This window comes from Schistocerca nitens, chromosome 2 (genome assembly GCF_023898315.1).
Source record: "Schistocerca nitens isolate TAMUIC-IGC-003100 chromosome 2, iqSchNite1.1, whole genome shotgun sequence".
Lineage (NCBI taxonomy): Eukaryota > Metazoa > Arthropoda > Insecta > Orthoptera > Acrididae > Schistocerca > Schistocerca nitens.
Genome location: NC_064615.1, coordinates 770,837,168 through 771,125,525, shown reverse-complemented (window position 1 = coordinate 771,125,525; position 288,358 = coordinate 770,837,168). Strand labels below are relative to the sequence as shown.

General features: G+C 40.1%; 1 protein-coding gene across 11 annotated transcripts; it reads left to right on the top strand.

The window, feature by feature from the left end:
* Positions 1–60,936: 60,936 nt before the first annotated feature.
* LOC126237017 (serologically defined colon cancer antigen 8 homolog) lies at positions 60,937–275,072 on the top strand. 11 transcript variants are annotated; one of them, XM_049946747.1, is made up of 13 exons: positions 60,937–61,077; positions 61,163–61,345; positions 70,746–70,893; positions 81,233–81,556; positions 87,919–88,077; positions 105,624–105,865; positions 108,147–108,285; positions 125,185–125,479; positions 140,472–140,710; positions 154,627–154,756; positions 222,998–223,115; positions 266,393–266,534; positions 274,282–275,072. In XM_049946747.1, exons 2-13 carry the CDS (start codon positions 61,332–61,334, stop codon positions 274,696–274,698), a joined length of 2,367 nt encoding a protein of 788 aa, XP_049802704.1. In that variant the 5' UTR covers positions 60,937–61,077; positions 61,163–61,331; the 3' UTR covers positions 274,699–275,072. The 11 variants fall into 11 exon arrangements, 9 of the variants coding, with proteins under 9 accessions (XP_049802704.1, XP_049802705.1, XP_049802706.1 ...); XM_049946748.1 differs by having other exon boundaries at positions 60,946–61,077; positions 61,219–61,345; XR_007545021.1 differs by lacking the exons at positions 222,998–223,115; positions 266,393–266,534 and adding exons at positions 236,714–236,817; positions 266,800–266,882 and having other exon boundaries at positions 60,951–61,345; positions 274,282–274,418.
* Positions 275,073–288,358: the final 13,286 nt, after the last annotated feature.

Here is a 288,358-nt window from a genome sequence, read left to right as displayed (position 1 = left end):
TCATTAACACAATTAATTAATTAAGTCCCCAGCAACTATAAAACCTACGAAACCAAAGCACAAGTGTAACTGTTCTGTGTGTGGAAGTATGACTCAACGTACGCATCTGGCACGGTTCTTCTTCAACAACACAAGAAATTTTAAATATCACTTATACTGAATTAATTAAAGGAAATAAAAATACCATAATTACTCAAGAAAACCAGAATTACACTCTAATCCAAGAACACAAGCCAGATGCTTTGTTGACTGAACCTGTAATGACGCATTATTTAAAACATGGAAATAATGAAAAATAAATCAAGATTCGTTACCTTCATATATTGACCAAAATCACTCTCATAATTACAATATATCTCCACACCGACTCGCTATTACCACATCTCAACAAGAACCTTTCAGTATCACATCTCAGCAAGCACTCCTTACTAGCACATCTGAACACGAACTGACTACTACGAGTCCTCGACAAGCACCGACTACCACGACATCTCAACACACACTCTGCCAGTGGAGGCGGCTAACAATGCTCTCTAGCGATCTCTGGCGCTGTGGCTCAGTGTAGCCACCTTTCAATTGTCCCAGGAAGGGGAAACTTTATTGACACATTCCTGGGGTCAGATACATCACATGATCACACTGACAGAACCACAGGCACATAGACACAGGCAACAGAGCATGCACAATGTCGGCACTAGTACAGTGTATATCCACCTTTCGCAGCAATGCAGGCTGCTATTCTCACATGGAGACGATCGTAGAGATGCTGGATGTAGTCCTGTGGAACGGCTTGCCATGCCATTTCCACCTGGCGCCTCAGTTGGACCAGCGTTCGTGCTGGACGTGCAGACCGCGTGAGACGACGCTTCATCCAGTCCCAAACATGCTCAATGGGGGACAGATCCGGAGATCTTGCTGGCCAGGGTAGTTGACTTACACCTTCTAGAGCACGTTGGGTGGCACGGGATACATGCGGACGTGCATTGTCCTGTTGGAACAGCAAGTTCCCTTGCCGGTCTAGGAGTGGTAGAACGATGGGTTCGATGACGGTTTGGATGTACCGTGCACTATTCAGTGTCCCCTCGACGATCACCAGTGGTGTACGGCCAGTGTAGGAGATCGCTCCCCACACCATGATGCCGGGTGTTGGCCTTGTGTGCCTCGGTCGTATGCAGTCCTGATTGTGGCGCTCACTTGCACGGTGCCAAACACGCATACGACCATCATTGGCACCAAGGCAGAAGCAACTCTCATCGCTGAAGACGACACGTCTCCATTCGTCCCTCCATTCACGCCTGTCGCGACACCACTGGAGGCGGGCTGCACGATGTTGGGGCGTGAGCGGAAGACGGCCTAACGGTGTGCGGGACCGTAGCCCAGCTTCATGGAGACGGTTGCTAATGGTCCTCGCCGATACCCCAGGAGCAACAGTGTCCCTAATTTGCTGGGAAGTGGCGGTGCGGTCCCCTACGGCACTGCGTAGGATCCTACGGTCTTGGCGTGCATCCGTGCGTCGCTGCGGTCCGGTCCCAGGTCGACGGGGACGTGCACCTTCCGCCGACCACTGGCGACAACATCGATGTACTGTGGAGACCTCACGCCCCACGTGTTGAGCAATTCGGCGGTACGTCCACCCGGCCTCCCGCATGCCCACTATACGCCCTCGCTCAAAGTCCGTCAACTGCACATACGGTTCACGTCCATGCTACCAGTGTTAAAGACTGCGATGGAGCTCCGTATGCCACGGCAAACTGGCTGACACTGACGGCGGCGGTGCACAAATGCTGCGCAGCTAGCGCCATTCGACGGCCAACACCGCGGTTCCTGGTGTGTCCGCTGTGCCGTGCGTGTGATCATTGCTTGTACAGCCCTCTCGCAGTGTCCGGAGCAAGTATGGTGGGTCTGACACACCGGTGTCAATGTGTTCTTTTTTCCATTTCCAGGAGTGTAGAATAAACTTGGGTTAAAGATTTTAAGAGATAAACACAAAGGCATTTCGCTTGTTTGCAACAAGTTTCTCAGCGCAAAGGTCGCTTTTTTGTTATAAGAAAAAATGGGAAAGCTTCATCTATTTTTTTTGCACTGCTCTTTACCTTATTGCCACGTCTCTGTTTTAATAAAATGTGTTGCGCCAGCATTGTGGAATGGCTTGCAGGTACGACAAAGTGGAGGTGTCCCAAAAAACTTCCTATTTACAACTATGACATCTAGCATATTAGCTGTTCATCACATACTGAAATATTTTGTAGGGACAAAGTTCTTCCGTTTTTACCTTCTGGCGCGATCTTAATCTTCATTCATTCTTAATGAAACTAAAATATTAATCACACATAATGATTCTTCACTTCATAGGTACCTGTTGTACAGTTTCCTGTTCTCCTTCTTCATCCTTGTCTTAACCCATTCGGAGGAAGGAAGGAAGATAGGGTTTAACGTCCAGTCGATATCGAGGTTGTCGAAGACGGAGCGCAAGCTCGAACTGTGTCAAAGATGGGAAAGGAAATCAGCCGTGTCCTTTCAAAGGAACCATCCCGACCCGTTCGACTACGGGGTGGCATTGCTATGCTGGAAGAAGCAATGTTAATGGCAATGGTTGGCCGGATGCCTGTCCCGGCATTCTTCTATAGCACCACATTTAGAAAGCTTCTATTGTCTTCTTGTCTAAACTATTTATGGTCCATGTTTCACTTCCATACATGGCTACGCTCCATATAAATACTTCCAGAAAAGACTGCCTGACACTAAAATCTATACTCGATGTTAACAAATTTCTCTTCTTCAGAAACGCTTCCCTCGCCATTTCCAGTCTACATTATATATCCTCTCTACTTCGACCATCAATTTGTTATTTTACTTCCCAGATAGCAACACTCATTTTCTACTTTAAGTGTCTCATTTCCTAATCTAATTCCCTCACCATCACCTGATTCAATTCGACTACATTCCATTATCATCGATTTGCTTTTGCTGGTGTTAATCTCACAGCCTCTTTTCAAGAAACTGTCCATTCCGTTCAACTGCTCTTCGAGGACCTTTGCTGTCTCCGACAGAAATACAGTGCCAATGGCAAACCTCAAAGTTTTTATTTCTTCTCCATGGATTTTAATTACTACTCCAAATTTTTCTTTTGTTTGCTTTACTGCTTGCTCAATATACAGATTGAATAACATCTGGGAGAGGCTATAACCCTGTCTCACTCCCTTCCCAGCCACTGATTCCCTTTCATGCCCCTCGATTCTTATAACTGCCATCTGGTTTCTGTACAAATTGTAAATAGCCTTTTGCTCCACTTATTTGACCCCTGCCACCTTCAGAATTTGAAAGAGAGTATTCCAGTAAACATTGTCAAAAGCTTTCTCTATGTCTACAAATGCTAGAAACATAGGTTTGCCATTCCTTAACCTATCTTCTAAGATAAATTGTAGGGTCAGTATTGCCTCCCGTGTACCAATATTTCGTCGGAATCCAAACTGATCTTCCCCGAGGTCGGCTTCTACCAGTTTTTCCATTCGTCTCTAAAGAATTCATGTTATTTTTTGCAACCGTGACTTATTAAGCTGATAGTTCGGTAATTTTCACACCTGTCAACACATTCTTTCTTTGGAATTGGAATTATTATTGTTGTGTACATAGTTCCGCTTAGTCAGCGCGTACACAACTTTCCCAATAGAGCGCGCCCCGCTAAGCACAACAGCGCAGGCGCAGTGCTCGTCCGTCTCCGCACTACGAGATGGCGCTGTCTTAGAGACGGACCAAATTCTGCTTCCGCTGATCCGCGTATTAATATGTAACGCAGCCAATGAGATTGCTGCTAACGTAGAATCTTTTCTCCTCGCGGATCACACTCTCGCAGTGACACCTGAACGCTCGAGGTATTATAACGAGTGTACAGACCTCCGATTAATCAGTCTGCATTAGTCTGCATTAGTCTGTAGTTAAGTTTCATTCTGCGCCTAATAAGATTATCATATTCCTGTACATTGCCATGAAGATAAATAAATAGAACTTTGTCAAGTATCAGAGATATGTGAGAATAAGATTAACGTACCAAGACCAAAGGAACTTCACATTGTCAATTGTAAACAGCATCCAGAATCAAGTTACGTAATGTCTATGATTTTTATTCTTTTAATAAATGTGTGTGAAAATTAATCAAGTTCTGTTTAAAGTTGGTCACCGTCAATCTGCTACTCTAAGCGTGCAAGTGGCATTTCTATCGGCTGACCTAACGGCAGAAGATAAACACGCCACGATAAGACCACAGGACATATTGCTGACACTCGCCTACTTCGTTAGAGCGACAAGTCAAATAATATGATGGTGTGTGTACCGAAGGTCTTACAGTACGCACACCACAATTATATTCTTCTTGAAGTCTGAGGGTATTTCATCTGTCTCATACAGCTTGCTCACCAGATGGTAGAGTTTTTCCAGGGCTGGCTCTCCCAAGCCTATCAGTAGTTCTAACGGAATGTTGTCTTCTCCTGGGGCCTTGTTCCGACTTAGGTCTTTCAGTACTCTGTCAAATTCATAAAACTGTATATTTTACCAAACAAATCAAGAAACAACGATTGTGGTTTCTGCACGATGGAGCACCATCCCATTTTCTACGGATCGTGGGACAATACCTCACCGCAACGTTTCATGGTCTTCCCGTTAATCGGAACTGGATTCGTTGGACTTCTGGCAATGGAGACATTTAAAGGAATTGGTGTGTACCCAACCCATCGACAATATGGTGACGTCACAGGAGCGTGTGACCAGTGCTTGTGACGCAATTCAAAGGGATCCAGATGTATTCGAGAGAGTCCGTGTTTAACTGTGAAGAAGGGCTGAAAGATGTATCCGGATTCGTCGTAACCACATGCAGTGCTGCCCTTAGTGTTTACTTCTACGTAATAGATACGAGAGAAAGGACAGATTGATCCACATTTCAACAGTTATTGGTTTCGAGTCCCATAATTATAGAAACTTTTCCTCTAATTTTGATCAATACCACCTCTTGTAAGACTACATGACACTTTTTTAAAACATCCTGTATATAAATATTCTGTGGGAGAAAACTACTCGAAATGTCTGTATATTCAAGGGACTGACTGTTAACGCATTTCATCCGGATGTGTCGTATGGCCAGTCATATAAATAAACCAAATGATGTTAACTCTTTATTACAGTGTCACTCGATATTTTTCAACACATGAAGCAACTCTTATTAGTCCGATATCCTTAATTAGACTTTTGTGACACTTAACTATGAAAAGTATCTTTTCCTCCTATGAAGTTTTCAGATTTGCGTCCCCAGCAGCAACAATTATTCTTCACTAGCTACTATCAAATAAGTGTGTAAAATCAGGGCAAACATGTGCGTTAGCGAAGTTTTAGACTTAGCACAAAATGTGAATAGTCCTAAACAGCATTATACAATCCCAGTTTGATGTTGGTGACACTGTAATTTTCACCTTGTATTAGAACACCTCAGGAAGAGTTCTGTGCCGCCCAATGATCGGTGTCTCCCGTGTTACAGGCCATAGATACATTTACATACTGTACACATCCTATCTCTGCTGTATTGAGGTTTGAAATCAACATCTAAGTCATGTGATGAGTGAATAATTCTGAGTTTCCACCAATGAGCACTGTGCAAAGTGGAGCTTCCAATTAGATATGATCCTCTGTAGCTGATAAATAAAGCTTTGATTTTAACAGTTGAGCGACCTTTTGTATTTACGTCAACATCAGAACTCCATAAGCCACCTGACGTTGTATGGTGGAGGGTATTTCTGGTACCCCTTCCCTGTTCCATCGTGAATGCCGTTTGGGAAGAATGACTATCGATAAGCCTCTGTATTAGCCCTAGTTTCTCGAACTCTTTGGTGTGGTCATTTTGTGAGACGTATGCGGGAAGAAGTAATATGGTGTCCGACTCGTCCAGAAAAATGGGGTCTCGGAATTTCAATAGAAAACAGGTCTGCGATGCACAACGCCTCTCTTGTAGCGTCTGCCAACGGAGTTTGTTGAGCATTTTTGTAACGCTCTCGCGCCGCTAAACGATCCCGTGACGAAACGCGCCGCTCTTCGTTGGATCTTCTCTACCTCTTCTATCTGTCTTACCTGGCCATGGTCCCAGACTGATGAACAAAACTCAAAAATCGGTCGAAGAATCGTCTTGTAAGCCATTTCTTTCGTGGATGAGTTACATTTCCTTAAGGTTCTTCTTATGAGTTCCTTAAGATTCTTTCTAGGAACCTCAGACACCCATTTGCTTTTTCTACTGTTTAAGTGCTCATTCCACTAAAGGTCGCTCCGGATAGATACCCCTAGATATCCTACGGTGGTCACTGTTTCCAGCAATGTGTCATCAACAGTGTAGTTGTATAGTAGTGGAATTCTCTTCCTATATTGCCGCAACACGTTTCATTTATTTAGGTTCAGGGTCAACTGCCAGTCCCTGCCCTATTCATCAATCCTCTGTAGGTTCTTCTGCAAGTCGTTAGTATCTTCTGGCTTTGTTACCTTCTTTCGGACAACCCCGTCATCTGTGAACAGCCTTAAAGAGCGTCTGACGCATTCTACTAGAGTACTGATACACCTAAAGGGTTGTCAAAATATTTCCGTTCGAAGGCCCTACGCTCCAAATCGGTATCTAGTCAGGCAAAATGGCCGTGAATATTGAGGCAATCATCCCACCGACGCACCAGGTTGAAGGTACCTGGTGGTAAAACACCGTGCCCTACTGAGTGAAAAAGTCCATAGCTCCCTGCTGCACATCCTCGTCCGACAGGAGTCACCGACCCTTCATGGCCTTGCTTAAGAGAACGAAGTCACGAAAAACAGGTGGGGCATAGGTTGGGTGTTAGAGTATTTCCCACTTGAGTTGGTGTAACTTCTCACTCAAAACGGTTCAAATGGCTCTAAGCACTATGGGACTTAATATCTGAGGTCATCAGTCCCCTAGACTTAGAACTACTTAAACCTAACTAACCTAAGGACATCACACACATCCATGCCCGAGGCAGGATTCGAACCTGCAACCGTGGTAGCAGCGCGGTTCCGGACTGAAGCGCCTAGAACCGCTCGACCACAGCGGGCAGCCTTCTCACTCATCACAGAAGTCTATGCTCTGTGTTACTTCCGAGTTACGACATTTGTGAGGTGGGGACGTGCATTATTATGAAGCAGCAGCTCCCCTTTTCGCAGTTTTCGCTAACGTTTCGCTTCAGTTGCTCGCCATAATTTCTCCAGCGTTGTGCAGTACCTTTCCCCAGTGATGGAGGTACCAGGTCCCTTGAAAGCAGCAATTAATGGGAACCGGTAATCACAGAACAGGGTGTGCATCGCATTTCCAGCAGATGGCTGGCTCTTTAACTTCTTGGGACGAGGGGATGACGAATGACACGACTGTAACATTGAGGCTTTCGGCTCCGGCTCCCATTGGTGGAACCAGCCTGAAACATTGCGTACAAGGTACAAGTTACCTTCAGCAACGAAACGCTTCAGGTACTGTAGGCAAATAGCCATACCATTTGCATTTGTTCGGTATTCAACGCCTGTGGTATCCAGTGGCTGCAGACCTTACGGTATCCTAACTCCTGCCGGATAATGTGTTGTACGCTACCATAGCTGATATGGAGATCCTTTGTTAGCACATGAAAGGTCGAGCACTGGTCCCCCCTAATCGCATTATCGACCATCTGCTTCTTGTTGTCCGTAGCGAATGAGGCTGCCCTCGCAGATCGGCCGACGTCTTGTGTCGAATCGTGACCAGCGCGGAACTTGGCGCACCATTCCACGACGGTGCGACATGTCCCGTACACATTATTCATTCTCCGACAGAAGTCTATAGGTGTTTGTCCTTTTGCAGCCAAGGAAAGAATAACAGCACGCTGGTCCTGGTTGGACACATTTGATAATAACGTCACCATTGTTCATGTTTCCGCATTTATCACATGCGCGTCGGAAAGAAATGAATTGTGCCCTACTCTCTTACCTACATGTCGGTGCTGATATACAAGCGTCGGAGTCGCACTGTATTGTATATATGCTGCGGCAACGCCCTTGAACGGAAACTTTTTGGTCACCCCGAGTACACTGTAAACAGTAACCTCCTTTTACACTTCCTTGGGGTCACCCCTTGTACAGTGCATTGTAAATTAAGGATCCCATTACACTTCCTTGCGTACCCACGAAATTACTTTCACATCTATCGATTTAGTTTCGTTAAGAGCAACGTGTCCAGTTCTATCTGCAAGGAAGTCTTTACTCAAGTCGCAAATCTCGTCCGACAGTCGGTAAGATCGCTTTTTTTTTCTCTAAACTGCTATGTGGAACAGTGTCAAATACTTTCCTGAAGCCGGCCGGGGTGGCCGAGCGGTTCTACGCGCTACAGTCTGAAATCGCGCGACCGCTATGGTCGCAGGTTCGAATCCTGCCTCGGGCATCGATGTGTGTGATGTGCTTAGGTTGTTTAGGTTTAAGTAGTTCTAAGTTCTAGGGGACTGATGACCGCCGGCCGAAGTGGCCGTGCGGTTAAAGGCGCTGCAGTCTGGAACCGCAAGACCGCTACGGTCGCAGGTTCGAATCCTGCCTCGGGCATGGATGTTTGTGATGTCCTTAGGTTAGTTAGGTTTAACTAGTTCTAAGTTCTAGGGGACTAATGACCTCAGCAGTTGAGTCCCATAGTGCTCAGAGCCATTTGAACCATTTGACTGATGACCTCAGATGTTAAGTCTCATAGTGGTCAGAGCCATTTGAACCATTTGGACTTTCCTGAAGTCGAGAGACACGGCATCAACCTGAGCGCTGATGTCCACAGCGCTGTGAATCTCAAAGAGGAAGACAGTGAGCTGAGTTTCGCAAGATCTCTGTTTGCGGAATCCGTGTTGATATTTATAGAGGAGAATACCGTTATCTAAAAACTCATAATACATGAACACAAAACATGTTCCATAGTCTACAACAATGGCGCCAGCGATATAGGCCTATAATTATGTGCATCTGTCCTACTACCATAGGCTTTTTGAAAACGGGAACAACCTTGCGCTTTTTTCCAGTTGCTAGGTACCCTTCATTACACCAGCGACCTACGATAAACTGCTGCTAGAAGGGCAGCAAATCCTTTTGCATAATCTTTGTAGAGTCTTACAATCATCTCATCGGTTCCTGATGCCTCTCCACTACAAATCGATTGTGGTTGTTTTTCTATTCTGCGATCAGTTAACTCAGTGTCTGCCATTTCATAGTTCGTACGATGATTGAAATGACGGACCGCACTGAAACAGTTTCGGAAGACCGAATTCCGTATTTCGGCCTTCTGTCATTTTCCATTTCGGTACCATTGTTATCACTGAGTGACTGAACAGATGATTTCGAACCGCTTACTGATTTTACGTAAGACCAAAACCTCTTAAGTTTTTTGTCAGATCGAATGACAGTATTTTATTTTCCAAGTCAGTGAGCTCTCCTTTCATTGCTCTTCTTACGCTCAGTTTCGCTTCGTTCAGCATTTGTTTGTCAGCTAGGTTTGACTTCTGTTGAATTCCTGACGAAGCTCTCTTTGTTTACGTAGCAGTTTCCTAACACGACTGATGAACCACAGAGGGTCTTTTCCATCCATTAGGACATTTCTCGGAACGTATTTGTCTACGGTATATTGAAAGATTAATCGGTGCGAGAAGTTTAGAGCAAGGAGCTCTACGACGTTAACTTCACAAGTTGTTTCTCTATCTGCTGGAAAGTAATTTTCGGACAAGACATTCTGAATAACGACGTACGAATCCCTGTCTGTAGTAACAGTTTTGGTAACATGACATTTCCAATCTATACCTGGCAAATAGAAGTCACCCTCTATTACAGCCGGCCGGGGTGGCCGAGCAGTTCTAGGCGCTACAGTCTGGAACAGCGCGACCGCTACGGTCGCAGGTTCGAATCCTACCTCGGGCATGGATGTGTGTGATGTCCTTAAGGCCGGCCGAAGTGGCCGTGCGGTTAAAGGCGCTGCAGTCTGGAACCGCAAGACCGCTACGGTCGCAGGTTCGAATCCTGCCTCGGGCATGGATGTTTGTGATGTCCTTAGGTTAGTTAGGTTTAACTAGTTCTAAGTTCTAGGGGACTAATGACCTCAGCAGTTGGGTCCCATAGTGCTCAGAGCCATTTGAACCATTTTGATGTCCTTAGGTTAATTCGGTTTAAGTAGTTCTAAGTTCTAGGGGACTGATGACCTCAGCAGTTAAGTCCCATAGTGCTCAGAGCCATTTGAACCAATTTTGAACCTCTATTACCAGGGAACTTATGAATATTGCACATGTAGTATCATGTAGTATTACAACTAAAGTAATTTCTGCGAATCCCAATACCGCCTGTTGTGCAATAGGCCAACTGTGAGTTATTTAGTATACCGTTCCTACCTGATTGGAAGACAAAATACTAATTTAGCAGAAAGCAGAAAGTGTCATGGAATTAGGATTTTGAAGAGCTCTTCAGAACATCTGAGTTCAACACACCCGAATATTCGTTTCACAGTTGAAATACAAAATAATGATCGCCTTCCCTTCCTTGATGTGTAGCTCAGAAGAAAGGCTGATGATACGCTGGGACATGCTGTTTACACACTGCAGCTCCAAAGAAACTGGTATAGCCGCGCGGAATGGCCGCATGGTTTGAGGCGCAATGTTACGGATTACGCGGCCCCTCCCGCCGGGGGTTCGAGTCCTCCTTCGGGTTTGGGTATGTGTGTGTGTTGTTCGTAGCGTAAGTTAGTTTAAGTAGTGTGTAAGTCTAGGGACCGATGACCTCAGCAGTTTGGTCCCTTAGGAATTCACACATATTTGAACACAAACTGGTATGGGCATGCGTATTCAAATACAGAGATATGTGAAAGGGCAGAATACGGCGCTGCGGTTGACAACGCCTATACAAAACAAGTCTCTGGCCCAGTTGTTAGATCTGTTACTGCTGTTACAATAGCAGGTTATCAAGATTTAAGTGAGTTTGAACGTGGTGTTACAGTCGGCGTACAAGCGATAGGACACAGCATCTTCGAGGTGGCGATGATATGGGAATTTTTCCATACGACCATTTCACGAGTGTACCGTGAATAACAGGGATCCGGTAAAACATCAAATCTCCGATATCACTGCGTCCCGGAAAAAGATACTGCAAGAACGGGATCAACGACAATTGAAGAGAATCGTTCGACGTGACAGAAGTGCAACTCTTCCGCAAAATGCTGCAGATTTCAGTGCTGGGCCATCAACAAGTGTCAGCTTGTGAACCATTCAACGAAACATCATCGATATGGGCTTTCGGAGCCGAACGCCTACTCTTCTACTCTTGATGACTACACGTCACAATGCTTTAAGCCTCGCCTTGGCCTGTCGACGCCGACATTGGACTGTTGATGACTGGAAATATGTTGCCTGGTCGAACGAGTCTCGTTTCAAATTCTATCGAATGAATGGGCGTGTACGGGCATGGAGACATCCTCATGAATCAATTGACGCTGCATGTCAGCAGGGGACTGTTCAAGCTGGTGGACGCTCTGTAATGGTGTGGAGCTTGTGCAGTTGGAGTGATATGAGACCCCTGATATGTCTAGATACGACAGTGACAGATGACAAGTACGTAAGCATCCTGTCTGATCACCTGCATCCATTCATGTCCATTGTGCATTCCGACGGACTTGGGCAACTCCAGCAGGACAATGCGACACCCCACACGTCCAGGATTGCTACAGAGTGTCTCGAGGAACACTCTTCTAAGTTTAAACACTTTCGCTGGCCACCAAACTCCCCAGACATGAACATTATTGATCGTATCTGGGATGCTGTTCGAAGAGATCTCCACCCCCTCGTGCTCTTAAGGATTTATGGACATCCCTGCAGGATTCATGGTGTCAGTTCTCTTAAGCACTACTTCAGACATTAATCGTGTCCATGCCTCGTCGTGTTGCGGCACTTCTGCGTGCTCACGGGTGCTCTACACGATATTAGGCAGGTGTATCACTTTCTCTGGCTCTTCAGTGTGTAATACTACATGTGGTCTGAACGTGGTAGTTAAGCTACAGAAACTGGTCATCACTTCGTAAAAAAAAAAAATAAAATAAAATAAAATGTTAAATGCGGTAGAGACAATTTAAAAAAATGTTGAAAGTTTTATAGAAAGTTTTCAAAATTTTATAATTTTCCATTTGATTATCTGTTTGCAGGATAAATTTTCATTCCGCAGCGTAGTGTGCGCTGATTTGAAACTTCCCAACAGACTGAAACTGTGCGATGGACCGGCACTCGATCCTGCAAACTTCGCTTATCGCGGAAAAGTGCCCTACCAATTGAGCTACCCAATAACACAGCCAAGCCCCCCGCCCCCCTCTTTCAACCGCATTTCCGTTTCTTTCTGTCAGTGCCTCATTACCTAGCTTCCAAATTCACAGAAGATATTGCGGAGACATAGCTTAGCTACAGCCTTGGGGATGAAAATTCATTCAGGAACAATCCCCCAGGCTGTGGCTAAACCACGTCGCTGCAGTATACTTTCTTCCAGTCCCGCAAGGTATGTATGACAACTTCTGTGAATTTTGGAAGGTGGGAGATGTAGAACTGGTGGAAGTAAATTTGTGACGGCGTGTTGTGAGCTACGCTTGGATAACTCGTTCGGTAGACCACCTGCTCGTAAAAGTGATGATGTTAGGTACGAGGTCTGGTTTAACTCACATGTGATTAAATTTTCACGCAGTTTGGGTGTATAGATCCTGAGAAATCAGTACCCAGAACAACCACCTCTAGCCGTAATAACGGCCTTGATATGCCTGGGCATTGAGTCAAACAGAGCTTGGATGGCGTGTACAGGTACAGCTGCCCATGCAGCTTCATCACGATACCACAGTTCATCAAGAGTAGTGACCGGCATATTGTGACGAGCCAGTTGCTCGGCCACCATTGACCAGACGTTTTCAGTTGGTGAGAGATCTGGAGAATGCGCTGGCCAGGTCAGCAGTCGAACGTTTTCTGTATCCAGAAAGGCCCGTACAGGACCTGCAACATGCGGTCGTGCATTATCCTGCTGAAATGTAGGGTTCCGCAGGGATCGAATGAAGGGTAGAGCCATGGGTCGTAACACATCTGAAATGTAACGTCCACCGTTCAAAGTTCCGTCAATGCGAACAAGAGGTGACCGAAACGTGTAGCCAATGGCACCCCATTCCATCACGCTGGGTGATACGCCAGTATGCCGATGACGTATACACGCTTCCAGTGTGCGTTCACCGCGATGTCGCCAAACACGCATGCGACCATAATCATGCTGTAAACAGAACCTGGATTCATCCGAAAAAATGACGTTTTGCCATTCGTGCATCAAGGGTCATCGTTGAGTACACCATCGCAGTCGCTCCTGTCTGTGAAGCAGCGTCAAGGGTAACCGCAGCCATGGTCTCCGAGTCGATAGTCCATGCTGCTGCAAACGCCGTCGAACTGTTCGTGCAGATGGTTGTTGTCTTGCAAACGACCCCATCTGTTGATTCAGGGATAGAGCCATGCGGAGAAGATGCCTGTCATCTCGACTGCTAGTGGTACGAGGCCGTTGGGATTCAGCACGGCGTTCCGTATTACCCTCCTGAACCCACCGATTCCATATTCTGTTAACAGTCATTGGATCTCGACCAACGCGAGCAGCAATGTCACGATACGACAAACCGCAATCGCGATAGCCGATTGGCTACAATCCGATCTTTATCAAAGTCGGAAACGTGATGGTACGCATTTCTCCTCCTTACAGGAGGCATCACAACAACGTTTCACCAGGCAACACCGGTCAACTGCTGTTTGTGTAAGAGAAATCGGATGGAAACTTGCGTCATGTCAGCACGTTGTAGGTGTCACCACCGGCGCCAACCTTGTGTGAATGCTCTGAAAAGCTAATCATTTGCATATCACAGCATCTTCTTCCTACCGGTTAATTTCGCGTCTGTAGCACGTCATCTTCGTAGTGTAGCAATTTTAATGGTCAGTAGTGTAATATTTTTTATAGAATTAATAAGCTGTTCGCTAGAAATTAGTTCTTCCTTAATTTCAGAAAAACTTTGTGTATTTGTCCTGTGGCATCCATACTGCAGAGAGATGGTAGACTAGTAGTGGGGCTCCCAGGACCCGCAGTAGACCCGAGCTACTGTTCGAATGTGGATCCGCCACGCGTTATATCCGGAGCAATGTTGAAATGCGGATCCACAATATGCGCGCACGGGATAGGATTTGAAGGTGGATCCGCCACGCGCCAAGAACGAAGCGGTGTTGGGATGCAGATCCACAATGTACCACATGCGAGTTAGCGTTCGAGTGTGCATCTGCCGCGGTCCATATATCCGGACCTATGTTCGGAGACGGATCCACCACACGTCACATCTGCAATAGGGTCCGCGGGTGGACCAACCACGAGTTACGTCCGGACATGTATTCTATGTTCGAAGTTTGGTCCACCAGATGAGGGGACTGGGTCCTGGGAGCCATCCACGAGGCATGTATATATACAGACATACAGAAAACAGAACAAACGCTCTTCAAATGTGGTGACTGGACACAGTCGAGTACAGTGCTATATTACGCCTCCCGATCAGTGCATCTGGGCTAGGTGTTGGCAGCTGTGCTACATTTACAAGCAATTTTAGAGCACAGAACGAGAGGTTATGTCATGATCGTAAGGATGAATCCGACATAAAATCGATAGAATTGCGAAAAATGACGAGGGAATAGGTATAACTTGACTGAATATACATCGAAATGTGGACAAATTGAGGAAATACTTGCGTATCTCCTGGTTCGCGCCGAATAATTTGTACATGGGAACGAGTTTGCGGCAACAAGAGGAATCCGAGAAAACGTCGACATCGAAACAAAGGGAATCAGAGAGGCGCTCAATTTTTTCCATCGAGGCAGCATTATACTGTATGAGGTACCAATGATACACGCGAGTTGACTACTGTATTTGACGCTTTTCAGGAAGACAGAGAACCATTCACCTCTAAATTTACTTGCATCTGCTTTAAAAGATAATAGAGAGTGGACAGGGTGATCGATTGAGATGGAGCTGCAACGAGGTACATTTTAATGGTTGACTGATGCATTCTAGAGAAGGAGAAGTTGCTGCAGGTCAATTTTTCCACTGTTCTGTCCGGATGCAACAGTCGCGTGACATAGCCTGCGTTCTACTCGTATACAACCGCGTGTTCTGTATGTGGTTTAAAGCACTATCTACTTGCGATCGTTAACGGTAAACCTGTCGGTCATCAGAGGACTTCCATCTCATGTGTGACAAAACTTGAGACATTCCTCTAAACGAACTTTGATTTATGCGCTGTGCTCCGTCCCCCCTGTCGCATCTTGGGGTGTAAAATCGAGACTTCAGCGTCATAAATAAGTTAGCGATAGGTGTTTGTGAGGCGCTGCAATTCATGTGTACACATCTGGCTGACAGATGTGCTGTTTACAGAGTTAGTGATGGAATGACTTGTAATTTTCACATTTTCGGCACTGCTGCTATGCGTTTATATGTTTCCTTGTAGGAGGTATTCCCCGCTACTAACAATCATTGTATGTAGGCAGGCATCGTATAATTTCTGAACCGTGATCGGACGTGAACAGTGGAAACTATACGTCTCCGGAAAGCTATATTGTGCTCGTATCATGCAGACCAAATATTTTACGGAAGTAGTTTCTTCGTTTATCGTAGAGAAATCGGGAAGAAGCATGTATGTCATGCGCTTGAAATACATTTCTCACATTGGAATATTAACAGCACTACATTCCATACGACTGATAGGTTGCGATCTAACATTATAGCCCGTTTTAAGTGCAGAATCAGTAGCCATAGGAGTGCGTATGTTTATGTTCTCTCTTACCAGTACCTTTCAGGTACCGACCTAGACTCTAGAACAATACTTTAGAGTTGATAACTTGGTTGATTTACGTAAAAATGCGATCAACTCCATCCATCTGGATCTCCATCGCACATAAAAATCATTCGTTTCTTGTTCTTCTTAACCATCTGCTATTACATCACGACACTTTGAAATCTGTTACTATACATCGATAAGGAGTGCTAAGCTCCTTGACATGGGCGCATCTCGAGAAATTTCGTGCACTTGGATGGGTAAGGACACAGAAAGCTCCATTCATTCACGAGACGTGGAGTGTAGCGGTCTTCTTCTGATCGGTTGCAGATTAATTCGGTAACGGTGCTGCAGGGCGGCTTGGTCAATGACAGTGTGAGGAGGGTCTTTCACTCTCTAATTTTACCCTAAGACAGCGAGAATGCTCTGTGACTCTCATACGTAGAGAGATAGATCGTAAATAAAGCACTGTGCTCGAGGTGTTAGAAATATGTAGAGTGCTGTCTGGTATACTCTGATGATTTATGTGTTTGAGAATTAACACTGAATGGATGAACTGATGATGATGTCGTGTGGCTAGGGCCTCCCGTCGGGTAGACCGTTCGCCTGGTGCAAGTCTTTCGATTTGACACCACTTCGGCGACTTGCGCGTCGATGGAGATGAAATGATGATGATCAGGACAACACAACACCCAGTCCCTGAGCGGAGAAAATCTCCGACCCAGTCGGGAATCGAACCCGGGCCCTTAGGATTGACAGTCCGTCGCGCTGACCACTCAGCTACCGGGAGCAGTCATCTATCTACATTCGCAATGATACTCGCAAAGTAGAGAAGGGGCGGTTTAACTATGATACTAAAACTGGAGAAACATGCTGTCACATCATTGGCCGGCGTTGTACTGTAAAATTTCTAGAATTGTTCGCGCTATCAACTGTGTTGCTTATTATTACAGTACATCGGCGGTGTCTTTTCCATCCCATCCATGCATTGGTGCGCTGTTGGTTACCACATAATGATTGACTGACAACGCTTGTTTGTGTCGGGGAATGAGTTTTGTAGATGGGTGACAACTTCTGGGGGTTGCTAGCAGTGAAACAGTGGTTGCGTACATGAGTGCAATATGAGTAATCAGTTGAAAGGGAATGCAGAGCCATCATCTATTCCGTCACTGAGACAGATGAGTTTAAATGTAGATGTCGCCAATCACTTTCGGACATCAGTTTGGAAACTCTCCACAATGCAGCCAAACTCTTCTAGTTTCCTTATGTTATAACTGCCTTTTATTTAAAATCATCCACCGTGTGTCGCATGTTATGGTAGTTGCAGTAACAAAAATGATTTACACCATGCGACGTCTAGTTTTCTGTGAGAGGCCGTGGATCAGAGCGTCTTAATGTCAGTTTAGGACCTGAGACATACCTCGAAGTCATGGCAGAAAAACAAAATATATGGCAGTGTACAAAGCGTGTTAGAAAACAATGTTTCAAACAACGACACAGCGTCACAGGGAGCGCCTCTTGCGAGTTACAGTACAGTCTGTGGGATACGGTCCTCATCCTACATTACGGGTGATGAAACCTTAAACTTACATCTCTAATGGATCAAAAGCTGTATATTTAAGAGGATCATCCCACATAGGCAGCAATAGCAGTTTGACAGGTAAATTCGATGACGGACTGGCTGTCCTGTTAGGAATGCTAGGTGGAATGCTATTCTGGGAAGCATTGCGACAACTCTCTCTCTGAGCCGGATCCACATCATAGCTATGCATCATCGTATGTCAATGGCGCCTAGGTGAGTTCTATATCGGGTGAAGTTAGTGGAGCTTTTATAGTTTGTAATTTTTCTCTGTTGGACGGTGTAGAATAACGATGATAGCATGTTGGGCTGATAGGTTTGAATTGACGCAGATCTGCTTCGGTCTGTAGTATCTGTATCTAGTTTGGAGACATATCACATTGCGCGCATTTCCACCGAATGGTTAAAACACGGTTCTGTTGCACTAACTCAGGTCGTTCTGTTTCTACATGGGTTGCAGAAGGTGGTGGATATGTCTTTCTCCAACTTCTGCTCAGTTCCGACTTAAACTGGAACGATCACATGCGCTAAGTTGTAAAAATGGGAGCAGTTGCAAGATGCGTAGGGGCTGACTAAAACCACGTTGGAATTTTACTGTAGCAGGCATATTCGAGAAAGGTGTCTCGTTTCGAAATATGAGAGTGCCAGAAATATGATTCACTTGTGGGTGTGATCTGACGCAGGTATGTGGTCGAAGGGAAAGACTTGATTCCCAATAATAGGCATCATTTCTAGCAGATTGTGTAACACTAGAGGTCTGAAAAGCTTGTATACATTTTCTTACGGCCTCAATCAGCACATCATCTACTACTACTGTTTGTGTTCCTTCTCAATCAGCCATCGCCCATAACTCAGTGGATATACCGCAGAACCTGTGATATGGTATCGAGCCAGAATATGTTACAAGCACTATAGAAATATCTAGCTGGGGCGGTGTGAGGGAGTCAGAAATACCGCTTACATACCATGTCCCTTAGCCGAATCACTTTCAAAATTCAGCGATTTTATAACGAGGCTGCATCATGGGCTACGTGTAACTGGAGTGCTGGTCTGATAATATGCACTCCAGCAATCAGCGTCTCGGTACTTGTCCAGATAGAAAAACCACCTCATTCAGAGGTAATGTCATTCCTCGACTTATAAAGACAGTATAGCGTTTAACATGGATCCTTTTGTGCACCTGTAGAACCATGACCGCTTGTGACTGTAACATACAGTAGTTGTTGGGTTCGAATTTTTTTAACATCTGGCTGATTACGTCTCTCTTTCTAGGACACGGTGGTAGCACTCACAAGAAATACTTATGAGACATGTTTATCCGTGGTTGATTTTCTCTCAGTATTATTTCATATGGCCAACGATCGGTTATTGACGAAGTATTATACTTAGTGGTAGGGGGTGCGCGATATGTTCGGATTTGAGCATCAAGCTTATAAAGTATGTGTTTCTGTTCTGACATGTGTAAAGGAAGTGACTATGTCCAGTCGTAATAAAGGTATGGATTTGATGTGGGGTACTGTGATAGCACAGGTAGAGTATGTCAGGTCATAAGAATAATAGTGATATATCTATTTCCACCCCCCCCCCCTCCCCATGAACCATGGACCTTGCCGTTGGTGGGGAGGCTTGCGTGCCTCAGCGATACAGATGGCCGTACCGTAGGTGCAACCACAACGGAGGGGTATCTGTTGAGAGGTCAGACAAACATGTGGTTCCTGAAGAGGGGCAGATGCCTTTTCAGTAGTTGCAGGGGCAACAGTCTGGATGATTGACTGATCTGGCCTTGTAACATTAACCAAAACGGCCTTGCCGTGCTGGTACTGCGAACGGCTGAAAGCAAGGGGAAACTACAGCCGTAATTTTTCCCGAGGACATGCAGCTTTACTGTATGATTAAATGATGATGGCGTCCTCTTGGGTAAAATATTCCGGAGGTAAAATAGTGCCCCATTCGGATCTCCGGGAGGGGACTACTCAAGAGGACGTCGTTATCAGGAGAAAGAAAACTGGCGTTCTACAGATCGGAGCGTGGACTGTCAGATCCCTTAATCGGGCAGGTAGGTTAGAAAATTTAAAAAGGGAAATGGATAGGTTAAAGTTAGTTATAGTGGGAATTAGTGAAGTTCGGTGGCAGGAGGAACAAGACTTTTGATCAGGTGATTACAGGGTTATAAATACAAAATCAAATAGAGGTAATGCAGGAATAGGTTTAATAATGAATAAAAAATAGGAGTGCGGGTTAGCTACTACAAACAGCATAGTGAACGCATTATTGTGGCCAAGATAGACACAAATCCCATGCCTACTACAGTAGTACAAGTTTATATGCCAACTAGCTCTGCAGATGATGAAGAAATTGATGAAATGTATGACGAGATAAAAGAAATTATTCAGGTAGTGAAGGGAGACGAAAATTTAATAGTCGTGGGTGACTGGAATTCGTCAGTAGGAAAAGGGAGAGAAGGAAACATAGTAGGTGAATATGAATTGGGGGGAAGAAATGAAAGAGGAAGCCGCCTTGTAGAATTTTGCACAGAGCATAACTTAACCATAGCTAACACTTGGTTCAAGAAACATAAAAGAAGGTTGTATACTTGGAACAATCCTGGAGATACTAAAAGGTATCAGATAGATTATACACTCCTGGAAATGGAAAAAAGAACACATTGACACCGGTGTGTCAGACCCACCATACTTGCTCCGGACACTGCGAGAGGGCTGTACAAGCAATGATCACACGCACGGCACAGCGGACACACCAGGAACCGCGGTGTTGGCCGTCAAATGGCGCTAGCTGCGCAGCATTTGTGCACCGCCGCCGTCAGTGTCAGCCAGTTTGCCGTGGCATACGGAGCTCCATCGCAGTCTTTAACACTGGTAGCATGCCGCGACAGCGTGGACGTGAACCGTATGTGCAGTTGACGGACTTTGAGCGAGGGCGTATAGTGGGCATGCGGGAGGTCGGGTGGACGTACCGCCGAATTGCTCAACACGTGGGGCGTGAGGTCTCCACAGTACATCGATGTTGTCGCCAGTGGTCGGCGGAAGGTGCACGTGCCCGTCGACCTGGGACCGGACCGCAGCGATGCACGGATGCACGCCAAGACCGTAGGATCCTACGCAGTGCCGTAGGGGACCGCACCGCCACTTCCCAGCAAAGTAGGGACACTGTTGCGCCTGGGGTATCGGCGAGGACCATTCGCAACCGTCTCCATGAAGCTGGGCTACGGTCCCGCACACAGTTAGGCCATCTTCCGCTCACGCCCCAACATCGTGCAGCCCGCCTCCAGTGGTGTCGCGACAGGCGTGAATGGAGGGACGAATGGAGACGTGTCGTCTTCAGCGATGAGAGTCGCTTCTGCCTTGGTGCCAATGATGGTCGTATGCGTGTTTGGCGCCGTGCAGGTGAGCGCCACAATCAGGACTGCATACGACCGAGGCACACAGGGCCAACACCCGGCATCATGGTGTGGGGAGCGATCTCCTACACTGGCCGTACACCACTGGTGATCGTCGAGGGGACACTGAATAGTGCACGGTACATCCAAACCGTCATCGAACCCATCGTTCTACCATTCCTAGACCGGCAAGGGAACTTGCTGTTCCAACAGGACAATGCACGTCCGCATGTATCCCGTGCCACCCAACGTGCTCTAGAAGGTGTAAGTCAACTACCCTGGCCAGCAAGATCTCCGGATCTGTCCCCCATTGAGCATGTTTGGGACTGGCTGAAGCGTCGTCTCACGCGGTCTGCACGTCCAGCACGAACGCTGGTCCAACTGAGGCGCCAGGTGGAAATGGCATGGCAAGCCGTTCCACAGGACTACATCCAGCATCTCTACGATCGTCTCCATGGGAGAATAGCAGCCTGCATTGCTGCGAAAGGTGGATATACACTGTACTAGTTCCGACATTGTGCATGCTCTGTTGCCTGTGTCTATGTGCCTGTGGTTCTGTCAGTGTGATCATGTGATGTATCTGACCCCAGGAATGTGTCAATAAAGTTTCCCCTTCCTGGGACAATGAATTCACGGTGTTCTTATTTCAATTTCCAGGAGTGTATAATTGTAAGACAGAGATTTAGGAACCAGGTTTTAAATTATAAGACATTTCCAGGGGCAGATATGGATTCTGACCACAATCTCTTGGTTATGAACTGCAGATTGAAACTGAAGAAACTGCAAAAAGGTGGGAATTTAAGGAGATGGGACCTGGATAAACTGAAAGAACGAGAGGTTGTAGAGAGTTTCAGGGAGAGCATAAGGGAACAATTGACAGGAATGGGGGAAAGAAATACAGTAGAAGAAGAATGGGTAGCTCTGAGGGATGAAGTAGTGAAAGCAGCAGACGATCAAGTAGGTAAAAAGACGAGGGCTACCAGAAATCCTTGGGTAACAGAAGAAATATTGAATTTAATTGATGAAAGGAGAAAATATAAAAATGCAGTAAATGAAGCAGGCAAAAAGGAATACAAACGTCTCAAAAATGAGATCGACAGGAAGTGCAAAATGGCTAAGCAGGGATGGCTAGAGGACAAATGTAAGGATGTAGAGGCTTGTCTCACTAGGGGTAAGATAGATACTGCCTACAGGAAAATTAAAGAGACCTTTGGAGAGAAGAGAACCACTTGTATGAATATCAAGAGCTCAGATGGAAACCCAGTTCTAAGCAAAGAAGGGAAGGCAGAAAGGTGGAAGGAGTATATAGAGGGTTTATACAAGGGCGATGTACTTGAGGACAATATTATGGAAATGGAAGAAGACGTAGATGAAGATGAAATGGGAGATAAGATACTGCGTGAAGAGTTTGACAGGGCACTGAAAGACCTGAGTCGAAACAAGGCCCCGGGAGTAGACAACATTCCATTAGAACTACTGACGGCCTTGGGAGAGCCAGTCCTGACAAAACTCTACCATCTGGTGAGCAAGATGTATGAGACAGGTGAAATACCCTCAGACTTCAAGAAGAATATAATAATTCCAATCCCAAAGAAAGCAGGTGTTGACAGATGTGAAAATTACCGAACTATCAGTTTAATAAGTCACAGCTGCAAAATACTAACGCGAATTCTTTACAGACGAATGGAAAAACTGGTAGAAGCGGACCTCGGGGAAGATCAGTTTGGATTCCGTAGAACGGTTGGAACACGTGAGGCAATACTAACCTTACGACTTATCTTAGAAGAAAGATTAAGAAAAGGCAAACCTACGTTTCTAGCATTTGTAGACTTAGAGAAAGCTTTTGACAATGTTGACTGGAATACTCTCTTTCACATTCTAAAGGTGGCAGGGGTAAAATACAGGGAGCGAAAGGCTATTTACAATTTGTACAGAAACCAGATGGCAGTTATAACAGTCGAGGGGCATGAAAGGGAAGCAGTGGTTGGGAAAGGAGTGAGACAGGGTTGTATCCTCTCCCCGATGTTATTCAATCTGTATATTGAGCAAGCAGTAAAGGAAACAAAAGAAAAATTCGGAGTAGGTATTAAAATTCATGGAGAAGAAGTAAAAACTTTGAGGTTCGCCGCTGACATTGTAATTCTGTCAGAGACAGCAAAGGACTTGGAAGAGCAGTTGAACGGAATGGACAGTGTCTTGAAAGGAGGATATAAGATGAACATCAACAAAAGCAAAACGAGGATAATGGAATGTAGTCAAATTAAATCGGGTGATGCTGAGGGAATTAGATTAGGAAATGAGACACTTAAAGTAGTAAAGGAGTTTTGCTATTTGGGGAGCAAAATAACTGATGATGGTCGAAGTAGAGAGGATATAAAATGTAGACTGGCAATGGCAAGGAAATCGTTTCTGAAGAAGAGAAATTTGTTAACATGGAGTATAGATTTAAGTGTCAGGAAGTCGTTTCTGAAAGTATTTGTATGGAGTGTAGCCATGTATGGAAGTGAAACATGGACGATAAATAGTTTGGACAAGAAGAGAATAGAAGCTTTCGAAATGTGGTGCTACAGAAGAATGCTGAAGATAAGGTGGGTAGATCACGTAACTAATGAGGAGGTATTGAATAGGATTGGGGAGAAGAGAAGTTTGTGGCACAACTTGACTAGATGAAGGGATCGGTTGGTAGGACATGTTTTGAGGCATCAAGGGATCACAAATTTAGCATTGGAGGGCAGCGTGGAGGGTAAAAATCGTAGAGGGAGACCAAGAGATGAATACACTAAGCAGATTCAGAAGGATGTAGGTTGCAGTAGGTACTGGGAGATGAAGAAGCTTGCACAGGATAGAGTAACATGGAGAGCTGCATCAAACCAGTCTCAGGACTGAAGACCACAACAACAACAACAACACCTATTTCCAGAGTCACAGCCATCAACAGAGTGTATTTCCGATACTTCGCTCATTGTCGAATGTCGTTCAACGAAGACCACGATCATAACATTTAGTTGTAAGTACAGGGATAAAATACACTACTGGCCATTAAAATTGCTACACTACGAAGATGACGTGCTACAGACGAGAAATTTAACCGACAGGAAGAAGATGCTGAGATATGCAAATGATTAGCTTTTGAGAGCATTCACACAAGGTTGGCGCCGGTAGCGACACCTACAACGTGCTGACATGAGGAAAGTTTCCAACCGATTTCGCATACACAAACAGCAGTTGACCGGCGTTGCCTGGTGTAACGTTGTTGTGATGCCTCGTGTAAGGAGGAGAAATGCGTACCATCACGTTTCCGACTTTAATAAAGGTCGGATTGTAGCATATCGCGATTGCAGTTTATCGTATGGCGACATTGCTGCTCGCATTGGTCGAGATCCAATGACTGTAGCAGAATATGGAATCGGTGGGTTCAGGAGGGTAATATGGAACACCGTGCTGGATCCCAATAGCCTCATATTACAAGCAGTCGAGATGACAGGCATCTTATCCGCATGGTTGTAATGGATCGTGCAGTCACGTCTCGATCCCTGAGTCAACAGATGGGGACGTTTGCAAGACAACTACCATCTGCACGAGCAGTTCGACGACGTTTGCGGCAGCATGGACTATCAGCTCGGAGACCATGGCTGCAGTTACCGTTGACGCTGCATCACAGACAGGAGCGCCTGCGATGGTATACTCAACGACGAACCTGGGTGCACGAATGGCATTTTTTCGGATGAATCCAGGTTGTGTTTACAGCACCATGATGGTCGCATCCGTGTTTGGTGACATCGCGGTGAACAAACATTGGAAGCGTGTATTTGTCATCGGCATACTGGCGTATCACCCGGCGTGATGGTATGGGTTCCCATTGGTTACACGTCTCGGTCACCTCTTGTTTCGCACTGATGGCACTTTGAACAGTGGACGTTACATTTCAGATGTGTTACGACCCATGACTCTACCCTTCATTTGATCCCTGTGAAACCCTACATGCAGCAGGATAATTCACGACTGCATGTTGCAGGTCCTGTACGGGCCTTTAGGATACAGAAAATGTTGGACTGCTGCCCTGGCCAGCACATTCTCCAGATCTCTCACCAACTGAAAAACGTCTTGTCAATGGTGGCCGAGCAATTGGCTCATCACAATACGCCAGTCACTACTCTTGATGAACTGTGGTATCGTGTTGAAGCTGCATGGGCAGCTGTACCTGTACATTCCATCCAAGCTCTGTTTGACTCAATGCCCAGGCGTATCAAGACCGTTATTACGGCCAGAGGTGGTTGTTCTGGGTAATGATTTTTCAGGATCTATGCACCCAAATTGCTTGAAAATGTAATCACATGTGAGTTCTAGTATAATATATTTGTCCAATGAATACCCGTTTATCATCTGCATTTCTTCTTGGTGTAGCAATTTTAATGGCCGGTAGTGTATATATGTGACCGATTTCTTAGGATAAACATTCTACCTGTACGTGCTCGGCCTGCAGCTCTGGTGACCTGTGCAGGGTGATTCACATTTCCCGTTAACGGTAGGAGCTGTCAGACTGGAGATGCCTGTTGGAGGGTAGGAACGCAGATGAATTAACCGTGTTGCCCTCTAGACGACCAAATAGCGAATTAATACTTAGTATGTGCTGGATAGCTTTCGTGATTGCTTGGAAATTTGAGAAGATTGAATATGGAGGTGCATTTGCATTGGATCGTTATTACCGCCCATGTAATTTGTTCAGTTGACTGCTTCTGCACATTTCGCGCCTTTATTTAGTTGAGAGAAGATCGATTGTGGTGTGTCCATCTAGAGTGTGGAAGACATGTTTGCCGGTTCTCTAGACATGAGAAACAGTTTAGTTAACCTTGTAAATTTTGGGGCTGATTTGGAATCTACTACATCTCTGACATCGGTATTTGAGAGTGGAAATATCAGTTTCCTCTATTTGTTCTGAGTTGCCGAGTAAATGTCTTTGTGGAGATGACAAGTTTCTAGTTAGTGGTTTACAGCATGCCCCACCTAGCTAAAGTTTAGGCTTTGTAGAGAACTAATTTCCAGTCTATATCTTGGGAATTATGCTGCACTAGCGATCGGTAGGATGGTGCCTAGTGCTTGATATTGAGAAGTACCACGAAAATGGTATAATATTATGGCAAACCATGCGTAAAAATACATGTGTTCTTGTAATCCCCGAGTCTGAAGATGTGTCTAGAAAAGTGAGCAAGCAAGGAAGCAGGCTTGGAGCAGAAACAGTAACGTGTCTGTGCCAAGGGGAAACGATCCCAAATTTGTAAAACAGTTCTGAGAACGACTTTGGTCCGCTGAGGGTGCTTTGGTCGCACGTTGGGGATGGATGACTTGTGATCGTCGGCTACAGAAAAATATCTAGTGCTGAGAGGAGTATATATACGGTACTGCCCACCTTCACGGTAATGTACGAATGATGTAAAAGGTACGATTTGGTTTGGTGCAGGATATGAATTGTAGGTTTACTACATCGACACGGTACGTGGAGATATATTGCTGGGTTGGAGATCGATTTTGTGCACTAATATTCAAGCTCCTGTCCTCGATGGGAGAGCAGTGTAAGCGAGTAAGAGTCTTTCTGTATTGGACTATATGTATGGTAGTTGTAAGATTTAATTGCCAGTGCAATATGGCGATCTGTGTAAAATAACTGCAGAAAGAAAGAAAAGGCGGATGGTTTTTTGATACTGGCGACATCAGTAATTCAGTGGGTAAATTCGATAAGAGCCAATCATAATGCTCGATTCATTCACATCCTTTGTACTGGGATATAGGAGCCTCTACATAGCGGAGGGAGCGTTTGTGTGTGTTGAATGCAGGAAGGGTAACATGTAATGGATGGGGTACCATGTTAGGTCCATGAGGAAGACTGAATTCAACGTTATTCTTCGCTATTTTCGTGAAGAGGTTCTGTTACGGCAAGAATTTCCGTGCATACAAGCTGAGACAACAAGAAAGCGAGAGTTAACTGTTTCTGGGACACTATACAATTTCTGCGAGGTCGACTCGATTCTTATTTTTTCATAGTCATGTGACATCAGTATAAGATTGAGAACTTTGTTGGATGTGCTTGCAACGGTTTGTAGCTATGCGCTCGCACTTTGCAGCGTTGCGTCAGTCATGGTGGGCAGTTAAACACAGTTAGACACGTCTCTCATGTTACGCGAGGAACAATACACCCTGTGCTGTTCTGGGAAGTATTGGAATATCTCTCTCAGTGCTGGGCCGTACCACAGCTATGCGTCATCGCGTGTGGGACGAGCGTGAGCTCGCCTTGGAGTTCTGTGTCGTCAGTATAACACTCGAAGAATTCTAACTGTATACACGAAAATAGACCCAATTTTCACCTGCAGCGGCGTGAGAGCAATGGCGGTGGCGGCTGCGGCGGGAGCAGTGGCGGCGTTGAGCGTCGAGTGGCAGGATGTGTTTTTATTAGCAAAGTTTTGTTTAAGCAATATTCCATCGATTTCACTGACCAATAGGATGCTGTGAATTAAGAAAAACTACCACATACATGTGAAGAATACCGATTTAATTAATTTCCATAAATTTTTTATACCAATGTGGTGTTAGCGGTACAGTAGTTAATGGGAGGGAGTGCTTGAGTGGGTGACTTGGAGCAGAACAGCAGGTTAAGTGCAGAACACTAGGTTAATTTGCATAATTTTCATGTAAAACGCAGACAAAAGTCTAAGGGGTATGTGGCAAAGAAGAATGCGCCAGAAATGGCGTTCAAAAGCATGTGAAATTCGAAAAGTGTACCAGAAAATGGTGGGAGGAGATAAATAATTACTTAATTTGGTATCGATGGTGGCAGAATATTTTAAGGAAATGGGGTTGACATGGAAAACCACTTAACAGAACAATAGGCTAAGTGGTGACAAAGGCCCAAACATTAGGTTAAGACACTCAGAGTACAGTGCCGAACATTAGGTTATGCATCGTGTTTGCTCCATGTTATTACTTCTTACAAGACCTACGTGTTTCCAGACAGCAGGGAATGGTGAGCAAGAGAAATCAAACCCCCACAAACTGATCTTTTTTATAAATAAACAATATACCCTTGAATTTCCTTCCTCTCCATCAATCTCCATATATTCCATACAAGGCCTTGAATCCCTTAAATTGGTTTAATAAACAATATTCCACACAATGTCTAAATTGTTTAAACAATATTCCATACACTACAATCGAATACCCTTCAAATGATCGAACAACTGAGTCTTTTTCCTGCCATTTCCTAGGAAGAGGTGGCAGTCAGACGACTTAGGTTAGTGGAGGTGCCATTTTTCCCATTGTCATAGGTTAGTAAAGGTTGCATTGTCCTGATGGAATTTGAACTTCTGTCCAGGGGGGCGTGGCACTTTCCCACCAGAGAGGTTAATTAATTGATCAATTTAATTAAACAGTCAATCTGACCCAAATTATCCTCCCACCATTTTCTTAGGTTAGTAGAGTTTTAATTGTTCTGATGGAATTTGAACTTCCCACCAGGGTGGTGTGGCAGGGGGGCATGGCATTTGCCCACCAGAGAGGTTAACTAATTGATTAGTTTAATTAAGTAGTCAATCAAATTGCTAAGGTTAAATACCTGTCAATAAAAGAAAATGGGGGTGACATGGAAAACCACTTAACAGAACAATAGGCTAAGGACCTGCCATTCAAAGGAGGACAATGGATTCGCCCCTGAGTGCATACCTGCCCCTGATGTAGGCAACCTGCACTAACAAAATGGTCTGGCACTCCCTTCCTGAGGGGTTTGGGGGGGGGAGTGGGAGGGCGTGGGGTGCGAACAATAGTTTAAGTGCACCGATATGGAAAACCTCTTAAGAGAACAATAGGCTAAGGACCTGTTAATCAAAGGAGAACAATAGGTTCACCCCTGAGTGAATACATGCCCCTGATTTAGGCAACCCGCACTAACAATATGGACTCGTACGAAGGTAGCCCCACTACTGATGTTAGGGACATCAACAGGTGAGACCTCCAAGGAGGAAAATAAATTATTTTTATTTTCTACTTTTTACTTCTATGTCGGTCCAGCTGTATTTTAATTTAAATGCTATCAGTTTCGAAGCCCCGAGGTTCCAGCTTCAGGCATAAGCATACAAGTATCGATGTCAGGTGGAAGAACACCTTAGCTAACTGACCCACATAGCTTGACTGAATAAAAATTTAAGTTGGGTATGCCAGTTTTGGTACCAGTTCATACGCGGATAGATGATCAGTTTCCTCACGTTCTGATGACATATTTGCACGCTTACACTGGCTACCACATGCTTGTGCTTGAAGCCTTGCAGATCTGGAATAGATAACACTTCAATTGGAAAACAATAACTATAACTGAGTTTATAAAGGAATAAAAATAAATAAATAAATAAATTTATTTTCCTCTGTGGAAAACAGCCTATTCATTTCTGGACGATACACAGAAGAATATGCGTCCTTAATGTAGCACTTGCAGTGAAGTGGCTATGTAGATTAGAAAGGTACTAATTTGATATTTACATATTGACAACAGTTTGAACTGGAAACTCACAAACTTCCCACAACTGTCAGTTTTGAAAAAAAAAATGTTCTCAACAAATTTTCAATATATTTCTGAAGTTTATCATAAATTTGGAAAGAGTAGTAAAGAATCTTAGATCTTGAACCACAAGCCTGGTGTTGCTGTATACCACAATGAGAGTGCTATAGTCCAGACACTGTTCCACAGCTGATTTGCCTCGCTATTGCAGTTGAGTCGGTCGCACATGCTCCTGTAGTCTTCCTCATTCACGACAGTGACAAGTCTCTTCCAAGAGGGACTGAGGTATCCTACGCTACATGGCGCCACACTGACAACCGTTGCAAGCTACCGTTTCTAGAGCTAACCTGTGCAGTGTCAAGGCAGTATATCGAATTCTTTGACAAAACTTTTCTTTCAGTTTTTTTTATTTTACCTTTTAATTTTTTGGCGCTTCTTAAGATCTTAAATCTTGTAAACGATTCTCTATATCTATTCGTTACTCTCACTTCATTGACGTTTATAACGTTCTACTTCACTTTACGTGACTTTTAACTGTTATCCACCCACTGCTGAATAAAGGTCTCTTTAATTTCATTGGATTACATACCATCTAACACCATCACGTTCCAGCAGTCTTCTTCATATTCACAAGCCATATTTAATGTTCTACGTCTCCAGCGAACCATATTATGGTTTCGCCTTTTGATGTTTTGTCTTGCTATGTGGCCAGCCGGCTGACATTTATGTTCGGAAACCTTTCCGATGATGGCTGCTACCCGTGGTACCACTGATTACTTATGTCCTGATCATAGCGACATTTCCCATCATCCTACTGTTCGTTCTTCTTTGTGCACACCGCCGTCTGTGAGTACTCACCTTTCTCAGATTTAGTGTTTACTAACAGTAAATGTTTAGTAGTAGGACACATGTATTACACAGTTTTGTTTTCAGTTTCTGGAGGACTCTAGTTGGTCAGGACAAACGAAGGTTTTCTTAGTGTTACCTAACGCAACCCCATTCTCAGCGGTTTTTCCGCCGTTTGCTTGCTTTATCCGAGCTAGATATTGTCGGTTATGAAGTCTTCGTTTGCTCTGACCGTCGTCGTTGTCTTTTCCGAAATATAATTCTTGAAACTTATTTTCTTCGTATTGACACTGGCATCAATAGAACCCATCATGATTTTCTACAGGTCAACAAATGCTTGTGGTCTGTTGGTGGAAGAAAGAAATTGTGAACAACAGAGAAAACCTTGCTCATCGACTTCTGGTTCCACAGTCAGTTAATCTTTCAGGTTTTAAATCGGAGACCTGGGAACATGTACCAGAAGACTTATTGGGCGAAAATTCTCCATTATTCAGATGCTTATTAGTGCCTTCTCAATCTCAGTAGCCCACAACAGATCTCTTCTCCCTTTTTGTGAGCGTACACTTGTTATTTATCTCATTCTGAACCTCCATTTTTATCGCACCACACAGAACATTATCATTATTTCAGGTCTTTTCCAGTGTTATTGTTCTAGAAAGGTCGTTCGCCTTCAGTGGATCGTTATAGTACAGGTAAAAATCACTTAGACCGTAAATAATATCTGGTCTGTAAGTTATTTCTGTTCTTCCTTATTCTTGATCTTCGTAACTTATGATTTTAGGTTATCATTTTGGACTTTTTAAATTTTGGTCTTTCGCTTTTCTTTGATAGTCTGCATGATAATATGAATGTTAAATTTCCTCATGTCTTCTTTTATTTCTTTCACGACTGTTTTGTTAGCACCTTTGTACTTGCTTGTGTCTCACTTAGTGGTCTTTATTTCCTCAGCTGAAGAATGTTGAAGGAAAGCCTGCTATTTTTATTTCGTTTCTGAGGTTCAGAATTCTTTACGGTCTCCTGGATACCCGAATTTATTTTCTCTGATGAGATTTCGTCCAATTGTTATAACGTCACATGTTTCCTTGTGACAAGTTTTGCGGAAATGGCTTCTTGTTGCGACTTCTGATAAATTATTAGTTTACGTTGGCTCATGATTTAAATATTCTATGCTAATTTCGATCACTTTAATTTGATGTGTGAGGTGATAGTTTTATGAACTAGTCTGTCTGTAATAACTGTCTGCAATCTTTTCAGTACATAAGCATTTTTACAATTTTTCATTAGTAAAAATAAAGCTTCTTTCATTTTCGTGTTGGCCATATTTATTCCAAGTCAATTCACATCAAATTTATTTGGGGTAAAAAGTATTCATGCGTATGAGATCTTTAGCTACCAGGTATCCATCTTTCGGTCACCTCGTTCATCTCTGCTATATAGTCCATCTGGGGCAATGTTATTGAGATTTTCGTTATTCTTTGGCCCTTTTGCACTGAAGACTCCCATAACAATCTATGGTGGAAGCACTCACACCAAAGTCTTGGATGGAAACTTTGATGAACAGTTTTACTATAACTTATGTGACACACGGATTGTCTTTTGCACTGGATTATGTATGTCCTTATATATCTAGATGGCACCATAATGTGTGATCTATCCTCAGTGTTTCATTGGGTGGCGTGAACTAGTGGAAACATTACAGCATGTACATATCTCACTCGTGTTCACAGATGCTCAGGAAATCCCACCGTGAGTTTTTTGTTTCTGTTTCAGCCGTTCAAATGCTTATGTTGTTCATCACTAATCTTGTTTCCCTACACTTTCTTCTCGAATTTTTACCATGATTCAGTGTGGCGTGTAATTAATACAATGTTCAGATAAAGTCTATCTCCCTACTTTGAGTCCATTCTATGTTCGTAGAAAGTAGATGGTAATTCTTGTCATTGAATTTACCAAATGTGTTAGTACTTGATAAATAACTAAGAACTGAGGAGAGTTGCGTTAAAAATTTGTGCAGCCTGATGAAAAAGTAAGAGCCATAAGTGACAAGAAAAACAAATGCACCTTAGAGTTCAAAGCCTTATTGGTTGGAATCAAAAAGTAAGGGAAATAACCAAATCACTTCTGTAGAATAGATGCAAAGAGCTTGGCAAAGAAGTATAATTGAGGCCAAAACTCACCTAGTATCTCACGTCTTCCAAACAAGTCCAACGAAATGTGAGTATTGGGGAGTCAAAACGTTTTTCCATGTCTATAAGTTCCAAGCAAACAGTTATCCTCCAAGCTTCGTGTATCAATAAATACCGGATGCTTACGCTTTCCATGTAACTCTTGAAGGTTTTCTTCTGTTGTATTGAAATATTCATACAGCTCGCCGATAGTTTTGTCTCTCCTTTAAAAACGTTGCTGTAATTCTCCTCACTTACAGATCACTGACCACACATCGCATAATCACTGATTTCTGAAATAAAATGTGATGTCATAAAGGTCTGCAGTCTTATTTCAGTTTTTTTGTCTAGTAGTCCTTAACTCATATAGCGGATAACAACTGCAAAATTACTGATATATCTGCCCTCGTTGTCAAGCTCTTAACTCGGCGATCTCAGAGAATAAGAAAGTTGTCAGGAAAAAGTATGGATAAAATTGAACCTGCCTTAATTTGTCAACGCTGTTTCCCCTTGCATTTGCTTCCAAAAATGTTTCATAAACTTTTCAGCGTTACGCAAATCGACTCGTTTGGAATCCTCTTCCTGCATAGATTTACAATTTCACTTCTAACGGATTTCCCTTGTAATAATAATTAGTTAAACTAAATGGAAATCTACAGATTTTTATAAATTGAAGAGTTATCGTGCTAAATAGGCTAAGTAACGTAATGTACTTTGTAGGTTATTCAGAATAAACCTTATTCAAATAATATGAAAATAAATGTACACTAATTTGACATTAGGAAAGCAAGTTATCACTTGGCATCATCCAAAAATAACAAATAAACGCTGACTTTTCTAAATCAGGCCGCACTAAAATGCCTAAATGAGTGAAGTTCACCATACAGTTTTGTAACATTTATACCTCTAGTAATAATTTTACTGTTCAGTCTTGGCACAGCTCGTAAAACTACTCAAGTAGGTATTCTATAATTCTTTTGTGATCTCTTTTCCTTCTCCGAATCCAATCCTTTTTCTCCAGTGACATCACTGGATGTGATCCTTTTGAAATCTTCACTTCGCCGCTCTTTTTTCAATTCTCTTATCATTTCTCGTCCCTCTATTTAAACTAATGTCTTTTTCATCTGAATTGGCGCAGGCGTGGTGATTCTAATCTATGTGGCGGAACTTAATTTAACTGGTTGCTGAAAATGTATAAAATAGCTGTCTTTCAACTGAAAAGCTTTAAATGGTTGCTTATTGTGAACTGTTGTTACATCATCAGAACAAAATGTTTCCTCACCTTTGCTCACGCTTCCTTCTAGACTTACCACTTTTTCTGTTACTTGCCTTCGCTGAATTATTCATAATGGCTCAAATGGCTCTGAGCACTATGGGACTTAACTTCTGAGGTCATCAATCCCCTAGAACTCAGAACTACTTAAACCTAACTAACCTAAGGACATCACACACATCTATGCCCGAGGCAGGATCGAACCTGCGACCGTAGCGGTCGCGCCGTTCCTGACTATAGCGCCTAGAACCGCTCGGCCACCCCGGCCGCCATTCATATTGGTTTTTCTCTCCATTGTAGTGCAGATGAAGACACGCAAGAGACAGGACACTAAACGGCAGGAACAAGTGGAAGTGTATTATCTCTATGTCCAGTATAGCCAGTTCGTGTGACACAATCTGCGCTTACCTCATTTAGCAAGAACAGATCATAGGAGTTACCTATCAGTGCCACTTACTCGCCACCGTAGCATCTACATTAGCCATCACTGGAGATAGCCGTTGTACTATGTAAAAGCCCTGTTCACATACTACCTAACGGAGTAGAAAACACAATTAATGCAATAATGACGCTTAGTCCCTTTAGCAGGATAATACTTCAGTTGTCCTTTTAGTTCTGCTTATAATTTTGTTAGATCATGATAATATCATTGAACTGCTTTTTCTGCTAATAATATGATACAAATTTCTTCAACTTAAATAATTTTTTCAGCTTTCAGGCTAGGCGAAATTTCGCAGTGCAAAGTTCTGTTTTACTAAATGTGGATTTCTTGCATGAAATTTTCACCCTGCAGCGGAGTGTGTGCTTATATGAAACTTCCTGGCAGATTAAAATTGTGTACTGGAACGAGACTCGAACTCAGAACATTTACCTAAGCAAGTGCTCTATCATAATTTTTTTTTCATCTTATTTTGCTCGATATCGTTCATTGCATTTGTTCGGGGTGGACATCCCTTGACACCCTTCAAGTTCATCGTTGATATATTCACTCAGTTTTTTATTACAGAGGGCAGCTAACCCTCTGACCGAACACCCCCTCCACACAGCTCCAATTCTGCCAGTACCTCGTCCCCTACCTCTCCTGCAGATCTTGCAGAACTAGGACTCCTGGAGACATGACTTAGCATCAGTGGCTTTCTTGTGACATATTGCAGTGCGCTATTATCTTTCTAATGGCCGTCAGTCGTAGGAGAACTTGTTGTTAATCAGATGCGAGTGATCGCAGTAACCATTTTGAAGACATCTGTCTCTAATGCCTGATGCCTCCGTCTACATACAAAGGGTGGAGGGATAGTTCTTCTTAGGACGCCCCAGTTGAAGAATTCGCAACCTGCTCCTGCGCCTGTGTGTAAATGCACTGTAGCCAGTTGCTTTAGTTCCATCCAAACGTTTTGCCCACAGTTGTTGATCCGTAAGTATAAAAATTTCCATTTTCCTGAGTGCTGACATTGCATTAGAGCCCGAGACAATGTCTCCAGTTGCTGAAGAAAATTGCGTACATTATTCTGCAGTATTTTCAACAGTCCAGAGAATTCCTCAAGAATAATTTGGTTTACAGTACATCATCATTTGTCACTGAAAATAATGTTACAGCAAGAAGGAAACTACGCTGCACAACACTATAAGAGAAACACTTTCTCGAAACCCTGTACTTATCTCCCATTGCGATGTAAAAGTTCGAAATTTGGTTCACAGGTGCCTGCAACCTAGCTCTTTAATCGTGCAAAATCGTAGTGCCCTGCGATTTGAGCCTCGGACTCGGTGACGCTTCAAACAACAAGGTGTCGACACGCGCAGAAAAAGGCCAGATCTGAGAAGTCCTTGTGAAGGGTAAAGTGGGTTAATGATGTTACATCGGCACGAAATGTCACCACAATTCTGCTCAATGATGTGGACGTGTAAGTGGATGGTCGTTTTTGTATCCCGCCTGGAAGGCGGCGCGTGGGTCTGCTCCTGCAAACTGAAGGGTAGGCTGAATAAAGAAAGCTAGTAGGAGCAGGAGGGGACAAGCACTTCGGTACTGCGATTAAAATATTAGATGTTTACTATAGGCAAAAACTAGTTAATAAATGGTTACATAACTTTGCGTACATCCCGTCGTGAGTAGTACAAAGTCTCAATAGCAAGCCAACAAACACTGTAGTTTAAGCGATGTTCCAGGCCGTCTGCTCTCGATGAAAATGGGCAGAATCTGGAGCGGAGCTCGTACAGCTGGACAGCGCCTGCTAGAGGGGGCTGTCGTCGGTGTCGGCGTCGTAGTGCCAACCTACGCCGTGGCATCGTAGCTATCGATACCACAGTCGTCACGCCCTCTCTTAGTCCCATTTCACTCGCCCAACCCCTTTTTTACCCCTTGGATGTCATAATCGCGACGCCCAGCATAGAAATCACGCGGTTAACTTATGGGTGGCGGAGGAATACAGTTCAGAAACATCGCCGTTCAGGACTGAGGCGAAAAGGTCTTATGGCATAAAGAGTGTCAATGAAACCACTCCTTGCCTCATGGCATTGAATCCCACACATTTCGTAGTCGACAACGTTGTGATGAGCAACAACAGGATGATACACTTGACAACCTTCGACACAAGGACATCGCTCCTCCCTCCCTCCCCCCCCCCCCCCCAACCAAATGATTCAGCTCTTTTTTAAGGATATTGTGGATCAACAACCCCACTGGGTGTGATGGCACCTTCGTGTAGTACAGAGCACCACAGTTTTTGTGTGGCGTACAGGTTGAAACCCTAGGGACCATTCAGAACCATTCAACGAAATTTGAACCTGATCTGAGGCAACAAAAGGTAATTATGTTTGTTCAGTCCTCCTGTTTCACACTCCCCTGTGGTATGGTCGTGGAGGGGTGCTTTAATAAAACGGCAAAGGGTCTCGCTAAGAGCATCCAGTTTGGCAACACCGGCGGTGCCACCTGCTCGGCATTGTTGATCACTTTAAAAGTGTACCTGTAAACAGAAAAACTCTTTCCTTGAGGCGTTGATTACCACACATTTCGCGCTCGGGAACGACAGTTCGCATTGTGATGGGCAGTAGGACGATCGATATTCTTGACAGTCTTTGACGTGAGTGACACCCCACGGACGACTCAACCCTTCTCTAAGCATATCGTGGGCCAGCATCCCGATTATACGTTATTGCACCCCTTTGGAGTGCAGAATGGCGGCATTTTTTGTATGGCGTACAGGGTGGACTCACTAGGGATAGTTGAAAACCATTCGACGAAATTTTAACGTGATCTGAAACAGCAACACCCCCTCCGATTCGGCATGCCTACTAGCAAACGCCAGGGCAGCAAACACCCTGTCTGCAGGCGTCTAGACTCTCTCATGTCATTTCTGCCCTCATTACCTAACTTCCTGTCGTGAGTACTTGGCTTATCCTCATTACCTGATTTTCTTGAGTCTTTTCTGCTTTCGTTGACTGTCTTTCTGGCCTCATTTACAGCAGTGACGTTACCCAGATAATAGTCTCTTGCATACCATTATTCACAGAACGCTGGAATTGTAAACCTGCACTTTGAAATTCAGCTGCCGTTGTGGTCTTCAGTCCAAAGGCTGGTTTGCTGCAGCTCTCCATGCTACTCTATCCTGTACAAACTTCTTCATCCTCAAATAACTACTGCAACTTACATCCTTCTAAATCTAATTATTGGCTTCATCTTGGAATGTTGCCTACCAACCGATCCCCCTTTTTTTTATTGCAAATGCACTTCAAATTTCTTGTCTTCCCAATTCTGTTCAGTATCTCCTCATTAGTTACATGATCTATCCATTTAATCTTCAGCATTCTTCTATAATACCACATTTCCAAAGCTTCTATTCTCTTATTATTTAAACCATTTATCGCCCATGTTTCACTTCAATACATAGTTACACTCCATAGAAATACTTTCTCAAAAGATTTCCTAAAACCTAAATCTATATTCGATATTGACAAATTTGTTTTCTCCAGAAACATTTTCCAAGCCATTTTCAGTCTACATTATATATCCTCTCTACTTCGGACATCATCAGTTATTTTTCTGTCCAAATAACGAAACTCATCTACTTCTTTACGTATCTCGTTTCCTAATGTAATTCCTTGAGCATCACCTGATTTGATTCGACTACATTCCATTATCCTTGTTTTGCTTTTGTTGGTGTTCTTCTACTTTAGGGGTCATGTTCAACCTAGGTCTTGCAGTGCTCCGTCAAATTCTTCTCGCAGTATCATGTCTCCCGTCTAATCTTCATCTACGTCCTCTTCCATTTCAATAACAGTGCCTTCAAGTTCGTCTCCCTTGTATAGGCCCTCCATACATTCCTTCCACCTTTCAGTTTTCCCATCTTTGCTTAAGACTGGTTTTCCATCTCCAGTAACAATTGAATTTATGAGCTCATTATCATTAGTGGCTGCCAGTTCATTAATGTTTACAACGTTCACATCTGATTCACTTCCTCCAAAAAACACTCATCGTAAATTTGCTTTGGCAATCAAACTGTGCGTTCAGAATGTTACAGACTGTGTCCTCGTTGCTGTTTCGCCAAGTACGACGATTCTTCTGGTCAGCACTGTATAGTTAGTATTAACAGTAGTAGCCCTTCCCCCACTGCTCCTCGTCAATGACAGATCTATAATAATCTGGATAGTGAAGGTTCTAAAATGTGAATATGATATTTAGGATCAAGAACTGTATTTTTATTTGTTCGTTGGTCATCCAGCGTCTCACCAAGATTCACAGTAAAGCACAATAGACTGTGTGCCACGTGGTAACTTAACTAAAAAGCACGGGCGCTGGACTAGGCACCTTGCAAACCTTAGGTGTGGTACAAATATGTCGATGATACCTTCGTTGTGTGAAGTCATGGTGAGGAATAGCTCGGTGACTTCCTAATGGCTGCCTAAGACACATGAACAGTCTCCCTGCCAATATAAAATTTACCATGGTGGTAGAAAAGAAAAAGTAATTATACTTTCTAGATGTGCTGGTCGCGAGGATTGGTGAAAGCCTGGGACACAGCGTGCATCGGAAACAGTCACATTCAGACTGAAACCTGCACAAACTGGCAAAACGCCAATAGAGCCAAGAAAGAGGCGTGATTAATACGCTCGTAATATGTAAGCCGCAGCATACTCAGACGCGAGATGAGGAGCAATGGCTACTCCATCAATTACATACTCGGCGAAGTGAGGCATCGGAAAAAAATGTCGGATACGGCCTTTCTGCCATATATTCCCAGAGTGACGGAAAAAAATCGGCCGTATATTGCACAAACACGGCATGAAGACTTTATAAACCGGCAAAGAAGATCAAAGGATGTAGGGAATATATCGCGTAACATGTTCATGTGGAAAAGTCTATGTTGGAATGACTGGACGATCAATCAACACCAGCATCAGCGAACGTAAGCGGCACTGCATGTTGAGGCAGGTGGAGAAAGCGGCCATGGTGGACCACGCACTGTGTGAGACGGACCACATAAAGAAATTCGCCGACACGGAAGTTCTTGCTGTACTGAAGAGCTATTACACCCGCTTGTTCAGAGAAGCTATAGAAATACACAACAATTCTAACAAGAAAGAAGAAAACCTCAAAGTAAACGGAGCCTAGATTCCCGCGCTGCAGCGAAGGATCATTGCAGGTAACAGGTACCGCCCACAGAAAATCCAAGTATACTAATCTGCGGCCGTGATCTCGATTCCAGTCCACCACCAGCAACGGAGTGTGGAGCTTCGACAATGCCAGCACGAATGGCTAACAAAACGTCAGAAAAATCATCAAACAAACGTCGGCTGAAGAAGCCAAGACAGATGCCAACAGGCAATTTGTCAACAAGTGGCCACGAAAGCCTTAACAATTTTGTGTTACAGATAAAACTTTTCGCACTTAAAATCTAGATAGTTTGTCTCCTCCCTATATGGAGACGAAATTTCATTATGCAGTCCAATTCTCTCAAGCACTGTTAAGTCAATCAAATCATGCTAGTACAATTTTCTCATTCGACTACGCAACACTGTTGCTCACAGTGAAGAACTGCGAACTCTGGCAGCTCTAACACTGCTTCTGTATAGCCGATTGTTGATGGTCAGCGATATAATTACTCTTCCAACAACTAGACATATTGTTGGACCAGCCATCGCATACCTGTCATTGATAAACAACCAAATTCCGTTTGAAATAATAAGGGAAGAGAAATAAGAAAATAAATAATGTCAAATAGAAATATTGTGTGTGAAGATACATGACCCTTACAATAGTAATCGATTGCCTCACAGCATTATTCCCTCCCTGATAACATTTTCTTCTTCTTTCCAATATTAGTCACTGTTCTTCACACAGAACTTTCGAGGGAATGTTGTCTTCAGTCTGAATGTGCCTCGTTTCGGTCAGAGGGCAGTTATGCATTCAGTCAGCGATTGTGTATACTCAATATCTCTGCTATTGTCCATAGAAGAACCTTATAGGCAGCTTATGGGCACAAGAAGATCAAGAATAGCACCAGTCTTCCCGTACAACGCATTTACATAACCAGTAACCGCCATTTATCTTGACCCCACCATGGTAGACATGCATAATACCATAGAAGAGAGGAATGGGAAAAAATCTAGGGCACATCTAACCCTAGGAATTACGCTCTTATGGCTGACCCAGTTTGTAAGCTAGAAGGCTTCGTGATCACTGGGAAGTTATGAGTGTTGTTGTATTGAGTGAGGGCAGGAGTGGGCATTACAGAAAGATGACGATGGTGTGACTATAATGACCTGCTATGTGTGTAGAAGTGCAACCTGTGGAACACGAACTTGTGTGTGATAATGAATGACATACTGTCATAAGATATATTTAAATCTGTATAATTTTAAGATATTTATTATAAAAAATCGCATTGTTATTTTATTTAATTTTCACAACTTGTGATCAACCACATCTGAAGATGATCATTAAGTGATCAAAACTATTTATTATTTGACACTTTGCGATGGAAACTGTTTATAACAAATATCTTTTTTAATTGGGCCTAACTGTATGTTATGCATAACATATGTGGGCTGGACATAGACATGTCAGACTTGCATAATTTCGCATATGCAACACTGGACTGTATAGAGAAAACTGTTGTATACATTTAGAATTTGAGGATCATCCTTTTCAGTCCATTTTTTAAATTGAGTCTTTTATGTTTTATCAGTCAAATATATGTTTTGTATGCCAGTTGTTATGTGGCTGACACTCTGCTTCCTGTCATACAGAAAAGATAAAACATTAATCTACAGTGTCATAATGTTTTTATTTTTGACTGGGGATATACTGTTTCACATAATCAGAAGCCTTAGTTGAGGCACAAGCGTTTAAAGCGGTTACTGTTCCTTATTTACTGAGTCTATTGTATCATATATAAAAATAAATATAACCTGCTCAGTTGCCATTCCATTCTGAAATCCAAATTATTTGCTACAGAGATTCTTTTCTTCACCAAGTGTTTATAAATCTTATTGTACATAATAGTCTTAATTTCTTAAAATATTGTGGAAATAATGAGATAGGTCAGTAATTATACAATCTGGTTTTATTTACTTTTGTGAAGTGACTTGGCTCTTTGAGAAAGTACCACTATAAAAATATTCATTACATGAGTAACTTAATGTATCACAGATTACAGCTGAGCAACATTTGATTATTTTACTACTGCTTTCAGCTTATCTCTTGGGCATTTTTGAGAGAGTTGATAACACTGAGAAACTCATTTGACGATGCAGGATGCAGCTTCTTTTTATCAACATTATTTTTGAAAACTTTTTGGAGAGTATATAGCTTATCTACTGAGGAAGTGTTCTGATCCAAATTATCTGCTCTTCACACAAAAAAGTGATTAAAAGTGCCTGTAATTTTGGAGCCATCTCTCATCAGTTATTGACTATATCTTGGTGCAAGAAGAATTTATTTTTTTCCTGAATATACGTTATGATGCCCTGCTGATTTTGCTTGAATTTTACAGTACAGTTAGTGATCTAATGTAACCCTGCCAACACCTGTGTCAGCTTTCGTTAAAAATATCTTTCTCTTAGATTTTCGCGACATTCTGGTTCTGATTTTAACCAAGATTTAGGAACACTTGATCTACCACATTTACATAGATTAATTTTGTATGATAAATTCTCATAACAGCCTATGACTGTACAACACAACACAATAAACTTTTTACCTGTGTATTGTGTGCATATTTTCAAGTGGTATTTCGCAAATATTTACAAAAATAACACATATTTGTGTTCAAGTAAACCAGATGCTGCTTTTAATCCCAGTAGGTTGTTGATATTTCATTTCTGCTTCTGTCAAACTTTTGAACAGAATAATTTGACAGCAACATATCAATTTCCTCTGAATGGACTCTCATAGTTATTAATAAGAAGAATCTCGTAGGCTAGAAAAAACCTATTTCTCTTACAAATGACGCTATCATTAACATTAGAAGCGATCCCACATTCTTAATTATTACTGAGAATCACAAGCCTTATCATGTAATTGGAATTACAATGGTATGGTACCTTGGTACTTCTAGTATGACCTATAGAAGCGTTATCATTACTGGCATTGTTGAGCAATTAGCCTACAGGTTAAAGGAATATATGAACTTCATAAGTTCATACATTTATCAGTTGCTACAGCTATAATATATTTGCAACATTAATGCCTTGACAGTTTCCAGCTCTTGTATGCGTTAGTAGGTTCTAGTTTCCTCTCAATAAGGAGCAACGTCACTTTTCACCGATGATTGCGTTTTGTGTGCTCTGTTATCACTGCTTTAGTTCATGCCTTTAGCATTTTAAAGTAGAAACCTCCTATACCAACATGAAATTATTTTGTCTTTCCTACTCCTCTCGTAATTTCATTGCCTGATTTGTCTTCATTGTATCGTTAGTATCATGATAATTTCATATTAGATTTATATTTACTTACTTGAAATTATATGCATTTTTGAAGTTTATGTATAATTTGCCCTTAACAATAATGTCTTGCAGCAACAAACTGAGGTTAACTCATATGATATATATAAAACACTACTTGCCACATTTATTTCTCACAATTTTGTGTCACCTAATTCCTGCTTTCAGCAAATTTTTTGATTTTTAAACATGCCATGTACACTGAATGAAAAAAAATCCTACATTTTACGTATATCAGATCCATTTTATCATTTATTTTAAATTTATTCAAGGAAGTAACATAGTTTTGATGCACACTCAACACCACCTACCTTACTGACTATCTGTATTAACACGTCAAATTAGGAGACACATGAATTGCCTGTAATGTGACATTCCATATTTGTATAGTCTGATGCAGTGAAAGCTACCATAATATCTTATTGCACAAAATCCTACTCATGCTCATCTAAGATGACATCTTGAAAGCCTTGAATCAATATAATCGCATGTAATATCAAACGAAATTTTTGACTGAGTTGAGAATTTCGTAGCGGGGAGGACGCACCATGTGATCTATCACATTTTCTCGATGTGATTTACTATTTGTGGTCTTCCAGGTATTCAGCCAAGTCCTTGCTTCCACTTTGCACACAAGATTTCGACGACTGACCTATTCATCTTCTTCACCTGCTGTGACTTTCGCTTTTTGTTTTTTCGCTGCCTGGACTCCAACCACAGTGTACTATTGCTTTTTTAATGTGTTCTCGAAGTTCCAGTGCCTTTGGGCGTCCTTCACTTCATGTTCACATGAGTGCAGGTTTGGCTGTACATTATTTATTACTCTTTGATGGAGGACCGGAGGGGCCACAGGGAGTTTGTGAACCTACCTCTCATCACATTGTTCTAGTAAATTCCTTTTACATCATCTGAGTTAACGTCTTTGGAACTCTGTGTCTATACCAAGGGTGTGGATTTGTTGTTCTGATTTGTTCCTGTTTTACTGACTATTCTGATCGATCCTGTTGTGGAGAGTTGTTAGACATTTCAGCGTTGATACACCCAGCATGTCCATGTGAGAGCCACGGTGTAAGTCTGCTATTCTCTAATACCATTTTCTTTCGAAAATCCATTTTAATATTCTGTTCTGGGCTATCTACGTTTTATGGACTCTATATTTACTGTTTAATCCCCAAAAGGAACTGCCATTTAGTATTTTCGATAACACTATGCTCTTATATAGTCGAATTTTGGTTGCAACTCTTAATTAGTCACTCAGGAAGAGGAGTGTGGGGTCTTTGCTATTTGTCCTGATTTCTTTCTAAGTGTTTTCGCATTTTTATAGAATGACAAGTGTTGATCCAAACTTATTCTCATGTCTCAGACTGTCGAACTTCACTGTATGTTTCTGTTTCGCAATTGTAACTTGTCTCATAATGTTGGTCGTATATTACTCAAATATGCAGAAGTCTTTCTCTCGGCATTTAACTTTACTTTGTGTTTCCACCAGCATTCTGTCGTCAAAATGTTTTGTTGATGGAACTGGCGAATATTGGGGGTGTGAGTTCTGCCAATGGAACAAACGTCATATTGTCCATGAATTGGATGCTCTGCACTTCATGGCGCTCTGAGTATGCTGTTGATGTAATTTATAAGCAGGAGAGGAGACAGTACTAATCCCTGTGGTAGGCAAGAGATGGGAATTAAAACATCTCAGTTTTATCCTTCTATAACAGCCTGAGAATAGTCCCTTCTGAAGGAAGCTGGTGATTAGGTGATCATAACTGTCTGGTTCAATCATGGACTCATAAATTTTCCTGAGCAGGTTCTCCTCACATACTTTGTTTAAGCACATTCAATGTCCTGGAAGATGGCAGCTGTTGACTTATTCAAGTTAACATTTTTGATGATCTCCTCAGCCATAACAGTTGCAGTTATGTGCAGACCTTTGACTGGAATCTGAATTGTTCTGATCCTATTACTTCACCAAGATGATGGGCTCTTTGATTTCTTCTTTACAATATGTTCGAACACAGGTCGCTTAGGAGACTTATTGGATGCTGGTTAGCTGCATTTGTAGTGCCTTTTGTCTTCTTTGGTACTGGTATCACATTAGCCTCCTTCCAAAAAAAATGGTTCAAATGGCTCTGAGCACTACGGGACTTAATATCTGAGGTCTTGAGTCCCCTAGACCTTAGAACTACTTGAACCTACCTAACGTAAGGACATCACACACAACCAAGCCCGAGGCAGGATTCGAAGCTGCGACCGTAACAGTCACACAGCTCCAGACTGAAACGCCTAGTACCACTCAGCCACTGCAGCCGGCAGCCTCCTTCCATCTGTCTGGGAGGTATTGAGTTAACAAACAGGCATTGTAAATCTAGTTTAGTAACACAAATGGTTTTCGAGGTAGGTTCTTCAGTTGGAACTAAGAAATGTTATCTGGACCTGGCATTTTGACATTATCCTCCTGACAATGTTTCTCAGTTCAGATGATGTTGTGAGTCTTGGTGGAAAAAGTGTTGTCTTGGTATGAATGCTCCCAGCCATTTAGTTCATATACACTTCATACATCGTTGAGTGGTTCTTGTAGATATGATATTTCTTTCTCAAAGGCTGTGGCAAAGGTCCCTGCTATGCTCAGATGGTTCTCAGGGAGACATTCTGGAGTGTACAAAGGAGTTCTGGTGTCTTCTTGCCTGTAGCTTCCCCACCAGTTTTTCGTTTGTAACAAGAAACTTGCCATCGTGTCCTTTCTTCATCCAGTTTTCCTTTCCCTGAGACAGTTCCTAAGTTCCAATTGTATGTGATATGTTTGTCTGTGGTACTGTGGGTTCATGTTTCCCACTACAATTTATGGTAACAGTTTTTAGGAATTTTAGCTGTTCAAGTAGGGGTAGTAGTAGATCTTGATAGGTTGAATCCTGGTTCAAAATTGTCAACACCAGCTTGTCTGCCTTCTTCATGTTTCCTGTTATGTAGTCAATTACCATATCAGTCACCTCCATCACATTGCCAGTCCTCATAAGACAAGGGTTGTTATTCAGATAATGCCCCAGTTTGTTTCTTCCTTTGTCTAATTTCATGGAATTGTTGTGTCTTGATGTGTTTCACCGAGTAATGGATGGTGATCTAAAGTGAGACCATTCAAGGTTTTGAGTTCTGTCCTATATTTTTGAAAATTATGATGCTCAGGACATTCAAATGGGATGCATGTTTGTTCTACAGGACAAAGATTGTGATGTCCAGTTGTCTTTCTAGTGCAGCCATTTGTACGCCTTTCAGATTGACACTTCAACTTGTCTCCTGGCTCTCGAGGGGCTCCTTGTAATTAAATGCTACTGATGTACAAGGCTGAGCTCGTGAAATCAGCTGCAGAGATGAGTATGTCAGATAGAACACCAGATATATTCGGAAGTGTTTCTTCTACGGGACAAAGATTGTGATGTCCAGCTGCCTATCTAGTGCAGGGGATTCGTACACTTTTCAGATTGACACTTCGAGATTTCCAAAATTAGTGCTTCAAATTAATGATGCTATCTATAATAACTTTCTTGCAGTTTAATTATCTGACAAAAATTCTGATCTTCCATTCTGGCATTCAGTCTTGAGTATGCTGCAAAGAAGGTTATTTAACCCACACGTGTCTGGGTCATAATTTCAATGTCTTTGAGTTGTTGTACTGGAGGCAAATTTTCGAATTTGTGAGTTATAGTTTGGTGGAGGAAGATGGCGTGTTCCCCCATTCCGCCTTTTCCTTCAGTGCATTCTATATCTGATCATATTTAATAATCATAATTTTTCTGTTGCCCTAAGGTGAGTATCTGGGACAATTAGTATGCCTACCTTATATTCGGGGATAAAGTGTTGAAGTTCATTTTTTCTATTCATCATCCCATTTTCATTACAAATTCACATTATAATATCCTTTATTACGTGTGGACCACTGATTACTTCAATCACCTATTGACACGAATGCTTCAATGAGGGTACTAATTTTGACACTGTATCCTCTGTCTAATTCAACCTTTTCCCTGGATATGCAATAGATTTCTCTTTCTGATGATTTGGATGAGTGATAAGATCTGCCCAAGAGCATCAGTGATGCCAGTGTCCTTGAGGATCCTCTGTGACTCCTGTTCCATGTTGTTTGAGTTAAACTCACATAAGGTTTCGAGTTATCCCCATTGTCGATGATTGTTTGTATTGCTCTGCTGGGTGTTGATTTCGTCACTTATCTTACATTGATGTATATTGTGTTTTGGAATTTGCCTTGAACTAGGGTTATCATCCATCCGCATTTATGCTGACACGTCCGCATTTTCGACATTCAATGAAGCATATGCATACATTTTTGCAATTTCTGCTAATGTTCGCCTTTTTGTATGCTTGTCTGATACTCGTATTCTAGCGAACCAGTGTATTCACCCACATCAGCTTCTTTAAATTACGTATTCCTCACCCAGTAAATCAACTTACTAGATAAGTTGAAACAACAGTTCCACGATTTTCAGAATATCGCCTAAGGTATGGAAACATTGTTTTATTTTACAAGTTAATATTTTTATAGCTGAACTATGCACTTTGTTTATTCTTTGTCATAAAGGGATTAGCCCGGACTTCATTAGGAACATGACAATTAATGTTTTACAACGATCATCCTTTCTTATTTTAACACCAAAAAACATCCTAACCTAGTATAGGTGAGAGGTACTGTAATCATACTTTTTTATTTAAAGAGAGAGGGGGGTGGGAATAAGTTCTAGCACCACTGTACAGTGTGCCCCAGGCGGTTTTGTCAATATTGAGGAATGTGACAGGAACGATCATTCAAAGCAAAACAATCTATTTAACATAGGCTCTAAAATGTTTATCTTAACAGCTATGAGCGCTTCTTCATCTTCAGCCCTGCAGAACACATTTCTTCTACTGAACAAGTGCTGTTTGGAGCCCATGGTTACTAGACAGTCTTTTCGTGTTTGGCCCATACTGCCTCGTCCCAAAATATGGAAAACAAGATCTTTTAGTAGAAGAGATGTGTTTCATAGTATCAAAGATGAAATGCTCATAGCTGTAAACTCTAAAGACATGCATTTTAGAGAACGTTTGCAGTGTACTGGTTCTGCTCACAGATTGTAGCCTTCAACTCGCACCGTGTAGTAGAGAACATAGTGCAGGGAGAAGTGTTGTACCATGGAGCACTTTTGAGACTTTCGTCTCTAGTCAGCCCTGTAATAGAAGTTTAATATACTTTCTTATTCCAGTTTAAAATGACAACAATCACATCATGCACATCACAGTTTTTTCTTAAATTACAAAAATTATTCCAGGAAAGTAAAGTTTTTGCAAATGCAAAAAAACTGTGCCAAGGTATAACATGGTCATGTACCTAGAAACAAAAGTTCTACTCACATTTAAAAGTGTTGCAACCAAGAAAAACTTGTCAATAGTGTAATAATGATGCTTGTATCATCAGCAAACAATGTCAGTTCAGCTTCTTGTTTCAGATAAGAAGGGAGGTCGTTCATATATATCAAGAACAGAAGGGGATCCATGATTGAAACCTGTGAACGCCTAATGTAATTTCACCCCAGTTAGATGAAGTGGCAAACTTATTTAAATCAGTTGACCCACATAAAGAAACTTTTTGTTTCCTGTTCTGTAGGTATGACTTAAATCACTCATGTGCTATTCCGTTTATACTATACAATTGTAATTTCTGTAACACAATATCATGGTTCACAGAATCAAATGCTTTGGACATTCACAGAAAATTCCTATTGGTGACATTTTACTATTTAATGACTATTATGTGGACAGCGAAATTGTATACTGCTGTCTCAGTGGAACAGCAGTTTTGAAATCTGAACTATGATTTACTAAGTATCCCATTACTGTTGAGATGCCTAACCACTCTTGAGTAAATTTTTTCTCGAAGATTTTTGAAAATGCTGTAAGTAAGGATACTGGCCGATAATTATTGACATCTGTGGTGTCCCCCTTTTTGTAGAGAGGCCTGACAATGGCAAATTTTAACCTGTCTGGGAAAATACCTTGAATTAGTGATGCATTACATATGTGACTCAGAACACAGGCTTTACTTGCTCCAAATTGTTTTAATATCTTATTAGAGATGTCATCTACTAAAACAGAACATTTATTTTTCAAAGATTTCATAATTTTACTTATTTCCCAAGAGGTTGTTGGCTACATGGAAATGAGCATTTGGTGTCATTGGCTGGGAGGCCCCTTACAGGGCAAATGTAGTCGCCTTGGTGCAGGTCTTATTACATTCGGCGCCACATTGGGCGACCTGCGCGCCGGATGGGGATGAAATAATGATGAAGACAACAAAACACCCAGTCCCTGAGCAGAGAAAATCCCCGACCCAGCCGGGAATCTAACCTGGTCCCATAGGACAGCAATCTGTCATGCTGACCACTCAGCTATCAGGGCGGACAGGTTGTTAGGTGAAACTTATCTGACTAAATTGTTTCAAAACTGACTCTGGCTTTTCTTTAGAACTATTCTCACCAAGTTTTTCTCCTACACTTAAGAAATGGTTGTTAAATATACTAGCTACTTGTGTATTATTGGTTACGAAGGCCTCATTTTATTTAATAGTAATACTACCTACCCCAGTGGTTACTGTTCCTGTCTCCCTTCTAACAACATTCCATATTTATTTGATTTTATTGCCAGAGTTGTTAATTTCTTCTCTAACATACATATTTCTTGATTTCCTTACAACTTTTCTCAGTGTATTACAATCTTATAGTGTATTCTAGGCGCTCAGTCTGGAACCGCGCGACTGCTACAGTCACAGGTTCAAATCCTGCCTCGGGCATGGATGTGTGTGATGTCCTTAGGTTAGTTAGGTTTAAGTAGCTCTAAGTTCTTGGGGACTGATGACCACAGATGTTAAGTCCCATAGTGCTCAGAGCCATTTGAACCATTTGAATCTTATAGTGTAAAACTACTTCTGGATTCTTACTAGTTCTTGCTGTCTCATAGAGTTTTCTTTTTCTTTCTGAAGACACTTTAATAACTGTAGTAATCCAAAGTTTCTTAGAAAAGTGTGTGGTGTTACATTTAGAAATTTTCTTTGGGAAACAATGCTCAAAAAGGGATATAAATTTATCAAGAAATATGTTGCATTTATCATTAGTATTTGGCTCATTATATACATCTCCCCAATTAACATTTCTTAAACTTTTTCTGAAGTGCTCTATAGATACCGGGTTGAGCAACATCACACTTATACTTAAAGGTTTCTGAACTGTACACCCTGTTAGGTTTTATAAGTTAATCAGTTATGCATCATGATCTGACAATCCATTTACCACAGAGAAAGCATGTGCTTGTTTTACATCCTCTTTCTGTACAAATACATTATCTATTAGAGTGCTACTGTCTTGAGCTATGCGTGTACGGAAACTCACCACTGATTCTAAGTTATATGTTGATAATAACACTTCTAGTTCACTTTTCCTATCAGAATTGCTTAGAAAGTTTATATTGAAATCTCCATAGATTAATAACTTCTTCTTTTTGTCTGACAGTCAGCATAATAGGGAGTCAAACTTTTTTATAAATAGCTCCCAGTCTCATAATGGGGACCTGTACACTGTTGCTAATTTCAATACTACATTATCTAGCCTAAGTTCACATCCACAAACCTCAAAGTGCAGATCAACACAAAATTTACTTACTTCTACAGTTTTGTATTTATACCCTTGTTTTATGAAAATGTGAATTCCTCGTTTATCCATCCTAGATCTACAAGTGTATGATGCTAAATTATACCCATTTATACCGACACTATCCGTTCCCACAGTTACATGGTGTTCAGACAGAGTATCTCAATCTCATTGTTATTTTTGAGATCATCTAAACACACTAATAGCTCATCTACTCTATTTTTTTATTCCCCAGATATTTTGATGAAGTAAGTTGATACTGCCCTTAGCTTTGCCCCTCTTTACTGTACATGAAGTTTATTTTATTCTATTTATCTTGGTTGTTGTCCGTGTGGACTTTGGCTTTAATCTAAAAAACCTATCTGCCTGAACCCATTAAACATAGGGATCACCCCTTGTGTGACTGTGGCCCCCCTTTCTGTTTCTGCCAATAGAGAAGCTAACTTATTTTTCCGCTTCCTATTCAGGTGCAGGCCATGTGTCGTGTATCCGCACCTACCAATAGCATTAACTGGAACAACACTTATGCGAGATTTTGCTGGTGTCTGGTGCATCCTGTTCAGCTCAGTGTTAACGTGCCTTACAGCAGTGTTTACCCAAGGCTGATCATGGCGCTGAAAGAGCTCCACAAACCCCTCATTTCTGTGCCCTGTTTCTGCCCCTATTTTATCCAGGTCACTCCTAATACTGTATCTTGGATTCATAGCCAGGCTGTTTTTCTGCTCCCCCAACTGTAATTACCTGATCTTCCCTCTCAAAGTCCCTGCATAGGTGACCCAAGTTTTCTGTCACCTGGCTAAGGTTAGCACTTGGTTCCACAAAACTTGTTACCTAGTACCCTGCACCTAATTTCTCCTGAACCTGCTGGCCCACACTGCTGCCATGACTGCTGCCTATGAGCAGAATTCTTCTTTTCCTGTTCTGGTTTGATCCTGACCTGTCTTTTTTCTTTAAGCTAATATTCCGCTTCAACCTACTTTCAACTACATATGGATGAGGCCCTTCCTCCACTTCAGATAGCAAGCCAAACTGATTTATTATTTGAATTTCCGGAGTTTTTTCATGTTACTCCCTTTTTCTCCCTTTGCTTGCAACCTTTTCCCAGTTCCCAGTATCTTTTTCCTCCCTTAACCCACATAATTCCAAGTTCGCGTTATCTAACTCAGCCTTAAAGGCAGACATTTTTGCCTCCTGTTAAGCGACTTTTCTGTCCTTTCTACATAACCTACACTACTATGGAAGAGCCTCATTTACTACCCTCGTTTCCTCGACGATACATTCACCGAAATGGAACCATAATTTATGGTGTACACAGAATACTCCCTCCTTCAAATTTCTACAGCAACCACCACATTTGTCACACATGGTTTGCTAGACAAACTTTACACAAAAGCAGAGAATAAGTCGGCACAAGACCACAGTAGTTTCTTAACCTGTACTAATCTGTAAATAAATACTAATGTAAACAAACTTTTAAACTTACTTCCGAAAGTTTTAACTACCTAAACTCTGCATGACGGGCACAAATTAATTTGCCTTTGAAGCGATAACTCTCGTCAAAAACGAAAATCTACACTCACGCGAAATTTACGCCTAAATATGTAAACAAAACTAGCGACTACCGGCCATTACAAAATACTTCCTTTTCGATCTAAGTACGGTCGGGAAAGCAAAGCCTTCAATAGGGAGCCTAGAGAAGAAGTAAATACACTATTCTAAAATGTAATATTAACTAAATTAGCTCTTATTTCAATATTAATCACTTAGCGAGAGCTACGTATATGCGTGTCTGCCTAGATGCAGGGCTACCAGCAGATCAGAAACTCTCGGAAAAAATAGTGGCACTGACGGGTCTCTGGACTCCAGCCATATTGTGTGATCTGCTCTTGATTTCATGTGCCATTTATAGCTAAGTTCGACTTCTTACATCTCTTTGATGCTGTTTTGTTTTCAAGAACTCACATTGACATTCCACGAAATACACATTCTCCCAGCGTTTCCCAACAGCCAAAAATTTTTGAGGCCAATGAGATCTTAATAAATTGACTGTAAGACCAAAAGTCTTGTTTAAATTGAAACCTCCATTCTTGTTTATTAGGCATTCGAACGTCTTTATTTCGCCAGACCCTTTAATTATCCTGCTCCAGAAAATGTTGCATTTGCACCATGATACTGGCCTCGCCATGTTTCGCTTCATGATTACATTCGAGGCAGTGCTTGGTGACCGCTAAATAGGGAGAAATGATCATCATAATAACATAACAGAAAGATTTATGTGTTCCTCGCATCTCTATTCAACTGTTCTAATAGTTTGCCCAATTTAAGACATGCCATATTTGAGTAGAATGGCATACGCATCCAGCTTTCAGAGTCCTAGATCGTCTTTAACATTATAAAGCAAACTTTGGTTATTTCCACAAAAAGCCAAGACAAGATACAGTGAGTTGGGTAGTAATTAATCTCACTGACAAATATCTGGACAAGGGTACAGTGAAAATCCATTCTTAAGTACTAATTTACACACCTACATCAAAGACAGCAGATTACATCATCTCCATGGAACGTTCTGGGTTTTGCTTCCATCAGAAGTAGCAGAAGAGGCTCGTCATGAAACCTTTAGAGGTCTTACCAGGATGCCGAGGCTAAGATCCAACATATTGAGAAAGAAAGAGTAGCATTGACAAATCTGCTGGAGGACAAGGAAACCATAATTGTGGCAGTTGGCAAGGGTAATGGTACAGTCCTAATGTCATACAGGAGCTACGATAAGAAGATGATTGGATACAATGAGAAAATATTCTTTGAATATAATTTTGGAATGAAGAAAATTAATTTTAATGCATTATGTATGTAGGAAAAATCACATTTAAGTAAAGAGTGATTAAAAATTTTCGAATTAAGGCACATTTATGGCACAAATAAATATTATGTAGTAACTTCATTCTGATATTTAGATCAAATCATGAGAGGAAACATTTGAAATTGTTTTCTGGAATCATACTAACTTAAAAATTTTAAAAGTTCTGTGATATTTAATCTCATCATTGAAATAATTTCAGTTGCTGCAAACTTTATAACTAGTCAATGATAGAGGGAATCGCTGAAGTATAAAAGTGTTTTACATTGTTTTTAAATCTTATTTATATTTTGAGGTTTTAAAAAGTATTTAGTTATATTTCATGTGTGCAAACGAGAGAGAAGACAGTGTTAACAACCTTAGAAGACTGCGCTATGGCTACCAATCTATGAAACTTTTTTTGCATGGGATCCACAAGTTTTTGGAATGGTGTTCACTTAATTTCGACCATTATAGAACTCATTCATCTTATTTGAAAGGCATGGCCTTTCCTCTCACAAGCTGCATGACTGAGTGGGAAAGTCGACTTCATTGCAATAGCCCGACGTATTTCAGGGAATGCATTAACTAACTGAGAATCTTGAAACTATATGAATAAAAGAAGAAATAATAGCTATCCACCTGATGGCACTTTTGGTAACAATGGAAAACATTTGGCAATTGTAGGGAAATAAGATGCCAGTAGTGTTAATGGTTTTTAACCTTTTGAAATCCATCCTGGCCACCTATAAATAGAGCAAGTATGATGTTTCCACACCCAAGCTAACTGACACAGTTTGTGAAACTGGTGGCAGATGTCTAGGTCGACATGTTTCTGGGCTAGTTTTCAAATACGTTTCTCAGCAAATAGTTGCGTCAGTCAAACCTAGTGGAAGATATGGATGCTTTGGCAATTGATGCATACATTTATCGTTTTATCTCTGTACTTACTTCTAAAACCAATGTCTTCAGTATATGTGTGTGTGTGTGTGTGTGTGTGTGTGTGTGTGTGTGTGTGTCTACATACTTAGCTGATAAATGAAACATTTCTCTCTGGCTTCTATTGAACTGTTGTCATCATGGATGGCTCTAACATTCATTTAGGCACACATACAACTTTAATTTCATTTATTCACTTGTAGAAAATTTGCATTGTATGAGTCTGATGGGCTGTATGTACAAATTTTATATTTCTATAACATACAAACTCATTTTATGGGTATAATATTTAAACATTATGGAGTAGAAATATGCAGAATTGACAATGTATCTGAAATAAGATACCGCTGTCTCCAACGTCTTCATTGCACTACAGCATATGTAGCTCACAAATTATATACATTCCTTGATTTTTGTTCATTACATACCGTAATAGAAAGAGTCTTTAACATGTTATGTAATACTAGTACCCCCACACTAGTAACATCCTTACAGGAAACAACTTTTTCATGGGTCTTAATGTATTTATATCACAGATTGCTATTTGGTAACATGTAATCATCATACTGAACTTCTCAGTATCCCCTAACCTATGCAGACATTTAAAAATTAAAAAGTATTTCCATTTATTACAGATGTCATACCCCTGCTTTTTGCTGCTCAGAAAATTAGGCAGCTCGTTGAACAGAATTCTACTAGCATTTATGTCACCCTTATCTCTTAGTTGTATCTGTTTACTTTCAATGTTTTATTCATTTCTTTTCTGAATATTATAATCATTGCTCTTTACTGATGCACTGTGGTGTCCATTCTTTTCCCTTGTATTATAATCATGTGGGTAACCATTTAAAAATGCATTGCAGTTGATGTTGCTATACAAAACTGTTTCACAGTACTGACAATACATCTAATTTTTATTTTATTTTATTGCATAGAATTAAGATTTTACGTATATGACATTTGCAGTACACCCTCATAACAGAAAGCAGCACAAGTGTGAGAAGGTCCTACCACATTACATTTACGATATGTGTCTTCATTTAGTGTTGTGGGTATTTTCATAGTAAGAAATGCATTAGTGCTTACTTTTGAGAGATATTCCTCTGTGAGGCTATCTTTCCATATATTGGTCTTGAATGACACTAAAAAATTTGTAACCATTTATTTCCTTTAGAAGTGAATCATGTAGCCTGAGATTTAATTTTGTCAGTTGCAACCATTGCATTGGTATGCAACTAAATATGCATTATCCTACTATCAATTACAAACATGCTACCCCCAGGGAAATATTTTAATTACAATTTCTGTATTGTGTGACATTTTGTTTACAATTGTTCCACAGTTCTCCTACTTACTATGAAGCCATTAGCCAACTTAATTGTCTTGCTTCTATTGACAGAGCTGTGTAATTTATGTAGAAAGTAACAGTAATGAGATGAGCTGTGCCCCCTTCTGTTAAAAGATTACACCACGTGAAATATATGGAGCTGAAATATCCTTGATGAGATAACAGAAAAAAACCTGAAACATGTAATTTAAAACTCGTTATCAATATGCTCATACTAAATACTTTAAATGAGCAGGAAATTTCACACAACACTGTTTTCAGATACTGATGACCACAGACAGCCAAATGAAGCTAATGACCGATCATCTGATTTGACACAAAATTTCACTGCAGGCCTTTTTTGTTGATTATTACATGATATAATGAAACTGTAAAATATATTTTTCGTTTATATTGTACTACCCACTATGCTCAGATAGGTGGTGTTTCTTTTCTCTTTCATCTTCCAGAAATACTTATTCATCTATTTATTAATCAAAATATCCACGGGTGTGCTGTCGGTCTATAGGGTCCAACGGGCACAATATTTCGGCGATCATACATGTCGCCATCATCAGGTGAACTGACGGACTGAGCTCCTGTGAACGTGCCGGCACGGAGATCCGTACGCTATGGCTGCACAGAGGGAACTGGGTTCGGTCGCGGCGGCGGCCGATTTAAATACCCTCCGCCCGCGGCGCGCTCCCTCCGCCGTCCGCGCCACGGTCACGCGGTGGAACAGATTGCGACGGCGTCTGAGATGACGTCGGTGTGATGGCTCTGTCCGCCGTGGTCGTCACAACTATACGTTTGCTCGATTTACTTTTGATTAACCCAATCGCTGGTTCCCAAGCCTTGCTAAGATTATAGCCACAGTCACTGTTTATAAGGTCGTCATTGGTGCGAATTTCGATGGCCTCTCTAACAACGCTGTCCCAGTATCTCGACGTCTGTACCAGAATCCTCGTGCGGTCATACTCCATGGCGTGATTTTCCGACAGACAATGTTCAGCGACCGCCGACTTGCTCGGATACATCAGTCGAGTGTGCCTCTGGTGTTCACGGCATCGATCCTCGACGGTACGCATCGTCTGACCAATACACGACTTACCACATTGACACGGAATCTGGTACACGCCGGCCTTCCTCAAACCGAGGTCATCTTTGGCGCCCCCCACCAGTGCACGAGTTTTATTTGGAGGACAAAACACAGTTCCGACCCGGTGTTTCTACAGAATGCGGGCGATTTTCCCCGAGAGTGCGCCTGTGTATGGAATAAACGCAGTGCCTACCTCCTCCCTCGTGACTTCATCCATCTCAACAGGTTGTGCTGCAGTGGTTGGGCGGAGAGCACGTTGAATCTGCCACTCTGAGTACCCATTTTTTCGAAATACAGTTCTCAGATGTTCCAATTCCTGGGGTAGACTCTCTGCGTCAGAGATAGTGCACGCCCTATGTACTAGAGTTTTCAGTACCCCATTCCTCTGTGAAGGGTGGTGGCAGCTGTCTGCGTGCAAATGCAGATCAGTGTGCGTTGTCTTCCGAAACACCCCATGACCTAGGGTGCCGTCAGCCCTTCTCTTGACCAAGACGTCAAGGAAAGATAATTTACCCTCCGTTTCAGTCTCCATAGTGAATTTGATGTTGGGGTGTATGGAGTTTAGATGGGTAAGGAAGTCAAGGAGTTTATCCATACCATGTGGCCAGATGACGAACGTGTCGTCCACGTAACGGAAAAAGCAAGTAGGTTTCCATACGGATGACGACAGGGCTTCCTCCTCGAAGTTCTCCATGTACAAATTCGCTACCACCGGTGAGAGTGGGCTACCCATGGTGACTCCCTCCGTTTGTTCGTAGTATTCTCCATTAAAAAGAAAATACGTGGAAGTCAAGACATGCCTAAAAAGTACAGTGGTCTTCTCGTCAAACTTCTGACTAATCAATTCTAGTGACTCTCGCAGGGGTACCCTCGTAAACAAGGAAACGACGTCAAAACTCACCATGATATCTGACTCATCCAACCTGAAGCTATCAAGGCGTTTAACAAAATCCACGGAATTACGGATGTGATGAGGGCATTTACCCAAATAAGGACTTAATATTCCCGTCAGGTATTTGGCCAACAAATATGTAGGTGCCCTGATGTTGCTGACAATGGGGCGTAATGGTACCCCCTCTTTGTGAACCTTCGGGAGTCCATATAGTCTAGGCGGTACCAGACTTTGAGGTAACAATTTCTTAGAGTCACCCTCCAGTAAATCTGCGTCCTTGAGAAGCGCCCTCGTCTTGTTCTCCACCTTCTTTGTAGGGTCAACGCTGATCTTCCGGTAGGAATCGTCATTTAGCAGGCTCTGCATCTTATCAGTGTAGTCCTTATGGGAGACAACAACTGTAACATTGCCTTTGTCAGCCGGTAAGACTACAATTTCAGAACGCTCCCTCAGATCACGAATGGCCGCCCTCTCTTTACTGCTGATATTTGACTTCATCGGCTTGGATTTCGTCAACGCACGACAAGTTTCACGACGTATTTCCTCGGCTGATTCTGGCGGAAGTCGAGCTGCAACCTGTTCAACAGCACTAACAATTTCTGCGACCGGAGTGAACTTGGGGGTGGGAGCGAAGTTGAGACCTTTCTGCAAAACCGAGACTGCCTCATCACTCCACACCATGCCACTCAAATTGATGACAGTCTTACACGGAACCTGCAGAGATGGTTTGTCAAGGAGACGTGAGAACTTAGCTGTTTGACGTCCCGTAGCCTTCTTATGGGCGGAATCAGCTGACACCCAGGTGACACATCAATCCAATCCCAGGAACAAGAAGTGAACTTACTAGCCAGTTGCAAATGTAGTTTGAGTAATTCCTGTGAGATAAACTCAAGGCTCCGGCGGGTGAATTGCACTCTCTCACGTACCAATGCGAGGCTGGCTCGTTTCTTGATTCTCTTAGCTGCTGCAGAATCGATGTGATGCATAACCTTAGCAAAATTTGGGACAACATTCTCGGAACGACATCTCTTTAGATAGGCAAGAGTACTTAGCAAACGACATCTACGGTGGCGCAATTTTTCAAATTTCTTCATGCTGCGATACATCTCCTCCCCGTAAAGGTGTATGATGTGATTCTTGAGTTTCTCCCAGCGTATTTGATAATCAAAATATCCACGGGTGTGCTGCCGGTCTATAGTGTCCAACGGGCACAATATTTCGGCGATCATACATGTCGCCATCATCAGGTGAACTGACGGACTGAGCTCCTGTGACGTGTCGGCACGGAGATCCGTACGCTATGGCTGCTCAGAGGGAACTGGGTTCGGTCGCGGCGGCGGCCGATTTAAATACCCTCCGCCCGCGGCGCGCTCCCTCCGCCGTCCGCACCCCGCGCCACGGTCGCGCGGTGGAACAGATTGGGACGGCGTCTGAGATGACGTCGGTGTGATGGCTCTGTCCGCCGTGGTCGTCACAACTATACGTTTGCTCGATTTACTTTTGATTAACCCAATCGCTGGTTCCCAAGCCTTGCTAAGATTATAGCCACATCTCAGACGCCGTCGCAATCTGTTCCACCGCGCGACCGTGGCGCGGGGTGCGGACGGCGGAGGGAGCGCGCCGCGGGCGGAGGGTATTTAAATCGGCCGCCGCCGCGACCGAACCCAGTTCCCTCTGAGCAGCCATAGCGTACGGATCTCCGTGCCGGCACGTTTACAGGAGCTCAGTCCGTCAGATCACCTGATGATGGCGACATGTATGATCGCCGAAATATTGTGCCCGTTGGATACTATAGACCGGCAGCACACCCGTGGATATTTTGATTATCAAATACACCGGGAGAAACTCAAGAATCACATCTATTTATTGTTAGACTTTTCAGCCAATAATATGTTCCTCTCATAACAACTATGTCTACAGCAGCACCAGTTGCTCTTAGTCCTTTTATTCACAATTATTAAATCTCATATTATTAATCTTTTAACTAATTTATTCTATAATAATGCCACTCTTTGCATATTTATTTTGACTTTTATTGTATTTATTACCAGCATTAATTCAATGCACTGTTAAACTAGCATCTGTGCCCGTTTGAAATTTTTAAGAACTCTTCTCTTCATACAATAGCCTAGCATCGTCATTTAGCTAAAAAATCACAGTAGTTCTTGGTATGAAATTCAGAGGAACCAGTAGTTTATTATAAGAGGGATCTTTGTTGGCTGGCCGGAGTGGCCGTGCGGTTCTAGGCGCTACAGTCTGGAGCCGAGCGACCGCTACGGTCGCAGGTTCGAATCCTGCCTCGGGCATGGATGTGTGTGATGTCCTTAGGTTAGTTAGGTTTAATTAGTTCTAAATTCTAGGCGACTGATGACCTCAGAAGTTAAGTCGCATAGTGCTCAGAGACATTTGAACCATTTTGATCTTTGTTGACTATGTCCCTAATAGACTTCAATTTCTGCAAGAACATGTACTGATTAATAAAATGCTGTTCCATTTGCTGAAATACATTTTAAGTTCACAACCGGTTTCGGCCGTCACATACAGGCCATTTTCCAGTGGCTCTCAAGATCTTGCTATTATGAAGCAATGTCAGTCGAAAATGGCCTGGATGGGAAGGCCGAAACTGGTAGTTGACTGGAAAAAGTATATTTCAGCATCTGAAGTCGCCTTTCATTAATTTAAAATATAATCTGGGGTAATCCCATAGTGCTCAGAGCCATTTAATCTGGGGTAACAGTTTTGTTCAAAATGGAGAAAATAATTACATAGATTGCTGTCAGTTGTTCTTCATGTAATTTCCTTTCACCTTTCTTTTTTCCTACCTTCTGCGACAGTTCGAAATCATTTGGGCATCTATTATAAGGCTACCTCGAAGGCTATGATGAAGGCTACTGTGATAAATTTTTCTCTATGACACATGACGGTGGATTTTCTCTGCCTCGTGATGACTGGGTGTTGTGTGATGTCCTTAGGTTAGTTAGGTTTAAGTAGTTCTAAGTTCTAGGGGACTGATGACCATAGATGTTAAGTCCCATAGTGCTCAGAGCCATTTGAACACATGACGGTGAACTGTTTGCCGAAACCGTTCACTCGACAAAGAACTGAATTAAACTTTTAAGCCACTGCTTACAGGATTTTAAGTTGCTTCTTTTCAGAACATATCCGTGTTCATGCCTCAACATATCACCCACTGGCCAAGTATTTCTTTCTACGAATTTCCATAACTACAGCTCTTTCTGAATTTGCCACAGCGTTGCAAGTAAAATATAATTCCATGTGTAATGTGAGCATTCGAAGGATTTCCTGAGAAAAGGGTTGTCGATTTTACTTATGGGTATATTGTTGTTGTAGACTTAATATCTCGATTGTTGTTCGTAATACTACATATTTACATCGAGACGTTCATGACAGTAGTGTATTTTGCTCGGTTGCTATTTTAAGACAACGAAAGGGTTATTAATCAGTGTTACGTGGAATTTGAAGGCTTGTGTGCTAGCGCCAGTGAGATTATTGTTAATCACTGAACGCTGAGAGTTATGTGTACATCTGTGCGGTGTAGATCTTTGGTAACGTATTCCATTATTCCAAACTCCGCGGGAAGTATGTTGTTGTTATTTGTGTTGAGTCTGTGTGGTAAACGTGAATGTTTAAAGAGTGATCACAGAAAATGAAATATACTGGTAGTATGGGGTGTAAGTTATCATATGATAATGAGGCAAAGCTTTAAAAAAGTTTTGATCCGGTGTTAGATAATTTTACACAGTGTTTGACAGGTAGTCTGCATCAGTATGTGCTACACTGTGGAAGTAAGATATCTCGGTTTCAATTATCAGATATGTGCTGTGAAGAAATACCACCATGAGCACTATGAATGCCTGTCTCCTCATTCCACATAAACGAGATGCTCCTGTTTTGAGAACAACATTATTGACTGCCTGGTCGTAACATGGATCAGTATGAGTAAGTTGAAGCACAAGAATTTTATAACTTCACTCACACTTTAGTTTTAAAGAAACTTTATATTTAAAACGTATAAATTTTTTTAATTTACGGTAAAAATTTGTAAGGAATCATTTCCACATTTTTTATCTATTTTCCCCAAATTATTATTGTGTGATATTCTTAATAATATTTTTACTCCAGTAGATGCTATAATGTTGCCTAACAACTCTGCTCCATGAGGTTGGAGTGTTCTGAGTAAATTGTGAGTTATAATGAGTCAGTGATTTGAGTTGTAGTCGTTGCCAGCACAGAAATATTTCAAATACTTGCAATTGCAACAGAGTGGGATACAGAATACCTGTATGAATCATACAGGAACATTTTAATCGAACCATTTAGTGCCTACGCATGGGATGTTTATGAGTTTCATGAAGTAATTCATTTCTTAGCACCCTAATATGTCAGGCCAGATAAAAAAGATCCATTTCCCAGATCAACAGTCATTTAAGAGTTTAGTTAAAAGTTGTACAGATAAATAAAATCCAAAATTTAAAATTCTTTCAGTTTTACATTGGCTTGTCATATTTTTGTGACAAAAAATACACCCGAACCCTTGAGCAAGGTTTTCTTCTGAGCATCAATTTCTTTTTAAAACTATGTAGGCCTGAGTGAGGCCATGTAATAAATAAATTGGTTATAAGTATCTGTTTCACCGTGTCTAGCCTTGTTGCAAGCCTGCCCATATGAACTGTTGGGTCAACGGACGCGTCCGATTCCACCCGTCTGCTTTGACCCATGACGTCACCAATATGAAGCCTATGACATTATTACATAAACGATAACAAACACAAAAATACATATAAAACCAACACACACATCCGTCTCCAAAAATGTAATCAAACTAATGGGACCAACGCAGGAGATTGGGTGTTTTTGTGCGGGGACAAACTAAATATAAACACATACAGACACACACCACTATCCCAAACCACACAAAACAACGACATAAAAACACCACAAAATTCCGCTATGCTTAACAATATCGATAGGAATCTATCACTTCCCTTCACCTACATAGCTCAGCCGCAATTGTCGATACCACAAAATAAAAAGCAACTGGGCAATTCCAGAGTTACGGGTGTTACATGTACACACCTTAAAATCAGGAAAAATAATGTAAGGAAAAATATTTATTGAATTTAATATTGAAAACTTTTAAGGCTTACATTATATTTCATGTTAGAAATGTTGATACTGGAATTGTTTTATTGTTCTCCTGCTTATTAATCAAAAAAGTAGTGTTACGGGTGTTACCAAAAGTAGACCTGGCCCCTGTTATGAGTTAGGGAATTCTCTAATTTCTGCAAACTTGATGAAGCTTGTATTCTTGTAAAACAACTTTTAAGAGGTATTGCCCCAAATTTTATTTTGGAATATAAATTTTTATTTTTTTGGGCATCATAACTCAGTATATATATATTTTTTGCTGCTACGGGTGTTACACTAAATGTTACGGGTGTTACACTAAATGTTACGGGTGTTACATAGATGCATCAGATTTGATTCTTGAAGGAATAAATCTACCTCTTACAGTTGCATAAAAAGAAAAGAAGTAGGCCTATTGTAGTTTATTTGGAATAAAAGTATGTACTTAAGAAAACATATTTGAAGGATAAAGCTATTTATTACACAAAAAATTTTGTTACGATTTTATAGTACAACTAGACCAAGATATCGTCACTTACTTAACATTTACCTCATTTTGTAGGCCTAATAAATTTATGACAAAAATGTTTTCTTATTATTGATAGGTTTAAAAACTTCGTTTAATAACTTTTTCAGCAACATCCAATTCAAAATTGAACTCATAGTACAAACGGTTACCTTGTTGTTTGATTTCTCGTGTTGTTGCCTTAGATAGTACTTGACTGAATTTCACAAAACAAACATCAGTTTCATCTAGTTTAAAAAGTGTTTTACTTTTTCCTACTGACTTCAGAAACATTAATTTCACATCCTCCTCTTCATCAACCTCACTCTGGCAGATTCCCAAGTAATGGTGTTGAATTTTGGATAGTGTTGGCTTCTTTTTGTCACTTGGAATGTCAACCAAGACAAATAACCCAAATTTTAAATCAGAATTTTCAATTTTATTAGTTAGGCTTAACTCACAAGCACTTCCAATATTGTCTTGTGATTCAGATAGTGAAACAGTCTCCTGATCAGAATCATCAGAACTGCACACTTCATAAAAGTTTATGCATCTTTTTGCATGTAATGTTTTAACTTTGGCATCCTCAGTAATAAATACTGACATCCTTGTCATTAATGACTCTTCTGTTTTTGAAACCAGCAAATCAGTTGTGTTATAAGCCCGAAAGTGATGGCAGCCCTGGATTTGAGGAATTGCTTGTAAATTTTTCCACCTTTCATCCAAAATAGGAATGTTATGCCCCACTTTTATCTTATCAACCCATAGTACCTTAATTGTAGAAAAATTCTTCAGGGTGTAGTCATAAAAGTCAATTGCGTTGTTAATAATAACTTTCCTAGATCTAACAGCTGTCCACACACAACTCTTCTGTGCACCTCCTATGCCATCCATGGCTCCTTTACCATGTGAACTGGCAAAAAAATTCCACTCGACTGTCAATCCAAAATTTCAGAGCCAATTATATCGGAAACTATCTTTTTAATAACACCAGATTTTTTACTGGGGCTTTTTGGAAGTACCTTCAACACTTTCTTCACAGCTTTACCAAATGTCTGTTTACACTTATAAGTCCCAATAGGAGAAGATTTATTTGGAACTTTTGATCTTGCGAGTTCTAGTTTTTTCTTTTCTCTGAATGCTCTTATCTCTTAAGATGTTGATTTTTAATAAAAAAAAAAAAAAAAAAAAACTGCAGTCTTCTTAATTTGTCTCATTCTCGTTCTTTCTTCAAGTAAGCTTCTCTATTTTCATTGTTTTCTTTCATCTTTTCTCGGTACTTGTTCAATCTTTCCCTTGCTGGTACTGGTGCCATGGTCTCCGAAGACAGAAATCCTGATAATGTAGGCCTATATATGTATAAACATAACACCGTGCAGAGAGATAAAAGTAAAAGACATTGTTAAACATAGCCTCTTATGAATGACTAGAATTTGGCTCAATGAGCAGTTTACTGGGCCTATATAAAATTTGAAACTGAGGTTAGCAATATTGTTGTTCTTGGAAAAGTTAGAATGGAAAACATAAACTATATGTAATCTGTAGAATTTTGGGCTTAATTAACTTTTTAGAAGAATGTCAGTTGAGTCATGTTAATACCCTAATTAACTTTTATAATGTAGGTGTAGTGCTTAAACAAATGTATGCAATGGAATAAAATTTTTAGTTTTCATGCTTAAAATTGTTTTCAATAATGGCTCTGAGCACTATGGGACTTAACATCTGTAGTCATCAGCCCCCCAGAACTTAGAACTACTTAAACCTAACTAACCTAAGGACATCACACACATCCATGCCTGAGGCAGGATCGAACCTGCGACCGTAGCGGTCATGCGGTTCCAGACTGAAGCGCCTAGAACCGCACGGCCACACCAGCCGGCAAAACTGTTTTCATATGTAATAAACATAGTTAAGAAACTTTATTCATTAATAATAATACCCTTTGGTTATAATTTAAATGTAGGGCCTAGGCCTACTAAAGATTAAGGTGGCATTAAACCTTCCAATTCAAGTTACGGGTGTTACACATGTGTTAAGTAACACCCGAAACAAAAATTAGTAACACCTGTAACAGCTCTAAGAGTGTTAAATAAGATTTCAAAATGCCATGTAATGGTACGATATTGTAAAACATGTGCATAACCTCACTTTTACAGAAAGGTATTTTACAGAACAAATTTACTAGATTACAAATTAAACTTTTGTATCTTTTTTGTTACGGGTGTTACAAGCTGCATATATATTATAAAACTAACAAAATAAAGAAATGCAATTATCTTACCTCAACAAAATGAATTATTATGAGCTATAACAATATTCTTTGCAACAATAGAGCAATCACCCAGAGATAACACAACTAATATTTATCTGGAAATAGCATAAAACATACCTCTCTTTAGTGCCATAGAGTAGTGCACTTTAAACACTTAGTGAAGGTAGAAATTTATTTTTTTCATATTCATGATTATTTTGCAATGAACAAATGTACTTTTAACTTGGAATTTTTAGGGTTATATTTGTAATATTGTCATTTTAATTTTTTTTTTTTTTGTCAGAAAGTCTCTTTAACATGGAATGACCCAACTACTCCAAAAATTATAATCACAATGCAACTGTCGATACCACAAAACAAGCACCTAAAACAACCAAAATTGGAATCGGGCACTTCCCTTGACCTATATAGGTCAACAGCAACTCACGATACCAAAACACTCACACACACAGCTACAATGACAAATTGCAATCAGTCACTTCCCATGACCTATGCAGCTCAAATACAACTGACGATACTAAAAAAATTGAAGTCGAGTACTTACTTCTAAGATACATAAATCAACCACAAGTGCTGATAACAAAACATCAATCACCAACACATGCAGTAAATAACACCGACCAAAAAACACATAAGAACCCCACTGAACATCATAACATGCGAACAATAGACCAAAAAATCGACTACTTGCCATAAAAAAGTTCTGACATTACACACTAACCCCCAACTCACAAATATTCAGCTTGCATACGCCGCATTTCACTATCTTCGTCACAAGCCCAAAATGTTGCAGAAACTTAATGACAGACAACATGTCGTCCCCCATTTCAGCCTGCAGACGTGCACTATTAAACTTAGAAGTCATATTCGTACCTAACAAAAGAAGCCACAAATTGTATAAAATGACTTACCGCGCGACAGTCAGCTAACCGATAACATCAAATGACACCACAATAACATAAATACAACGGAAACTTAATTCTTAACTCACTGAAACTAATTTCCATTCTTCTATAACAGTCACGACCCATAAATGCACACTCCAAACAACGACACCCAAATTAACCCAATACACCTCCAGAGGACACCACCAACCGCAACAAGACAACATGTACAAACACAACACACTCATGAACTAAACTCCGCACGTCATGATGTCATACAACACCCTTATGTCACGTGTCAAAGCTGATGGGTGGGATGAGACGCCTCCGTTGACCCCAGTTTTGTTTCAAAATCTTTTTTCTTGTCGGATCAGGTGAAATGTATATGTTTTGAGGAAAGACATTAATTTTTCCACTTGTGCGAAGTCTTTATATTCCACATCACCTGGGTAGCTTTGTATCTTAAGCACCATGTACACACTCAGGCGTGTCTGAGCAGACCATGTTTGCATCATGTCTGCACATTTAGTCTGCAGTATTCAATTCACATTTACTCCTTCCATCCACAATACAGCTTCGCACGGTCCTGATTAGTATTTTGAAAGTACAGAGTATTTACTGGCCCTGGTGAAATTAAGTAAATTTTCTTATAAGGTAATTATTGTGTGTAGTGCTTTTACTTCAGAAGCTATGAAAATAAGTATACCAGTGTGTAGAAAATGAACAAGAGTTGTTCTAAAACATTTTACACTGTCACATATTAATCTTTTAAAGAAGCTAAATATCGAAAAAGAGGACTGGTTTAACTACCTAGCACAAAGGAACATTATTTGTGTTATTACAAAATGTTACACAATATAAGGAGACATGACACTCTAATGAGAAAATCAATAAATGCTTATGAAAGACTTCTAGTAACATTGAGGTACTTGGCAATTACCAGAATCTTAAAACTTAGGTATTTGGTAACTGTCAGAAGCTATGCTTATCTGAAATTTTCTCCTGTGATGTCACCTTTATTGTTGTGCTACATCATTCTGGAAACACATAATGCCATATATGAAGTACTAGAGCACTTTACCTGGTCTGCACATCTGCTCTGCACCAATTCAAGCACTGTCAGGCCAAACACAGACAGTCATGCAGAGAAGTTTTTCAGTTGACAGTTCAGTCACACATAACGATTTGTCTATGGAAACACTGTATAGGCCTAGATAAGTCTGTTTGAATATCTGAGTGTGTAAGGACACTTTAAATGTCTTTTAATTGTAACTGCTTTGTGTGTTGTTGACTGTGATGAATGCTCATATATCGTGCAGTGTCATGTTTGTGTTATTGTTGACAATGATTACGATGAGAAAAGGGAGAGTATACAGCCCAGAGGTGGCACATAGCTTATTTCTTTAGAATGACACTAAGGGATCCACTAATTTTAACATGCCTATCTGATGCACAGATGCTCAATACTGTGACGTACATTCCCTCCATGAGGCACTTCAAGAGGTTTAGAATTTAACCCAGGTATTGGACTGGCATAAAGTTTGTTAGTCAGGAATTTACTTCTTACCCCCTTGTTGACCATCTAATGGCAATTTAAGTTTTGTACCATCAGGATTTCAATCATCAGACCCTAACGAAGAAACCCTTGATTGCTACATCAAAAAAGTTCAATGATGCTTACAGCATTCAACGCCCCACATATTGTCTACCGTGCAACCACAGTAGTTGCTGCTAATAGCAACAGGTGGTGGTGGTGGTGGTGGTGGTGGTGGTGGTTAGTGTTTAACGTCCCGTCAACAATGAGGTCATTAGAGACGGAGCGCAAGCTCGGGTTAGGGAAGGATTGGGAAGGTAATCGGCCGTGCCCTTTCAAAGGAACCATCCTGGCATTTGCCTGAAACGATTTAGGGAAAGCACGGAAAACCTAAATCAGGATGGCCGGAGACGGGATTGAACCGTCGTCCTCCCGAATGCGAGTCCAGTGTGCTAACCACTGCGCCACCTCGCTCGGTCAATAGCAACAGGGGGCGGGACTGGAGGCATCCAGTGGTGAGCACAGCATGAGGCTGTGTATTGTAGTTGAACCTTCTTAGTAGATGAGTAACTCACTACAGTGCTAGTGGTGTCGGTACAAAGCAGTCCAATGACAACGATAAACATAGTTAACATTGCATTATATCTACAACACTTGCCAAAGTTGACATTTCGTCCAGAAAGGAACCCAACAATTGTCGCAGAGTGAGAAAGAAGTGCCAGATGAAATATTAGCATTTCCGCAGAATGAGTCAGTTGAGTGTGTGGTGTCGTGTGCGCCTGACTATGTGAATAATGTACATGAGGAATACATTGATGACAACACCTGCATAAAAAGTGAGAGGATACAGAAGCAGGTGTCAGGCCATGTAGTTAATCATCCTTACTGGACAGGGAGCCACAAATCCCATCTCCAGTGAAAGGTTGTAAAGGAGTGGGTGCTAAACGTAATTATGTACATGAAGATCATCCACAGCATAGTAAAAAAAATCAGTTATGAACAGATTTTGAATAAGTCCGCAGCAATATAATCATGTAGTGCATGAGAAAAACTACAGATATTCAAAGGAGGACAAGGCACACTTGTTACAAAAACTGGTGGTTGGGTATTTCAAGGCTGCTAGATACAATTTACAGGATGTTTATGAGAGTGACCAATTAATTACATTGTCCACATCAAATTGAGTGCAACATTGATTACAGAGATTTCAAGGGAAGCAGTGGATAGTTGCATAACTTCCAACAGTGTTACGGAATTGGAAGACGTAAGATAGCAAAATTTCAAACAAAGTGTCAACTTGATGATGCACAGCAAACTGTGGAACTAGTCTGAAAATTTGTAGATGAGGTAAACAAACTCATCCTGTCATTCAGCAAGGAATTTGTTTTTAACTCGGACCAATTGGGATTTGAAGAGGAAATACGTATCAGTGGAACCCTGTAAATTAGAGGTACCAAGAGTTGTATCAAGATCAATCAACATCAGTGCCTTAATGCATTGGTAAATCTGGATGGTAAATTGACTAGAAAGTTATTTATTGTGCTGTGAGAAGTTGGAAGTGTTCCACCAATTACGATTCTTTCTCATGCTCATGATTGTGCAAGGGCAGTAGGTAATATTTACTTTACAGCTAGCAAGAGTGGGTAAATGGGTATAGGAGAAATAGAACTAAGTACGAACATTGCTTTTCCCCAATAATTGGTCAAAATGACTTGAATTTGCTTGATTCCTGGTCTGTGTATAAAAATCATACTCCTTTAGAGCAAACTATCCCCACTGAAAAGTGTGTGATGTTGCATTTATACAACCTGGAAACACTGGACAAATTCAGCCTCTGTATGTTTTCTCCAGGCGTATAAAACATATTATCACACTATCTGCAGCTATGTCTTAAAGGATAGCCAGTTTCGTGATAATCTCCATAACAGAATGTTTTGCATTTGATTGCATTCCATTACTACATTTCATCAGTTCTCATCACCCCGTTACACCAGTATGATTCTATATGCATTCTTTAAGAGTGGATACCTAGCTGAATGTGCTCAATGGTTTGTAATTCCCAAGGAGTTCGCCTTCAGTCTTGATGCTGCAAACATTTGTGATGACTGTGGTGCGCCATTTTTCATTTTGTGCTCCTGGTGCAAGTTAACAGTTGTTTTGAACATTTCTTGAATGTTGACAATGTCCATTTTGTGAAGTATAATACATACATCTCATAGAAGCTTGATCTCTGCACTTTCTGAACACTCATTTTCTGTCACGCTCCTGATGCACATGATAAGTCACTAGCAGCTAATAATTTTCTTGTCATAATTGTTAACACAAAATTTTTAAATGAGCCTTACTAAAGACTGAACTTGTGGGCTCACTCTCAAACGGTTCCTTGTAAGTTAAATGCCACCACTGTACAAGGCTGAGTTCGTGAAATCAGCTGTAGGGATTGGATGTCAGATTAGAACATCACATGTGTTTGGAAGCCACAAATAGAACTACAAAATAATGATTTTTTTTAATTTACTTTCCATCTTTTTCCTTTAATGTGTTCTGTTACACCACCATTGAAGCATAATAAAGTCTGGTTATTACATTTCGATTCATGTAATAATTTTAACAAGTTTGGCTTTTTTTGTTATGTAACAAAGGTACAGTACTTTCTGAATGAAAGGACAGGATAACGACATGTGATGTACTTCAATTAAAATTACTTTGTGATTGACAGAGTGCAGTGGTGAGGAAAGGGTGGCGGGGACAGTTTGAGAATGGGGTGGGATAGTGTAGCCAGCGTGCAGTCATCCATGTCCCATGGTACACTGCATGTATTTACAAATTAGGCAACACATCAAGCACATGGCACTCAAGAATGAACTGCGAATGGATGTTGGCTTGCCCCTATTAATCGACTTGCTGAAATGTCAGTCACAAAGTAATTTTAACCAGACCATAGTATAGTACACTTAATGTGTTTGAGCATTGCTAATAACCTACTTTTAACATCATTTTCATTTCCACCTTTCCAGAAAATTCAATGGCTACCACAAAATGGATAGTGTTAAGAAGAGGATTCCTGATTACACTGATATAGCTTACCGGGAAGCTGTAGCCAGGTTAAGATATCTGCTTGCAGAATCTTATTCATCACGTGGAACGCCTACAAAATTATCACATGTATGTATTGTTAAAAAAATAATGTAGAAAATGAGGTATTAGCCTGCAATATCATGACATACACTCCCACATTTAATAAACAGATACATGTAGAACATGAATATTGTTGCCACGTTTGTTTCTACATACCATATGCAGAGACAATGACAACTTGAGGGAAGATGAATGCCACACAACTTTAAGAATTCTTTTAAATTTCTGGCTTTCAGAAGCTTTAAAAGACCCTTTCATCAAGAGAAATGAAGTTCTGAGGGGAAGATATCCAGGTTCTAGAATGAGAGCGAATTCACTCCAAATCTTGTGTCATAAACACACAGAGCATGTGAGTGAGACTTCGACAGAACATCAGTAGACTTATAGCTGAGATTCATAACCGAATATACAAATCTTAGGTGCTTGTTAGCAGGTTGCTTTTTCCATGTTTGTGTGTATTTCATTGCTTGTGTCATTGAAATACGTCATACTGCTAGGATGACGGGAATGTGTTACGAGGTCCCCCATACAGGAGACATCACTATGATAAGGAGGCACAGTTGGATCCGTTTTAGAAAGAAAAGATAAATTTAAGATTTTGGGTGAGTAGCATAATGTAGTTGGCAGTGGTGTGAGATAATTAGTGAAGAAGCCAATCTCATTTCAATACAAGACTTCAGTGCATATACATTACAGCATATTTGCATCTTTCATTTGCTTATGACAACAAATCTTGGATTTAGTGACAAAATGATATGAATTACTTGCATGCTGTGGATAGCTGTTCATTAATTTTCTGCTTTTTCCTCTTAGTCGTTTGTACTATTGATATACACAGCACTTTACGATCAACTGAACTTACCTGTGCTGGATGTTGGCTTCACCCCTTGACATAATGATATTGTGGCATATTCATAGATATGCAGAAAGGAAGAGAAAAGAACAGACACTATTAGTTTTATATCTATATTTTTTAAATGTAGATTTTGGTGACTGATTGATCGACTGATCTTTATTGTAGACCATTGTCTGTGTTAATCTGGAAGACAGCAATTTGCTTGTGAGTTGACAAAGCCAACAAATGTGAATTTGAAATCTTAGTTGTGGTGAAATACTGATTTGTAGCATTGGCCAAATGCAAGTTTAGGTAGTATGGTGACAGTGTACTTGTGAGTTGGAGAAGTGGTATCAAAGGCTTTATTTAATGTGAATTTTGCACAATGTATGTTGAAATATTATTAATAATTTTGTCTCAAGAAGATAGCCTAGGTTGTGGTGCGAGATTAATCTGTGGCCTAATCAGAGGTCTTGGTGGGGTTGGAAAGTGATAGTTTGGTTGAGAGTTGCCGAACCCACCAGAACTGAATACGCAATCTTGGTTGTTGTGACTGACTGATATATTGTAGGCAGAGGTGTGTGTGAGTATAAGTTGGTAGTTACATTTTCCATTATTTTCTGTTTACTTGTGTCCAGAAACCTGCGGAGAGAGAGAGGAGGGGGGGGGGGGGGGGGGAGTAATGCCAAGATTTGACAAAAGTAGAAAACGGAGTGTTGTAGCCTATCCCTCCTGTTATTTAATCTGAACATAGATCAAGTAGTAAATACTTGATCTATGTTCAGTAAATACTTGATCTATGTTCAGATTACTCACTCCGTTTTCTACTTTTGTCAAATTTTAAAAGGGCTTTAAAGTTTATGGTGTGTGTGGGGAGGGGGAAGCTTTTGCAGGGAATATATAATGTAGGCTTTCTCAGTGAATTTCATTGATGAAATCATCTCGAGTTATCAACTGTATCATATCATCATGTTGTCGCAGCTTTACAATGAGTTTCCTAACCGTCTTCAGGCAAGGTATCATGCTGATGTTTGATTTGGTCCTTTGTAGTTGCTGAACCACAGACTTCTCTGTGGGGAACTCATCGTGTGGGGCAGTGGGTGACATCAGAATGGCTGTTGTGGTTGCTGTCGAGGGGGCGATGAGTCACGGCATCTTGGTGGTGCCTGTCTGTTCTGTTCATTGTCTCCACCACTTTCACATGAGAGCATTCCTCATGTATTTTTTATAACGCCACAATCCCTGTGGAGCTCTGTTGGAAACCATTGTCCTAGTCGACAAGATCATCATGTACTCTTTTTTTCCACTGTCCCTGTGAAGACTGAATTCCAGAACACATTGGCAAGACACAGTATGTCTATCTGTTCAGAAAGAATTATGAGGCCCTCGTTGATGCAGTGTTCTGCCAGAGCAGACTTGTTGATTTGGTCAAGGCGCATGCTCCTCACATATTCTGTACTGACAGCAGTTTGAGATGCATCACTGTGTCTGATGTACTGCATGCCACACTTGCAACTGATGCCCATAGCCATAGTTGGTCTTCAACAAAACCAAGCATATTCTTGATTTAAACCAATGAGCAGAAAGTGTTTTTTTTTCTTTTTTTTGCTCCTCTATCATCCCGGAAATTTTGGCTGTGGGCCGCCCTATGTAAGGAAGAAACAGCAGCTGCTTAGTTTCTTCGTGATTGTGTTGTTGGAGAGTGTGGCTTATTTGTGTCTCTGAGTAGCTGTTCTTGTGAAAGGTTTCACACGGATGCTGTAACTCTGAAGGCAGACTGTCCTTGTTGCACATGGGCCATGCTCTGTGTACTGTGGTGGTGAGCAGATATTTTCTTTTTGTTGGATAGTGGCAGCTGTTGGTGTTCAGGTACAGGCCCATGTGCGTCTTCTTCCTGTAAACGGAATGTCCCTTTCGGCCATCAGAATTCTTCTTTAGCAAAATGTATAGGAATGGTAGGCATCTGTTTCCTTCCACTCCCATGGTGAACCTGACATTGTCGTGTATGCTATTAAACTGGCACAGTAATTCTAGTAGGTTTCCTTTACCATGCAGCCAAACCACGAGTGAGTCGTGCTCGAGCCAAACCACAAATGAGTCGTGCACATATGTGTAGAATGACTTGGGTTTCAGAAGAGTGGTTTTGAGAGCTGTTTCCTCAAAGTATTCAATGTATGTGTTAGCTATGCCTGGCACAAGAGGGGATCCTATAGTGACTCTCCCTATGTGGTCATAGAACTTTTTACTGCATTGGAAGTAGGTGGTGGTGAGTGTGTGTCCAAACAGTTTCATCATGTCCCTGTCAAAGCGACACTCTAGTAACGCCATGGAGTCCTTTAGTATTACCCATGTGAAGAGACGTGTGATGTCAAAGCTGAATAGAAGATCACTCTTATTCAGACATATCTCTTGATGCACTTTCATAAACTCAGTAAAGCTCTTGATGTTGTGTGCACACTGATTATGAGGGGTTTTACTAGCTGTACCAGGTGTTCAGCTATGCCATATATTGCCGAATTTATAGTGTTCACTATTGGACATAGAGGAACTCCCTCTTTGTGTATTTTTGGGACGCCATAAAACCTTGGTGGTACCAATGCTCTGAATACAGCAGTCTGACCATATCGTTATTCAGTCCTTAGTTGTTTGAGGAGTGAGATGGTCTTTTTTGTCACACCTAGCCCAGGATCCTTCTTCACCTGCTTGTATGCCAGATCCTGCAGTAGTATCACAATAGTCTGTCAGTAGTCATCTGAACATAACAGCATCATTGCATTGTCTTGGTCAGCTGCTAGGACAACTGCCTCGGTTTCTGACTAACCAGCAAACAGAGTATCAATTGCAAGCATACCCTTTTTTCCTTTTTGTTTTGGAAAGAACAACTCAAGAAAGACTCAGATTTTTTATCAAAATCATTAATGGTGACACATTCCTAGAGCATCTGGGCAACAATAAAACCAGTGGAAGACTTCATTATCATCTTGACCAAGAAAAGCTCATCAAGTGAAGTCAAATGTCAAGACGATGCTCTTTTTCTTTACCAGGGTGGTAGGAGCGGAAGGTAGTGCATTCAGCGTTCGTTCCACCAGATCAAACCATTAATCAAGCTTTGTGTTTGGAGCTTCTGAAAAGATTATGTCGAATGGCGGACAGGGAACACCATGACAATGCACCTACTCATATGCCATCTCAATGCACCAGTATTTTGTCAGAAATAGCATTAATTCCATGCTCTTACACACCATGCTTAGCTCCGTGCAGTTTCTTCTTGTTGCTCTGTGTGATGAGAAACACAAAAGAAAACATATTCTGCTGTGTGGTAGCAGTTAAGGAGGAGGGTGGGAAAGAGGAGCTGTCAACCATGTGTGTAGATGAGTATCAGAAATGTTTTCATGAATGAAGTCACCAAACAGACAACTACGTCAAGTACAGTGTAAAGAATTTTAAAAGGGATGATGTTTTTCCCCCTTATTTTGGGTATTGGCTATTCTGTCACAGTTGTAAATGGAATGTATCTAAATCATCTATGATATGTTGAAGGGCCATCTGCGCCCCAGTCTGGAAGATGCTCTTAGCTTGGTCACCTTACAGTTTTGTTGAAATTTGTACAGAACATACCAAAGTAACTTTCATTAACTTTTGCCAAGTTCCAGCTCCATCTGTAACTTGGTGTAGATTCTATCTACACTGAAGCACCAAAGAAACTTGTACAGGCATGCATACTCAATTACGGAAATATGTAAACATGCAGAATACAACACTGTGGTCAGCATTGCCTATATAAACAAGTATCTGGCGCAGTAGTTACAGCAGTTTCTGCTGCTACAGTGGCAGTTTATCAAGATTTAAATGAGTTTGAAAGTGGTGTTATAGTTGGCACACAAGCAATAGAAGACAGCATCTCTGAGCTAGAATGAAATGGGGATATTCCCAAACAACCGTTTCATGAGTATACTGTGAATATCAGGAATCTGGTAAAACATCAAATCTCTGACATCACTGTGGCTGGATAAAGATCCTGCAAGAATGGGACCAACGATGTCTGAAGAGAATCATTCATCATGACAGAAGTGCAACCCTTCAGCAGATTGCTGTAGATTTCAATGCTGGGCCATCAACAAGTGTCAGTATATGAACCATTCAATGAAACATCATGATATGGGCTTTTGGAGCCGAAGGCCCACCCGTGTACCCTTGATAACTGCACAACACAAAGCTTTACATCTCGCCTTGACCCGTCAACACTGACATTGGACTGTTGATGACAGGAAACATGTTGCCTGGTTGGATGAGTCTTGTTTCAGATTGTATCGAGTGCATGGACGTGAACGGGTATTGGAGACATCCTCATGAGTCCATGTACCCTGCATGTCAGCAGGAGACTGTTCAAGCTGATGGAGGCTCTGTAATGATGTGGGGCGTGCGCAGTTGATGTGATATGGGACCACTGATACGTCTAGATACAACTCTGACAGGTGACACGTAAATAAGCATCTTGTCTGATCACCTACATCCATTCATGTCCATTGTGCATTCCGACAGACTTGGGAAATTTCAGCAGGACAATACGATACCCCACACATCCAGAATTGCCACAGAGTGGATCTAGGAACACTCTTCCGAGTTTAAACACTTCTGCTGGCCGCCATACACCCCAGACATTAACATTATTGAGCATATCAGGGATGCCTTGCTACGTGCTGTTCAGAAGAGTTCTCCACCCACTCGTACTCTTAGGGATTTATGGACAGCTCTGTAGGATTCATGGTCTCAGTTCCCTCCAGCACTATTTCAGACATTAGTCGAGTCCATTCCACATTGTTTTGTGGCACTTCTATGTGCTCGTGCAGCCCTGCACAATATTAGGCTGGTATACCAGTTTATTTGGCTCTTCAGTGTATTTTCACCAGGCCTACTTCCTTCAGAACAGGAAACTTGTGAAAAAGTTCACAAATTTGGCGAGCCATTGTTTCTGACCTAACAGGACTGATATTCTTTAATTTATCTTCCAAACATTTTTTTTATTAAAATAGAGAAATAATATAAGTGAAGCTCAGATGATTATATATTCATGGCATAGTCTCCCTTCAGACTTGCTGCAAATTCTTGTTTTGACTTCAACAGAGAATAGGTAGTAAGTAAAAGTAGCAAGTGACATGAACATTTTAGACGATTGTCTCTCACTCAAAACTGTGCTACAGAGGTATTAGCTATGTTATGTGCCTTTAAAGAAATCAGAGATCAAAAAGACTAACTGTACCCAATTTTGCCTGCTTTTGATGATATTTATCTTAATTGATGCCTCTGATTTTATAATTGTCAATGCCACTGAAAAGAGTGTATTTCTGTCAATCAGAAACAATTTCATCACATCTCATTCCAGATAGATTTACAAAAAAATTACATTTGTTTAAAAAATTATATTAATCCTTGTGTTGGTCTATGGTAGCTGTACCACTACAAATCACCTTACATTATGATATATTGTGCATGTACAAACTCTGATGATAACAGCAACAGACCTTAGAACAATTTGTGCTTAGATAAGCAACCAAAACATTTATCAACGGCTCAGTTGTAAGTTCTTTAGATTGTACACAGTTTCTCCAACTACTAGATTGGAAATACAGTCTTACTTTTGTGGATAAATGTAAATAAATTTGTGATCTTTAAACAATTAAATATCCTTTTGCCTCATGCTTTCTGCTAGCTTTTTGCCACACTTGCTTTTGAATGTGCCGAATGTGCCAATATTCCTGTTTTCATCTTCAACTTCCTTGTGGCTTTTGCGATTCTTTCTGAATCATAAAATTCTTCTATAGTGTTTTTAATGCACCAACTCTGCAGATTCAAGATAAAAATGTGAACTTCTTCTTGGTATTTGAATATATTTAACTTTCCTTACACTTCTTTGATCAGCTTGTTGTAGTCTAAACAGTGAAGGCATTGCTTGCTTGCAGTAGGTTGTTCCAATCCACAGTGATAACGTTCACCTACTGTCACAATTTTCTTAACACATTTATTGCATCTTCAGCCTGATGCGTATGTCATGTTGCATATCTCTTTTTTCCTTTTTCTTGAACAAAGTCATTGACATTTCAGTGGTGATATGCAACAGCTAATAATATTGTATTCCGATCTTCAAAAATATTAGTCTCATCAGGTACATCTAATCAAGAAGGAATTAAGATCTATAGAGTGTTCTTAGCGGGAAATTATTTTCTGCGTAATAGGCACAATTTTTGGCCTGGCTTGTGGCAGAATTTGTCAACAGCTGATGAGGCCTTTCAAGTCAATTGAGCCCAGGCATTTTTGTAGTGTGTGAGTCATTTTACCAAAAGGGTTACAACCTCTCCCTGCAACATATCCTTTGTTCACATAACCCCCTGGTCTCGACCTTCAGTAGTCCCTGTTCTCCATTTGCCTATACTACACATGCCTACTATCCCACCAGTGCATCTGCATAGTTCTTTCACCTTCTCTTCTTCTCTCCCCTTCTCTACTACATTCATATTCTCATCCCCTCACCCGCTCACCCCAATACAGCCTCCTGATGCTGCCCCCAGAAGGCCTATTCTGTCACCGGCATATCCTTGCCTGCTTTCACAACTAGCATTAGCACCTTCCCCGACCCATCTCCTGCTATCCCTACCTTCCTCCACACCTTTTCTGTATTCCCAGTACTCACACCAGTAAAGATTGCTGCGTAGTTCGGACACAGGCGTAATCATGCCTGCCTTAATGTCTGCAGATGATTTTTTGTGTGTGTGTGTGTGTGTGTGTGTGTGTGTGTGTATATATATATGTGTGTGTGTGTGTGTGTGTGTGTGTGTGTGTGTGTGCGCTTTTTGCTTCTTTCTACAGCTGATAAAGGACTCATTTCAATAGCTGAATATATGTAGAATTCTTATTTCATTGTGCCTATCTGAGACTCAATGCCTCCTCTGTCTCTAGTGAGTACAATCTGTCCTTTCTATGTTGTTTGTCTATCCTGTTTGAGTTTACACCCTGTTCCATTCACATTCAGTTCTAACCATTGTAACACTGCTGTCTAGAGTGACATAATGAGATGGTGTGATAAACAATGCTGGAGTTCCCCAATATCATAGGTGTATATCCTGTTGAAACAAAAAAATTATGAATCTATACTACTAGGCATATTCAGTTTTACACCATACCTGCTTGTTTGTGTGTGCAGGGTCCAAAAAAGGGTTGTTGTTGTTGTGGTCTTCAGTCCTGAGACTGGTTTGATGCAGCTCTCCATGCTACCCTATCCTGTGCAAGCTTCTTCATTTCCCAGTACTTACTGCAACCCACATCCTTCTGATCTGCTTAGTGTATTCATCTGTTGGTCTCCCTCTACGATTTTTAACCTCCACGCTGCCCTCCAATGCTAAATTTTTGATCCCTTGATGCCTCAGAACATGTCCTACTAACCGGTCCCTTCTTTTTGTCAAGTTGTGCCACATACTCCTCTTCTCCCCAATTCTATTCAGTACTTCATCAGTAGTTATGTGATCTACCCATCTAATCTTCAGCACTCTTCTGTAGCACCACATTTCGAAAGCTTCTATTCTCTTCTTGTCCAAACTATTTATCGTCCATGTTTCACTTCCATACATGGCTACACTCCATACAAATACTTTCAGAAACGACTTCCTGACACTTAAATCTATACTCGATGTTAACAAATTTCTCTTCTTCAGAAACGCTTTCCTTGCCATTGCCAGTCTACATTTTATATCTTCTCTACTTCGGCCATCATCAGTTATTTTGCTCCCCAAATAGCAAAACTCCTTTACTACTTTAAGTGTCTCATTTCCTAATCTAATTCCCTCAGCATCACCCGACTTAATTCGATCACATTCCATTATCCTCGTTTTGCTTTTGTTGATGTTCATCAAAAAAGGGTGATGACATGTATTTACAAGAAATTTATTACTGAGATTAAAAACAGCAATTAGACAGGTCAATTGTTTTATTTATTGAAGATAAAGCCATTACTAGTTTCAGACTAGCAATTTCGTCTTCATACTTCCACGCATGTTTATTTTATATCTCTTATACTGTGGTGAGTTTCATCAGTTTCAATTCACATTGAAAGTTTCTAACGTTTTGACGACTAAGAGTGTGTGAAGTGTATGTGCAAACTTCCTCCATCTCTTATATGAGTCAACTTACTTGGTGTACACAGCTGATCTTCTTCTCTGGATAGCCAGTTTCTGGAATCTCTATAAACTTCTTCTCCGAAGAATGATGCTAGTTACAGGAACCTTAAAGACTCTCTCTCTACTTGTGAAATAATTATGTTCTCGAAGAATACCTTTCAACAACTATCAGTATATTTGAGCTTCATAAAGAACAAAATTCACACTTCACACATAAACATTAGATTTCTTGTAAGTCACTCGTATTGTCTCTCATTAGAAACAGATTTAAGTACATTTAGAAAAGAGTTGGCTTAACAACCATAAATCTATTACAAACAAATTGTAAAATACGTCTTGCCTCCAGCAAGCCCAAGATAAGAGTTTTTTCTTTAGACTTCAGAATCTCAATTGTTCTTGTTATTTATAACAATGGTCACTGATACAGTTAGCTCAGAATAACCTAGAAGTTCCACAGTTCTTCCGTATACTTTCACTGGAACTTTCATGGATCGCCCGACAAGTACTTGTCGGTGCCTTTTGTTCGCCGCGTCTACCTTCTGCTCGCGACTGATTTCACACCTGCTCCCACAAACATGTAATGTGCAGTATGTAGGATTCTAGCTTCCCACTCTCACGTCTAAAATATCATGAGTTCGAGATGGTAGAAGGCCGAGTGGTTCTAGAATTTACGCAGATATTTTTGAAACACTACAAGTTTCTTGAGATGGTTGTGCCTCATAGCAAGAGCGGATTTTAGCAAAAAAGAGTGTTTTCTTTTTAAGCTGGCCTAATGATTAACATTAATAAAATGTTGTTCAAATACAGTGTGATTATTTCAATTCTTGGTGAAATAGCTGACATGTTTGTCCTAACTTTTAATTCCTTACTTTTACTTATTAATATGACTCTTCCCTTTCCCCTCCCTGCTCCTCACCCATTCAAAAACTGTGCTTCACATGCTAATGCCATGCTGTTGTCAGGAGACAAGTTAATATGCTATGAGTTACCTAATATTACTTTTGAAATGTTAGATTTGTAGCTTCTGATTTCATTCTGTTTTAATGTTGTTAACTACCAGACATGTGAACGAATATTTGTATGCAGTGTTTTTGTAATACTAACAGATTTTAATTTAACTTTTGAGACTATAAGGCCATTTTGTGTCTGTTAGAACAGTAAGTGTGTTACATGAGAAAGACTTGACCAGTTAAATATATTGACAACTGTTTTACTGTAAACTTAGAGAATACATGTAAGTTGCTTCGTATATCTTTCTACTCTTATTATGACATCCTGTTTAAATGTTTTGGGTCATAAAATTTCATTTTTTAAAAATTGTACTATTTTCTGATAATTTATGTTGTGTGAATTTCATACACAGTTTCATTCAACCAAGATAGAAGATAGTGGAGATGAAACAGATGCATCAGCTGTTGTGAGTGATCGGTCGCGGCATGTTTCATATCGTGCTCCCATCTTTGAAACCAAATACAGTGTATATCCAGGACTTGCTGTGAAATCTTGTAGCCAGCTGCATGGACCTCCAACACAACTGCCAGCAACAAGAGGAACTGCATCAGTAGCTTCTGGTGATGAACCAACATCCAAAGCGTCAGCTACTCAGCCACCACCAGAACTGATGGCGTACATTGAAAGACAGGAAGAGTATATAGAACAGTTGGAGAAGGAGTCGCAGTACTGCAGAGTAATGCATCAGTTTTAATATAATGAATAATTAAGAGATGTTAAAAAATGCCAAAGTATTTAGCCATTAATTTATGTTTAACAAATACCTGGAAACACCAAAATCTGCTTTCTTTGTTTCCATAAAATTTTCATACCTGTTGCATTTTAGAGTTGTTTTGTGATTATAATTTACATAGTTTATTTTGGCAAGCATGTAACTGCACAGATTCAAAACATAAACTAAAACATATACCAGACAATGTTATTTAGAACATTTGTGATGTGCTGCTTTGGACAAAGTACTTGTACATACATATCATAGATGTAGCTTTATAGTTTGATAATAAATTCACTGCACCCTTGCATCAGATTTTTCCAGAGACATTTTAAAATAGCAAATTTTTCTGGTATACAGTTGAGCCAGAGACATTTGCTCTATGCGTCGTTTTCGAAACCTGTGAACAATCTTCCACATGAAAATAATATACGGAATGTCAGAGATTGCAGAATACTTTTGGAGAATTTGACGAAAAATCTCTCTTTAGGAACAAAAGTCATCATGAGGATTCCTTATTACCATTTACGTGGATAAAAGCCTCAGCTTTAAGATGTGCCATGATGCCATATATAATCTAAGACAAAAAAAGCACCGCACCTCGAAGGAGTTATCCAGATGGGATAAATGTGTATTTTATACTGAAACAGGATAAAACAGAGACTAAACTTCCATGAAAAATTATTTTGTGTAAAGGGCATTAAAATATTTTCCTTATTGATTTGACAAGAAGATCATCACAATAGAGAATTTTAAACATTTGACACTCACCTCATTACCAACTCAAATAGATGATTCCTCTTCTGGTAAAGCTATGGCTTGATTGACACATCGAGCAAATGCATTCTGTTGGGCATTATTCATGAATGGCGTAATGATGTGTTAAGACTGTAATGTTGAATATGTGGATGGGTAAAGAATTACATCACCACCATGAGAGTGGTGTTTGGTGCATTGTACATTCCACTTACCATAGCATGTTGCCTCTTAAATGCAGTATAACCTGGTCTGATTGGTCTACGCGCTAGTTGGCTTTGTTTCTTCCAATTCCTATGTGTTGTTCTATCTGAGGTGAACCACCTTACAACTCTTTAGGAGAAGGGTGTCTATGATAGCGTAAAGTAATTTAGGTACTGGCAATGGAACTATCTGTAAGGCACTATGAGGAAAGAATACAATATCAACTTCCCACTACTCCGAAATCTCTAGTGCACCATTTCCTCATACTTACCCTGGCTTATGTTGAAGCCACATAGAAAAATCAGTGGAGCAGTTGATGTCACTAAGATGTGAGCAGAAAGAATATATGATAACTCAACTATAAAAAGACAGAAAGGGTGGCCAGAACTGACTTTCAGCAGGTGAAGTTCCAGGACTACTTATAGTGTCTCTAAGTACTACATGATGTTAACAGTTTTCTTGAGTTAATTTCCCTTTTGATATAACTTTGTATCCATTGTGAACATAAACAAATAAAGTACAGGATTACTCATAAGCACCTCTGAGGTTTCTGTATGACTGAATGACTGGCTGAATGACATTAACAAGGTACACAGATCAAAAACAAACAGTAATCAACAAAAAATATTTGTAAGTACATGACGAATAAAATCCACTGCAGTTGTAATTTCAAAGTTCCCTTATTCGGATAAAAGCATGTACACTACCCACATTTTCGGGCATGAATCCCATCTTCAAATGCTACTGCAACAATAAATAAAGACTTGGTAGGGCTCTAAATATTTATATATTACATAATTTGAATTTAAATAAACTTTAGAAATCCAACACCAAGATAAAAATGCTGTAACAAACAACCAAAAAGGAACTTGGCGTACAAATGCTCTGATGCGCTATGATGTTGGCTTTATTAAGTCCATGTCACATTCCTGGCAGTTTGTAGTAGGTCATGAAGTTATATTTATGGATGTAGTGCTGGTTTTTGGTCAGGCCCCATTTACCTCGAGTCTCACTAGCTGACCTCACATTTTTCATGCCTCATCTGCACAGGCTCTCTCATACTATTGGCTAAATTTGTTAATGTTTCCATGTGACATTCACAGTTTTGAATGCAGAGAATGTATTTCCTGTGGTTGATTTACAGCCTTAATGGTTCTATGTTCATTTAATCTGTTTAGTAAAGTGGTTCCCAACTGGGGGACTTGCACCCTGAGGGATAAAATGAAATTTGTGAGGGTTAAAAACTAAACAATTCGATTCTGTTTCAGGCATGAAACTAAATTATTTTCAAAAGATCAGTACTATTCTTACAATTTTGTGAGACTCAATAGTATCAATCATATAACTTATGAATAACTACTTTTTCTCAATTAGTAACATTAATGTGGAGGAGGTTACAGGTTCCTCACATAGTCCACCCACTACATACATATGTTGTGCTTTGTCCTGTACGTCATTGATGATAAAAGTGAGGCACATGTGTAACAAATGCTAAATATATCAAGAAAATGTCTTCTCCAAGTTGTAGATTGTACCTGCAATAGTCCAGAAATTGCTTCATTACTTGCTTCGAAACAGATAAATGAATTAATTGACAGCACAACACAGTGGTAACTACATAAGGACTATTACTATTACTATTAGTGGCTGTGGTCAGACACAAAGCAATAACAGCCTGAAGTCTTCCAATTTCTGCCAGTTCAGAAATAAGGAGTGCAGCAATCAAGTGATTTATGAACAGAACAACCAAAAAGGAACTTGGCGTACAAATGCTCTGATGCCCTATGATGTTGGCTTTATTAAGTCCATGTCACATTCCTGGCTCGGTTGATTGGGGTTGCAGTCTGGTCAGGCAGGTGCAGAAATGGAGAGGAGTAATGCGGGGAATGTATGTTTTGTAGCAAGAGTCTGCTGTCACTGTCAATAGTTAGCTTTCTAGTGTGAGAGGAAGTTGTGGGTAGCATTTGCAATGCACTACGAATTCCTTCATCATTCATGCTAACAACCCCCTCCCCTCCCAAACACACACAAACTAAGTATCGTTCATCTTTCACCATTTGAAAAATAAAAGTGATCCAACAAAATTCTTTCATTCTATAGTTTAGTGAGGCACTAAAGATAATGTGTGTGTGTGTGGGGGGGGGGGGGGGGAGGGGGAGTGCTAGCTAATGTATGATCGCACTCAGAGGTAATGGTGTAAGAAAGATTGGAAAGCTCTGGTTTAGTGTCCTACCTCGTCTTTATTAACTGCTACAGTAGCATCTGAAGATGGGATTAGTGTCCTGAAACTTGGGTAGTGTACATGCCTTTAAACAAATAAAGAAACTTTGCAGTTACAGCTCATCATGAACAATTCAAGTGACCCCTCAAGAGTCACATGTTTCTGACAGACACAAGAAAAAATGATTAATGTAGTTTTTACTGATGTAAAATATAACAAGATTTACAACACTGTGTTGAAATTTCACATATGACAAAGGGCAGCCACAGCGAACCTTTGTAAGCTGAGTTTAAAACTTGAAGAGAATATGTATCAACTGATGAAAGCCTTAGTCCTCTCTCTTGTAGTTGTCTCACAGCCATATTCTAAAGTCCTTGAGATACTTATCCATAACAACATACTACTAAAATAATTTTCAAGACACAGGTAGGAGAGTATGGCTTGCTGAGTGCCCATAATCTTCTCCAGACATAAAAATTAGGATCATGACCCAGACACATAGAAAGGGCACTAGTTACATTGCTCTTTGAGGACATTGTGTTCTACACTATATTTCTTTAGCTAATTTATTGCAGGAAGTAATTACAATTCCATAAGGGAAGATATTGTGCTACAGCAACTGATAATAAGTTAAAACGGATTATTTACTTCAGTCAAGGTAGCAAAATGATATAGTTGATTGGGAACAGTTCCAACCTTAGGGATCACCTACAAATCCTGCACGTAGAAGCACAGCACTCCCATGCAGCTGTCGTCAATGCTTTCATGTACTGCCTCATTTCTCTGAACACTTATGTACCTTAACACCCTACTGAATGACATCTCCTTCCCTAGGATCAATGGTGGAGAGAAAGTTGTGTATTATTTTGCCTTGTTTCTCTCTTGGGTATGTGTGGTGCATTAGCTCATGGAAACTCGAGGCGTCATAGAATGCGAATTTCATGGCATCATTGCACCCCACTTGTTTTATTGTGCCAAGATATAATTAACTGTCAAACACTTTGATTTTATTAGGTAAACAAATCTTGGGGTACATTTGGGGAATATAGCATAGCAACTTACGGAATTCCACAGCTCAAACCTATAACCATCAGCTAAACCACATTTGTGATGCTCAGCTGAAAGTTCATAAAAAATAGACATCAAAACGTGATCTGGGTACATTTCTTTCTATATCACAGTGCATCTAAAATGTGCACCAGAAAAGCACAGTTGTCTCTCTTCAGTGTGTTGTTTTGTGCCTAGTAAACGTTTCTCATGCTGTTCTTTTTGCAAGGTGACTTTCCTTTGAAAGACCTGCTCTTCATGTTCAAATGCTGACACAAGAGGATGGAGAAAGGGGGAGGAAACTGTGGACACCAACTGGGGTGTTACGGCTCACATTTAAATGGATGAATACATATGGGGTGAGTTCAGTGTTCAATAAGGACAAGTGGATGAATTGCATCAAACAACGATATCCCCCCCGCCCCCAATTCATTATTAACTGTTAGAACATTTGGACCTATTAAAAAAAAATGCCAACACATTGTGAAGGAATTATCCAAATTGGATAGGAAGGAAAATTGGTGGATGTGTTGCACATGTACAGACAAACAAATGACTGCAGTTTCAGAAATTTTGATGATTTGTTCAAGACAAAGAGCTTGATGTTTTTATTTGATGACAGCACGGAAGCCATAGCTTTACCAGAGGAGGAATCCTCTACTTGAGTTGATAATGAGGTGAGTTTTATACTTTAAATTTTGTATTGTGATGATGATATTGTCAAATCAGTAAGGAAGATATTTTAATGTCCTTCACACAAAATAATTTTTCATGGAAGTTTAGTCTCTGTTTTATCCTGTTCCAGTATAAAATATACATTGATGTAGTTCCAGCTGAAATTATACTACAGTTACTCTTGATCAGTTTTTCAAAATGCACTGCCAGATGAAAAAAGTGAAGCACCCAGAAGGGGACTGGGGAAGAAAATGAAACTTCACGGGTTGGGAGACTATGTAAAGTTATTTTTGTGATTAAAAAATTGAGTTAAATTTACAAAGGACTTGGCAGTATGAACCCACTTATCAATATGATGTCGCACACCCGCTGGCCTGTGTGCATGCACTCCTGCAGTTGGGGAGGAGGTCATAAAGCAGTTGTATTCTCTGTTGAGACAAGCTATCCAACGACTGCTGTAGCTGCTCATTGATATCCTGAATATTGGCACTGGGATGGAGTTTACATTCTATCAGGGCCAGATATGGGGATCTTGCTGTCCATGAGAGTGCTTCAATATCACATAGACAGTTCATAGAGATATGTGCCATGTGTAGATGAGCAGTGACCTGTTGGAAAGTGACACCATGATACTATCGCACAAGAGGTAATCCACGAGAATGCAACATGTCCGTGACGTGCCATTGTGCTGTCAGAGTTTCGCTTGATTATTTTGTTCGGGTGTGTCATTGACCATCCTTACATCTCTTCTCAACTGTTCTGGAATGTGATACACACCCATCTTGTGGAGTCCTAGATAGTCTTTAACATTACAAATAATATTTTTTATCTTAATTAAGGGAGGGAAATACTCTGGATGCTGTATTTCTTGGAATATCAGTGTGAGCTGACAGAAACGAAAGAGCATCAAACACTGTAGTGGACTTCAGGAATAAGACTTGGCTATAAATAGTGGTGTGAGACCAACAATAGTTCACAGTCTGGTTGGAGTCCAGGCACTGAGCACACGTAACAGCAAAACTTGCATTGCCAGAGGAAGATGGCAGATTTGGTTGTTGAAATATCCTACAGATAATGGAAACAACAACTTGGCAGAACACCCGAAAGCACACTATTAATTTACACATTTGCTGATGGTGTGGACATGTACCAAGTTACTTTGACATCCAACCATCTCTTTGGGATACTTTGCTTTTTGTGACAGGCATAGTATATTTCCCTGGTAAGGAACCTAACATTACACATATCCATAGTGGTATTTGTTGCCCACCTGCCAAAAACTGGAATCCATTTATGTGTCTTGTAAGGTTTTTTTTTTCAACATAGTGAGGCCTGCTTGTGATGTGTAGCTTAAAGAAATTAAATCACATACTTGCTATTAAAAGTAACCAGTCATGTTATGATCACTCGTGTTTCTACTTAGGAAGAACTGTCAAACCTGATTGGCAGAGTAAAAGACGTGATATCAGAAAATGAAGGACTACATGAGAAAGAAAAATCTGGTTTGCTGAAATCAGTATTTGAATCTTTTGAAAGTGGGGAAGATGAAGATGATGACGATGCTGATACATCAGATGAAAAGGTGAAAATTTTATTACTTCGTCTCTTAATTCTCTGTACTGCCTTATGGGCCAGTCTTATCTCCTCTTCTTTTTCTCTGTCATTTACATTTCCAAATGACTTCTAATTCTTCTTCACATTTCTGCTAGCTTTATATTTATATTCTTGTCTTCTGTTTCTTTTTATTTGTTCATGATTGTTTGCTATTTTGTGTAAGGACAAACATTCTTCTTAACGCATTCTTCCAAAAGAAATCAAACAGAAAATGGACTATGAAAGGACTGAGCGGAAGTAAAAATGAAGTAAGAAAACAATAAACAAATTGTACCGGCTGTGGCAGGCCTGAACCATTTTGAAATTTAATTTGATCATAGCCTTGCAAGATGTGTAGTGGACTGACAAGGCAGCCAGTCCACAGTGACGGGTAGCCGAGAGGGCACACGTACACACACGCCGACTGGGGCGAAGTCTGGAACAGGATTCGTAATGAATGTGATAAAGAAAAGAACGTAGCTACTAGAACACTTAACTTTTATATCGTCCTTTGGGGTACAGCATTCTTGATGATACAAGTGAGACTATCTTGAAAAACATGCAATGGTACAAATGGCGCCTTGCTAGGTCGTAGCCATGGACTTAGCTGAAGGCTATTCTAACTGTCTCTCGGCAAATGAGAGAAAGGCTTCGTCAGTGTAGTCGCTAGCAACGTCGTCGTACAACTGGGGCGAGTGCTAGTACGTCTCTCGAGACCTGCCTTGTGGTGGCGCTCGGTCTGCGATCCTGACAGTGGTGACACGCGGGTCCGACATGTACTAATGGACCGCGGCCGATTTAAGCTACCACCTAGCAAGTGTGGTGTCTGGCGGTGACACCACAAGATGCATAGTAAAAATCAGGCAGGAAATGAGCAATGTACATTATATGAATTTATTCAGTTAGGCTGGACTTTAGCAGTGTATATTATGAGAATTTATTTCATTTTAGGGAAGTATACCAGGTAAATGAAGCATCTTTAGTTTAGAACATTGATGATTATAGAGGGTGTACCTGGAGGAATAGTCAGTATTCAGGGATATGACAGGAACAATCAGCAAAAAAGGCTATTAAAAATGGGCTGTAAAATGCACACTTTAAATGGTATGAGCACTTATTCATTTTCAGCACTGTGAAACAAATCTCTTCATTGTAAGATGTTTGCTTTCCATCTTTTGAGAGGTTGTAGTAGGGACCAAAACAAGAACACAGACTCTAATGTTCATCTATGCGTATTTGTCCATCTTCACTATTGTGAAATGCATCTCTTCTATTGAACAAGTGCTCTCTTAAGATAAGCAGTTTAGAGTCCACAAATACTAGACTCTTTTTGATACCAGTGACCATTCATGTCACAGCCCCAAATATTGACCATTCCTGCTGGGACACCCTGTATAGATAGAGATGAAAGGAGCAATTATTAACAGATATACTTAGGCAGGTGGGACCGATGACCGTAGCAGTCTGGTCCCTTTAATCCCCCAAACCAACCAACTTAGGCAGGTGGAAAAGTTATTGCAGCTAGAAAGAAAGTAAAATAAAATATTGTATGTAACAAGAAAACTCGATAGTGTAAATGATAGTAGGAACATGAGTGAATTGGTGAAGCAAACAAAACTATTCAAGAGATAATGGAAATAGTAAAGGTAACAACTCAGCGTATAGTTGAGGCATTGAGTCACTGTTTGTCGCATAAACAACACTGAGAATGTTGTAGTGCTTTCGGGTGAATTTTTCCTCTGAGCTGAAAGAATATGTACCTGAACACCTACATACACACACAAATGGCTATGTTGTGCTGGTGGGCTACATGGTACTAGTACTGCCACTCAACTGGGCTGATGGATGTGTCAGGTGGAGATGGATAGTGGGGGGGGGGGGGGGAGGACTGTAATTGGGGAAGAGAAGAGAGTTTTGAGGAATGGTAGCTGATGTCTGGGAGGGAGAGGCACCAGTCACATGGGATAGGTATGTGGCACTGGTGAGCTCACTCTGGTCGTAGACTGGGGGAGTTACGGGCAACAACTAATGACATGGAGAACTGGACTGAGACTGGGGGAAGGACGTAGAAAGAGAGGGAGATAGCAGGTAGGAGGGTGTGACAATTCAGGGTGGGAGAAGTTAGGGTCATGGGGCTAAAGTAGAAGTGGGTGTGGGACAAGGACTGTTGGAAATTGAAGGTCAGAAGGATTACAGAATTGAAGGGTGTATTGCAAGAATAATTTCCATCTATGTAACTCAAAGTGCTGGTGTTTGGTGGTGGTGGTGGGGGGGGGGGGTGGAGGAAGGTTCCAGATGACATGAATTGTAAAGTAACCAGTGAAATCTTGCATGTTGTGCTCAGTATTATGTTTTGCCACAGGGTGGTCCATTCTACTCTTGGCCACAGTTTGGCTGTGGCCATTCATTAATTGCTGTAGAGTTGGTTTATGATATGACTGATTTCATAGGTAGCCCTGCCTCTGATGGCATAAGATATGCCTGTAATGGGACTGAAGCAGGATCTGCTGGGTGAATGCATTAGACAGGTCAAAGAGCTAGGTGTAGATGTTGCATAGTGATGGACTGGGATGTTTCATAGATTGGGTGGGTGGTGTAATACTACTTTGGGAGATGTGGGAAGGCTTGTAGGTAGGCTGTTCCTGACCATGATAGGTAGTCAAACCCTGCTGAAGGCTATGGATTAATTATTCCTGTCTGGGCTGATACTGAGTGATGAAGGGGTGTTGCTCCTTGGCAGTTTGTGTATGTAGTAGTGATCCGAAAATTAGGGGTATGTGTTTTTATAAATGAATATATGTGGGTGGATATATATACTGGTAGCTCGGAAGATGGATTTTTCAGAAATCTTAACAATATCCTCTGTCTTGTTTATGTGCCTATCGACGCTCAACATCTCAGCTATACGATGGGTTGTTCCTTTTATTCTTTCCATTAGTTACATACTTTCAAAGAATTTTCCATTACAGTATTAAAACTGTTCAGAAAGGTCTTCTGAGAAGCTACAGTGAGCAATTTTGTAAGAGAAACAATGGAAAACAATAACAGTGACAAGAAAACAAACCAGAAACTTGTCTTGTTAATCACCGCCTTTCATCTGTTATGTCAGATGGCAAGTAACTTACAGTTGGGAGCAAATCTTACAAGCATTCTAAGATTCCCTTAAACATTTATATATTGTAAGAGAGGGATCAGAACCACAGAAAGTTAATAGTTAAAATAATGATGTGCCAGAAGCTATCCCAGGTAAGTTGTATAAAGTCATTGAACTTATGAAGACAAGGAAGGCACCTGAAGATGAGTATTTTTCAGCAAGAATGCTTACAGTTGAAGGCAGAGTAATACTAAAAGAACTTGCAAAACTGTTTATCGAATGTCTGTGGAGAAAGACAATTCTTCAAGGATAGAGCAATGCTGTAATTATTCTATGTCACAATAAAAGAGACAAATGAGACTTAAGTAGATATATCGCGTTCTCCCTGGAATACTCAAGATATTTAAATAAAAGAAGAAGGAAGAGGGAGAAGGGGGGGGGGTGTAGTAGTCAGTCCAGTCACATAGGGAAAGAAAAACACCCCCATTATATTTTAATCTGGCAAAGGAACAAGCAGGCTTTGGAAGTTAACGGAGCACAATGGATAATTTTTGCAAATTGTATAGGAGATTATAGAATGGAATATTGGCTACTACTGTAGATTTTGGTTCAGTTTCAACAATATCTACACTCTAGCCTTTAAGAATTGTAAAATTGATTCGAACCGTGTCAATATATTGAAGAATGTATGTATCCTTTATACTTCATCAAGATAGCAAAAAATTTTAAAGATATCGGACAAGGGGATTTCATATCATTGTTTTCAGCAGTCCTAGAGGAAGTTTTTAAATCTTTAGACTCTGAAAAAGTAGGGAACGTGTGTTATTCAAACTTATCTAAACCACCCCCACCTTGATAGTAAGATTGTATCGTTTGTCTGTACTGCAGATAAACTACAACAGCAGCAGTTTTAAAGTAGTCCTGAAAATTAGTTCAAATAAGACTAAAGTAATATGCTATGAGCATAGAAAATTAACAATGAAGCCATAGAACTAGATATTTAGTGCATTAGAAAACAGCAACTGGGAAGGCTGTGCAGGAAGGAAACAGAAGAGGAAAAATTACCAGGAGTACTTTTAGTAAACTATATAGTTTCAAGACGGATGGTCTGGTGTGTGCCTAAAGAAAACTTTACAATTTTTGTGTGTTACTGGTTTTAACTTATGAAAATGGGACATGAATGTACAGTGCAGAAGTTGTTAAAAACTCAGGGTTGCCTATTTAGCAGTGAAAATAAACAGATTATGTAATTATGACTGCAATAGAAATGAAATGGAAGTGAGTGGAACATGTAACTAGGTGAACGGATAGTAGATGGACCATGGAAGTTCTGTCTTGTATTCCAAGAGATAATAAAAATGAAAGAGAACAACATAATCAAAGGGGGGAGGGGGGGGGGGGAGGTAGTAAACATGCAGGAAAAAATTGGATGTTTGCAGTTAAGACTGAAATGTTGAAAAAATCTGGAGGAGCCAGCAGTGGATGTCAGATGACTGTTATTTCTATTAGTATCCGATGTCCCACATTTTTACTGAGTGTGACTTAGTTTCAATTTACATATTGTGATCAATTATTAAGTTTTACCAGGTAAAAATAAAGTAACATATTTCATTACAAATATTGTACCACACTGTTTCTCCACCGTCTGTATGTAGTTAAATGAATGCTTTATCTCTGATGATGTTAAATTTTGTACATATGCTACTGCATCTGCAACACACAAAAATAACACTATCTTCCCTTTTTTTGTTGCTACTTTAACTACTCTTCTTCATTTTTAAACATTCATCCTGTTATTGTAGCCATTTAAGAAATGCTGCTTGATTTTGTTTGGGCTGTTATGTGTGTAATATAGGCATTTATTACTGAAATGTAGACAGTGTGTGTCCTCCTGAGGGTTTAACAGGATAATGTTAAAATCTGAAGCACAGACAGAATACTTGTACTTTACGCTGAACCTAACGAGGGAATTCATTCATAACTACAGGAGCTGGACAAAAATATGGAAACACTACAAGACGTGTTGCTTGAGGCTTTCCCGATGGACATGTTGTATATATGGTTCTCGGGCGAGACGTCGGATGTCATAGTGAAAACTCCACAATATTTCGTCAGCACAACCGGCCAACATCTTCAGGTGCAATGAACACACTGCTAAGGCAGGACCAGAGCTCCCTATTTATGCCAGTCTTAGGCAGGAAGTGCTCATGCGTGGAGGCGCCAAATTCGATGGCCAATAGCGACGATATGAACCGATAGCTGGAAGGACAGCAACGCCACCTACAGGGTGAAGAACCAAAGACTTCGGCGCACGCGCGGAGGCTGCCGCCACTGCTCTGCGCTGCCATCGGCCACCCCAGCGACCTCTGTTGGAAGCTGCAAGTGCGGAGGCTGCCGCTGTTACTCTGCACTGTCGTCAGCTGCCCCAGCGACCTCTGTCGGAAGCTGCAAGCAAAAATGCGCGTCCACGTAGGCGCCTTGATTATCCTCCCGTTGTCAACAGAATATTTATGTTGGTGGCGAGTCGTCATCCTTCTTATGACCAATAGTACTTCTCTCTGCTCGAAGCGACTTCAATATGGCCAGTGCTGGATCCCAATATGGCCAGTGCTGGATCCCAAGCTGTACTAAGCTGAAAGCCCGTGTCTCTGTTTACAAGATTCGTCGAGCTACATATTTCCACAGCTTCCTTAATAACAGTGTCCCAGTACGAACTCGTCGATGCGAGAATTTTTGTATGTTGGTAATTCATAGAATGGCCTGTACTGACACAATGCTCGGCCACTACAGACTTTTCTGGTTGCTCCAGATGAGTATAGCGTCGGTGTTCAGTACATCTCTCTTCTACAGTGCGACAAGTTTGTCCGATGTACGACATGCCGCAGCTACAAGGAATCTCGTAAACACCAGGTCTTCTTAGGCCAAGGCTGTCCTTAGATGAGCCCAAGAGAGCTCTGAGGTTTGCCGGTGGACGAAAGACATATTTAACTTTATGCCTCTTCAAAAATCTTCCAATTTCTGAAGAGACACCGCCAATGTATGGCAAAATGACCATTCCCCTTTGTTCTTCGCCTTCTTCCACTTCCTTACATTGGGTAACCTGCTTCGGTTGTATTGCACGGCGAATCTCCCGTTCGGAGTATCCATTTTGTTGGAAAGTGGTATGCAGATGGAGTAGCTCATTGGATAAGTTGTCTGAGTCTGATATGGCTCGTACTCTGTGGACCAACGTCCTCAGTACGCCACTTCGTTGCAAAGAATGGTGACAGCTGGTGGCTTGTAAGTATAAGTACGTGTGCGTTGGTTTATGGTACACTGCGTGACCTAATGTGCCATCTTCTTTTCTCCGTACCAACACGTCCAGGAATGGAAGTTTGCCGTTTTTCTCCATCTCCATCGTGAACTTGATGTTGGGATGAAGCGAGTTAAGATGCTCAAGAAAAACATTCAACAATGCAATGCCGTGAGGCCAGATAACAAAGGTGTCGTCCACATATCGCCAAAAACACGTAGGTTTCAAATCCGACATCTGGAGTGCTCTCTCCTCGAAGTCTTCCGTGAAAAGATTAGCCACAATGGGTGACAGGGGACTACTCATTGCGACACCGTCAGTCTGTTCAAAGTGTTGTCCATTAAATAAAAAGTACGTCGAGGTGAGCACATCTTGGAATAAGTCTAAAAGTTCCCCATCCAGCTTCTCGCTAATGAGCAACAACGATTCCTGCAATGGTACTCGAGTAAAAAGTGAGACTACGTCAAAATTCACGAGTATATCTGATGGTGCGAGTCGTAAGTTCTTGAGCCGACGAATAAAGTCTTGTGAGTTACGGATATGATGCTCACACTTTCCTACTAAAGGGCTCAGGTGCGCTGCCAGATGTTTCGCGAGATTATACATTGGTGCCTCGATATTACTCAGAATAGGCCGCAGTGGCACATTATCCTTGTGAATTTTGGGCAATCCGTATAGCCTGGGAAGATTATTGAAGAGGCATAAAGTTAAATATGTCTTTCGTCCGCCGGCAAACCTCAGAGCTCTCTTGGACTCATCTAAGGACAGCCTTGGCCTAAGAAGACCCGGTGTTTACAAGATTCCTTGCAGCTGCGGCATGTCGTACATCGGACAAACTTGTCGCACTGTAGAAGAGAGATGTACTGAACACCGATGCTACACTCGTCTAGAGCAACCAGAAAAGTCTGTAGTGGCTGAGCATTGTGTCAGTACAGGCCATTATATGAATTATCAACATACAAAAATTCTCGCATCGACAAGTTCGTACTGGGACAGTGTTATTAAGGAAGCAGTGGAAATACGTAGCTCGACGAATCTTGTAAACAGAGACACGGGCTTTCAGCTTAGTACAGCTTGGGATCCAGCACTGGCCATATTGAAGTCGCTTCGAGCAGAGAGAAGTACTATTGGTCATAAGACGGATGACGAATCGCCACCAACATAAATATTCTGTTGACCACGGGAGGATAATCAAAGCCCCTACGTGGACGCGCATTTTTGCTTGCGGCTTCTGACAGAGGTCGCTGGGGTGGCCAATGGCAGCGCAGAGCAGCGGCGGCAGCCTCCGCGCATGCACCGAAGTCTTTGGTTCTTCACCCTGTAGGTGGCGTTGCTGTCCTTCCAGCTATCGGTTCATATCGTCGCTATTGGCCATCGTATTTGGCGCCTCGACGCATGAGCACTTCCTGCCTAAGACTGGCATAAATAGGGAGCTCTGGTCCTGCCTTAGCAGTGTGTTCTTTGCACCTGAAGATGTCGGCCGGTTGCGCTGACAAAATATTGTGGAGTTTTCACTATGACATCCGACGTCTCGCCCGAGAACCATATATACACTACAAGACATGTGTGCCTGAACATAAATGCAGATACTAACAAAGCCTGCAGGTTGCACTGTTGTATTTGACCACAAACAGCATCCGTGCAATGTCCTCAATATGTTGCAAATGTCAGTCATCAGAACAATTTCTGTGTTGCACTTGATACACCAAGTAGCTGCTTATAATGAGTAATCTTTAATTACATTTTTGATAAATGGTTTTGGCTTAATCGCCATTTTCAAGTATGTCTAGATTGATGTGATGTCCATATTGCTTCGTTAGTGGACTGTTTTGTAACTGTCACTGCTTTAATAAGATTGTAAATGTTGTTTTCAAGATGTTGAAATTAAATATTAGTTACAACATGACAGCAGTTTGACAGATCCAGAATGAACAACGCTATATGCTTACAATAGTGGAACTGTTAAACTGCTGTCACGTTGTACCTAACATTTAATTTCAACACCTTGACAACAACATTTATGATCTTATTAAATCAGTGATAGTTACAAAATAGTCCACCAATGACGCAATATGGATGTCACATCAATCTAGACGTACTTGAAAATGGCGATTAAGCCAAAACAGTCTGTCGTAAATTATGCAAATAAAGATTACTCATTATAAGCAACTATTTGATGTATGTACTATAACAATCATGTCGTTATCAGACATATATTACGCTGCTGACCCTAAAGAAGAAAAAAAAAGGAAGAAAAAACATGTTGAGAATATTCTGTGTAGTTGTCAGTGCATTATGACAGAGCTAAGTGAATTCAAAATGTAGACAAATTGTTGGTGCTCGTGTGCTGGATGCTTCTTTAACCAAGGCAGCTGAAATGTTGAGTGTTTCAAGAGGCACAATACTGAAGATTTAAATGAAACACCTGGAAAGCAGGAAAACATCATGTGTTAAGTCACAACATGGATGAAAGTGTGTATTGAGTGATCGAGACAGGCGGTTATGGAAAAGGATTGTGATGAAAAATAAGATGATTCGACTGCAGCTGCAAAATTGAATGTCTCGCTCGTGAACCCTGTCAGTGCCAAAATAACATTAAGGGAGTTCCATAAGTTGGGAATTGCAGGATGAGCTGGCGTTTCAAAACCACACATCAGTAATGCAAATGCAGGAAAACTTGGTGCCAAAGCCATAAAACCTGGACTATGGAGCAGTTGAAGAAAGACATTTTGTCAGATGAGTCTTGTTTCACACTGTTTTCAACTTGTACGTCCCAAGAGTGAAACGTGGCAAGGGTTTGGTGATGCTTTGCACAGCTGTATCATGGTATTCCATGGGCCCCATGGTTATTCTGAAACATCATGTTACTACCTAAGATTGTGTGACAATTTCAGTTGATCAGGTCTATCCCACTGTACAAAGTTTGTTTCCCAGTGATGATGCTGTGTTGCAGGGCCCCCTACACACAGCTGACATCATCTGCAACTGGTTTTGTGAGTACAAAGATGAATTACTTCATCTCCCCTGGCCACCACAGTCACAAGATCTGAATAACATTGAGCTGTTGTGGTCTACTTTGGAAAGAAGGATGCATGATCTCTATCTACCTCCACCATCCTTACCCAAATGTCCCAGTATTTTACTGGAAGAATGGTACAAGATTCCCTAGAAAAACACGTGAAATGTGTTTTTATCTATTCTTAACTGACTGTAAGCTGTTTTGAATGCCAAAGGATTTCCGACACCATGTTTTTGGTGTTTCGATTGGTTGCGCCATGACCCTTTTTGGTCTATTTTTTTCGGGAACTAGGGCTTTTAACCCTCTTTCATGCTGTTTGCGGTTTGGGGTCTACTGGCTGTACGATATATACAATGTGCCACAAGCTCCTAACCATTACAAGCCGCTAACTGCTGCACTGATTTCTAGAAGAAATCACATGATATCAGTAAAACGATGTGTCAATGCAAAAATAACATAAATCTCATCATTGAATTCTTTGCAGATTAAGTCTCATGTTGGTCTTGCATATTTTCTGTTCCATCATATTGCAGTGCTGTGAATGGCTGAAAGGTGTATGCAAAAAATTGTTGTTTATAAAATTCATCCAGTGGCAACCATGTTATTTGTACTCAGATGAAAGTACTTGGAATTAATTGCCAGTATTATGTGCAGTTTGGTTCCACTGTAAGCTAGCAAGACATGTTGTTAGCTGTAGATGGCTTCTTCTGCCTAACTACCACAAAGTAACAAACTCCAAACCTCATTTTCCATAACATTTTTCTAGGTTTTAGGGTTCATCATGTTGTAAAATGATTGACCAACATTTCAGCTGTGATTTCAAGTAACCTGTATCAAGCTATGTAACACATCCAAGGTAATACCATTGCAGCCGTAACCCAGATACACTCCTGGAAATGGAAAAAAGAACACATTGACACCGGTGTGTCAGACCCACCATACTTGCTCCGGACACTGCGAGAGGGCTGTACAAGCAATGATCACACGCACGGCACAGCGGACACACCAGGAACCGCGGTGTTGGCCGTTGAATGGCGCTAGCTGCGCAGCATTTGTGCACCGCCGCCGTCAGTGTCAGCCAGTTTGCCGTGGCATACGGAGCTCCATCGCAGTCTTTAACACTGGTAGCATGCCGCGACAGCGTGGACGTGAACCGTATGTGCAGTTGACGGACTTTGAGCGAGGGCGTATAGTGGGCATGCGGGAGGCCGGGTGGACGTACCGCCGAATTGCTCAACACGTGGGGCGTGAGGTCTCCACAGTACATCGATGTTGTCGCCAGTGGTCGGCGGAAGGTGCACGTCCCCGTCGACCTGGGACCGGACCGCAGCGACGCACGGATGCACGCCAAGACCGTAGGATCCTACGCAGTGCCGTAGGGGACCGCACCGCCACTTCCCAGCAAATTAGGGACACTGTTGCTCCTGGGGTATCGGCGAGGACCATTCGCAACCGTCTCCATGAAGCTGGGCTACGGTCCCGCACACCGTTAGGCCGTCTTCCGCTCACGCCCCAACATCGTGCAGCCCGCCTCCAGTGGTGTCGCAACAGGCGTGAATGGAGGGACGAATGGAGACGTGTCGTCTTCAGCGATGAGAGTCGCTTCTGCCTTGGTGCCAATGATGGTCGTATGCGTGTTTGGCGCCGTGCAGGTGAGCGCCACAATCAGGACTGCATACGACCGAGGCACACAGGGCCAACACCCGGCATCATGGTGTGGGGGGCGATCTCCTACACTGGCCGTACACCACTGGTGATCGTCGAGGGGACACTGAATAGTGCACGGTACATCCAAACCGTCATCGAACCCATCGTTCTACCATTCCTAGACCGGCAAGGGAACTTGCTGTTCCAACAGGACAATGCACGTCCGCATGTATCCTGTGCCACCCAATGTGCTCTAGAAGGTGTAAGTCAACTACCCTGGCCAGCAAGATCTCCGGATCTGTCCCCCATTGAGCATGTTTGGGACTGGCTGAAGCGTCGTCTCACGCGGTCTGCACGTCCAGCACGAACGCTGGTCCAACTGAGGCGCCAGGTGGAAATGGCATGGCAAGCCGTTCCACAGGACTACATCCAGCATCTCTACGATCGTCTCCATGGGAGAATAGCAGCCTGCATTGCTGCTAAAGGTGGATATACACTGTACTAGTGCCGACATTGTGCATGCTCTGTTGCCTGTGTCTATGTGCCTGTGGTTCTGTCAGTGTGATCATGTGATGTATCTGACCCCAGGAATGTGTCAATAAAGTTTCCCCTTCCTGGGACAATGAATTCACGGTGTTCTTATTTCAATTTCCAGGAGTGTATAATGTCTTCACTCCTGCCCTTACTATTTCTTAGAATTAGAGTAAGTAAAATTTGTCATATGATTGGACAGTGGGAGCATGAGGAAGGGAGGTGATGTTCTTTATTGATTTGTTTTAAGACAGAAATTTATTGGCCCACATTGTGAGTTGTTGCATTTCTGTTACTCATAGAGGTTACTTGCAGTAGTGGCCCAAACATTGGTGCATCATTTTACAACAAAATGCTGTCTTCAACCCCAAAGAATTTCATGGAGTACTTTTTTCCAGTTAATTTTCTGGTTCCAAATAAGACATTTTCATTCTGATAAATACAAACAATATTACTTATTAATCAACAATATTAAATTAACTAACATAAGCAACTAAATATATTTTAACAATTCAGCAGCTAAGTCATTCAACAGATCTTTGAAACATGTTCTTTTTGGCTTGTTTATGTAACTATGCAAGGTGTCACACTTAGTCTTACTACATTTTTTTTTCAATTCAAATATCTTTCCTGGCATCCAAGAGGTTTTTCATGAATTGTGTTGCATAGAAGTATGTTTTGTAGATTTTTGAGGTTCAGTAATTACGATAAAGCTCATATTAATGAATAAATGTTTGTATTTATTCTATTTGGCAATTCCTGATACAATTTGGGAGAAGTATGCAAATTTGGCAGAGACATCTCTCTCCTATAATTTGCTGTCAAACTGTAAACAAGACAGTAGAAACAAGCAGCAGTTCTTGCTCACCACCATCTGCACGTTGATGATAACTAAAATCTAAGGTGTTATGGTTGTGCACTTCAAGTCATCTAGCCAGTTACAAAATTCTAATTAGAGCATCGAGCACTGTCATTTTAGTAAAGCAAGAAAATCTTACTCGCTGAGTTTTTGCATGCTGATTTAGTTCCCAGAAAAGATTTATGTATTCCATGATCCCCTCCTTCACTGAAACATTGAATAACTGTTCCGACATTTGTGAAAGGAGCTATTGCCATATGAGCAGAACATGTGGCAGCCCATATTGTACCGCTCAACTTCATCACTCAGAATAGAATCAATGTCATCTTTAGTTTTGCCTAAAAAAGAAAGAAGACAAACTTCATTTAAGTGATAGGGATTATTCATATTGTACACGTGTTACTGTGCTAGTTTGTAGGGCACAGTACCTCTAAAAATCATTGACAAAAAAATATATTAATTATAATCTCATAAATGTATCATATCTACTCTAACAATTACAGAATATTACAAGAAGTAGCATAATTACCTGGAAATGAGCATCAGTCCCTTTAGTTCTTTGTGATAACTACAAGTACACACATGTCAAACAAATACTGAATTTTCTAAGGAAAGTTCTGGCTGAAGGTAAGTAATTTAGGAGTAAAGGAGGCCACTCACCAAGTAGCAAAAGCATTGCAATGCTGGGATTGCTTTTCAGTAGGTGGACTGGGTGGGGTTTTTATTGGATTGAGTGGTTAGAGGAAGATCGTGGCAGGAAACTGGAGGAGGGATTGGGGATGGGTAGCTAGTGTCTTGGAGGGAGGCAGCAAGTGTGCAGGATAGAAATGCAGGAGGGAGGGGTGGCGGGTACACGGGCTAGGCATATGACACACAGGTGCCGGAGCTGGTGGGGTATGGTACACAAAGAAGATGATGTGGAGGCATGGATAGGAAGGGGAGACTGAGGCCAGGCCTCTGATAGAATATAAGATGAGAGCCTGTGACAGGACTGGGGTAAGATGTGCTGGCTGGCTGAATTGGGGATTTATTTCACCTGGGTCTTCCGCAGGTGTGTGACCCCTGTGGCAAGAGATTGGGAATGGGAAAAACACAGGTGACAGTATGCCAATTTAGGAGGGGTGGGAATGGTATTGGTTAGGATAACTCTTTTTCACACGCATGATCAAGCCCTAGCAAAGGTATGAGATATGGTTCTGTTGTTCCAGTCTGGGGTGATACTGGGTTACAAGAAAGGGGGGGGGAGGGATTGGTGCACCTTTTCAGTTGATTCTTGGCAGTGGTGGCAGCATTATGGGTGTGTGAGGTTGTGGCATGAGAAATCTGTTTGTGGTCAAGACTTCTGGGGTAGTGTCCAAGTGTCTTATCTGGTAAGTCCTTTGTGAGACCTTGAGCATATTGGGCAAAGTAATTATTATCATTGCAGATATGTCTTACATGTGTGGCCAGGCTCTATGGGATTGTTTTTTGATGGGGAAGGGATGACAGCTGTCAAAATGCAGGTACTGTTGGTAATTTGTGGATTTAATATGGACAGAAGTGTGGATGGAGCCATCAGAGAGATGGAGTTTAACATCCAGGAATGTGGCACTTCGAGTTGAGCAGGAGCATGTGAAGCAGATGGGAGAGAAGGTGTTGAGGTTATGGAGGAATGAGGACTGTCTTAGTCCTGGGTACAGATCGTGATGATATCATCCATGAACCTTAACCAGACAAGGAGTCATGGGAGTTTAGGAAGGTTTCCTCTAGATGGCCTATAAACATGTTGGCACAGCACGGTGCCATGTGTGTTTACATGATTGTGCCATGTGATTGTTTACATATCTTCCCCTCAAAGGAGAAGTAGTAGTGGATGAGGGTATAGTTGGTAAGGCGTGTCAGGAATAAGGTAGTGGGTCTGGAGTCTGAAGGACATTGGGATAGGTAATGTTTGATTGTGGAAAGACCATGGGGTGAGGGATGTTGGTGTGTATTGAAGCGGCATCATCAGTGACAGGTAAGGGTCCAGGTGGTAATGGTGTGTCAGTGGTCGAGAGCTGGTGAAGGGAGGGGTTTGCACCTTTGATATGAGGGGCAATTTGGGCAATATCATGGAGGTGTCAGTCAACAAGAATGGAGATTTTTTCCAGTAGGATCATAGCAACCCGCTACAACATTGCATCCAGGTTTGTTTGATTTGTGGATTTTGGTAAGCATGTTGAAGGTAGGTGTGTGGGTGGTTATTGGGGTAAGGAGTGAGATGGACTCAAGGGAGGGGCTTTGGGATGAGCCTAATGACTTCAGTAGGGCCTGGAGGTTGTGTTGGACTTCTGGGATAGGACGACTCTGGCAGAACTTACAGGTGGAGAACTCAGGCAGTTGCCAGAAGCCTAATGTCAGGTAATCACTGACTTTGTCTGCAGAGAGGATGGTTATGTCAGTTTCTGTTCTGAGGTTGTGAATGATTGTCCTATCTTATGTTGAGAGGCTTGTGTTTTGGGGAAGGGACCTGGGAAAGAGTGGTGAGGTAAAGAATTCCTGGAAGGTGACTGGGTAGCAGAAGGCATGGTTCAGTCTTGGGTTTAGGTTGGCTTTGGTTGGAGAGATTGTTAGTAAAGAAATGTTTACACTGTAGGAGAATAAGCCTTCGGTGAATCCATCATGGGTAAACTTGGTTATGGGGCTAAAGATGAGGCATTTGGATAGGACTGAAACTTCTGTATAATTGAGGTTTTTGCTGAGAAGGTTAACAACACTGTCTGGGGTTATTTGAGTTCTGTATTTTATGGAGTGTTTGGAGGCTGTGGTAAATTGGGAACGTCAGCAAGGCAGGGTCACGATTCTATGAGGGGTTGATGAGGGGGTTCGTTGTGTTTAGCAGGATAGGTGGTAATGGGTACTGTTGCTCCAAGATGGAATAGGATTTAAACAATTTTGACTGGCCTTGATCTACTGACCCACTCTCCCTACATGCTACCAAACAGTTTCCCTCTCCTCTGTCCTTTCACCCTCTTCCAATCCATGACTCCGTGTCATCTTCTTCATACACTACAACTCACCTGCTCTTGTACTGTGTGTCGCATGCCTACCCCTGCACCTTTCACCCTTCCCTCCCGCATTCCTATCCTGCATACCTGCTGTCTCCCTCTGAGCCACTAGCTATGTGTCTCCAACCTCTATTCCTTGTTCCTGCCTTTTTCTCCCTCTATCCACCTCACTTGACACAACCCCCCACTTCCTACCCGACCCCATTCCACCTACCAAATTTTAATCCTACAAGGTGTACAACTTTACTTCTGCCGTTTACCGATAGGTGGCATCAATGGTAAGTAGCAGTCGAAAGAAACAGTTCACAGACTTCAGGCAGTTAGCTTGGACCTTGGTCAACATAACCTCATTCAAACATTAGTTGATTTGTGTCATCATTATAAAATTGTTCTTGATTGAAAATGTCAGTTTACGAGCCTAATTCTCGTCTTTTGCGGGAGGTGTTACTGTTTTGTTTTAATATGAAGAAAATGGTGGCTTAGACTCATCGAATGCTCTCAAGTACATATGGTAAGGACGCTATTCGTAAAAGAACGTGTCGTGAGTGGTTTCAACGCTTCAAGAACGGTGAGTTTAACGTTGTAGACGGGCATAGTCATGGAAGAGAGAATGTTTTCGAAGATGCAGAATTGGAGACATTGCTGAGTGAAGACTTGCATCAAACTCAAGAAGAATTGGCACGATTAGTGGGAGTGACACAGAAAGCCATTTCAAAAAGTCTCAAGGCAATGAGAATGATTCAGAAAGAAGGAACTTGGGTCCCATGTGAGCTGAAACCAAGAGATGTTGAACGGTGTTTGTGTATTTCTGAACATTTGCTTCAGAAGCAAAAAAACAGAAGGGATTTCTGCATTGCATTGTGACCGGGGATGAAAAGTGGGTTCATTAAGGTAACCTAAATGCAAAACATCATGGGGATATCCTGGCCATGCTTCCGCGTGGACAGCCAAACTAAATATTCACGGCTCGAAGATCATGCTCCGCATTTGGTGGGACCAGCTCGGCGTCGTGTAGTACGAGGTGTTAAAACCAAGTGAAACGCTCACAGGTGCTCGTTATCGAATGCAATTAATGCGTTTGAGCACAGCATTAAAAGACAAACAGCCGCAATACAGCGAGAGGCATGATAAAGTGATTTTGCAGCACGACAGTGCTCGACCCCACGTTGCAAAAGAGGTCAAAATGTAATTGGAAACATTAAAATGGGAAGTCCTACCCCACCCACCGTGTTCTCCAGACATTTCTCACTCTGACTATCACCTGTTTAGATCAATGGCACATGGCCTGGCTGACCATGAAGAAGTCACAAATTGGATCGATTCGTGGATCGCTTCAAAAGATGAACAATTTTTTCGTCATGGGATTTGTGCACTGCCTGAAAGAAGGGAGAAAGCAGTGGCCAGTGATGGAAAATACTTTGAATGTTACATATGTGTAACCAATTTGTTTCATTAAAGCCTCAAATGTTGGGGAAAAAACGGCAGAAGCAAAGCTGTACACATTGTAGCATTATGTGTCCAGCTGGCTCAACGTAGGTGCGTAGGTAGAGTGTGCGTGTGAGAGGTGGGGGAGTGGAGGGTCAGGGGTCGCACTCTTTAGCTCATCAAGATACTTCTTCCAAAACCTATCAGAGTTTCCATTCAGTGTTGTGTGTGCCTGCCGATGACTGAATACTTCTGCTGTTTGGTGAGTGATCCCCTTTACTCCTAAATTAAATACTGAATTCTGATGGGAGATTAGTTGCATGCCCTGTAAAAGGTGTCTCATGGCCTCGCTTCTCCAACATAAATTTGTGAATGGAGAGAGAAAAAAAAAGTAGACTCTGTAGGACACTATAGCAAATGTTCAGTTCTTCACAAATTGTTATCAGACTTAACTTTTCTTGCCTCCCTAGTGACACTGATGGTGAGAATTTGAACCCACAGGAAATGAGTGGGTCATCATGCATTACCTTTTATGTGTTTCTGTTATGTCTTGTGTTGACCCCTATTATATTTATATAATTTTTATATTACTAGCCCTAAGAGAGTGAAAGAGGGTTTTATAACACTTCATTTGCCTTTCAGAAGGAAAAGAAAAAAATGCAGCCAGCTAAGAAGAAGCGTCTGGAAGGACCTAGCATAGTGTTTGAGTCAAGAATAAGTGAACTGGAGGCGCAACTTACACAAACAAAAATTGATCTTAGAAAGGCACTAGAAGAAGTTGACATGTATAAGAAGAAACTGGCTGATGTGCAGTCTCATTCATTCGATGGAAGTTCCATTCCAAATATTGAAACTTACAAACATCAAATTGAAATTTTACAAAGGTAGAAAAATAGTGTATTTTTAATGCATCTTTAGCACTGTAAGTGCATACATAAGATAATACTTCAATCTTTTTATTTCAATGAAACGTAGAATATTTTATGTGGACAAACCATGAGAAATGGACAGAATGAATTTAATTATGATTTTCATGCAGGTGATGTTTTCACCAGGAATATTAAGCCAGTATAATTATAAATTTTGTCTTTTGGAGGATCATCCATTAATTTTAAGTGTTTTCAGCTCAGCTTGAACATACATTTTTCAGTAACACAGTTGTTATTAATTGATACTTCTGTCTTTGAAGATTGCAGTAGCAGCAGCAGCAGCAGCAGCATAAAGTATATAATTAATAAGACACCTACAGGTCAATCAGAATGATGTAAATAATTAAAATTACAGTGTATCTCTAATTGTCTAGTTTGCCAAAGCTGAGCATAAACGTAGACAACTGTAGTGGAGTGTTAAAGATTTTGTGTTGTCTGCAGAAAGGAATAATTTATAAGAGTGGCCAACCTTTGTAAATTTGATTGAAGTATTGTGAAATTGCTATATATCATGACATTAGCCTGCTAAAACACTGAATAATGGCTGAAAGAGAAACTGACAGCACATAAACGCGAAATGGGAGTGCTGCACAAGGTAATGTTCGTCTCTCCCATATTGGAGTGGTTGGCTGTTGAATGTTATCTCAGGTGTTGGCTCAGTGGTGAAGAACTGCTAAGTGAGTGCTTTTGTCTGCTGGCACTATTTGCAGATGACTGTTGTACCATGGCCTGTGTTCATGTGTTCCTTTGGATAATCCTTCAATTTCAAAGTACACATCACTACATAGAAGGTACCCGCTTACTGCCAATAAATCATCTTTTGCTTTTGCTTTGCATTGGATTACATTGGTGGATGATTTCAGGTGAGATGCTGTATAAATGAGTCACATTCCAAAGTGCATTATCCACCACTGTATCACATGAATATCTGATGATGATCTAGGACATCACTTGGTATAGTTAACAATTTCAGATTTCTCATATTTTCGACAGTGGCTACTTCTCCTTTCTTTCATTTTGCCTTAGAGAACACATTTTTAAAATTTAAAATTGTGTGTTACTACATGTTTACATTAGAATTTTAGTGGACAATTACAGAAATTTCATTTATTTTAATGAAAAATGAAGATTAGTAGTAAAGTACTACTCACTAAGCGGCAGCAGGAGAACACACATATAAAAAAAGGTTTTAGGTATGAAAGCTTTTGGGAGAAGAGTAAGGAAGAGGGGTGAAGGAAAAGGGCTGGAGAGGTTTAGGGAAAGGGGCAGAGTTTGGAAAGGTCACCCAGAACCCCAGGTCAGGGGAGATGTACTGGACGGGATGAGAAGGTAAGCCTAGTTGTTGTGGACTGCACTGGATCAGATTTGAAAACCTGAGAGCTTAAGGTGAAAGACAGGTTGATATGCAAGACAGAGATTACTGCTAAAACATCATGAATAAGTTAATACGAATGAAAAGCTAAGTGCATTGTATGTAGTAGAGATGGGAGAGGAAAGGTGAAAAATAGATGGTTCTGAAAATGAAAGATGTAGAAACTAAAACAGAGTGAAGAGAGGAGTAGTTACTTTGAAGAAATGCTCAGATGGAAGAAATTAAAGTAAATTAAGGCCAGGTGGGTGGCGAGAACCTAGGACATGTTGCAGCACTAGTTTCCATGTATGGAGCTCTGAGAAACTGGTGTCTGGAGGAAGCATCCAGATGGCGCATGTGGTGATTGCCATTCATCGTGACTGATAGATTGGTGGTAGTCATGCTGATGTAAACAGCCGAACAGTGTTTACCTAACAGCTGGTATATGATGTGTTGTTTCATAGGTGGCTCTCCCTTTGATAGTATATGTTTTGCCAGTTACAGGTCTGATATAGGTGGTGGTAGGAGGGTGCAAAAGGCAAGTCTTGCAGTGGGGACAGTCACAGGGTTTGGAGCCATAGAGTAGGGAGATGGGTGCAGAGGGAGCACAGGGGCTGTCAAGAGTATCGTGGAGATTGGGAGGGCGACAGAAAGACGTTGTGGGTGTGATCTCAGAAAGAATGGATCTCATCTCAGGGAATGATTTTAGGGAGTTACGACCTTGTTGAAGTAGCTGATTAATACATTCAGGATTAATAGTAACACTAATTGTGTATTATTCAAATAACATATGTTACTTATTGAAAGTATTCTTTTAATATTTTATGTACTTCGTGACTTGTGACAATAAAGCTATTTATTTTATTTTCATGACAATTTTTTTAGGGAAAAGGAAGAACTTAAGGATAATATGGCTAAATTGAATATGGCTGTTGCTCAGATCAGAGAAAAAGAAGCTGATGCAACTCACAAGGCCAAGAGGACGTTAGATGTTGCTGACCAAGCAGAATTTGAGAAAGCTCAGGTTCGCTTTTTATGATTTAACTCCCTGCTGCATAATTATGGAGGAGAATGAGATAGAATCATGATAAGACAGATAGTCTCATGAAATGGCTTAAAACTATTGTTATCTCGTCTAATTACTACTTTTTGTATTTTGCTCTCTGAAATTGAGTAGATTTAAGTATAAATCTTGTAGTGAGTAGTTAATATGTGAAAGTACATGTAAATTTATAGACAGCAAGTATTTTTCTACTGTAATTAATATCACCAGCAAATGTGGATGAATTTATTGAAGCACTATGTTCAAAACTGCCCATAGTGTTTTATTCTTTTTTGACAAGGGGTTGTTTATCAAAATAGTGACAAGACATCAGACGTTACAATTTTGTACCTGCTTTAGTCCATAAATCACTTGTGATACACTGCAGAATTGTTGCATTAAATTCATGAATTTTTTCCAGTGAAATTCTGTGCCATTTGTCATATAGTGCAGTACACATTTTGGAAGGAAATGTGCATCAAGTTCACTACTCTAAAATTTTCCGGTGATGCTCAATTTCTCTAGTTGAGTGACTGGAGACACCGGGGGACATTCTTAAATTTATTTACGTTTTCAGAAACCACACCTAAACAGTTTAGCAGTACAAATTCAGACATTGTCATCTACGAAGACATTGTGCTTGTTAACATACAATATCTGTGTTGTTGGGTGCACTTGGTCCTCTAAAATGTCCACACAATCTTTGCTGTAAACATCACGAAGAGTGACTTCTATTGTAAACCGTAGTGAGTCCTGTCACATTTTGTCAGCACCAAATTAGCTAAGCTAATCTATTGTTGATGGTGCTCAGAGCTCCAGCTAAACATATTTGGTGTGTTCACTTTGTTTCTCACTGTAACTACTACAGTGAAAATTATTGGAGATTCTTCTTGTGTTCTGATGTCTTGTTATTGTTAAATAAGATTTAACTATTTTTGACATGCTCAACAAATTATCAGTATTAAATTTACTTGCTGTAATGAAGCTCACTTCAACTGTTTGCCTTAGGTGTAATTTTAAGATGTTTCAGTTTTCTATTTAACTTGTTCATCTCTCGTTCTCCTCCTTATTATTTGTAAGACACAAATATTCTTCTAATTGTTCTAAAAACTTCCTAAATATGTACTCTGTATCAAAAATTTCCCATCGTCATTTTGGGCACAACTATGCTTGTCAAACTCTTTCATAACTTAGCTGAATGCAAAGAAAAGGGGCTGTCTGAGGTGTTTATAAACAAAACATGAGTTGGGAGTCACACACACACACACACACACACACACACACAAAATCATGAGACTACTCACTTGAAGTAATATGATTACGTCATTGTTTCAAGTCTCTGTCTTAATACTCTTGAAATTTTTGTTATTATCTGCTTGTAGCACGTAAATTTACATGCATGGCATTGTTAGCAATGTGTAAATTTTTTACAGTTACATATTACAAACATTTTACAATATGCCACAATTACTGGACTTGTTTCATACATTATGTTTTATAATACACAAATGTTTCAGTCATGTTTTAAAAGCAGCCCATATCAACATCTTAACTTGGGCAATAAATTACGAGAGACACTCCTTTGACATAGAGGCTTTTTGCTGTTTAAGTTAATCTTCTATTAACCATGTGAAAGTCTTTTTGAGCCTTGTATCATGGTTATGAATTTCCATGTTCCTGGTTTGACCTTAGTTTCTTCTTTCAGTAGCATAATGTTTCTAGCATGTACATGCCATAAACTTTGAGAATATTGAATCAAGTGAATAAGCTTTTACAAGATGTTCCTTGTTTTACTTTTGCTATGATCCTCAATGCCCTATTCTGCATTATGGAAACCCTTTTTGTAACCTTTCACGTAACCCCACACAAAAAATTGCATGGGATTAGGTCAAGAGAGTGTGGAGGCCACAACGTGAATTGCTGATTGTCAACTATACTTTGACAGATCCATCAGTTTCCTGTTTAAGAATTTACATACATTGTGATCCAGTGGTGTGGAGCACCATCCTGTTGGTAGTTGAAGTCCACAATCGATCTTCAGTCACGGCAAGAGCCAATTTACCACAATTCACTGGTCTATGTGCCAAACTCACCTGCAGGCATTCAGCCATTTCTTGACTCATTGCAGGCCGACCCCTTGGTTTCCTCATGCAGAGGTATCCTGAAACCTTAGACTGTGCATCCCATTGGCACCTGGTGAATCTTTTCTGAAGCATCGTTACACTGTTGTGGCAGGCTGATGTGAATATATTTCAGGTAAAACATACACTTTCTTTATGCTTGTCGCCATCTTGCCTGACTTCTCATTGCTGTGGTTTTGTGGCAAAAATCTAAAGTACAGCTGCAGTGATACAAAAATGTTTGAGTTTTTCTTTATGGGTGTCTTTAGGATGTCAGAATTAAGGTATGATTTTTATTTTATTTTTTATTTTTATTTATTTGTTTTGCAGATGTCATCAACATGCTGCTTCTATGAAAATTGGTCATCTATGTATAAACCCAAAAATGTACATTCCAAACAGATTTATGACAGAATTTCATCAGTCACAATATTTTGACTATTTAGACCACTTGGTTTAAAGTGAAGAATAATTTTTTTTTTCCTATGTTAACTTTGAAGTTCTCTCTTTCAAAGTGAGCTATAATGTTTTCAGTAAAGTTTTGAATCTCCTCAACTAGGCTGGACCACTGTGGGCACAACAGATAGACACCAGATGTGTCAGCAGCATACATAGTAATCAAGCGCTTATTATGTATAGAACATGAGAAGTCATGTACGTAACACATAAACAGAAATGGACCTAAAATGGATTCCTAAGGAACACCAAAATGTATATTTACTTTGGGATTAAAGGAGGCCACTCAAAAAGCAGGAGCATTGAGTTGTTGATGGGCACATTCAAAAGAAAGAAAACATATTGATTTTAAGAGTTATCCTTTGACAAGCTGGAGTGGGAAAAGAAAACCACACACACTCACAGGTGTGTTGTATTTTACTCTAGCTCATCGAGGGATAGTTCTGAAAGCTAGCAAGTTCTCCTTCTTTTGTGTTAGCCTGCTTTTTGGCGAGTGTCTCCTTTAATCCTAAAGTATTTACAGTCTACAAATGGTTTCATACAGAATGTATGTTACTTATTTTTGACTATATCCTCTCCACTATTTCTTCATTACCATATATAATTTCTGTATACAGTTGTTTACCTTTTAAATATATGTTTCCAGAAATTGCTTGAATTTTCCAATGACGCCACTCATCGCAATTGTGATAAGAGCATGTTATGATGTACTCTATCAAAGGCTTGTGAGAGGTCGAGGAATACTCCAGTTGCTTGGGGCTTTTCATTTATTTTTTCAAGTGCATTGTGGACAAATTGTACTGCTGATGACATGGTACTTTGACCTCTTCTGAAGCCAAGCTGGAATCACCTACTATGTCAGCATTGTTGTAATGTTCCAAGATTCCTTTTAACATTATTTTCTCAATCAGTTTGCTAAAAGTTGAGAGTAGGGCAATGGGTCTGTAGTTCTGAACATGAATTGCCATGTTTGTGTGTAATGGTTGGACTACGGTCAGTTTCAACTTATCAGGGCATATATTGTCTTCAAGAACACTTTTTATTAAATGAAATAATGGTTTCACTAGTTTATGTTTACAGTTCTTCAATAGATATGATGAAATTTCAACTAATCTTCCCGATTTTTTGTTACTATGGTTGTCAGTAAGCTGCAGGATGTCATTCACACAATTGGTTCACCTCTTACTTTAATAACAAAATCTCTCACATATCATCATAATACAAGATATTTGTTATATGAGACTTGTAATGATTTCTAGAATTTTTATCAGAAACCAAAAGGTCATTCTCCATAGTATTGAGAGTGACTATGATGTGGGGCCCGTGAGGGTTACTGTTAAATGGGGGGTGCCCCAGGGGTCAGTGCCGGGGCCACTCCCGTTCCTTATTTTTATGAATGATATGCCCTCTAGTATTACAGGTGATTCTAAAATATTTCTGTTTGCTGATGACAGTAAAGGATGTTGCATGCAATGTTGGCACTGTTTTTACAGTTTCTGACACACAATTCAACAAAACATGACACTTTAATTTCACAGAATGGGCATATGACTAGCAAAACTGAACAGTTCAAATTTGTAGGTGTTCAGATAGATAGTAAACTGTTATGGAAAGCCCCCATTCAGGATCTTGTCCAAAGACTTAATGCTGCCATTTTCACTATCAGAACGCTATCTGAAGTAAGTGATAGTTCGACACAAAAAGTAGTCCACTTTGCTTATTTTTATTCGCTTACGGTGTATAGTATTGTATTGTGGGTTACCTCTCCCATTCTCAAAGGATAGTTTTGGCTCAGAAACAGTTAGTCCAGGCAATAAGTGGTGTAAATTCGTGAACTTCTCGCCAATCCCAGTTCATTAGTCTGGATATTCTTACATTGGCCTCGCAATACATATATACTTTACTGTCATTTCTTGTTAACAGAGTGAGGTTATTTCCAAGAATTAGAACATCTCATTCAGTTAATACCATGCAAAATTCCAATCTGCATTTGGATCGCACTTCCTTGACTCTTGTGCAGAAAGGCATGTAGGATACCACTGTGTCCATTTTCAGTAAGCTACCACAAGAATTCAGAAATCTTAGCAGTAATCCATGTGCTTTCAAATCTAACCTGAAGATTTTTCTCGTGGGTCACTCCTTCTATTCTGTTGTGGAGTACATTGAAAAATTAAGGTGATTCCTGTGTTATACTGTTAATTGCAATTACGCAAACTTATGGCTTGTCAGTTTTTTGGATTATTGAACATTTTATTTTATCTGCTATTACTTTTCTGTTGTAATTTCATGTACTGACTCATTATATGACGGAGATTTGCTCCTCAATTTGATCCTACAGAACTAGACTTTAAAAAAACTATCAGGGCACAGTTTGACAAAGCTAGAGACTATGAATGAGTAGTCCATTATATGCACACTCAAATGTGGGCTCTGGAAGCTGCTAGGACACTTGCTCTGGACAATTTTAAAGCTTCTTCGAATTTCATCAGGGGCTTCAAAGAAGAATACTAATTTTGTCGAGGCATATCACTACAGTCATTGTATGCAAACAGACTGAAGAAGACCATATCATTAGAAAGAGAGCAGAAACATTTGTAGACGATGTAAACAAGTTCATTTAAGACACAAACATTGGTAATACCAGATCTGTCAGATTTTTCAAACCTTCAGGAAATGCTGTCTGGACAAAAAGTTCAATCTCTAGTTGATACATTTACTGCTTGTTCTTAGTATTTTTTATTTTATTTTAGGGGTTAAGTGTTACTGCAACAAATAGTCACTGCACTGGTCTCTTACTTTGTTTTAACTCTTACACATTGATTTTTTTTTCATATTTTGGTCCAAATCAACTTAAAATGCAAATACTTCATAACTGTTTCCAATATCATAACGAAATCATGCTTTTATAAAAATACAGCAAAGTCCAATTTTTTTCAACACAAAGTGATATTTTCTACAAGTAAGTAAGAAAATGCGATGTAGAGTCATTATGTTACCTCGATTTAATAGAGGTCTACACTTTGATACCCATTATGTAAATACTCACTTTACTAAGGCCGGTATTACACTATCAAATTTCTTTGTCAAAGATTTGATCAAAGATGTGATCCAATATTCCGTCCAATATATTTGACAAAGATCTTTGACGTAGCGCTACAAGGGGTATTACACTGTCATCAAATTTTTCGTCAAAGTTCAAGATGGCTGACAACAACTTGTTATTAACCGCAGCAGTTCTACGTACTCCAATTGCATTGTGTGCACATGCGGAAAAGAAGTGGGGGGAAAAAATGGAACCATACATACGAGGTTGACAGTCTTAAAAGTCCTGGGATTACAACTTGATAATAAATTCAGTTGGGAGGAGCACACCACAGAACTGCAGAAACGCCTTAACAAATCTGTATTTGCAATTCGAGTGTTAGCATACATAGGCAACATAAAAATGAAAAAGCTTGCATACTTTCATTCCATAATGTCATATGGGATAATATTTTGGGGTAAATCTTGAAGTCAAACAAAAGTTTTCAAGGTCCAAAAGCGTGTAATACGTATTATTTGTGGAGTAAATTCACGGACCTCCTGCAGAAACCTCTTCAAAGAACTGGGTATACTAACTACTGCCTCTCAGTATATTTACTTCTTAATAAAATTTGTTGTAAATAATATATCTCTTTTTCCAACAAACAACTCAGTTCATACATACAATACCAGGAACAAAAATGATCTGCACAAGGACTTAAAAGCACTTACTTTAGTTCAAAAAGGGGTCCACTACTCAGGAACACTCATCTTCAATAATTTGCCAGGAAACATAAAAAATTTAGTTAGAAATAAAGATCAGTTTAAAAGGAGCCTGAAAGACTTACTACTGGCCAACTCCTTCTACTCCATTGGCGAAATTTTTAATAGAAACAAATGATGTGATGTATTTATTCATACTATTAGTATTTTTATTTCAGCTTAAAAAGAATCGACATGTTCCACATCCACGAGGATCTCCTCAGCACGGATCTATGGAACGAAAAACTAATCTAATCTGGGTGAAGCCGTGGGTTTTACGACGACACGATAAAAGCATTCAACAAAACTTGTTACGTGAGCTTACAGTGGAAGACGTCAAGTCGTACATCAATTACTTAAGAATGGAAGAGCATACATTTCTGTATGTGCTCAATAAAGTGTATCCTCATATCACAAAGCACAATTTTCACTTAAGAACTGCTACATCTTCAGAAGATAGGCTCACTATAACACTCCGATTCCTTGCTACAGGAGAGGGTTAGGTTAGGTTAGGTTAGGTCTCCAATCTTCTTAATCTATTTTTGTATTCAGGGTGCCTCACGTTGTAAAGTGCCTCATCAGCTTCAGACATCTCTATTAATTCTGTAGTTGTCGGCACACACCAATTGTATTTACCGGCAATGGTTATAAAAACACTACAGACGACAGAACGCTGCAGCGATGCTAGCGCTCCACGTGGTAACATATCGCATTGCAGTGAACAGAAGACAAGCGATTTCTTTGATCAAATATACGGCCTCGGCCTAGATTTGATCAAATATTGGACGACATTTGTCAAAGATCCCTATTACACTATCAAATATCTTTGACAAAGATATTGGACAAAGAAATTTGATAGTGTAATACCAGCCTAAGGTTTGAAGCTCCTCTTTTCTTCCTTCCGTGTTTGCAATTTAAAAACTGGGTGGTTTTGGAAATCAGCCTTATGCAAACACAGTTAGTTTATTTTTATATTTACCCAGACATGTTTCGACACCAATGTGTCATCTTCTATGGGTCAAATTTTTTTATTATTCCTGTAACGTACAATATCACATTTGTAATAATTTAACTACTGTAGGCCTAAGAAATACAATATTTGTAATTTGCTTCGTTTTGTTTGGGCACTCACTTTCAAATTACATCACTAACTGAACTATATTATTATACATCGATTTTAGTGCTCATTTTCGGTGATTTTTTGACAGCATGTCATCTGCAAACTAGCCATGAAGAAAATTATTGCGTATTTGTGGAGAGCTGTTTTGAGGGTACAGGTTATGTACGTTTCTGTACTTACGTTTTCAGTCCTGTTTTGTGTCCCTAATTGGTGTCTCAGTCAGCTGCTGTTTAGTGCATTGCTTTCACTCAGATTATCACAAACTTCCGCTCACTACTTCACCTCACATGCAGTTACACAAAATGTGGCGAAATGTGATCTGCACACACACTTCTGACAACACACTGAATGAGAGGTGTCATGTTATTGTCATTGCTCACTTGTTCATAATTGGTCTTGTGTTCATTATGGCGCTCATTTTGTTGAAACATGTAAGGTAAATATAAAAATAAACTAATTGTGTTTGTATAAGGCTGATTTCCAAAACCACCTAGTTTTTAAATCGCAAACATGGAAGAAAGAAAAGATGAGCTTCAAACCTTAGTAAAATGAGTATCTCAAATCCAAGCCATGCATTTCCCACGAAGCTCTACAACAAATTCAAGAATACCACAGTACAACTGCATAAAACTATCCTCAACCTCAGGTTTAACAAAATCTGTCTAAGTAATAACATAACCCCTGGTTTTGTAAAAGTCAATGTAAACAGCAGGTCACCTGCAGCACAAGTAACAAAAAGAATAGCAGAAATTATTTGGTTAGAAGAAGAAATTCGTTTCCTATATGTGAAAAAACAGCAGCTTAATCTTCAACTGTACAAAACACATCTTGAATTAGCCAAACTCTTCTAAACACCAACCCATTTTGAAGACATAACTCAAGAAATCAGGTCTTACACAGAAACACTAATGAACAAAAAGAAAGAAACACAAAATGAGAAACTGAATCACCTCATGAGATCTCCCACAACAATAGATAAAGAAGACAGAATAGGGACCCAACATCAGTTCCATGACAGATTCGTCAATTTAACTGACATAGAATTAACAAAACAGGAAAGAGAATTACTTGAAAAGGGGCCTAAACACAAAACATAAACACAAACCTGTCACACAAAATCATAGAAAACCTGATCACAGAAACAGAATACATAATAACATGGGAACTTGTAGCAGAAGAGATAAAACACATAATAATGGAGAAGAAGACCCACATCACCTCAAAAACAAAAACACCAGAGCAAAATATATCTATAAAACTAAACAAAAAATTCCAAAAACACAATGCAATCATCACCAGAGCAGACAAAGGGAATACACTTGTACTGATGAAGGCAGCAGAGTACTTCAAGAAAACAGAAGAATTTATAGAATGGGACACTATCATCAAGTTAATCAATGAGCCTACCATGAGGTACCAAAGAAACATTGAAAAAACTTAAAAACGCTCAGAGTCATCGTCACAGGAACTCAAGCCACGTACATGACACAAAAGAATCCCAAAGCACCCAGCCTCAATAGTTTACCAAAGATACATAAAAAAACTGTCCAATCAGGCCAGTAATCAGTTTCAAAAATGCACCATCTTACCACCTAGCTAGACACTTGCATACATTACTACAGAAATTATACACTTTTACAGAGAACAGAAACTTAAAAAATACCAGTGAACTGATAGAAAAGATAAAAGATATAAGCATACCATCAACAGCAGTCCTGGTATCTTTTGACATCGCATCCATGTACACAAATGTGCCAGTAGAAAAAAAAAATCTGCGTTGTTAAAAAACTGCTGCAGTATCAAGGGGACATAACAATTACATACATAGATGAAATAGAAGCCACCCTAAAGATTATAACAGAACAGAACTATTTCACTTTCAAGAAAGAGTTCTATTTGCAAAAACATGGCCTACCAATGGGCTCACCCATCAGTGGTCTACTTGCAAACATATTTCTAAAGCACATCGAAAACAAAATATTCAATGAAATAATACATCCAAAACAGTACAAGATTATATACTGGTACCAATATGTAGATGACATCATTTGCTTGATTGATGAAACAGATACCCAAATAAAACAATTTCACAGTGACATAAATACCATTCACCCAAAAATAAAATTCACCATTGAGACAGAAGAGGAACTGAAGCTTAATTTCTTAGACATTACCATGCACAAAATCAACAACAGACATAATTTTGGAATTTTCAGGAAACCTACAACCACAAGTACAACCATTCACATCAACTCCAATCACCCATAAACACACAAACTCTCAAGTTTCAGACACATGCTACACAGGCTCAACAGAACTCCACTGTAGAAACTCAACTACACACAAGAACTAAATACAATACACCAAATAACCAGGGAGAATGAGTACAACACACAAATGATAATCAAACTGAACAACAAAATTAAAAGAGAACAAACGATCAACAAATCACCAGCCATGACACAGAACCAAGAACACAAGCTCCAGACAAACACAGGATACCAGGAACATCCTACAAAGAGTTCAGCATGGCACACACTAACATACAGTAACAAAAATGTACACAGGGTGGGAAACATATTGTAGAAACAAGGGCTACAAATATTCGCCACAAATAATACAGTACAGAAGCATCTAAGAACTATGAACACCTCGCCAGACAAATTCTCCAAATCTGGAATATATCAGTTAACCTGCAGTTCATGTCAGTCGGTCTTCATAGGCCAAACATGCAGAAATTTCAAAATGAGGCACTCTGAACACCTCAGAGCCTTAAGAAGTGATAGTACACACTCCACTTTTGCAGTCCATCTAATACAAGAAAACTAACACCCAAAAAACATGGAGACTGACCCGAAGATCCTCAGAGAAAGCAACAGTCTCTATCAAAAACACACAATAGAGGAGAACTACCACATACAAAAAGCAATAATACAGGAAAATTAAGTCCTGAATGTAAATACAACATTGTGCAACAGAACACTGTTTGGAACACTCAACGAACTATACAAAAATGACTCTCCACAAGAAACATAAAAAAATTAAAAGTTCTGTTTTCTAGGTTCTCAACTCACCTCTGTTTCCATCTCTCTCTCTCTCTCTCTCTCTCTCTCTCTCTCTCTCTCTCTCTCTCTCTCTCACACACACACACACACACACACACACACACAGACATATTCAAAATGAGCACCATAACAAACACAAGACCAACGATGAACAAGTGAGCAACGACAGTAACATATCACCTCTCATTCAGTGTGTTGTCAGAAGTGTGTGTGCAGATCACATTTTGCCACATTTGTTGTAAGTGCATGTGAGGTGAAGTAGTGAGCGGTAATTTGTGATAAACTGAGTGAAAGCAATGCACTAAACAGCAGCTGATCGAGACACCAACCAGGGACACGAAACAGGATGGGAAGTGTAAGTACAGAAACGTACATAACCTGTACCCTCGAAACAGCTCGCCACAAATATGCAATAATTTTCCTCATGGTATTCCTTTTAGATGCCTGCATATCATTATTGGCTGTACATCAAGCTTCCTGATCTGCGGGGACATAGGAAACTGTAAGAGAATATTTCTTGTAGACTGGCCCTGGTTTCTGTACAATCTTTGGCAAGTCCCACCATGAGCTTGAGAATGAAATCTCGTCTTTTTATTTTGAGCTGTTACATCACTATAGATTAGCAAAGCGTTGATGTCATTTAAATCTAGAATATTATGAAAATATGAATAGGCCACATTCTTTCACCACCTTTCACTGAGTGTTTGTGAGCCATCTGGTCAACAGCATTTACTCCATATGTAGCATCATTGTAACATTTCACTGTCAGGCTTTGAGTCTTTGTCAGTTCCAATTTGTAAATCTGGAGGCAAGGAACTGAGAATTATTACAATCATTCCTGTTTTCCCTTGATACACTGTGAGGATCATGTTACTGTTTTTGTAAGTTGCAGTTTGGTGTATGTTCTTACGAGCTTTCTTCATGCGCTTAGACTCTTTCCTTCTAATTTTGTTTATTGTACTGAGCAAGCTAGTCTGGTTTGTTTTCAGATATCATGCTAGTGAAAGTGATGTGAAGATGTTTTTACGCTTAAAATTTCTTGCTTTATTTAGATGTGGGTATACAAGTTTCATCACTACAAAATCCCTAAGACATTCACCACCAGGATAAGTTTCATCTTTACACAGACATGGGAAAGCATTTAACATATATTTGGAATCTTTTTGACAGCCATCCAACTTGATAGGTTTTGAAGCCATGAAATGAGTAACCCGGCATCACACGTGTATGGGAACTAGGCTTATTGCTCATCAACACAAATATATGGAAAAGGAATGTACATGTTTTGACATTTTACTGTGACCCCTCTTCCATACATCTGATGTAAGAGCAAACTTATCGTTACTTAGTCTCTTCAACTGTGTCAGCTGGAACCTTATAATTTCTATGAAGTGATTATGTGATATCACAAACTTGCAAAACTGTATTCCCTATTTCTCTGACCAAAAAAGTTCCACTTCTCTTCCTACAGATTCAATGGCATTCCTACTATAGGGAAAAGCAAGAAATGCATCAAGCTGCTCTAGTGGTAATGCCGTACTCGCCTCTGTTTCAGAGCATTTATGAATAAGTTTGAGAAGAGATTCACCAATAAAATAAGCTCAGTTGGTAGAGCACTTGCCTGCGAAAGGCAAAGGTCCTGAGTTCAGGTCTCGGTCTGGCACACAGTTTTAATCTGTCAGGAAGCTTCAAACACATAGACTCTAAAATATTTTATTTCTTACTCTGATTCATCAGAATGTTAATCACTGCCCTCTGACTCACCTGAGCTCCCTGCTGTTCTTTGTTTTGCATCACACTCAGAATCAGCTGAAATACTGTCTTCACATTCTCCTTCAGATTCAATTTCTCCAGTCATCTGTGAGACTGAGACATGCTGCTCTACTTCACACTGCCTGTTTGTTTTATATGTATCAAGCTTTATCCTGTGAATGATGCCACACTTAATTTCATATCTGCATTATAGTAGCAGATGCAATAAAGGCTACCAACGATGTACAGCAATCAGCAATGTCTAATTTATTCAAAGGGACAAAAATGTCACATCAGTGGTTATAGGCTTTCTTTTTATTCTTTTTTAATTTCTTTCCAGAAACTATGGAATTGTTATGTTGACTTTTATTTCAAAATTAACTAGGCCAAGAATTATTAAAAGTCATGGAGTCTCATCCACCTCATAAAACAGTTAAAAGAAAAAGAGGGCCTAAAATTTTTCTACAGGACAAAATTGTCCTATCGACAGCTCTAGTTTTATGGCACACATGTGGAATGGTGACCAGAGTACTATCACACAGAGGTGAAAAATCAACAGCTGGTGTGATATAATCCGTTCATCCTGCCATGCACAGTTACACAATGGATGTGGGTGTGTCAATGGATGGTAAGTTAGTGAACAAGCTTTGTATTTGTTTGCAGGAAACACAGGGGAGATTTCATCCACAGGTTGCAAAGAAACTAGCAGCAGCATGTCCATAGGCGAACCTTATTGCAACGAGCAAAAGTGGAAAAATGACCAAAGAGCACATGAAAAGCTTTTTCAGTTTGCTCCTTCGAGAACATGTCGGTGAGAATGCTGTATTACTTTCTGATTCATGGTCTGGGCACAAAGATTGCAATCTGAATTTTTTCCCAAGAAGAATATTACGTTATAGATACTGCCACCAAAGACAAATAAATACTGCCAACCTCTGTGGATGTATATTTCTTTAGAAAGTACAAACTCTGTTGCATATATCTTGTTGATTTTGTACACTTGTGAACTGACAAACCACAGATCATATCGTCATCTGCCTTCGCTCTGCAACTTACAACCACCTTTCTGCAATGAGGTACAGACCTATATTAACATACATGTGACAAAGGTCCACATACAAGGATGATATTCGTGTCACATCATTTGATGTTAACACAGGTTGCAACAAGGGTCTCACTTCAGTATGACCTCGCCGCCTCCAACTGTATCAACACAGTTGCTACATGCAATAGAGCAATTAACTTGTCCATATGTTGCAACCCTTGTTCACTCAAGTACGAGCAGCCCTTAGCGGCTCGCCATCTTATTTACAACTATTCATGACGTCGCCTTTCCGGCTTAGATTTTTTAAAATGTGACTTGTAAGTACTGCACCTTTTTCCGGTCAGTACAAACTTTAATTTTATTAATGTATTATATACCTAATATGTTTTAGAACAGTTAGTTTAATTCTGGAGATGACACTCATAGTAGCGTCGAAACCTGGTCAGTTTTGACTTAATATTTGTGACCGAGGGCTTATTTGTTCTAATATAGCAACTTTAGTAGTGCACAGAGATTGACACCTACACTGTTAGAGCACGCACAGTATGACAAAATCTACCAATCACTGGTGTGATGAAATCCACTACTTGTTGCCAAGTTTTGCATTGTGGCCAAAGCAGCCATTCCCTATTGGGGATACTTGAGCTAGGAAGAATAAATTAACTTTATTTATACCCATAAAATGAACACAACGCAGTTATTTGGGCACGAATCAATGCTACATGGTTCCAGCACTCTGTTGAGTCACTGACTTTGTGCTTGGAGAGTTCTTAGAGTGGTGACACTGGTGCAGCCGCATTGGTGGAGAGTGGTAGAGCTCAATGACGGCCCAAAAGAGATGTCCCAGCCATTCGGAAGCTCTTAGCCAGGATGCAGTCGTCACTTGGCCTGGAGCAACTCTCGAAGTGAAGCTGGTGCAGAATGGCCAGGCAGCATCCATTATAGCCACCCATTGGATGGCTACTGTCATGATGTTCAGCGGACACGTGAGCTGTGAAGGAAGAATCGGTGCCCGCGATGGTATTGTTGACTGCAGTGACTCTTGTGCTGCTAGCAGCAAAGCTGGTGCCACATGTTACTGAGGCGGCTGCGGGAGATGCAGTTAACAGCAACTTAATGTGCTTTTGTTATTGTAATACTGTTTTCCTGTGATCTCCCACAGTGGTGTTGCCAGCAGCCGGACAGGTGGCATCCCACAGTACATGTCTGTGTGTGTGGTGGTTGGATCCCAGGTGGATACAATAGGTGCCTTTTACACTTCGTGCCTTGCTACCATTTATTTAGAGGCCACCATTATTTGCAATATGTTTGAACTAAGGACAGTTAAGAGGCCCCTCTGTTTCTGCATCTGCTTGAATCTGACATGGGATGTAGTAGGATTTTCAGTAGTTGAGGTGTATCGCACTGGCTCAGGTTCACTGTCACTTTCACTCAACACTTCATACTTGTTGATTATGAGATTGTGTGTTGTTCCCTCCCTGTACTGAGTATCTGATTCTGCCACTGGCATGCTACTCACAATCAGGTGGATGGATGTGTTGTAAACCAGTCTTCTTGAGAGTCTGTGGGAATATACAGGTACATTCCTCAGGATAGTTCTCTCAGCATATACACTTGCAATAGCTTCCAGTTGTTGAAACAAAGTCAAAGAAGCTTTGCATGAATTTGAGCCCATTCTTTCCGGCCTGGAGACAGTGTTCTCTTTGCGTTTTTGTTGTAATTAAGATCAGTGAATGTATATTCTTAAGTTATACAAATAAGGTAACTCATGTACCAACATTGGCGTGTAACACTGAATGCCACAAACAAAAAAGGAAAGAAAAAACATGCTTTAATGAAAGAGCTATGATTACTATGCAAATTTCAATGCACATCATGTGCCGATTGTGAATCTTTTTATTGAAAATTTATCACACTTTATATATATGACTTGAAAAAGAGTGTTAAGATATTGTAAAAATATTGGTATTATTAAATGGCTAACCCATTTCATGGCACAAGATCCCAGTTCCAGGCTGCCTGTCTAACTGTTTCAAGGAACAACAAAAATTTGATTTTCAGTATTTTGCATTGATCAAATTTAAAAAGTTTAAATGCTATTATAATCTACACAGTAAGAGGTATACTCTTACGTTTAAGTTTTAATACAGTAAGACAATTATTATACGTGGGAAAAGTGTATATGCCCTGAGGTAGCGTAACTCATCCTGTAGAAATACCCAAACTATAGTTATCCAGTATTTGAGACTTGCAACAAAGTTTACATATAATTTCAAACTTTTTTTGGAATTCTTCCTCACTGACATTCACCACAAAATGAAGGAAAGAAACAACTGCGTCACTTGCTACATTTTCACTGTTCATACAGTAAAATTGCTGCATCAGACATAACATTTTTGTTTATTACTTTGTTACTACTAACTCTATTCACAAAACGTTTTGCAGGCAGTATCCACATATACCACTGAATGTGCCTGAAAATAACATCATTTTATGAAACATAGGTCAGGAACTATGATGGCATAAGCATTGAGATGCATGAAAACCTAGCTTTTGCTTAAACTGGAAGGCCAATTACCCAGAATGTATTTATCCAGTGTTTCATAATGAAAGGACTTAGTGGCTTCCAACAAACTTTAAACATTATTTCAAACCTTTTCTAAACTTTTCCTCTCTTACACGCTTAAATATGTGATGTTAACACAGTAACTCATCTGTAAAGTAATCAGAAGTTTGAAGTTGTTTTGTCCATGGGAGTTCAACTCCTTATAGTATTAGGGATTTACTGGCATAGTGTTAATTGCATAACAATGAAATGGAATTCAGGAAAATATTGTCTGAAATAATATACTGCTGCAGTGATTGGTAAAATATATTAATGTAGATCACAGTCATAAATTTAGTACAAATGTATTTCAGGTGACACTCATAAACCAACAAAGAATTTAGTATTCTTGAATGGCTGAACACAGCTGTCTTATTTCATACAAATTATGTTTTAAATGCCAGTCATAAATTACTGAAAATTTTAAAAATACAAAAATGTATCACAACTCATTGAAATTTTTAAACAACCAGCAAAGCATAACAAGTATAAGTTATGGATGTTACATTAATTTGACTTGTAGGATGTTAAAATGGGCCATTTGTAGGTGGAATTCTCTGAACAATGTGGTCCCATTTACATACAAAGGAAGAACCATAAGCAGGATGAATGTACAAATGACAAGTGGAATGCACAAACTTCCAATCACTTTTTCATATTATGAAGTTTACCAGCACTTTCTACACTAGCTTGTCAGTGATGAGCATTGTAGTTTCAATTTATTCCATTCAAGATCATAAAACCAGGCATAGTCTTGTGTCACGTTTTTCCATTTGAATGAGCTCTCGCTCACATTTAGTATCACTCTATACTGCCATAATAAAATGAAGTGCTAGTTCACATCTGATTCTCGCAGTTTAGCTTACCCCACTCTGTTTATTGTGCAATATGGTTTTATTAATTCAAGTTAAATAATTTCAATCTTGATTTTGCAGGCAGAAATGGAAGTACGTAGGTTGAAAGAGGAGCTGGACCGCCAGCATGAGAAACTACGTGACCTTCTGCAAGAGCAGGGCCGAAAAGTACAAGAAGAACGGGCAGCAGCAGAAAGACGATATGCTCAGCAAGTTGAGCAGCTGAGTTCTGATTTAGCCGTGCAGTGGGATGCTGTCGGAAAGCTACAACTTGAACTAGAGCGGGAGCGTCGCATTGAAGCAGACTTGCGCCGTGAACTGCAGCAGAAAAATTGTACTGTAGAAGAACTCAAAAAGGAATTGCATACAAAAATTGGTAACTGATTATTGAAGACAGTAATTTTTCACTTAAATGCCTTCAGAAATCCTTATATATCTCTTCTTTCTTTCCCCTAGCATTTACCCTGTCAAGTATGGGGCCTGGTTTTCAGAATCTGACAAATTTTTAATTTTTTTTTTTTTTGTGCCAGATATCCTTCCTGACATCACAGTTGTCAATGTAGCCTAAGGAAGGGAAGTCGTTCAGTATCTGTCTGTGAATCATGTTTTGTTCTGCATATTATTGTATTTTAACTGTTTGTGTTTCATATTCTCTGAGGCGGAAGTTAGGTACCAGCCCAGTATTTGCCTAATCGAGTCTGGGAAACCACCAAAAATCCACACTCAGGTTGGCCAATGTACCAGCCCACAGCCATCAGTCTGCTACACAAATTCATTCTGGATCTGGCTCACCTCCATGAATTGTAAGATAGTGCACTTATGCTATAAGACCATGTCTCAGAAATCCTTGAATATGTTGCTAAAATGAGGGCTGTTTTCTAACTTCACATATTAAGCTGATGATGAAAGTTTACAGCATTAAACAGATTAGACAAGGCACTCATAATAACTTTCTGAGCCTGTCATTGTGGGGCTTTTACCAGCTTGTTGCAGCTACGTTGCAACAATGCATTGATCTTTCTCATTTTTGTTATACCTTTAGTATAATACTGTTTTTCCCATCAGTGTCTCTTATTGTGTTTTTGCCCTTGTAAGTTCTTTTACACCATGTGTCGTGTATGCACGTAAAATTTATTTTTAATATTACAATGGAAAATCCAGGATAGAATAATGACAGTGTTATGAAAAGGATAGACTACTACCCACCATATAGTGGAGATGCTGAGTCGCAGGCAGGGACATCAGAAAGACTGCTAAACAAGTAAGCTTTCAGCCAAAAGACATTCTTCGGAAGTAAACAACTTACACATGTATTCACAAACACAACTCTCAGACAAGAATACTGGGCAGTCAAAGACAGATGTGTGAATTGTTTTTGTGTGGATGTGTGTACTCATTGTGGTCCAGAAAGTTGTCCCAGCATGCTGCTCTTAGTAGTTACACACTGTTACACTCACTCCGGATCTCATTGTTGCTCACGGCTGCCCCCCTACCATTCCCTTTCCCCTCCTGCACTTTTTATTGTTGTCAAAAGTCACTTCATTTGTACTAATTTAGAAACAGGTATTGTGATTTCTACTCTCCAATGTTGCTTTATTGACTGAACAACCTACATTTTCACTTAACTCTTGTGTTGTGTTGTGGTCTTCCGTCCAGAGACTGGTTTGATGCAGTTCTCCATGCTACTCTATCCTGTGCAAGCTTTTTCATCTCCAAGTAACTACTGCACCCTACATCCTTCTGAATCTGCTTAGTGTATTCATCTCTTGGTCTCGCTCTATGATTTTTACCCTCCATGCTTCCCTCCGACACTAAATTGGTGATCCCTTGATGCCTCAGAATGTGTCCTACCAACCAGACCCCTCTTCTAGTCAAGTTGCGCCACAAATTCCTATTCTCCCCAGTTCTACTCAGTACTTCCTCATTAGTTATGTGATCTACCCATCGAATCTTCAGCATTCTTTTGTAGCACCACATTTCACAAGTTTCTCTTCTTGTCTAAACTATTTATCATCCATGTTTCACTTCCGTACATGGCTACACTCCATACAAATACTTTCAGAAAAGACTTCATGACACTTAAATCTATAGTCGATGTTAACAGATTTCTCTTCTTCAGAAATGCTTTACTTGCCATTGCTAGTCTACATTTTATATCCTCTGTACTTCAACAATCATCAGTTATTTTGCTCCCCAAATAGCAGAACTCAACTACTACTTTAAGTGTCTCATTTTCTAATCTAATTCCCTCAGCATCACCTGATTTAATTAGTCTACCTTCCATTATCCTTGTTTTGGTTTTGTTGGTGTTCATCTTTTATCCTCCTTTCAAGACACCGTCCATTCCATTAAGCTGCTCTTCCAGGTCCTTTGCTGTCTCTGACAGAATTGCAATGTCGTTGTCAAACCTGAAAGCTTTATAATTTCTTCTCTGTGGATTTTAATTCCTACCCCAAATTTCTCTGTTTCCTTTACTGCTTGCTCAATATACAGATTGAATAACATCGGGGAGAGGCTACAACCCTGTCTCACTCCTTTCCCAACCACTGCTTCCCTTTCATGCCCCTCGACTCTTATAACTGCCATCTGGTTTCTGTACAAATTGTAAATAGCCTTTCGCTCCTTGTATTTTACCCCTGCCACCTTCAGAATTTGAAAGAGGGTATTCCAGTTAACGTTGTCAAAAGCTTTCTCTAAGTCTACAAATGCTAGAAACGTAGGTTTGCCTTTTCTTAATCTTTCTTCTAAGATAAGTCGTAAGGTTAGTATTGCCTCACGTGTTCCAACATTTCTACGGAATCCAAACTGATCTTCCCCAAGGTCCGCTTCTACCAGTTTTTCCATTCGTCTGTAAAGAATTCATGTTAGTATTTTGCAGCCATGACTTATTAAACTGATAGTTCGGTAATTTTCACACCTGTCAACACCTGCTTTATTTGGGATTGGAATTATTAAATTCTTCATATGGTCTCACACATCTTGCTCACCAGATGGGAGAGTTTACAGCTGGCTCTGCCAAGGCTATCAGAAGTTCTAATGGAATGTTGTGCACTCCCGGGGCCTTGTTTCGACACAGGTCTATCAGTGCTCAGTCAAATTCTTCACACAGTATCATACCTCCCATTTTATCTTCATCTACTTCCTCTTTCATTTCCATAATGTTGCCCTACAGTACATCACCCTTGTGTAGACCCTCTGTAAACTCATTCCACCTTTTTGCTTTCCCTTCTTTGCTTAGAACTAGTTTGCCATCTGAGCTCTTGATATTCCTACAAGTGGTTCTCTTTTCCCTAGTGAGATATGCCTCTACATCCTTACATTTGTCCTCTAGCCATCCCCGCTTCGCCATTTTGCACTTCCTGTTGATCTCATTTTTAGACTTTTCCATCCCTTTTTGCCTGCTTCATTTACTGCATTTTTATATTTCCTCCTTTCATCATTTAAATTCAGTATCTCTTCTGTTACCCAAGGATTTCTACTACCCATCATCTTTTTACCTACTTGATCCTCTGCTGCCTTCGCTATTTCATCTCTCAAAGCTACCCATTCTTCTTCCACTGTATTACTTTGCCCCATTCTTGTCAATCGTTCTCTAATGCTCTCTCTAAAACTCTCTACAACCTCTGGTTCTTTCAGTTTATCCAGGCTCCATCTCCTTAAATTCCTACCTTTTTGCAGTTTCTTCAATTTTAATCTACAGTTCATAACCAATAAATTGTGGTCACAGTCCACCTCTGCCCCTGGAAGTGTCTTACAGTTTAAAACCTGGTTCCTAAATCTGTGTCTTATCATTATATATATGAAACCTTCCAGTGTCTCCAGGCCTCTTCCACCTATACAACCTTCTTTCATTATTCTTAAACAAAGTGTTAGCTATGATTAAGTTATGCTCTGTGAAAAATTCTACCAGGCAGCTTCGTCTTTCATTCCTTACCCCCATTGAGTATTCACCTACTACTTTTCCTTCTCTCCCATTTCCCACTATCAAATTCCAGTCCTCCATGACTATTAAATTTTTGTCTCCCTTCACTATCTGAATGTTTTCTTTTATCTCATCATACATTTCTTCAGTCTTTTCATCATTACGGAGCTAGTTGGCATATAAACTTGTACTACTGTGGTGGGTGTGAGCTTCGTGTCTATCTTGGCTACAATAATGCGTCACTATGCTGGTCATAGTAGCTACCTCCTATTTTTTATTCATTATTAAACATTGTCCTTCATTACCCCTATTTGATTTTGTATTTATAACCCTGTATTCACCTGACCACAATTCTTGTTTCTCATGCCACCGAACATCACTAATTCCTAGTATATCTAACTTTAACCTATCCATTTCCTTTTTTAATTTTTCTAACCTACCTGCCTGATCAAGGGATCTGAAGTCCACACTCCGATCCATAGAACGCCAGCTTTCTTTCTCCTTATAACGACATTCTCCTGAGTAGCCCCTCCTAGAGATCCGAATGGGGGACGATTTTACCTCTGGAATATGTTACCCAAGAGGATGCCATTATCATTTAACCATACAGTAAAGCAGCATGCCCTCGGGAAAAATTACGGCTGTAGTTTCCCCTTGCTTTCAGCTGTTCAGGGTACCAGCACACTAAGGCCATTTTGGTTAATGTTACAAGGACAGATCAGTCAATCATCCTGACCGTTGACCCGGCAACTACTGGAAAGGCTGCTGCTCGTTTCCAGGAACCACATATTTGTCTGCCCTCTCAACAAATACTCATCCATTGTGGTTGCACGTACGGTATGGCGCGTATCTGAGGCACGCAAGGCTTCCTCCCAATGCCAAGGTCTGTGGTTCATGGGGGGGGGGGGGGGGGGGGTTCTGAGCAGAGCAGTACTGAGGTGGTCCTGCACTCCTGGCAGGCTGTCAAAGCTGCACCGCCCCCCTCCACCTCCTGTCTCCATAAACATACCCTTTTGCAATTCTTTCTGCAAGGATTTAGTAAATTTTATAAGTAACTTTAATAAAAATGAAGTATCATTGAAAAATATTACTTTACAGAACTGTAATGATGGAGGACTTTGCACAGAACAAATTAAATGTGTCATTGAAGTAAGTAAATTACAAATTTGTTAACTTCTAAAAAACTGAAATGAAAACAAAATGTGTGTGTTATTGTTTCATGGTCCAGTGATGAAGCTAACCTGCTAATCATTGACACATGTTATCTGCAAATAGCACTGCCCACCTCACCAATGCTCACTCCGATACCTGCATAAAATGAAACATACCTTTGCACATGACTGGCAAGCACAGCTAAACTGACCATCCAGTTAGATTTTAACAACTCTCAAGATATCAAACACAGAAGGTTTATTCTTGGATGCCTTTCCTGAGACGCAGAAAGACACAACAAAAAAACTGATGGAAAGTTAGATCTTGACCAACAAGTCCCTTGCCGAAAATAAAACAACGCACGCATGCATGCATGCACCCACGCACACTGCACACTGCACACACGCACGCACGCACACACACACACACACACACACACACACACACACACACACACACGACCACTGTCTCATGCAGCTGGAGCCAGACTCCAGCCGCCAGAGACTATGGTAGTGTGTGTGTGTGTGTGTGTGTGTATGTATGTGGTGGTTATTTTTGACAAAGGCCTTGTTGGCTGAAAGCTAACTCCAACAGTCTTTTTGTTGTGATTTTCTGCGACTCAGCATCTCCACTGTATGGTGAGAAGCAATTATCCTTTTCATTATTTTGTTATATTCCATTCTGAATTTTCCATTGTCTGAATTCCTTTTCTATTTGCACAAAAGATCACATCACACCAACCTGTGCTTGGGAACTGCAACAGCACTGGCTGGAGGAACAAGTAAAGTACATATCCTCTCCACCCTATTAGCTTGTTACCTTCACTGTCATGTCTTGTTCCAGTCTGTAGTTGACAAAAGTCGTCAAAAATCTGAAGTCTTTGTCCAAATAACATAATTACTTCAGCATCTGCTTGCTGAACTTTGAAGTCCAATAATACTGTTGTAAAGTAGCAACAAGAATACCATTTCTGAAAATGATCGAGTTGCATAGGCAGCAGCTGTGTGAACCAGGCACACCAGTACCACATAAATCATCTTAGCTGTAGATATCTGTTAGGTAGGATACAACTGGGCCAAAACAACACCGTAGAAATGACACTGTGATAACAATGTGTGCTTATAATTACTGGCCTAAGGGTAAGCTGCTTCTCACAGGCAAAAATAAGAACACAAGTGGTAGAAAAATTCTCGTACTTCTCCTGTTTAGTTTATAAACTTTTTTTCTATCTGCCATTCATTGTAATGTTTTTTCACTCTGTCACACTCTGTGCCTGTTGCACTGGCAGGGTCCTATCTCGACTCCCCTGCTGTAGTGCCGTATGTTAGAGTACTTGCTTGGTGCACTGATGAGTGGAAACTGCCAAATTGACTAAAACTAGTGTGATGGTAGTGTGTGACTTGGGGTATAGTTTATATTGAATGGATTCCACAGCCGTAGAAATTATATCTGAGGTTATCACGGTCGACAATGTTCACAAAATGAGAACGGAAATGATTTTCCGAGAAGGTGATGCTTGTGTATATGAAGTGATTTAGTGTGTCACTTGCTGGAGGGGTACAATAACTGAAGAATACTATAGTTAATGAAGCTTCTACACCATACATCACAAAGGAAGGGGCCCAGCTCAAATCGACAAAATAAAAATTGTTCTCAAATATGGAGATGTGTCTGTTCTATGGACCAAGGTATTTATCTGTAGAACTGTCCATTTGTACACAATCAATGATTTATTGAATATAAAAGCTATAAAAGTGCAAGTCACTGAAGAAATAATATTGTGTAACAGATAGTTATGATCCGTTGATTCACAAGAATCCTGAAAGAACTAGTTTTTGACAAAAAGCTAAACATTTGCTCAAAATTACACCTGTAATACTTACAGAACCATATCTCCCAAAATAGAAATTTCCTGTGTTGTCTTATGTTCTTTCCTTATTTGTAATCAAAATTCAAATGCAAATGTTTAGTGAAGTGATTCAAACACAGTGAAATGGGACAGCTTTGAGCAAAAAATCTGGAGAATGTGATCACTGTGGTCTTTCATGTTAATCTACTACAATTGGAATACACTTACAATCATATAGCATCTCCACATGTAGATCTTGTCAAGTGTACATGCTGTTACATTCGGCTGTGTTTTACTCATATCATTGAAGCTTCAAATTTGCGCTTTGATGACATGTAAACAAAGAACATATGACAACATAGCAAATGACTCTGTGCATACTTCGTGTGTTTATATATATTTTGTTTTAAGAAGATGTTGAGCTTTTCCTCAAATAATACCTCATTTATGATTTTTGAATCTGCTGCTCATAATTATATGCTACTTGATGTTGCTTCTTCAGCAATTTGTACTTTTATAGTCTTTAGGTTCAGTAACCTCCAAGAATTTATTGTACACTAATGTACTTTTCTCCCCATATAAAATCCCTTGGTTTGTTAAAACCATGTTTATTTGGTTTTGGCCATTCAAGCTGGGACACTTTCCCTGTCAGTTCCTGCGAAAGCATGAAGTACACTCTGAAGATAACATATGTGATTATCAATTGAGAAGACATAAACACTTCTCAGCTGTGTTCATTATTGTTGAGAGCCATATATTGCTTTTCAGTTTGATGACATTCCTTCTTAGAAATTGGTAGTGACATACTTTGCTCTTATTTTGTGAAACAGTGTTGGCTCTCAAAAATACTATGAGGCACACCCATAAAGCAAGTTTCCCTGGGATCATGAAGAGGAAGAAAACATGGTTTCGTTGAAATACTTATTGGAAGAAACACAGGAAGTGTTGAGCTGATTTTCAACATATTCACCACCATAATTCAGACCCTTATCATACCATTGGACCAACTTTTGCATTCCTGTGTCATAGAAGTCTACCACCTGGGATTGGAACCACTGTGTAATAACCATCTCTGCCTCTCTGTCAGTCTGAAAATGCAGACAGGAATTTTTGAGGTTCCAGAACAGGTGCAAATCACTGTGGGCGTGTTGTGGGCTATAGGGTGGGTGATCAGACGCTCTCCAGCCAAACATTTGCAGGAGATCTGTTGTCTACTGAGCCATGTGTGTGGCTGAACATTATCATTCAGTAAGACAACACTAACAGTAAGCCTCCCACGCCATTGCTCCGAATGGCCTACTGCAATTTCCACATTGATGCGCAGTAATGATCAGCATTCACCATCTCACATCTGGACAGCAGTTCAACAAGAACTCCCCACCTGTACCAGAACACTTGCCTCGTCAACACTGCTTGAATTTCGTTTTTCATGGAGAGCCACTGTGACTCCATTGCATTGACTGCTGCTTGATTTCTGGGTTATTATGTGCAACCCACACCTCATCATCTGTGATGATCTGCTGCAAAAACTTGTTGCCATCATCACAGTACCTATGCAGAAAAATCAAAGCTTCCTTCCATGTGTTTTGCTTTGTGTTCTGTCTCAGTTGCTATGCCACCCACTGTATGCTCTATTTATGGAACAAAAGGTGCTTCGTGACAATTTAGTGCAAGGAGTGGCATATTTCTGGAAACTGGCTTCTGACTTCCGTGATTGTGGAGTGACGATTCTCAATAATGCATTCCTGCACAATGTCGCCTGTCTTGATGGGTGTTGTGCTGCACTCGTCGTCATGAATGTTTTGGCAACATACTCCAAAGTCTCTGCTACAGAGATGCACTATCTCCTTGTTCATAACTTTAAGCCCATAGACTTGGTACAGGTGTCAATGTATTTCAATCAATGCTGTATTCTGTGCAGTCAAAAACTTTATCACTGACCACATTTTACACATGGTGGAATCTGCTACAGAACTACCATGAGACCTCAGGAAGTCGTTAATGCTTGCACCATGTCACATCATTACTGTCATGTAAGCACAGTCGCTTTGTGCAACATATATACTTATGAGGCAAAACATTGTGAGCACCTACTTAAAAGCATGTTGGTATGCCCCTGTAGCACAATTCATTACTGATATTGCATGCCATGGATTCGACAAGTACTTGATAGGTTTCCAAAGGTTTGTGGCACCAGATGCCCATGCACATGTCACACATGTCCCGTAATTTATGGGCGGTTGGTTTCTGGATGCGGAGCTGGTGCCTGATAGTGTACCAAGTTGGGTTTCATTGGATTGAGGTAACCAGAATTTGATGGCCAAGACATCAACCTGAGTTCGTTATCATGCTCCTCAAACCATTTCAGCACGATTCTGACATTGTGTTACGGACAATTATCCTACTGGAAGATTCCACCACTGTTGGGGAAGGCATCAAGCATGATGGGTTACAGGTGGTCCCTAATAATGTTTGCGTAGTCCACAGCTGTCATGGAGCCTGCAGTTACTACTGCAAGTTCCATGAAAGCCCAGATGAGTGTCCCCCCCTAACATAACACTGCACCCGCTGGCTTGTGTCCATAGTGTGCTGCATGTTTTGAGCAGCCATTCACCTGGATGATGGAATCTGGAAGGTCCTGTGCCCACTTAATCATAACTGACGATGTTATTGGATCAGGTTGGGAACTCATAGCAGTCCTCTGCTGCGCAACACCATGTTCAACTGTATGTGCTCCAAAACACTTGTGCCTGTGCCAGCACTTTACTGTGTCATCAGATGTGCCACAGATCACTGCTTATCGTATTTTAGAGACCGGGCATGCCTCCTATCACTATGTTCTGTGATGAGATATGGACGTCCAACATCTTGTCTCCTACTCATAGTTTCAGCATTCTTCGACCAATTTCCATAGACGCTCACAACAGTAGCATGCGAACAGCCGACCAGCTTCACCATTTCCAAGATGCTCGCTCCCAGGCACTGGTCCACAACAATCTGGCTTTTGTCAGAGTCATCTAAGTTGGCAGATTTCACCATTTGTGCCACTTATCATCACTAGAATGATTCCCCATTTGTTTGTGCTCCACTTATATACTTCTCTTACTGTATCATGGGCCCTCAGCACCATCATGCAGCGTACAAGTGGGCAGTGATCGTAATGTTTTGGTTTATCAGTGCAGTTCGCTAGGAGAGGGACAAGTGTGAAAGTTTCTTATGAATGCACCTCATACCTGATTTACTATTCTGATTAGTTCGTAATGTTTTTTGTTCTGATTGATTCGTAATGTTTATGGATTTCAAGCAATCAACCCACAGTGTTGGCTCTTACTACTGTATATAATCTAATTACCATTTGCACATAAATTTATCTGAGAACTTGCTGAAAACAGTCTTCCTGTTTACTTAACTGTGTCGTACTGAAACTCACTCAGCTTTTGATTTGTGTGCCACATGCATTGCGCTAATTTCTCATTTATTTTCCTGTATTTGTTCCATTTTCTTCTTGCCTAGCAGTATATTATTGTACTTTAACTTCACGATGCGGTAACCCTCCTCTGTTGCTCACACCCACGACACTTGCCATCCACACGATTTTCCTGTTCTGTTTCGTCTGCATGAGCTGTATCGAATTTGTGCCTTTTCAGTACATGTCTGATAACTCTCCATCCATTATTTTCAGCCATCATTGGCTTTCAGTTATGCAGTTTGCATTGTTTATGAAACACTATTGTAGCTGGAGGGCACTGTTCATCCGTTCGAGAATTACTGCTACAACCTGAAACAAAGTAGTGTTTGTTATTTTATTACTTTCTTAGAGTCAGTACAACTTGGATATGCATAATTTTAGTTGTATCTAATAAATTACAGTTAATTTGATTTTTACCTAGAATACTTACCTACAAAAAGTAAATATCCACTAAATTTTTAGTTTGTGGAATAAACGTCGAAGGAAAAACCTGGGGCAGAGTTTAGCAGAGATCCTGATGTTTGGCTGGAATGCTTGCTTGAGATGAGTGATGAAGATCCTTACAGTGATATTGCTGATTCATACAATGACGATTGTGTAAATGAAAGCAATTGTGATTCAGGAACAGAACAAGAATTGTCAGAAAATGATGAATTTGAATCACAGGAAGAAGTGATTCAAGAGAATGTATTTCTTTTATGACAAGATGGAATAGTTAAATGGAGGAAAAGTAAATTGTTTGAATAAGAGATTTTAATGTTGTTATGCATTTACTTGGACTGGAAACTGATGCTCATATAACAGACAGAAACAGATATTAAGTTATTCTTGAATGAAAATGTACTACCCATTGTTGCAGCATGTAATAATGTTTACATAAGTGAAATTTGTGGTAAATTTTCTAGGGAAGGAATGCTAAAGAGACTGATGTCTTTGAGAGCAGAGCTCTATCAGTTGGTAATATGTGTGCGGATCTCTGAGAAATTCTAGAAATAGTTTATCAAGCTTGTGGGATAACTCAAAAGGGCAATGGAATTGAATCATGCTACTTGTGCATGAATAAAAACTGATTCAGGCTACACTTGAGATGTCTCAGATTTCATAGTATCCTTGATAGAGGTGTTCACAGAGAGAATGATGAATTTGCTGCTATCTAGAGATACTGGAGTTATGTACAAACAATTGCCAAAAATATTTGTCACCTAGTGTATACCTTACTGTATGTGTATACTAAATAAATAAAATTTATATTTAAATAAAACACTTCTAAAACTATTCATTTACACTGGTAAAAGTGCCCAAATACACTGTTTATGTCATGGATGACACCTGTCATCTGCACAAGTAACCAAGTCAGGAATTATCGCATGAGTGACAGAGGGTTAATGCACTGCTGTATGTCATCTCTTTTGTATTAACAACGCTTAAGGTACAGAAGTCTAGAAAGTATTGTACGAAACATTTAATGGATTGAAATCCTTGTATTAAACAGTTTGTGTGCTAAAATGCTCTTTCAGGGTCTGTTTGTTAATTAGAAGCTGTGAGTGGTCAGATAAGTTTAATAATTCAGTAGCAGATTTCCTGTGACAATGTAAATGTAAAACTGTTTCTGATATCTGCTCATTAAACAAGTGTGTTCCTAGGACTTAAACACAGTTTCCCCCATTTGTAATCACTTTTCTAGAGGTTTTTATCAGTCATTTCCATTTATTTCAAACTGTTGATGTATACAATAGACATTCTTTAGCAATTCTAAATGAACTTTTTAAATTTTACCCACTTACTATTTTTATGCAGTCAGATGTAGAGGGCTGCGCACAGCTACAAAGCTCCTGTTCCACCAGGTTCTGTTTCCTACGTTCGCCCTCTATTTCGATATGCAGCAAGATCTCATGGATTCTATCTCTCCGCCTTTTCTTTGGTCTACCTAGTCGTCTTCTTCCATGGGGAGTAAACTCCGTGGATTTCAATTTCAAAGACTATTGATGTTTCCTCATACAAGCTGTTTGGTTCTCATGAGACCTACAATATTTAGTGTGTTATAGATCTCATCCAACTTACAATGATGCCAGATCCTCCATTCCCCAGTGATATCAGCTTGTAACAGACCATAGATCTTCTTTAAGACTTTACACTTGAAAACACACTGGACACTCCAAGTTTCACATCTGTACAGCCCTATGCGTTGGATCTGTTTTTGTACAGCTGAACTTGGAAATTCCTTGAGAGACTGCACAGTTGAAAAAGTTGACTGAGACTGAAGTACAGTTGGTCTGTGATTTGGATGCTCACTTTGATTTCTGCATCACATGATGTGTCCTCTCTAAAAGTCACTGCCAGATATTTAAAATTATCAACAATTTTGTAGGATCAGATTCTGACTATCAGCAGTTGGAATGAATCTCTTGAATAGGCATGAGTCCTGCTCAGTACCAGATACTTGGCCTTCAGTTCATCCACAAGGAGACTAATCTTGTTCACTGCCACCTCTACGCTGTTGCTTATTCCCTCATTATCTTTTCGAGTGCCAAGCTGAACAATATTAGTGACTCACCATCTTCTTGTCTCAGCTGTGTGATTATATCAAAGCTCTTTGTGACTTCACTCCCAAACTTCACTTTGTCTTTTGAGTAAGTGAGAAAACTCTTAACTAGGTGTTGAGTTTTGTGTGTATTTCAAACTCACGTATTTCATCAGGCTGCCCCAGTGAATGCAGTTGTACACTTTCTTAAAATCCATGAAGAGCACAGGAAGGTCTTTACCAAATACTCACATCTTCTTGGTGGTAAGCTGTGGCCATGCATAGGTGTTGTCCACAGTCAGATGGCACTTTCACAACCTGATATTCACAACTCATTTCTTCTGCAAATGGTGGGATTCTCTTCAGTAAACAGTTTATAGCAGATGCACATGAGTGTGATTGCTGTGTACTTGATGCAGTCAATTTAGTCAACTTTCTTGTGTATAGGACAGATGACTGCTGTCTTCGAGTCTTCTGGGATTCTCTTTGTTACTTGGTGAATTCTCTTGTGAAATCTCTCCCCTCCAGCTTGATTGACTTCCACATGGGTTGCATCTTCTAAACGTTTGTTCTTGTTCAACTTCATTATCAAATTCTTCATTTCTTCCAGTGTAGATGATGCGTAATCTAAGTCTATAAAGTCACGAGTTGGAATTCAAACAGATCTTTAGGTTCATCACAGTTGAGGTGCTCCCTGAAGTATTCTTTCCATCTTTTAATGATGTTGAACTCATTGGTGAGTATGGTCCCTTTATTGCCCTTGACAAACTTTTATGGCTCTGGTATCTTTTTTTAAAGATGTTATGTATGTGGTACATCTTTTGAGCCCCTTTTTCTGAGAAATTTTGTTGAACCTTCTCTATCATTCATTTGAGTTACATTCTCTTTGCTATCCTCAGCTTTGCTTCGGTAGTTCTTTGTACTTCTTCGAACTGTGTTTTGTCTTGATCAAAATTTGTGCCTTTGTCCAGATCTCCTTGGCTTGTTTTCTCTTGGCTAATGCTTTAATGCAGTCATTGCCAGACCAAATCTTCTTTCCCCTGACCTACTTATTAATGACTACATTTGCCATCTTTCTTCTGGGTACTTTTGTGAATCTTTTCCTTCAGAATTTCAAAGAAGTTGATGAACTGTAGGTGAAATTCACCTTTCTCTGCAGTGTCTCAGAGAGTATTGATGTGGTAGTGTACTACTTTCTTAAGACTGTTTTTGACTTTGACTTCGGGTTTGGATTGAACATGTAGCCATCATTTTACTTGGAAGTAGATCCCCCCGCAGTCTGTACCCTGTTCTGTCTTTACACCCATCACATAATTCTTTGATTTTATATCAGCTGCAAGATGATATATTTGACTAATTCTTTTAACATCTGGTGACAGCAAAGTTCCGTTGTGTATATTCTTCCTTTGCTGATTTCGTGTAAACTGTTTCTTCCAGTTGTTGAATGGAGTACGCCTTCTCTTCCCACTCCAGCATTCATGTTGCCTGGTTGGACTTCGCAACTGTATGCAGAATGGTATCCACCACTGTCCCCAATGCCACATAGAATTTATCCATTGTTTGGGGAGTATTTCCTTTAGTAAGAGCATGGAAGTTTACAAGTGACATTTAACATCTCTTTGTGTCTATTATTAATACTGCTATTCTAGTGGTCACTGACGAAAATTCAGATGTATTAGCAGCTAGAGCCTTACTCACACAAAATACGATACGTAATTTGTGTCCTGGATCAACACTTCCATGAAAGATTGCATGTTTTTCTACATAAAGGGTAACCATTATCCTCCCACCGAACTTCCTGTAAAGCGACTAAAAGCACCTCCTTGACTAGATGACTTAGGCACCTGTTTTATAGAAACTGTGAATATTCCGTGTCCAAACTCATGTATCTTGTTTTCACATTTTTCATCTATTTTGTATTATGTAGATTGGAGGAGTCCTTGTTTCTTTTTACCATTACCAAGTTTTCTGTTATCGGGTGGTAACTCATCACCAATCCCCAAACTGGACGACATGGGTTTTTGTTTTTTTGTGGTAACCTTCCACTGGATGAACTGCTTTCCTCATAGCTGCCAAGGTTTGTCTACTCTTTCCTTAAAAGAATGAAAGGATGGAGGACAGGAAGTAGGAAGATACGGCACTGTGCGGGACACTATCTCTGGTTCATTGACTAAGACCTGTCTAGCTTGAGAGAGTGTGCGAGTAACTGTGCTACTGGCTGCATAGCTCTTAGTTCTGTGAAACCTCTCTGCCTGCAAGGACAATGCTGTTTTAAGGACGTGTCTCTAGAAGAGAATAATTTTCCCTCACTGCAGAAAATGTATTATTTGAATCTGTGTTACACAATTTTATAATGTGAATTCTGCTCCTGTTGTATTAAATCTTAAATAATACTTTTTTCATTGTGTGATGAAAAGTGCTGGTGCTCACTCATCTGCCAGATTCTAATGTACAGCAGGTCTCCAGAGTGAGGCATCACAGAACGCAGCAGAACGTGGTTCCTTGGAGCAAGAGCTTACCTCAAGTAGACTCATGATTGAGCGAGCTGAACGTGAGGCACGGCAGGAGGCAGCTCGACTTCAGGCTGAAATAACAGCACTTCGACAACGTCTCGATCGTGCAGACGGAGATCTCTTGCACAGCAGGCGTGAAAACCTACGGCTTTCTGAACAGGTTGCATCACTTGAGCGAGAGGTATTGTTTCTTCCCATCTTCTAGTTTATATTGTTAAGGCCTGTGTTGGAAGTACAGTTTGTAGATGAATAGTAAAGAATAACATCAAAATATCAGGTGGCAAATTGTTGCAATCTGTAGCATCCAAAATATTGTGAATAATAATCATAATTATTATTGTTTTATATTATTGTGATGGGCTACTCATTATGTATTGCACTATAAGATTTTGGGGAATGGTTAATGGTGCCGAATCCTCCTGTTATTTACGTAGATTCACATGTAAGTTGACCGAGCGAGGTGGCGCAGTGGTTAGACACTGGACTCGCATTCGGGAGGACGACGGTTCAATCCCGCGTCCGGCCATCCTGATTTAGGTTTTCCGTGATTTCCCTAAATCGCTCCAGGCAAATGCCGGGATGGTTCCTTTCAAAGGGCACGGCCGACTTCCTTCCCCATCCTTCCCTAATCCGATGAGACCGATGACCTCGCTGTCTGGTCTCCTTCCCCAAACCAACCAACCAATCACATGTAAGTTGGATTGTCATGCCTTGATTTCCCAAGTTTGTATCGTCCTGTTTAGACTTTGTATGAGCTTTTATGAGAGTATTATCATTTATTTGAATTATTACCATTATTGTAAATACCGTACCAAATACTTTACCAGTTGCCTTCTCATTAATTATGTGGCAAAATGGTAATGTCATGGAAGGGTGGAAAATATTCTTTACATGAGGAGTCATTAGGTTTGTTTGAGCAGCAATCACAGATAGTTTGCACTGTGAAGAAGAGTTTCAAGTTATTTGTACTTTTCACATTGCTAGAACACGTATCCTGCTGTGGTGTGTTGTCACCAGTAGTGCTAGTTTCAATGCAAAACATTTTAATGCCACATTCTCAACCTTAAGTGCCATATATGTGGTTGTTTATGTATCATCATTTATGTGCTCGGAAAATATCTTGCTTTGATACACTGTCACATTGAATATCAATCAAAAGCACATTGTTTTTGATGCAAATTATTGTGGTAAAAGTTGGGAAACGAGATGTCAGTACTGTATATAAACATGTCACTTACAATCTTTTTCTGTTTTCGGTTGTCCATATCATTTCCCGAAAATGTATTCACATCCTGACATACACCAGAGGTGTATCATGATATGAGAGATGTGATAATGGATAACAATAACTTTTTGTAATAGAAATTATTATACTCAAGAGGCCAACAACATGTCAGTTAATTACATGCAGTGATACAAGGCAACAATTTATTACTGACATAGTTAAAAAGGGTGCATGTAACAAGTATTTTCTCACATAGATTTTACATGATGCTTATCTCTTTTATTCTTGAATTTGCTACTGTCATGTTCGTTTGATTGCAGTTAAACCGTGTTTTTGCACTTTTCAGTGGACTGGCTCAAAAAAGTGTAATATGCAGGAAACTGTAAAATAAAGAATGCATAAGATACATGACAAGCGAAAATGAACAAATTACTCTTACTGCCATTCTCTTTATATTGTTCAAAATAGGAAATTAAAAAAATTAAAAATTTCCCTATTAAAAAAAACTGAAATAACTATTGTTTTTGTTTCTTTCCAATAGCAGTTAGCTCTACTTGTCTCTCCACAGTATACAAAGCCATCAGTCACAAATGCAGTGGCCAAGTGCTGATGCACACAAATGGACACACAGGTTTCCCTCTTCATTCCGATTGTGCCCAGTGGTGTAAGTAAAACATGGAAGCAAAAGTCTTTCTTGAAGCCACATTCTAATGAGATACTTGTTATCGATAATCATTATAAAATTGTGATAAATAAAACTTGAAACACCATATTGCTTAAAAGACTTAACTAGGCAGCCTTCGTAAACCGAGAACAATAGGTAGACGAAATCTACAGCTTGTTGCCAATAAGGTGGTCACTCAGCTCAGGAATGTTCTGGGTGAGAAAGGGTGCAAAAACTGTTGTCATTTTTGGGATATCTTGAGGAGCAATGTTTACATCTGACATCATGTCATACAAACCTCAGACTGCACGCCATATATGGATTAGTGTGTTTCACGTGGAAGTAACAGCGATTTGTGAAAGCATGTTATAGAGACAACCGTCTTCAAAAATGGTGCGTATTTGTGTAAATGACTGTGAAATTAAATTAAAGCTGTTGTAATACAACACAATGAACAGAAGGAAGATTGCCACTAGAGTCACTATCATCAGATCGTGATTATCATCAAGACACTGACTCAGCATACTTTTCCACCCTTCCAAACATTGTGAACGTTTCCTTGAGGCCACAGTGACCCAACACGCCGACAATGAAAACCTTGCTTACCTCGCTAACACTGTGTTACATGATCAATAACTTTGTGTATAGTCAGCATTTTCTACTTTGTTCCAAGACTGATTTTGAGCAGGAGTATGATTCACTTTTTGCAGAAAACTGTATAAAAATCAATGTTAAATGCTGTGATAACATCAAAGAAATGCAGGAAATATTGTGACACCAAATCGTTAATAATGGGAGAACATTTTTTTACTGTAATATGTAAAAAAAAGATATGATATAAAAATAATTATCAAGCACTGAGCCTGTAAAGTCCTAGCTAAACAAGGAAAAGACAGTACTTATTTATGTTGGCAAGTGTGACACTGGGATCACTTGAGAAAATACTGGAAATCATTGGCATTAGCAGCCTGAAAGGGGCTATTATTTTAATCCTTTTGTGGGTGCATTTTTTGTAGCAACGCAGTGATGATAATTGTTTTGCTATCCTGTAAGAATTGTGGTCAACTAACTATATTTATTCTTTGATAATTTTATTTTTGTGATTTACGACCAAAAACTATGCTGGTTACAAGTATCACCATGGCACCTTTGTGAGATATTAGAACTATGGTGATAAATGGATTTCCCTCTTCCCTTTTGTGAGCTGTTATGTGTTGCCATTATACACAAAAAAACAGTGTTTCCTGTTTTTATTTTTTTTTATTTTAGTTAAAAAATAGATATTAAAGTTTACTTACCACAATGTGAAAACAATCCCAGAAACTTTATCATGCACTAAATGTATGAGCTGATACAGGTCACAGTAATGTATATCGCAGAAGCAAAGCATTGTGTTTCAATAACTGCAGTGATCCCACAACAAACAGAATCTGATTATTGTAGCAATTTTCATACATATGGTGCAATGTACTACTATGAGACGTCAGGCATAGACAGAGGTGGTAAGACATATTCCCAAGAGCTTTGGGATACTGCTAAGTTGGTTTCAAATATGCTTCCCAAGGACCCCAAATGACAGATTAATTCTTTGGTTAATATACTTCCCAAGCCCCTTCCAGAAACTATTTTGATTGCAACCACACTTCCCAAGAACCATTAGAAAACTGTTGTTTGGTGGGATCTATACTTCCCACAGTGCTGAAGGCTATATTTTACATTTTACAGCCCTTAGATGAAACAAAGGTTGTGTCTGCAATGTTTCTGGATCTTTCAAAAGCATTTGACACCATTGACCATGAAACGTGATACAAAAATTAGGCAAGTATGGCATTCGAGGGCAGCCAGGTGAATGGATAAAATCATACTTGTGCAACCGCAAGCAGTATGTATCATTAGGAAACTCATGCCAATCAGAAACCAAACCTGCCCGCATCTCGTGGTCATGCGGGAGCGTTCTCGCTTCTCACGCCCGGGTTCCCGGGTTCGATTTCCGGTGGGGTCAGGGATTTTCTCTGCCTCGTGATGGCTGGGTGTTGTGTGCTGTCCTTAGGTTAGTTAGGTTTAAGTAGGTCTAGGTTCTAGGGGACTTATGACCACAGCAGTTGAGTCCCATAGTGCTCAGAGCCATTTGAGCCAGAAACCAAACCCATCAAATATGGAGTGCCGCAGGGTTCGGTAATGGGCCCATTCTTATTTAATGTGTTTGTTAATGATATAGGTGTTGAGGAGGAAGAAAAGAAAATATTGTATGCTGATGACATGACAATACTAAATACTGACCAAAATATGGAACAGCTTGAGAGAAGAGCTTACATATCTACAAATGTCACAGCTCAATGGCTGTTGGAAAATGAACTGGTTATAAATCTAAAAAAGACTATGTATGCAGTGTTTAAAAAAAAGGAGAAGGCTGTAGACATGGATTTAGAGGTTGATGGAACAAGGCTGGAAGAAGTAGAATCTGCTAGGTTCTTGGGTATTCTTGTGGATAATGAACTGAAATGGAAAAAATATATTAATAACGTCTGTAAGAAACTGAGCTCTGTCATATTCTTAATGATGCAGCTATCACAGTATTCAGACAAGAATCTTCTGTGTACAGTGAATCATGGACTTTTCGAACCATACTTACAGTATGGAGTGACTGTGTGGGGAAACTCAAACAAACAAGAGACAAAACGAGTGTTCACATTAAAAAAAAAATAAAATAAAAAATAAAAAAAAAATAATTAGGACCATTTTAAGAAGAAAGACCTCTGAAACGTGCAGAAACTGTTTCAAGAAGTTAGGTATCTTAACTTTTTCATTGTTGTATACATACAAAACAATAATGTACATCACAAAAGGTAGTGAGGACTGGATTACAAATACTAGTGTACACACCCACAATACAAGAAGGAAGAATGAAGTAAGGAGTGTACCCCACCGACTGGCAATGCTAGAAAAATTACCCCAGTACTCTGGTATCAGACTACTAACAAGTCTGCCTAAAAACGTGCAAGATATTGTACTTGACAATGACTTTCCAAAGAAACTTAAAGACTATTTCATTCAAAAATAGTTTTACAGTGTTGCAGAATACTTATGTCATTAAATTCAATATAATAGAGGGAAACATTCCACGTGGGAAAAATATATCTAAAAACAAAGATGATGTGACTTACCGAACGAAAGCGCTGGCAGGTCGATAGACACACAAACAAACACAAACACAAAATTCAAGCTTTCGCTTTCCGCTCCCGGGATTGGAATGACTCCTTACCCTCTCCCTAAAACCCACATCCTTTCGTCTTTCCCTCTCCTTCCCTCTTTCCTGATGAGGCAACAGTTTGTTGCGAAAGCTTGAATTTTGTGTGTGTGTTTGTGTTTGTTTGTGTGTCTATCGACCTGCCAGCGCTTTCGTTCGGTAAGTCACATCATCTTTGTTTTTAGATATATGTCATTAAATTTGTATATATTGTTATTCATTATCAATGATGTAATAATGTAAGCTGAAGGGGCAGAAAAATAAGTGATAATGAATGTTACTACTTTGACATGCTCTATATTACACGTACAACCGAGCGAGGTGGCGCAGTGGTTAGCACACTGGACTCGCATTCGGGAGGACGGGACTCGCATTCGGGAGGACGACGGTTCAATCCCGTCTCCAGCCATCCTGATTTAGGTTTTCCGTGATTTCCCTAAATCGTTTCAGGCAAATGCCGGGATGGTTCCTTTGAAAGGGCACGGCCGGTTTCCTTCCCAATCCTTCCCTAACCCGAGCTTGCGCTCCGTCTCTAATGACCTCGTTGTCGACGGGACGTTAAACACTAACCACCACCACATCTATATTACACGTACATTTACTGTACACAATGTAATCTTACAGGATCAAATAAAATTCAATTCAATTTCACAACAAACAGAAACTACAGCTGGTGCAGCAGACTGCCACTAGATGCCAGGAGCGTACAGAAGTGGTAACACATGTTCTCTTAAATGCTGTAAAGAAATACATTTAGTGGAAAGTATTTACCCCATGGCCTGCGAAAGGGTTAAAGGCAAAGTTTTTTGTTGTGTGAGCAAGGAGATTCATCTTATATCTTCTACTTTAGCATGGGCATTCAATTATTTACTTTACTTCCAACAGACGTAGAAGTTCTCAATATGCAGAAACTGCCAAGATGTGAATATTGGAGGAGAGGTCTTTTACGTGTGTGTGTGTGTGTGTGTGTGTGTGTGTGTGTGTGTGTGTGTGTGTGTGGGTTGAGAACAATGTCTGATTGAGATGGAGAGAGTGATCAGGCTGTGCTATGTTGTTCATTGAATGTAGCATACTTTTCTCAAGTTACAATTTAATGATAAGTGTTTGCCATTTTAGATTAATCGGGATCCACAAGTCTAAAAATATAGTTTCCAACTCAGGGTTTATTTCAGAAACATCAGTTTTGACGTACACTCATTCTTGTATTTATGTATTAAAGTTCAGGAAGGCTACACTGCCTAGTTTCAAGTTGAAATTAATTTGCTGTATCATTAAATTTTTAGCATCCATAGAGGATCTCTGTCAATTTTGTTGATAAGCAATAGTGGCTAAATAACACTCTTGGGATGTTTGGTCTAAAGCTCTTTAATTCTTCTATTAATATGTTTTAATGAAAACAGTTAACAGTGAAGAGGATAATGATATTAAAAATTTCCACAAAATATATCATACACATCACACATAGAAAATGTATTGTGATGATAAAACAGTATATTTTGGCCAATCCATAATTTATCAAAGAACGATATTCAGTAAATTTAAAACTTTAATGACACAACTTAGAAATAACATGAAACGTGAAGAAGATTGCACACAGGTGTCAAAATACATCTTCTGAACAAAATGTTGTGTCCCACACTACTAACTAATTTCGACTGCCCAGTAGTTTTAACATAAATTTAGTAATGTGCAGACATACATACTATATAGCATTAATAGATCATACATTATGTCATAAAAGACACAAAAAATGAGAAAATACTGGAAGATCATAGGAATTTGCAGCCCTAATGTTTGGCACAAAATGAGTGATTTGTTCATATAGCAGTAGCTCCCTACTAATCTTGTTGTAATTTCTATCCTTGGTAAGGGACATGTGTCAGTTATGCTTGGGTCTTTACTGTACGCTTGAGATCACCACAGTTTTGATGGGACTCAGAGTTTGTTAACTGTGACCAATTGGAATTTCTTTTGAACTGTGACCATTTTGCGTATGAAATAGGATGTGCTGTCAAAAATTACAGGTAGGTATCAGCTCTGAGTGCAAAGTGGGCTGAAAACCCTTTTGCATACCCCAATTCTTGATTCAGTAGGATGGAAAATAGGTCACAGGGTTCATTAATTTGTTGCTATGGCACGATTTCAGAGATAACCGGAGCTGAGTCTGCTATGGTAAACTGGAATTTGTTAAAAGAGATATATCTTCCTGCTAAATGACCACGAGTCTCAAATAGGTCACAGGTTTCATTAATTTGTTGCTATGGCATAATTTCAGAGATAACCTGTGCTGAGTCCACTATGGTAAATTGGAATTTGTTAAAAGAGAGATGCTAAACGACCACAAGTCTCAGCTGTCTAATGACCGGAATGTATGTTCCTTGGTCAACCCACACCCCTTTTACAAGAATTGGAATTTGGCAGAATCCTGGTAAAGCTATGCCACACCATGGAAGTGGAGGGAATCCCAATTGGACATATGTTTTCACTGATAACAATGTAGCTGTTGCATCTTTTTTTATATGGAGTTGAACTGAATTCCTGGCTATCTGTAGGTTACCCACAGCACTTTTGTTGTGCCTCCCCTTGCATCACATGAGTGGGATTTACTTGCATGGGTTTCATCTCTTAGTGCCACAACAAACAAATATACACAGCCTGACCAACCACAATTCGTGCAATATTCTTGGAAGTTTGGACACACCTTGTGAGAATGGTGGAAGAAACAATTTGGGCAAGAGGAGAGCTCCATATGACACCAGCACGGTGGTCTAGTCCATGGTGTTGGACAATGACCTTTGGCTAGCCTGTCATACCAGTTCAAAAGCCTGTCTACAGCTAGGACATCATCTACCCTAAGGTCGGCTAATATCAGTGCTTCTGCGTGGACTTGTTGTCTCGGGTGAACACATCTGCTTACGACTACCTAGAGTTGTCCACAGCGAACTGAAATTTGCAGCCCTGGCTGATACATTGAAGTTAAGTAGACCATTGTTGTAAGGCTGACTTTGTGTTCCGCATAGTTGGAGGAGGACAGTTTTTCTGATAACACGTTATGGCAGCGCAGTCTGTTGCCAGTCCAAGAATGTTCCACTCACCTTTTAGTGATTTCTTTTGCTGTGCACACCTCTCCTGAACCTGTGAGTAGTGTTTTTCAGCTACAAAAGCTGTAAGAAAAATTGCCACACCAAACATGTTGACAAGGTGCAAACATTGTTTTCGAGTTCCAGACTTGGCTAACTACCAAATGAGAGAAAGTTGTAGAATGAAAACTCTAGTATTGTTACTTTTAAGTACAATTTTATGCCATCAAGTCGGTGCTCATTACAGTTTGAAATGTGACTTTCATTTGTACAGCACAATCACTCTTCGTAGCCAGTTTAAGGTCTCCACCATCACCTCTCACTGAAAAGACACATCGATTGTCTGTTTATTTAGTATTCGCTCAATACCTTGCTAATGTTCCCTTTGACCTATCAGTGCTAGGTTATGATTGCACAGTACACCATACAGAATTGAAGCTACTTGAAGTAAAGTCACAGTGCACATAGAAAATTCTGAATTCGCACATTCGTCATTTACGTTCATCAGTAATACTTTCCATCACTCTATGATCTTTTAAATCTCATGGCAACTCAAAATTCAGATGTCTTTGTAGAGCTCAGCACAAACACGTCTGATCATCACTGTATCTGAACACTGAGTCTTTTAGACTCCAGACAGCAATACCAATTACGGTGCAGATACTCGTGAAACTGCAGTCTTCAGATTGGGTGCATCCAAACACAGCCAATCAGCTTTTGAGTTTGATCCATACCAGCCTGCTTTTTCCATTTTGAACCACTCACATTATCAAGTTATTTTAGACAAAGTTATTAAATAATATGCATCAGCAAAACAAATAATAACTCATATTAATTCCCTCTGTAGATGTCAAATTTCTGACATACATTTATTGTTCCACCAGTACTGTAAACTAGCATATTACAAGATACAAAATTACTCATTATATGTGACCCACTCACATACACACTTCCATACACTCAGCTATTTGTTCCTTCATTTGCTCGAGTAAGAAAACATTTGCAATTGGCAATACTTAATAAAATTGTTAAAGGCACCAAATTGAAATTCATTTCATTTTACGTGTAATCTTTTTTGTTTGCTACTGAAAAGCTAGTTATTTAATTAAATCCTCCATTGACTGTCAGCTACTATTTATGAACTTACAAGGACGTTACTGATTTTTGTAAGTTCAATATTTGTTTTTTTATGTGATTTTGAGTATCTCTAAAAGTACTGTAGATACAAGGCTTAGTTATTGACATATCACACTGTTGTACAAACTTTCACCCAATTTGGAATTTGGTAAAAGTATCATTTTGATTTATAATATATACTTAATAAATTTTTCAATTTTCAAAAGATTAAACAGTGTAATACAAAATTAGAAATTCCTTACTTTGGGCTTGGTAGCAGTTAAACTAACTTAGTCTGCTATTTTTAAAAGAATTACCCACACATATCTTGCAAAAATCAACCATGTTGCGTTCAAGCTCTGCATCAAACAGTGAAAGGTCTCTCAAACACATCTACTCTTCGACGATGCGGTGAGATGCAGCCATATAACAGTTGGTCTTCGTCAAAAAAAAAAAAAAAAAAAAATATATATATATATATATATATATATATATATATATATATATATATATATATATATATATAGAGAGAGAGAGAGAGAGAGAGAGAGAGAGAGAGAGAGAGGAAAACATTCCACATGGGAAAAATATATCTAAAAATAAAGATGTCTAAAAATATGTCTGCTTGTGTCTGTATATGTGTGGATGGATATGTGTGTGTGTGCGAGTGTATACCTGTCCTTTTTTCGCCCTAAGGTAAGTCTTTCCGCTCCCGGGATTGGAATGACTCCTTACCCTCTCCCTTAAAACCCACATCCTTTCGTCTTTCCCTCTCCTTACCTCTTTCCCGATGAGGCAACAGTTTGTTGCGAAAGCTTGAATTTTGTGTGTATGTTTGTGTTCGTTTGTGTGTCTGTCGACCTGCCAGCACTTTCATTTGGTAAGTCACATCATCTTTGTTTTTAGATATATTTTTCCTACGTGGAATGTTTCCCTCTACTATAAAAATAAAGATGATGTGACTTACCAAACGAAAGTGCTGGCAGATCGATAGACACACAAACAAACACAAACATACACACAAAATTCAAGCTTTCGCAACCAACGGTTGCTTCGTCAGGAAAGAGGGAAGGAGAGGGGAAGATGAAAAGATGTGGGTTTTAAGGGAGAGGGTAAGGAGTCATTCCAATCCCGGGAGCAGAAAGACTTACCTTAGGGGGAAAAAAGGACAGGTATACACTCGCGCACACATACACATATCCATCCGCACATACACAGACACAAGCAGACATTTGTAAAGGCAAAGAGTTCTTCTTCACTGTGAGTCCAGATCATGAAGATGTCATCAATAAATCTGTACCAAACTTTGGGTTGGCAGGCCTGGGTAACCAAGAAGGCTTCCTCTAAGCGACCCGACCCACAACTTCTTCACTTTCGAAGGCCAGACATACCAACAATTAAAGGGAACAGCCATGGGCACCAGGATGGCCCCCTCGTACGCCAACCTATTCATGGGTCGCTTAGAGGAAGCCTTCTTGGTTACCCAGGCCTGCCAACCCAAAGTTTGGTACAGATTTATTGATGACATCTTCATGATCTGGACTCACAGTGAAGAAGAACTCCAGAATTTCCTCTCCAACCTCAACTCCTTTGGTTCCATCAGATTCACCTGGTCCTACTCCAAATCCCATGCCACTTTCCTTGACATTGACCTCCACCTGTCCAAAGGCCAGCTTCACACGTCCATCCACATCAAACCCACCAACAAGCAACAGTACCTCCATTATGACAGCTGCCACCCATTCCACATCAAACGGTCCCTTCCCTACAGCCTAGGTCTTCGTGGCAAACGAATCTGCTCCAGTCCGGAATCCCTGAACCATTACACCAACAACCTGAAAACAGCTTTCGCATCCCGCAACTACCCTCCCGACCTGGTACAGAAGCAAATAAGCAGAGCCACCACCAACTACTCCAGTCCTGTAACCCGGAAGGTGTACACGATCAAAGGCAGAGTTTGTTGCGAAAGCTTGAATTTTGTGTGTGTTTTTGTGTTTGTTTGTGTGTCTATCAACCTGCCAGCGCTTTAGTTCGGTAAGTTATATATATATATATATATATATATCATAATCAACTGGTATTGGTTGAATAGCATAAAAATGTTTATCTTCAGTTGAAATGGTGAGAGAAACGACAAAGCAAATGAGAACTTCCGGTGGTTACCATCTCAACAATTTCACTCACTGTGCCAATGATGAGATCGGCACTAACTGAAATGTTTACCCTCAACATAATTTGAGTGCTTACTGCACTCAAGTTATGTTGTCCTGTTGCCTACTGCAATACTGATTTCATCAGCAACTCCACCACAATCACTGACATTTTGTTTCAATGCCCTTTCAGTGCTGACTTTTCTGCATCCTCTGACATTTCCGAGTATGTGTCGATGGCCCAAACTTTATAAACTTTTACAAGCCTCGGTTCCAGGCAAAGAACTGTGCATTTGTTGGATAGCTGTGAAGCAACTGCTTCACGCTCTCCAATCTCAAATCAACTACATACATAACTTTGCCATAGAGCACATCATCAAGGGTGAACTTATCTATTAACATATTACAGATCCTTTTGATATCTGCACCCAATATGAAAAGATGTCAAAACATTTGGTGATAACAAGCACGGCAAGACTTTCTCAGGAAAGTGTAATTGCCTGCAAAAAATTGTCAGGCTACTCTTTCAAATTCCATGCTCCTGGGTGATCTTTTCCATTCTCGATCATTCTCACTTGCCTCTTTGCCTTCAATGTTGTGAAAGACATACCATATTAACCAGGCATCTTTTGTGACCAGCCATGCTTGCGTACTTCAGCTAATGCGTAAGACATTCTGTAATCAAGGTGGCATAAGAAGATTCCTGAAAGCTAGCAGAATTGTTGCCAGCTTTCAACTTTGTCCTGCTATTGGCTACATGAAAAGTCATAGCCATCTGTAGAAGTGCAACATCACTGCTTCATTGCCATAGAGACCTTTAAAATCACTTTCATAGTGTCTTTTGTTCTTGAAATGTACTGAATTTAATATTTAGTTTGAAGAAAGCGGTTTGACAGTTAAATGTAACATTAGTGCAAATTTTCATGTGCAGAACAATTAGGTCTTTAAAAAATGAACTTTTTGATACCTCATTGATATAGGTGCCAGCAGCTATCGTCAAATGTTTCAATTTTTCCTTCAGATCACTAATTAACTTTCTCATAATTACCTACATTACTTTCAAGCAATCAATCTCTCTCTCTCTCTCTCTCTCTCTCTCTCTCTCTCTCTCTCTCACACACACACACACACACACACACACAGAGAGAGAGAGAGAGAGAGAGAGAGAGAGAGAGAGAGAGATAGCTTCAGCCCACTGCATTTGGATCAGTTGGTTCTACTTTTGACACCAAAGAAAATCATCTAGTATGGCAACCTGCTCAGTTTCTTTACTGTCTGTGTCATGTCAATACCAGGCCCTGAGTGTCTGTGAATTGAATGATTTTTTTTTTTAAATCTCTACACTCCTATCTACAGATCAATTCAAATCACTCCTCATCTGTTATCATCAACTCCACATTTTAGAAAGCAGTCAGGGACACAGGGTTTAGAATGGATAGGTTCAGAGGTTTCCTTAATTATTTGTAGTTCATTTAAGGAAGATAATCAGATCTGTAAAAAAATGCAAGAAAGTAACAGACTTGGAAGGGACAAGGGTGTATTCAAGATATTGATAAGTTTCAGGGATCATACCAGAAGTTATTGTGAGATTGTTATCTGTATTGAAAGTAAACATGTCTGTGATAATCTGTCTGAGGCTGTATATGATTAATGACAACCTGTGAAAACATATGCCCTTTTCCATATAGTTTTCAATCAGTTTTGTCTGAAATATTGTTTGTTCAAGAGCTTGGGCATTTTTAATTACACAGTTCTCAAGCATGTAACTGTCGCCATGTACCAGAGTGCAGGAATGGGGCAATAGATGGGTGGGGGTGGGGGATGGGCAGAGGACCTTATTGTGATAAAAGGGATCAAGATACAGAAAAAATGCTAGTAAAACAGTGGTAATGCAAATAGTTTTTGTCTACTCTTAGTCCATGCTATTAAAATATAAATTTGCAATTTCTATTCATAGTTTTTGTTCCCTTCACAGTTTGTTTTAAGAAATGCACTAATTGTTTTGATATAAATTCAAGTAGACTCAGAAAATGTGCTCTATGTCAGCAGTTATGTTTTATAATTTCAGTGAATGAGAAGTTAATAACAGTGTCACATGTACATACCTTGAAGAGTTATGCTTTAAGGAAGACAGCAATCCTGTCACACAAATTTATATTTCAAATTTCTGAAACCATTTGTGAGGGAGGATTCTTGAAGCATTGTTAAGTCATTTGTGTACTGGTTTTATAGGGCTGGGAAGGCAACAGTAAAGTAGTTTCACTGTAATGAGCTGCAGATAAACAGTTATTTTCCAAGCCGATTGTTGAGTTGTATGGGAAGAGAATTCCAGTTTTGGAAATGAGTGCCCAATGAAGATGGGAAAGCAAAGTGAAAGAACGAAACTGAACAGTAGCAAGTGCTAGAGAATCACGTGAAAGAACACACTTTCACAGATGTCGAAAGAGGAATACGAAAGTTCATGCAGACATTGTTAGACTTGGCTAAATGGTTAACATTTTATATTTATGGTTGGTTCTTAGAATAGTGATAGAAATTCTAGAAATCATTACAAGTCTCATATAACAAATATATTGTATTATGATGATATGTGAGAGATTTTGTTATTCTTTCAGCTTAACCTAGCAAAAATGGCTAAAGAAAGTGCTACAAGAGATGCTGGTATTAGATCCTCTCCAAGTAAACAGTCAGGTGGAAGGGAAAAAGAGCTCTCATCAATGATTATGGATATGGAAGCTAAACATGGTAAGCTGTAATTAGATGACTGTTGATATTACACATTAATATATTGGCTGCGTGGTTGTGCATGTACTGAAACTCAACAAGAAGTGTTAGGTTAAATTGAATGAAATTCTCTGTACTATTTCATTATAACTACAAAAAAGTATCTGTTTCAATTTCATTATTTGATATGGCGCTTTGTACACCCAATTATTTACTTAGGCTCAGAAATAAAAAGTAAATACTATGAACAAACATAGTGAATACAGCATCTAAGAACTTCACTTTGAAGTGAAGATAATGCAGTTGTACAGTGATAAACTAAAACATGTATGATGCAGCATTTCAGTGATGGAAGTAGAGTATCTTCTCTTTGAAATGTGTTCTCTTACCCTAAATGTGAGGATCACTCCAAAAGAAATACACAAAATTTTTTTTCTTTTTTTTTTTTTTTTTTTTTCCTCCCCAATCTCCAACTTTTCTTTTACATCTTTTCACTTCACAGAGGTCATAAAAATATTTTTCTGCTTGTATTCAAATTTCATTCAGTCTGTTTCCACAAATCATGCTGTCATACCATCTCTGCAAGATAGCTTACTGCATTTGATGTTTGTCTGAAGCAACATGCTGTTATAGAGTTCCTTTCTTGTGCGAATGAGAGAGTGAGGAACATTCTCCAGGGATTGAAGAAGTTTGTGGGGATGACACCGTTAATCACAGGATAGTTCGAAATTGGGCAAGAAGATTATGTGGTGAAAGTGATCACACTAATACTCAGAATCTGCTACACAATGGTAGACCAAGCACTGCACAGACTCCTGAAAATATGCAGCATATTCAGCAGAGATTATGTGAAAAAATGGCATTTTTATCTCTTAAGAATGTATCAACATACTGTAAAAGTATCAAGGCTAAGGAAAATAATTTGGATGTTTAAAAAAAATTGTGCATTTCTTTTGGTGTGACCCTCATAGCATCATTTTGTTGGTCTAAAAGTGAATCTTAATACTCCCTGGTAATGGTTGTACTTTTGTGAAGATAGTCTGTGAGCATCAGACACTCTGAAAACACCATAAAATGGCAGTCATGACTTTTGTGCAGATCAAACAATTTTTACATGCTTTGGTGGTATTTCATCTTCTGTCACCCATGGTTTGTACATCCCTTCATCTGTGGCATCTAATGATGAATATGTGTTTCATCTACTGTCAAGAAGTCTCAGAAAAAAATTAATGAACTTGCATTTTAACTCTCAAGTATTTTTTACTCAATTTGTTCTGGTGGAGACTCAAACCATCTTTATTGTGCTCAAAACATGGTGTAATATGAGGTGGACATGTCCTATTTCTGCAGTGTCACCATGCTCGCATACGTTCATTTGGCAATTGTTGAAAACAGCTTTAGAAATTTTTGCTACAACTTTTATCAGTCATAGAATTTCTGGACGTCATGAGCACTCATAGTGTTTAGTAGATGTACAGCCATGACCACGAAGCAAACAAATCTTGATCCAGATTTTTCACAGTAATTATAATCTGACCTTACTTTATACTATTACAGCAAAATTTGCAGATTGTGTACCCAAAATTCAATGAGTACCTTTGAGCAATTAATACTAGACTTCAATAAAATGCACTTCTATGTGAAGGGCTGTATACACCCTATGTACAGTACTGCATTAAGTGAATCCATTTTAAGGGATGTGTGTATCATACACAGAAAGCTTTTTCACTGGATGTAAATTTGCACCATTAAAACAAAGAGTTAATAGTGTACTTCATGTTTTATCTAGAGAATGATAGTGTAATGCAGAACTGCACTTTCAGCTATATGAATTAGAATAGATTGCTACTCAGCACATAGAGAAGGCATTGAGCTGCAGAAGAGCACATTTAAAAGAAGACTGTTGGATGTTATTAAGGTATTGGACAAAGTCTTTTGAATAACAAAAAGATCCAAGATGGAACAACAACAATGTGAAAAGCATAATTGCTACTCACCTTGTACAGGAGATGAGCTGCAGATAAGCTCAGTAAAAAGAATTCTGGAAATATGTAAGCTCATGGACAAAGTCCTTTCTCAGGAGTAGAACTCTCACACAAACACATGGCTATTGTCTCCAGCCAATAACACCTGACTGTGTCTGATGTGAGCAGAAATCTGCTGGGGTGGGTAATGGGTGGTAAGGAGGCAGCATGGGGCGGGGAATGGGGGTTGGAGGGTAGGGGTGGGGGCAGATGTTAGTGCTGCCTGTAGAAGCATGCAGAGATATGGTTGGACATGTTAGAGCTGCTAAATGCAGCATCAGGAAGTTGTGCTGAAGTGGGGAGGTGGGGGAATTAGAGATGAGGAAGGGAAAGTAGGATGAGGAAAGGTCTTGTGGGGAAAGGTCTTGTGGGTGCGTTGGTGGGATAGAATGCTGGTGTGTACTGCAGTGGGAACAGGGAAGGGAATAAGCAGGTGGCGAACAGGGTCTAGTGAAGATTGAGGCCAGGGGGGGTTACTGAAGTGGAGGATGTGTTGAAGGGAGAGTTCCCACCTGTGTAGTCTACCACATAAGAAGTGATCCTGACCTTATAATCCTACCTGCTAACAAAGGCTCCACCACTGTGGTGATTAACAGCACAGATTACCTCATGGATGGTCTCTGGCAGTTGTTACACACCTCCAGCTACAAACTCTTCCACAGTGTCTGCATTCTCCTGTCCCTCTTCAAATCCATAGGTCCATCCCAGAACCTGTCACCACACTCCTACCTTCTATATCCTTCTTAAAGCTCATAATCCAACCATCCAGGATGCCCCATTGTGGCTGGTTATCCTGCCACCACAGAGAGAATCCTGTCCCTGCTGACCACACATTCAGCCTTTTACCTGTAACATAACCCCCAATATAAAAAATGCTAATTATCTCCTCCACCAACTCTCCACAATTTCTTTTCCTTTACTATCTGGCACCCTGCTCATCACAGCCAAGGCCACTATTGAATACTACCTTTCTCAATTACCAACTGACTCTAAATTTACAACCACCATACTGATTACTGTGACCAGCTACACCCTCGCACACAATTACCTTTCCAATGAAGACATTACCCACAAATAAATCTGTGATACCACAATGGGCATCAGCATGAGACCATCCACTGCAAACATATGCAATGACCATCTAGAGGAATCCATTCAAGCCATCCAGAATCCCAAACCCGTCATCTGGTTCCAGTCCATTGATAACATCTTCGTGAGCAGGAACGAGGGTGAGAATACCTTATCTACATTCGTCCAGAATGTCAGCACTTTCTCCTCCATTCATTTCACCTGATCCTCAGCCTAACAGGCCACCTTCCTCGATGTTGACCTACATCTCAAGGATGGCAACATTGGTACCGCCATCCACATCAAACCTATCACTACCAGAAATACCTCTGTTCCATCAGCTGCTGCCCATTCCACACCAAGAAGTCCCTTCCAGACAGCCTAGCCTTTCATGGAGGTTGCATCTATAGTGACAAATGTTGTGAGTTCTACTGTTGATGAAGTATGTTATTCAAAGTCTTATACATTTCCAGTAGTCTTTCCATTGTGCCGGTATGCAACTCAGTGCCTGATCTGTGTTGTGAGTAGCAATCTGTCCTTTCTGTATTGTTCTTATTTCGTCTTGGACTCTCCATTGTTTGATTTTATATAACTGCTTCCCTTCCATCCCACAATTCAGTTTTGTTTCCCTTTTGTACTATTATCTATCGCATTACATTACTCAGTGTCCAAATGACTGTGCAGATTGTTGCAGCAGTGCATCGTGTCCCACATCCTTCCTGCTCATATAATTATTACTAGACCTTGAAATCAGTCACACAACCTCCCTTCATCATAGTATATTTTCGCATGTTTTGCAGTACCTTTCTGTGCCACATGTACTTCGTTGCACCCCGTACCCAATAACCCCTCTTCCCTTACTCAGCCACACACATTAGTGACCTCTCCTAATCCAGTTACACCTGCTGCTTTCCTCTTCACACATATCCACCAATCGACCTGAATCCCACTTTGTTATCCTCTTTTTATTTATTTTTTCACTTTGATCTCATCCCATTCTCACATTGATTTTATTTAGTTTTCATTTTTCACTATAGGCCCTACGTACCCAGGTTTCATCTTTTTTCACTGAACTTCTGTTCTATCCTTTTGTGATGTTCCCATGTAATTTTACATAATTTTGTGTATTTTTACATTTCTTTTATCTTCCTTTATGAATCATTGCTCCTTCTATCTATGCCAATACAGAAAAAATCACATTGTGTTGTTGCCTAGGTCATGGAATCCTCCCGAATGCCCTGACCATCAAATTACCCATATCTGGCCTGTTCAAATTCTGTCAGTCTGCAGCCCTCACTGACCTAGTCCTGCAAAACCATGTCAGTCAGACTCAAATCTTGTTGCGCTCCCTCCTCTCCATCTGTAAAATTCTCTTTATCTGCAGTCCCAAATTCCTACATCCCATCTACCAGCATGAAACTATCCAATCTCTTTACCTCACGCTCCCACCTTGGACTACCACTATCTGCCATCAAACTTCCCTCACATCCCCTCATAACTGCTAAATCCAGCCTTTCAGATCTGCTACATTAACCAATCCCTCGAAAACTCCCTCTCGTCACCCTGTAGAATGCAAAGCCTAAACAGACCCACAAAAGTCAAGCACCTGTCCTCCGAAATCCTTCTCTTTTGCCATATTCCCACATTCATTCACACTGGGCTTGTTAAAATCCACCTCTCCTCCTCCCAGTTGCTACAGTGAAAACACTTTTTCAGCAATAATCCTACCAATCAGATTCAATCCAAAACCACTAATGAACCTTGCCTGACACTGTTAACTCCTACTCCACTGCACCCAAATCATACCTTGTTAATTTTCTAGAATTTCTGAACCTCGAACCTTGTGTCCCTGTCATTTCCCAAATCTCTCAGCATTGAAACCAACCTCACATACACAGAAAGAATGGCAATCCACAACCTAAAAACTTAGCCTGACCTTATAATCCTACTCGCCAACAATACCAACACCGCTGTGGTTATGAACTGCAGGGATTACCTGGTGGAAGGACTCCACTACCTGTCAGATATGTGCAGTTACAAGCCCTGCCACAGTGACCCCACTCCAGGAGTCCAGCAGAATCACCAGCCACTTCTTAAATCCTTATGGCCATCTCAGAACCTCTTCCATGTGTCTATCTCCCTTCTCATCCCCACCTTGTTGTTCTGCCACCTAAAGATCATAAGCCCAACTACCCATGACACTCCATTGTGCATGGTTACCATGCCCCCATAGAGGGAATCTCAGCCCTTGTCGACCAACACTTTCAGCCTAATATCTGTAAACTCTCTTTCTATGTAAAAGACCCCAACCATTTCCTCCATCTCCTTTTCCACAGTTCCTGCTTCTTTATCACCCAGTCAGTGCACTGCTTGTCCCTCTGCAGTAACATCCCCAGTGCCCATGGCCTTGCCGCTTTGAACACTATCATTCCCACTGCTCAACTGACTCCAGATCTACAACCTCTAAGGTGTTTCGTAGGTATGTGGTATGCTTTACTCATGAATAAATTTCAGGTCACTGTTAATTAATAATTCAGATATGCTATATTTAAATTGCTAAGTCAGAACAACCATGTATGTGTTTGTTAGTGTAGACTTCATCTCCGTCTGCAAATTTTTTGCACTGGAACCTAATAAAAGTCTCTCAACAATCTTAACTTTCCAAAAGTGATGTAGAGGCCTTCTTCATTAATATCAATAAATTGGTTGCTTCATTACAATAATTGAACACCTCACACAGTACTTTTTGACAAAAAAAAAAAAAAAAAGAAGCCGTATCAATACATTTGCTCAGTGCCATTTCATCTGATAGTAATTATGTTTATTCCTCTAGAATGACAGCTAAAAGCTCTTCAGCTGTTGTTGTGACATCATTGTGATTGGCATGGCAGTTCTTCTTCCATGGCATGTACCATATCTCCCAGGCAGCAGCCGACAACATGGAGTAAAATATGAATGCAGAAAGTACCATGAAGCATAGTAAGATTTCTACTGTCATCCTGGCTTGCATATATGCTGCCTACATTTAACTACAGATTATAAGCACAGAAAGAAAACAAACTTCTGAACATCATCCTATACGACCCATTACTTAAATAAAACTTTTCACAGACATCATTTGTTGGTTTGGTAAATGCTTTACAACACATCGCTTCACCACAGTGTTATGTTACGATACAGATTCCTCCCCTTAGGCAAATGATATTGTCACTACTGTGAAATGTAAACACATGGGCGATAATGCTAACACTGAATGTACATTGAAAGGAATTGCAATCATACCCCATACCAGATTTATCTTTTCCAGTTATGGAAATAACAACCCAATTTATATCATTCCATATTAACTCCCTATGAGTGAAATAACCATAGTATTGATTAATTGTTATAGGGAACTAACCCCAAATAACTAGTAATCACTAATTTCTAATCAACACACCTTTGTACCATTCATATTTGCAACATATGGATTTTCCAAGAAAGTGATCATTCATTTAATATGAATATGAATCCTCCAAATATCTTATATATGTGACAAATTGTGATTGCTAACCAGTTTTACATTATCTCTCATTCTTTGTATGTGTATACTCTTTATACGAGGGAACGGAATAGAAAAAAGTACTTACATCAATGAAACTTTTTTTTATTTTTCAATGTAGTCTCCTTGTAGATTAACGCACTTGGTCCAACGATGTTCCAGTGCATTGATCACATCTCAAAAATGAATTTCCTCCAGGCCGTAAAAATAGTTGTCAACTCTGGCTATCAATTTTTTGTTTGAAGTGAATCTTCATCCACCAAGAAAAATTTTCAGTTTTGGGAAGAGATGAAAATCTGACAGAACCATATCAGGTGAATAAGGTGGGTGTGGCAACAATTCATACCTTAGTTTGTGTAATTTTTCCATGGTGATGGCACATGTGTGCGGGCGCGCATTATCTTGTTGCAAGATGACTTTCTTTCTTGCTATATATGGCCTTTTTTTGCTTATCTTTTGTTAGAGTTTGTCCAGGAGGTTAGCATAGTATTCTCCAGTAATTGTTTGACCAGTGGGGAGATAATCTAGAAATGGAATCCCCTTCGCATCCCAGAACACTGATGCCATGACCTTTCCCACTGAAGGAATTGTCTTGGCTTTCTTTTGTGGCAGAGAATCAACATGTTTCCACTGCTTTGACAGTTGTTTTGTCTCTGGGGTATAGTAGAGCATACAAGTTTCATCTGTGGTCACAAACCCATGCAAAAGATCTTGTTCATTTCTCCTAAAACACGTCAAACATTGTTCCGATATGTCTATTCTCATGTGTTTTTGATCCAGCGTCAAGAGTCACAGCATCCATCTTGCAAATAATTTTTTCATTTCTAATTCTCCAGTTAAAATGTGATATACCCTTTCAGATGACATCTGGCAAGCTTGAGCAATTTCACGCACTTTCAATCGGCGATCCCCCATGACCATTTTGTGCACTTTTGCAGTGATTTCTGGAGTAGTGACACATTTTGGCTGAACACTGCGCAGTTCATCATCAAAGCTCTCCCGACCAAATTTAAATTCATTTGTCCACTTGGCAACAGTTGAATATGTAGGAGCAGAGTCCCCCAATGTTTACTGGAAATCAGCATGAATGTCCTTTGCTTTCATACCCTTCTTTATGAAGTACTTAATCATTGCTCAAATCTCTATTTTTTCCATCTTCGCAAATCATTATGTGGGAACAACAGAGCCATGTCACCACCACAGCTCTCTTCCAAGAGCAATGACATGGCATGTGTTTACAGGCAACAGTCCAATGAATATCACGTGAACAACTCATTGTGCTAGCACTGACGTCTCATGGTGCTTCCGAGAACTTTTCAAACCACCCTCGTATGTGTATATCAGCCACAAAGGATGCTGATAAAACAGTCATATCTGGTTTTTTAATAATCAATACTTCAATTCTTCAGGACGAGTTTTCAGTGGCTCCTTATGACTAATGTAATGTCAAGGTAATACCAATCTAATTTATTATTTCCCTATTTGTTAACTATGTCCAGAAGTCACTTTTTTATTACCTGTCTGGCAGTCTCGTACAATGGGTTTTACTGAAATGCATAGGAGAAGGGTTCCCGCAATGGAAACTACTGCTTCTGGAAAGAGAGAGGATAGACATTGTACTCCAATTGGAGAAAGAAAAGAGAGAACTAGGAATGTTGGAAACAAAGAAGAAAAGAAGACAGACCCCATGATGTATACCCATCTGACCCTCCACCCACAGGATCCCTTCGTGGGAGATGACTAGAGAATGAAGTTGTTCGCCAATTCTACAGAACAGCCACTCCTTGGCTTTGGCTCCACAGCTTTTGAAAATTGACACCCTACTATAGACAACATGTGGAGAAAGCAGTACCACGAACAGAATTCCTCCCATTTAGTTAATTAAAATAATCAATTATTGACAATATAATGTAAATGGATGGATAAAAAATCTACTCACCAAGCTGTGGCAGGAGAACACCCACACAAAAAGGTTTTCCTTTTATAAGCTTTCGGAGCCAGTGGCTCCTCCTCCGCAGAAGAGCTGAAAGGGAAGGAAGTGGGGTGAAGGAAAAGGACTGAAGAGATTTGGAAGAAGGGGTACGTTCAGAAAAGTCACCCAGAACGCTGGGTCAGTGGAGACTTACCGGACAAGATGAGAAGGAAAGGCTGATTGTTGAGGACTTTAAGGACTGCACTGGATGAGATTTGAAAACCTGAGAGCTTGAAGATGGAATACAGGGTAATAAGCAGGACAGAGATAACTACTAAAACATTGTGCATGAGTTAATAAGAGTGAAAAGCTAAGCGCATTGTACGTAACAAAGGTAAGAGAGGGACGATCAAAAATAGACAGATCAGGAAATTACAGATGTAGAAAACAAAAATGTACTGAAGAAAGGAGTAGTTACTGTGAAGAAATGGCGAGACAGAAGGAATTAACATAAATTAAGGCCAGGTAGGTGGTGAGAAGCAAAGCTGTATTGTAGTGCTACTTCCCACCTGCAGAGTTCTGAGAAACTGGTGTCTGGTGGAAGAATCCAGATGGCGCATGTGGGGGAAACAGCCACCAAGGTCGTTACTGTCATGTCGTATAGCATGCTTTACAACAGGATATTGTGATTCCTCAGTTTCTCCCAGCGTATTTGTTGCTCGAACAGTCCACGGGTATAGTGCCGGTTCATAGTGTCCAACGAGCACTATGAACCGGCAGTATACCCGTGGACTGTTTGAGCAACAGGATATTGTTTGTTGCCAGTATACACCCTCTGCCTGCATCCATTCATCCTGACTGATAACTGGGTGGTAGTCACACCAGTGTAAAAGGCCGAAAAGTGTTTACTTAACAGCTAGTATACGATGTGTTGTTTCACAGTTGGCTCTCCCTTTGATAGTATATCTTTTGCCAGTTACAGGACTGGAACAGGTGGTGGTAGGAGGGTGCATAAGGCAAGTCTTGCAGTGGGGACGGTCACAGGGGTAGGAGCATAGGGTCTGACAAGGATATTGTGGAGATTGGGAGAGCAACAAAAAGCTATTGTAGATGTGGTGGGCAATGTCTCAGACAGAATGGATCTCATTTCAGAGAATTATTTTAGGAAGTCACGGCCTTGTCGAAGTAGCTGGTTAATATATTCCAAACCAGGATAATGCTGAGTGATCAGTGGTGTGCTCCGAAATTGTTTTTGGTAGGGATCAGCAGTACCAGGATTGGATGTGATGGCTTGGGAAATCTGCTTTTGAACTGGGCTGTTGGGGTAATTACGTCCAGTGAAGGCTGAGTTGAGAAGGGTGTGTATTGCTGTAAAGAGTCTGCATCCAGACAAATACATTTGCCTCGAATGCCAGTGCTGTATGGGAGGGAACATTTGACACGGAAAGGATGGTAACTATCAAAATGTAAGTGCTGTTTGTTAGTAGGTTTAATGTGGACTGAAGTGTGTATTTGGCCTTCTGTGAGGATGAGATCAACATCAAGAGAAGTGGCATGGAATTCAGAATAGGACCATGTGAAATTTAATTAGGAGAAAGTATTTAGACACTCCAGAAATTTTAACAGGTCAGCCTCACCATCAGTCCATATGGCAAAGATGTCATCAATGTATCTAACACAAATGAGGAACTGAAGGGTTAGGGATCCCAGAAAAGCTCCCTCCAAGCGATCTGTGAAAAGGTTGGTATAGGAAGGAACCATCCTGGTTCCCATGGCCGTACCCCTGATCTGTTTGTATGTATGCCCCTCAAAGACGAAGTAATTGTTGGTAACTATATAGTTGATTAAGGTGAGCAAGAAGGATGTCATATGTTTGGAATCAAGTGGACATTGACTGAGGAAATGTTCAGCAGCAGGCAGACCATGTATGTGGGGGATGTTGGTATAGAAGGAGAGGGCATCAATGGTGACAAGCAAGGTGTTTGGTGGGAATGGGACAAGCACATATTTCAGTCAGATCTAGGAAATGGTTGGTATCTGTAATATAGAAGGGGGTACTGTGGGTTGCTGGTGTGGATCAACTGAGGCAGATATAAGTTCGATGGGTGCTTTGAAGCCAGCAACTATGGGAAGGCCAGGAAGATTGAGTTTGTGGATCTTAGGAAGAAGATAAAAGGTAGGGGTGCCTGGTTTCAGTGGGGTGAGAAGTTGGATAATACAGATAATTCAGGAGGGGTGAGTGTTTCAGACAAGAGGTTGAGAACAGTGTACTGTTGTGGCTGGTTCTTGTGATTATGAGTTATTGCTGGTCTGGGAGGCAGTGGTGAAGGCTGTGTGATGTTAAGGAGGTTGGCCAAGATTGGTTTGTAGGAGAGGAGTGGTGGTTGATGGTGTGGCTGTTTTGGGAATTGCAGAGGGACAGGAAGGGAAACACCACTGTTGAGATAGTTTAGGAGAAGGTGGGATAGCTTTTTGATGTGAAGTGTAACATGTTGTTGCAGTCTGAAGTTGACTTTGGCAGACGATACCATCCAAGGAAACATGAGGGGCACATAACTGCAGGATTTTTTTAGAAGGAGGGAAGTCTGCTGGAGTGGAAATGGCAGATGAGGTACATAGCTCACAGATTAGACAGGTAAGTGCAGAGATTGCTGTATTTGAACTGTAAAAGGGTGAAAGAGATTGCTGTATTTGAAACTGTAAAAGAGCCTGGTGCGGAGTAGGATTTACAGTAGTATTACATCCAGGAACAGGGACTTTCAGTGTTAGGCCTGTGGGAGTTACTCCGAGGGACAAGCAGTTTTCAAGAAACAGAATGTGTGACCTTAATTTTGATAGTGCAAAAGCATATTTTCGAAAAGAACGAATGTAAAATGTGATGGGATTCATCATTCCAAGAGAGGACAGTTTGAAGTGTTACAAATGGTGGGAGTGCAGAAACGTTTACATTTACATTTAGTTAATTATATTTGTAATGTGATAAGACTTTTTTAGCAATACCCATTACACAGAGTTAAGTTTTTTCATTATTCAGTGCAGGAAAATTAGCCTAATTACTTAAACTAAATGAAGGTAACTTTCCCTCCCATAAACCCAACCATGTCCTTTATCACCTCAGATAAAGAAGATAGAAATTTTGCTAGTAGAAAACTTTAATGAAACCAGATTACTGCTTCTCATAGGAAGAGTATACAAAACTGTACAAAATAGTTTCTCTCCCATAAACCCAACGATGTCCTTTATCACCTCAAATAAAGAAGGTAGAAATTTTGCTAATAGAAAACTTTAATGAAACCAGATTACTGCTTCCCATAGGAAGAGTATACGAAACTGTACAAAATAGACAGAGCTATATCAGCATGTTCGCCTAACTGAGCCATTATAGGAGACAAAATATCCATTGTTCTTGGACTGCAAACCAGAGGAGTTCCATGTTTTGAAAATTAACAACCTTTTGCTGTGGGGCATTCTGTAATTAATTACTTATTGTTCCAAGTTTGAATGATAACACACAGAGCTGAGACACTTTTGTCTTTGTTATTCATTCATTAACTCAGCATATGGAGTGGCATACCAAACTCAGGTAATGTGATACTTCGGCAGAAACCTCAAAGCAATGATCTCATGCTCCTGTATTAACTGTCAAAATACACATTTTTCCACAGGAAGAGAGTCCCTAAATAGTCATCAGTCATTCAACTTTCTGCAGCAGTATTGTCATATTTAACACACACACACACACACACATTTCTGTGCTGAATCATACATGGATGTTAGCATGCAGCACTTCATGCATATACAATTTACTGGTGTGTGTGTGTGTGTGTGTGTGTGTGTGTTCAAATGTAACAGTACAAAACATCATAACAAACAATCTGAATGAAATTTGCATATGCCGCTTTACGATAACGGAGTGAGACATCTAGGCAATAGAAGCATACATTGTCACCTGCCCCTAAGAAATTCAAAGCTTCCTCAACAGGCAAGATGATGCTCACCATCTTTTTTGACTTCCAAAGTCTGATGCTCATCAAATGTCTCGAACGCAAAAATGTTAACCATGGCATATACTGTAAGACACTCTATAGCCTAAGCAAGTTCATCAAAGAAAATGGCCTGGGCTGCACACACAGGGAGTGATTCTACTCCACAATAATGCAGTTCCACATGTCTCCAACGTCACAAGTAGTGTAACGACCAAGTTCAAGAGGAAGCAGTGTGAGCATCCACCCTACAGCCTCGACATGTTACCATGTGACTCCCATGTCTATGGTGCACTATAAGAACAACTCCAAGGGAAGCGCTTCAACTCAGACAGTGAATGGAAGGACACAGTGGAGGACTGGCTCTCATCATAGCCACAGGGATTCTGAGAACAGGATATCCTTCGGCTCGTGAAATGGTAGGTAGCATGCCATGCATGTGCAACTTACCAATAAGTGTATTCTCTGTTCTTCCCCTGTCAAACACGATATCATTAACAGGCAGCCATCACCTGGAGGAAACAACTCACTAAGACTGTATAGCTTATCTGCTGGTCAGTGACTGCTGTTATAATTAATGCCACAGACTGGTTAATTTCCCATAAAATTTTACCATCTTATGTGTCGGGTTTCTTTATCTGTTTTTATTTTTTTTTTTTTATTTTTTTCTTTTATTCCAGTCATGTAATTCTGAATGAAGAGTTCATTTAATACATGGGGAAAATGGAATTACTTTTCTTGAAATGGGAAATCTCCTCCCCACTATTCTTCCCACTCTTCCCACAGTGGTTATCAGCCACCCATCCAACCTACACGATGTCCTTGTCTGTCCCTACTCCACCACTGTTCCCAAACCTTTGCCTCATGACTCATACAATGATGCAAGACCTGTTCCATACATCCTCCCACTACCACCTTCTCCAATCCTGTCACTGGCATCTCCTATTCCATCAAAGGCAGGGCCATCTGTGAAAGCTGCTATGTGATGTAAACCTAATTGCAACCACTGCCACATTCTATGTGGACATGACTACAAACAACCTGTCTGCACGAATGGCCATTGCCAGACTGTGGTGAAGAGACAATTGGACCACCCTGTCACTGAACATGGTAACCAACATGACGTGCTTCGCTATAATGACTGCTTTGCCGCATATGCCATCCGAATTCTTCCAACTAATGCCAGTTTTTCTGAATTGTGCAAGTGCTAACTCTCCCTACAACATCTCCTTCATTCCCATAACTCACTGGCCCCAACCTTCATTAGTACCCTCCTTCACCTATCAATCCCCTTACTTGTTCCCACTACATTACTCACATACCTTCTACCCCATCATTGCTCCTAAAAGTCCTTCCTCATTTCTTACTTTGCATTCCTCCCTTCCCCCTCCCCTTCCTGCTCCCCATCCCCCTCCAACACATACTTCTGATTCTCAACCTTGCAGCTCAATCCTGTCCCCACCATGTTCCTGCATTCTTCCACAGGCAGCATTGTCATCTTACCCCGCCCCCAACCTCGTCCCCACCCCATGCCACCTCCTTATCCCCATCACTCACCCCAGCAGATTGCTGCTCAAATCAGGCACAGTCGCAGGTGGGCCTTAGCACCCTAGACAGTAGCCGTGTGTGTGTTTGTGTGATTTGTTGTTGTGTGACTGTGAGAGTTCTACTAATGAGGAAGGAATTTGTCCATAACCTTATATACACTGATGGAAAGAAAGAGTTATGTGACATCAACAAAAATTGGTAGACATGTGCATAAGAGTGGCACTAGTGACACCACTATTAGGATGCAAATCAAATTTGCTTTAAATATACATTTTAATGGTCATAAGCATTAGTTACCTTTGAGATTGGATGTTGTGCGTTGAAGTTAGTCAAGAATGCCTTTAAGGTGACAAAGACACCTTTATCACTACTAAGTTTGATTGAGATTGTGTAATAGGGTTATGAGAAATTGGATGTCCTTTCTATGATATTGAAGACAGACATGGCAGCAGTGTAGCCATTGTACATGATTGCTGGCAGCAGTGGTCACTTGAATGTACGGTCGCAAGAAGGCCAGACAGACATATGGCACTACTGACAAGGGGAGGCCGCCAATTGTGAAATTCAGATTCGATTCATACTGCGCATAATAAAAGCTCATGGCCAGAGGTGTAATGTGGCAAAGCACCAAGATGCACTTCTCAGCCATTGTCGAGAAAATCGACAGTTAATAGAAACCGTTGCGCTGAAATACTCTCTACGATGTATAACTTCCTATAGCGTCGTGGCGCAGCGGTAAGTGCTTGGGTTTGTAAATCTAAGGTCGCCGGATCGAATCTCGCGCCATGCAATTTTTTTGTTTTTTTTTAGTATTTGTTTTTTGTAAATCAAATATATATCATGGGGTCTCTAATTCGAACGTTTGACTTACACTATACGTATTCGTTTCGGAATATCGTTTCTACGTCTTCCGTTAACTACACGTGTAAACATTATGAAGACAATTAATAACATTTGTGAAATACAACTTTGTTTGCAGAAAACATAATCATGTTCGAAGTCGCCAGTTTTTCCACAACAAACGACTTTCAGCAACTTATTATATGCATAATTGTTGCAACTGATTGCCGTGAATTTATAAATATATATATATATAAAAACAAAGATGATGTGACTTACCAAATGAAAGTGCTGGCAGGTCGACAGACACACAAACAAATACAAACATACACACAAAATTCAAGCTTTCGCAACAAACTGTTGCCTCATCAGGAAAGAGGGAAGGAGAGGGAAAGACGAAAGGATGTGGGTTTTAAGGGAGAGGGTAAGGAGTCATTCCAATCCCGGGAGCGGAAAGACTTACCTTAGGGGGAAAAAAGGACGGGTATACACTCACACACACACACACACACACATATCCATCCACACATATACAGACACAAGCAGACATATATATATTTTAATTACAAATAACAAATACTAAAAAAAAAGTTACATGGTGCGAGATTCGATCCGGTGACCTTCGGATTACGAACCCGAGCGCTTACCGCTGCGCATGACGCTGTAGGAAGTTACAAATCGTAGAGAGTATTTCACCCCAACGGTTTCTTTTAACTGTCGATTTTCTCGACAACGGCTGAGAAGTGCATCTTGGTGCTTTGCCACATTACACCTCTGGCCATGAGCTTTTATTATGCGCGATATGAATCGAATCTGAATTTCACAATTGGCAGCCTACCCTTGTGAGAGGGAAGACCTTCGTGCACACCATATGGCTCCAGCACATCATACAGCAACTGCAACTTGAGCAGCATTTGGCACACCACAGTGACACAACAAACTGTTACAAATTGGTTACTTCAAGGATAACTGAGAGCCAGATGGCTTGTAACATGTACATTCCACTGACACGAAGCCACCGCCATTTGCGACTTCAGTGGTGTCAAATGAGAGCTCATTGAAGGGCAGGGTGGAGGTCTGTTGTATTTTCTGATGAAATCTGGATTTGCCTTGGTGCCAGTGATGGCTGTGTTGGTTAGGAGCAGTCCAATTGAGGACCTACAACCAACTTGTGCACCTACACCTGGAGTTATGATCAGGGTTTCAATTTTGTATGACAGCAGGGGAGCACTGTCGTGGTTATCCCATGCACCCTGATGCAAATTTTGGACATCAGTCTGGTGATTTGACCTGTTGTGCTGGCATTAATGAACAGCATTCAAAGAGGTGGTTTCCAACAGGACAACATTTGCCTACATACCGATATTGTAATCCAACATGCTCTACAGGGTGTCAACATGTTACCTTGGCCTTCTCGATCACTGAATCTGTCACCAATGAAGCACAAATGAGGCCTCATTGGACAATAACTCCAGCATAATCCACAACCAGCATTAACCATCCCTGTATTGACCAAACAAGTGCAGCAACATGGCACTCCATCCCACAACCTGTCATCCGGCACCTGTACAACAGAATGCATGCATGTTTGCTGGCTTGTTTTCAACATTCTAGTGGTTACATCAATTATTAGTGGACCAGCATTTCACATTTGCAATGACTTATCTGATATTTACATTAACCTGTGATTTTGCAATGTTAATATTTTAAATATGTTACCTAGACAAATGTAGTCCTGAATTTCATCATTCTAAATTAATTATTTTGTGATATGATTCTTTTCCCGTCTGGATATTTACAGTTTTCTTTTCATTGTGCCTATCTGCGAATCAATGTCCTTTCTGTATAGACAAAGTCCTTCGTCGGATTTATAAAAACACACACACACACGGCCTCTATCAAGTCTGGACACTGAGGCCAGACTGTGTTGAGTTGTGATATTAGCTTGGGTGTTCAGTGAGAGTAAATAAGAGCCGTGGGGTGGGAAGCTGAAGGAATAGTAGGATAGGAGGTGTGGGAATATGCAGCAGTGCTGCCTGTGAGAGTACACAGTGATGTGGCCAGTACAAAATGATGGAGTGATGGGATGCTAGGTGCAGTGTTTGGATGGCGTGCTGTAGGTTGAGGGTGGTGTGAGAAGGGAAAAGGACTACAGAGATGTGCTGGTGGCATAGAAGGTTTATGTGAGGCCAGAGTGGGAGGAGGGAGGGAGATAGAGGCAGATGGAGGGCAGATATAAACAAAGGTTGAGGCCAGGAGAGTAATGGGAATAAAGGGTATGTTTCAGGGAGAGTTCCCATCTGTGGAATTCAGAAAAGCTGGTGTTGGTAGGAAGAATCCAGACGGCATATGTTGTAAAGCAGTCATTTACATGTCTATATGGGCTAGCTGTCTCTTGGCCATAGTTTGGCAGTGACCAGCATACCGACAGACACCTTATTAGTGGCATTTCCATTATATAATGCTGCACATTGTATGCAGCTAAGTTCGCAGACCACGCGGCTGCTGCCACAGATGACCCTGCCTTTGATGAGTATGAAATATTGTGACAGGATTAGAGTAGGTGGTTATGGGAGGATGTATAGGACAGGTCTGGCATCTCAGTCTTCTGATGGGATATGAGGCCTGGGACAAGGTTTTGGGAGTGGGACTGAAATAGTGATGGACAAGGATACTGTACATTTTGACTGTGTGGCAGAAAACCATTGTGGGGGAGGTGGGGGGCTGGAGAGGATATGTCCCATTTCAGGACACAATGAAAGAATGCCAGAGAATGTGATTCACGAGCTACAATGGTGACACCCCTTTGTGGCCAGTCAGTGGACATGGGAATGGTAGGTGACTAGGGAAACAAGACACAGGAGATCTATTTCTGGACAAGGTTGCAAGGATAATTTTGGACTGTGAAGAGAGAGAAGAATGGGTGGCAGCTGTATCAGTGGAGTTATTGTTTGTGCTTGGTTGGTTTGATGAAGACAGAGGCACTGATGGAGCCATCAGTGAGATGGAGGTCGACATTGTGGAAGGGGACTTTGTGAGGTGAGGGGGACCAGGTGAAGCAAATGACGAGAAGTTGCTGAGGTTCTGGAGGAGTGCAGATAATGCATTGCCCCTTGGTCAAGATTATGAAGATGTTAGAGACCATGCGTGTGAATAGCAATCTATAAATTGTGTGTGTGTGTATGTGTGTGTGCGCGCGCGCCTGTGCCTGTCTGTCTGTCTGTCTGTCTCTGTCCTTATAAAGTTGACAAAGGACTTTTTCTATATAAAGGAGACATTGAAGCACAGGCAGACCCACTGAAAAGCAATGAAAATACTGCTGGAAATGTATATGCTTAATGGACGAAGTCCTTCAACAGTAGTAGAACTCTCACATCACCACCACCACAACAACAACAACAACAACAACAACAGCTGACACACACATGGCTACTGTCTTAGGAGGCTAAACCCTGACAATGACTGCATCTGCTGTAAGCTGCAATCTGCTGAGTTGGATGATAGGGCTCAGGAGGCGGCATGGAATAGGTAAAAGGGGAGGGATAGCAGGGTAGGGGTGGGGGAAGGTGGGAAGATGCCACTTGTGCAATTCAGAAAAGCTGGTGTTGGTGGGAAGAATCCGGGTGGTGTAGACCTCAAAGCAGTCATTACAGTGAAGCACATCATGTTTGGTTCCATGTTCAGCAATAGGGTGGTCCAACTGTCTCTTGGCCACAATCTGGCAGTGCCCATTCGTGCAGACACACAGCTTGTTTGTAGTCGTGTCCGCACAGAATGTGGCACAGTGGCAGCAGCTAAGTTTGTTTCAAATGGTGGCTTTCACAGATGGTCCTGCCTTTGACGGAGTAGGAGATGCCAATGACAGGATTGGAGAAGGTGGTAGTGGGAGGATGTATGGAACAGGCCTTGCTTCATGGGCTACTGCAAGGATATGAGCCATGAGGCAAGGGGTTGGGAGTAGGGGTGGAGTAGGGGTAGAAAAGGACATTGCTTAGGTTGGATGGGTGGCTGATAACCACAGTGGGAGAAGTGGGAAGGATATTTCCCCTTTCAAGAAAAGTAATTCCATTGTCCCCCTTGTATTAAGTTAACCCTTCATTCAGAAATATAAGATTGGATTTTTTGTAATATTACTGATAATACATGTATAAATCCCCTTAGAGATATCAGCAATCATTGGCCAACAGGTAAGCTACAAAGTCTGTGAGTTGTTGCTTTAAAGTGGTAACTGTCTTAACAATGTCACATTTTACAGGAGAAAAAGGGATGATACACTTATTGGTAAATTGTGTGTGTATAGTGTGCTGACATTCAGATATTATTGCTCAAATTTATCCAGAGATACAGCAGCATATAGCTAGGTAATGAGTTATTTTGTATAGAGGGGTACAATGAATGTAGAACAGAAGGAAGTTCAGAAGCTAGGTGTGGATTCAGAATGCAGTGGGAGTATGTTATCTCAATATATATAAAGAAAAAAAAAGGTAGTACTAAAGGCAATAATAAACAGGTATATTGAATATGATAGGTGGACCTGTATGAAAGGGTTGGGGACAGTACTGCTGTTGAAAGGCTTCCTCCAAAGTAGCAGATTACCTGAGTTTCGTATGCCATTCCATATGCTGGATTAATGAATGAATAATAAAGACAAAAATGTCTGAAATTTGTATGCTATTCTTTAAACTTGGAATGATCAGCCATTAATTATAGAATGCAGGACCATAAAATGTTGTTAATTGTTCTAAAGATGCATATCCTCTGATTTGATGGCAGCCCCATAAACACTAAAAGCATCATTTACCACTATGTGCTCTAATGCATCTTGTACGTGTCTGATGAGAAAATCAGCCTAATGACAGTGGATATTTTGTTTCCTGTAATGACTTAGGTAGGCCAGTATGGAGATATAGCTTTGAATGTTTCGTATGGATTCATATAGTCTTCACAGGTGAAGTAGTAATCTGCTTTGTTAAAAGTGTTGTATTAGGGGCAGTCCCGCCTTTTTTTGTTGTAGATGATAAGTGGCGTGATTGGGTTTATAGGAATTTTTAGGGGAGGTTAGTTTTATTCAGTGTAAGTAATTAGACTAATTTTCCTGCATTGAATTGTGAAAGAAAACAAATCTCTTTGTAATGAGTATGGTTAAAAAACTGATCACATTGAAAATTTATTTAATTAAATGGGCAGAATTACTGTTCATGTTACTGCTCTCTCCATAGGCTGTCTATACTAAGAATTAATATTATGAGAAGGAAAGTTGCTACTCACCATATAGCGGAGATGCTGAGTCGCAGATAGGAACAACAAAATGACTCTCACAATTAAAGCTTTCGGCCATTAAGGCCTTCGTTAACAATAGACACACATAGTCACAAACATGCAAACGCAACTCACACACACAACTGCAGCCTCAGGCAACTGAAACCACACTGCAAGCAGCAGGACCAGTGCATGATGGGAGTTGTGACTAGGTGAGGGTAAGGAGGAGGTTGGGGCAGGGAGGGGAAGGGATAGTATGGTGAGGGTGGCGGACAGTGAAGTGCTGCAGGTTAGATGGAGAGCAGGGGAGAGATGGGGGGGGGGGGGAGTAGTGGGAAAGGTGAGAAATAAAAAGGCCAGGTGTGGTGGTGGAGTGACAGCTGAGTAGTGCTGGAATGGGGACAGGCAAGGGGCTGGATGGGTGAGGACTGTGACTAACAAAGGTTGAGACCGGGAGGGCTACAGGAACATAGGATGTATTACAGGGAAAGTTCCCACCTACGCAATTCAGAAAAGCTGGTGTTGGTTGGAAGCATCCATATGGTACAAGGTGTGAAATGAAGGATATTATGTTCGGCAGCGTGTCGAGCAACAGGGTGGTCCACTTGTTTCTTGACCACAGTTTGCCTGTGGTCATTCATGCAGACAGACAGCTTGTTGGTTGTCATGCCTACATAGCACTTAGCACAGTGGTTGCAGCTTAGCTTGTAACCCTGCCTTTAATGGGATAGCTGATGTTAGTGACCGGATTGGAGCAGGAGATGGTGGGAGGATGTATGGGACAGGTCTTGCATCTATGCCTATTACAGGGGTTATGAGCAATGAGATAAAGGATTGGGAGCACGGGTTGTGTAAGGATGGACTAGTATATTGTGTAGGTTTGGTGGATGGCAGAATACCACTGTGGGAGCGGCGGGAAGTATAGTGGGCAGGACATTTCTTATTTCAGGGCATGACAAGAGGTAATCAAAACCCTGGCAGGGAATGTAATTCAGTTGCTCCAGTGTTGGGTGGTACTGAGTTACGACGAGAATGCTCCTTTGTGGCTGGACAGTGGGACTTTGGGAGCTGGTGGGAGACCGGAAAGATAAGGCGTGGGAGATTAGTGTTTGTACAAGGTTAAGAGGGTAATTACAGTCAGTGAAGGCTTCAGTGAGACCCTCGGTATATGTCGATAGGGACTGCTCGTCACTGCAGATGTGACGACCACAGGTGGCTAAGCTGTATGGAAGGGACTTCTTGGTATGGAACGGGTGGCAGATGTAAAAGTGGAGGTATTCCTGGTGATTAGTAGGTTTGATATGGATGGAGGTACTGATGTATTCATCTTTGAGGTGGAGGTCATCAAGGAAGGTGGCTTGTTGGGTTGAGTAGGACCAGGTGAAGCAAATCGGGGAGAAGTTGTTGAGGTTCTGAAGGAATGTGGATAAGGTATCCTCACCTTCGATCCAGATAGCAAAGATGTCATCGATGAATCCTAACCAGGTGAGGGGTTTAGGATTCTTGGTTTTTGGGAAGGATTCCCCAAGATGGCCCACAAATAGGATGGTGCCATGTGGGTGCCCATAGCCACACACCTAGATTTGTTTGTAAGTAATGCCTTCAAAGGAGAAGTAATTGTGGGTGAGGATATAGTTGGTCATGATGACTAGGAAGGAGGTTGTTGGTTTGGAATAGTGTTTGATAGTGGTAAGGCCATGGTCATTAGGAATCTTAGTGTACAGGGAGGTGGCATCAGTAATGACAAGCAGGGCACAATGTGGTAAAGGGACAGAAACTGTGGAGAGTCAGTGGAGGAAATGGTTGGTATCTTTTCTATAGTAGGTAGGTTCCAGGTAAGAAGTTGAAGGTGTTGGTCTAAGAGAGCAGAGATTCCCTCAGCGGAGGCACAGTGACTGGCCACACTGTATGGTGAGTGGCAACTTTCCTTCTCATAATATTGTTACATTCCATCCTGGATTTTGTGTAGTAAGAATCAGTTTTAAAGGCCTGGACAATTGAAGCCTGGTGTGAAACAGGCAAGAGCTTGCAATTCTGGGTGATTAGGAAGGATTCCTTCAGAGGGCCCAGGAATAGATTAGCATTGGTTGGTACCATATCGGTGCCCATGGATGTACTGTGGATTTGCTGAAGGTAATGCCTACAAAGGTGAAGTAATTGTGGGTGAGGATATAGTTGGTCATTCTGACTAGTAAGAAGATTGTAGGTTTGGAGAGAGTCAGGTGTTGGGAAAGGTGGTGTTCTATGCTGGCAAAAGCTGTGGATATTGGGTGTATTAGTGTAAAGTGAGGTGATGTCAACAGTGACAGAAAAGGTAGTGTTCAATGCTGGAAAGACCTGGGCATTGGTTAGATTAATGTACAGGGAGCTTGTATCAACTGTGAGGAGCTGGGCACTGTATGGTCAGGGGAAAGGAACACTGGAGAATCTGTAGAGAAAATGGTTAGTGTCATTTATACACGTGGCTGGTTATGCGTACTAAGCTGGAGGTGTTGGCCCAAAAGGGCAGAGATTCTTTCTGTGGAGGGTGTAGTATTCAACTGCACTGGGGCATACTGTCTGGTTGCAAAACAGCTAAAATTTCTTAAGAAAAGTAGCTTCATGAAAAGAAACATCAGGTTTAAGAACCCCTAAGGCCTTTAAACAGTTGCATAAAATATTTAGTTTCTGTAATCATTGGCCATATGAGGGGGTGACTGGCTGTAATTATTTTAGATGTGTTATATAAGTTCATGATATCCCACCAACCATTCATGTGATTTTCTAATCTGTCAGGTATGTGCCTTAACAGATCCTCTGCTTCACTTTGCAAAATAGAGTTGAAGTGTGTATTCACAGATTTTGTTAAGGAAAGTTGGCTTTTGGCCAACAAGGCCTTATCAAAAATAGACACACGCACACACACTCATGCAAACACAACTCACACACACATGACCACAGCCTCAGGCAGCTGGAGCCAGACTGCGAGCAGCAATGCATAATGGGAGAGGCAACCAGATGGGGGTAAGGAGGAGGCTGGGGCAGGCAGAGGAAGGAATGCAGGTTAGGGGTGGGTGACAGTAAAGTGCTGCTTGGAGTGTGCAGGGATAAGGTGGAGAGTAAGGCAGCTAGGTGTAGTCGGGAGGTTAGACAGAGGGCAGAGGGGGGGGGTTAGTGGAAAAGGAGAGATGAATAGGCAAGGTGCGTTGGCGGAATGAGGGCTGTATAGTGCTCGAATGGGATCAGGGAAAGGACTAGATGGGTAAGGGCAATGACTAACAAGGGTTGAGGTCCAGAAGTTTACGAGAATGTAGGATGTATTGCAGGGAAAGTTCCCAACTGCGCAATTCAGAAAAGCTGGTGTTGGTGGGAAGGATCCAGATGGCACAGGCTATGAAGCAGTCATTGAAATGAAGTACGTCGTGTTGGGCAGCTTGCTCAGCAGCAGGGTTATCCAGTTATTTCTTGGCCACAGTTTGTCGGTCACCATTCATGCAGACAGACAGCTTGTTGATTGTTATGCCAATGTAGAATGCAGCACAGTGGTTGCATTTTAGCTCGCAGATCACATAACAGGTTTCACAGGTAACCCTGCCTTTTATGGGATACGTGATTTTGATAGTTGATGTTTGTGACAGGACTGGAGTAGGTGGATGTATGGGACAGGTCTTGCATCCAGGTCCATTTCAGGGTTATGAGCCATGAGGCAAGGGATTTGGAGTAGAGGTTATGTAGGGATGGACGAGGATATTGTGTAGGTTCGATGGGCAGCAGAATACCACTGTGGGAGGGGTGGGAAGGATAGTGAGTAGGATATTTCTCATTTCAGGACATGATGAGAGGTAGTCATAATGCCGGCAGAGAATGTATGAGGGCTATTCAGAAAGTAGGGAACATTTTGCATAAAAAAAACTAAGTACAAGAAATACATTTTATTATATACATCTGAAAGAGTGACTGCCATACTACTTTTCCACATAGTCACCAAACACATTTAGGCACCTATCATAACAGTGGAGAAGCTTTGAAAGACCTGCGTCGTAAAATTTTGTGGCCTGAGACTTCAGCCAGTGATTCATGCCCACTTGGAGTTTCGTGTCATCATCAAAGCACTGTGTTGCAAGCCAGTTCTTCATCTTGGGAAACAAGTGGAATTTGCTTGGTGCAAGATCGGGGCTGTAGGGTGGATGAGGGAAAATTTCCCATTTGAATGAATTAAGGATTTCTGTAGTTTGGTTTGCCGTGTGAGGTTGGGTATTGTCATGCAAAAACAAAATTTTGGACGTCAGCTTTCCTCGGCATTTGTTTTGAACTGCTCTCCTAAGGCTGTGCAAAGTTTGACAGTACCAGTCAGAATTTATGGTTGCTCCACGTTCAAGAAAATCAATAAGAAGCACACCTTGCCTATCCCAAAACACTGTCACCATCAGCTTCCTTGCTGACAAGGTTTGCAAATATTTTCTAGGTTTTTGGGGGGACCTTGTGTGCCCCCACTCCATGGACTGTAATTATGTCTTTCAATTGACGTGTTTCTCCCAAGTGTCGTCACCGGTTGCAATTCGATCCAGTAATGAATCACCATGTTTGTGGTAGGCCTCCAGAAATCTCAATGTTGCCCCCATTCGCTGTTCCTTATGGTGCCTTATAAGCATTAGGCTGCCCATTGTGCACAAAATTTCTGGTAGCCTAGCTTTTGACTGACAATTTCAAACAACAATGTCCATGAAACTTGTGGAAAAGAAAGCAAAAGCTCCGTTATTGTGAAGTGACGGTTTTCACGAATAGTTTCGTCAACTTTAGCAACAAGATCATCAGTAAGAATGCTCTGGCGTCCACTCTTCTCTTCATTATGAACATTGGTTCAGCCATTTTTAAACCAAATGTGCCATTTCTGTATGGTACATTCACTCATTACGTTGTTTCCGTACACTTTGCACAGTTTACGATAAATTTCTATAGGTTTTAGGTTTTTTGCCAACAAAAACCATATCACAGACCACACCTCACAACTAGCGGGATTTTCAATTGCAGTGCACATTTCAAATTCGAATATCGAAAAAACCAGACACACAGCAACATTCCCACTGTCATGGATGGATGCTGACTGAGCTGCCGAGCAAGCACATACCAAAATATATGCAATTGGCACACCGAGTGGCGTCAGACGGAAATGTTCCCTACTTTCTGAATAGCCCTCATAATTCAGTTGCTCCAGTCCTGAGTGATACTGAGTCTAGAGGGGAATGCTCTTCTGTGACCAAATGGTGGGACTTTGGGAGGTATTATGGGACTGGAAAGATAAGGGACAAGAGATACGTTTTTGGACGAGGTTGGGAGGGTAAGTATGATCTGTAAGGGCCTTAGTGAGACTTTTGGTATGTTTAGAGAGGGACAGCTCATCACTACAGATGCAACGGCTATGGGTACCTACATGGCACCATCCTATGCCAACTTATTCATGGGCCATCTAGAGGAATTCTTTCTAAACACCCAGAATCCCAAAACCCTCACCTAGTTCAGATTCATTCACGATCTGGATCGAGGGTGAGGGCACCCTATCCACATTCCTCCAAAATCTCAACACCTTCTCCCCCATTCACTTCACATGGTTCTATTCACCCCATAAACCCATCTTCCTCGATGCTGATGTCCACCTCAAAGATGTCTGTATCAGTACCTCCGTCTTTATCAAACCTACCAAGCACCAGCAATATCTCCACTTCGACGGCTACTACCCATTCCATACCAGTAAGTCCCTTCTGTACAGTCTAGCCACCTGTGGCCTTGCATCTGGAGTGACAAGCAGTCCCTCTCAAAATATACCGAGGGTATCACTGAGGCCTTTACAGATCATAATTACCCTCCCCACCTTGTACAAAAACAGATCTCTCATGCCTTATCTTTACAATCACTCAACACGTCCTTAAGTCCCACCATCTGGCCACAGAGGAGCATTTCCCTTGTGACTCAGAACCACTCAGAACTGGAGCAACTGAATTACATTTTCCGACAGGATTATGACTACCTCTCATTGTGGCTTGAAATGAGAAATGTCCTACCCATTATCCTTCCCACAGTGATATTCCACTGCCCACTGAACCTACATAATATCCTCGTCCATCCCTACATAACCCCTGCTCTCTAGACCTTTTCTCTTTGCTCACATCCCTGTAACAGAACTAGGTGCAAGACCTATCCCATACATCCTCCCACCACCACCTACTCCCGTCTGGTCACAAACACCACCTATCCTATCAAAGGCAGAGCCACCAGTGAAACCAGTCATGTGATCTACAAGCTAAGCTACAACCACTGTGCTGCATCCTATGTGGGCATGACAACCAACAAGGTGTCTGTCCGCACTAATGGCCTCTGGCAAACTGTGGCCAAGAAACAACTGAACCACCCTGTTGCTGAGCATAGCCCCGAGCTTGATGTTCTTCATTTTAATGACTGCTTCACAGCCTGTGCCATCTGGTTCCTTCCACCGACACCAGCTTTTCTGAATAGCAAGGTGGGAACTCTCCTTGCAATATATCCTATGTTCCCTTAACCCTCCGGCCTCCATCTTTGCTAGTCATTGCTCTTACCCATCCACCAAAGCACTTAGTCTTTTGATTTATCTCCTTTTCCACTAACCCCACCCTCTCACCCCCGTCCTCCGTCCAACCTCTTGACTGCACCTAGCTGCCATCTCGTCCCAGCATGCTTCCAGCAGCACTTCAGTGTCTCCCACCCCTACCCTGCATCTCTCCCACTCCCCACCCCATCCTCCTCCTTACCCCCACCCGGATGCCTCATCTGTAATGTGTTGCTGCTTGCGGTCTGGCCCCAGCTGCAGAGACTGTGCTCATATGTATGTGAGTTGCATTTGCCTGAGTGCCTGTGCATGTGTGTATGTTGTCTATTTTTGACAAAGGCCTTGCTGGCTTAAAGCTAACTTTCCAACAGTGTTTTTGTTGTGCCTTTCTGTGTCTCAGCATGTCCACTACATGGTAGTAGTTCCTTTTCGTTATAGAGTTGAGGTATTGCAATTCTTACCATGTCATCTTCATCCGTACTATGCACACCACTGTGATGTGCCTGGCAGAGGATTAAGTTGTTGATAAACTAGGAAAGGTGTGATGTTGCGACTACTGTTTGAGGTAGTTGCTTTCATATGTCAGCAAATTAATAGAGGGTAACTTCAGAGACTTGAGAGAGTCTGATAGACTTGATGGTTCCACAATTTGTAGACTGTAAGAGTGTGTCTTCATTAAACACTCAAGACCAGATTCTACTGAGTCACAACTGTCTTTGAGTACTGCTCTGTACTGGTTTGTGATAGAAGTTTCGCCTTCAATTTCTTGCTAAGATTCAAAATCTCGCTGCATCCAAATCATTGTACTTTCTTTTATTTCAAGCAATTCGATGGCAGGACTATCTGCAGCTTGCACAAAACTTCCTGCAATATCAGAGTAGCCTTTCCAACACCTGTCTGATTGACCTGATCTTCTCAGAAGAATCTGTATCAGTAAAGGGTGGATAGTAGTAGGAGCACAACAATTGCACTTACTAGTTGCATTTGGTATGGCTGGGCAGAGTGAATTGGAGTAATTGTGACATCATTGTCGCTGACAGCTATTGTTCCCTGGCACTGTAGTCGTGATGGCAAAGCTTTGGCAGTAACAGGGGTGTCACAGTAGTGGTACTGACATTGTAGTTGCTCCCATCTGTATCTATACTTCCCATGATGAGACTTCATCACACTTAATGATTTAATAGCTCTGAACACTGGTTGTTAAGGCTGCTGTCTCCTAAGTCACAAACAGGCCTTCCTGTAAAAAACACACACACACACACACACACACACACACACACACACACACACAAACTAAGATGGATGGGTGAAGCTGAGAACTACAAAATCTTACAAAGAAAATACAGAACAATAATAAGAGAGGCAAGAACAAGAGCAATTAACACCACCATAATGAACTCAATATGAGATATAACAGCTTAGAGTTTAATTAATTAAGAAAGAAAGGAAAAATATGGATGTAACAAAGAAACAGAGATAATGTCAATGAAAATGGACAACGCATTGGCTATAGGTGGTAGAGAAATGAGAAACATACTCACCGATAATGATATAAATGTGGTAGAGAACAAAAAATGTAAAGAAATATCTGAAACGGAAGGTTACTAAGATAACAAAAAGTCATACAGAACCATATACGTGAAACTAGTCACAGAAGGTGAACTGAGAAGACCTGTACAGAAACTAAAGTTCAAGAAATCAGCTGGTGACAGTGAAAGTTTGAATCACATAATGAAGCTAATAAGTGGAGCAATAATTACAACATTGCTGTACATAGCAAACGGATCTATCTGAGATAGATTTTTTCCAGAAAAACTGAAGATCAGCATTATACTACCAGTATATCAGAAAGAAGATAAGAGTGACACCAACAACTATAGACCAGTTTCACTGATACCAGGTTTTTCTAAAAGCCTGGAAATACTTACGTATAATAGATTAGTTATTCATCTGACATTTTTGGTTTCAGGTAAGATAGATTTATAGATTCAGTAATTGCCAGTCTGTCAGAATACATTATACAGTCCTTAGATTAACAAAAGTTATCTCCACAATGTTTCTGGATCTCTCCGAAGGATTTGGTACTATTAAAATTGGAAAACTATGGTATTCAGGGGCAAGCAAGAGAGTGGGTACAATCATACCCCTGCAACAGGAAACAGTTAGTATCAGTACAGAAGGCATAACAGTCAGAGACTGAAGCTATTAAATATGGAATGCCACAAGGTTCAGTAATGGGGCCATTGCTGTTTAATGTTGAAGAAAAAGCTAAGAAAATATTGTATACAGATGACATGACAATGCTGAACAATACCCAAAATGGCAAACAGCTTAAGAGAAGTGCATATATTTCTGCAAACATTGCATCTTAATGTCTCATGAAAAATGAACTGGTTATAAATCTAAAAAAGACTACGGGAATGAGAAGTCTGTGCATGTGGATTTAGGGGTGGATGTACAAAGCTGGAAGAAATAGAAACCATTAAATTGGTAGGTATTACTGTGGATAATGAGCTGAAATGGAAACAGCATATTCATTCAGTCTGTAAGAAACTTATCTCCATCATAATCGTAATGAAATGGCGTGTGACGAGGGCCTCCCGTTGGGTAGACCGTTCGCCTGGTGCAAGTCTTTCGATTTGACGCCACTTCGGCGACTTGCGCGTCGATGGGATGAAATGGTGATGATTAGGACAACACAACAGCCAGTCCCTGAGCGGAGAAAATCTCCGACCCAGCCGGGAATCGAACCCGGGCCCTTTGGATTGACAGTCTGTCGCGCTGACCACTCAGCTACCGGGGGCGGACATCATAATCGTAATGAAGCAGCTTCTTCAATATGCAGACAAACAGTAGTTTTAGTTCAGAGTGGATTACAAATGGAAGTGCACACAGCCACAACACACAGAGGTAGAATGGTATATGAAGCATATAACACTGACTTACAATGCTTGGAAAAGGACTTCAGTATGCTTTCAAAAGGATCTCAGTACTTGGGTATCAAGTTATTAAGAAGCATGCATGATAGTAGTATACATTACACTAACTTTCCGAACAATCTCAAAGGCTGTCTGGTAGAAAAATAATTTTGTAGTGTTAAAAAATACCTAATAAATTGAATTGTGTATGTTGTTCTTTATAATCAATGACATCATGGAGTGTAATCAAAATGGATGCTCCTTAGGAAATAAGTGATAATGAATGTTCCCTATTTTTATTATATACATACATTTACTGTATACAATGTAACTGTACACAATGAAATAAATTCAGTTCAATTCACACATGTAAACAACTGTTCTGCATGTTCACCATACCTAGCCTGGATGACCAAAAACTGTATGCAACTGTTCATCTGTGGGCATCTGGCTCTTGCAGCCTTACATTTAGTTTTTGAGCATATAGTGCAAGAAGACTGCCTGACCTCCCAATATTTACACCCAAGATAAATCATAAAACAATTGATGATTTTGAAATCATTTTTATTGAATTACAATGAACTGATGCTAGTCCATGTGCAACAACATAGCTGGTCACTGAGTTAGTACTCATTGTGTCAGCTCTTTGCAGCATATCTGTGATACCCACTCAGAACAAAGGGACACTCTGCTCCAGGTAGGAGCTCACCAGTATACAGGGTGAACCAACAAAATTTCAGAGGTTGTTCAGAAATATTATCTGAGTAGTTTGATATAACGGGTCCATAATTTCCAGTGCCTTGTCAGAGAGTAATAATGTAATTATGATTTATTCAGTTTGTGTTATCCACCTTCCTTTGTTTCTCTGGAAATACCTTCATAGCTTGTAATATGCAGTTACCAAAATGTAGAACACAAAACATATAGTAGTTGAACAACTGTCAGACAAATCATTAGCACTGTGATGCACCGGGGCTTAGTTCTTGTCTTTTATTTGAGGAAAACTCTCGAAAATCCAATCACCTTTGTGTAATACTACATTTTGTTTAGTTTTTTCCTCATTCAGTTACATAATTTCTAAACTGTGATTGTTCACTTATTAATACTAGAGGTATGGAGTCTAATGATTTTAATGTTTGCCCTGATAAACTGGTCACTAACACTCCTCCCAGTATGGCTTTCCCGCCTAAAAGTTTCACCTAAATTACCATTTCCAACACTTGGAAACTGAACTGGCTGTGATTTTTGGCAATTCATTCATAGATCATGTGTTCAATTACAAAGGGAATATGTTTGTGGCTGTCCAGTGAAGGTATTGATAATCTTCGTGATGATTAAATTTCCAAACAGACTCATTTTCTAAGACCAGTTTCTCACAGTTTTCAGAACTTTTTTTTTTTTTTTCAATAATTAATTTTGAATAAAATGCAGTTAAATTTCTGGTATGATGTATTCTCATATGATGATCAGTTCACTGAAGAATCTTTCTCGGATGTCAAAGGAAGGTGGTTTTGTGGCATGTTGAGCCTTAATACACTGCACAATCTTAGCAAAATTGACCGTTGGTGTGATTACAGTTTTCCTGAACAATAACAGAACAAAATCACATCCCCTGTAAACACCTGCGAAGTCAGCAAGATCAAAGTGAGACACCAGCTCAGTGCTACGAGTGCAAAACATGCTAATTTCCTTCACAAACTGAACAAAAACTGAATGCAGAAAAATGTTTGTTCAGCAATTTTAAATCAGCCAAAATGTATCAAATCATTCTGAAGAAATTAAGTATGTTTTGTATTGCTAAGCGAAGGCCTCACAACGACAATGATTAGGAGGATAAATATGTTCTGTTGCCATATTTAACACCATTTGTGGTGAGTAAACACACACTCAAAGAGGGAGAGGGAAACGTAGTGGAAGATGTGTAAAAGGAAAAGGAGTATAAAGTAAGAGTATGAAATATAGGGCATTCGGCAATTCCCATTACAAACTTCTAGGACTTGTAGAAGGGAGTGATTACATAAGTGTACTGTTTCCATTCTACAATGGTTTCAGTTCATATGTGTAAAGCATCCACATCTACTAAGGGAAAGAGAAAAGTCTCAGAGTTCCTTGCCCTAGTATGTGGCAGGGTAGACAGGATGACGTGTACTGTGTCAGACGGTCACCTTATGTCACTTAATGTCTGTCCTTATGAGATGGAGGAATATCTGCTGGCACAAGTTCTGGCCACTGCATTAGAAATTGAAGAGGCATCAGATGGGATGGAGAGTGTGTACCAGAACATGCTTCATGGGTACAATGTCGTTAACTATGTTGGTAGTAACCACATCGAGCCACTGTTGTAATGCGTCAGTTGTGTTCTGTACGTACAGTATGCTGGGTTCATTTTTGTTCTGGAGTAATGTAGACATGTAATGTTTAAGTGTTAACACAAACAAATGGGCTTAAGTGATAAATGGACATTTTATTATGTTTCCTTTCGAATTGTTACTTAATAATTGTATTGCGTCACACCAAATTCAGTTCCTCGACACCGTTGTAAAATGGAAATGGTACATTTTTTGGACATGAGTCCCTATTCAAAATATAATATACTCACTCCGCTCTAAAAGTCCTAGAAGTTTGTAATGGAAATTTTCAAACACCCAGTATGTTGAAGAATGATTATGAGAGAAGGATATAGCAATGATAGAATCTTAGAAAATGCTACATAACCTGGTTTCAACTTTATACTTTCTATGTTAATTGTTCAAAACAACTTACGTGACTCAGGGTTGAAGACAATATTCAGCTATTAGGTGTTGAGGTCAGACCTATATGGAAAACCTTGAAGTGACTGAATTGAAGGTAGTGAGTGAACCATCAATAATGATTAGATACTACCTTATTGTTCTTCCTCTTTTCTCTCATTCTCGTCAGTTTTTCTCACAATGTATGATGTGGCCTGCAATAGACAGTAATTACTGATAGAGTCTACTCTCGTGACTGTTGCGTGTTTTGATAAAAAGTCTTCTAGATCTGAATGTACTGCCAACTTGTCAGACTGTCACAGGCAGTCTCCTGTGGTTCTGTGCTAGAATATTTTGTAGTTCTTTATGTTATTCACACTCAGTGTTATATTTATAGTTGATAAGGACCCACTACATCATTTGCAGAGGAAAGAAATTGTTGGGAAATCATACGCAGTTGGCGAAAAAGTGACTTCGCAGAATATGTCTGATTATTAATTTTTAACTGAAGCTAACTAATTTCTGGATTTAGGAGCAAAGTACTTTACAGGGTTTATTACCATTTTAAGATATTGGAAAATGTACTAATTTAACACTTACAGTGCTGATGTTGTGCATAGCTGACTAACTACCCCAGTAAGGTGAAAAGTTATCTTTTTGTATAAATTCCTTTTATAGCACATTTAAATCTAAAGAAATATGAAAAGCATAAGAACAGAGCAAAATTTAGCATTCATAGTGGAATGCACTATGATACAAATTGAAACATGTGAGAGATAAGTGTCCAGTATTATTTCACTCACTGGGATCATATACTTGGATTGATTTCCTGATTTACCTGCACAAAATTTCATCATAACAACACAATCTGTGAAAATAATACAATAAACATGTAGTTTGAATCATCATCAGATATTTCATTCTCATAATATGCAGACTTGACAAGAACTTTGTAAATCATTTGCTCCAGATGTTTTTCCTTTTCACTATGCATTTTGAACACAAAACGCACAAAATAGAGAGAACTTGAATGAAATTTTCACTCTGCTGCGGAGTCTGTGCTGATATGAAACCTCCTGGCAGGTTAAAATTGTGTGTCAGGCGGAGACTCGAACTTGGGAAAGTGCTCTACTGTCTGAGCTAACCAAAACACGACTCATGTCCCATCCTCACAACTTACTTGCCCATGAAAGGCAAAGGTCCCAGGTTCTAGTCTCGGTTTGGCACACAGTTTTAATCTGCCAGGAAGTTTCTTAGAGAGAACTTGAATGTCAGCTAATGTCTATGAAACAAGAGACAATAATAAATGTTTCAAAAATGACAAATTTTTTCAATGATATTAGTACTACCATCTAGCAGAAACTATGATGCCTGAAGATCTTACAGACATTTGTGAGTGCTGTAAATATACATTTGAAATGATGGAAAACCATAATAACTGGCATTATTTAATATTATGTCCGCCACAAGGGCTGTAATACTATGTCAGCCACAAGCTGAGTGTTAACAAAGTGAGAATGACAGATTGAGCATTGCACTTAAATATTTAATTTGTAAGATTTATATATGTTAGAAAATTACCTGTGAAAAACTAAACACTGTTTTGTTAAACTGGATGATGAGTTAATTACATTAGGAAATAACTAACATTTGGTTGGTTTGAGGTTTGAGTGGTCTGAGGTAATTTAATAAGATAAATGAACACTTTCATTATTCTACTATCTATGATCTGTTAAGTAACAAAAGAAAGCAATAAAGAGAAGTCTTGAGTGGTCAGTCACAGCTTACTTGGCCCTATTTTTCCACCACACTATGACAGGCTCTATGCACGAGTCTGTTTGGCTTACTGTCATGTTGTGTGTGATATTTTTCATGTGGCACATGGAATGTGTAAAAATGTACCGTCCTACAACATGGATTATGCACTTCCTCAATGCGTTTCATTACTAAGTTCCAAAAAATTGTCACTGGTGTTCTACCTTGCTTATGTATTTAAGGATTATTCACTTCACCATCCCTGATCAAAGCAAAACTTCTGAAACTTGTACTGTACCAGATAAATACATTGACGGAAAAAAATTTCACAGCACTAAAGAGGAGTTGTGTGACATAAATGAAAGTTGGTAGGTGTGTTTCTGCATCTGTTCAGATTTCACGCTCGTCACATAAAAGTGGCGCTATAAGCACCTCTGTGGGATGCAAATCAGGTATGCTTTAAATACATGCTGTAATGGTCGCGAGTGTTAATTACCTTTGAGATTGGACGTGTTAAGTTGTTGTTAGTTAATAATGCCTCTAAAGTGACAATGATGACATTATCATCATCTCACTGGGTTTCAGCAGTGTCGTATAATAGGGCCACAAGATGGTGGATGTTCCTTCTGCGATACCGCAGAAAGACTTGGCAGCCACTGTACATGATTTCTGGCAGCGGTTGTCATGGGAATATAGGGCTACAAGATGACAGTGCTCATGACAGCCATGTGTCACTACCAAGAGGGAAGATCATTGTGTTCGGCATTTGGCTTTGGTGCATTGTGGTGATCTACAGCAGCAATTTGAGCTGCAGTTGGCACCACGATGACACAACAAACTGTTACAAATTAGTTACTTCAAGGACAGTTCCAAGCCACACACCCAGTAGTGTGCATTCAACTGACCCCAAACCACTGCCATTTGTGACTTCAATGGTTTCAAGCAAGAGCTCATTAAAGGGCAGAGTGAAGGTCTGTTGTGTTGTCTGAGTAAAGATGGTTCTGCCTCAGTGCCAGAGATGGCCCTGTGTTGGTTGGGAGGATGCCAGTTGAGGGCATGCAACCAACCTGCCTGTGTGCTAGACACACTGGACCTATACCTGGAGTTATGGTCTGGGGTGCAATTTCATATGACAGCAGGAGCATTCTAGTGTTCATTCCATACACCCTGACTGGAAATTAGTACATCAATCTGGTGGATAATGCTTGCACACATATCGCTGTTGTGAACCAACGTGCTTTACAGAGTGTCAACATTTTGCTTTGATGTGCTCGATCACCAGATCTGTCTCCAATTGAGCACACGTGGAACACCATTGGCCAACAACTGTAGCGTCGCCTGCAATCAGCATTAAACATCCCTGTATTGATGGACAAAGAAAAAAGAAATCTCACAATCTGACATCCAGCAACTGTACAACAGAATGCACGTACATTTTCATGCTCGCATTCATCATTCTGACAGTTAAACTGGTTGTTACTGTTGCAGTAATGCAGTGCTGCACTGTGTGAATCACCTCCTCGCCATCCTCAAAATGTCTTCCTTGAATGGCCCAAGCAAGTGGAAGTCCGAGGGAGCTAGGTCAGGGCTATCAGGTGTGACAGTGGTGGGTGGTCTCCCCGACCACTGCAAATCGTGGAGCCCCACTGAACCACATTCTGATGACCTCACCCTCTGTGCCCAGTGACTAACTGTACTTCTGTTGACAGCACATGCTCCATAGACTTTGAACAAGTGTTTGTGAATAGTCCCCACAGTTCCTTTCTCAGCAGTGAGAATTTCAGTGACGGCACATTGCTTGTAATGTACATCACCTACAGAGCTGTCCTGCAGCTACGCTATATGTCGGAAGGGATGGGAACTTGGCGCGCTCACTCAAGAAAATTCAAATAATGCATAGGTAACATTTTGCATTTGTAGCTTTGTTCTCGGCTGAGAAAAAAATGGGGTGCATTGCTTTCTGGGCAACCCTGATATGTCACTCCAATGACTGCTTCGGAGCCTGCACCATCTGGATCCTTCCTATCAACATCAGCTTTCTTGAACTGCACAGGTGGGAACTCTCCCTGCTCCCATTCGATCACTACACAGCCTTCTATTCCATCAATGCACCCACTGTCTTTTTCCCATTCTCTCCTTTTCTTCCCCCCCCCCCCCCCCCAAAAAAAAAAAAAAAAAAAAAAAACCACAACTGCATCTAGCAGCCCTACCCTGTCCCCCTCACATCCCTGTCGCTCGCACCAGGAGCACTACACCTTCCTCCACGTCTACCCTGCTATCCTTCCCACTCCCTGCCCTGTGTCTCCTCCTTACTCCTGCCCCCCCCCCTTTCCACTGCCACCCTCCCACACATTAGTTTGTTACTCCCATCAGGCAAATTTGCCATCCACAGTCTGGCCACAGTGGCCAGAGACAGTGATCATGCGTGTGTGAGTTATGCGTATGTGAAAGTGTGCATGTTTTAATGTTTTTTACTTTGGAAGGAGGCGTTTTGGCCAGTAACTTTAAATTTATAGCAGTCTTCTCATTGTGCATATCTGCAACTCACTGTCGCCTCTGTGTGGTGAATGGCTACAGCCCTTTTCATAATATTGTTGTTGTTCCATCCTGGACTTTCCATAGTTAAGTTTAAGACTCGGAAATTCTTCATAGTTGAATAACAAGCACTAATGTTTTGTGTAAACAGTTTTCCATTCACACACTTTGAAGAGAAACATAATGTTTTTTTTTTTTTTTTCTATTTTCACTGTGCTTGTGTAAATATTAAATGAACAATATGACAGAAAAAGTACTGATTAGTATGACTGGAAGGGAAAAAAAAGCTGCTTTTATTCAGACTAGCTTCATTTCTGCTAATTGTATAAGATACTTGCCCACAGCCTTTGTAAGCACAAATATACCAAGGCAGATTATATCTCATGTTCGTTAATTGTTGATCTAGACTGCTTAGGTAGTTCCTGACAGCTAGTTCTTGTTGTTAATATATAATTTGAATTGTTCTACATTCCTTCTCCTTTGTACTGTGATGTACAGAACTCATACATGAATTTTGAGTGGTCAGAATTAACGCGTCATACAAGAGAGCATGATTCATATTCATAAGTACTTACCGTGTATATTTACTGGATAAAAGTGCTTATAGTGTTCTACAGTTTTCTTTTTCTTAAAACACAGAATATAAAAATTTTTTCAAATGATAGAGCACAGCAATTAGTTGTCCTTTGCTTGTAGATTTTATTTGACAAATCTAGATTTTGACTAGTGCCTAGCCATTATCAGTGCACCTCTGTGTGTGTGTGTGTGGGGGGGGGGGGGGGGCGTAGTGTGTAATGTTTCTCTCAGATAATAATAATTGTGCATTAGCAACCTCGGCCATCAAGGCATGTAAAATAACAATATCATCACTAATGTTCATGTTGTTTGCCAGAATGTCTTTCCTGAGTTTGTTAAATTATTGTATTTACTAGCAAAAGTTGTATCTGAAGATATAGTGTACAATAAAATCAGGTGATAGAAGTAAAGGTAAATTTCCTTAACAATATGTCCCCAAGGTGAGGAATCACGAAAGTGGAAAGGGCATTAAATTACTTGGACATTTATGGTAACAAAGAGTACTGCAAAAAGGGAAAAGGTTCTACAGGTAAAATTTACTATTTTTTAACTAACATAGGTTTGAAATTAAATCTGCTTCATTATACACATATGTGCTGTGTTTCAGTTAGTTTCACAGCCCATTTAAATCTTGTTAGTATTGTTATTGATTGCTTTAGTTCTTCTTTTCAATATCTCATATAGTTAGTTATTTCCATGATCTGTAGATCATAATTGTGACCTGTTACTATGACGTGTAATTATTGTACACTTTCTCAGTGAAAAATATGGCCTCATCCTAACCATTTACATAATTTTTTATGGTTTTATGTGCATATAGGAATTTATACTTAACTATGTTCAATCACACACTCGCTGTCTTGCCAAGCAGGTAAGTTCTCAGTCTGTGTTTGAAGTTAATTTTATTACCCATTAAAGTCCTGACATTGCTGAGTAAGTAGTCAAAGATTTTTATGGCTAAATACCTCACTCATTTTTGTGCCACACTAAGGCTGAATGATGTATAGTGTAAATCATTGCTCCTTCTTGTATTGTATTTGTGTGTGTTACTGTTGCTTTTTAATTGTGATTGATGTTGACAGCAAACTTCATAAGGGAATAACTGTATTGTGAGGCTATTGACCGTATGGCCAACTGTTTTAAAGAGCTGTCTACAATTTGTTTTAGAGTGGATACAACATTATATTCTTCTTACACACATTATGCACAGGATAGATTGCCACTCACCAGATAGGGGAGATTCTAAGCACAACAAAAAGACTGTCAAACAAGTAAGCTTTTGGCCAAATCAGCCATCATTAGAATTAGACAAAAAACACATACTTCACCACAGTCTCTGACTGCCAAGGCCAGACTGCAAGTAGCAGTGCATGCTGGGAGGAGCAGTCTTCGTGGTGGGGGTAAGTAGGAGGCTGGGGCGGGGATGGGAAGAGATAGCAGTGTAGGGGTGGGGGACAGTAAACTGATGCATGTGAGACCATACAGGGATGAGGTGGAGAGAGGGTAGGGCAGCTAGGTGCAGACGGAGGTTGAGGCGAGGTGAAGGGGGGAGGGGTGTCAGCATGACAGGAGAGAAGTAAAACGACTGTGGGTGCATTGGTGGAATAGAGGGCTGTGTGATGCTGGAGTAGGAACAGGGAAGGAGATAGATTCAGGACAGTGACGATCGACAGTTGAGGCTAGGGGGGTTATGGGAACATAGGATATATTGTAGGGTGAATTCCCACCTGTGAAATACAGAAAAGATAGACAGAGGTATTGATGTAGCCATCTTTGAGGTGGAGGTCAAGTGGCTTGTTGGGTTGAGGAGGACCAGGCAAACTAAAGGGGGGAGATGGTGTTGAGGTTCTAGAGGAATGTGGATAAGGTGTCCTCACCCTCAGTCCATATTATGAAGGTGACATAAGTGAATGTGAACCAGGTGAGTGATTTGGGATTCAGGGTGGTTAGAAAGGATTCCTCTTGGTGGCCCATGAATAGGTTGGCATAAGATGATACCATGCAGGTGCCCATTGCCATACGCTGGATTTATTTTTATTTGTAGGCGATGCCTTCGAAGGAGAAGTAATTGTGGGTGACAATATAGTTGGTCATATTTATGAGGAAGGAGGTTGTAGATTGGGAATCCATCGGGTGGTGGAAAAGGTAGTATTTGATAGCGGCAATGGCATAAGCATTAGGGATGTTGGGGTAAAGGGAGGTGGCATCAGTAGTGACAAGCAGGGCACCATATAGTAAAACAACAGGAAATGAGGCGTGTTAGCTGCAATTGCACGCCGCATGTGTGTGTGTGTGTGTGTGTGTGTGTGTGTGTGTGTGTGAATATTTTGTCTAATTCCGATGAAGGCATTCTTGGCCGAAAACTTACTTGATTGACAGTCTTTTCATTGTGCTTATCTGCGACTCAGCACCTCCGCTATGTGGTGAGTGGCAATCTATCCTTTTCATAATATTGTCATTATTCTATCCTGGTTTTTCTTATTACACACATCTATACAACAAACAAGTTTTTCCTCAGCGATGAGTTATTTCACAGTGTAATTTTGTAACATTTTAGCAAATGAAAATAAGTAGTCCTCTCCCTTTGATAATTTCATCTTCAAAATCTGCTACCAGTAACGCAAAAGTTGCTGAGCTTGGACGTATATTATTTACATTTTTACATGTTAAAATTACTCTTTAGGCTTGATTACAGGATATTAGTTGTCAGCAGAGAGAGCTATTTCTACTTCTTATATAAATTGTGGAAGATCATTTATATGCAGAGTGATTTAGAGAAACAGCAATTTTTTAATTTGTGTTAGTAGCCCTGAGTCACTATTTGTGCTGAGTAACATATAAACAGAGTGATTAGGAAAAAAACCTTACAAACTGACATGGCACATTGGGCATACAGCAAGGATCAGTAATCACATAGGAACTGGGAACTGCAAAGGCCACCCTGGGCCACTAAATGACATTGCAGTTATTTAACCACATGCTACAAAGTGTCACCCATGACAGGAGATGCTTAAAGTTTTGTCCAGGTGCACCGAGACGCACCTGATATCAACACTGCATTGAATGGCACACCCACTCAAAGATACCTGGGTATCTCAAAGACATCTTGGTGCAGCAACAATCCTGCTCACTTGGCCCTTCACTGATGTAATAGGTGTTTGGTGTTTGATACACAAGGCCTTCAGATGCCCCCACAGGAAAAAATTGATTGGGGGCAGTTCGGGTGATAGTTGTGGTCGTGCTACTGGCTCACCGCAACCAATCCAACAGTTGGGAAAGGTTGTCTGCAGATGTGCTCTCACTTGTCTGCTGAATTGTGAGGGGGCCTACTTCGTGCTGAAATTGAACGCAGTGATGGACAGGTATGGGAACATCATTCAGCATTGATTGGGTGATGGACAGGTAGGGGAAAATCATTCAGCATGTCTGGCAGAACTTCTCACAGGAATACGAGATACATGTGACCATCAAGTTGGTCCTGGAGAATGTACAGTCCAGTTAAATAGTCTTGGACGATGCCAGCTCGCACATTATATGAGTATAGAGAATGTTGCCTCATCAGTGAAGAGGACACTTGCTGTGAAGCTTCAGTCTGCAGCAGATTCCTGCAGAACACACTGTGCAAATCCCATCTGATTCCTGTAGTTTCCTGGTTGCAATGTGTGGATCCATTGTAAAACTAAACGGATGCAGTCCTTTATTGTGTACAGTGTGCCAGATGGAGGATTGGGGGGCATATCAATGGCACGGGATACACCTCATGTACTTTGCGATGGCATGAGTTGCACCCGTTCAATAACGCTTTCTTCCACTGTAACTGTCCATGTCGTTGGCTGGTAACCATCATCTGGCTTATGCCCATACAATGAGCTGATTTTGCACAGTCGGCTATGCAAGGCAGCAAATAATATGTGGCACATTACCTTCCTATCGGGATATTTCACATGATACATTCGCCCCGCTTCTCGTCCATTGCAGTTGGCTGTACCGTAAATCAAATGCATCTCAGCCTTTTTGCAGTATGTGTAGTTAGCCATGTTATTCCCAATGCTTCCATAGTGTGAAAGGTGATGGTCTCCATGTACTCCACTCATGTTTGTAAAGAAATGCCCTGTAGCACCCTCTCGTGGTCTTTGGAACCCCTGGTTCCAAAGTGATTACTGATACTTGTATACCTAATATGCCCTATTTTTTTGATCACCCTGTAGAAACCAGATCTCACCCTCCTGGCATTTAGGTACCATGAACATTTGAAGTCGTGTGCATCATGTTTTTTCTGTCAATACTTTTTACAGAAACAACAACATTAGGGAGCTGGTGTAGAGAGTTCCACTATCATTTCAATTGAAGACATAATGATGTAGTTCCATCTGTACATGCAGGTACGAAAGTATCAAAGCTGTTTGAGCTGCTGTCATAAGTTACATAATTCAAGAGTTCAGAGGACTTTGGTACAGAACTGACTTTACCATCCATACAAGATGCAGATTATCCAGGAGCCGAAACCCAATGAATACCTAATGTAACAACAATTCTGTGAGCTAATGCTTGAAAAAAATAATGTATCACAATGAGTTTGTTAACAACCTGTGAATGTCAGATGAAGCCCATTTCCATCTTTATGGATTTGTTAATCACCAAAGTGTTCAATACTGAGCACAAGAAAATCCTACTTGCCTACACCAGCGTTCATTGCACAGCAATGTAATTACTGTGTGGAATGCTGTGTCATGGCATAATGGGCCGTTATTTTTCTGAGGATGATAATTGCCTTCCAGCTATATTTCAGTTGAATTAGTACGTCACCATGCTTAAAATTTTTGTTGCACAATATCTACAGACATTTTCACAAATTACTGACAACAGCTGGTTTCACCAAGATGGATCTTCATCACACACAGCACCAATATCAGTGGCTGCTGTATGCCAATTGTTTGGCAGCTGTGTAATTTCAAGAAACAGTGGCATTCCATGTCTTCCCAGATCTCATGATTTCTTTTTGTGGGATGACCTTAGAACTGCTTTGTATCATAGTCAATCTGATACAACAGAAAACCAAGATCTGAGAAGCAATTGCTGAAATTCCTGTGGAAATGTTGCTTCAAACAGTGTACAATTTACCTGAGAGACTGCAGGAATGTTTGTGCAAAAATAAAGCTCACCTACAAGATGTTACCTTCAAGAAATAAATTTACTGCACTGAAGTGCCAAAGAAACTGGTACACCTGCCTAATATTGTGTGGGGCCACTGCGAGCACGCAGAAGAGCCACAACATAACATGACATGGACTCGACTAATGTCTGAAATAGTGCTGGAGGGAAATAACACCATGAATCCTGCAGGACTGTCCATAAATCCCTAAGAGTATGAGGGGGTGGAGATCTCTTCTAAACAGCACGTTGCAAGGCATCCCAGATACGCTCAATAATGTTCATGCCTGGGGAGTTTGGTGGCCAACGGACGTGTTGAAACTCAGAAGAGTGTTCCTGAAGCCACTCTGCAGCAATTCTGGATGTGTAGGGTGTCACGTTGTCCTGCTGGAATTGCCCAAGCCCATCAGAATGCACAATGGATGTACATGTCACCTGTCAGAGTCATTTCTAGACATATCAGGGGTCCCATATCATTCCAACTGCACACACCCCACACCATTACAGAGCCTCCACCAGCTTGAACAGTCCCCTGTTGACATGGAGGGTACATAGATTCATGAGGTTGTCTCCACACCCATACACATCCATCTGATCGATACAATTTGAAACGAAACTCGTCCGACCAGGCTACATGTTTCCAGTCATCAACAGCCCAATGTCGGTGTTGATGGGCACAGGTGAGGTATAAAGCTTTGTGTCATGCAGTCATCAAGGGTATACAAGTGGGCCTTCAACTCTGAAGGCCCATATCAATGATGTTTTGTTTAATGGGCTGCACGTTGACACTTGAGATTGCCCAGCATTGAAATCTGCAGCATTTGCGGAAGGATTGCACATCTGCCACATTGAACAATTTTCTTCAATCGTCGTTGATCCCGTTCTTGCAGGATCATTTTCCAGCTGCAGTGATGTCGAAAATTTGATGTTTTACCAGATTCCTGATATTTGCAATACACTCATGAAATAGTTGTATGGGAAAATCCCCACTTCATTGCCACATCGGAGGTGCTGTGTCCCACCTCTTGTGCGCCAATTGTAACATCATGTTCAAAGTCACTCTTCAGGCTTTCGCGGTGAGATCTTGACATGTGGAATAATCGGGTCTACTGATGGATGTTTGTGTCGCTCTGGCACAATATTTCGGGCACGTAACTCGTTGCCTTCTTCAGGTGCTACCTGAGACTCTCAGGTAGCACATTGCCTTCTTCAGGTGCTACCTTAGACTCTCAGGTAGCACCTGAAGAAGGCAACGAGTTACGTGGCTGAAATATTGTGCCAGGGCGACACAAACATCTGGCAGTAGACCCGATTATTCCACATGTCATGTTCAAAGTCACTTAAATCTTGCTAACCTTCCATTGTAGCAGTAGTAACTGATCTAACAACTGTGCAAGACAGTTGTTGTCTTGTATAGGTGGTGCTAACTGCAACACCATATTCTGCCTGTTTGCATATTCTTGGATTTGAATACACTTGCATATAGTAGTTTCTTTGGCATGTCAGTGTACTTAATATTTTCAATTTCCTGTTTCTGTGAATCAACCTGTATAACAGGAATGAGAGCAGACCCGATGTTGAGCCTTGTTGCACACCTGTTCTGATTATTCCCAGTTCTCAAGATGCTCTTTCATTGTATATAATCCCTGGGTTTTTTAATGCAACACACTGCATTCTTTTAGTTACTTGGGATTAAAACCAGTTTTCAACGAGATCTCTGCTACAATGTTGGTACTTCTCTCTCTATGGAATATCATGAACTGCACACCAGATGCTTTTAACATGCCACAGAAAACCATAGTTGACAAAATTTTGTCATTTTTGTTTTGTATAATCTGACCTGTGAGTCGAAAAATAGCATGTTCTGTGGAACGACCTTTTTGAAATCCAGAGTGGGACTAAGTTACTTATTTTGACAGAGATGTGTCGTGGATCTAGCATACATGATCTTTTCCAGTACCTTCAAAATTGAGGTAAGTAGTTAGACTGGTTGGCATTATTGATATCTGCCTTACTACCTTTCTTATAAAGAGATCTGGCAGTAGCATATTTCAATCCATTTGGAAATATCCTCAGTGATATTGATGTATTGCATATGTGATGAAATACATTCCTTATGTGTGAAGCTCAGGATTTTAATAATTTGCATGAGATATTGTCAAGTACATGAGAGTTGTTGGTTTTGAGGTAGTTAATTGCGCTCTAAATTTTTTGGTAGCACATGGATTAATTGTACTTTGCTTTTATTTATATCCGAGTGAGGTAGCACAGTGGTTAGCACACTGAATTTGCATTTGGAGGATGACGGTTCAAATCCGCATCCAGCCATCCAGATTTAGGTTTTTTGTGATTTCCCTAGATCACTCCAAGCAATTGCCAGGATTGTTCCTTTGAAATGACATGGCCAATTTCCTTCGCCATCTTTGAAACATTCTGAGTTTGTGTTCTGTCTCTAATGAACTTTGTGTTGACAAGATGTTATATCGTATTCTTCCTTCCTTCCTTTTTGTATGTATGATGCACTGCTTCAGGCATGCATTCTGTTGTTTTAATCCTTGAACTGTCCATCTTCTTAACTACTTCAAGAAAGACTTATAAATATGTTGGCAACCTGATTGCAGTCATTTGTTACTTGGCTTATTTCTTTAATGACAACATCTTCATGTTCCTTAAGTGATTTCTCTTTTAACTATAGCCCGTATATATTTAATTTGACTATCTGAATTATTTATTTCAGGAGTTATTCAGAGGTTCTTGATTTTTAAAATAGTTTGCCTTAAGACAGCACAGCATTTTTTGTAATGTGTAATCAGTCCTATTTCTCTATTTGTCCAAAAGAATTTCAATCAATTTTGTTTTCCCTGCATATGATAGTTTGATTCCATGTGTAATCCAGGACTTTTACTTGTTTTATTTATTCTGCGCCGTACTGTTTTCTTCCTGAAGCAGCTATTAAAGATTGCCAGAAAGTCATGTGATAAATACATTAAATTTGGAATTGACATCTGTCACAAACACATTCCTCCAGTCAGCTTCCTGTAAGATGTCCAGAAACTTTCTCTTGTATGTTCATTAATTATTTTGTTTCTCATCATACCACTTTATTGTGATGAGATAAGCTATTTAATTTAGTTAGTTCTGCTTAAAGGTCAGAGAGGTCAGTCATTGCTGGATAAACATCTGCCTCATCAATCCAAAAGCTCTGAGACTGGATTAATAAAAAATAGAGAAAAGTTAAGATGGTGGTTTCAATGCTTCGCATGTAGTCTTCCCCAACTTGAGTGCAATGAACAGAATGTTCATACAACAATGTGAAATCATCAGGAAAGTCCTTCTTTGGGATGTTGTTCAACCTGCACACCACATTCACACTTTCTTCAGTCTTGGCGAACCATCAGAGACCCAATCTGCTCTTTGTTGTTTTGTAGCAAATTCTTATTTATAACAAGAAGTCTCATCATCCGTAATAATTTTTTTCCAGACTTCATGGTCTTAGCTCTACTCAGAGCATGACAAGTTGAATGACACACTTCTTCTGCTGCTTCAGGTCTGTATAGGGAACGGCTTGCTGTGAGAGGCAATATAAGTTGCCTGCACACCCTCGTGAACTCAGTTTGTCATTGCACCTGAGATGATGACATGTCTGATCACTGAAATATTGTGGCCGTTAGACACCATGAACCGGCAGTACACCCATGCACTTTTCGATCAACAAATACACGGGTAGGAACTGAAGAATCACATCATGTACCTTTATGGGGAGGAGATGCATCACAGCATAAATAAATTCAACAGTCTGCACTACCGAAGATGTCATCTGTTGAGTACTCTTGAATTTATGAAGAGATGTCGTGCCAAGCAAGTTGTGTCGAACTCTGCTAAGGTCATGCATCACATCGATCCTGTGGCACCCAGAAGAATCAAGAGGCAGCCAGCTTAGCCTTAGTACATGAGGAGATACCTTTTACTCTGAGTCTTGATTACAACTCCCAGGAACTTTTTTAACTACATTTATAGCTGACTAATCATTTTAACCCTTGGACCTGGGATTGGATTGAGGTGTTGCCTGGATGGCACCTGATTCTGCCCATAGGAAGACTCCAGGACATCAAACATCAAAATTTTCATGTCTCATTGGCAAACCATCACTGGAGGCCCCATCCAAGATTGTCATCAGTCTGACCAACAATTAGCTGAATGATGATGTGGTTTCAGTTCTGGACAGGCAAATAACTTTCCCCCCCACCCCTAAGTTCACACTGGTCATGTACATCACAGTGCAGTTAAACAGGTTGCGATGCAACTACCACCTGAAGCAACAGAAAAAGTGCATCATGAAACTTGTGCTCTTACGAGAACTAAGACCACAAAGTCACACATTACCAACAAATAGAAAATGGCTATTCAAAACCTGAGACAATATGTTGTTGACAAAGGCAATGCCACTGTTGTTCTCTCCCATAAGGACTACACTGACAACTCGTACAGGAAAATCAACATTAACCCCTCAAGGAATCGGAATTACTAGAGGGGGTGATGAAGAAATTACCACCACAACTACCCATACTGTCAAGACTTTGTGGACTCCCCAAGGTCCACAAAGATGGGGCGTCATTTCACACCACTGTCGGCAACATCAGAACTCTTAATTATTTGTTGTCAAAATATGTGACAGAGATACTAAGTCCTTGTGTGGGTAAAAGCTCACATCACGTCCACAACTCTGTGGATTTTGTAAAATGCCTCAACAACTTCAAGCTGAAAGACTCAGATATTATGATGAGATTTGATGTCATTTGATTATTCACCAGGGTGCCTCAACATGAGTCACTAGTACTCGTTAGTCAGAAATTTGACTAGAAGACCACAAACCTTTCCAGGGATGTCTTTTAACTTCCACATATTTAATGGAGAATACTATGATCAAACAGAGAGAGTTGCAGTTGGCAGTCCATTCTCACTTGTAGTTGCAAATTTGTATATGGATCACTTCAAGGAAGAGGTCCTGACATCATCCAAATGGCAACCCACCTGCCTTTTCTATTATATAGATGACACTTTCGCCATCTGGCCACATGGAAGGGACAAACTCCTTGTACATCTGAACTCCATACATCCCAACATCAAATTCTCTATGAAAACTGAAGAAGAAGGAAGACTACCATTTATGGATGACATGGTCAAGAGAAGAGGTGATGACATCCCAAGCCATGTTTGAGTATCTGAAAAAAAAACATACACTGACCTGTATTTACACACAGATAGCTGCCACCAGTACACAGAGCACCCAGTGTCTCAGACACAGAGTCTGCTCTGGGAAGTGGAGCACCAAAAAAAAAAAAAAGGGGGGGGGGGGGGTTAAGTGCGCTCTATGCCCCATCACCACCGTACTATCTGTGGAGGTGGAAGAAATAATGGAAGAATGGAGGAAGAGGTAGCCACAGCTTTCATACCATACACTGGTGCACTGTCAGGTGAGAGTCGAGTGGATACTGTAAAAGCATTGTGTAAGATATGTTTTTTGCCTGCTGGGCATCATTGGGGAGTGTCAAAGACGACCTCAGTTTGCAGAAGGCCGGGATATATCAGAGTCCATGGGCAATGTGGCAAGACATATGTTGGACAAACAGTGCGCACTGTATAAGATCAATGCTGAGAACACCAGTGGCACATTGAACTAAGGTACTCCAACAAGTCAGTGTGGACAGAGAAGTTACATCGACACTATCACAGATGCTGATGCAAGCACCTCTGTGACTGCTGACATGCACCCTCGGGCACAGAGCGCAGAAGGAATGGCTTGTGGGGTGGGGGGAATGTAAGTTGGTTGTGTACCCTCAGGAGCTCAGTTTGTCAATGCACTTGATGATGGCTACATGTCTAATTGTAAAAATATTATGCTGGTTGGACGCTTAAGTTGAAGACCCTATTGAATTGTTATCAAATTATATCTTTATCTTGCTGTAGAAGAAAAAATAGCATGTGATCACAGACATTTTCCTTTCTATTTGTGTTGTTCTGCCTTCATCTTCAACAGCATGAGATGTTATTGCCAAATGATATTAAGTCAGCACTATTTCATCACATTATCACAACTAATTAAGGCTCTATATTACGCTGGAAATATCTAACTCTTGAAAGGGCAAAGGAAGAGGGGCTACTAACAAGCTCAAAATTGATGACTGTGCTAAGAAATTAGGTTCTGATATTGCAGTTAGGTGAATGGCGGTTTGTGGCAGCAGACAGTGCATGAAGATATTAATACTGTTAGATGTGGCATCTATGGTAAGTTGCAGCTGTATGGATGTAGACTCTAGACATACATAGTGACAGGTGCTTTTAATGTGTCAAATCCCTCTTATGTTAAAACTAATTTGGCACATTCAGTCATCGTCATATTGTTAACACACTGGTTTGCATAAATCAGTTACAGTGAAAAAAGAGGAAAAAATATATAACTAAAAAAATTCAGTGTACTTAACATGATGGAACTTAGCTGAAGTGTAGGAAACGTGATGTAAATAAAACATGAAACATAGTTCAAGTTGGTAAATTTGTGATAAATTTTGACTGTGTAGGTAACAGATACACCAGCTCATCTTTACAATGAGTGTCTTCACTGTGGAATGTAATGACCTTGAGAAATACAGTGTCACATATACAAAATAATTGGATAGATAAAAAACTACTCAAAAGGCAGCGGCAGGAGAAAATACATTTAAAAATCCACAAGCAATCAGAACTAGTGGCTACTTCTTCTAGCAGAGGGGTTGAAACGAAATAAAGAGGGAAGAAGAATGAGGACTGGTGAAGTTTAGGAAATGGTGAGTGTTACAGAAAAGGTGCCCAGAATGCAATGTGAGTGGAGACTTATCAGATGGGGTGAGGAGGAAACTTTTGTGGGAGAAGATCTGAGAGAAACCATCCTTCTAAGAGCATACCAAAGATGCTCTGTGGTTTTCAGGCTATGAGATAGATTTCGTTTGTCCACCCATTGAAAAATTTGTTATCAAAGTCATTTGTCCAAGAGTCCCCATCCCTGATCTCATCTCTATTTATATAGCAATCACTGCTCAGCTTTGCAAGTGAAACCAGTAACCATCTGTGAAGAGTGTGGCCCGCCATTACCAAGTGATGTACAAGACTGGTAAGACACTGGACTTGTATTTGGAGAAGCTTGGTGTAAATCCATGCCCATTCATTCTGATATAGGTTTTTGATGATTTTTCGAAATCATTTTATGTCAGTCCAGGGGTAGTTCCTTAAAGAAAAACACATTCGATTTCCTGTTGCATCCTTGAGTTATCCACCTTACTTCTCTGAACCTAAGGACCTCAGCATCAGTGGTCCATTAAATTCTGATCATATTTTATTTCTTTTTCTATCCTGCAGTTATCTGCGATCCAGTGTAAATCTTGGAGTGCTCACAGCAAATGCTCCCATCTGTGACAAACAGTTAATGATAAATATGTAGGGGCTAGTTGCTTTAATGTTTTGGAATGTTTTAAATATATTATAAAATAAACATCTAGGATACTTAATACTTTACAACAATGAAATGGAGTAAAACTGATACTTCCGTAAATTACATGATGTTAAAATTGTAAACATACTTGATACACTAAGGAGTTCAAGCCAAACAGTAGATAGTGTGGAATAAAGTCGTCTATGGAAACAGTAAAACTTGTTACACAGTACAGCTTGTTAAAAGAGCAGACATTGGACTGGACTTGCGCAACTAGTTGCAATGCCAGGTATATGTGGTGTCAAGCACGCCACTTGCTGGGCACCAATAGCATGATACATGCTCATCTGTTTGAAACATGCAACTGTTGCTGTAATACATCAGTATGATTCATATTTAGATTTTTTAAACAGAGTAAATTGTATGTAGTATAAAAGAGTGTATAAAAGATACAAAAGACATAAAGTAATTTTTATAAAAATTACAGCAACTATATGTAGCATAAAATGAATAACATGGTTAATTGCAAATATGTGCTGAGTGTAAAGAATGTACTGTAGCAGGATTTTATCGAGATGTTCAATAAGCGAAAGCGTAGAAATATTCTGCACATAAAATCAACAAACAGAACATGCTAAACATGCTATACAGTGCCGTCTGACATGCTAGCAGTAAGGAAGTACAGAGTTCATAAAGAAAAGGGAGAAAGATGTTTCTGAAGTAAAAGTGAATGGAAGCATGAACCAAAGCATCATATAGTTGTGAGTAATGGCTTAAAGGCTTTAAAGAAGCTTCTCTTCCTTAATTGTAGTTTTGTTTAAAATGAGACCATCATTACTGATTATATGTCTAAAGCTCTAAAGTTCTTCCAGGACATCAAGTTTCCACACTTTCTTCTCTCTATGTAAAACTGTCATTTCATTTACTCCTTTTGGAGTGTATCCCAATGTTAATAAATGCTCCAGAAAGTAGAATTATGAACATTAGTACCTTTCTTACCCAGCAAGTGTTCCTCATATCTTATGTTAAAATCCCTACCGATCAGTCTGATACAAAACACTGGGCTCGTACCACAAGTAATTCTGTAAACACCTGAGCTACAAAAGATTCATTTGAAGTTTTTGAACTATGAATTACATCTTTTTGTAAACTGTTATTTGTGGAGAAAACAACCTTGCATCCATATTTCTTAATTAACAGACACTGAGTCCTATAGTACACATTACCTTAATAGGTTATTGAAATACATATTCCTGTATCATTATCCCTATTCAGAATGTTACCTAGAGGAGTGATTCCTAGTTTTCATTTCAAAAATTTTTTCCATTAATGTAGGTTCTTAACCATTATGAAAAACTGGTGATAAAGATGTGACTATGGCACTATAAATAGCTGGATGAAAGAAAGCTGTCTTATGGGACTGAGGGTGTGTTGAATCCAAAGACACTATCTGATTCGTATTTGTTGCCTTGTGGAAGATGTCAAAAGTTATTTTATCATATGTCGTGGACAATTTTAGATCCATAAAACTCAGCTGTTGTTTCCCATTTAGTAACACGCAAGTGAAACTAATTTTCTCATGAAGATTATTAAATATTTAAAAAAGTAGGTTAATCTCTTCATTAGTTCCATTGTGTATAATCTAAGCATCACCCATATACATAGAGTAGGGTTGAATGCCTAATTCTTTAGAAGCATAACTTCAAAAAAACTCCTCTTCTAATGAATTTATAAAAATGTCTGCTAGAAGGTGTGCTAATGGATTACCTATTACAAGCCCATCTGGTAGTTGAAACAGTTTACCACAAAATTCAAAATAGTTTTATTTAACTACGACTTTTAGTAACTGTATAAGGTCTGTAATTTGTTCATTCATTATATCTTTTTTAAAAGTACACAGATTTTTCTCCACTATTTGTACAGTTACAGGGGTCTTTGATAATGGTTATGAACCTTCATTTGTGGAAAAAAATTGTGAAGTGAAAACCAATAAAAGAATCACTACTCTAGGTAACATTCTGAATGGGGATGATGATAAAGGAAAATGTATTTCAGTACCTTATTTAGGTTATGTATCATATTGGATTCAGCATCCGCTAGTAAAGAAATGTGGATGCAAAATTTGTTTCTCCACAAGTAACAGTTTACAAAAAATGTAATCCATAATTTAAAAACTTTGTGGAGCATTTATTAGTATTGGGACACAATCCAAAAGAAGTATATGAAACAACTGTATGGTGCTTTGGTTAATGTTTACTTTCACTTCCATTTCAGAAACATTGCTTCTCCCTTTCCTTTGCAAACACTGTACTTCCTTACTGTCAGCATGCCAGATGACACTGTATGCCACGTTCAGTTTGTAGATTTTGTGTAAAGCATATTTCCCGATTTTTGCTTATTGAAATCTTGATGAAATCCTACTACAGAACATTCTTTATTGTCAGCATGTATTTGTAATTAACCACATTATTCATTTTATACTACATGTCGTCATAGTCATTTTTAAGAAAAATATTTTATTCCTTTTGTGTTTTTATTCTTCCTCTCTTTTATACTACATATGATTTACTTTGTTTAAAACATCTAAAAATGTATCATACTAATATATTACTATAACAGTTGTATGTTGAGTGTTTATCACGCTATTTTCGCTCAGTAAGGGGCATGCTCTGTACCACATTTACCTGGCTTCGCAACTAGTTGCCACACCTTCAGTTCAATGTTTGCTCATTTAACAAGCTGCACCTGTATAACAATTTTTACTGTTGCCATGGAGAACTTTACGCCATGTTTTCTACTGTTTGACTTGACCTCAAGGTTCATCATCTGTGTTTACATTTTTAACATCATGCAATTTATGTAAATACCAGTTTTACTCCATATACGTGATTTCAATGTTGTAAAATATTAAGTATTTTAGAAACTTATTTTACAGTATGCTTAAAACATTATGGGTGACTTTCATTCTGGATAAGATGCCCTTAGTGGTATCGAAGCCTTGTCAAGGTTTTTAAAACAAACTTATGCAAACGGTTGGCTATGTATGTTGTATAGTGAACATTTATTTACAGTTACTGCTGTTAGCCAGGTTTAAAATTGTATGATATATTCCGTATGTTGCTTGTTAGAGAGTGTAATGAAGTGATGGTTAACTACTTACTCAGATGGGACATATCCAAAATTGATTATACTGAAGGTTCTGTTCCAGTAGTAACCAGTGTTTTGTTAAAAGCAGACCTAGGCACCATAATATATTAAAACTTAACCATGACGTTGTGATGCCCAAGATACTGATTTTTAGAGTTGCATACACTGTGTGACCAAAAGTCTCCAGACACCCCCAAAAACATAACTTTTTCTTATGAGGTGCATTGTGCTGTCACCTACTGCAGATACTCCATATCAGCGACCTCAGTAGTCATTATACATCATGAGAGAGCAGAATGGGGCACTCCACGGAACTCACAGACTTCGAACATGGTCAGGTGATTGGGTGTCACTTGTGTCATACGTCTGTATGCGAGATTTCCGCACTCCAACATCCTTAGGTCCACTGTTTTCAATGTGATAGTGAAGTGGAAATGTGAAGGGACACGTACACCACAAAAGCGTACAGGCTGACCTCATCTGTTGACTGACAGAGACTGCCAACAGTTGAAGAGGGTAATAAGCAGACATCTATCCAGACCACCACACAGGAATTCCAAACTGCATCAGGATCCACTGCAAGTTCTTCATGGTCGAGCGGCTGCTCACAAGCCACACACCATGCCGGTAAATGCCAAACGATGCCTCGCTTGATGTAAGGAGCGTAAACCTTGGGCAATTGAACAGTGGAAAAATGTTGTATGGAGTGACAAATCACGGTACTCAATGTGGCAATCCGATGGCAGGGTGTGGGTATGGTGAATTCCCGGTGAACATCATCTGCCAGCGTGTGTAGTGCCATCAGTAAAATTCAGAGGCAGTGCTGTTATGGTGTGGTCGTGTTTTTCATTGAGGGGGCTTGCACCCTTTGTTGTTTGACGTAGCACTATCACAGCACAGACCTACATTGATGTTTTAAGTACCTCCTTGCTTCCCACTGTTGAAGAGCAATCTGGGAATGGCAGTTGCATCTTTCAACACAATTGAGCACCTGTTCATAATGCACGGCCTGTGGCAGAGTGGTTACATGTCAATAACATCCCTGTAATGTACTGTCCTGCACAGAGTGCTGGCCTGAACCTTATAGAACACCTTTTGGATGTTTTGGAACGCCAATTTCATGCCAGGCCTCACCGATCGACATCGATACCTGTGCTCAGTGCAGCACTCCGTGAAGAATGGGCTGCCATTTCCCAAAAAACCTTCCATCACCTGATTGAATGTATGCCTGCGAGAGTGGAAGCTGTCATCTAGACTAAGGGTGGGCCAACACCAATATTGAATTCTAGCATTACCAATGGAGGGTGCCACGAACTTGTAAGTCATTTTCATCCAGGTGTCTGGATACTTTTGATCACATAGTATATATAGTATATATATAGATGCCAATAACGTTATTGCTGTTAACACATTATTTCATGAACTAAAGATTACAAAGTTCTTTGATTAACTTGTATGTAATTCAGGAGTTCTGCACTTAAAGAACTGTAGTTTTATTTAAATTGCTCCTGGTTGTAAATCATTGCTTCCCAATGTTATTTGGTCTACTGCTCTCTACTCAGGATGGGCAGGGGAATACTCAAGTTTTCTGGGTGTTTGAGGGGGGTGGGGGAGGGGGTGCACTAGCTCCCATTATTGAGATCAACAATGAAACCCATAGTATTTCAACTTTTTTCATTCATAGCTCAATTTTTGAACAGTGATTCGATGGTGCCCACCTTAGGTGAAGGGTACTGTATCATTTACTGGAAAAAATAAAATTTTTAAAAATTACTTTATTAAAAGATCACAGTAAGACTAATGATTAAAAACTTCCTTAAGAAATGCATATATTAAAAATTTTTTTAATATGAAGTAATGAAAGGATATCAATTTTGTGCAGTGTGTTGATGATCATTAGTCTTAAATTGCTCTGTTCCACTATTGAGGATGCAATGAAACTTCTTTCTGCGAAATGTGGCAATGGGAACGCAATGAAAATTTTTTTGCCGCAGTCCATAAAACTGAATACAATTATGCAGTTTGCCCTTGAAGCCATAATTCTCAGTATCCATTTTAACTCTTCATTTGTTAGCAGTTGTTTCAACTCCATTTACACTGACAATTCTGGTGTTTGTAGATTTGGAAAGATCGTGTTAAGGACAATCCTGTTAAGAACACCCTGAAATCTCTTTGTAAAATGTGGCCACCTGTAGCCACAGCAGAGCCTCCCACCTGACGCCTTGGCCTGGCCTGGCTTGACGCTGAAACATCCATTACTACACTCCTGGAAATTGAAATAAGAACACCGTGAATTCATTGTCCCAGGAAGGGGAAACTTTATTGACACATTCCTGGGGTCAGATACATCACATGATCACACTGACAGAACCACAGGCACATAGACACAGGCAACAGAGCATGCACAATGTCGGCACTAGTACAGTGTATATCCACCTTTCGCAGCAATGCAGGCTGCTATTCTCCCATGGAGACGATCGTAGAGATGCTGGATGTAGTCCTGTGGAACGGCTTGCCATGCCATTTCCACCTGGCGCCTCAGTTGGACCAGCATTCGTGCTGGACGTGCAGACCGCGTGAGACGACGCTTCATCCAGTCCCAAACATGCTCAATGGGGGACAGATCCGGAGATCTTGCTGGCCAGGGTAGTTGACTTACACCTTCTAGAGCACGTTGGGTGGCACGGGATACATGCGGACGTGCATTGTCCTGTTGGAACAGCAAGTTCCCTTGCCGGTCTAGGAATGGTAGAACGATGGGTTCGATGACGGTTTGGATGTACCGTGCACTATTCAGTGTCCCCTCGACGATCACCAGTGGTGTACGGCCAGTGTAGGAGATCGCTCCCCACACCATGATGCCGGGTGTTGGCCCTGTGTGCCTCGGTCGTATGCAGTCCTGATTGTGGCGCTCACCTGCACAGCGCCAAACACGCATACGACCATCATTGGCACCAAGGCAGAAGCGACTCTCATCGCTGAAGACGACACGTCTCCATTCGTCCCTCCATTCACGCCTGTCGCGACACCACTGGAGGCGGGCTGCACGATGTTGGGGCGTGAGCGGAAGATGGCCTAACTGTGTGCGGGACCGTAGCCCAGCTTCATGGAGACGGTTGCGAATGGTCCTCGCCGATACCCCAGGAGCAACAGTGTCCCTAATTTGCTGGGAAGTGGCGGTGCGGTCCCCTACGGCACTGCGTAGGATCCTACGGTCTTGGCGTGCATCCGTGCGTCGCTGCGGTCCGGTCCCAGGTCGACGGGGTTGTGCACCTTCCGCCGACCACTGGCGACAACATCGATGTACTGTGGAGACCTCACGCCCCACGTGTTGAGCAATTCGGCGGTACGTCCACCCGGCCTCCCGCATGCCCACTATACGCCCTCGCTCAAAGTCCGTCAACTGCACATACGGTTCACGTCCACGCTGTCGCGGCATGCTACCAGTGTTAAAGACTGCGATGGAGCTCCGTATGCCACGGCAAACTGGCTGACACTGACGGCGGCGGTGCACAAATGCTGCGCAGCTAGCGCCATTCGACGGCCAACACCGCGGTTCCTGGTGTGTCCGCTGTGCCGTGCGTGTGATCATTGCTTGTACAGCCCTCTCGCAGTGTCCGGAGCAAGTATGGTGGGTCTGACACACCGGTGTCAATGTGTTCTTTTTTCCATTTCCAGGAGTGTATGTGTAGCAGTGAATGAGCTAAGGATGCCCAACTTTTGGCAAATTTTCTGAATATCTACACAATTTGTTTTGACAGAGGAAGGCAAGTGTTGACATGAACACAAAAATAGTTTCTTCTGTTTTGATGAGATTAAGATTGTCTCCTAGCAACTGAAACCAAGATGTCTGAAAATGTTTTTAGATTGGTACCATTTGGTTCTATGCAAAGGTCTATACAGGGGTGATTTACTGGAGGGCAATATTATGGAAATGGAAGAGGACGTAGATGAAGATGAAATGGGAGATATGATACTGTGTGACGAGTTTGACAGAGCACAAGGCCCCGGGAATAGACAACATTCCATTAGAACTACGGAGAGCCTTGGGAGAGCCAGCCCCAGTAAAACTCTACCATCTGATGAACAAGATTTATGAGGTAGGTGACTTCAAGAAGAATATAATAACTCTGATCCCAAAGAAAGCAGGCGTTAACAGGTGTGCAAATTACTGTGTTATTAGTTTAATAAGTCATGGCTGCAAAATACTAACATGATTTCCTTACAGATTAATGGGAAAACTGGTAGAAGCCAACCTCGGGGAAGATCAGTAGAAATGTTGGAACACTTGAGGCAATACTGACCCTACGGCTTATCTTATAAGATAGATTAAGGAAAGGCAAACTTACATTTCTAGCATTTGGAGAAAGCTTTTGACAATATTGACTGGAATACTCTCTTTCAAATTCTGAAGGTGGCAAGGGTAAAATACAGGGAACAAAAGGCTATTTTCAATTTGTACAGAAACAAGGCGGCAGTTATAAAAGTCAAGGGACATGAAAGGGAAGCAGTGGTTGGGAAGGGAGTAAGACAGGGTTGTAGCCTATCCCCAATGTTATTCAATCTGTATATTGAGCAAGCGGTAAATGAAATAAAAGAAAATTTTGGAGTAGGAACTAAAATCCATGGAGAAGATATAAAAACTTTGAGGTTTTCCAATGACACCATAATTCTGTCAGAGACAGCAAAGGACCTGGAAGAGCAGTAGAACAGAATGAACAGTGTCTTGAAAGGAGGATATAAGATGAACATCAACAAAACCATATAATGGAATGTAGTTGAATTAAATCGGGTGATGCTGGGGGAATTAGATTAGGAAATGAGACACTTAAAGGTAGTAGATGAGTTTTGCTATTTGGGGAGAAAGAGGATATAAAATGTAGACTGGCAATGGCAAGGAAAGCATTTCTGAACAAGAGAAATTTGTTAACATCAAGTATAGATTTAAATGTTAGGAAATCTTTTCTGAAAGTATTTGTATGGAGTGTAGCCATGTATGGAAATGAAACATGGATGATAAATAGTTTAGACAAGAAGAGAATAGAGGCTTTCGAAAAGTGGTGCTACAGAAGAATGCTGAAGATTGGATGGGTAGATCACTTAACTAATGAGAAGGTACTGAATAGAATTGGGGAGAAAATGAGTTTGTGATACAACTTGTCTAGAAGAAGGGATTGGTTGGTAGGACATGTTCTGAGGCATCAAGGGATCACCAATTTAGTATTGGAGGGCAGTGTGGGGGGTAAAAAATTGTAGAGGGAGACCAATAGATGATGCACTAAGCAGATTCGGAAGGATGTAAGTTGCAGTAGGTACTTGGAGATAAAGAAGTTTGCACAGGATAGGGTATCATGGAGAGCTGCATAAAACCAGTTTCTGGTCTGAAGACCATAACATCAACAACATCAAAACCATTTGGTAGCCAACAAACTTTTGTACGCAATGGTAAATGATTGAAATCTTCATTGTTTTCAAAACTGTCTGCCACTGAGAGCATTGCATATGATCTAGTTAACTGCTGTAATAACATGCCACATTAAGCAGTGAAGACATTCACTAAGCTTTTTGCAACCAAATATTTTCTGAGAATTGCATAATGCATGACAGCTACATTTGATACCAGTGCATCATCAGCAGCAACAAACCATAGTATCTGGAGGAATCCACTTTTTTAATAAAATAATGTTCCAATACATCAAATATGGTTTCTCCTTTAGTATCTGCTTCTAAATTTGTTTGTGGATAATATCTCTTAATTTTTTTCATCTTTTATGAAACAAATATCTGCAAAAAGTGAAGCCTCATTGTTCGATGAAATATAGTGGTATGCATCAAGCTGTAAAGAAAACTCAGTTAAATCATCTAGGGAACCTTCTGCATCATTGTATGTCTTATTGACTCATTTCTGTGCTGTGTTATAGCTTAAAAGGACTTTCTTATAACATCAGGTGGCAGCTTGTGGAATACAGTACACAGGACCTCACTCTCAGCTGGCAGCAATGGTGTGTTATTTTTCTGATTTAGCAGTAAGCAACGAAATTTTGCAAGAGGCATGTAACACATTATCATCTCCTTTTGATGCCACTGGAAACCAACCAGCTGCAGCTGGATGCCTCTAATGTTGTTCTAACGATAAAAATGTGTTTCACTGCACTTCTGCCTCTCTTACATTTTAATGACTGTTTCATTTAATTTCCACATAAATTTTCTAAATATTTAGAATGTCACAAGTTTAAAAAGAGGTGTTTTATTTGATACTGAAGAAATAAAACCATTTAATCAATTCTCTGGTGATTGTTGCATGTATAGTCAAATGACTTGAAAGGTGTACAGTGGTTCAGCTGTCAGATTTCTCACATTATGTTTACTACATTCCTGTATTCTTTCATTGAATTGTGTCAGTTTCTACTCTTTGCAAGTCATAGTACTCATAAAATTCCTTGAACAAACAATTGCAAGTCCAGGATGGAATAACAATAATATCAAAATGATAGATTGCTACTCACCACATAGAGGAGTCACTGAGCTGCAGACAGGGGCAGACTTTTATCTTTCAGACAAAAAAGTCATGTTTCAGAAGCAGAAAACACGTGCATTCACCCCCCCCCCCCCCCCCCCCCACACACACACACACGGCTACTGTCCACAGCTACTTGGGCCCAACTGCTAGCTGTGCCTGTGTGTGACATAAGCAGCAATCGGAGGGTGAGAGGGTAAGGTGGAGGCATGGAGCAGGGAGGAGGAAGTATAGCAGGGTAGGGTGGAGAAAGAAGATGTGCTGCTGTGGGAGCGAGTGGGGCCATGTTGAGGTCAGGCAAGATAGGGCTGCTAGATGCAGAGTCGGGAGACTTGCAGGGTGGGGGTGAGACAGAAAGAAAGGGAAAAGACTAATAGGTGTGTTGGTGGAATAGGGAATAGAAGGCAAGGATAGTGCTAGTGTGGGAGCAGGAAAGGGTTGGAGGACAGGGATTAGTGAAGGTGGAAGTCAAGAACGGAGGATGTATTGCAAGGAGAGCTACCAACTGCACAGTTCAGAGAAGCTTGTGTTGGGAGGACACGTTGTGATGGCACAAGCTGTGAAACATTGATTAAAGTGAAGCAAATCGTTTTGGGCAGATATTCAGAAAGTGACCCAGTTTGGAGGTGGCCATAAATGTCGACAGACAGCTTGTTAGTTATTATGTCCACTTAAAAAGCAGCACAGTTGTTGCAGCTTAATTTGTAGAACACATGGCTGCTTTCACAGGTAGTCCTGTCTTTGATGGGATGAGAGATGCCTTTGACAGACTGGAGTAAGTTTTAGGTGGAGGATGTATGGGACAGGTCTGCCATCTATGTTTATTCCAGAGATATGAACCATGAGGCAAGGGTTTGTGAGCAGGGGTGGGGTAGGGATGGACAAAGATGTGTAGGTTTGGGGGGGGGGGGGCGGGGGGCGATTACAAATGTGGTAGGAGTGGAGAGGATAGCAGGTGAGATCCTTATTTAACAGCACGACATGCGGTTGTCTAAACCCTGGTGGAGAATTTGATTCAGATGCTCCAGTCCTGGGTGGTACTGAGTTAATAAGAGACATGCTCCTTTTTGGCCATACAGTGGGTGTGTTGGTGGTGATATGTGACTGGAGAGAGAGGCACAGGATGTGTTTGTGGACAAGATTAGGAGAGTAATTTCAAGTCTGTGAAGGCCTTAGTGAGACCTTTGGCATATTTGGAGAGGGCTGTCCGTCACTACAGATGTGATGACCATGGGTGGCTAAGCTGTATGGAAGGGACTTCTTGATATGGAATGGGTGGCAGCTGTCAGAGTGAAGGTGTTATTGGTGATTGGTAGGTTTGATGTGGATGGAGATAGTGATGCAGCCATCCTTTAGGTAGGGGTCAGCATCAGGGAAGGTGACATGTTGGGTTGAGGAGAACCAGATGAAGCAAATGGGGGAGAAGGTGTTGAGGTTCTGGAGAAATGTGGATAAGGCATCTTCACCCTCAGTCCAAATTACAAAGATATTTTCACTGAATCTTAAGTTGGTGATGAGTTTCAGATTTTGAGTGATTAGGAAGGATTCTTCTAGATGGCCCACAAATAGGTTGGCATAGGATGGTGACATGCGGGTGCCCATTGCTATACCACAAATTTGTTTGTAGGTTACACCTTCAAAGGAGAAGTAGTTGTGGGTGAAGATATAGTTGATCATGCTGATCTGGAAGGAGGTTGTAGGCCTGGAGTCTGACAGGCAATTGGAAAGGTAGTGTTCAAAAGTGCAATGCCATGGGCATTTGGGATGTTAGTGTGGAGGGAAGGGGCATGGATGGTGACAAATAGGCTGCTGGGTGGTAAAGGAACAGGAACTGTGGAGAGTTGGTAGAGAAAATGATTGGTGTCTTCTATATATAAGGGTAGGATATGTGTTATAGAATGAAGATGTTGGTATACGAGAGCAGAGACATTCTCATTGGGAGCACAGTAACGAGCTACAATGTGACATCCTGGGTGGTTCAGCTTATGAACTATGGGAAGCATGTAGGAGGTAGAAGTGCATGGCATGGTGGGGTGAGGAGAGAGGTAGAATCAGGGGAGAGGTTCTGGGATGGACATAATGGTTTGAGAAGGGTCTAGAGATCCTGCTGGACTTCCTGGAAGGGGTTCACAGTGGCAGCGTTTGTAGGTGGACATATCTGACAGCCAGTGGATACCCTCCACCAAGTAATCCCTGCCGTTCATAACCACAATGGTGGAGCCTTTGTCCTCGAGCACATTTACATTTCATTTGAAGGCCTGAGCTACAAACAAATCTGTGGTACAGCAATGGACACCCACATGGCACTGTCCTATGTCAACCTTCTCATGGGTCATGTAGAAGGTTTCTTTCTAATTGCTCAGAGTCTAAAACCTCTCACCTGGTTCAGATTCATGGATGACATCTTCGTGATCTGGACCCAGAGTGAGGACACCCTATCCACATTCCTCCAGTTCCTCAAAACCTTCTCCCCCATTCGCTTCATCTGGGTCTCCTCAACCCGACAAGCCATCTTTCTTGGTGTTGTTGACCTCCACCTCAAGGACGACTACATCAGAAGCTCTGTTCAGATGAAACTTACCAACCACCTACAATACCTCCACTTCGATAGCTGTCATCAATTTCATACCAAGAAGTCCTTTCCATGCAGCCTAGTAGTCACCTGTGGTAATCATGTCTGTGGTGTTAAACAGACCCTCTCCAATGGTCCCACTGAGGCCTTCACTAATTGAAATTACCCTCTCAACCTTGTCCAGAAACAGACCTCCTGCACTTCATCTCTCCGTTTACCTACCACCTCCCATATGCCTACTGTCCGGCCACAAAGGAGTACACCTCTCATAACTCAGTGACACTCACTACTGGGACAGCGGAATCACATTCTGTGCCACAGTTTTGACTACCTCACATCTCCGCCTCAGAAAATACTATACACAAACGGCTAAAATTTTAGTCACACACAGAGAAGTGTACACAGTTCAAAGACAGGTGGCTGCACATGTCTTTCCTACTTTGTGTAGCTGATGGCTGCACCAAAAGGAAGGGCACATGGCCACAAAGTTTTATAATAATAATAATAATAATAAATACTGCCAAATCTAGAGTACAGCACAACCCATTCTAGGTGGGATTATTGGAAGAAGAAGTCTCAGTATGAGTATGACCACAGTCATAGAAAATATTTTAGTTTTAAATCTGAAGATAGTACTCAGTTTTTATAGAGACTGGCATAAACAAAGAAAAGAATGTGAATCTAGCTGTTCCTGTCACATGTCAATGAAATTTAGCCATGTTTTCTTCTCTCACTCCATCTAATGTATGGGGGTCAGCCAGTAAGTAATGCTCCACATTTTTTTTTCCTCTCCCCCCCCCCCCTCCCCTCAGAACATACTTATTCCGAAGAGCTAGAATCTGTGGACTGTATCAGCTGAGATTTCATTTATGTGTATTATTTTTCTGCATTGTCTCCATCATGTACTATTGCTTTATGCCAGTGTCGTGAAAGACCATGTATTTTTTGCTGGTGGAAGTTCTTGTACTGTGCTTGTAGCTATGTTTTTGCTGTGTCATCTTCAAATTGTGTCTCACATAGAGAATCCTGAAGTGGCCCAAGCAGATGGAAGTCCGAGATAGCCAGGTCTGGGCTATATGACGAATGAGGCAGCGATGTGTGTGGGCATGCATTGTCTTGTTGGAGCAAGATTTCTATTTGATTATTGTCAAATCAAACATTTTTAGAAACCGGTTCTTGAGTTTGTTCAGTCTTCACATATGCCTCTGAACAAATGGCTGAGCCTTTTGGCAACACATCCATAAGAATGACACCACCATTATTCCAGAAGACTGTAATCATGACTTTGCCAGCAGAGGGAGCTTTCTTGAATTTATTTCTTTTGGGTGACTGCAGTTTTCTTTCTGGCTCAATGCATCCAGGTTGTGTCACCTATAATGATCTGTGTCATAAAGGCCTCTGTATTGGCCTCCAAACTGCTCCAACAGTTGAGACGAAATAGATCTTCTTTAAAACATGTGGTCTGTGGCATCTGTGCTCTTCACCCTATCGGAAGCACTAACTGTGGCACAACACTCAGAATGTGGCTGATCATGTAGCTCAGTTTCTGCACTTTGTGATACTTTAATTCTCTTTACCTGTCGTCCAACAGTACTCATATCAACTTCATCATTACTGTGCACTGCACACAAATGTTTATGGATGTTCCCCAAAGTGCATTTTAGCACCTTTTTGATGGTTCAAAATTGCTCCTCCACATGTCGGAATAGTTTGAAATGTTGCACAAGTGCAGAAGTAACATCAGATTTATGCACCTAAAAAAGACATTTTCTTCTATGTGTATTAATGGCTGTAAAAAAATCGGAGCATTATCTATTGAATGATCCTCGTAGTTTGTACCATAATCTCATCTGTGATATACTGCTAAGTGCATCAAAACAAATGAAGTAGCCTCGCTACAGCTAACATCATATCATCTTCAGCTTGTAATATGACTGCCACAAATTCCTAAAGCTCTCATTTTCTTAATTTTAATATCGACCACTCGTGTTTAAAATACATTTAGAACTATTTTCTGGAGCTGAATCCAATGATTTCTAGTAAACATGAAAGCGTTCAATGCATTCCTGTAAATACTGCTCTGGGACATGGTGACTGACTTGTCAGTGCCCCCTGAATTTGCCTTGGGCCAAAAATGTTACTGCAGATCTCTTCAACACTGATCAGTGAGTGACACCACCTTTGTTGGAAACTGCATATTTAATTCATCTGTTATTTATGAATTTATCATTGAAAGCTGTAAACTGGTTTGTTCAACAATCTATAACTGTCACTAGTCAGTTGATCTACTGATTAAAAATTGAAATTTACAGCTACTAGCATTTTCTTGTGACTGTAGAAACTTCTGTATCTTCATTAACTTTCATAATTACTTAATTAATACACAATTATTGTTATCTGTGTGTGTGTGTGCAAAATTGCTGAGTCAGTGGTATGTATTTTTGTGACAAGTCTCTGCCCACTCCCTCCTGCCCTCCTCACCCCATTTCCGCCATTTTTTTCTTCCTTAAGATCGTGTTGTACCAAAACAGTTTCATTAGGTCACTTTTGTAATACTAGTACATTTGTTTCTGGAAATTGTGTTTCTGATGTTTGTAATTTGATTCTGTATCTAAGACATTGAACTTATTATTAAGAAATTAGAGTAATTCCATAAAATGGAATTTCTTCTGTTTCAGTGGCAATATTTTGTCAATAGCAAAAATTTTTGACTGTCTTAGCTTTTGATTGTAACTGTTTCAGTTTTATGTTTAAATTGTGTGAAAATTAACAAATTTTAAATTAGAAGATTTGAGAAAGCTAGAAACATATATATGTTGTATGTTTTTGTGAAAAAAGTCACAATAGTGAATTTGACTTTCTCTTTTAGAAATTAATGTGTGACATAATGCTTGTTCATTGTAGTGTCTTAAAAATTTTAACATGGGGTCTAGCCCACTGATTGCTTTTTTGTGATGATCATGTTGAGTTGGGAGGGGGGTGGGGGGGACAGTACTAGCTTTCAAGATAGCATGGTGGACTTAGCAGATAGTAACTTGATATATGATGTACATAATGATTTGAGAGAACCGGTACAAAGATATATATTGTACACACAATAAACAATTTTTATCCTCACAATTTACACATTCAGGCATGATGAACTTCATGCAGTGTCCTGCTCACCCTTCCCTAGTCCTGCCAAACATATTACATTGTAAAACAGTAGACTAGTTATTTGCAGTTTGTTACTAATTATTTTGTTTCAACAGAGTTCATTGTTTTTTTTACTGTCACCTTCACTCAGTTTAAAATGATTTGGTCCAGATATAAGAGGAGAGACTTCTGGGTATGAACTGAACAGACATGTTGTTGGACGATTTGCATGTCAGTGTCTTTGGCAAAAGTACAAGGGACATTCAATAATTAAGGAGCCAAATTGATGTAGAAGTGAAACAGTTTGTAGGAGAAATTTTGTACTTTCATGACTTAAGCTGATGGATGAAAATTGTTTTGTCTGTAACCTCAATATTGCATTTAACAACTGTGAATCTGCTAAATTTCCGCATTACTTGAACAATGTTCAGTGATCTGGTTTTTTTTTCTTCTCCCTGAAGGTGAAAGCCAAATAAAATCTTTTCTCAAAAGATTTTACAATATTGTGAAAGTTGTGTGAACAGCATAAATTTTTATAGGTGGGTGGAACAGTTCAGAAATGGCCAACTCTCAGTGACTGATGATGTGCAGTGTCCTGGCCAGCCAATTTAAGTATCAACTGCTTAGATCGAAACACACATTGACAATATTGTTTGTAAAGACTGATGTTAAACATATACACACATCAAAAAAAGTTTTGCATCACCCCAGTTCCCAAAACTTCTGAAGATAGACATTGACTGTGGACATTGTATCATAGAGACAGTCCCTTTGACTGTTCAGAGATGTCACTAAACCTGCCCAAAGATGTAAACAGCCATGCATGAGCAGTGCCTATTAGACGGAAGGGGTCGGAAAGCCGATCAGTTCCAGTCATTCCACCACGAAGGAGGTACACGGCTCGTGTTGTCTGTAGTTCAACCATGCCTAGACGATCAATACCATGGTCGATCGCATCTGCATTGTTACTTTGTGCCAGGAAGGACTTTCAACAAGGGAAGTGTCCAGGCGTCTCGGAGTGAACTAAAGCGATGTTGTTCGGGCATGGATGAGATAGAGAGACAGGAACTGTCGATGACATGTCTCGCTCAGGCTGCCCAAGGGCTACTACTAAAATGGATAACGGTTGCCTGCGGATTATGACTCAGAGGAACCCTGACAGCAATGCCACCATATTGAATAATTCTTTTCGTGCAGCCATAGGATGTCATGTTACGACTTAAACTGTGTGCAATAAGCTCCTTGATGCGCAACTTCCCTTCCTTCATCCATGGTAAGGTCCATCTTTGCAACCACGACACCATGCAGTGCAGTACAGATGGCCCTAACACCATGCCAAATGGACTGCTCAGAATTGGCATCACATTCTCTTCACCAATGAGTGTCGCATATGCCTTCAACCAGACAATCTTCAGAGACATGCTTAGAGGCAACCCGGTCAGGCTGAATGCCTTAGACACACTGTCGAGAAAGTGCAGCAAGATGGGGGTTCCCAGCTGTTTTGGGGTGGCATTATGTGGGGCCGACATATGCCGCTGGTGGTCATGGAAGGCCCCGTAACAGCTTGTCGATATGTGAATGCCATTCTCCGACCAATAGTGCAACCATATCAACAGCATATTGGCAAGGCATTCGTCTTGATGGGCGACAATTCACACCCCACTCATGCACATCTTGTGAATGACTTCCTTCAGGATAATGACATCGCTCAATTAGAGTGGCCAGCGTGCTCTCCAGACATCCAGACATGAACCTTATTGAACATGCCTGGGATAGATGGAAATGGGCTGTTTATGGATGACATAACCCACCAACCAGTCTGAGGGATCTACGCCGAATCGCCATTGAGGAGTGGGACAACATGGACCAACAGTGCCTTGATGAACTTGTGAATAGTATGCCATGACAAATACAGGCGTGCATCAATGCAAGTGGACATTTTATTGCATATTAGAGGTACCTGTGTGTAAAGCAATCTGGACCACCACCTCTGAAGGTCTCACTGTATGGTGGTACAACATGCAATGTGTGGTTTTCATGAGCAATAAAAAGGGTGGAAATGATGTTTATGTTTATCTCTATTCCAATTTTCTGTATAGGTTCTGGAACTCTAGGAACTGAAGTGATGCAAAACTTTTTTTGATGTGTGGAGAAAAAACAGTTGCAGTAAGTGTTGGCACAGTTCATAACGTTGTTAGTAACAAGATCAGGTGCAGCAAAACTAGCACAAGGTGGGTCCCAAAAGAGTTAATGCAACAGCTATAGGAAACAAGATGCAAAATGTGTATTGATTTGAAAGAATGCTGTGAAAGGAAAGGTGAGCCTTTTCTAAACAAGATTTTTATTTGTTTGGTACACTTAAGGGGGCATTACATGGGGAAAAAATTCAGCTGCAATGAGGAGGTGAAATAATTTGTGGAAACGTCGCTCAAACAACAAGGCAAAGATTTCTTTCCATGAAATATATATTTAAAAAAATAAAAAAAACCTTGTTCATCATTGGGTTCAAAAAATTGTTCAAATGGCTCTGAGCACTATGCGACTTAACTTCTGAGGTCATCAGTCGCCTAGAACTTAGAACTAATTAAACCTAACTAACCTAAGGACATAACATACATCCATGCCCACAGGAGGAATCGAACCTGCGACCGTAGCGGTCGTTCGGTTCCAGACACTAGCGCCTAGAACCGCACGGCCACTCCGGCCAGCGTTCATCATTGGGGCAAGTGTTTTAATATTGGTGTGGATTGTGTTGAGAAGTAGTAAAAGTCTCATTTTGTAAAAGTACTCAGTTCCCCCCCCCCCCCTCCCTCCCTCCCTCCCACAACACCAGTTTGTCTCTCTAATATTGAATGTCCCTCGTACATGGGACACTGGAAATGTACAATATAATTATTTTTGTGTTTGCTAAGTAAATTTCTGATGAACATTGTTAAATGAGTCAATCACTTGTTGACTGGAAACAAAACACAGTTTCTGTGTTGTAATAAATATGAAGAAAATGAGATTATTCTAAATCTCATTTCAGTCAAAACTGTTGCTGAACTAGAAGGTATGATTCAGTCCCAGAATCTAGTCATGGAAAAACTGAGAGAGGAGTGTCATTCTCTAACAAAGAAGCTGGAAGATTCCTCTGCACGACACAAGTAAGGAATGCACAGTATTTCCCCATAGAAAAGAGCATTTCCTTCCTCCTGCATGCTGTCCTTTTTCCACTTTCTCGCATATATGAAACATAGGGAAAGGGAGATAACATTATGCCTGTTTGTCCGATATTTCTGTTGAGATAGCCCTTCAGCTTTGCCCCTTTCTGTTTCTACATGAACAATATCCAGATTTGTTTCATTACTATGAAGCAATGTAAAAGTTTCGAAAGAGATCAGTTATTTTCAAAACCATTGTAAATTTCTGATATTTCTCCAATGCTGTGTTTCAGATTTTTCCACACATCATAGTGTCTAAATATGTATGCAGATGCTAATTTGTAAATCCTGGCTATACCAACAGCTGTACAAGGGACCATCTATGAGAGAGAAGGTGTATTTGTTAATCTATTTATGTATCGCTAGTTTGGGCGGTAGAGCTTGAATAAAATAACTTTCTGATTGACAGACAATAGTGTTGGCAGGTAGTATGCAATCTGCTCTGCACTCGTGATCAGTAGTTGCATGAGTACATCAACTGAAACAAAACTTTTACTTGCAAATTGTTGTCATTGGTATTGTGGAGGGCAGTAGGAATGGTGGCTGTAGGGACAGCTTCTCTATTATGTGCAATACATACCTTGATATCATAATCACATATTTAAGGGTGAATAATAACCATTAGGCTAGTGTTAAGTCTCATACAATAAATGTCATGAAGTGCCAAATTTCTGTGTAGACTTGAAAAGAAAGATTATCGGATGGCCAGTGACATGGAACCAAGTATTTGTTGTGCAAAAAGTTTTGTTGTCAATAGTGCTGTATCATTGTACTCTTCATGAGCTGTTGAATGACTTTGAAAAGATAAATATTTTATTGAAGGGAAAAACCTATTGTTGCTCCTGTATCACAGTAAATAAAAAAGATTTCAAGTGTTAAACAAATAGAAAAATACCCACCCTTTGCATACCATGGTTTTTCAGAATCTTATTTCTTTATCTCAAACTAATTATGAAATACTGAGGATGGTATGACTGCTGTAGATAAATAAACCACTGTTCTACAAAAGTTTGTCACCATTTGACTCCTGAAACAAATGAAAGTGCCTGTTAATGCAATGTAAATCTCAGTTGTGGCTGTCTCTGATTTGGTAAAGCACCTATGAAACAGATAACACATTAGTGGATTGAGCATAGCACGAGAATAGCTTCAAGTATGATGTTATATCAAATACCAGGTGATCAAAAAGTCAGTATAAATTCAAAAACTTAATAAACCAGGGAATAATGTAGAGAGAGAGGTAAAAAATGACACACATGCTTGGAATGACATGGGGTTTTATTAGAACAAAAAAAAAAGCTAAGTTCACAAAATGACGCATGAAAGATCTCTTTTGCGCGTCGTTTGGTGAAGATCGTGTGCTCAGCCACCAATTTCGTCGTGCTTGGCCTCCCATGTTCCTAGACCACAGTCCGTGTAATTATTGGCTTTGGGGTTACCTGAAGTCGCAAGTGTATCGTGATCGACCAACATCTCTAGGGATGCTGAAAGACAACATCCGACGCCAATGCCTCACCATAACTCCAGACATGCTTTACGGTGCTGTTCACAACATTATTCCTCGACTACAGCTATTTTTGAGGAATGATGGTGGATATATTGAACATTACCTATAAAGAACATCATCTTTGCTTTGTCTTAATTTTTTATGCTAATTATTGCTATTCTGATCAGATGAAGCGCCATCTGTCGGGCATTTTTTGAACTTTTCTATTTTTTTGATTCTAATAAAACCCCATATCATTCCAAGCATGTGTGTCAATTTGTACCTCTCTATCTACCTTATTCCATGATTTATTCAGTTTTCAAATTTATACTGACTTTTTGATCACCCGGTATATTTACTCCAGATCGTCTGAGATGTGGTTTTCCTTACCACTACAAAAACAATTTTGATCTGTTAAATACATTTTGTATGCAGAAGCATGTGACATAATCAAGCCACACATAAAGTATTCGGTGACCACATATTTCATTGTAAACTATCTAAATACAGTTTGGTAGGCAGCTTAATTTTAAAGCGCCATAATATTTAATACTGATAAAGAAAGGATAACCACCTCATTGTCAGACTGATTTGAAAGTAGAAGATACAAAAGAATCAATATTTTTAGCGCAAAAGGTACCTGATAAAGGCTGCATAGTTAGGAAAACACCAATTTGAAAATAGCAGTTATATGCATTCGATGCAGAGACTAAAACATTTATGAATATACTTTAGCAATGGATATAGCTTTACTTAATTTGCATTAAAACATTATTTGTTGATATACAGACATCATTCCATATTTTGGTCTCACCTTCCCACTTTGCGTAATCTGCCTGATGTGGTGAGGCCTCGCACATATCTGCTAAACAGGCTACACAGCAAGCATGTGGAACCTTAGAAAAAGCTGCTTTTAGCTGAAGCATTGCTCCTACCAATTGTCTCACTGAAAAGTCAATCAAAAAGTTATTTTAACTGAAGTATAATAAAGTTTCTGGATTTGGAATTCTACAGATATGTGCCCAACGTATCTTTCAGTTCAGTACCTAGTTTTTTTGTTGGAAGGAATAACAGATTATAACAGATTATAGAATGAGGAAATGTACTTCAAGTTCGAATTGATGTGATGTGGTGGGGGGGGGGGGGCGGGGGGTTACAGATAACACCAAAAAATAAAAGCTTTATATTAAAGATAAGAATATTGTGTTGGCTGCACTTAAAAATGGTACATCTACATGTAAAACTAATCTGTTTCTGTAGTAGATGTGGAAAACAGCTGCTGTGAAAATCAGATAGGATCTATTGGTTGGGAAATGACCTCAAGTTTTGCATAGCTCACCTCCCCTGTAAGTTTTTGGTGAAACTATTTTGTGATGAACTGAAAAAATATAAAATTTATATTCTGGCTTATATTTGCCAAAAAAGAAAATACTTTTAATTACTACATAGTTATAGCTTGCTTGGTAGTGAAGCACACAGCATTTTTATAGAGACGCAGAATAGCGTTAAAGTATCAATATAAAGTAGCTTTCGGTTTAATGGTGATATGAGTGACGCAGTCAGATTAGCTAATTTCAAGGTTGGCATAAGCCACCCTTTTGCAGACATGTAAAGATTATTAATAATCAGTTACAGTTTCATAAAGTTACAATTAATGCATATGTTGCATGTTTCAAAAACGAGTTTGTCATTCATGAATGCTTAAAATGCATATGTGCTTTCAATTTGTGTTTGCTGTAAATATTGTACAGTTCATTCATTGCATTAAAAAAGACATCTTCATACAGTGATATGCTTATATGGGTAATCATCCATTATACAGATAAAAACCACACAGCATGTATATACACCAACAGGCTCTGCTTGCTAGTCCATGTGCTGTAGACCTGTGGTTACGGCATTGGATGCAAATTCAGGGGCAGCTATATTCAAATCCTCATCCAGACATTATGGTTTCAGTTTTCACCAGTCTCTCTAAATCAGTTTTGGTGAATGCCAGAATGTTTCTGGTAAAGATTTCACTGTCATTAATTCTTTCCTTTTAACCAAGACAATATCTCATATTTGATGTCCATAAATTCAGTTTGACAATACATTCTAAGCTCCTTTCCTTGTCAACGACATTTGGGAACTTCACCTTTGCATATTATAGCCCATTTTATCATATGTGGCCAGTTACGTCAAACTGCAGAAGAAATTGTTATAATCCAACAAGTAATTTTTTAAGGTAGAACTTACAGAAAAATAAAAAAGTTGTTGAAATTGGCAGAAATTTTATATATTGGAAGAAAATATGTTGAAGGGGTTAAGTTAATGCTATAACCAGTAGTATTATGAAAGTAAAGTACCAAGTGTGCTAACAATGTTTAAGATACTGCGGTCATGTGTGAGGTAAATGACATTCAAATCCTCACTAGGAAGTGCTGATGTTTATTTCTGTGGTTTCTCCAGAATTTCACATGGAAGACAAAGTAATGGGACTTAAGGTTTATGACTCAAACATTGCTCTATACGTTTACTTTTATCAGTGTAGGTAGGCATCTTCATTCATTACATGAGAACATCCTGAGTTGTAAATGACATATAAAACAAATGTAAGGAACGTGTTTGAACGTGAAGAGGAAAACGAGATTGGAGCTCTGTGAGAAGTGAAAGAAGATTAAAACACTGAATAAATAAATTACAGAATGCGCAAAGGATTAAAGAGGACATTGAATTTCAAAGATTTTGGATTTATTACAACTGGTTATTACAAATACTGCTTGGTAAGTCCTAAGAGATACATAGATTGAGTTTTGTGAAAATGTCATATCAAGAAAAAAATGTTTAAATGATTCCAAACTCTGTGGCTGTGTAGAACATTGTACATACAGTACAGAATTACTGTAACAAGTGACTTACATTTAAATGCAACAGAACCGTCATTTGTGAAATTGAAAAGGGAGATGTTGAACTGAGTTCAATGAATGAAGAGCCATCAAATGAGGGTAAATTATGAAAGAAAGTGCCAATATACATTGTCAGCCTTGGAGAGCACAGTATGGACATTTGAGTGAATTAAGGCTGTAGACTGTTCTCTCTACAGTGAATTGTTTTAGCAGTTACGATACTTTGGTTCATACAGGGCATGCTCCTATGACAAAAATGCATGTCTATGCGGATCAATGGATTGAATTGTACACATTAATCATTGGGTACTGGACCACACAGTGATCATAACATAAGATGGCCATAAGTTTGTTTGCATGGCTCTAAAAGATTGTTAACTGAACAGTGATCACTGCGCCATTTGGTGATCCTTTCTGCATCAACAGTTTGATACTATCTGCTGTAGGCTGGACTTGCAAATTGTGTTGACCTCCAACATTCAGGCTGCAGTGGGTCTGTGAATATTATTGCTGTTATGTTAAGCTGCAAAATGTAATGCTTTAACAAGAAATTGAAACAGACTACAATGGGCCTCTGAACATTATTGCTGTTATGTCGAGTCACAAAATGTAATTCTGTCTGTCAAGTCCCACTTCAACCTGCTGTACAATAATGACATAAAATGTGTACGACTCTCCATGACAAGCAAATGCCAAGTGTAATTTAGTAGAGTGCACTGAGTACAATTTACAATCTTGACTCCTCCTTCAGAGAACTTCGCATGTCATATTCAGAAAGAGAGTGCCTGGCAACATGTGATGATGAACATGCAAGTACTCTTCAAAGAACAGAGGTACCATAGCTCACTTGCCTGCATATTTGCAGACATGTTGCTCGTATGGTTGGTCAGCAGCTTGATTTGTATGGTCTTCCAGTTCCCCAGAAACATATCCAGAAGGTACATGAGGGCTTTCACACCACATGATATTCTCAAAGTCAGAGAACACGTACAGTTTTGTAACAGTAATAATTTGTGTATTGTTAGGTGTCTGATCTGTGGTGTAAAGTTCATTTCAGTCCAATGTGTCCTCCTTGGTGTTGCAATGCACAAACATTAGTGAGAAACAGTGCATTTGTAAAAAGTACGACAGGATGCCATATTATTGTTAAGTAATGATTAGGTAATGACTCAGAAATCACAATTTCAATTATAAGCTTGTTCATGTGGAAATATAAAGATCTTTGTAGCTGTTATCATCATTCTAATGTATTTAATATATTATGTGTATAATCTATTTCTGATCTGTCATCATAAATCTTCTTTTATTATCCAGATATCTGCTATGATGGTACGGGAAAGCTTACTTTGTTCGGCACTTAGTCTTAGAGGGTGACTGTTATTTGTATATATAAAGAATTAGGAAATTTGAAAGACTTTTCATGCTTCTTTGTTGCTGTTTTAGTCTCTCAATAAATATTTTTGTAGTGTATACTCAACTTCTGTCCATGGTCTTCTGAAATCCACACTTCGCTTACATTCACCTTTTACTTCTGGCTATTCATTACTTGGTGCCTCCACTGTAGAAATTCCATCACACAAAGAAGATGACTGATGTGAAATAAAACACTAGATGTTTACATTTAGTTTACATGACTTTTTATTTAAAATGGACTCCTTGTGAGTCTGTGGACAACTGGAAACATTGGAAAAATTAAATTGTTTGAAACAGTTCTGATACTCAGCCTTTGAATATGCCTCCAGTACCATGGTTGTAGCCTCCTAGATATTTGAAATTGCATCAGAACACTTTCATTGCCATATTCAGCTTTGGAAAATAACCAGTAGTCACACAGAGACAAATGAGGTGAATAAGGAGGGTGTTCAATCACCACGATACGATCGCCCTATTCCTTGATTTTGGTATTCAGATTTAACCTGAACAATCCTCTCCTCCCATAAACAATTTAAAAAATCCAAGTAGTAATCTGCATTCAGCATTTGACCTTCTGGAATGAATTCTTTATGGGTAATTTCTTTTGAATCAAAGAAAACAGTAAGCAATGTCTTGGCATGGTTTTTCTGCCTGCACAGTTTTTTTGGTCTTGGAGATTCTGGTCCTTTCCATTCCAAGCTTTGGCATTTTGTAAGTGGCTCATACTGAAAACACCATATTTCGTCACCTGTTACGATGCAAGGTGTGAAGCCTGGATCCTTAACAGCTGATCTTTCTGCAGAGTTCCACAAAACTGCAGTCAATAAGTGGGGCACAAAGCAACAACAGATCAGCTCTTTGCCCAAATTTTCGTTAGGAATGCAATCCACAGTTGTTTTAGGAATACCGGTGAGTTCCTCAATTAACTTGGTAGATGCACAATGATTGATCCGAAGAATTTTTGATACTTTTTGAGCATTTTCTTTGACTTGAACTGTCTGTGGTGCTCCTGTATGTGGATTATCTTCAACAATCTCTCTACTATCACAAAGTCTTGCGTACCAGTTAAAAATGTTTTTACAATTCATTGCTTTAATGCCATAAACAGTGTGTTTCATTTCTGAAGTATCTGTGGTACTTTTGCCCAGTTTAAAACAAAACTTCTGTTTGCCTGTTGCTCCAATGATACTGTTAAAGTGTCAGTTATTCTGAATAGTATGTGATGCCAGTACTGTTAAACTGAAAACAGAAGGTAGTGGAAATACCATGCTAGTTAATCCATGTATCTGTTCACAGATGGTGTTGGTAGTTACACGGCTATGAAATCAGCCACTTTTCCTGTGGAATGGATAATGTATGATGAGTAGTTGTCTACCTTCATACAAATGTTTGTAATCTACCAAATATTTTCTAGTAGCTGGAAAAGACCCCTTTTGTGAGCCATGACCCCATCACAATAATAGCCTATGGTATAGGTGTGGTTAGTTATCTGTGACACTGGAAAGATCCCATACCAGTTCAAGCACTAATTGGATACAGGACACTAGAAACTGAGGGACACATACCTTCTGTATGATTTATTGTGTGTTAAAAATCTCATTCATACATGAATGATACCGGCAGAACCAAATTCTTTTCATCTAAGAAATAATCTGTCAGGAAGTTTCATTTCCATGCACAACCTTCCACAAAATGAAAGTTTTATTCTGGAAATAACCACTAGGCTGTGACTAATTCGTTCACCATCATATCCTATTTGCAAGGAGTGCTAGTTCTGTAGGATGCACAATAACAGTTGTTGGGCATCTGGAAAAGCAAGTTTTTTTGGTGATAGTTTCATTCTAGTAACCAGTTTTGATCAGTAAATATGACTCAGTTCAGCCCACACTTCAAAGAAAAGTAAAATTTAATGTCTAGGATCCAAGATTAGGATATAACACCCCATCAGTGATGAGCTCATTAGATATAGTGCACAAGCTCGGAATGGGAAAGGAAATCAACCTTGTCCTTTTCAAAGGAGCCTACTGAGCATATGCCTTATGTGATTTAGGGAAACCAAAATATATAACAGCAACAAACAATACATGTATGAAAATTGATAACTTCTGTAGGTGCATCCATGGAATGCTCAATTTTGGGAGATTTTACTAATGATATAATTGGTCATTGGCATGACATTTAAATATTTACTACAGTTGACCATTAAAATTATGTTCATTAGTTGACTAGAACAAATATTTTATATTTGATATAAAAGTACTGATGCTGGAAATGAACATCTGCAGTAGGTTATAAGAGATGAGAGAGAAGTGAGGAGTTGTATGATAAACAGTAAAATGGCAACACAATTTTTAATATTGTACTATAAATATTCTATCTTTTGATTATGAAGTTTGTTCAGCCAGTTAAAGGTACATAGTGGGATAGCAGGTATTTTTGGGTCCATAAATGAGAATAGAGTAACAGAAAATAAAACTCCTTAGAACATTTGTGAAGACAATATGGTAACTGAATATCTGTCTATCTGGCAGTTAATAAATATGGAGTTACCAAATCATATTTTGTAAGTGGTAATATTAAATATCTGGCACTAGCTCTGGACATTCGTAGTAGATAATGGAGGCTTCTATTGTAGGGCCCTTGTCTGCTGAGATGAAGCAGATTGAGTCATCAAATCTGGAAAGTGATTACTAGATGATTAACAGAAGGTGTGTGATGAATGTTTTGTGGAAATTGTAAAAAGCATCTCCTAACTGAATTACATTGTTCTGAACATTCTTTATGCCATAAGCTCCTATATTAACTTACCCACAGTTCATGAAGTTCTTGTCCAGAATTCATTTGTTCCATTCCAGTTTGTAACATGCTATTGGTAGGTTATGTCTGTCTGTATGTCCATCAAGTTGAACTATATTTTGAAACTGCACAGCATATGCAGCATATTTTACAAGGACACTGAAAATTATTTAGTGTAGTGCACTGGACATAATATGTCTGTCATTTCTTTTTTATACGGTATTATTGTAAATATCCACATACTAGTAGTGTTGCCCTCATGCCAACTGACTCTGCAGTTATGGAAAACAACATCCAGTCAGCGTAAGAATAATGAGAAATCTAATCTGAAACATATACCAACTTTTTCAGATACCATAAAATTTTGTATAATAACTCAATCACTGTTATTTAATGGGATATGTCACAGCTCGTACTATTTCTTCCTCTATAGCTATTCAGTACATTTCCACACCATAAAATTTTGTATAATAGTTTAATGAGTGTTACTTAATGGCATGTGTCACAGGCTGTGCCATCTCTTGCTCTACTGTAGCTATTCAGTACATTTCGTTCTATTGAACAAACATACTAATATGATGACATGCGCAACCAGCCTAATTTTCTCCCCTGCAAAAATAAATGTACATCAGAAATTCATTCAACTGTACAGAATTTTGTGAAAATTTCCTGTATGAATGTACAGTCAATTAAAAAAAAACACAGTAACTATATCCGTTTTAGCTTCAAGCAATGGAAAACAGGATTGAATAACGACAATATTATGAAGAGAATAGTTGCTACTCATAATTTAGCAGAGATGCTGACTCGCAGATAGGCACATCAAAAAGACTGCCAAACAAAGCTTTCGGTCAAACAGGCCATCATCAGAATCCGACAACACACACACACACAGAGAGAGGTGGGGGGGGGGGGGGTTGGCCTTGGCAGCCAGAGACAGTGGCCACGTATGCATACATGAGTTGAGTTTTGTGTGTGTGTGTGTGTGTGTGTGTGTGTGTGTGTGTGTGTGTGTGTGTGTGTGTGGTTCAAATGGCTCTGAGCACTATGGGACTTAACATCTTAGGTCATCAGTCCCATAGAACTTAGAACTAGTTAAACCTAACTAACCTAAGGACATCACACACATCCATGCCCGAGGCAGGATTCGAACCTGCGACCGTAGCAGTCGCGCGGTTCTGGACTGCGCGCCTAGAACCACGAGACCATGTGTGTGTGTGTGTGTGTGTGTGTGTGTGTGTGTGTGTGTGTGTGTGTGTGTGTGTGTGTGCACATTTTAGCTTCAGGTACTTAAATACATTTTGATTGTTTTGATGTTGCCTACCACAATGTCGTCATGTAGGTCATTTTATCATGAGAAAGCCAGCATGAAATTTCCTTGGTTCACCTTCAGCCTAACATTCTTCTTTTCACAGTAATCACTATGACATTTTCAATTCACTCTTCTTCCTACTCATTTATGTGTCTTTGTATCCCTTCTTGTTACTTCCAGCATTCGTCTCCATTATCCATTAAGCAGCTTTATTTTATGAGTGCATTGATGTTCCGTTTCTCACTACCACAGGTAAAGTGAAAGTGCATTCCCTTTATTGATTCTGTTTTACACAAGTTGTGAATTTACTTTCAAATATGACACTCCATTTCTCAAATGAACTTCTGCTTAATGATTTCAGTATTTTCTTATTCATTATTCTCAGTTAAATACTAGTTTGGTAATTGATCCAATAATACACTGCTAATTTTCACTGGTTCCTTTTCAGCATACTGTTCATCATTTTGGTCTTACTGTGGCTGTTTTTCAACTCTGCTCTCATACTTGCTTAGTTTAGTTATTTGATGTATATTGAAATATTTGTGCTGTAGAGGCAAACAAAATAATTTCACCCAAAACCAAACTTAGTTGATAATAAGAAGCTTTGTTACATGGAAGCACGTAGTATAATGGCTTCTCAGTTCAGATTTCTCCACTCTCCTATTGTAATCTCATTGCAGCTATAATTTAACTCTTTCTAATTTACTGTACAATTTCACTTCACCCCAAGGCCACTGGAGACTAGGAATTTCTTGTGATTTCAGGAGATTTGGAATTCAACTGGTCGCTGGTGGTTTGACATTGACTTATTCTGCACATCTTATGACCATTTTATAGAATATAAGCAATTTAAATCTTTATATTTCATCCTTTCCAAATCCATTTTTTATTTAACATTTCTCTGAAGCGTTTGTTTAGAAGTTGCACATCATATTGCATTCATCAGTGTGGTTGTCTAAATAGAAGTTTTTCATAACTGTGCCATTTATGATGAAGTGGTAAGAACATTAAAGGCTGGAAAAACAATCATTTTATATGTACCGAATTAAATTACCAAGCTACGTGAGCATATCAAGCAGCCCACTCACAAATACAATTTTCGTCCAGCCATTCCCCTTCAAAACGCAAAGCCCTTTTGACTATCCCATCTTCCATTATTCATGTGGTCCAAGTTGACTTAGAGAGTTAACATCAGTTTTCTCTGTCTTCTTTTTGTAGGGATTATGTGACATTCCTAGGCATAATTACCACTATGTGATTTGGGTTTACAGAATGGTTGTTATACCAATATGATATGAAGATTCTATGTGACAGCAAATTGTGTAAAACAGGCATGTTCTTTCATTGAAAGCTTAAGCTGTGATAAGTGTTTTGCTTAGGTGAGCTCACACTGTAAATCCTCGTACAAGCTGCTACTCATGACAGAAGGGAAGAAATAGTTGAACTATATGCACTGTTTTCTTTCTGGAACAAGTATCTAGTCATTCAAATGTTATATTGGCACATGCATGAAGATGAACCTACAAAAATGCGAAACTTGGACCAAACATAGAAAGAACTGCTACAGTATACTACAGAAGGTAACTTAAAGAAATAAACAGTGAGACAAATAGAAATGACACTTTTGTTCAAAGACAGTAATTACACTGAAGTCAACATGATACATGATGGACCCCGGGGTATTACAAAGGTTGGACGTGGTTCTTCATAAGGTGTGTGACCACCATAGATAGCAGTGCATACTCTGCAACATGCTCCCAAGCTGATCACAATGTTGGTTAGGAGCCCTTGTGTCATTTCTATGTGCATTACATGTCCTCACCCCCATATTGTTGAACATGATTGTTGTGATGGCCCAGGTGTTATGGTGTGGGGAGGCATAATGTTGCATGGGTGTACTGACCTCCAAATCTTTGAACATGATATACTCTCCAGTCAATGTTACTGCGACACTGTACTTATTCTCCATATGCATCTTGCCAGCAGTTTATTGGTTCTGATCTAATTTTTATGGATGACAATGCACGACCGCATCGAAAAGTACAGGTGGAGGAGTTCTTGAATGAGAAAATATTTGGCGAATGGACTGACCTGCCCATGCCCCCTACTTAAATCCTATTGAGCACTTGTGGGATGCATTGGGAAAACATATTGAATCACATCTGCATGCACCGTCAACCGTCCAGCATCTGTCAACCATGTTGGTGGAAGAATGGAATGCCCAACCACAAGAACTCCTTAACAACCTTGTGGCCAGCATGGGAGTGTGTTGCAGAGCATGCATCTCTGTCCATAGAGATCACACACCCTATTAAGAATCATGTCCCACCTTTTGTAATTTCTAGGGGGGCCATCCTGAATTTCAGAGACTTCAGTGTAAATATTGTCTTTGAGTAAAAGTGTCATTTCAATTTGTCTCATTGGATATATCTTTCAATTATATTCTGTACTGTACTGTGGCAGTTGTCTTTTTATATACAGTCTAAGTTTCATCGAGATGTGTTCCTTGGTATTGACATGTCATATGGAAGTTATTTTCATCCTTAAGTTCTCCAGTGTAATTATCCATTGCTTATTTTATGTGCTTTGTAACCCAGCAGTTTATAAGAACATATTTCTTAAATGAAGAGCAATTCTGATATTTTTCTGTAATATTCTAAAGTAGTTTTTAGCATAGAGGGCAATTTTTTTCATCTGCTGTTGACAGTGTCCGAGTTATATATTCTCCTTTGGCTGAAAACTAATTTTACAGCTACAGGGTACATAACCAACAGCCCTGTCTATTTATTCTAAAACTTTAATTTAATGTTATGACAAGGATAGATTGCTACTCAAATCATATAGCAGAGATGTTGAGCTGCAGACAAGCACAAGAAATGGCCCTGACAGCCAGAGACAGTGGTTATGTGTGTGTGAGCTGCATCTGGATGAATGTGTGTGTGTGTGTGTGTGTGTGTGTGTGTGTGTGTGTGTGTGTGTGTCAGAAGAAGACCTTCTGGCTGAAAGCTTACGTGCTTAGTTGTCTTTTTGTTGTATCTTTCTTCCAACATTGTTATTATTCCATCCTGGAGTTTCCATTGTTTGAAAACTTTAGTTTAGTATTATTGAAATAGATAAAATTTATTCACCAAAAATTGTCATTTGTTATATGGCTACAAATCTTTCATGACAGAGTGCTGAAAAAAGTTCATGGTTAATTTGGTGCATCAAATTCAGATAAAAAGCAAAGTTTGTGAGGACTACCTCCATCATTGTCAGGCTTAGCTGCTGACAACAGTGATGGAGTTGGTCTCCAAAAGCTTTGGATTTTATCTGAATTTGATGCAGCAAGTTAACTGAGAATATTTTAGCCATTGATTTCTCATGTTGCCAAGCTCTTTGGTGGTTTTTGCTTGTGCATGCAAGAATTTTTCCAAATAAACTTCAATTTTCTGTTAATTTTTATATTTTAATGCAATAAAATACATGTAATGTCCCACCAATAACATTTCTATCACATACGTTAACAAAATAGAGAAATGCTTCATGTTAAAATGTTCTGAATACATGAAACTTTTGTATTGGCAAAAAACGCAGGTCATATTAAATAGAAAACTTTTTATATTCTGTATCTCAGTCCCACACTTAGTTTCACATTTCATATCAGGAGCTGAGGGGCAGACTGGAGAAGGCCAACAGATTTCTGCTTCCCAGAGACAAGAACAAGTAAAAGTAGATATATCAGTTAAAGTGTTTCCGAAAGCTAGTAAGGTCAGTGAACAGTATACAATGTCTTGACTTAAGCTTTCATACTGCGTTTTGACAATATTTCTTAGGCTTGTGATTTCATGTACCTAGAATTATTGCAGCAAAATAATAATTTAAACGTTTCACTTTCTGTAAATAATTAAATAAGTGGGCAACATTTCATTTCTGTAACTGTGGGGATGCACAATATTGTGTGCTTGATGTTGCCCACAGTATTTCAATTAAAATTATTTTCTTTCAGTTGACCATAGATTCATTGTCACTGTTGCTCCCAATTAACTGTCTTGCAAAGAAAGTGTTCCCTCAACCCTGTGCCTCCAACTTAGTCTGACATATTTTGTTTTGATTTCTCTCAACAAAATATAAATTAAACTTAATTTGTTTTACTATTTCTGGATGTGATAGTATTCTGTTATTTTCTCCTCCCCACTTCATTCTTTGTCTGGCTCATACATTTAAAAAATTATATCAAGAACGTTACTGTCCATTAATTATTTTTTTACTTTTTGTTATACTGATACTTCTGTTGTAGGTCATGCACTATTGTCAGATTTTAAGTTTCATAAAATATGGTGAACATGTGTAAATATATAGTTGTTGCAGGGAACTACAAAGTTGCAAATGCTGAACAAGTATGAATTTTCACTCTCTTTAAAGAGCCAAGTGAGTGAAAGGCTAGTGAATATGCTTTTTGGTGTTGTAATGTGTAACCACCTTGAAAGTCAACAACATGTATTGAACACAACTGAAATTTCTGTAACAAGGGTTTAAAATTGCCTGTTATTCCGCAAAACCAAACAGTAATAGTTTTTGATACAGATAATGTAAGGAATAATTCCTGATTGAAGTTAATATTGCCATGAACTGTGGTGCATGCAGTATGGCATAGCTGTCAGTGTCACCAGCTGGCATGCTGCAAGTCTTCGGTTCAAACTAAACCACCGGCAATCAGCTGTTGTTTAGTGTTTGTCATTTCTGGAACGTTCTTGAAATTTCTTATGTTCGTAATATTTGCATATTCTGGATTTGATTGGATTGGATTGTTTGGGGGAAGAGACCAAACAACAAGGTTATCAGTCTCATCGGATTCGGGAAGGAAGTTGGCCGTGCCCTTTCAAAGGAACCATCCCGGCATTTGCCTGGAGCGATTTAGGGAAATCACGGAAAACCTAAATCAGGATGGCCAGACGCAGGATTGAACCGTCGTCCTCCCGAATGCGAGTCCAGTGTGCTAACCACTGCGCCACCTCACTCGGTGCATATTCTGGAATATTCTATGTTTGTATAAATAGTAGCTCTCCTCGCCCAGGACATCTGTTATGGTTGTATGATAGTGATTGTAATAAACATGCTTTCAGTACTAATAGTTGTACTTTTTATTGATGACTCTCATTGAGAATTTGGACTCAATTCTGGTTAAAGTGTGACATTGTTTGGTGGGGAAACTGGGTAATTCAAAATATATTTGTCACCATAGCTGCAATTGGACTACATAAGAGCTGTCACATGCACAGATAGGAACTAGAACACAAGCAGTACTTCATTCCCACAGTCCATATATGCAAGAAACCACTGGATTCTGAAACAGCAGCAAGTCATCTGCACAACAGGCATCCTTCAGTGTTTTCCAGAGATGCTAGTCAGGTCTCGACTAAATGACTGAAAGGATTTGACCGAGTTGCGAGCTACAATAGGTGGGATGACATAATGTGTTTGGCAATTGTGTGCTTTTACTTGGACAGCACAGGATAGCATTGGTTCGGGAACAATGAAGAGAATCTCAGTAGCTGGGATTAATTCCAGATCGAACTGAGGAAAATATTCAACAACAATAAGCAGCAAGTCTGCTGGGTGGGTGGGGAGGAGAAAAAAAAGGTTTCAGTGAAAGAGATATGACCATCTGCTGAATTTGGTCCCAATGGCAGTTATGGAATACCAGGGGAACTTCACCTCTCTCGTGCATAGGACAGCCGAACCAGACCAGGAAGAGCAGCTTAATGCTATCAGTGAAGAATAATTCTCTAATACCACCTCAGATAATGCAAGGGAGGCAGCCACTATTGAGCTGCCACTAGGATCCAGCCTCACCAAGGAAAGGCACTGGTGACTGTTAGCCATAGTGCCAATTTTTTAATACTTTTTAGTCCAGAGTGGCAGAAAGACAGACCAAGCAAGCATTGGTAAAACACTGTGTCAACACTGGGGATCATCCATAAATTAACCACTGCTCATGTAGGGTGCCACTGCCTGGATAATTCAGACAAAAGTGGAGAAGATTCTACAAGATGACATTAATGAAATTGTAGAGAATCCTTGGTCATCTTCTGATGTTCTTACGAAGAAGAAGAATGATACATGGTGTATCTGTGTGGATCACTAACTATTGAACGAAATCACAAAAATAGTTGTTTACTACCCATTACTGTGTATTGATGACATCCTAGACTACTTTAGAGGAGCAAAGTATTTCTCAGCTATGGACATTTAGCTGGGCTACTGGCAAATCAAAGTTGATGACACTCACCTGGAAAAGACTGCATTCATAACTTCTGCCAATATCTATGAGTTCAAAGTTATGCCATTTGGACTCTGTAACACTCCAGCCACCTTGGAGTATATGATGAACAATGCGCTTGGATACCTCAAATGTAAGGTGTGTCTTCGATATCTGTATGACAGTCATTTTTTCAAAGACGTTTGAATAACATTTAAGCCACCTGACAACTGTATTGAAGTGTTTTCAGACTGCAGGCCTCCACCTGAATTGAAAAAAATACCTTTTCAAAGAAATAAATTCTTGCGGCACCAAGTGAATAACGGTAGAGTCCATCATGATCCAGAGAAAATATGAACATCACAGATTTTCTGACTCCTTCACATATTTGCGATGTGAAATTTCCTGGAAATATGCTCATACTATTGGCCATTCATAAAGGACTCCAGTATCCAGGCACATCCCTTTGCAAGAATTACTGTAGGAAGATACCAAATTTACTTGCAACAAGATGCATGAAAGATACTAGTATCGTCTCCAGTCCTAGCATTGTATGATGAGGTTGCCAAGACAGAACTCCACACTGTCACTAGCAGTTATGGGATAGGTGCAGTTCTACTGCGCATTTGAGAAGATGCTGAAAAGATGATAAGCTTATGCTTCCTGAGTATTCTTCAAGTTAGGGAGGAATAACTCTACAACCAAGAAAGAATGCCTTGCAGTTGTCTCGGCCATCAACAAGTTCTGACCATATTTATTTGATAAACAATTCACCATTGTAACAGATCACCATTCTCTATACTGGTTAACTAACTTGAAGGATTCATCAAGTTGAATGGCAAGATCATCACTGAGGCTTCAGGAATATGATGTCACAGTTGTAGGCAAAGATGTACAGAAACACAAGAACACTGACTGCCTTTCAGGGAAACCTGTGATGGAACACAGCAGCATGGGTGAAATCTCAGTCATGACTGCATTAAATGACCTTGCTGTTGAACAGGATGACAACTTGAAACACCTCATGACCAAGACAAAGAAGCAAGACAGTTGGCTCACCCAAGAGAAAGACCAAGAGCACAAAATGCCAAGCACCAGCCCAGGAAACTTGGTGTAAATTTTTATGTATGTACAAACAATGAGGTAGTTGGAAATATACTAAGACACTCCTTTGGACTCCATTGTATTCTTCATTGTGTGTCAGACATCGCATATTTAGTTGAGTATAATGACCTCTCACACAGAATACAAAAGCATCTAGACATCTTCCATACCCTCTGTATGAAGCCATACTAGAATCCTGAGGCACAGATCAGTGATGGGAGATTGTAGTTCAGAGGAACAGTTCTAGTTCAAAGGAATGGAAGACCTGTTCAATGTAGCTTTGACGGGAAGGGCTACCTTCATTGATCATCATGTCATCACGTTGAAGAAAATGTGACAAAACAACCAAAATGCAAGGATCCATCAGCACTACCATTCACAAGATCTAGATCCAGGGTGCTTGTGTCAGTCTGTTGGGAACTTCTGAAACAGCGGGCAATGTTTTCCCATAGGGGAAGCAAAGTCACAAGCTATGGTGCATGCAGTGTGGTGGCAGTTAATGTCACTGGCTGGTGTGCTGTGTGTCACCAGTTCAAACCTGACCATGGGCAATTATTTGTTATTTAGCATTTATTATTTCTGGAAAGTTCTCAAAATTTCTTATGTTTCTATATTGTGGAATACTCGATATTGGTCTAAATGCAGTATTCTCCTTCCAGAAGTTCTGGCTGTATGCTGATATTCATAGTAAATGTGCTTTCAATGCCAAGTATTGTACTTCATTGATGACCCTGCTTTGGGATTTGGGCTTGATTCTGGTTACGATGTCATGATATAAGTCCAAGCACTACACTTCATTATGCATTCATAATGAAAATTGCAATATTAAACACAGTTCTGATTAAGTCTTGTGGAAGCAAAACCCACTCTCTCGTCAGCCAAAGCGCTGTCCGACACGAGGCTAATTCAATCCAGATAAGAGAGCGGCATTGGCTGTAATTCATTTTTAGAGAGAAACTTGGATAAAAGGATCTGTGAGCTAATAGACTGCTGAGCTGTCCTACATTTGCCTGCTACAGAAGTTCACGTGACCAACCTGCGATATCGACGGCTTTCCCACAACAGGTGCCATCACTGGACGTAAGCAGTTCCATTTCCATTGGGCTTACAAAATTGGTCAACCTTTGAACTGGCACGTAGGGCTAGTATCTTCCGGCTGGTGCCAGGGAGCATGACGTGGTGCAAGCGACCAGGAATTGGCAGATGTCATGTTGGTGGAGTGGTGTGTCTGCATCTGCTTTGTGTTCCAGGAGTGGTAACCAGAGATCCAGATGCATCCTGTAAGGGCACCCATAAAACAGCTCCACCTGGTTTCGACCATTTATAGCCGTGGACTTGTAATAAGCTAGGAAAGCATTTGGTGATGAAGCCCATTCAGTTGACGCTAAGCGCTTTAACATTTGGGATTTTAAATGTATGAGCAAACCATTCCGCCAGCCCGTATGAGGTTGAATAGAATGGGGTGTTTTGAGGTGTTTAATTTTATTGTGGATGCAAAACATTTGATATCACTTGCCATGAACTGGAGACAGTCGTCAGTCACCAGCATGCAGGGTGCACTCCCTATTGAAAAGATATGTTCCAGCACTTCCATTGTGGCTGCCATTGTTGTCTGCAGGAGGTAGCTGGCGTATGGGAAGTGGAAGGAGGAGTCCTTGATGATTAACCACATGAACCCCCTTTGGAAGGGCATGCAAAGTGAGAATGTGTGCGGTTCCGAGACTGCATTGGCACAGACCACAGAGAAAACAACCAGAGTGGAGCTGGCTGGTGCTCCTGACAAATGTACACTATCAAACCATGCATGTATCATCATTGTGCGTATGAGACCAGTAGATGTAGCAGCTTGCCATTTGCTTCATCCTGAAAATCCCACAGTGGGATTGATGTAGAAGTTAAATGAAGTTGTAGGGAGGGTGGCACCACAATACGACACAATTTGTTATCTTCTCTCATGCTACCAGTGGCCAGAGTGCCATTATATAATTCACACATCACCAAATCCCTGTAGTAGTGTGTACAAGAAACCTCTGAAATATGGTAGGGCCACCAGCCATGCCCAAAGGCAATCTGTTATGTTGATGCTGTTTAAATGGTGTATATATGACTAAAATTTCCCTTGAGTCTTTGTCAAGAGGCTGCTGTAAATATGACTCCACATTAGAAAAGATTTTTCCTTGTGAAGGTTTAGAAAAAATATTGTGTACACAAGTTAAGGGATAAAAATCGATCCCCACTTGAGGACTAACAGATTGTTGGAAAAATGGTTGAATAAGGAGAATATGTCTGACAGCAGTAACACAATCTGACAACAGGACTAACTTTTGAATCAAATAATATAACTATGGATTCGTAGACAGCAAAGATGTCTGTTGATGATCCAGACATTTGATATAACTTGCTTGAATGTGTAATGTGAAGCATTTTTTATGTACTTCCCCAACACCATTTATTGAACACAAATAAACTTCCTGTAACAACAGATGAAAACAGCCTTATTAGTCCATGGAATGAAATAATAACAGTTCTTGATAGAAATAGTGTAAACAGTAGTTCCCAATAGAAATTAAAAAAAATCCAAGCATTGCCGCTTCATTATATGCACGTATGAAAATTATTAAACACAATTCCACTTAAGATGATGATGGTGTTCAGTTTGTGGGACACTCAACTGCACAGTCATCAGCACCCGAGTTCCACTTAATTCTTGTGTGGAACCATACACTCATCAGCCAAACCACTGTCCAACACAAGGCTAAGATGGTCCAGGTGAACAGCGGCAGTGGTCATAGTTCTCTTGTAGAGACAAAGTTGGATAACAGCGACTGAGAGTGTATGCCACTAGGTGGCCTTACATTTTCCTGCTATAGAAGTTCACATGACTGGCATGCAATATTGGCGGTTTCCTGCTGCAGGTGCCCTTGCTGTACATGGGATTTCTAAATCAGGAGCATCTAAATATTATAAGGCCCATTCACATTCCTCTATCTTTCACAACCAGAATAGTCTATGTAAATCATCATACAAGGTGAACGTTAATGAAACCAGCAACCTGCAGGTACGGTTTCCTGACTGGAAATGGAGGAAGAAAGGTGCTATGAACATGTACCCGGAATACATCGTTGCCACAGTAAACGGCACTGACGAACGGCAACTCCTCTGACCAAGTGTTTTGGGGGCTGTGTCATTGATGCAGTCTACTGTAAGCCAGGAACAAGCAGATGGTATTCGTGTACAGCCAAGCAATTGGAAACTGTTGAGAGACAACATGGTTATACCAAAACAACTGCCCCCACAGACACCAACCACATCACACTACATTTCAAGCCCTTTTTGGGCACTTGTGTAATCATGGGTCCTTTCAGACAGATGAATGTGCAGGAAGACGGTGGACTGTGTTTTCACCAGATTTGGAGGACCGGGTTCCATAGGCTATTGAGACAAAGCTCCAGGCAAGTGGCTCGCCAACAAGGTGTTAGCCAAAGTACAATTATGTGTATCTTACATGACTCCCGCTACTACCCCTATCATCTGCAATCCCATGGAGGCCAGTTTGAACACCTGTTGTGATGTTGATGCGATGCAGCTATGTACTGTGTTCTGGGAGAGGACCTTTTTTCATCATTTTCAGTCACGGATCTGGCCCTGCAGTTCGTCGGTTTTATTAATGTTAACCCTGTACTTTGAAAGCTAAGTTCCTTATCAAAACAGAGGAATCAATTCATTGCAACAATATGGAAATCTAACAGGTATAAGTCACACAACACCAAACATTGGAAAATATAGGTTCTTCCCCCAACAATAATTTTTGGACATAGGCAGAAAAAGGTTACATTGCATGGCCTCCATGACATAGTATGCTGTGAAAGAAATTGGGAAAAGTTAAAATAAAAATGAATAGTTGACAGAGGGAAAAACATCCAAACTTAATCAGCAGGGACAAAATGTTTTTAAGGAATCATTAAAATAATTCCGTAGCTAACCCCCCCCCCCCCCACACACACACACACACACTAATGAACTGTGGACCTTGACAATGGTGGGGAGGCTTCCTTGCCTCAGTGATACAGACAGCCATACCATAGGTACAGCCACAATGAGGGGCATCTGTTGAGAGGGCAGACAAACATGTGGTTCCTGAAGAGGGCAGCAGCTTTTTCAGTAGCTGAAGGGGCTATGGTCTAGATGATTGACTGATCTGGCTTTGTAACGTCAGCCAAAATGGCTGTGCTGTGCTGGTACTGTGAATGGCTGAAAGCAAGGGGAAACAACAGCCATAATTTTTCCCGAAGGCGTGCAGCTTACTGTATGTACTGGATGATAGCCTCGTCTTGGGTAAAATATTCTGGGGTAAAACAGTCACCCGTTCGAATCTCTGATCTCTGGGGGTAAGGGGGGGGGGAGTACTCAGGAGGACATCGTTATCAAGAGAAACAAAACTGGTGTTCTACGTGTCAGAGCATGTGGAATATCAAATCGCTTAATCAGGTAGGTAGGTTAGAACATTTAAAAAGTGTAATGGATAGGTTAAAGTTAGATATAGTGGGAGCTAGTGAAGTTCATTTGTAGGAGGAACAGGACTTCTTGTCAAGTGAATAAAATGTTATAAGTACAAAATCAGATGGTGGTAGGTTTAATAATGAATAAGAGAAAAGGAATGTGGATAAGCTGTTATTAACTGCATAATGAATGCATTATTGTAGCCCAGATAGACAAGAAGCCCACACCCACCATAGTAGTACAAGTTTATATGCCAACCAATTCTGTAGATGAGAAGAGATTGAGAAATGTATGATGATATTAAAGGAATTATTCAGAAAGTTAAAGGAGACGAAAATTTAATAGTAATGCAGGACTGGTATTTGATAGCAGGAAAAGGAAGAGAAGGAAGAACAGTTGGTGGGTGAAAGGAATGAAAGAGGAAGCCACCTGGTAGAATTTTGCACAAAGCATAATTTAATCATCACTATTAGTTACTTTAAGAATCAAGAAAGATGGTTGTATATGTGGAAGAGACCTGGAGACACTGGAAGGCTTCTGTGATTATATAAAGGTAAAACAGAGATTCTGGAACCAGATTTTAAATTGTAAGACATTTCCAGGGGCAGAGGTGAACTCTGACCACAATTTATTGGTTATGAACTGTAGATTGAAACTGAAGAAATTGGAAAAAATTAGGAATTTAAGGAGGTGGGATTTGGATAAACTGAAAGAACCAGAGGTTGTAGAGAGTTTCAGAGGGAGCATTAAGGATCAATTGACAAGAACAGGGGAAAGGAATACAGTAGTAGAAGAAGAATGGATAGAAACCCGTGGGTAACAGAAAAGATACTGGCTTTAATTCATGATACGCAAAAGTATAAAAATGCAGTAAATGAAGCAGGAGAAGGGGGATACAAACGTCTATAAAATGAGATTGATAGGAAGTGCATAATGGCTAAGCAGGAATGGCTAGAAGACAAATGTAAGGATTTATAAGGCATATATCGCTAGGGGAAGTGAAACAAACCTTTGAAGAAAAGAGAACCATGTTTATGAATATCAAGAGCTCAGATGGAAAACCAGCCCTAAGTAAAGAAGGGAATGCTGAAAGGGTAAGGAGTATATAGAGGGTCTGTACAAGTGAGATGTACTTGAGAGTGATGTTATAGAAATTGAAGAGGACGTAGATGAAAGTGGGATAGGAGATAAAATGTTCAGTGAAGAATTTAACGGAGCACTGAAAGACCTAAGTCAAATCAAGGCACCAGGAGTAGACAACATTCCATTAGAACTACTGATAGCCTTGAGAGAACCAGACATGACAAAACTCCTCCGTCTGATGAGCAGGATGTGTAAGACAGGCAAAATATCCTCAGACTTCAAGAAGAATATAAGAATGTCAATTTCAAAGAAAGCAAATGCTGACAGGTGTGAAAATTACTGAACTATCAGTTTAATAAGTCATTTTTGCAAAATACTAACATGAATTCTTTACAGAAGACTGGAAGAATGGTAGAAGCCGACCTTGGGGAAGATCAGTTTGGATTCTGGAGAAATGTAGGAATGCGCAAGGCAATACTGACCCTATGACTTATCTAAGAAGACAGATTAAGGAAAGGCAAACGTACATCATTTATGGACTTAGAGAAAGCTTTTGACACTGTTAATAGGAGTACTCTCATTGAAATTCTGGAGGTGGCAGAGATAAAATACAGGGAGCAAAAGGCTATTTACAATTTGTACATATACAGACAGAGTCAAGGGGTGTGAAAGGGAAGCAGTGGTTGAGAAGGGAATGAGACAGGGTTGTAGCCTATCCCCAATGTTATTCAACTTGTACACTGAACAAGCAGTAAAGGAAATAAAAGAAAAAAATGGAGTAGGAATTAAAGTCCTTGGAGAAGAAATAAAAACTTTGAGGTTTTGCCAATGACATTTTAATTCTGTCAGAGACAGCAAATGACTTGCAAAAGCAGGTGAATGGAATAGACAGTGTCTTGAAAGGAGGATATAAGTTGAACATCAACAAAAGCAAAACGAGGATAATGGAATGTAGTGTAATTAAATCAGTTTATGCTGAGGGAAAGTAGTGGACAAGTTTTGCTATTTGGGCAGCAAAATAACTGATGATGGATGAAGTAGAGAGGATATAAAATGTAGATGGGAGTAGCAAGAAAAGCTTTTCTGAAGAAGGGAAATTCGTTAACACTGAGTACAGATTTAAGTGTCAGGAGGTCTTTTCTGAAAGTATTTGTATGGAGTGTAGCCATGCATGGAAGTGAAACATGGATGATAAACTGCTTAGACAAGAAGAGAGTAGAAGCTTTTGAAATGTGGTGCTGGAGAAGAATACTGAAGGTTAGATGGGTAGATCACATAGCTATTGGGAAAGTAATGAGAGGAGAGAAGAGAAACTTGTGGCACAATCTGACTAGAAGGAATTGGTTGTTAGGACAAATTCTGAGATGTCAAAGGGTCACCAATTTAGTTCTGGAGGGAAGTGTGGCGGTGTAAAAATCGTAGAGGGAGACCAAGAGATGAATACAGTAAGCAATTTCATAAGGCTGCATGTTGCAGTAGTTATTCAGAGATGAAGAGGCTTGCACAGGACAGAGAAGAATGGAGAGCTGCAGTCTTTGGACTGAAGACCACAATGACTACAAAACAACAACAACAGCAGCTGAAAAACATTAGATTCCAGTTTGAAAAAAATTATATTTTTTTTCTTCTTAACTAATTACTTTTGGAACAGCAAAAATAAAGTAAGCCAGTAAAATAATAAATGAAGGTCGACAGTGAGTAAAAGCATAAAAACTGAAAAGAAGAAGAAAAAAAAACAGGACAGGAAGTGGAGAAGAAACTATCATAAGTTTACAGTTGATGAGCTGACTGAATTGGAATATGGCTTGGAGCTCGCTTCTCTGAAAAATACAAGGTCAACGTGTGGTATAGGCGTGGGTGTAAATACTGTGTTGCTTTTATGTTGGTGCATGTTGTGCAGCACCATAATTCAATTGTCAGCATGAGCTATGGGATAGTTTTGTTTTATGGTTAGTCTGAAGTTGTAGTGTTGTGTGCTTTTCGTTTAAATGGATATATCTATCTATAATTTTGTTATGGTGTGGTTTATTACCAATGGAAATGTATTCAGGGAAGCTTTGAGACATATAAGGAGCCAGGTCCTTCTTTTTCTGTTAATAGATAGTTGAATTCAGCCATGGCTGCTCCACACAGAAGAAAGTTAGGATGCATTTTACATGAAAAAATTTACAGTGAGAAAATGTGTCACATGAATGCAGAAAATGTTGAATGCTGACCAAAAGGAAATTCAAAAACAAATTTCGTAAGTGTTGTTGGAAAAGTTTAAAAAGAAGCCAACTGATATTATGCACAAATTTGCTACTATGGATGAAAATGTGTATCCAATACTTGACCCCAGAAACAAAACAACAGTGAAAACAATGGGTGGAAGATAGGGGTCCTGCATCAAAAATAGTGAAACTGATTGTGTCTGTCAGTGATTATGGCCAGTGTTTCTTGGTATGCAAAGGGGTTCTTCTTATTTATTAACTTGCAAAGTATCAAACAATAACTGGAAAATCTTAGAAAAGTCTTCCAGAACAAACATATTGAAAAATATATGAGAAGGAACATGCATTGCAAAAGGGGTAACAAATCGTCTTTCATCAGGACAGTGCATATGCTCACGAATAAACTTGGCAGTCAGAGAATTGATGAATTTGAAAAATAAATAGTAGAACAAATAGACTATTCTCAAAATAGGCATCTTGTAATTTATATTTATTTCCACTGCGGTTGAAAAGTCTAATGAAGATTTTGTGACAACAATAGATGGATATCTCCAGAATGAGATTTTCACTGTGAAGGGGAGTGTGCACTGATGTGGAACTTCCTGGCAGATTAAAACTGTATGCTGGACCGAGACTCGAACTCGGAATCTTTTGCTTTCATGGGCAAGTGCCTTACCAACTGAGCTACCCAAGCATGACTCACAACCCATCCTCACACCTTCAATTCTGCCAGTACCTTGCCTGTGAAAGGCAAAGGTCCCGAATTTGAGTCTCAGTCCAGCACACAGCTTTAATCTGGCAGGAATTTCAGTAGGTGGTTATTTTGGAGAACTTTCAGAACTGCACGTAAGAGGGAATCTACTCATTCCCAACATGCAATTTTTTTACCCAAAAAGTAGTTTCACAAGTCAGGTGAGAAACTTTTACCTTGGCCTTGTGCTAGGCTTGGCCTATAAACCAGCTCTTTTATCATGTATTCCACATGGGAAAGGCATACACAATCAAAGGGGTGGTGCCCTGTGACATTGTACCGTATATCCATCAACTGTTCTACAAATTATTTTGGCATTGGTAAACATTTAGTAAGGCTTTCTACTCTATAAATACCAAATATTACAGGTAAAAGCATTCTCTGGAATATAAAAATAGGAACATTATGTGATAATGTATATTTCTCTCTGCCCCAGCCCTGCACTCCACCTTAAATAACAAGTACAGATAAACTCAAATGGGACCTATTCATTCATTACATACTTTTCTATAGCTGTTCAGCTGACATTGCCATACACTTCATTTGCCTCTATGTCCTTTCGTCAGTTATCTTGTGCGATAGTTTTCTCTTCCCCTTGTGTATTTGTTATTATTGTTTTTTATATCTTTGATAACTGAGATTTTTTACAATATCTCCTCCTTATCTCACATTTTTCTGTTACCCTTACTCTGCCTCCATCTGCACTTTGTGTGCCTTTCCAGTTTATAGCTCTTATTGTTCAATCATGTTGGTCACCTGCAGTTTCTATTAAAGCCCCATCGTACACCCTAAGAAACAATCTAATTACACACACATCTTTAGTCAGACATTAAGCCAGCTCTCTGTGAGCTGTTACTGAGTTTTCTTTTCTCCTTCTTTTCTATCTTCCCTATCACCCCTTATCTTTCTACATCACAGTAAAGTGCAGGTTACAGTCCAGCAAATGAATGTTCCTATAACCATTATGTATAAAATCGAGGCAATAAGTTTTCTCAAACAATCGTAACAAAAAAAAACTTTCTATTTTTTACAGATATTTAACAGTTTCCTTATATAATAAGAAATTAAATTTTTACTTGCCATAAAGATGACACATTAAGGTGCTGACAGCCACAATCAAAAGACACTTATTACACACAAGCTTTCAGCCAGAGCCTTCGTAAGAGTTGCTTTCTGGTGTGAGCTGCTGGAGTTGGTGGTCATGTGCACTTCACGTGTGCTTGCTTGTGTGAATGAATGGTGTATGTTTCTCGTTCTTTTTCGTATGAAAGCCGTGGCCAAAAGATAATGTGTAAATGTCTCGTAATTGTGTCCGTTTGCAACTTAATGTGTCATCTTTGTGGTAAGTAGCAATCCATCTTTCACTTGCGTTGTTAACATTCCAACGTGGAGTTTCCATTGTGAAAAATTAAATTTCTCTTTTTTCCATTAAAATACAGCATGAAACTTCCTGGCAGATTAAAACTGTGTGCCCGATTGAGACTCGAACTCAGAACCTTTGCCTTTCGCGGGCAAGCGCTCTACCATCTGAGCTACCGAAGCACGACTCACGCCCAGTCTCACAGCTTCACTTCTGCCAGTATCGCATCTCCTACATTCCAAACTTTACAGAAGCTCTCCTGCAAAACTTGCAGAACTAGCACTCCTGAAAGAAAGGATACTGCGGAGACATGGCTTAGCCACAGCCTGGGGGATGTTTCCAGAATGAGATTTTCACTCTGCAGCGGAGTGTGTGCTGATATGAAACTTCCTGGCGGATTAAAACTGTGTGCCCGACCGAGACTCGAACTCTGGACCTTTGCCTTTCGCGGGCAAGCGCTCTACCATCTGAGGTACCGAAGCACGACTCATGCCCGGTCTCACAGCTTCACTTCTGCGGAGACGCGATACTGGCTGCGGAGACGCGATACTGGCAGAAGTGAAGCTGTGAGACCGGGCGTGAGTCATGCTTCGGTAGCTCAGATGGTAGAGCACTTACCCGCGAAAGGCAAAGGTCCCGAGTTTCGAGTCTCGGTCGGGCACACAGTTTTAATCTGCCAGGAAGTTTCATATCAGCGCACACTCCGCTGCAGAGTGAAAATCTCATTCTGGAAAATACAGCATATTTAATATAATCTATCGTAGATTATGGTTTTACAGTCCCTGTGGATACAGTCTCACAAGGGCCCTTTGACCATGTGTCAGATGTTTTCAAGGTAAGTTATGGTATGACTGGTACAATATAATCCCACTGTAAATGGCTGAATACGAAGAATACACAATAACACTTTGCATTGTGTGGTCCCTCTGTGTAAAAGGCAGTAAGAAAGGAAAAGAGGAAGAGCTATTGGAAGATCATAGCCTAAAAAGAGTGGAAGACATATTCCAAAGCCAGATTCCCTTTCTCCCCACCCCACAATCTCTACCCTGGCCATACTTTACTGGCAGGCTGAAAGATAGTGATATCCGTTGACCCTGCAGAACAGACACCACCAGCTTCATGACTACAGACCACAAAAACTGGCTCTGATCCCCTGCTATGATAAACTTCTGCAGTCACCAATATCCTTCCTCCATTTCCCATTCAGAAACTACCAGCAACTAGATCCTCTAGATGTCAAATGTCCTACTCAATTTACAAAAATAAACCTGAGTATGCTGGTAATGCCGTGGTCGGTTGATGAATTCAGCCAACGTTTCGTCTCCGACTGCGGGAGGCATCTTCAAGGGGGTCCGTAGCTTGATGGAAGGTCCAACACACCCACTGGCTCGCTACTGACTGCCACTAAATTCCGTGTCCGCGCACTTCCGCGCCGCGGCGTGACGTCACATGTTTTGAAAACGTTCGGACTCTTATATAAAGAATTCGACACATTTCATCAGCAGATTGAATGGCATAGTGGTCCAGCCGGAGGACATATTGGTCAGCTTCGATGTGGTATCGCTGTTTACCATGGTTCCACTTAATGATGTATTGAAACAGCTGGATCGAATTTTTCCTGCCGATATTTCAGAACTGTTTAAGTGTTGTTTGACGACCACATACTTCAAGTGGAATGAACAGTTTTATGAGCAAACAGATGGCTTGGCTATGGGAAGCCCCATAAGTCCCACAATTGCAAACTTCTTTATGGAGAAATTCAAAGAACAGGCCTTAGGTACTGCCAGCAAAAAACCAAATGTATGGTTCCGATACGTGAATGACACGTTTGTGCTGTGGAGACATGGTAAAGCGGAACTAAGCCGGTTCCACGAACATCTGAACAGTATAAACTCGAGAATTCGGTTTACAATGGAGGAGGAGGTAGACAGCAAATTACATTTCCTCGATGTGCTTGTTTTTAGAAACGAAAATGGTAGTTTGGGCCACTCAGTATACCGCAAACCTATGCACACGGACTGTTGTTTGCACCGGGATTCGAACCACCACCCACAACAGAAGCGGGGTGTTATCAAGACGTTAGTGGACGGAGCTAGAAATATTTGTGAACCTGAGTTGCTCGACACTGAGATGGAACTCTCCACAATGCACTAATGAAGAACGGATATTAGTCCGCCGAAATAAAATGTGCGTTGAGGCAGCCACGCAGGCAAATTTGCCTTTACAAATGTCTGCTTGTGTCTGTGTATGTGCGGATGGATATGTGTGTGCGTGCGAGTGTATACCCGTCCTTTTTTCCCCCTAAGGTAAGTCTTTCCGCTCCCGGGATTGGAATGACTCCTTACCCTCTCCCTTAAAACCCACATCCTTTCGTCTTTCCCTCTCCTTCCCTCTTTCCTGATGAGGCAACAGTTTGTTGCGAAAGCTTGAATTTTGTGTGGGTTTTTGTGTGTGTGTGTGTGTGTGTGTGTGTGTGTGTGTGTGTTTGTTTGTTTGTTTGTGTGTCTATCGACGTGCCAGTGCTTTCGTTTGGTAAGTCACATCATCTTTGTTTTTAGATATATTTTTTCCCACGTGGAATATTTTCTATAGATATATGTGTATGTTTGTGTTTGTTTGTGTGTCTTTCGACCTGCCAGCGCTTTGGTTTGGGATTGGAATGGCTCCTTACCCTCTCCCTTAAAACCCACATACTTTCGTCTTTCCCTCTCCTTCCCTCTTTCCTGATGAGGCAACAGTTTGTTGCGAAAGCTTGAATTTTTTTTTGTGTGTGTGTGTGTGTGTGTGTGTGTGTGTGTGTGTGTGTGTCTATCGACGTGCCAGCACTTTCGTTTGGTAAGTCACATCATCTTTGTTTTTAGATATATTTTTTCCCACGTGGAATGTTTTCTATAGATATATGCGTATGTTTGTGTTTGTTTGTGTGTCTTTCGACCTGCCAGCGCTTTAAGATGATGTGACTTACTGAACGAAAGTGCTGGCAGGTCGATAGACACACAAAGAAACACAAACACACACACAAAATTCAAGCTTTAAGCTTTCGCAACAAACTGTTGCCTCATCAGGAAAGAGGGGAAGGAGAGGGAAAGACGAAAGGATGTGGGTTTTAAGGGAGAGGGTAAGGAGTCATTCCAATCCCGGGAGTGGAAAGACTTACCTTAGGGGGAAAAAAGGACAGGTATACACTCCACGTGGAATGTTTCCCTCTCTCTATATATATATATATATATACACCAAACGAAAGCACTGGCAGGTCGAAAGACACACAAAATTCAAGCTTTCGCAACAAACTGTTGCCTCATCAAGAAAGAGGGAAGGAGAGGGAAAGACGAAAGGATGTGGGTTTTAAGGGAGAGGGTAAGGAGTCATTCCAATCCCGGGAGCGGAAAGACTTACCTTAGGGGGAAAAAAGGACGGGTATACACTCGCACACACACACATATCCATCCACACATAGACAGACACAAGCAGACATATTTAAAGACAAAGAGTTTGGGCAGAGATGTCAGTCGAGGCGGAAGTGCAGAGGCAAAGATGTTGTTGAATGACAGGTGAGGTATGAGTGGCGGCAACTTGAAATTAGCGGAGATTGAGGCCTGGTGGGTAACGGGAAGAGAGGATATATTGAAGAGCAAGTTCCCATCTCCGGAGTTCGGATAGGTTGGTGTTGGTGGGAAGTATCCAGATAACCCGGATGGTGTAACACTGTGCCAAGATGTGTTGGCCATGCACCAAGGCATGTTTAGCCACAGGGTGATCCTCATTACCAACAAACACTGTCTGCCTGTGTCCATTCATGCGAATGGACAGTTTGTTGCTGGTCATTCCCACATAGAATGCATCACAGTGTAGGCGGCTCAGTTGGTAAATCACGTGGGTGCTTTCACACGTGGCTCAAACCTCAACCTGCTCCCATTGCACACAAACCCAGTCTCTCCCATTTACTCAATCTCCCACTTCCAGCTCCACTCCCTCCAAAACCTCAAAATTCCAATCAACACAATCTGGAACCACAACACCCTAATTCAGTAGTTAACCTTTCCTCCAAACCTCTCTCCCAATCCGAAACCTGTCCTATCCAAAGGCCTCACCTTCAGCCCTTTTGGAGGGAGTGGAGCTGGAAGTGGGAGATTGAGTAAATGGGAGAGACTGGGTTTGTGTGCAATGGGAGCAGGTTGAGGTTTGAGCCACGTGTGAAAGCACCCACGTGATTTACCAACTGAGCTGCCTACACTGTGATGCATTCTATGTGGGAATGACCAGCAACAAACTGTCCATTCGCATGAATGGACACAGGCAGACAGTGTTTGTTGGTAATGAGGATCACCCTGTGGCTAAACATGCCTTGGTGCACGGCCAGCACATCTTGGCACAGTGTTACACCGTCCGGGTTATCTGGATACTTCCCACCAACACCACCCTATCCGAACTCCGGAGATGGGAACTTGCTCTTCAATATATCCTCTCTTCCCGTTACCCACCAGGCCTCAATCTCCGCTAATTTCAAGTTGCCGCCACTCATACCTCACCTGTCATTCAACAACATCTTTGCCTCTGCACTTCCACCTCGACTGACATCTCTGCCCAAACTCTTTGTCTTTAAATATGTCTGTTTGTGTCTGTATATGTGTGGATGGATATGTGTGTGTGTGTGCGAGTGTATACCCGTCCTTTTTCCCCCCTAAGGTAAGTCTTTCCGCTCCCGGGATTGGAATGACTCCTTACCCTCTCCCTTAAAACCCACATCCTGCTCGTCTTTCCCTCTCCTTCCCTCTTTCCTGATGAGGCAACAGTTTGTTGCGAAAGCTTGAATTTTGTGTGTATGTTTGTGTTTGTTTGTGTGTCTATCAACCTGCCAGCACTTTCGTTTGGTAAGTCACATCATCTTTGTTTTTAGATATATTTTTCTCACGTGGAATGTTTCCCTCTATTAATCATTTGGTTTTACTGAGAAATTCATCAATGGAGTAGGAGTTGGCCACCAGTAAATCCTTTAGGCTTCTCTTAAACTGAATTTCATTGGGTGTTAAGCTTTTTATGGCTGCTGGCAAGTTACTGAAAATGTGTGTTCCTGAATAATGCACACCTTTTTGTACAAGACTAAGTGACTTTAAATCCTTGTGAAGATTATTCTTATTTCTAGTATTGATTCCATGAATTGAGCTGTTGGTTTGAAAAAGTGATATGTTTTTAGTGACAAATTTCATTAAGGAATAAATATATTGAGAAGCAGTAGTTAGTATCCTTCTGCAGGATGTTCTTGAGTTCACACCACATATAACTCTTACTGCACGTTTTTGTGCCCGGAAAACTTAAGCTTTGCTTGATGAATTACCCCAAAAAATAATCCCATATGACATTACTGAATGAAAGTGAGCATAGTATGCCAGCTTTTTCATTTTTATATCCCCTATGTGTGACAAAATTCGCATTGCAAACAGAGATTTGTTAAGACGCTTCTGCAGTTCTGTGGTGTGCTCCTCCCAGTTGAATTTATTATCAAGCTGTAATCCCAAGAATTTAACACTGTCCACTTCTTCTATCTTCTTGTCATCGTATGTTAGACATATACTCGTGGGACACCCCTTACAAGTTCTGAACTGCATGTAGTGTGTTTTTTCAAAGTTTAGTGACAAAGAATTGGCTAGGAACCAGTGATTAATGTCCAGAAATATTTTATTAGCTGATATTTCTAAGACTACACTTGATTTGCTATTTATTGCAATGTTTGTATCATCGGCAAACAAAACGAACTTGGTATCTGGTAATGTTACTGATGAAAGGTCATTGATATACACAAGAAAAAGTAAGGGCCCTAAAATGGAACCTTGTGGGACCCCACATGTAATTAGTTCCCAGTTGGATGATGCCTGATAGCTTGATACATGTCTCTTTCCTAATAACACCGTTTGTTTCCTGCCAGTGATATAAGATTTGAACCATTTTGCAGCATTTCCTGTTACACTATAATACTCTGATTTACTTAAAAGGATATTGTGATTTACACAGTCAAATGCCTTTGACAGATCACAAAATATACCAGTTGTCTGCAATTTTTTGTCTAATGAATTAAGCACATTTTCACTGTAAGTGTAGATAGCCTTCTCAATATCAGAACCTTTTAGAAATCCAAACTGTGACTTTGACATTGTGTTATTTGAGATAAGATGGTTATCCTTCTCAATATCAGAACCTTTTAGAAATCCAAACTGTGACTTTGACATTGTGTTATTTGAGATAAGATGGTTATAAAGCCGACTGTACATTACTTTTTCGAAAATTTTTGAGAATGCTGGCAACAGTGAAATTGGACGGAAATTTGATGCTATTTCTTTATCTCCCTTCTTAAACAGTGGCTTAACTTCAGCATATTTCAGCCATTCAGGAAATATTCCACTGATAAATGACAGGTTACACAGGTAGCTTAATATGTTACTTAGCTCAGAATCATATTCTTTAATTAACTTGATATTTCATCATACCCACTAGATGTTTTTGATTTTAAAGATTTTATGATGGACATTATTTCTGTTGGGGTAGTGAGGGTCAAATTCATATTATGGAAGTTGCTTGAAATTTCTGGTCTGAGGTATTCCATAGCAGCATCTACCGAACCTGACAACCCCATCTTTTCGGTAACAGTTATAAAATGTTTATTAAAAAGTTCTGCAACACTATACACATCTGTCACCAATGTATCATTTACTCTTAATGCTATTTGTTCCTCTTCATGTCTGGTTCTACCGGTCTCCTCCTTCACTATATCCCATATTGTCTTTATTTTGTTATCTGATATGAATATCTTTTCCTTGTAATATATTTGCTTTGACATCCGTATTACAGTTTTTAATATTTTGCAGTATTTCTTGTAATGTGCTATAGCATCAACATCGGAACTGTTTCGGATTGACAGATACAGTTTTCTTTTTGTTTTACAAGATACCTCTATTCCTCGAGTAATCCATGGCTTTTTTGTAGACTTTGCTCTATCCTTGGTAAGTTTTGGGGGAAAACAGTGTTCGAATAAGGTAAGCACTTTATTAACAAAAGTGTTATATTTTTCATTCATGCCATGAGCACTGTAAACATCAGTCCAGTGAATGTCTCTGAGGAGTGTCCTAAAATAATCAATTTTTGGCTTATTGATTACCCTCTTGAGCTCAGATTTAACAGATTTTATATCCTGTTCAGTATTAACGTTTAACAGAAGGAACTGCATCTCATGGTCTGAGAGGCCATTGACTATTGGTTTTGTAATATAATTTTGTTCATTGGACTTTTCTATAAAGATATTGTCAATGGCTGTTTGTGAGCAAGTAGCTACCCTAGTGGGGAACTTTACAGTGGGAATTAAGTTGAATGATAGTGTTACTAACTCAAATAAGTTCTTATTGGGAGAGTCTTTAAGGAAGTCTACATTGAAATCACCAGCAACCACTATTTCTTTGTTTTTGGTTGTTAAATGGGCCAGTACAGCTTCAAGGTGGTTTACAAACAGATTAAAGTTACCTGCAGGTGCTCCATATACACTTAATATTATGAAGGATTTTTTGTGAAATTCTAATTCTGTTGCACATGCTTCCATATGCTGTTCTAGGCAAAATTTATGGATGTCTATGTTCTTAAATTTATGACAGTTCCTAATGAATGTGGTAACTCCTCCTTTCTCCATTTCTGATCTACAAAAGTGAGATGCTAACCTAAACCCTGTAACACTTAAAAGTTCTGTACTAGTGGTCACATGATGTTCAGAGAGGCAGATTACGTCAGCTGGGTTTGAAGACTCTAATTCATCTATGCAGATAGTTAATTCATTAATTTTATTTCTCAGTCCTCGAATATTTTGATGCAATAAAGATAGCTGACATTTCACATTGACTGAGTTAAAATTTGGTAGAGTTATAATATCTACTGACTGTTGAAAATTCTTAACCAATAGCTGTTTATGCTGATGTAATAAGCTGGAATTATGTTTTTTGATTTCTTTCTCAAACTTAAGGTTTGTCTCAGTTCTAACCTCGCTTAAAATTTGCTTTCTTTCTGTCCTCCCTACCCTAAAAATGGGTCTTTTCTGAACCCTATAACCACTGGAATTTTACCACTCATGACAGTGCCTCCCCCCTTTAACTTTCCTGCTATTTCCCCAGCCAATTTACCCTTCCCCTTCCTGTTGAGGTGAAGTGTAATCCCACCTACTGAGAGAATCAACAGGAACCACACCAACGTGTGACCCTGCACCCGACATAAGCAGCCGTTCCAGCTCCAAATTAACTCTCTTGACAGAAGAGTTCAAACGAGGTCGGTTATGGCGCCCAAGAACAGATACAAACTCAAGACCAGTATGCCTCGATGCTGATGCAATCTTCGCCAGGTCACACTCTATACTGTACCCAGGATCTCTGTCAACACTGTTACCTGCCCCACCCACTATAACCACAGTGTCTTCCTTTGTGAAATCTTTGCAAAGTGATCCTAAATCCTCTGTCCCCTGCTCCAGACCAGCACTAGGTTTAAAAAAATTGGTGACCTGGTATTCTGATCCTAGTTCATCCTGCAAAAGTTGGCCAACACCTCTTCCATGGGAACTACCTAACAACAACACTTTCTTTCTCTTTACTGATTTCCTTACATTCTTACTTTTCAATTTGCTGCTGAAAGTTTGTTGTGCCCTGTCTACACCTGCAACTGCTTGAGGCTCACCAGCTTCTAACTGAAGCAACAGGTCAAATCTATTTTCCACATTCACCATGAAGCTGTCAGACAAAGTTCTAGGCCTGTTCCTCCTGTTACCTGTTGCCACTTCCCACCTCCCTTTACCCTTCTCCCTCCTTAACCTGTCAAGATCTCCCCTGGCCTTGTCTAACTCAGCCTGAAGGGCGGCAATTTTCCCCTCCTGTTCTAGTATCTTCCTGTCTTTACTACAAATCCTACAAAACCACTGATGAGTCTCATTTACTTCCCCTATTCCCACGCCACTACAGTCTCCCACATGGAAAAAACTACAGCACCCATCACACCAAAGCCCCGACCTAACAATTCTACGGCAAGTCAAGCACTTTTCACTCATGATAAACATAATGGTTTATTAAGAATAAGGCAGTTAAATTACAGATAAACACGAAAATTCGTTTACACAAATTTGGCCTATACGCAACTGTGTAAACAAAATCAAAAGTGGAAAGTTTCTGAAACAACGACTTAAACTTTACGCTACTTTCCGGAAATGCTAGTTAAATAATGAAGAGGTACGCTAATTTAAATTGTTGGAGAGAGCAAGGAACAACTAAACGAAATTCTATAGATTTGCTGCAGCAGAATGTAAACAGGAAATACGACTGTACGGTCTCTTCGCGTTTTCTGCTTTATTACGTAAAGAAAAATGAAACTTTTAATGGTACACTTAAAAGGCACACTAATACACCTATTTACCACGTAATCAGTACTAATCTATATGTTTTATAATCTAAAATGAGTTATCTTTACGAGAACACCAAAACTCGCCCTAGTCGCCTGGCTGCAGGGCTGAATTCATCAACCGACCACGGCATAACAGCCCGGATAATTATAATGGACATGATATTTCCGGCCGTGAAAGTCTACATTTTATGCTGGTAATGTCACTCTCTGCCAATCACACACGTAGATAATAACATAAGTGACCCTACGAAACTGTGTACCATCTACGCCTTCAGAAATCTTACAAACACCATTTATGGCATTCAAGTACAAAAAATAGTAAAAAAAAGTCATTCCAATACAAAAAATGATACAACTCCATAAAAATTCAAAGTTGAATTAATCCTAAAATGTTGAATTCCTAGTTTTGAAACTATTCAAACAATTTCATTTCTGGTTTAGCAATTCTCATTGTGACTAATGTAGTATTGCAATTTCTTGTTGTAACTTATTGTGTTTCCAGTCCTTCACCTGTAGAAATTTATTTATTAGTTAAAAATAATTTCGTATCTTACTGGATTAGTCAGAAGGGCGAGAGCTGTCTTTATCTAAGGTCATACCATCAGAAACAGCCACAAGTAATTGCGTTCTCTATTCACATCTTACTCAACTGTCTTTAGTCCTGCCCATTCTGTAGATGGATGTCACCAAAATAGCCAGAAAAAGGCCTAAGATCATTGTAGTAAAGCGCCACACACAGCTGATGCATTCTCCAAGACAATGGTATAACCTTGTCTATATGACTGTTCATCAGTATAAATTTTGACTTTTTTTTTCATTCTTTGCTTGCAATTTGTGTTCTTTCTGTTAAAGAATTCGACTGTCTTTCATTTCCATCCATGTCTTATACCGCTTTACTTTTCAAACAACGTTAAATCCAAGAGGGAATAAGAACAGAGAAAAATTGGATAGCTTGCTACTAACCACTTACAGAAGGCCTTGAGTGGCAAACAAGCACTTTTAAAGTATATTTAAAAGTAGACTAAGCTCTCAGACAAAGTCCTTACCATTCTTCATAACCTTGGTTGGTACATACACGTCTAAAGCATATTGTACACTGTATTTGAATTTTATCGTGTCCCTGGCAGCAGTTTAAATAGTGTAACTCTCTCATTTTGGATAGCATTACTGCCACCTACTTAGCCCAGTTGTATTGAAATGCTAATATCCGAGCATGTAGTATGCTTCATGCAATTTATTGTATGCTGTCTTCTTCATGATTTTGTAGTTCCAATTCTTCTTCCTGATTTTGTAATTCTAATGTCCAGAAGTGTAGTTTCATATATTTTTATCTTTGGTGTATGTGTCCAGTAACATACAGTCCTACGCAAAGAAACTCAGAATGGAAGCCCTATTTTTTAAAAATCTCATTAAAGAATATTTGTTGAAATAAAATGCCAGTACCGATGAAGCCATGTAGTATTTCAGTCAGTTATTTTGTTTGCCGATTAGAGTGTTGTAAAGCATGCAGAACAATGGTGAATGGTTGGTCTGAAGGAGGTGGTAAATAACATCTTGTAAGTCTTATTCTGGACTTATGAGAAAGTGGATTAGTAAAAGAATCCCCAACTAAACTCCACCCGAACAGGCCATGAAGGCCCAACAGTACCGAACGGCCGCCGTGTCATCCTCAGCCCACCAACGTCACTGGATGTGGATATGGAGGGGCATGTGATCAGCACACCACTCTCCCAAATGCATATCAGTTTACGAGACCGAAAGAACCCCAAGCTGGAGGTAAATCATGGACATTCTTTTATAGACTAACTTAAGCCATTACAACAGCAGCTTAAACAGAATTTTGTAGTTTCATGATAGGAACACATGGAAGAGAACTTGACAGCAGCTACCAACAGCATGAGCAGGAGATGATGTCTTTGGCCCCAGGAACGGAAAGCTCACAAGCTGACATATAGAAAAGAAAGTGCACTCTCAGTCAGTGTGGATCATACGTGTTTTCTTTCTGTGTAAATACTTCATATATACCTGATGGTAACAATAGTATAATTGCTTTGCAGGCTCAAAGAACATCGGGCACTTGAAAAAAATTTGATAAATAAAGTCTGTTATCACAATAGTGGGCTTGGTGTAGTGCACACAGAAGCAGCTCTTGATAGTGTGGTGTATGCTCACATACATTCCCAAGCTGACAATGAAGCAGTGCATACCGTAAGGTCTGGCATAATGTCTTTCATTTGAATAGAACATGTTGTCATACAGAAATGGATAGAAATAAAGATACAAAGAAATTACAACATGTAGCTGCTAGTGAACATTGATTTATGTCAATGGGGAAAGTTGAAAATGTGTGCTGTCCCAGACTCAAACTCGGGTCTCCTGCCGGCTAGCCAGAAGCTCTTAGGAGACCCAGGGTCGAATCCTGAACACCACATATGAGGGGGGACCCAAAAGAAACTGGATTGTTGTCATAAAAAATTTATTGATGAACCTTTTTACAAAATTACTTCAGTCACCTTCAAAATACTCTCCATTACATGCGATGCACTTGTCAAGTCTCTTTTTCCCACTGTTGGAAGCATGTTTGGAACTCTTCAAGTTTGATATTGTCCAGTGCCCTTTGCAAAGCTGCTTTTACCACCTCCACATTGTCGTAACGCTCCCCTTTTAGCGTTTTTTTCATTCGTGGAAATAGGAAAAAGCCGCAGGTCTGGCGAATACGTAGCGTGGGGAATGACAGACCACCTCTGAGATGCCAAATAGTGGGTCACTCGCAAGGCCGTGTGTGCTGGAGCATTGTCGTGATGCAGAAACCAGTCACCTGATCGCCAAAGTTCCGGGCGTTTCCTCCTCACATCCTCTCTCAGAGGCCTTAAAACATCCAAGTAAAAGTGCTGGTTAACAGTCTGGCCAGGGGGTATGAATTCCCGATGCACAATTCCATGAACATCAAAAAAGGCAATGACCATCGTCTTCACATTTGACCTCAACTGCCTTGGTTTTTTTGGTCTGGGAGAGTTGGGAATTCTCCACTGGCTTGACACTTGCTTGGTTTCTGGGTCATACCCGTAACACCAACTCTCATCCCCTGTAATGACTTTGTTCAAGAAGTTGGGATCACGTGCAATCTCTGTTTTCAAGTCCTGACACACATTCATGCAGATGGTTTTTTGCTCCTGTGTGAGAAGGCCCGAAACAAATTTAGCAGCAACACATCTCATGTGCAAATCCTCACTCAAAATCTGCTGGCACGAGCTCCAACTGATTCCTGTCTCTGCTGAAATTTGGTCGATCGTTTGGCGACAATTCTCGTGGATCTTTTGGGAGGCCTTTTCAATGTTCTCCTTATTTTGCGATGTTGAAGGGCGTCCAGAACGAGCTTGGTCTTCAACACACATCTCACCATGTTTAAAGCGCCCAAACCACTCGAAAACCTGTGTGCAGCTCATAGCGTCCTCCTGGAAATCTTCCTGAAGCATTTGGAGTGTCTCCGTTGCAGTTTTTTTAAGCAGGAAACAAAATTTCACACATACTCTTTGTTCTTTTATAGTTGCCATAACGACTTCGCAGAGGTAACCCGCCAACAGTCAGAGAAACACAATACCACACTTGCACGTTCAGCTCTACACTGACGCCGTATGCACAGCTGTTTCACGCAGGTCTCTACTCACACCATCTAGCGTGAGAACCCTGCACTACGTCTACGAGTGGCAGCGTCCTCGGAGTCCGGTTTCTTTTGGGTCCCCCCTCATATATACTATAGAAATAAGACGGAACATTAAATTAGAAGCATTTTGATTCTTTACTATCTGAGTAATTTGTTTGTACAACTTCATTAGTATAAGAAATGTTAAGTAACAGTACCTTTCATTCTGGATACTTACTCAGTCATCACAGTTGTCACAGACTTTTGCTATCACAAGAATTATTTACTCAGAGTTTGTTTGTTTCGTCTTTCTGTCGCAGCCCAGAGGTATGTTCACACTAGGTATTGAAAGGTTGATTGTGTGACCATCCACAAATAATGGACAGACTGATTAAACATGGGAAAGTGGTTCATTGAAGGTTGAGGGAAGGCTGCTGTTTTAGATTCAGGTGTCTTTCTGTAAAAATTTGTTAGCTGCTAGCGATTGTCTGAGTAGTAGAAACAGGTTGAGTTTTGTGAGAGACTAGGTGAAGTAGCTCCATGGTAAGACTTTGGACTCACACATTAAAGAACGCTGATTCAAATCCCTGTTCATCCAACCAAATGTAGGTATCCCATTGTTTCCATAATTGCTTAAGGCAAATGCCAGAATGGTTTCTGTGAAAACTACACAGCTGATTTCCTTCTTCTATACTTCCTAGTCTTAGCTACTGTTTCATCTCTAATGACCTCAACAACACCAGCTGATTTAACCATAGTCTTTATTCCTTTGATTTACGTGAGAAGCCACTGTCTGGACAGTACATTGTGTGAATAAACACAGCACATCAGCTGTTGAATATCTTCAGTTTCCATTCTTCATTGTTATTACATTTTCCCAGCATTATGCCTTTTCTTATCTCCTCTTATTTTTTCACCTTTATATTTTAATTCTCATTGTTAACGCAGTCATGTTTATTGAACACTATGCAATACGATGAAGTTTGTCATGTTGCTTCCGTTCATTCATTCCAACATTTTAGTTGTAAATTCTCTCCCTCTCCCTATGTGTATGTGTGTATGTTGGGGGATGCATCTCTGTGTTATGAATGTTCTTAATGATGTCTAATTATGCAACTTTGATGATATTCAGTTGAAACAACTACACATTCTGCTGTATCTGATTCCTTGCTATTGACTGGAGAATATAGTAATTAATGTCGCAACAATATTGTGAGATGGATAGATTGCTGTTCAACATATAGAAGAGATATTGAATCTCAGACAGGCACAATGAAAAGAGTGCTATATTTTAAGCTTTCGACCAGAAGGCAATCTTCACCTACCTATCTACCTCCTTCCCTGCTCCAGTTCCAGCACTACACAGCCTCCTGTTCTGCCAATGCACTCACTAGTTCTTTTCCCCATTCTCTGCTTCTCTCCTTTTCCACTCTCCCCCTCCCCCCAAACTTCCCTACTGCACTTAGCAGCCTACCCTGTCCTCACCCTTGCCCTGCTATCCTTTCCCATCCCCGCCCCATGCTGCCTCCTTACCCCCTCCACCCACGCCAGACTGCTGCTCCTGCCAAGTGCAGTTGTAGTCTGCATCCAGCCACAGGGGTTGAAGACAGGAGGCACGTGTGTGTGTGTGTGTGTGTGTGTGTGAGAGAGAGAGAGAGAGAGAGAGAGAGAGAGAGAGAGAGCTGTGCTGCTTATGTGTGTTAATTAATGTTGCAAACAGGAAGTTCATAATATAATGTTCAATTTTTCTAACATGTGTAGCCAAATGCCATTGATTATTATTGTCGTATTCCAGGCTTAATACACATTTAATACACAATATTTGACATCCTCTGATGATATAATTTCTTATTAATACTAATGAAATGTAATGCTCTTATACTATTTTCTTCTTGCTTCCTCTGTTTGTATTTTGAGATAAGACAAATACCTTAAAGTATCACAATCAGAATTTTATTCTCTCATGACTTACATACATAAATCACTGGTTTAAAGTACAGGAGACTTGTAAATATAGATCATGTTTGTCAAACAAAAAACAAAAACAATCTTAATTTGCAAAAGTCATTACAGATTTGTTTATGAGTCTACAATGAAATCTTCATCATCATTTAAAAATTCCATGAGTGAATAATAAAATTTTTGCACTAGGATGGTGTCTTATCTTCAGTAAACCTAGTTCCATACTGCGAAAGGTTTTCATTTTTAATATATTATGAATTTTCATAGCTGTATAATGAGAAGTTTGGGAGAAGAGTTTTACTCTACGAGATGGCAACATGACATTATCTTTCTTTCTTGTGTTGTATAAGTGTTGAAGTGGTTTCCTATAAAAAATTCTGGATTGGCACAGATAAAGGTAAACAGTTCATAAATGTAAATACACAAAATAGTTAACATTTTTAGCTCCCTGAATGAAGATTGGCATGACTCTCTGGGCAATGGAATCTTAAAGATTTAAAAATCTAATTTTTTTGTTGTTGCTGTTCTTGCAGCCATTATTGCTGTTGTATGGAAGAGAGGTTAGGTGAATTTGAAATTTAACTAGGCTTTTAATGCTGTTTGTAAGATATCCAAGAAACCAGTCAAAATCCAGTTTTTATCTTCTTACAGTAAAGTTTCTTGCAGAGCTGTTGGTTGAATTATGAATTTTGAAACATTGGTGTGTCATTATGTATCCTGTGACTTTTAGTAGGTTTAAAAAATATTTGTATCATAACTGCCTGACTCCTGTGCAACTGAAAAATATTGCAGCTACTAAAATTCGTTAAATGATGAGAATGTTCTTCAACTTTAATGTTATCAAAACTCCCAAAATCATTCATCATTCTCATAAAAATCTGTAGTAACATGTCTTATCTGTTATCAGTCCATTTTAAGCAGTTGCATTAATTTTAACTCTATGGAAAGTAAATTCTAATGTAGCTTAAGCATACACTGTTATATCTTCTTTGAACATTCAGTATTTGGAACAACAAAAAAAAACTATCTGCTTACAAAAGTGTCATGTTTACAGGGAAGAAAAAACAGCATTAAAGGGGGAGAATGTGAATTTACTGGGAAAACTTGAGCAGGTGTGGAAAAACTATAAGGAGCTGCAAAAGGAAAATGTTAAGCTTAGTGCTTCTGATGAACTATCAGCAGAAAAGGAAATACAGGTTAGGTTCTGAAATGTGTGTGGTAAACATCTAAGGAAAACAGCAACAGAGTTTGGAAATACCTTGAACTGTTTTGACTGCGAATATATGTGGTCTTTGTCAATGTTTGGGTTATGTTATGACAAATTGGCGTTAATGATGGTCTGCATTCACATATTTGGTGAAAAGCGTACTGCCAGCCCCAAAATCTTTGCTTGTTTCCTGTCCACACACATTTCTAATGTCAATATAATTTTTTGTGGTGTAATATTTATTTATTTTACAGGGAAGAGATGGCCGGGCTACAAAGTAACATAGATTATTTAAATAACAAACTTGCAGTCTCATTTGGGACTGAAGAGTGGAGAGGTAATTGAGTAACAAGATGAAATACATTTTAAAGTAGCTGCAACACAAAAAATAAAGATCAAATATAAAGAATTAAAGTACACAATTTAAATAGTCTATTCTATCTGTGGCTGATTGTGCGATGAAATGCTAACGCTAATACTTAAATTGCAGTCCTTTTGGCATGAAATAAACAGTAATAAGCATTACATAACCTATATTTATTACAAATGCTTCATAATAAATGCTATCCATGATGTGGAATATGTGTGTGATATTTGATATCAGATAGAGCTCATGAATCATTTTCTCAGAAAGTCTGTTGCCACAGAACACTAAAATGAGAAGAGCATAAAATAAAAAGAGAATACAATGAAAATTTATTTACAGAAAAGAAATCAACAAACATATAAAAACAAGTTCAATAAATTTCATTTGCTTCCTCGTAGAAATTTTTTGCAAACTTACACTATGTAATCAAAAGTATCCAGAGACCCCCAAAAACATAGGTTTTTCATATTAGGTGCATTGTGCTGCCACCTACTGCCAGGTACACCATATCAATGACGTCAGTAGTCATTAGACTTCATGAGAGAGCAGAATGGGGCGCTCCGCGGAACTCACAGACTTCGAACATTGTCAGGTGATTGAGTGTCACTTGTGTCATACATCTGTAGCGAGATTTCCACACTCCTAAACATCCCTAGGTCCTCTGTTTCCAACGTGTTAGTGAGGTGGAAACATGAAGGGACACATACAGCACAAAAGCGTACACGCCGACTTCATCTGTTGACTGACAGAGACCGCCGACCGTTGAAGAGGCTCGTAATGTGTAATAGGCAGGCATCTATCCATATCATCACACAGGAATTCCACACTGCATCAGGATCCACTGCAGGATTACTATGATGGTTAGGCGGAAGATGAGAAAACTTGGATTTCGTGGTCGAGCAGCTGCTCATAAGGCACACATCACGCCGGTAAATGTCAAACGACGCCTTACTTGGTGTAAGGAGCATAAACATTGGGTGATTTAACAGTGGAAAAACGTTGTGTCAGTGACAAAACACAGTACACATTGTAGCAATCCGATGACAGGATGTTGGTATGGCGAATGCACGGTGCATGTCATCTGCCAATGCGTGTAGTGCCAACAGTAAAATTCGGAGGCGGTGGTGTTAGGTTGTGGTTGTGTTTTTCATGGAGGGGGCTTGCACCCTATGTTGTTTTGCATGGCAATATCACAGCACAGACCTATATTGATGTTTTTGCATCTTCTTGCTTCCCACTGTTGAAGAGCAATTCGGGGATGGCGATTGCATCTTTCAACATGATTGAGCACCTCTTCATAATGTGTGGCCTGTGGCGGAGTGGTTACATGACAATAACATCCCTGTAATGGACTGGCCTGCACAGAGTCCTACCTGAATCCTATAGAACACCTTTGGGTTGTTTTGGAACTCCAGCTTGTTACCAGGCCTCACCGACCAACATCGATACCTCTGCTCAGTGCAGCACTCGAAGAAGAATGGGCTGCCATTCCCCAAGAAAGCTTCCAGCACCTGATTGGACGTATGCCTGCGAGAATGGAAGCTATCATCAAAGCTAAGGGTGGGCAAACACCATATTGAATTCCAGCATTACCGATGGCGGGCACCATGAACTTGCAAGTCATTTTCAGCCAGGTGTCCGGATATTTCTGATCACATAGCGGGGAAGATCAGTTTGGATTCCGTAGAAATACTGGAACACGTGAGGCAATACTGACCTTAGGACTTATCTTAGAAGAAAGATTAAGGAAAGGCAAACCTACGTTTCTAGCATTTGTAGATTTAGAGAAAGCTTTTGACAATGTTGACTGGAATACTCTCTTTCAAATTCTAAAGGTGGCTGCGGTAAAATACAGGGAGCGAAAGGCTATTTACAATTTGTACAGAAACCAGATGGCAGTTATAAGAGTCGAGGGACATGAAAGGGAAGAAGTGATTGGGAAGGGAGTAAGACAGGGTTGTAGCCTCTCCCCGATGTTATTCAATCTGTATATTGAGCAAGCAGTAAAGGAAACAAAAGAAAAATTCGGAATAGGTATTAAAATCCATGGAGAAGAAATAAAAACTTTGAGGTTCGCCGATGACATTGTAATTCTGTCAGAGACAGCAAAGGACTTGGAAGAGCAGTTGAACGGAATGGATGGTGTCGTGAAGGGAGGATATAAGATGAACATCAACAAAAGCAAAACGAGGATAATGGAATGTAGTCGAATTAAGTCAGGTGATGTTGAGGGTATTAGATTAGGAAATGAGACACTTAAAGTAGTAAAGGAGTTTTGCTATTTGGGGAGCAAAATAACTGATGATGGTAGAAGTAGAGAGGATATAAAATGTAGACTGGCAATGGCAAGGAAAGCGTTTCTGAAGAAGAGAAATTTGTTAACATCGAGTATAGATTTAAGTGTCAGGAAGTCATTTCTGAAAGTATTTGTATGGAGTGTAGCTATGTATGGAAGTGAAACATGGACGGTAAATAGTTTGGACGAGAAGAGAATAGAAGCTTTCGAAATGTGGTGCTACAGAAGAATGCTGAAGATTAGATGGGTAGATCACATAACTAATGAGGAGGTACTGAATAGGATTGGGGAGAAGAGGAGTTTGTGGCACAACTTGACCAGAAGAAGGGATTGGTTGGTAGGACATGTTCTGAGGCATCAAGGGATCACCAATTTAGTATTGGAGGGCAGCGTGGAGGGTAAAAATCATAGGGGGAGACCAAGAGATGAATACACTAAGCAGATTCAGAAGGATGTAGGTTGCAGTAGGTACTGGGAGATGATGAAGCTTGCACAGGACAGAGTAGCATGGAGAGCTGCATCAAACCAGTCTCAGGACTGAAGACCACAACAACAACAACAGCGTAGCTGCATTGAAGAGGACCAGATTATGAAACAAATGTCATCACTGGCATGAATTTAAGTCATCAGTAGGCAAAACAAATTTAATTATGGTTAAAGCAATGACAAAAATATAGAATTCGGAAAAAATTTGTGGTAAGTTCTATGGGAACAAACTGCTGAGGTCATCGGTCTCTAAGCTTCACACTAATTAATCTAAGTTTAAACTAACTTACACTAAGGACACCACCACACACATGCCTGAGGGAGGACTCGAACTTCCGATGGGAGGAGCTGCGCGAGCCATGGCAAGACGCCTCAGACCACACAGCTACCCCATGCAGCTATAGAATTTGGCCTAAGATTCACGTGTGTATTGAAATTGTGTTGAAACTATAAAAGTTGTATTAGGAAGTAGATCTGATACTAGATGTGACACATTGAAACTTGACAGAAACATGTCAGTTGCAACCATCTTAGGCTATGTGTTTTCAAATGTCACAAATTCACAATATTCAGTTACCAAATGCAAGGATCAGCTTGTTTAGAAATGTCATTGTGTGGTCAAGAAATTAACTGCTTGCAGAAGCTGTACTAAATAAAATGGAATGAGTTTCTGAACGACAAGAATCATACTTGATCATTTAAAATTGCTGCATAAATATTTTTCACATGAATCAATCACAATAATGTGAAGGAATGTGAAATGTGTAAAAGAAAGTGCATGATCATTGTCTTATTAAATGCAAGTCTGCTACCAGTATGTAATGCTGCTACTATGCATGGATAATCCCAGAATATAACAAACCCCTGTACTCATAGCTCAACCAAGTGAAGCAGGTGTTTGGAAATACAAATGTGGACCAATTTTAGTAGTATTTTATTCAGTGTTTTCAATGGCCACAAGACATATTTGGTCTCTCTCTGAACAGTGCAGAGCAAAGACCAGTGCTGCCTTCAACATCAGGCACACACTTCACTTAGCCAACCTCTTCCAAGCAGCAGATGGAATCACACACAGAAGCTAGTTGCCTCTTAGCACAAGCAAGATATATAGATGCTGAAAGTACTGTCAGCAGATTTCTTACTTATCTGGCAAAGTGAACATGAAAAGGCAGGATTAAACTGTATTTTGCCTCACCCTTAATTCTGTGACATCTTTCTTTTGTAGTAGACAGGTACAACATACAGTTACCATTTTTTCAAACAGGAATTGTTTGCTTCTGAGAGATTGAAAAATCATAGTTTAGCCTAACATTCTGAAAGTTTTCTTCTACATAATATGATGTGGAAAACTAATCATCAGCTTATTAAACATTGCTTAAAATTGGGAGACCTAAAGGGGGATTCAAAGATTAAAAGAAACTTTCCTTTGACTATGCAGCAATTTTTGGAAGTTGGTATAGCTAAGTTTTTGTTATAATGACATAAATCCCTCGGTGGAGTAACACAAAATAAAGGAAAGGCAACTACTCACCTACAACAGATTGGTGCATGGATCACAGAAACACATAACGAAGACAGATAGTGCTTGGAAGCTAGTGTGAATGCCATTTCTGTTACTTGGAAGTGTGCTTTATTCATTGGAAGCTAGTGTGAATGCCATTTCTGTTACTTGGAAGTGTGCTTTATTCATAGACCCACTATAGCTAAATGGTTGCCCTTCCCTTATTATGAGTTTTTCTTACCGTTGTTATTAAACACAGTGTACAATTCAGCGGACGTGTTTATATATCCTGTGTACTGTCTGAATCAGTATTTCATGAATTAACTTATAAAATACTCCCTATAGCTCTTTAGAAGTTAAAACTGCAACAAGTATTTCAGCAAGAGACTAAAAAAATTGAATTGCAAGAAGGGCTAGCATCTATATAAAATCAGTGACACCAATAGGGCTGCAATTCACATTATTTATGCTCGATGAAAGAAACATTACAAACAAAATACAATGGTTTGCAACCTATAACCTTTAATGAGTACTTCCTCTCACTGTTTCTGGCAACAATTTAGGTTTGGATACAGGAAACATTCTTCTCTAATTACATATGTCATGGAACAAATATAATTAGTTGTAGACACTATAATAATACTAATTTTCTTCTCCTAACTTCTGAATAACAGCAAGAAAAACAAGCAATTTTATATTCACTTTTCAGGTTATGTATCATTCAACTTTGGCATGTTAAAAGCTGTAACAAATACAAAGTGCATAACATTGCCTAATTAATTTTAAATTTTTCTTTCATTTTGATCAGTGTTAATTTTTGAACTATTGTGTAAATATGTTTTGTAAATAATACTCAGTTAAATGATATTATCCTACACATTAGCTTGGAGGCTGTTTCATCATCTCTGCTTTCTTGCTATATTACTGCACTAAGTATCCTGCTTCAATATTTAATTTAATGGCTCATATCATTGTGGTTCTCTTGCTTCCACATTCTGCAACCGATACTGTTGTAAAAACAGTGCAGCTTCAGGCTATAGTGTCTGCTGTAAGCTTAAATTATTCAAAGTAAATTTTCTTAAGTCAGTTTAATTTTGCTGATTTTCTGTATTTTGATGACACTAGAAAGACGAATACCCAGAACTGAGTCCATCTAAAAACTCGTGTATTCTAGTATTCTTTTTAGTATGGATCTGTGTTATGAAGGTGTACATGTGGAATAAACAATCAACCTGATATTCATTTGCACTCCACAGCAATGGTTCCCTTTAAATTTTCTACACATAGTTTATAATTTCATTGGACATATGTCACAATGAAGGCAGTGTCAAAAAATGAGAGTTATCACATCCTCTGACTATAGTTCTGCTTCACTCTAAAAAGTCATTCTTTTCTGATCTAAAAATAGCTGACCCTAGTCTTTTTTCAGTTCTCATACTTCAGCAGCCCTCTTGCCTTCTCTTTCTTCTATGGGCACTCATGTTAACAGCTGCATTCTATGCTTTTATCATGGTTCAAGAAGTGTCCTGAGTGAACAGTAATAATATATTCCTGTGTCGTCTGTTAAAACTTCTCTCATTCGTGTTAGCTGTCCAATTTTCTATAACTCCAACAGCCAGTACAAGAGACTTCATCACTGTTCTAACAAGGAAGCGAAAAGCTAGCAGTTATTCATAATTATTAGATGTGAGAGATTTGTGATAATTTCAGTGATTGTACAATCTAAAACTGAAACTCTGGAATGGAACAACTTTAACAATAAAATTAAATGTATTTACAATTTTTTGAAAAGAACAAGACAATGCAAAAGAATTTTTTTTTTTTTTTATAGACAGCTTCCATATTTATCAAATCACTTGGGCATATTACAGCTGCACAGGAATGATCAGTGAGTCAAGGAAATCTTACATCAGCAGTAATTACAGATGTTGATGTAGTTTCAGAGAAGATGTAATTTCCAAGTTTGGAAACTGTGGTCAGTGGACAATACCACAGCTCTCTTCAAGGCTGTATTTCATATTCTTGTTTTCTTTGTGTCTGATCTCATCTGATGGGGTCTTTATTAATAATGATGATAGCAATGGAGAATGCCACATCAGTCAGATAATTTTTTGTACCAGTTTTTAGCTGAATGGGGTAAATTCTAACATAACTTAAATCCCAACAGATGCAAATTGTTGAGATATATTTCAACAATACAGTGAAATTGCATACTATATCTGTGAACTCAGGTAAACAATATTTGTGTAAATGATTAATCTGACTGTAAAATGTGACTGTGGACTGAATAATGTTATCCATTTGTGATGTGGTAACTTGCTTCTAATAGAATAATATGTCATGTTTTGGACTTCTGCTGGAGGCTGATTGTCATCATTGCCCTGTCCCTGAAAGTGAAGTCTCCTCTGTTCACAAATGGGATCTGCACATGCTTATCCAGATTAGAAATATATGAAATTATTGGTCTCTGCCTGTCTGCTCTAGACAGTGCTTCATAAGTTTGCAAACCACCACTGTGTACGAATCCACGGTGAAAAGAAATTAAATTGTTTTCAATCAAATGAATGGATGCTGCAGAAGCATTTGTTGACAGGTTATATTTTGTTGAAAACCACACATTTATAGACCTGGACTTCCTTAAGTGGTCATGAATGCATAACAATAATGTCAATTGTCAAGCTTAGTTTCATTTGCTTGCATTTTTTTTTTTTTCATTCCAGAAACTGCAACTGTAACCTGTTAGTGATGCACAAGTGTTCTGAACTACAGAATATAAATACTTAAATGCTTTATGTTACTAGATGCTTAAAATGTTGCACTGAAACTTTGTCCCCAAAAGTATTTAGAATGGTAGATGAACATATTTTGCACATATTAAGAACACTTCCAGCTGATCATTAAAATTATTTGTGCCTTTAATAGATGAGGTGCAATAGTTGACTTTAATAGTAAACACTGCTGTATTTTCATTATAATATTAATTAGTAGTAGTATTTGCATAATAATACTAAGTTTTAATCAGTTTTTTGCATGTACTGTTCAGCTCATCAACACTAGTTGAACATTTATCCTTTTTAAAATTTCAGGCAACACATTTGGAGAGGAGCAAAATGAAACGGGAGACAGGAGGCTTGAAACAGGACAGTATGATTCACAACAAGGCTATGAAGAACAAATCGAGTACCCTCCCCACCAACAGTATGAGCAACCAGAAGAATTTGGTTACCAAACAGAACAGCAGCAGCAACAGCATGAAGAACAGCAACCTCTACAACAAGAGCCGCAGCAGCAGCAGCAGGATCAACAACAACAGCAACAGCATCCAGAATACGGAACACATGAACCTCCATATGAGCAAGACCCAGGCATCCTCCTCACTGGACCACCTCCTCCTCAGTCCATGGAGGCGTGAGGTGGCTGTACCTCCACTTACACTGGAAGATTTAGCTACTGACAGCGATTCATGTGGATCGCAGTCTGCACAGCTAGATATCTTCAAGTAGCAGCAACCTTCACTTAGACAGCACAACAAAAACTGTTATTCCTCAATCTTTTTTTCACGATGTTGATAAATATGCACAGAACTTCATTTCATTGTGCATTGGTATTCTTGCGTACATATTTATGATGTCATCTAAATTTCGTGTACACATATTTTAGTTATTAAAATTGTTTATGTTTGTGTATAAATAAGATAAGAGGACTATATAAGCGAAAAGGATATCTTTAGGAGACTGGCAAACAATTTTCCATTTCATGTAGCCTATTATGCAGGAATATAATTGAAATTACTATACAGAAAATACAGCCTCATGCTTGTTTTTATAATGCATGTGTCATGCCTGTACATCTTCATTGTTCTTGTTGCTGCGGGACATTAAAAAGTCAGAGTGAATTTGATACTGCACTATTGCCCTCTAACCATCTCTCTCTCTCTCTCTCTCTCTCTCTCTCTCATGTGTACTTAATATCTTAAGTTATAGCAATTATTGAGAGACACAGATTTTTTAACATTATATTCCACACAAAGTTCAATTAATTAGACAATGTGCTTATCAAGTCTCAGTAAATTATGACGATACACCTCAAAATACATGCATCATCATCTATGACCTGCACTATCATCATTGGTGTAAGGTGTATGCATATGACAGTATGCTTATCAAGTCTCAGTTAATTGTGGTGTAAGATATCATGATACACCTCAAAATACATGCATCATGATCAGTGATCTATACTATCCTCCTCAGTATGATATAAAGCTAGTATTTCCCTTATATCCCATCTTGTATAAGGGTTAGGCCCCTAAACAACTAACTCTGCTTGTTGCATTTCCTCCTAACGGACAAACCTATACGTGTACATACAAGCCTCTTATAGATTCTTAATTGTTAAAGCAATCAACAAAATTAACGGGTGAAATGTAGCTTACATTTATGTGTAACAACCTTGTTACACAATTCGTTGTTCAGGTCTACTAAACCCTCATCTAAAACCTGTCTTCTGCGGTGAGACATAACAATGGATCAATGATGTAGTCATTACACATTTAATTAACTATGTGGTTTTTGTTTATGTTACAGTGGAATGTGTGCTCACTTCTCATAATCTTCGCCCTATAGAGAGACAAGTGGAACAAAAATCACAGGTTATGCAATAAACTTAAATGTTTATAGAACAACTTAATATCAAAAGAAAAAAAGAACTGTACAGTGTAATGTCATAAGTTCGTGATACTGCAAATAACACTCAAAACTGCACCTGTATGCAGATACTGAGTTTAGGTTTCCTGTTTCAGTTTTTATTTAATTGTATCAGAACCATCAAAATATCATATATAACAATGAACTGTATATAAACAGACATGTAACATTATATAGCTAGGTAACATGTCATATTACATAGTTAGGAAATGTTAGACCAAAAGTTGGCCACATCTATTACCTCTGGGGTAGCCATAATGAACTGCTTAACAGTGCAAGTGCTTTGGCATATTCACACTTCATGAGGTGGATAGTAGTATACTCTTGTCCACAATTGTATGGCACGAGTTCATCTGATAATCCCCATTTATTCATGTTGCTCCTGGTTCTTGCAACTCCAGAACATAGTCTGTTCAAAGATTTCCATATGTTCCATGTTCCACTCCTCTGCATGTCCTGGGAGAAGTTCTTCCCTTGGTATATATTAATCTCAGAGGTGGACTCTATTTTTCCTTCTCCCCCCGCCCCCCCCCCCCTCCCCCGTATTTCTACTTTGCTTTTTTGCAGTTTATTAATGTGATTTTCTCTTGTATATCTGAAACTACTACCAGATTTATGCTACTGATGAGTTCTTGGTATTCAAAGAGGGGGTGGGCCATAGATGTAAACAATTTAGTTTTTTCTTTCCTTGCTGACATTTCACATCCGATGCTTGGGAGAGTGATACCAGCTAGGCAGTACAGCATATCATTTGGTGCTGGTCTCAGACTGCCTGTGAGTATGCAGCATGATTCATTGAGAGTTATGTCCTGCCGTTTGGCATGGCTGGAGTTAAACCACAGAGGGCAGCTGAGTAACACAAGGCTGAATCTGTCGTTCTTACTGGCTTGGGCTGTGCAACCGATGTAGTGTCTGCTAGTTTACGCAAAATGATATTTCGAGCAGCTACTTCATGCTTTGTGGCACGCACTGTTTCCTGTAGGTGGTTGCTCTGTCTAATGTGACACCCAATTATTTTGTGGTTGTGCATTGCTCTAGATTTAGATAGTTCTTCCCATAAGGTACCCAACATCTTCTGTGTCCTTTGATAAATGAAAATTTGTAATAACAACATTCACTTTGAAACACATTTGCTCCCACAAAAAAGTAAACAGAATATTTCATGTTCACTTGCTGGGACTGTGTTTGCTGCCAGAAAACATGTGCTCCTACCCTGTTTGGTACCAGAAAACACCTGCCCCTACCAACCATTTCTTCAAAGATTAGCAATTCATTGTCTTTTTTTCTAAAAGCTTTGCTGCTGCACAGTATACTAGTTCTGTTTGATAAATATTGGCCTTCTCTACATCCAGCTCTGCAAACCACCGTGAAGTGCATGGCAGAGAGTATGTCCCATTGTACCAGTTATTAGGGTTTCTTCCCATTCCATTCACGTATGGAGTGTGGGAAGAATAATTGTTTGACTGCCTCTGTTCGCGCTGTAATTATTCTAATCTTGTCCTCACGATCCTTATGTGAACAATACTTCGGTGGTGGTAGTATATTCCCAGAGTCATCATTCAAAGCCGGTTCTTGAAACTTTGTTAGTAGATTTCCTCGGGATACATTACGTCTGTCTTCAAGGATCTGCCAGTTCAGTTTCTTGAGTGTCATTGTAACACTCTCCCACGGATCAAACAAACCTTAACCACTCAAGCTGCCCTTCTCTGTATATGTTCAATATTCCCTGTTAGCCCTGTTTGTTATGGGTCCAACACACTTGAACAATATTCTACACTGAAGAGCCAAAGAAACTGGTACACCTGCCTAGTATCGTGCAGGGTTCCCGTGAACACACAGAAGTGCCGCAACACAACGTGGCATGGACTCGACTAATGTCTGAAGTAGTGCTGGAGGGAACTGACACCATGAATCCTGCAGGGCTGTCCATAAATCCATAAGCATACGAGGGGGTGGAGATCTCTTCTGAACAGCATGTTGCAAGGCATCTCAGATATGCTCAGTAATTTTCATGTCTGGGGAGTTTGGAGGCCAGTGGAAGTGTTTAAACTCAGAAGAGTGTTCCTGGAGCCACTCTGTAGCAATTCTGGACATGCATGTCACACTATCCTGTTGGAATCACCCAAGTCTGTCGGAATCCACAATTGGACATGAATGGATGCAGGTGATCAGACAGGATGTTTAAGTACGTGTCACCTGTCGGAGTCATACTGAGACATATCAGGGGTCCCACACTGTTACAGAGCCTCCACCAGCTTGAACAGTCCCCTGCTGACACCCAGAGTCCATGGATTCATGAGGTTGTCTCCATACCCGTACACATCCATTCCCTAGATACAATTTGAAATGAGACTCATCCAACCAGGCAACATGTTTCCATTTATTAACGGTCTGATGTCAGTGTTGACAGGCCTAGGTGAGGCATAAAGCTTTGTGTTGTGCTGTCATCAAGGTTACAAAAGGGGGGGCCTTTGGCTCTGTAAGCCCATATCAATGATGTTTCGTTGAATGGTTCACTCGCTGACACTTGTTGATGGCCCGACATTGAAATCTGCAGCAATCTGCGGAAGGGTTGCGCTTCTCTGTCATATTGAATAATTCTCTTCAGTCATCATTGGTCTCATTCTTGCAGAATCTTTACCCAGCCGCAGCAATGTCAGAGATTTGATGTTTTACCATATTCCTGATATTTATGGTACACTCGTGAAGTGTTCACACGGGAAAATCCCCACTTCATTGTTATCTAGGAGTTGCTGTGTCCCATCACTTGTTTGTCGACTATAACACCATGTTCAGAGTCACTTAAAATCTTGATAACCTGCCACTGTAGCAGCAGTAACCGATCTAAAAACTGCGCCAGACACTTGCTGTCTTATATAGGCGTTGCCGACTGCAGTGCCGTTCTGCCTGTTTACATATCTCTGTATTTGAATACGCATGCCTTTACCAGTATCTTTGGTGCTTCAGTGTAGAATGGGTCACACCAGTAATTTTTAAACTATCTCCTTTGTGGAGTGATTGCACTTCCTCAGTATTCTTCAATAAACCGAAGTCGCCACGTGCTTTACCCACAACTGAGCCTATGTGGTCATTCTGCTTCATATTGCTACAAGTGTTACACCCAAGTATTCGTATGAACTGGTCGATTCCAACAGTGACTCATTGATATTATAGTCATAGTGTACTACATTTTTTTCATTTTATTTGAAGTTCATGGTTTTACATCTCTGAACATTTAAAGAAAGTTGCCAGTCCTTGCACTACTTTGAAATCTTAACAAGATCTGACTGAATATTTATGCAGCTTGTATTAGACTGTACTTCCTCATAGATAACTGCATTGTCTGCAAAAAGTGTGAGGTTACTATTAATATTGTCCACAAGTCATCAATATGCAATATGAACAGCAAGGGTCCCAACACAGTTCCCTGGCGTTTCCAGAATGAGATTTTCACTCTGCAGCGGAGTGTGCGCTGATATGAAACTTCCTGGCAGATTAAAACTGTGTGCCCGACCGAGACTCTAACTCGGGACCTTTGCCTTTCGCGGCCAAGTGCTTGCCCACGAAAGGCAAAGGTCCCGAGTTCGAGTCTCGGTCGGGCACACAGTTTTAATCTGCCAGGAAGTTTCATATCAGCGCACACTCCGCTGCAGAGTGAAAATCTCATTCTGGAAACATCCCCCAGGCTGTGGCTAAGCCATGTCTACGCAATATCCTTTCTTTCAGGAGTGCTAGTTCTGCATGGTTCGGAGGAGAGCTTCTGTAAAGTTTGGAAGGTAGGAGACGAGGTACTGGCAGAAGTAAAGCTGTGAGTAACGGGCGAGAGTCGTGCTTTGGTAGAGCACTTGCCCGCGAAAGGCAAAGGTCCCGAGTTTGAGTCTCGGTCGGGCACACAGTTTTAATATGCCAGGAAGTTTCACAGTTCCGTGGGTCACACCCAGAGTTACTTCTACATTTGATGATGACTCTCAATCCAAGATAACATATTGTGTCCTCCCTACCAAAAAGTCCTCAGTCTGGTCACAAATTTCTTGTGATACCCTATATGATCGAACTTTTGACAATAAGTGTAGGTGTGATACTGAGTCAAATGCTTTTTGAAAATCAACAAATAATTCATCTATACTGCCTTGATCCAAAGCTTTCAGTATTTCATGTGAGAAAAGTGTAAGTTGGGTTTCACACAATTGATGTTTTCAGAATCCATGCTGGTTGGCAATATACATAATTGTAATCCATCTGAGATTTTCCACTTGTCTGTCAGGAAAACAAAAGTGACCTTAGAAAGTAATCAAGTATTTGGGTCATTTCACAAGTAAATTACACAATGTTAAACAAATTTACCCTTCACTCTAAATAAATGATTATACATTACCTTTCGCATAGACATGAAAAGTGAAGTTGGGTCATAGCCTCACGGTTTTATCTCTCTCATTGTATACTGTTCTTATGATCCACCAGAGAGTTCAGATCTTTCCTGGTCGATCTTGCCACTTAAGCTTTGGTCTAACACTGAGTCTCCTTCCTTGTGTCTTTCCTTCTAGTACTGTTTTTACCATCCCTTCCTCCTCTCTCAGTACATTCCCCACCAATTCAGTTCTCCTGCTCCTTATTACTTCTGTCACATCTAGCTCATTGTGCAGTCAATAGATTTCTGCATTTTTTCTAAAACTTCCATACTCAAACAGTGGCCCAATTTTTTTCTTAACAACTTGCTTTCAAAGGTTAATTTTCCTCTCCACCTTCTTGCTCTGTGTCACATGTCTGAGTCCCGTGTGTTTAAGACTAGTCAGACGGCTACCTTGTAAATAGGGAGATTCAGTATTCTTGTCAGCAGTTTTCTGGTGAACAGTTTGTTCATTGCAAAAATACATCTCTTTTGCAGACTTCGTACAGTTCATTACCTCCTACACCATGTTATTTCAATCCAAAAAGCTGCTTAGGTATTTGCAGGATACAGTCTTCTTAAACTCTGTACGTCCCATCTCCAGTATTACCACCACTGGTTCTTAAGCTTCTCCAAGTGCTGCTGTAAACCCCTTTTTCTATTTGTTGATCTTCAAAACATTTGTTTTGCTATCTATACTAACACACTGGATGCCCTTTTTAGTTCATCTCCCTCATCTGCTATAAAAACAGTATCACATCACATTTGCCAATAACTTATGCATTTTTAGTGCCATCCCCAACACTAGGCTAAACAGGCTGTGAAATTTGTTGTTTTACACTTTTCTTCAGCATGAAAATTAAGACTCCTCACCTTCAACTATTATTTTAAATTTAGTTTTGTCAGTACGCATACTAGTCAGTCTGATCAGTCTCAAAAGTATTCCTGATTCTTCCTCTATTTTCCACCTGCTTTCTGTACCTGACACTATCGTAAGCTTTTATAAAATCTATGAATAGACATTATACATTTTTACCAAATTCTCACCAGTTATTTGTCTGAGTATGTATATGAGGTCTATTTAGAAAATAACTGAACTTATTTTTTTCACTTTATTATTAATTTTACAGATTATTGGTCCTTGTCCACTTCAAAGTACTCCCCTCTCCTATTTGCATACTTTTCCCAACTGTGTTTCTATTTCATGAAGCATTCTCAGATTGACTTCATTTCAGGTGGCCTTGAAGGTCTGTAGAAGGACTTTCTTCAATGTCATCGATAGTCTGAAATTGTAGTCTTTTCAGCACTGATGTTTATTCTGGAAATTAGAAGAAACTGCAGGGAGCCAGATCTTGTGAATAAGGAGGCTGCAGGAGTATAGTCATCTGATTTTTAGCACAAAACTAATGAATTGACAGAGTTGAGTGTGTGGGTGCCTAAGAACCATGAGTTATCTCACAACAACTCTGATCTGTTTTTGAGGATTTTTTTCTCATAATCATTGCAAAATGGTCAATCGGCGATTTGTACACACCAGATACTTGATTTTCTGAACATGTGAGTCATCACTTGAAACGGAAGGCCTTCATGGTCCAGGATCATATTCAGTTGACTATGACTTCTTTTAAACCATAAAAACCAATTTTAGCATTGCATACAACCTACAAATTAAAACGTTTCTACAAAAGTTTTCCCTACTTCCAGGCAAAATTTTTACATTGCACCTTTGCTCCAGAAAATGGCCACTAATGCTGAAACACATTGCACTCAAATAACAATATCATGAAACGAAACATGATATCGACACATTAAAAGCACATGATTATAAAGTACTGCCCAACTATAATATTGCGGAGTATCTTCATTGGTATGTATTCAAAATGTTCAGTTATTTTCTGAAGAGACCTCAAGGTAGTAGCTTCTGGAACAGCAAGTCTGCAAAGATCTTGTATGCTCTACATAGGTAGTAGTACCACCTTACCATTACACAGCATTTTTTTTTTTTCCAAAACTGCAGAATCAATCCATAAAGGCTTATAAAGCTTTGTTTAATAGTTCTGTTGCTATGCCTTCAGATTCTGATGCTGGGTTGTTCATTTGCCATAGTACTGTATCAACTGTTCTTTGTTTAAACTCATCCACTTTTGTTTGAGGTCGTTCATAAGTCCATCTTCCTCAGTCCTTTCAGGTCCTATGAATAAATTCAATAACTCTTCAAAGTAACCTTTCCATATTTTCATACCATCTTCTTAGCCAGCCATTAAGTCAACTTCATTATTCTACATATTTGTGATTTTTGGTCTGTACCCTGTTCTGAAAAGAGCATACATTGTTATTGGTTTTGTTGTTGTTGTGGTCTTCAGTCTGAAGACTAGTTTGGTGTAGCTCTTCAAGCACCTCTATCCTGTGTAAACTCTCATCTTCTCCAAATAATACTGCATCCTCATTCCTCTTACTTACTGTATTCATCTCTTCGTCTCCCTCTACGTTTTTACACCACACACTTACCTCCATTATTAAACTGGTAGTCCTTGATGTCTCAGAATGTGTCCTATCAACTGATCCTTTCTTTTAGTCAAGCTGTACACAGATTTCTTGTCTCCCCACTCCTGTTCAGTACCTCCTCATTAGTTATGTGATCTACACATCTAATCTTCAGCATTCTTGTGTAGCACCACATTTCAAACCCTTGTCTAAACTTATCATGCATGTTTCTCTTCTGTACATGGCTACACTCCAGACAGATACCTTCAGGAAAAACTTCCTAACACTTAAGTCTATATTCTGTGTTAACAAACTTCTCTTCTTCAGAAATGTTTTTCTCACCACTGCCAGTCTACATTTTATACCCTTTTTGTTACGGGCATATTCAATTGTTTCCTAATCTAATTCTCACAGTATCACCTGATTTACTTCAACTACTTTCCATTATCCTTGTTTTGCTTCTTTTGATGTTCATCTTATATCCTCCTTTCTGGACACTGTCGACTTCATTCAACTGCTTTTCCCAGTCCTTTGCTGTCTTTGATCGAATTATAATGTCTGCGGCAAACCTCACAAAGTTTTTATTTATTCTCTCTGAGCTTTAATTCGTATTCTTCTTTTGTTTCCTTTACTGCTTGTTCAGTGTACAGATTGAATAACATCAGCATTAGACTACAATCCTGTCTCACATCCTTCTCAGCCACTGCTTCCCTTTCATGCCCATCGAACCTTATAACTGCCATCTGCTCTCTGTATTTTACACCTGCTACCTTCTGAGTATTCCAGTCAACATTGTCAAGTTTTCTCTAAGTCTACAAATGCTATAATACATGTGCCCTCCTTAACCTATCTTCTAAGATAGCTCATAAGGTCAGTATTGTCTCGTGTGTTCCTCAGCTGTTTCTAGTTGTTTGTTGATGAGCTGCCCCTTTCCACTTGATATTACTGTTCTGATCACCTAACTGGTTTTGCATATTGTTCTCTATATTGTGAAGTGTTGCTCTCAAATACTCTCTGCTTGTAATCTTCCCTCTTCCTTATTGCCTCTCCACATTCTTCTTTTAACCATACTTTGTTCGTACTTTCTTACTAGTGCCCCTTTACAGACTGTATCACTATTGGATTGAAGACTTCCCATTGGTTTTCATCTTTTCTTTCTCCTCTTTCTTCCAGACTTTTAAATTTGTTCTGTAACTTCAGCTCATACTCACTTTTTATTTTCTCATTTTTCAGTAAATTAATGTCTTTTTACTTTTTACCATGTTGCCTATCATAATCTTGTGTGTCAATATTTTGCTTTACTTTAACTACAACCAAGTTGTTGATCACTTCCCAGTTCTGCTCTTCATCCTGCTTTGACATTCTTGATTCTACTTACATGTCTTGAGTCCACCAGTATATTGTTAGTCCGATTAGTATACCTTCCATGTGTAATGTTCCATGTTTCTAAATGTATCTTTTTTGTGAGAACATTGTATCGGTGATGATCAAATTCTTTGCTGATGCAAATGTTATGAGATCTTATCCTGTTGTCAATTGACTCATCATGTGCAGTGTATAGTCCACTTATTAACCTTTTTGCAGAGTCTTTACCAAATTTCAGATTTACATCTCCTGTTATCATCTTCGTGTCATATTATGGCATCCTGCCCCGAATAAACTGTAGCTAAATTTCATAAATTAATATAAATACTACTGCAGAGTAAATACAGGACAAGCATTGGAAATTAGATAGTGCACTTTAGAGCACCACCTCTCCACAAATGAAATTAGACATTGTCATTATTAGTAGATCATGCTCACTCTTGGTGCTTACTTGTAGCTCTTCATTTAAGCAGCTAACCAGCAAACATGCAGCGTTTATAATGTTACTTGGATATTGTTTGTTTTCTTTATTAATATGATATCCATACCATCAGTATTTTAGATTATTATGCTGCCCTGTCCTTGTTTAGAAGGAAAAAATTACTAACCTCTGAAGGAACCTTGTGTATAACACGAGAATTAACTGTAGTGGAACTGTGTAGAAAATCGATATTTTTCATCAATGAAAGATATCAGTGGAGTTTACCCAAGTACAAGTAATTAATTTTGTTACCTTATCACACTGTGTTTGTACAAAATTAAATTACAGTCAACATTAGCTGTAACTGATTATATGTACCTCTTAGGTTTTCCCTTTGCACTGGTAACAGCTTTAACCCATGTGAAGGAGAAGAAAGTAAGGCAACTGAAGATCGGAAATGATTATTTATAAACTCGATACACCAAGAAATGTTTGTATATACCTGCAACATTGGCATTGTACGAGCAAGAGAAACATTTCTATTTGGACTATTTAAATTAATTGATAATAAGAATGGGAATATGAAGGGTATTTACATTCTTACAGTGAACTGCAACATTAGCATTGTGTGAGCAACAGAAACATTTCTGTTCGGACTTCTTAAATTAATTGATAATAAGAATGGGTATATAAAGGGAATTTTCATTCTTATAGTAAACTGATTTTAAGTATGTGTAAATTATTTGTTGTTCCTAAAAAGAAAATTAGTATATCCAGCTACATCAGCATGAAAATTTAAAAATTGGAATGCACTGTGTTGAGTAAAATTAAGATGCATGTATAAGGTTTATCCATACAATATACCATAAATGTGAACTATGTGTAACTGTAAGGAACATCTTTGTAATTGGGTTCCTAGTTTTTAGAAGCAACATAGCCAGTACCTCGATACATATATGGGGCATTCAATAAGTAATGCAACACATTTTTTTTCTGAAAGCAAGTTGCTTTTGTCCAGGATTCTAATACACCATATTATTCCCCGAACCTTATGGCTACAAAACCCTGTTTTTCAACAAAATCTCCATTCAATGCAAAACCTTATGCTACATTACTGTGAGCCCCTGTATGCCTGCTTAGTACCACTCTACTGGTCAACATCAGAGCCAATGTCTTGCTACATCACCCAAGTACTACTTCCTGCAGAGTGCATCCACAATTGTGCCAAATTGATGGAAATTGGAAGGTGCAAGGTCTGGACTGTTGGGTGGATGAGGACGAACACTCCAATTATGTTTTATGAGCTCTTGCAGACTTGTGTGAGACCTTGCATTGTCATCAAGAAGGAGAAGTTCACACATGCTGAAGTCGTTTCTTCAGTTTCCGGAGGGTAGCACAGTACACTTCAGAGTTGACCATTGCAGCATGAGGAAACAATCAAACAGAATAACCTCTGTAGATTCCCAGAAGATCGTCACCATGACTTTACCTGCTGAGGGCGTGACTTCAAACTTTTCCTTCAGAGAAGAAGTGATGTGCTGCTACTCCATGGATTGCTGCTTTGTTTCCAGTTTGAAACAGAACCCACATTTCATCACCTGTGACAATGTTCGACAAAACGTTTTCATGATCAGCCTTGTAACATGCAAGCAGTTCCCTACAGATAATGTTTCTTTGCTCTTTGTGGTCTTCTGTTAGGTAGTGAAGAACCCAGAAGGCATACCCCTTTCAGTTTCCCAACTCAGTGACAGCTGTGCTTGGAATGCACCTTCCATTACAAATGTCATTTTGAAGGCTACGTATAGCACTGCCACCTATTGGGAACTTCATGAAACTATAAGGCTGAAGCAGGAATATTTTACAATGTCCCACAACAAATTCTGCATTTTTTCAACCGAAACTGACCAAGAAAAAAAGTGTTGCATTACTCAACAAACCTCGCATTTTTATTTTTCAGTGTGAAGGTCCATGTCTCAGATTGTTAGTTTTTGTGGGATGGGATGAAAATGTTACATGCTGTGGAAACCCATAACAACGATTTCAAGTTTCACTATAATCTTAATAATAAGGAGCACCTGTCATACAAGTTACAGTAATCTAGCTAATGAAAAAAAATCGCGCACAGAAAAACTATTTACAATTATATATCAAGTATGTAAATAAACTCCAAGCCCATTGCTGTAATGGAGAGGCAGGTAGTGCACTGTACAGAATGAATCATTTACAGTGAGTGCCATTTCTTAAGTTTTACATCCGCTCTTATTCTTAATGATAGTTATCTTGACAAATAAGCCGAGATATAAGACTATTTTGGTTCCCATCAACACACTTCTTTATGTTATACACTAAAAAAACTGCACTTTTAAAAACATGTGTGTTACTATAACACACAAAAATGTGATTTTCAGTTGTCTTTTAGGAGATAAAGAGAGGATGAGAAGAAAAAGGGGAGAAAGGTTATAGTTTAACATCTGATCAACACCACCATCATTAATGAAAAAGCTGGAAAAGTATAGAGGTGGATACTGGTTGGGCCTTATCAAGAAATCATCCTGACTCTCACTATTAGACATTTAGAGACATCATGATAAAGCTAAATCTGGACTGTCTGACAAGTTTGTAATCTGGTCCATGTCAGAAATCCTTTGTCTTGCCACTCTACCATCTCACTGGGTTACAAAAAGAAAATAAGTATTTCCGTTGATTGGAAAAGGAAATCATACAAAATGCACAAGGCATTAAGTCTTGTAAAGTTAACAAAATTCTCCAAGAAATACGGCAACTAGCTACTTTCCGGCCTTGCCACAGAGCAATTTTCTACTTACAGAGATCTGTATCTCTGGTATTAATTGAGAACATCAGCATAGCTCCATTGATGAAGCAAGCATCATGGTGCACACTGTGCTCCCTCATTCTTAGAAGAAGGTTCAGGGTGTGCATTCCCACCACGAAATGCTGAATATTGGCTCACATTAAGTTGATCAGAGTCTACAATGCATCACTTATGTTGCTTTTAAGGTTCTTTCCTTTTAATTGAGTCTGTAAAACACACTCAGATCCAGTCATGATTCTTGTCCTGACTTTTTTTTTACACAAAGTTAGCAAAATTACTTATGTGCAATATTTTGCACATCGATGTACTTGCAGTTTGCTGCTGATGACCATTACACAAATGGCAGTTTTGTTCTAATGAAAATAGTTCTTCAAATATTCTCATACTAACACTTCATGTACTGCATTCTGCAAATAAAATGTTATGAACATTTTTTCTTGTGACAAGCTTCCAAGTTCACTACAAAGACTTGACCTACGTGGCTGCCTTTTTGTGACATTCTTTTTTGTGTTGCAATGTTTTAAGATTTCTCTCGCAGTGAAATTTTAGCTCCACACAATGCTTGAAAGTGCAAAGTTGCTCTTTGTTTGTATCATTATGATTTTGTGCTACTGTTTTAATCAAGAGTGTAAGTTGCATTCCTGCAAAATAATTTTAGGGGCAACATTCTTAAATAGAAAAAGAATTTGGCCGCTTGTTGACATATAGCCTGTTCATTCTGTCTCAGGTTCTTCGGGCGACATTTGTTTGACAATTTTTCTGACATTTTGCCAGCTCTTTGACAACACTTTTGTCATGTGGAACCATAATGAACAGCTTAGTGACTTCCTAAGGCATCTGAATAATCCCTGTGCTAATGTAAAATTTACTATTGAGACAGAAAATAACCAACATCTATACTTTCTATATGTGCTGGTTGCAAGAAATGCTGAGAACCTGAAACACAGCATTTATCAAAAACTGAACACAT

Bases quoted from the DNA above. Each gene is read 5' to 3' on its own strand.
- LOC126237017 (XM_049946747.1), top strand. The intron at 125,480-140,471 runs GTAACTGATTAT...TCTAATGTACAG, and splicing joins GGAATTGCATACAAAAATTG to CAGGTCTCCAGAGTGAGGCA. The intron at 154,757-222,997 runs GTAAGCTGTAAT...ATCTCATTTCAG, and splicing joins GGATATGGAAGCTAAACATG to TCAAAACTGTTGCTGAACTA.